Here is a 288358-nt window from a genome sequence, read left to right on the forward strand (position 1 = left end):
AGTCGCCCAGGTGGCAGATCCCCTAGCTGTTTTTTTCCTAGCCTTTTCTTAAATGATTTCAAAGAAATTGGATATTTATTGAACATCTCCCGTGATAAGCTATTCCAATCCCTAACTCCCCTTCCTATAAATGAATATTTGCCCTAATTTGTCCTCTTGAATTCCAACTTTATCTTCATATTGTGATCGTTCCTACTTTTAAAGACACCCTCAAACTTATTCGTCTACTAATGTCATTCCACGCCATCTCTCCGCTGACAGCTCGGAATATACCACTTAGTCGAACAGTTCGTCTTCTTTCTTCCAATTCTTCCCAGCCCAAACTTTGCAGCATTCATGTAACGCTACTCTTTTGTAGGAAATCACCCAGAACAAATCGAGCTGCTTTTCTTTGGATTTTTTCCAGTTCTTGAACCAGGTAATCCTGGTGAGGGTCCCATACACTGTAACCATACTCTGTTGGGATCTTACCAGAGACTCATATGCCCTCTCCTTTACATCCTTACTACAACCCCTAAACACCCTCAAAACCATGTGCAGAGACCTGTACCCTTTATTTACAATCATATTTATGTTATATTACCCCAATGGAGATCTTTCCTTATATTAAAACCTAGATACTTACAATGATCCCCAAAAGCAACTTTCACCTCATCAAAGCAGTAATTAAAACTGAGAGGACTTTTCCTATTTATGAAATTCACAACCTGATTTTTAACCGTGTTTATCAACATACCATTGCCTGCTGTCCACCTCACAACATTATCGAGGTCACGTTGCAGTTGCTCACAATCTTGTAACTTATTTATTACTCTATACAGAATAACATCATCTGCAAAAACCTTACCTCTGATTCCACTTCTTTACTCATACGTCTATTCATACGTTAGAAGTAACAGACATGAAACTAGCGAGAATGATCGATGGAAAATAGTACATGGGAACAATGACAGGAGCGCACTCGATATGAGGAGATATAGGTTGTTGCGAATCAACTCGATGGATGAAGCGGTATGCGTAACCTGCTTCGATTGTGGGGTCATGTGAAACGAAAGGAGGAGAGGTTATCTAGGAAAATAATGGAATCGGTCATCGAGAGTCTGAGAAGTAGAGGGTGGCCAAGACGGCGATTAAGACTCAGTTTCTAATGATTTAAAGACAGGAGTTATGGAACTAAGTGAGGCCGCAGAATTAGTTAGATATATAATATTGTAAAGGCATTTAGTAAATTCACAGAGGATGCAGACTGAACGCTGAAAAACATAAGAGTCTATAATGATGACATATGTATTAACGTTTCTACAAAGACGCACACGAGATCCTGTCAGTTGGTACAATTATTTTATTTACATTTATTTACAAATTAATCACACACATAACCTTAATCACTGCTGTCACGGCAAAACTCTCACATCACAAACAGCAATTTTAAAAACTGCCAATCGCTGCACATGGAAATTTAAAAAATTGGACACAGTTGAAAACAGTTGACTGCTTAAAGGCATGTCGCACACGTGCTCACAAGCATAACCTTGCTACACCGTAACTCTACTGAACAATGGCTCCCAACCAATAACGCTCTTCCAACAACTAACTTTCACCGTCAAGATCGTCCCCTTATATACGTCCTGGCCAGGCTTCCAGAAAGATACGTTACAAGCAATAGCTTCGTGAAAATTCTAGAGTGCCTATTACATAGATCATAATGTACAGAATATTTTCAATCGTTCTAGTGGCTATTACCATTCTGGAAGTTACACTGTGTTTCACAATTATGAATTTCAAATTATAGAGGTAAGAATAAACTATAATATTCATTTACGGTATGTTTTTGTGTTTCGTGGTGAATTCTCAACATGGCTCTCAAGCCGATCTTAAACCAGGTGCAGATTTAGCAACACCGCCTCGCGAAGTCCATTTGAATTCGCCCGGAAAACGATTTGATTGACCAACTCACACGGCTCGTGAAATGACGGCAGCGGGGTATACTAAATCATTTTGTTCATTTTTTAAAATCAATATGACCAACACAGAACACTGTAACTTATACATAGCACATGTTTCATGACATAACCTCACAAACAGCGCGATCATTTCGTACGTACATATGATGTATTAATAATAATAATAATAATAATAATAATAATAATAATAATAATCGTAAAATAATAATCATGATCCTAAAATAATTCGAGCTCGATATCTGCATTAATTCTCCATGGGTGAGAGAATATTGTTTTCAAGTTATATCCGTTTATCGCACTTGCATCAATATGTAAAGAGGGTAGTCGGAAACAACGTGTATGGGTCATATGAGTGTTACAGTGTTCTGCGTTGGTCATATTGATAAAAAAAATGAACAAAATGATTTAGTATACCCCACTGTCATCATTTCACGAGCCGCGTGAGTTGGTCAATCAAATCGTTTTCCGGGCGAATTCAAATGGACTTCGCGAGGCGGTGTTGCTAAATCTGCACGTGGTTTAAGACCGGCTTGAGAACCATGTTGAGAATTCACCACGAAACACAAAAACATACCGTGTTTTTAGCAAGTGTCACCGTATGGCGCGATCCTGTTAGTTTGGAGGTCGGTGTTGAAATCCCTACTCTGACCAAGTTTTTAATGTGAAAACATTTCTTATCAAAGAACGGGTTCCCATACTACGAAAAAGGTAAAATTAAGCAATTTCCTTAATTGTCCCGAAAGCTGAAGGGTTAAAAGGACCGGAAATGTTTCAAAATATGAGTCTTGAATCTATCAAACTATGAAAATAAAAAAACAAAAAACAAAATTCAATTTCGAAAATCACTTCCGACCTAAATTCAGTTCCGGAAGAACAGCCTAAAATCGGTCGTTTCTTTACTCGTTTTCTTTTTGATTAGGCAAACTAACTTATTTACATAATTCTTTGAGTAATGTGTTCCTTGATTCAACACCCTCAGGCGTTTTCTGACTTTATGAAAAATGTCCATACTTAATGCAGTTATAAGAGCTTAAGTGAAACTCTGCATTGACTCACATTAGCGCTCGTAGTGGTGTTTAAGTGAAACAATGCATTGAATCACATTAGCGCTCGTAGTGGTAGAAAAAGGCAAACTACTAATCTAATCACGGCCGACTGGATCCCTCGCTGCGCTCCCTAGAGCGACGCATCAAGTCGGCCGTGATCTAATCGACTGGATATGGTTGAGTTTCTAGTGAACAGATTGTAATTTTTAGGAGTAAATAATGTAATATTCTTATACTTTATTACATATTGTTTACCTCAAATACGTAGCACATATCCCTAGGATGTTTTCAACATTGAGTTGCTTGCCTGAAGGGCTACTACTGTAGATTTTTCTTTGATTAGTGCTCTCAAATCAATTCTAGGTCATGTGCAGATTTAGCAACTCCGCCTTGCTAATTTCACATGAAAACAGCCGCGAAGTGATCTGATTGGTTATGGCACTAACTTCAAATTATTTATTAGTATGGCCAATCTTCTGACGTTCATATCCCGGTCTACGCGGTTTTCGACCTCCCTGTAAATGTGATAATAATAATAATAATAATAATAATAATAATAATAATAATAATAATAATCTTGAGGACTGAGCTAAGGTGTGTAGGCATTTCCATTTAGACACACATGGTGTTATTTCTTGATGGGAGCAGCATTTCTGCATCTGTCTTTCTGAACAGACAAGAGCAAAATTTGCCGGGTAAACATCAAAGGAACCATCCGAGATGTTCAATACAACCACGCCATGGAGTGCCGAATACAGTTATTTTTCTTATCCTCCAAAAACCCGAATACCTCTACTGGATTTGAATACTAAATCTTGGACCCTACCCTCATCACATCTACATTTAAATCATTCTCTCTGACAGAGTCGTGAGGTCGACCCGAAAGTTGACTTCTAGATCACGGCGGCGCTACACAATTTCGAGAGCAGTGATAGATATAACACGCCGTAATCTGAGCACTAACCTCAGCATTAAAACGTGGAAGCTATTTAATTCAGCAGAGGGAATATATCAAAGAAACTAGGCTGTATCAATTTCAAGAGAGCAACTGAATGGACCTGTTCGCTGCAATCATTTACAAGTGAGCAACATTCACAGTGGCTGCCCTCGTTTCCCGCCGCTTTTCCTCTGGAGTACCGCTGGTTCGTTAAGCAATAGCGGACGGCCATCCCCTAGGCGGCGTAACATAGCCGTGTAATCTATTCATGCTAAAACCGCCCCCGACTGTCATCCACTGGAATTTCTCTGGGGAATTCGTACTGGGAAGAAAGCATTATGCAAATGATCTGAAAGAATCTCGCACGGGAGGGAGGAGAGCACTCACAGAAGTATAAATTGTTACGACCATTATACTATAGTCCACGCCTGCGTGGAATTTGCAAACGTTATTTAAACCTACTGCTGATAAAATTGGAGACTTAATTTTGAGGTCAGAATACGACAGAACTGTGAAAGACCAAAAGAAACCGGCTTAGCGAGGTTATTTCATTCAGTGTGCAAGACGTATGAAACAGGACTAGTGTCATCCAATTTCAGACAAAATTTGTTAAAGCGATTCCCATGAAAGCAAGTGCTGGCAAGTGTAAAAATTGGTTTAATGTCATCACGCTTGTAAAATTTTAACTCGTATTACGTATTTACAGACGAACGGAAAGACAAATTGAAGCCGAGTTGGGAGAAGGTCAGTTTGGCTTCAGAAGAAAATAATGTAAGAACACCTGAAGCAATCCTGACTTTAAGTCTCATCTCAGCGGTACGAATTAAGAATGACAAGCCCATGTACATGGCATTCGCAGATCTAGAAAAAAAGCATTCGATAATATTGAGTGGACCAAACTATCTGAGAAACTGCAGGTGAGCGGGATCAGATACCGAGAAAGAAATATTTACAAAAATCAGTCTGCCGTGATAAGAACTGAGGACTGTGAAAAAGCAATAGCAATCGAGAAAGGAGTGCGGAAAGGCTGCATTGTGACACATTCTGAGAATTGCCGACTATATTTTATCAATTATCAGAGACTGCAGAAGATCTGAATGGCATGGACACAATATTGGAGAAGAAATACAAGATGAAAATAAATGAATCTGAAACAAAAGTAACGGAGTGCAGGCGAACGAAGCGAGGTGATGCAGGGAATATGACATTAGGAAATAAGTCATAAATGAAGTAGATGAATATGCCTAGTTGGGTAGCAGAATAAATAACGATGGCAGAAGTGAGGACAACATAGAATACAGACTAGCACAAGCAACGAAGGCCCTTCCAAATAAAAGAAATGTTCTCACTCAGAACATCCATATAGGAATTAGAAAGGTATTTTTGAACATATTCGTCTGGAGCGTGGCATTGCACGGAACTGGAAAAACGGACAATAACTAGCTCAGAAAGGAAAAGAATAAGGGCTTTTGAAATATGGTGCTACAAAAGAATGCTGAAGGTGAGATGGGTGGATCGAATCACGAATGTAGAGATGCTGAATCGAATTGACGAGTGGAAAACGATATGTGAAATTTGACCAGAAGAAGAGACCTGACCCACGAAGGCTCTGTTCATCCTGTTTCAAACAAGAGGATTTAGAAGTTATCTTCTGCGACGGTCAATTTTGTGCGGTCTTACAAAGGCTGCATCAGCTTACCCAATAGCCTTACGAAATGATTTTACTATTACTTCACAAACGTGCTCGGTTCGCCCGGAAGGACGTGGGTTCGAACCCCGTCAGGAAGTCGTAAAAATTTAAGAAACGAGATTTCCACTTCCGGAGGTGCACATGGCCCTGAGGTTCACTCAGCCTACACTAAAAATGAGTACCAGGTTAATTCCTGGGGGCAAAGGCGCCCGGGTGTAGAGCTAACCTCTCTACCCTATCAAGTGCCGAGGTTACGAGTAGTGGAAGCCTTTACCTTCCACCACTCCAAGGGCCTTCATGACCTCTACGGAGATGACTTTGCTTTTATTATTTCACAAATCCGTATGCCTTGAACGGGATTCGACTATGACTCTATACTATCACGCTCCCTTCACAAATAACATCATGTTAGGATATTTAAAAATTATATTTAAATTGTTTTTATTGTGTGTGTGTGTGTGTGTGTGTGTGTGTGAGAGAGAGAGAGAGAGATCGTTTAAGCTATTTCTTTCCATCTCTACTCATTGCAAATCAGGTGGTTCCCAGTTGGATTCTGAGCGAGGCTCTGCGCTCATATACGTGTCTCGGATGAGGTTCATTGAGCCATGAGGAGGCACTGTGAGAGCTATCTGTAAATGGTATAGAGTGAACCAGGTATGGGAAAACTAAAGTAGCGTGGGATCCGTAACACTGGCCATATGGAGTCCGTGTGAGCTGCAGCACCTACGAATGGTTCACACTGAATACAACAGTGGCCAGGGACAGAGTAGCAAACGGACCGTTTAGTGAATGAGTAAGGATTACTCCTGAGGAAAAATAAGTGACACTGATTTCGTTTACATGTCTATTCATGAGCGCGAAGGCAGATTGAATCCTTATATATTACCCCCAAAGGTATACCGCTGGCTCGACCTGCGAAGTGTCATGTTGATTAAAATATCCACAGGGATGTACCTGCACAGTATCCAGGTAATGAAATAACATACATGAAATGTTGCGGTAATAGAATGTAATATTATATCAAAAAAACATGTGAATATGCACCACAAATAGAAACTATATTACATTTCTTTTCCTGCAGTTTGGTAACTTCTTGAACTTGTGATAACTACTGATAACTATCGATTCAATATCTTTGTATACCTTTTCTAACAGTGATATAATGAATTCAGTATCGTAGGATAAACAATATTACGTGCCACACTATTAGGAGAGTAAATGTCTAAAATTCTCTGAATTCCAGTTTTGGAGCAAGCTACTTAAAACTGACCATGACAGAAATACGGAGTTCCCAGTTTTCAGCGATTGTCACTGAGCCTTATAGCAGTTATCGCTGAGGTGGTACAATCTCATAAACCAACAACCGTTTCTGCAACTCAGCATGTAGTTTACATGTCTATGTCCCTAATGACGCTACAACGGAGCGAGTTGGCCGTGCGGTTAGAGGCACGCAATTGTGAGCTTCCATCCAGGACATACTGGGTTCGAATCCCACTCTCAGCAGCCCTGCAGATGGTTTTCCGTTGTTTCCCATTTTCACACCAGGCAAATGCTGGGCTGTGCCCTAATTAAGGCCACGGCTGCTTCCTTCCAAACTCCCAGCCCTTTCATATCCCGTCGTCGCTGTAAGACCCATCTGTGTCGGTGCGACGTAAAGCCACTAGCAAATATATATATATATATATATGGTAAATATCTTTCCATTTATCGGAACTCTTTCATCTTCTCTGTGGGTGAGTCAAATGATATCACAGGAGGCTGCCAAAAGGGGATTCATTTTTTGCTAGTTGCTTTACGTCGCACCGACACAGAGTGGTCTTATGGCGACTATGGGATAGGAAAGGCCTAGGAGTTAGAAGGAATCGGCCGTGGCCTTAATTAAGGTACAGCCTCAGCATTTGCCTGGTGTGAAAATGGGAAACCACCTTCAAGCTGCCGACAGTGGGATTCGAACCCACTATCTCCCGGATGCAAGCTCACAGCTGCGTGCTCCTAACCGCACTGTCAACTCGCCCGGTAAGAGGGGAATTACCAAAGAACGTGCACTTACTCTCTCGTCTTCTAAGCCCAAAACCATACCCATGATTCTGCGCTTTTCGGTGTAGCGGAGAAATGTACTGTAGAACGTTTTTGGAAATATTCCTAAACGGTTGATTTTAGAGCCATAGAATGTTGTTTTCGGAGTCCCTGGGGACTGCCCGAGTATTGTTTTTCGCAATGAAGGGTGTAAAATTAGCTATGTCCAGTGCTTCTAAGTCAACTTCCAAATCTAGCCTATTTTACGTTTTTTGTTTGTTTTGTTTTATGCCCCCTTACAACATGGTGTTAAAATTTGAATCTGACAATATAACTACCACTATGACCCGTCGAAGTGCCTCATGCGTCTGGGTATACATTTCGGTAATGATCAGTTGGGACGTGTAGAGTTGAATAACAAACGAACGAACAAACAAACAAACAAACAAACAAACAAACAAACAAACAAACAAACAAACAAACAAACAAACAAATAGGCCGTGCGGTTAGGAGCGCGCAGCTGTGAGCTCGCATTCGGGACATAGTGGGTTCGAACTCCACTGTCGGCAACCCTGAAGATGGATTTCCGTGGTTTCCAATTTTCACACCAGGCAAATGCTGGGGCTGTACCTTAATTAAGGCCACGGCCGCTTCCTTCCCATTCCCAGGCCTTTCCTGTCCCATCGTCGCCGTAAGACCAATCTGTGTCGGTGCGACGTAAAGCAAAAAACAACATACATACATACATACATACATACATACATACATACATACATACATACATACATACATACATTATCATTATAGACTGTTATGCCTTTCAGTTTTCAGTCTGCAAGCCTCTGAGAATTTACTAAACGTCGCCACAATCCTCGATTTCCAACTAGTGTTGTGGCCTCATTTAGTTCTATACCTCTTATCTTTAAATCGTTAGAAACCGAGTCTAACCATCGTCGTCTTGGTCTACCTCTACTTCTCTTACCCTCCATAACAGAGTCCATTATTCTCCTAGGTAACCTATCCTCCTCCATTCACCTCACATGGCCCCACCACCGAAGCCGGTTTATACGTACAGCTTCATCCATCGAGTTCATTCCTAAATTAGCCTTTATCTCCTCATTCCGAGTATCCTCCTGCCATTGTTCTCACCTGTTTGTACCAACAATCATTCTTGCTTCTTTCATGTCTATTACTACTAACTTATGAATAAGATATCCTGAGTCCACCCAGCTTTCGCTCCCGTAAAGCAAAGTTGGTCTGAAAACAGACCGATGTAAAGTGAGTTTCGTCTGGGAGCTGACTTCCTTCTTACAGAATACTGCTGATCGCAACTGCGAGCTCATTGCATTAGCTTTACTGCACCTTGATTCAATCTCACTTACTATATTACCATCCTGGGAAAACACACAACCTAAATACTTGAAATTATTGACCTGTTCTAGCTTTGTATCACCAATCTGACATTCAGTTCTGTTGAATTTCTTACCTACAATTTAGTCTTCGAGAGGCTAATTTTCATACCATACTCATTGCACCTATTTTCAAGTTCCAAGATATTAGACTGCAGGCTTTTGGCACAGTCTGCCATTAAGACCAAGTCGTCAGCATAGGCCAAACTGCTTTATACATTTCCACCTAACTGAATCCCTCCCTGGTTCATGTTTGTGGGTTACTGTAGTCACGTCCTAGTTCGTGAACCATGGGCAACGGCTGAGTGGCCTAGTAAGTGGTCCTGAGAGTCGGGATACCAGTTGCTATGGAATGGGAGTGGGCATCTCGGACATATTCTGAGTCGTGGCCCTCCTTGTGCTCAGGCGGCTAGGACTATACAATTCACCGGTGGTCCATAACCCGTTAGAGGAGAGATCCTCACTTGGACTATGTGCAAGTAGGGCAGCATCCTGCTTCATGAATTTACCGAGCTCAGAACACTTTAAGCAAAAACAAAAAAAAAACAAAACAAAACAAACAAACAAATAAGCATACTTGTGATTTTATAGATATGAGAAACTACAAAAACGTACGGCGGTGCCGTGATGAGGCGTACTAAGGAAGATGAGGACTGGCATAGTTTGCCATTGCTTTCCACATTGAGCAAGAAAATATTCTTGCAGTGCAACTGACCTTTCACAGACCCCAGAAGCACGACTATTGTGTGTCAGTGGACGTGTGATTTTAGGAATGAAATAACACCTCTCTGTGGTTGATATTCTACGTTAAACCTCCTCAAGTCCCCTGGCTATGATGACGGTATCAATAGTCACGTAAAACTACAAAATTGCTTCCTTTTGCTAGTTCTTCTGGGGTCTATGAACGGTGTTACTCACAGGGTCAGTTGCACGAACAATACCTCAGCAGCTTCCATAATGTCACACCCATAAACGAGAGCGAGATTTCAGAGGAAGGTACATTTTCTCAGACTAGTGCCAAGAGACATCCGGTTTAGGGAGTATTCGTTGCGTGTATCTGTATGCAAACCTGGGACCCCAAGCATGATGTTACCAAGACCTCTTTGTGGACAATATGTTTCTAGCCTCCGTGGCTCAGGCGGCAGCTCGCCTGCCTCTCACCACTGGGTTCAGTGGTTCAAATCCCAGTCACTCCATGTGAGATTTGTGCTGGACAAAGAGGAGGCGGGACAGGTTTTTCTCCGAGTATTCCGAATTTTCCTGTCATCATTCCAGCAACACTCTCCAATATAATTTCATTTCATCAGTCAGTCATTTGATTTCCCCACAGGAGTGCGACAGGCTTCGGCAGTCAGCACAGTTCCTATCCTCGCCGCTAGATGGGAGCTTCAGTCAATTCCTTTCCATTCAAATGACTGCGGCTGTGGATTTTCATTTTCATGTATCCCTTCTGTTCATTTTCTGTGCATTTTGATGTGTATCAGACTACATATGTGCTGGTTGTATGGTCATCAGCAGGCCGAAAGTCATCTGGAAAAATCAGTTCATTCGGGTGGTGAGTAGCCCAGTTGGTCATAATCACGGATAAGGCTTTTGGAGATGATGTTATACTGTAAGGAGTAGTAAACAAGTTACAGGATTTTGAACGACGGGAAAAATACCCCGACAATGTTGTGAGATGGACAGCAGACGGGATGATAAGTCAGGTTGCAAGTTTCACACAGGAAAAGTCATCTCAGTGTTAATTCCCGTGTTGATGGGTATAAGTACCTCACGGGAATCACTGTACGTGCTTACCTGTTAACACAGGGAGAGACCCTCTTTGGGGTAATCATATTAATGTGGTTTTAAATCAAGGTTAAAGATACTGTCATAGTGTTTATTTGATATGACGGGTTGAGTGGTTCAGTCAGGTGGTTCAGTCCGGAAGTACTTGAAGGTGCACATAATGATTAACTAAATGACGGATAATCTTTGAGGAAATTGTTGAGTATGAAAAACGAATAAGGAAAAGATGGCAATGTGTAAAAATTGAAAGAAATCGCCAACAAGAGAAAAGGATGTAAGACGAGGGATAAAAAAGATAGATCAAATTTTGTGTCTTGGAAACCATATAATGAACAATAGCAGCGAAAAATAACGAACAACAAAAGCTCAGGAAACAGTAAAAGACGAAGAACTCGAGTAGTCAAACGAAGAAAATACAACGGGAACGAACAATTACTAAGATTTATGACTGGAGTGTGGCGTTATAGGGAGGGGCGATTTCTAAACCATTACGAACAAAAGGACCAAGCCTAGAAGCGTTCGAATGATATAGAAACTATAAGCTGGAATGACTGCTGCTAAGAAGGGAAATTGATAATACACATCTGGGAAATACAGCACCGACTAAATGTTTGTGACCTAACTGGACTTTGGTTTAAGCTAATATTTTCACTGTCGACTCGGTTAATATACAATAACCTTTAGATTTTTCATTCTGTCGAGGCAAAAAATATAGAATTTATAACACTGTAACATGCCCGTAATTAATTAATTAAATTAATTAATGTGACCTTTCACAGGTGCAATGTTGAACTACACTACACAGAGAGCTTATTTGATTACAGAAGAGGAGGTATTCATGCCAATATAAACCACACTCGAAAGTCTATGGTGAGAGGAAGGGATTGCGTCGAGCAAAACGGTAGTGTGCTTTCTTCGAGTGAACACAATGAAGCCTGTTACTAGCTATTGTCTTGGGGAATCTAAAGAGAACAGGAATCTTGATGCTAACTCGTAGCATTCATGAATAGCATACCTGAAAGCAAGGTACTTAGTGTCGTACGTAATTACACACCTCGGCAAGTGAAGAGAAGGAACGTGGCAAGATAGGGACAACAGCAGTACAAGTACTACTTGTATTGCGGTGATGGGCTAGGAGTGAGAAAGGAAGCGACCGTGGCTTTAATTAACATACAGGCCTAGTGTGAAAATTTATTTATTTATTTATTTATTTATTTATTTATTTATTTAGTCCTGACTTACATTTGTGGCGAAGTTAGGGCTCACGACCCTCTCTTACACTTAACCACTATAAACAATAAAATTTAAAAATCTAATCATAAAAGTAAGACAGAAATTCTATAAAATAAAATAAAAATACTACGGACAGATAATTCCAAGACTAAGTTAGGCCTACATATCAGTACTGCAATTAGTGTGACAATACTAATAATAATACTAATAAATGAAGAAAACCCGCTCACAAAACATACACATAATGACTCACACAACTCAGTTTTATGTTCCTAGGAAATCTTTCGGCAGGCAGATTTGGATTTATAAGAGGAAACCCCTGTACAGAACTAGAAAGCACTTTTACCCTATTTATTTCGCGCCCTCTACTAGTAAAACAAATTATTTCAAAATACAGTGAACTTTCCGAATTACTTCATACTATTCTGTTATTAGCTGTGTTTTTTCATATTGTGTATAGGCTACCAGAGATGCAGAGAATCCCTGTGGTTTTCTGATGTAATATCTTTTTAATTAAGTTATTGTGTCAGTCGGCTCAATGACCTGACTCACTGTCCACGTACACCGGTGATCTCGTGATTCGATTGTTGAAGTCTTGTGGAATGATGTGACATACGAACTGAGAAAATACTGAGCGGTTCTTCCCAATATAAAACAGACTACCGTATTTCGAGTGGTCACAAGCATGACTTATAGTCATAAGGTCATAATCATTAAACTAATAAATAGAAGAATGTAATAACCTACTGGGTACCTGTTTACCAGCTACTTACTTTGGAATTATGTTTTGACTACCTTTTTAACACTGCAAATAAATCCATCTATTATTTAAACCTTCCTGTAAGAAGAAGACAGTGAATGAAAATGGGTATTACCGGGCGAGTTGGCCGTGCGCGTAGAGGCACGCGGCTGTGAGCTTGCATCCGGGAGATAGTAGGTTCGAATCCCACTATCGGCAGCCCTGAAGATGGTTTTCCGTGGTTTCCCATTTTCACACCAGGCAAATGCTGGGGCTGTACCTTAATTAAGGCCACGGCCGCTTCCTTCCAACTCCTAGGCCCTTCCTATCCCATCGTCGCCATAAGACCTATCTGCGTCGGTGCGACGTAAAGCCCCTAGCAAAAAAAAATGGGTATTATTTTCAAATGAGCTAACAGCGAGAGCCCGTCTTAGCGTACGATTCTTTCAGTGTGCCATGGCTCTCTGTATGTCTCCCAGTAGTAGAATTTCAGCTCTCCGCCAATGTCCACAGTGCCGATATGAACCGCGTGTGTGTGTGTGTGTGTGTGTGTGTGTGTGTGTTGTCTCAATGAGCCGAGATTGCCTATGATTCATTCAGTGCGGCATGGCTCTGTATGTCTCGCCCACAGCGGAAGTTCGGCTCCCCTGTTATGTCCAGTGTGCCGATAATGAACCGTGTGTGTGTTGTGTCTCACTGATCCGTGACTGAGCCACTCAGCACTTCTGCTGAGAGTCAACTGAATCGTGTGCGGTGAGCTCGCCGTTCCTGTGAATCGATTCACTTGGACACTTGAATGAATCCATGCACTGCTTTGAATCATACACTCAGTAGCCAACACTAAATGGAACATTATTTTACTAAACTAGTGACATACGCAAAGCTGCAAATCATTCTTGTATGTTTCTGCTGATTTATGTCCTCCTTACTTCTGCCATCGTAAGTTAATATTTTACACAATGTTTATTATTTCTTCTTCTTCTCCTCCTCCTCAACTCTAAGGTTGGCGAGTAACACGCCTGTCTTCCAAGCGTTTCCGATCTTTGGCCAACAGATTCAAGAGGCAATAATATGCTTGCCTTTAATGTTGTCTATAAACTGCACTCTAGTTCTTCCTTTAGCCCTCCTATCTTCTATTTTTCCATCGAACAGAGTGATGCACAGGTCAGAATGACGAAGCAAGTAGCAAACGAAGCTATTTCTTCTCTTTGTTTAAGGTAAGATGCGTGTCTCGTTTGCTCTTTTGAGAACGTTCCCGTTTGTGACTCTTATCAGTCCAAGGTATTCTTAGGAGTCGACACCAACACCACATCTCAAACGCCTTGAGTTTCAGTACTTCCGCTTTTCGCAGGATCTATGTTTCTGCCCATAGCTTACAACTCGCCACACAAAACTTTTCACGAAGTGTTTTCGTACCAACATGACGATGGTCTTACATGTTGTTAGAGACTTCTTTTTTTGAGAAAGCTCCCATCGCCTGTGCAATCCGGGCGTTTACTTCTCTGTTCCATTTTCCGTCAGATGTGATCAGACTTCCTAATTATTTGAATTCCTTTAATTAATCTAGTGTTTCTCCATTCATCAGCACAGTGGCAATTTGGTCATTTTTCCTTGTTCAGGTCATTATCTCGTTCTACTCTGTTTATTCTCTAGCACCTTTCTTTTAGCAATTCGCAGAGGTGATTTAGTGTTTTTTTCGTTTCTTTTTCATTTTTAGTATCAGTGCTCTATCATCTGCAAATCGCACGGTACTGTACAGTTTGCCATTAACATGTATGTCATGTTGTTAGTAGCTAAAATTTCCTTTATTTATGCTGTCATACTTAGTAGCATGCTATATTTATTAACCGGACAAGTTAACCGTGCAGTTAGAGACGCGTGGCTGTGAACTTGCATCCGTGAGATAGTGGGTTCGAATCCCACTGTCGGCAGCCCTGAAAAGCTTTTCCGTGGTTTCCCATTTTCACACCAGGAAAATGCTGGGGCTGTACCTTTATTAAGGCCACGGCCGCTTCCATCCTATTCCTAGGTCTTTCCTATCCCATCGTCGCCATAAGTCCTACCTGTGTCGGTGCGACGTAAAGCCACTAGCAAAAAAAAATCTTAATGCATTAACTTGCTTCTCGCACGAATATAATAATTTTATGACAATATTCAAAGAATGGACAATGACAGATAGACATGATACAAGCTTCTGAGCTTGGGCCGTGTCAAGAAAATAAGGTGAAATTCTTTACGTTTCGCAGAGAACTTTGCTCTGCGTCTTCAGAAGAACATCTCGACTGTCCACGAGAAAGGCTTCTCAAACAATGAGGTTTGAATTTAGGCGTTATAATAGAAGTGGAAATGATATGTTTATTCGTCACCAGATGACTCGCGGACGAATGAACGTATCATTTCCACTTATAACGTCTAAATTCAAACCTCATTGTTTGAGAAGCCTTTCTCGTGGACAGTCGAGATTTTCTTCTGAAGACGCAGAGCAAAGTTCTCTGCGAAACGTAAAGAATTTCACATTATTTTCTTGACACGGCATAAGCCCAAAAGCCTTTATCATGCATATAAATACGAGCCGTGAAAGCATCAATGGCAACACATGAAAGACTTACTAAACCGATACTTAATTATGCCTCCTCATTAAAGGTCCAGAATACTTGGATAATCGAAACTGAAAAAGACCTTCAAGAAATCAGCATACGAGAAGAAATTATTTGGGACAGGCCTAGTTTTACAACGTTGGTGAACAGACATCGTTTTGCTGAAAAACTCAAGATAAGAACCACCACTGCATTGACGGTAGAACGGAAGACAGAACACAGGGAGTTGATGATGAGTTTCTGGGAAGAGGAGAAAGAAAATTCATCTGGTAAATAAGCTCAATCGCGCTCCTTAGTTGGGCACAACGTTAATAATAATTGTTGTATGTCCGTCGCGCCCTTCTCGATCCGCCAGCCAGCTACACGCGTGCCAGTGTGTTATTCTTCGAGCCTCGACGCGCAGCCCTCAGTGCGCGTGCCTGGAACGTTGTGTGTGCTATATAAAGGAGCTCCTAGCCTGTCCAGGCCCACTGACCCCGGTGACCAGCTCCAGAATACACCCTACGTCGAGCACGGAGGCTACTCCTCTTGAAAATGTGCTTCGGCCAGGTGGACTGAATTTCTGGCAGTAAGAGGTCTCACCTCGGGTCACCGCTCCTCTTGCTTGTTCCACTGTCCATGTCCAGTCTTACCATTATATGCCACTATCATTCCCTAGCTAATGCAAGCTTCCATTATCAACTTAGTTTCGCTAAGTAGGAACTCTTCAGTCATTGAACTTACGTTAATGAACTCAGACACTTCAACAAGGAAGAATTCTCTGAGATATTTACGTCAGTGCTTCTGATAGTTTTCGACTATCAAGAACTTTTCATGTCACAAGGACTATCTTTCCGAGATAGTAGTGAATGTGAATACTCCAACGTGTATATAGTGTACAAAAGACAGACTCTTTCTCCAAATTCATAGTTCATTTTGCTTCGAGATAACTTTCAATTTTGTTAGTGTAAATATTGTAATTTTACATGTGAAGCAAATAAAGAAGTTGTGTTTTTGTAAACCCAACCTTGTTTACAACAATAATAATAATAATAATAATAATAATAATAATAATAATAATAATAATAATAATAATAATAATAATAATAATAATACTGTGTATGCAATTTACGCCCACAATGGAATGTTGAATATTTCAATACTATACAATTCACCTGGACTAGGCGGAAATGAATTAAATATACATATAATTATCTCATTAAGTTGGTGCATACGGGTATACGGGCTCACTAATACGGGCGGCGTAATAGCGTTACCCCCGAGATCTATGAGCGGATCTTACCTGAAGACAACAGCATAGCCAGAAACCTAATAGTAGACTGGCACTATATCCCCCCATGGGATTAATTTATTAGGAAGGAAACACAAAAGTTTGAGGAAGTTCGTTTATTAATATACACCAATGGGACGGAAGCCAGCGCCCCAAAAATGTGCCCTATTGCTAACTAATGCTCTCACGCAACCCAGCAATATTAATATCATGCAAGTACACGCAACCATCTAGCGTATGTCAACACAATATATGTGCTGTCAAACAATCTAATGCAACACTAGAGTTTCCACGCACATCAATAACAATAATGTTCTCCTACCATTCAAAGCAGCTCGAGAGCTCACACAGAAATCAGTGTAACATTACAGAACTCACGCAATTCAACGCAACAACAGAGCACTCAAGGAGTCCAACGCTTCAAAGGCGTATTCACGCAAGCCTAATGCAACACTACACCTGTCGTTTAATTCAACGCTACAATACAGCTTTCTGGTGATAGTCGTAGTAGCGGTGATTGTTTTATGGGGAGGGACAACTTGATAACCATAAACAAAACCGAGCTCGATAGCTGCAGTCGCTTAAGTGCGGGCAGTATCCAGCATTCGGGAACTAGTGGGTTCGAATCCCAGTATCCAGTATTTGGGAGATAGTGGGTTCGAAGCCCACTGATGACTTCGGCCTACCAAGATTTTCCATAAATTTCGAACATCTTTGAAATAATAAAATACAGTATAAGGTAAGCAAATGATAGGGAATTTGCCACCTGGGCGAGAGCCCTAAATGTAGAGCAGTGGTCACTGATTGATTGATTGATTGATTGATTGATTGATTGATTGGATAAGATCATCATCATGAGACCGCTGCTCAGCAAGAAGGCCACCAGATTACGGCCGATATAATCAGGCAAACAGCCCATCAAAATTCAATGTAACTATAGCATTTTCACGTAAATCAAGGTGACAACAGAATTCTGCCGCAATTCAGCATAACAATAGCGTTCTCACATACCTCAAGGTGACAACACAATTCTCGTATAATTCATGGTAACAATAGCGTCTAACGCAATTCAATGTTACAACAGAGTTATCCTACAATTCTACGTAACAATAACGTTCTCACGCAATTCAGGATGACAACAGTTATCCCACAATCCAAAGACGCAACAACACCGGGCGAGTTGGCCGTGCGCGTAGAGGCGCGCGGCTGTGAGCTTGCATCCGGGAGATAGTAGGTTCGAATCCCACTATCGGCAGCCCTGAAAATGGTTTTCCGTGGTTTCCCATTTTCACACCGGGCAAATGATGGGGCTGTACCTTAATTAAGGCCACGGCCGCTTCCTTCCAACTCCTAGGCCTTTCCTATCCCATCGTCGCCATAAGACCTATCTGTGTCAGTGCGACGTAAAGCCGCAACAGCACTCTCCTACCATTTATTCAAGGTGGCAACAGAATTCTCCCACAATTCAACGTTACAATAGCCATCTAACACAATTCAGGGTGAGAACAGTTCTTCCACAATTCAAAATATCAATAGCGATTTAACGCAATACAAGGTGACAACAGAGTTCTCCCACGGGATTCAGGGATAAACGGAGTTATCCTACAATTTTACGTAACAATAACTCTCTCACGCAATTCAGGGTAACGGCAGTTATCCCATAATTCAACGTAACAATAGCTCTCTCACACATTATTTCAAAGTTACAACAGCGTTCTCCCTCAATTCAGCGTAACACAGTCGCTCCCACGCAATCCAGTGACAACAGAGCTCTCCCGCAATTCAACGTAACTAAAGCGGTCCTACAATTTAAGGTAACAATATAACCCTGCCACAATTCAACTTGATAGCGCAATGACACAATTCTACGCAACACTATAGTCTGTCTCAAATGGGAAGGTGTTTTCATTGCAGTCGTTTTCGTAGTAAAGTAAAATTAGTTTGGCCTGGGCCAAGTGATACTGAACTCTATGAAATTTTCCGCGGGACGCAACGCACTGAACGGGTGGGAAAACGCTACAGCATAGGTGAGTAGCCTTTCGACGCCGGAATGCTTCCTCTTCGACACAATCTACAGCGCTCTCACGCATTTCAACAGAATACATCGAACTATGAACGGAACACAGGCAGCAGACTGCAGCAAACAAATAGGTTGAAAAACACTCTCGTTTGAAGAGTAGACAGGAGGTCCAATACAGAAGCAAAACAAACCGCACAAGGACCAAATAATGAACCTAGTTACTCCACGTTATTTGAACTGTTTCTATGGAAAATATAATTCTGGTTTAAGAGAGACGTGCGTCATTCTGAACTAGGTCGAGGACTACGGTCTTGGAAAACTGAGTAGTGGTCAAGGCATGCAAGAGCAGCAACACTGGACCCCTGCGGAATCGAAGGAGCTATGGCTGGAAGAAATCTGGAAGTCTCAGCTGTCTGTTGGTTTCACCCCGTCCAAGCAGGACACCTCAGCCCTGTTGCTGCTTCTACTAATACTACTATTAAATGTAGTATACGGTGACGCCGTCTCTCAGGCCAGGATATTTGTATTGGACAAGGAGATGTGAGAAGAAGAGAGGGTTGGCGGCCATGGCCTATAATGGGAAATGTCCCAACATTCGCCTTAACGCGGAGAATGGAAAATCATGGAAAACCATTCTCAGGACAGCTGACGGTGGGGATCAGTCCCTCTCCGTCTCCTGACCCATAAAGCTCGCCCAATGATGTCATGCTTTCAGCCAGTCTACGATATGCTTCCGTACAGCGTACAGCATGATCGATTTAGTGCGTATTTTCGTGTGCTACACATTTTAAAATGGAATTTGAACCGAAATATTGAAGGTTCATGGGGTTGAATTGCAGAGAGAGAACCGGAATATAATCACACACTACAACGCTTCCTACACGCTGAGGCAGAATATATTCAACGTTACTATAATGTCCTAAGTTTTATTGCTTTTCAATCATTATCCGTTCTTCGAAGTTGATGGGTTTTCTACGGTGTGCGGGAAATGAGTAACGAAGGCGGTACTTTCATTTACCAACACACGGCATGCAGAAAGGAGGGTAAATCTTGCGGGACTCGCCCTGTGCAAAATATCTATAGAAATAATAATAACCAATAAGCCAATGCGAAATTTTCGCACTTCCCTCTTTTCTTATTATTTCTTTTATAGCATAATTATTATTGGGCGTGGTACGTTGAAGTCATTGAAATAATTTCACATCAAGATAAGAAATAACTTTAGACGCAATAATTAGCTTTTGGGCTTGTGCCGTGCCAAGAAAACAAGCTGAAATTATTTACGTTTAGCAGAGAACTCTACTCCATGTCTTCAGAAGAGAATCTCGTCTATTCACGAGGAAGACTTCTCTAATAATGACGGTTTGACTTTAAGAATACTTTACCGTTGGTCTGTTGTAAGCACAGGGTCTTTCACTCGAAGTGGGGCCGACCGGTCGGCTGAACTCAAACAAAATATCACGAGAGAAATTGAGGCTATCCCGGTAGATGAACGAATGAATATTTCCTTAGTTAAAGCCAGAAATGTGAGATGCAGGTGAAGGACATTTTCAACATCTTCTGTGAAAAGGTCAGAAATTATTTTACTTTGATTATGCGTTATTATGTGTGCTTGTTACATGCGATTCCTAGGGCGCTTTCCCGGCACGAAGCTGAGCGAGTTGCCATGCGGTCTGACCTTTAGTTCGCCTATCTACCCGCTGCGCTGGGCCGGCCGGTCCACTTTGAGTGAAAAACCAGTAGTATTCTACGATGCGCTAGTCGTCCGGGTGGGAACTGACGATGCCAATTAAGATCTATCTCGTTCAACCTAACGTACGTTGCGAAACATACACCAAGGTCACCAGATAAATCAGAGACGAATGTGGTAGAGGAATAGAACAGAATAGAATAGAATAGAATAGAATAGAGGTAAAGGATTTCACCTGAAACTGAAACAATTATGTCCTTCAGTGACGTAGTGATGATAAGGTAAAAAAGCTGTAGAAACGTCAATGCAAGCGCAAGTTAACTTTTAAATTAAATGTTTTCAATAAACTGAGGATTACCAATTACCCTGTTGACAGCTGTATATATATGTATTAATAGCTGTTAGGCTATAGCTCAGCGATTGCTAATGAAGTGTAATCAATTAACATATTTTATAAGAGAGATTCGTTCCATATATGACGATCGCTTGTATTCTTTCATAATCCAGGAAACCGTAGAAACGTTTTCTATTATAATAAATGAATTCAAAAATGAAGATCCCAGACTATGCATCAGAAGCAAAGCGGAATATGCATACAGGAATTAAACAAAATCTTCAAATAAAACATATTTGTAAGTTCCCGTGTATTCCTAATTGTAGGGTATGTATTTTTTCATGATGAGCATTAAAACAAATTTTGTAATAAATAACAACAGCCAGGTCTTTCACTTCATCCAATCATTTGCCACCCCAATCTTGTACTTGCAGTATAAGGCGGCGTTCTTATCTTCTGCCCACCTAGAAAGAAAGAAAGAAAGAAAGAAAGAAAGAAAGAAAGAAAGAAAGAAAGAAAGAAGGAAAGAAAGAAGGAAGTCCTAAGCTGACACAGCAAAATTGAAGAACTACACCTCTAAGATGAACAAAACAACTCACATGACCATCTGGAATAGGACGATTGCTCAACAACCGGTGAGTGATTGGCAATAAACTCTAAAGTAGCACTTTACACAGAGGAATCTCACAAGCTAACCAGAAATCCAAACTTTTCTGGTTCTATTTCTGTCGTCATGTGCCCTGGCTGCAGTCTTTGTTGAAACAACTAGAACAAGTCGCACGGGAACAATAGACGTAAATAACACATTTGATATGTAAATCTATTCCCCTTACGATTATTTAGCGTACCCCCAGGCTGTAACTACCCTGTCAGGAGCAATTCACAACGAAAATTACTGATTCAGAGCAAACTATTTACTCTACATGAGCAGCGAACCGAAAACTTCTCAGCAATGTACATCCCTTCAGCAACAGTGGCAGGGAACAAAAAACAAAATACGAGCAGAATTCATTACAGGAACCACAAATATTTGCGTGTTATCATTTTATGTAAAATTATGAAACGTTGAGACTTCATAGGCCGGCTCCGCGGTGTAGGGGTCGGGTGTCTGCGTCTTACCCGAAGACTGCGGGTTAGATTCCCGACCCAGATCAGGGATTTTTACATGGATCTGAGGGCTGGGTCGAGGTCCATTCAGCCTACGTGATTACAATTCTGGAGCTATCTTATGGTGAGATGGCGGCTCTGGTCTAGAAAGCCAAGAATAACGGCCGAGGAGATTCGTCGTGCCGACCACACGACACCTCGTAATCTGCAGGCCTTCGGGCTGAGCAGCGGTCGCTTGGTAGGCCAAGGCCCTTCGGAGCTGTTGCGCCATGGGGTTTGGTTTGTTTGAAAGTTCATAGCACTCTTTAATTTTAACAATGGTTTAATGTACGTCACGAATGAAATAAACTTACACCATAATTAAAACAGAAAATAGACGAAGGCTGAGTTGAAGACACGGTTGCAGTTCTTTTGGGCGTAGAGTACGTCAAGTGGGTGCGGGATGGATGTTCGAAAAAAGTAAGCGCGTAGAGTCTAACTTTAGAGATTTCCTTCGCTCTGCTCTTGCGAATGATGCGATTTTAAACTACAGTGGACGCCGCTTATTATGATCACTCTGGGACGCAGATAATTTGATAACATTAATCGAATGGTAACAGTAGCCGAAAAATAAAAATTGATAGGTAGCCTACTGTATTTATTCATAACCTACTGTCACTACAATGAAACAGATACCGGTACACAGCTCTGCTGTACAGTGTGTTCGGGATGTTTCAGCGATATTGTGATCATCAGCATCACTATCTTCTGCTCCATGATCTTCACCTCTCGTATCTAATTGTGCGTAAGTAACTGCCTCACATACGTCTTCTTTGTCCGTTTCGCATCGGAAATGATGCCCTCATCAATGTTCATCCATTCCTAAAATTCAACATCCGTTTAGCCTCGTCTACTTCTGGCAACTCTCTTAAAAATCCTCCATACCGTAAACAATTCCTTATTATATGTGCTGAGACATTATCACATGACATGGCTAGAAGATGCAGGGCATCGAAAAGGCTGGTTGTTCTGGCACTGGCACTAGTTTTATGTGAGTCCTCTATGTTTTCTAAGATTCTTGTGCGCATTTCATGGCGATAATATGCTTTCATGGTGCGAATGATTTCTTGATCGCATGGCTGAATTAATGAAGTTGTATTCGCCGGTAAGAAAAAAATACTGAAGTTCTTGAGCTCACAATTCACAACGAGTGCTGCACAGTTGTCAACCAGCAAAACTATTTTACCACCAAGCCTATTATCCCACTTCAGTAGATATCAGGGCAGACATCCATGAATTAGAGTTGGAATGATAGTCCACTGGAAACTTATTGATGCATTTAAAGCAACGTGGGTTCTTACTTTTCCCAATCACTAACAGTATTTTCTTTTCACCAGCTGCCTCTGTGGATCCGTGGTAGAGTGTTGGCCTCCGGATCCCAAGATAGCGGGTTCAAACCCGGCAGAGATAGTCGGATTTTTGAAGGGCGGAAAAAAGTCCATTCGATACTCCATGTCGTACGATGTCGGCATGTAAAAGATCTCTGGTGACACATTTGGTGTTTACCCGACAAAATTCATTAAATCTCAGCCATAGACGCCCAAGAGAGTTCCGGTTTACTCTGTCTGCCATCTAGTGGGCCTAGAGTAAAACGGAACGTCGAAATTGACGAGCAGACAGCCAGATGGCGTCAAATCGAAATGTCTGCACACGGTAGCTGAGGCCATACGATTATTATTATTATTATTATTATTATTATTATTATTATTATTATTATTATTATTATTATTATTATTATTATTATTATTTTACCAGACATACTCGCACAACATAAAACTCTTACTCGTTCCTTGGAGTTTTTACAGCCTTTAGCACTTTCGTATTTGAAAAAGTGTATTCAGGCAAGGCTTGATAATACTTGCATACTTGAGAACGAAATCCTTGAAATCAAGTATCATAACATAAACCGAATTCATGATCACAATACAGGGAAGATTTTCAATGCTTTAGTATTTGACCGTATGGAACTTCATAAAAGTGATTATAAAATACGGTTGATAACATTATCCGTGATTACAATAAACGGCGTCCACTGTATTTCCAATTTCCAAGTGGTTTTGATCGTATCTACATCCTTAAGCTAGACAGTAGCCTGCCTGGTGACTATGATCGTTAAGACATTCTATATGGTCTGACAGCGCGGTTAGCCGATTCGAGTCCTGTTGGTCGAACCAATTTTTACCATTAGAATGTTCGCCGGCAGGGTAAGACAAGAGTTGGTATACAATTTCTAATCATTAGGTTGCGTGGTAAAAGCCTGAATTTAATTGCAAAACTCTACGCAGTGTTTATATGGAGTGCGGGCATATGACGTTTTCGATGGTGAATCGTTCGTCGGATGTCAACCCAAAGGCTTGAGTAGAACTACCGCGAGTGGAACCATTGGTGTAATTCGACAGGAGGAGGTTATGTACCGACACCGAGTTTGACCCTCTCCCTGCATCACCATCATCATCCACACGCAAGGTCATCCACGGACATCAACTAGAAAGACCAGCACCATGCATCTCTGGAGGCCCCATGACATCAATCAATCAATCAATCAATCAATCAATCAATCAATCAATCAATCAATCAATCAATCAATCAATCAATCAAGTATTAAGATTTCAATTATGGGATTTCTTATGGATGGTCTCTACGTATATGTACATTTAAGATCATTAATACGATATACTAAAAAAAGCGCTGGCTCCGAACTGGCTGGTGCTTCGCCAGAATAGACAACTTATCATGACTTCACACTAGAGTGGGCTGCCTGCCATCAAGGCGTGTGCGTAATGTTCTGGAGTTTCCTGTTGTTTTGCTCGTGAACTACCTGTCTGGTACTGGTATAGGCCTAATATTAAATGAGATATAAAGTCACATGTTTAATATAAGCATAAATAAACATGGCAGTAATCACATGGGGAAGCACACAGGAACAGAAGGTACCAGAAAAGCACATGGAACTCTTTATTACATGAGGTCAGACATACACAATACTCCAGGGATACATCAGGGCATACGGCATTTAATGCGACGACGGGTTGATTGATGGATGTATCAATGCTAACGGGGGACATTTTGAACATTTCATGTACGAAAGAGTTTCATGGGGTATGCTGGAACGATCTGATCCTGCGTGTTTCCCATGTAGAGCTGAAGACAACGAGTTCTAACATTAAAATACCGAGTTCCGGACCCATGTTCATATAACATACACAAGAACCTCGTTTATCCGGATTAAGTGGGAACGGAACGGATCCGGATTATCGAAAGTCCGGATAATCCGAAAAACTAACAAACAACTACAATAGGCCTACATCTTATATAATCTATTAACACAAGTTGTACAATAATACCTTTCTTCCCCACTATCGGCAGCCCTGAAGATGGTTTTCCGTGGTTTCCCATTTTCACACCAGGCAAATGCTGGGGCTGTACCTTAATTAAGGCCACGGCCGCTTCCTTCCCACTCCTAGCCCTTTCCTGTCCCATCGTCGCCATAAGACCTATCTGTGTCGGTGCGACGTAAAGCAACTAGCAAAAAAAAAACCTTTCTTCAATTGCACAAAAAATATAAGAACACTTTTCTTACATTTATGGCTCTGAGTTATGCACTGAAATAATGTGTGAGTTTTTTCTGTTTTACATTTTCGTAGCGTTTGCGTGCAGCACGATCACGAAGACGTTTTACTAACATCAGTTCTGCCAGTGTGGTTTCAGTCTGGAATTCTAAATAGGCCATCAATTTGTCCAGCTGCACTGTTCCTTAAAAAATGTTTACCGAGCGGAGTAACTCTGCGTTCTGGCTCACGTTAGTAGTGCGTTGCACTGAAAAGAGCGTGGGATCGCATCCCACCTCGGTCGTCCTGGGAATGGTTTTCCACAGTTTTCCTTTCTGAATTCCAGGCGAATGCCGCGACGGTGCTTTGATAGACAGTGACCGAATTAATTCCAATTCCTGTCCTTAACTATACTTGGCGGAAAAGACATTCAAGAAGAGTCGACCCCGTAGAAGAAATACTGTACAATTAAATTTTTATTATTTTGGACCCGGATAAACCGGAGATCCGGATTAATGAGGGTCGGATAAACGAGGTTCTTGTGAGGAATGTGTCCTGAAAGTTTGACCGTAACTTATTGTTATACCTTTATAGACTACCAAGACTTAATAACCCACCTGGTGGTCATGATCGTCACCGCGTATAGTCTACATGGTCTGACACCGTGGTTAGCCGTTTCCAGTTCTGGTGGTGGAAGAAATGTCACCATCAGGGTGTTGGCCGGCAGGGTAGGAGAAATAATGGTATAGAACTTTTTACCACTATATTGCGTGCAAAAAGTCCAGGATTAAATCTCAAACCTATCCGCGGAGTTCAATTGGAATGGCCTGCACCAGGCGAGCGGGACATGTCCTCGGACACTCCCGGCACCAGAAGCTATAGGACAGGTATATAAATAAATCATCTTATATTTTTACATCCCACTAACTATATCTGTTATGGATTTTGGAGACGCCGAGATGCCGGAATTTTGTCCAGCAGGAGTTATTTTACGTGCCAGTAAATCTACCGGCGCAAGGCTAACGTACCCGAGCACTTTCAAATTCCACCGGACTGAGCAAGAATCGATCCTGCCAAGTTATGTGCTCGGAAGCCCAGCGCTCTACCGTCTGAGTACTCGGCCCGGCTTCAGCTAACTGATCCGACCCGATCAGCTACAGTATATTTGAACAATTAATTATAACAATACTGCTGTGAAATGATTGATATGATTAAATTTAGAATATATTTCTTGATCATTCTACAAAATTTTACTCAAAATTGTTTCGTCCAACCTAAGCAGTTCCCTTGTTAAAGTACAGAAAGCGAACACTTAACTGTGTCACCGATCCGTCCAAAATCGATCCCCAAAACACACAGAAACTATAAATCTAATAACAAGCTAACCAATACAGACTGAACGAATAGTAACATCGGTAAATACGAATTACTGGACAGTAGATTCCAGGGAAGAGGGTAGTGATCTGCCGTACACCGTGCAGACTAATCTCAAACGAAGGCACACAGGAGATCAAACGGCGATATTGATTCCAACAGACTTTTCCGATAATTATGGACCTAAATGAAATGTCTTTCAAAGCAAACAGGCATATCAAAGATAGAATGTCGAGGGAATGGCTGTCAGAAAATAGGACACACTGGGGAATTATGTCATCCGTATAACGTCTGACGATCAATAACAGTGGTCATATGGATGCGAAGAAAAAAACTCGCCCAGATAATCTGAGTAGAGAAGGATACTATCATTGACCTCCCTTCAAAGAGCTTGAGATCTTTTTCGACATAATTAACAGACGATATCAGACTTCAGATTCGTCTACAAAATATTTTTACAATAATCTTAGGTTACTAAACTCATAATTGTAGCAAAAAAACAAAAAAAAAAAACAAAAAAAACAGCAGAGACAGCCGTTCTTTGAAGCGAAAAATGCTTAAAATTAAATATTTTAATTTCGTCATATCTTTTCTTAGGGGCTGCCTAGCCGAGGCGGTGAAGGCGTGCTCGGTTCGCCCGGAAGGACGTGTGCTCGAACCCCCGTCAGGAAGTCGTAAAATTTAAGAAACGAGATTTCCACTCCCGGAGGTGCATATGGCCCTGAGGTTCACTCAGCCTACACCAAAAATGAGTAACAGGTTAATTCCTGGGGGCAAAGGCGGCCGGGCGTAGAACTAACCACTCCACCCCATCACGTGCCGAGGTTAAAAATGGTGGAAGCCTTTACCTTCCACTCCTCCAAGGGCCTTCATGGCCTGTACGGAGGTGACTTTGCTTTGCATATCTTTTATTATTTACTTCATCACGCAATGATATTCTCTGTATTTCTACTTAAATTCACTAACTGCCCGCTCCGGTATTCACTGTTTTAATGACAGATCCATCATCGGCAAGATTCGCTGGCATGAACATATTGTTAATTCGTTACAGAGATACACGTGGTTGAAGTAGTGATTGCCTTTCTAAAATGTTTCACCACGAGATCATCTACTTTAAGGTGATAAAGATGGCCATCGAAGGGAGTGGTGGAGGTTATTATTGTTTTAAGACGAAGTGCAACTGGGCCACCATCCTCTCTTACACTAATCAGGGGGAAAACAGTAGAGGTCGAGCTCGAACCCCACTGTCGGCAGTCCTAAAGTGGTTTGCCGTGGTTTCCCATTTTCACACCAGGCAAATGCTGAGACTGTATCTCAATTACGGCCACGGCCACTTCCTTCCCACTCCTATACCTTTCTTATCCCATCATTGCCATGAGACCTATCTGTGTCGGTGCGACGTACAGCCAATTGTAAAAAAAAAAACCAGTAGAGGTCCCTTAAAAAATTAAGGTATCAGCAAAAGAGAAGGAAGAGTCACGAAGATCGTGACAATAAAGGGCTTCCTAGGCCTCACAAACCTACACCGTCGGGCCTGGAAAGGAACAACAAAGGGTGGTCAGGTAGAAAAGAACAAAGAGAGGAGCCTGACACAAGTTACGTGCCAGTCTAAGCTATAAGTTCATTCCACGTTAAGAAAACAGTATTGCTTTTATGGACCTACAAGGAGTGAACACACCCCCTCTGAGACACCTATAATTCCTCGTGCTTCTTCTTATTTTCCGAGCGCTTTTCCCACACCTGTGGGGTCGCGGGTGCGAAATGCGCAGCATATGTGGATTTGGCCTTGTTTTACGATCGGGTGCCCTTCCTGACGCCAACCCTATATGGAGGGATGTAATCACTATTGCATGTTTCTGGGGTGGTTGGTAGTGGAGTGTGTTGTGTGAATATGAAGAGAAGAGTGTTGGGACGGACACAAACACCCAGTCCCCGAGCCAGAAGAATTAATCAGAAGCGATTAAAATCCCCGACCCGGACGGGAATCGAACTCGGGAGCCTCTGAAGCGAAAGCCAATAAGCTGACCATTCAGTCAACAAGTCGGACCATAATTCCTCGTGATTAAGGGATATTATTCTGTACCTTGTAACGTACAATGAAAGACAGATAAAAAGGATGAGGAGTTTTTGCCCGTGAGTTATTAAAATAACTACATAACCATTTTATTTTCTTCATAAATACATTTGTAGGGAGGAAGCACAATGGCGGAAACAACCATCGCTTCGTTGTCTTTTTCCATTTTCCTTCTGTGTTGCTCTGGTACAAGCCTCGTGTAGTCGCTCACTCTGTGAACCGCCGGCAGCTCACTTCTGCAGTGAAGTCATCTACAGTATTTATTTCATGCGCGTGTGTGTTTTTAGGCTTTAAATCAGTGTCTTGCGTTGAGTGAGAGTTATGCGATAAGCCTACGTGTGTAATTTCTTTCTTTAACATTAATAATGTCATCTTTTGTAGAGACATCTACAGTATTTATTTGTTGCGTCTGATTTCTAGCCTTTAATGCCCGGAGAAATTTATTAAATGCAATTAAATGCATCCCTCACACCCCGAGTCCATAAAAATAATTTGTCTACTTTCTCCCCCAATTTGCCTTACACTTCAATGCTGTGGTATTTTATGTGCCGCCGTTTAACTCTGATTCTGTACAAACAAAAATAGCCCCTGTAAACCCCCGTTCCCTTTAGTTCATAAAAATAATGTGCAGTCTTTTCTCTTTGACTTACCCCCTGCGGGTGGGGGACGCACATGTAGAATACACCCGCGGTATCCCCTGCCTGTCGTAAGAGGCGACTACAAGAAGCGACCAAGGGATGCTGGTATTAGAACCATGAAACTACTATTGATTAGTACCATCACGCGGGGAATACCATAGGTCGCCTTTACTTACGACTAGTACCACTATATTTGGTACACAATAGGTTTTGTGATTAGTAGAAGCAGAGAGTGGTTCCCCTGTGGGTTTCCAGTACCCGTGCGTTGTAGCCATGTGATGCACCGCGGGTCTGGGCGTAGCCTGTGAGTTGTACCACTATATGAGCGACACCGTGGGTCTGCGTTGCCTGTGATTAGTACCCCCTATGTGAGGAACACCACGGGGCCCGTGCGACCGGCACCCGTGACTAGTACACCTAGGTGAGGAAACTCATCGGTTTGCGTTGGCTATGAGTGGCGCCATTGTGTGAGAAACACCATAGGTCTGTGTTACCTGTACGAAGTACAATACTTGTGAGTAGTACCATCTTGTGTGAAACACTGTGAGTCTTCGCTACTTTTGATTAGTACCCCAACATGACAAATAGCATGGTTCTACTTTACTCACGACATGTACCATTCTGTGGGGCCTTAGACGTGATTTTGCACCCCTTTAGACATCAAGCATCCTCGATTCAGGATTCTGCTTTATGAGTGGTCCCTTGGTCAGTAATAAATTACATAAATATGATCCTTTTTTTTAGTTGAATCCACTAATTCCCTTTTTTGGCTCGTTTTTTTGTTTTTGCTACATGTCCATCCATTCCTTCTTCAAGACGATTTTTTTTCTTTTGGACAGTTTATGATTTTGAATTTTTTGTTGTCATTCCATTTCGGGCAGATGACCTCGATGTTAGGCCCCTTTAAACAACAAGCATCATCATCATCTCTTTGACTTAAATAGTGAATTTCACAAAAGTATGTGCCGCTGTTTTCCCGTGATGGTGTTAAGCAGAGCCGTTCGGTATGGCAACCCTGTTGTCATAAGAGCAATACTGTTTTCTTAACATGGAATGACCTATAGGGGAACTGTGATCACCAATACTCGTTTCCAAGTTGAGACACCCGGCCCCCAACTTTTAGTCGCTTCTAACGTCAGGCAGGGGATACCGCGCATGTATTCTACCACTCCATCCACAGGGAGATATGACCGAATGGAATCATAAATGAGGGAGGGAGGCATTTCCTAAGCCTCAGATGCTCTAATACAGGGGTGGCAAATCTTTTCCGACTAGCGTGTCACAATTCAGGTCTTGCTTATTACTCTTTAGTGTCTAGTGTGCCATCGGTCATTTTATTTTAAAATCATCATGAAACCCCTCCTCATTTGACTTCATTTAGGTATTAAATTGCATTACATATAAATCCATTCGACTGAGTGGTTCATATTTTTTTAAAATTTTTTTTTTGCTAGTTGCGTTACGTCGCACCGACAAAGATAGGTCTTATGGCGACGATGGGACAGGGAAGGGCTAGGAGTGGGAAGGAAGCGGCCGTGGCCTTAATTAAGGTACAGCACCAGCATTTGCCTGGTGTGGAAATGGGAAACCACGGAAAACCATTTTCAGGGCTGCCGACAGTGGGGTTCGAACCTACTATCTCCCAAATACTGGATACTGGCCGCACTTAAGCGACTGCAGCTATCGAGCTCGGTGGTTCATTATTTTATTTATTTTATTTACTTATTCGTCCACCTCTGTGGTGTAATGGTTATGTGATTAGCTGCCACCCCCGGAGGCCCGGGTTCGATTCCCTGCTCTGCCACAAAATTTGAAAAAAGTAGTAAGAGGGCTGTAACGGGGTCCACTCAGCCTCGGGAGGTCAACTCAGTAGAGGTGGGTTCGATTCCCACCTCAGCCACCCTGGAAACGAGGTTTCCGTGGTTTCCCACTTCTCCAGGCAAATGCCGGAATGATACCTAACTTAAGGCCGCAGCCGCTTCCATCCCTCTTCCCTGTCTATCTCTTCCGATCTTCCCATCCCCCCGCAAGGCCCCTGTTCAGCATAGCAGGTAAGACCGCCTGGGCGAGGTACTAGTCATCCTCCCCAGTTGTATCCTCCGACTCAGGACAGTGCCCTTGAGGCGGTAAAGGTGGGATCCCTCGCTGAGTCTGAGGGAAAAACCGACCCTGGAGGGTAAACAGATAAAGAAGAAGACTTACCTATACCTGACTTACATTTGTGGTGGTAACTTACGGCTCACGGCCCTCTCTTAGACTTAACCAGTATGTACAATCAAATTTTAAAATGTAAACATAAGACACTACGGACAGTATTCTAAGACTAAATTACAAATTAGTACGGCAATTAATGTGACAATACTAATAATAATACTATAAAGAGGAAATATAATAATAAGAAGAATAATGACTGAAGTTCATAATACTTTGCGAACATCACTGAAAATTACATTTCAAAAACAAGTCAATTTTAAGAATAAGATACATTTTGTTTGCCTTAAACTAATACAATTTGTAAAACATTTGGCCATAGAATTAACTGTTACATACTTCTTTATAAAAGCGTAATGTTAAAATATGCTATGCTGCTAGATTTTTGACCTATTTATTACATGTAAAAAACATTAAAATATGTTGGCACTGCATGCTGTGCGGCGTGCCCCATAAACCATAAGTCGTGTTCGCGTGTCACCAAGCAGCACGCGTGTCACAGGTTCGCCACTCCTGCTCTAATATCAATGAATCGCAGAAAAATAAAATAAAATATGTACAGATTTCTCCGCTACACGGGGAAGCCTAGAATGGATATGTTTTTGGGCTTAGAAGACGAAAGAGTGAATACAGATTCTTCGGTTCTTCTCCTCTTACTAGCCTCTTACAACATTTGGGGAGTACAGATAATGCTTCCTTTCATTCCACCCACAGGGAAGATAAACAGTTCCGATAAATCGAAAGAAATATGTAGCATCACGATTTACGTCCAACAATATGGCAGCTGATTCAGCACACAACATTCCCATGCCATGTCAAAAAGTAGCACCACCTATCAAGATCTACGTCCAACAAAATGGTCGCTGGTTTAGCACACAATTTTATGGCCAAAAATATTCGCAAGATACTATTACGAGCAAATTTATCCTGCCTTCGATGACTCCACCGTGTCTGGCCTAGACGAAACGCCTGTCAAAACCAGAGGATACTCGTTTAAAACACAGTGTCATTTGTACCTACCATACTGTATATAGAAAGCAGAGTTCAATGTCCCACTGTCTTGGACAGAAATTTGTCCTGGAGTGCCACAGCACGGATGAAAACTTTGAGACCTCCGCTAGGAAATAAATATATGGCTAAGAGAAATATTTACCTAGCATGTATCAGGTCCATCCTGCTGTATGGTTATGAGGCCTGAGGATATATTAATAAAACTCCACTATTAGATCTCAGATTAATAAGATAGTAAAGATGACCAAATCAACAATCCCCCTAAACCATTCAACCGACCCTAGCATCCTATTCTTAAAACGGGTCGTAAGAACCAAGAAACCGAACACATGTTACAAACATCGTGGTCCTTGGCTCACTTACGACCTGTTTTAATAGGAAATCGGAATTGTGTTTCGGCCTTTTCCAAATTCAGTATCACTTTCTCATTAAATTAACTCAAAATTAAATCCCTTAAAAGGGCCGTTTGTTAACAAGGGAGGTCTTCCCCCTACATCCCCTAATAGCTGCTGACTCCACATCTTAATGCCACAACGAAGAGATGATTTTTTTCCGACTCATCGGCACTTCTCGGAAACAAGATGAGTAGAAGGGCATAGTTTCGCCCTGGGACTCTCAGGTAATCGCCCTCAACAACAACAAGCTGATGCAAGTGTGATGGATTAGTATAACTTGGAAACAATTCTCTACCCATGGGTAAATAATGGAAATACCAAGCTCGATGATGATAATAATAATAATAATAATAATAATAATAATAATAATAATAATAATAATAATAATAATAATGTCCGCCTCTGTGGTGTAGTGGTTAGCGTGATTAGCTGCCACCCCCGGAGGTCCGGGTTCGATTCCCGGCTCTGCCACGAAATTTGAAAAGTGGTACGAGGGCTGGAACGGGGTCCACTCAGCCTCGGGAGGTCAACTGAGTAGAGGTGGGTTCGATTCCCACCTCAGCCATCCTCGAAGTGGTTTTCCGTGGTTTCCCACTTCTCCAGGCGAATGCCGGGATGGTATCATGGTACCTAACTTAAGGCCACGACCGCTTCCTTCCCTCTTCCTTGCCTACCCCATCCAATCTTCCCATCCCTCCACAAGGCCCCTGTTCAGCATAGCAGGTGAGGCCGCCTGGGCGAGGTACTGGTCATTCTCCCCAGTTGTATCCCACGACCAAGAGTCTGAAGCTCCAGGACACTGCCCTTGAGGCGGTAGAGGTGGGATCCCTCGCTGAGTCCGCGGGAAAAACCGAACCTGGAGGGTAAACAGATGATAATAATAATAATAATAATAATAATAATAGATATTATTATGATTATTATTATGAGTTGTGAGGTGTGGCTATGAAGTTGTTTGCATCTGTTAGTATTATTATTTGCGTAATTATGTACGGACTTTATTTGGTATAATCACGATCACATTATTTGTGAGGTTATGTCATGAAACATCTGCTGTATGTATATGAATGAGAGTTTATTTAATGTAAGAACATGTAATTAATAATATATAATTTATTATTATCTGTATATATGATGCATAAATCCAATGCAATGTTGTGCAACACACGAACAACGTATCTTTGGTGCTAGAGAGTTACAGAAAATTCCATTCATTGTAAATGGGCTATTAGAGACTCTCGAAATTAGGAGAAAATATGGTGTGTTATATTCTTCTAGAAGCCTGGCCGGGCAATGTGTATACAGAGGCAGTCTTGAGAGTTGAGAGGAGTTGTTTAACAAGAGTTGTGAGTGCAAGTCGTTAATCGAGCATGTGAATTCATGTTGTGATTCTGTTGACACGCTACTGTAGCAGTCAAATATTTGTCAAGATGGCAGTTTATTAGTTTGTGTGTGTATAATGTGTAAATAATTTGTAAATAAAAACTGTACAGAATTTACAGCATTTCGTGTATGCGTGTTAGTGGTAACATCAAAGCACGCGATAATAACATGAAGAATGTAACGAAGACTTAGTATAGACAGATGACGAACACTAGTTGCCTGGTTTCAACGTCGTCGCTTTTCTGTCCACGCAAAACTGTCTACGATAATTTGATGACGCTAATTCCAGACAGGCGCACAGTCGAAACACATATCCATGTTAATATGATGGCCTATAATGTCCAGAGCTAAAAAAAAAACAAAACCTTATCAACATTAACTTGTTACTATTCTATTAACGTAACTTTGTAATCCAGGCAGTAAAATAATAATAATCGTATGGCCTCAGCTACCGTGTGCAGATATTTCAATTTGACGCCATCTAGCTGTCTGCTCGTCAATTTCGACGTTCCGTTTTACTCTAGGCCCCCACTAGGTGGCAGACCGAGTAAACCGAAACTCTCTTGCGCGTCTATGGCTGAGATTTAATGAATTTTGTCGGGTAAACACCAAATGTGTCACCAGAGATCTTTTACATGCCGACATCGTACGACATGGAGTGTCGAATGGACTTTTTTCCGCCCTTCAAAAATCCAACTACCTTTGCCGGGTTTGAACCCGCTATCTTGGGATCCGGAGGCCGACACTCTACCGCTGATCCACAGAGGTAGCTATCCAGTGACAGTGCATGAGAAAGAGAAGCCTTGCCCAGGCGGCAACCAGCTTCTCGCTCTTTTGTCCGTAAAGGCGGGATTCCACTGAGGCAACATTTGGGCGACATGGAGCATGCTGCAGTCGACTTTCAATTGAAGAAACACGGCACGACATGTAGCGTGCGGCTGTGTGGCATGAGACATGTTGCCATCTGTCGAACACTCTCTGGTGCCGCATGCCTCAAAAATATGCTTGTCGAACAGTGTCGCCCGGGACCCAACAGTGCGTGGATCGGTGCTACAATTTCCGTGCGACAAGATGAAGTGGGCTATTGAAAACACTGCGAATTTAATTGGGGATTATCACAATGCTCCGGGATTACGGAATGTAACATTGAGTGATTATAAAAACAGGGCCGCCTCTGTGGTGTAGTGGTTAGCGTGATTAGCTGCCACCCGCGGAGGTCCGGGTTCGATTCCCGGCTCTGCCACGAAATTTGAAAAGTGGTACGAGGGCTGGAACGGGGTCCGCTCAGCCTCGGGAGGTCAACTGAGTAGAGGTGGGTTCGATTCTCACCTCAGCCATCCTCGAAGTGGTTTTCCGTAGTTTCCCACTTCACCTCCAGGCGAATGCCGGGATGGTACCTAACTTCAGGCCACGGTCGCTTCCTTCTCTCATCCTCGCCTATCCCTTCCAATCTTCCCATCCCCCTACAAGGCCCCTGTTCACCATAGCAGGTGAGGCCGCCTGGGCGAGCTACAGGTCATACTCCCCAGTTGTATCCCCCGACCAAGAGTCTGAAGCTCCAGGACACTGCCCTTGAGGCGGTAGAGGTGGGATCCCTCGCCGAGTCCGAGGGAAAAGCCGAACCTGGAGGGTAAACAGATGATGATTATAAAAACAGTAGAAAAGAAAGCATACGTTAAAACGGCCCCCAGAAAAATATGACTGCAGTGTCCACGAACTGAAGAAAATGTTAAAAATGCGTTCAGCTTTCCACCGAGAGCATACACAATTCAGAAAATGAAAACTGGTGTTGCTTCTCCATTGAGAGGAAATCTGTGGTTCGCGTATAATCTACTTACCTTTCTTCTTGACATCGATGCTCCAAACGTCAGGTGACAATGAGGAACGTGAGGTGAATTGATTTTATGCCACTGTTTTCCTCCAATAAATGAAATAAGTAACTGCTTATGAACTTTTTAAAATAAAATTGAGATTTATTCAATGCCCACCGGGATGAGTGGCTCAGACGGTTGAGGCGCTGGTCTTCTGACCCCAACTTGGCAGGTTCGATCCTGGCTCAGTCCAGTGGTATTTGAAGGTGCTCAAATACGTCAGCCTCGTGTCGGTGGCACTCAAAGGAATTCTTGCGGGCCTAAATTGCGGCACCTCGGCGTCTTCGAAAACCGTAAAAGTAGATAGTGGGACGTAAAGCCATTATTATTATTATTATTTTCTTATTATTATTCAGTTCCTGGTTTTATCCTTATTAGTACTGGCAATAGTTTGCACTAGAAATAAATAAATTAGAGATAACTATTAAAATAGAATTTCATGTCATCATAGTACTAACTACAACAACAACAATAATAATAATAAACTTGGCAGGTTCGATTCTAACTCAGTCCGGTGGTATTTGAAGGTGTTCTAGTAGATCTACGTCAGCCTCGTGTTGGTAGATTTACTGGCACGTAAAATAACGCCTGCTGCACTAAATTCCGGCACCTCGGCGACTCAGAAAACCGTAAAAGTAGTTAGTGGGACTTGAAGCCAATAACATTATTGTACAACAACAACAATAATAATAATGATAATAATAATAATAACAAACAACGAACAATAATAATAGTAATAATACATTCTACATATCAGTATATTATGGCATTTCCATGCCTATCGATTTCTCGTAAATACGTCGTTTAATAGCATTACAACAAATTGTTCTCTTTTCTACACTGTTAACACACAACAATTAATCTTTTTATTCGGACATTCTTCGCCGCTACTCTACTTACGCAGTCTTCCAACACTGTTTCATCATAGTCTTTTTCTTCCTCACTATGTCTACTTCTTGCCGGCCCCGTGGTGTAGGGGTAGCGTGCCTACCTCTTACCCGGAGGCCCCGGGCTCGATTCCCGGCCAGGTCAGGGATTTTTACTTGGGCCTGAGGGCTGGTTCGAGGTCCACTCAGCCTACGTGATTAGAATTGAGGGGCTATCTGACGGTGAGATAGCGTCCCCGGTCTAGAAATCCAAGAATAACGACTGAGTGCTGACCACACGACACCTCGTAATCTGCAGGCCTTCGGGCTGAGCGGCGGTCGCTTGGTAGACCAAGGCCCTTCAAGGGCTGTAGTGCCATGGTATTTTTGTCTACTTATTGTCATAGTTGCTACGAGTTATCTTTCATTCTCCTAGTATAACTGTAAGGGAGTAAAATAATCAGAATAGGGTTAGGATATTCTGCTTAAAACTAATACATTTAATTTTTTAAAATATCATTACATTCTAGTGAACAAGAAGTTTCTAAATCTTCCCGTACCTCTAGGCATACAGATTCTGTCATGGTACACGACCTTTATCTGACAAAGTACTCCAAAAAATCATCACTAATGGCTTTCGCCTCATGAAAATTCCGACGTGGTTTGTTTGCCAAGGGCTCTATACCTTATCAGCTTGGATCACTCCGCGCCATGCACATTTCCGCGATGATTCGTGAGATGATAGGTTGAAAAAATCGAAACAAGGAAGTATAGCTGTCACCAGCCGGTCAAAGTCGAGTGAGGAACTGTTGTCTTGGTTGCCTTGATGGAATAAAGTTTGTAGTTGGCGACAAGTCTCCACAAGTGACGCATGCTACACCCGGCAACACACGTAGCATACCCCATCTTTTGTGCCCGAGTGACAACAAGCCGCATGCTACAAAGAGCAACATTTGTTGCCAGCCGCATGCTCCATGTCGCACAAATGGTGCCTCAGTGGAATCCCGCCTTACGTTCATCCGGCTACACAACACACGAGCATACGTGCATCGATCTGAACTTACAATTTAGTTTAATTATACTGTAGTTAGGGTATGTTCTGTCTCTTCCGCTACCACTCATCACCGTTAGATCGCATTAATGCTGCAATATTGTAAAGAAACTAAGCAGTCACCGACATGTATTTGTAATACAATCCCAACATCTCATGCACACCGGTAGTCGCAGAGTTTCGCAGAAAACTAGAATTTCGCTTAAAATCGTCATCTGACGGAAGAAAGAAAGATGACAGGTGAGCCTGCTCATCGCTTAGATATCGAGCAAAATACAGGAACAGTCTGCATCGTTGTAACCCTAAGAATTAAGTCAAAAGTCATCTCTGTACAGGCCCGTAACCTCGGCACCTTGTAAGGTAGGGTGATTAGTTTTACGCCCGACCGCCTTTGCCCCCAGGAATTAAGTTAATCTGACACTCACTTTTGGTGTAGGCTGAGTGAACCTCAATGCCATGTGAACCTGTGGAAGTGGAAATCTCGAATCTTAAATGTTTCGACTTCCTAAGGGGGAATGGAATCCACGTCCTTCTGGGTGAACCGAACATGGCTTTACCGCCTTGGCCAGGCAGCCTCTACTAAGTATAAAATCCAAATGTAATCGAAACAGAAACAAAGAAATATTACACGCAACTTGGATATTCTCTTATCAGAAAACATTTCACACATACAATGGATTCTTGTTTTATATTAGCAAAATCGTAGACAATTCCATGAAGAATCTCCAGAGTATAATATGTAATTTTTGTTTCAGCCTCCGAGACCATCTACACGATAACAGTCGCAGAAAAAAGATCCACTCTCAAAGATTAATGCTAAAACAAAACAAGAGATAGCGCAATGCACATTATCTCTTCATAGAGAAGGAGATGTACAGCACAAAACATAGAGTACGAAACGAGATACAGAGAAAATAATTACTTCAGCCGGCTAGCTTCAGTCCTCGGAGTTGTATTACTAAAATGCAATTTATTCTATGGGAAAAATTAATGGAATCCTGCAATGTGCTCCTAAAACGTTTCTTAATTTGTGCTAATTGACGTGATACATTAAAGCTTGAAGGTTGTACACAATCACATTTAAATCAGCATTTGTCAGACTAAAGTACCATCGGATAGAAAGAAAATTACAAGAATTAGGAAATATAAAAACTAAAAAAGCGAATCATTTCGTGTAATAATGTTCTCACTGGTTTTACATCTCATTAATTAACCAACTACTTTTCCGCTTTTCGGAGACCCTGACGAGTTCTAGTCCTGAGTTGGCCCCTGATATGTTGCTTTTATCTCCCGTCCGACGTATATTATAGCAAGGCCGTCCGCACATAAGCCCATACGAAAGCAATATGAGTCACTAGGTGATGCTGGCGAGAGGCGATATCGATGGTCTGAGCAACATTTTAGACGGTCAACTCGTACCTCCCAAGCATAGGTCTAAGATCCCGAAGAAGTAAAACCGTAGGAAGTATTGAGTTCATCCCTACAATCAAAGGAATATACGATGCAGGCTATTCGCTGCAGCCAATGAACTGCAAGAAAGCGACGCCAAATTCCTTGCAATTTATATTCTGTCGAAAGAGTCATATAATGAACTTGTTGAAATTATTTCCCCTTACTCTCCATAATCCAAACACTAAGACGAGGGAGTGCATCAGCGCTGAAGGAAGAATTTTAATTATATTAAGGTAAGCATTGTCCGGCCTTGCGGTGTAGGGGGTAACGCGTCCGCCTGTCACCCGGCGACCTCGGGTTCGATTCCCGGCCGGGTCAGGGTTTTTTAATTGTAATGATTAATATCCCAGTCCTGGGGACTGAGTATTTGTTACGTCGTTAATCTTTTACTCACACACAACATTCCACACTACCGCCATTCCAATTACAAGCAGGTTAATTCAATATGGTGCCCGTAAGGGCAAAAGATCCACACGGGTCGACGCCCCGAACATATAGCATTATTTTTATTTCCTCACAATATTTTTGTTTTTACATGTTTGCTAAAAATTAAGCACATTTACCAGAAATGTACACATTAAAAAAACTGTGAACAAAAATATTTATAGGTTTTTCGATGACGCTAATATTAATTACAATTTTTTCCACTGTGAAGTGTTGGCTTTCAGTGGATGTTCAAGGGTTTGATCAAGGTGATATGCATTTGAGGGTGGTATTTCCATATGTGGCGTAGCTGGGGATAGAAGGATCATACTAAGGACAGGGAGGAACTAGTTGGTGATGGTGTTTCTGAAGAACGTGCGTAATGAGAATGTGGGTAGCTAGGTCCACAAACGATTCCAACGAGGTAGTATTTCATCGATTAGAAGGCAAGTCCTCCTCTTGAAGTATCGTAATTGAGGATCAGTCAGTGTCAGGAGGTCGGGTAAAAGACTGATCTTACCGCGTGGTTGTTTTCGAGAAATCGGATTAGAGTTGGACTGTGACAGTTGCCTCGATTCGGTCAGAAGTATTACCGGACTGCTCATGAGTCAGCGGCAAGGAATCTTCAACAACGAAAGATGCCAGCAGGTGTGTAGTCGGAGAAGCTGGTAGTTGTGGTGGCAGAGACGGAGAGGACAGTGGATCCCAGTTCGGCAATTCGGGATCAAGTGTTGAAAGAAGGGGCGGAGAGCCCAGATATTCGGGTTCAGTTAACTCGCTGTTTTTACCACAGTGCCCAGGAATTTTACATATCAACAGACGATGTGAGAATAAGTTGCTTAGATCGCGCTTCACTGTAGGTCGCCCGAGTTATTCAGATCGTACTAGTCGAGTAGATCGCTGTTGAATTGCTTTCGTATCGCCCCGTTGGTGGGTTTCCACTCCTTTACCTAGGAAATGACGGGGAGGGGATATCGTATGGCTGTTGAATTGATTTCGTGTTGCCTTATGTGAGGACGGCCTAAGTGGACTGCAATTTCCCATAACTATGGTCCACTTTTAGTATATTTATCCCTTTGGCTCATATATGCCAGAGTGGAATGCAACCAAAATCATTCAAAACTATGAACTTAGCATAGATGAGGTATCAGTGCATATTTTAATATTACTTTTAAAATATAAAAATAAATAAAAATATGCGGACCGTAGTTGTAAGTCAAAGTGCCCATCTATGCCCAACGTTTCTTTTCTCCTTGCAACATACTTGTCATTATCTGCAGAGATTTAATATTTAATCATTTATTTATTAATTATAAGTACAAAAATACTACATTTTTGGAACATAAACACGTTTATCAGCCCCAGTGGGAATGTAATTCCTTCACAGAATACAAATTTCTCTTACAAATCACTTTTGTTGGGGAATCAATTTTACACTTTTTGTCACAAAGTTTATACTCTGGTACGTCCTCATTCTTTGTCAGTATCAAAAGTTTCCTTTTCTACGCATACAACTGACCATTTCTCCCCTCACCGAACTTTAATAACTTTACTAGGCCAGTATTCACCTTCACAATTTACAATGACAAAGCCTTTTTTTCTCGGTGAATATTTACTTTCTACGAAAGAAGTGTGATTTCCATTCTTGGATATCAGAATCTGTGGCTAGTATACAACTGTTCGTTGCACTTTTTCTCTGCTCATTATGTCGGTTATTTCCGTCTATGACCTGACATTTAAATTTATATCTTCTTAAATTCTTCAAAATGTATTTAAAACATCATTTGTGAAGTTTAATGTAATTGTAATGTTACGTAAACACTGGACGATAGTTGTGTTTCGAGTTACCATTTTTCTTTTCAATATTGACAACCACATGTGTATTTTAATGGTCAGGGATAGCTGCCTCTGTGGATCAGTGGTAGAGCGTCGGCCTCTGGATCCCAAGATAGCGGGCTTCAAACCCGGCAGAGGTAGTCGGATTTTTGAAGGACAGAAAAAAGTCCATTCGACACTCCATGCCGTACGATGTCGGCATGTAAAAGATCTCTGGTGACAGATTTGGTGTTTATCCGACAAAATAGACGCCCAAGGGAGTTTCGGTTTACTCGGTCTGCCATCTAGTGGGCCTAGAGTAAAACGAAACGTCGAAATTGACGAGCAGACAGCCAGATGGCGTCAAATTGAAATGTCTGCACACGGTAGCTGAGGCCATACGATTATTATTATTATTATTATTATTATTATTATTATTATTATTATTATTATTATTATTATTATTTATGGTCAGGGATACTTATATCTTAAAAGACATCACCAAGACATTATAAATACAACATCCCTTTCCAAAATTGTTTCTTATCTTGTTCTCAATGCACAACAGAGTTTGCAGAGGAGTCACCTCTCAACAATAAAGCTTTCCACAAATAAAGGTATCCCCAGGTGTCGCTTCTTGCTTGGTAGTAAATTAGTTTCTCCAAAAAGGGCGCGACTAACTAAGGTTCCATGTTCAACGCAGAAAAAGATGTTGCTGAACAGAGAATTAAGTAGAAGAATTGGTTAACGCAAAAGTGTACTATGGACCATAGTTCTCCTGCTACTCATTGCTACTTTCTTGCCCAGTGAGGAAATAAATGGCAAATTATCTTTCTTCTCATCTTGCCTAGTGCATCTCAGTTTGGTGAAGCCATTGGTTTTTGCAGTTTCCCTACAACCGCATAACTAGAGGCATGCCATTTTCGCATTAATTTATGTAGGATTTCGCAAAAAATAAACAGCTTCTCGTGTTATCTTCGTAGTACTAATATTTTACATCATTACTGTGGCATTAGGAACAAACTACAAAATGAGAGAGAAATCAGTAATTAGTATTGCAAACTTTATTCCAGATAAAAGGAGCGTTAAGTTGAAACGAAGTACATGCATATCATCGTCAGCATCATCAATGACATTAAGAAGGGCAGATGAATTGATTTCCTCTCGACAAAGCAACAATCCACTGTACTATCGGATATACCCATGCATCAATGAACGTAGTATTCTGAGATATTAAATCAGGAGATTACTGGCTGAAAACTAATAGCATTAACACTAATCTAAGAACAGTACCCTGCTCATCTGAACTATAATACATTGATATATGGAGTATAATCAGATTAGCGCAGTGACACGATTTCTGGAAATTCCTTCCACTAAAGATAAAAACACGAGTGTTTCATTCTGATATATGAGCACATGTCCCACTGTGCAAAACATATAACGGCAAGATTCCAAGAATAAGGGATGTTAGCATTCACTAGGACTTGCAAAATCCCTAAAGGGTGTGCTATAATCTAATCATTAACCAAAACTTCCTTTTCATGCAAATCTGTTGAGGCTGGAATACCACAAGGATTTGTTCTGGAACCTCTTCTTTGCTGGACTTTCGCCATGTGGTTACTTCGCATAATAAGATACAGTAAGGGTCACAAGTATACCTACGATCAACAAATCTATTCGTATTCTCATTCTAATCATCTACGTCTATAAACCGTGAAAAGAGAAACACAGACGTAAACGAAGACTGGACATCGACTCATCACCGCACACTTTAAGTTATACATTGGAATCGTGATGCATTCAGCTGGGTACCCAAGAACCTCTCGCACAAATCAACAGTTTAATACTAAACCTACTCCTTGTACATATTCTTATTTACAGTCCCTTGTGGTATAAACTTCACATGTATAATTCCCAATGAGTACAGAATCAGTTAGCGCACCACTTTACCTTTTGACCTGCCTTACAAATGCATTACAAATCAAAGGCACGGTCTAAATCCGGTCCAACACTTCAATTGACATGAAGAAATGGCAATTATAATGCAGTGCAGTCATTAATTTCGATGAATGGCCGTAGTGTGTTGCTGTGGAGTACGGCAGTGGATAGGTTGCGTGATGGGATGGTACCATGACAGTTCTATACTCGTGCCATCAAGAGGCAGTTTCGTGCATATAGTGGTAGAACTACGGTCGCTGTTGTGAAGGGTAGTTGAATGCAAGCGATGGAACGCGAGAATATAGCATATGAGAAACGGGCACGTCAAGTCTGCCATAGGGAAATCCTCTAGCGAAGCCAAACATGGCTGTATCGCTACGAGCGAAAGAAACGCGAAAAGGCAGGTCAAAAGGTAAAGTGGTGCGCTAACTGATTCTGTACTCATTGGGAATTATACATGTGAAGTTTATACCACAAGGGACTGTAAATAAGAATATGTACAAGGAGTTTTTTCGCCGTCTAGGCGATTCAATTTACATGAACGATGGAATTTTTCACCTAATAACACTTGTTTACAAACTGCTTTCGACGAACACTCCTACTTGCCTACCTTCTAATATTCATTTCCTTTCCTCATTCCATGAAATTAGTACCAGTTTTGGTTCTTGAAATTCCACTAAACGAAATGAATTCCTACAATCATTCGTTTCTAGTTACTACATCGAGACTCCGGAATACACTCCCAATGTACATCCGGCACTTAATTCACTCTCATAAAATTCAAATCTGCCTGCCGAAAATTTTTCCTGGGCACATATAACTGAGTTGTGTGAGTCATCGTGTGTATGTTGTGTGAATGGGTTTTCTTTTATCTATTATGCACTTCAGTTATTATTATTATTATTATTATTATTATTATTATTATTATTATTATTATTATTATTATTATTATTATTATTATTTCCTCTTATTAGTCTTTTTATTCTTAGTATTTTAACCTGGTCTTATCGTACCTATCCGTAGTATTATTTTTATAGAATTACTATGTCTTACTTTTATATTTACGTTTTTAACATGTCTGGCTCCATGGCTAAATGATTAGCGTGCTGGGTCCCGTGTTCGATTCTCGGCAGGGTCGGGAATTTTAACCATCACTGCTTAATTCCACTGGCAAGGGGGCTAGGTATATCTGTCCTCTTCGTCAACATTTCATCCTCACCATGACGCGCAGGTCGCCTATGGGTGTCAAATCAAAAGATATGCACCTGGCGAGCCGAAAATTTCCTCTCGGCACTAAAAGCCGTAAGCCACTTCATTTTTAAATTACTGTATATCACTGAAAGAACCGTATGAGAGGACCGTAATCACTAACTTCGCCCCAAATGTATGTCAGAAATAAATAAATAAATAAATAAATAAATAAATAAATAAATAAATAAATAAATAAATTAATTAAAAATCATCAAACGGCGCCCGCGCTTCCATAGCCAGCAATCAGGTCTGCCCCAGTAAATAAAAAGGTAGAACAGCCCTGCTTCATACCCTACTGTGAAAGTCGTCATAAGAGTCTATAATGAAGGTGATTTTCATTGGATTACAATCTTATCTAACTCCTGTAAGTGCCTTGGACCAAGAACTCATTCTACCGTTAAATCTCACTGCGGCCCAATATAAATACCGTCAACTGCCTGTAATAACTCCCCCTAACACCCATAACTACTCAGTATTGCTAACATTTTTCCTTAGTAGTGTGTCATATGCCTTCTAGATCTACGAAACAAACTTAACTGTCGATTCTTCTCGTAGAAGTGTTGAGGTTTTTAGTGCACAATGGATTGTGGTTTTGAATTATTATTATATATATATATATAATTCGCTGGGGCCATCAAGAACCACGTTAAGTCTTGTTGCATTTGACACTGAACTTGGCCTTCTTTAGAGCCCAAATTCCCCTCATTCTTTGTGAGTGGGCCTGCCTACGCTCCTCTGTCGGTTGCTCGTCTCGGTTTAACCCGTTCGTCAATATTTTCTTGCGGAAGAGATCTCTGTTAAGGGCGTCTTCAGCTGAGATATGTAGCATTTGCAGGTCTTCTTTGGTATTTCTAAACCAGGGAATTGAAGTTTTGGGGTTTGAATCAAAAAAGTGAAAGATTTCTTTAGTTAACTTTCTTCCATCCATTCTTTTCAGATGACCGTAAAATCGTGCCCGTCTTTTCCTGATTGTGTCGGTAATTTTCTCTATTTTGCTGTAGACTTCCTTGTTGGATCTCTTTTGATGGATTCCATTTCTGTACTTTGATCCCAAGATTCCTCTCACAATTTTGCGTTCTGTTTCCTCCAGTTCTTCAAGGAGTCCTTTGTTGGCATTTAGAGACAGGGTTTCGGCTGCATATAGAACTACTGGCTTCAGAACTGTTTCATAGTGACGTATCTTGGTGTTTTGGGAAAGGCATTTTTTGTTGTAGATTGTGCGGGAAGTTTGGTAGGCTATTTCCAGTTTGCGTACTCGCTCCTGAAGTGCTTCTTTGTCCAGTCCATTTTTCATGATGATCTCACCCAGGTATTTGAATTTGTCTACTCGGGTGATGTCCCCGTATTTTGTATGGAGTTTTGGTGGAGCCTCTTTGATGTTAGTCATTACTTCTGTTTTCTCAAACGATATCTGCAAACTAGTTTGTTCGGCAATTTCCTTTAAAATTTCAACTTGAGCTCTAGCGGTTTCTATGTCGTTTGAGAGAACAGCAATATCATCGGCAAATGCTAAGCAGTCTGTTGCGATCCCCTTGGATTTGGTTCCTATTCTCAATGGACTGTAGTTGGTTTCCTGTAATCTCACCCGCCAGGTTCTGATGATCTTTTCAAGAACACAGTTGAAGAGTATCGGGGATAGCCCATCACGTTGTCGGACTCCTGTTTTGATGTCAAAGGAATGCGAGAGACATCCGTGGAACTTCACCTTGGATTTTGTATCGGTCAGGGTGGCTCTAATTAATGCCAGCAGTTTCAAATCAACTCCAAATTCATTTAGGATGTTTAGCAGGACTTCCCGGTCAATGGAGACGTACGCTTTCTTAAAGTCCACAAAGACAGACACATACTGCTTGGACCTTAGTGTACAATATCTGATGATCGTTTTGAGATTTTGGATCTGTTCAGCTGTTGAGCGACCTTTTCTGAACCCTCCTTGGTATTCACCTATTTGATGTTCGACTTGTGCTTCCAAACGCTCCAGGATGGCAAGTGATAGAATTTTGTAAGTCACGGGTAGCAAAGATATTCCTCTGTAGTTGTTGATGTTCTTCATGTTGCCTTTTTTGTGTAATGGATGGATCAAAGCTATTTTCCAATCTTCGGGTAGGGTCTCCTTGTTCCAAATTTCTTCTATTTGCTTTTGCAAAATATCAAGTGATTCCTCTGGGGCATATTTCCATAGTTCTGCTACTACTGAGTCTTCCCCCGGCGCTTTGTTATTTTTGAGACGGGCAATATGGCGCTTGATCTCATCTCTGTCGGGTGGTCTGGAATCTGGGTACCTGAGTAAGGGTTTCTTGGTCTCAATGGCGCTTTGCGGTTTAGAGCAATTAAGTAAATTCTTGAAGTAATCTGCCAGAATGCTGCAATTTTCTTCATTTGACGTCGCCAGTGTGCCGGCCTTTCGCTCAAAGCATAGAGATGGTGGTTTATAGCCAGTGAGTTTGCGTTTGAAGGCTCTGTAGTACTCTCTGCTTTCATTCTTCCTAAAGTTTTGTATTATCTTTTCAATGAGAGATTTTTCGTATTTACGTTTCTCAGTTCTGAACATCCTAGCTGCTTGGGCACGTTGGGTTTTGTAGGTTTCCCAATCATTTTCTGATTTTGTAGAATAGTACTGTTTCCACGCATTGAGTCTTTCTTGGAGGACTGATTCGCAGGTACTATTCCACCAGGCATGCTTTTTGCTTCTCTTGATTTCTGCAACGTCTTTGGCGGCCTCAACAAGGAGACTTTTGGCGTTGTTAAAGTCACAGTCATTTGGTCTAGCCTTCTCCTGGAACTCCTCGACCCTTTGCCGAAGTTTATCATTGTCGAAGCGTGTGATCTGTTTGGTTGTCTTCCTTGTGTTTGCGGGAATTGGTTTGAATTTGATAAGAGACATATAATGATCTGAGGCCACATTGATGCCTTTCTTTACCTTGACATTCATAATCTCAGGGCTGTTTCTCCTGGAGATCGCAACATGATCAATTTGGTACTCTCCGAGAGCTTGGACGGGAGAACGCCAAGTCATTTGCTTTCTGGGTAGATGGCGAAAGTGGGTCGAGATGACCTGCAGGTTGTGATTTTCGCAAATGGACACCAGTCTTTTGCCGTTGGGATTGGTTCTTTTGTGAGCAGGGTAATTTCCTATAACTTTCTTGTACTTCTGTTCACGACCTAGTTGGGAATTGAAGTCACCCAAAAGAAGCTTGACATGGTGTTTGGGGATTTTGTTTAATTTTTCATCCAGTAGGTCCCAGAAATTATCAACTTCGTCTGGATCAGACTAGTTCTTATCGTTTGTAGGAGCATGTGCGTTAACTAGGGCGTAGGTTTTGTTCGCGCATTTAATTGTGAGTATAGACAATCTGACATTCACAGGTTCGAAATTTGCAACCGATTTAAGGATCTTGGTTCTAACAGCAAACGCGGTTATTATTACTATTCTTCTTCTTCTTATTATTATTATTATTATTGATTTTTTTCTGCTGGTGCGCAATGGTACACAGTGTCGGCACATCCATTTCTCAAGTAAAATACTGCAAATAATCGAGAGACAGAGACATTATAAATATACCAGAAGATGACACTATGTAAACAAAACTGAATTTCCAGTTTCGATTTTCGAATGTTGGTATCATGCTCACATGTTTCATAGGCTTTATAAGTTGGAAACGCAGCCGGAAACAGGAAGCTGTGTTCACTTTCGATTGATTCTAATGTCAACTAATCAATTCTATATACGGTCAGCAACATGCGTAACGTTCACTTGAGTTTTGCATCGATCTACTTTAAGTTCAATAGTTTTCAAAATAAGTAGATATATTATGTCAGCGAGTAAAATAAGGAAGACTAAAGATGTGAAAATTGTCAAATCTACTCTTGAACCTGTAAAACACAAACCAAGCACCGCAAATAAAAGTCCTCGGGGTCAAAAGGAAGATGATTTTGATAATGACTTTCGCAGGAGAATAAAAAAACTTCTGCGAGAGAAAGGAGTGGATGGTGCCGTGGAGGATGTATAGGAGTTTGTTAGAAGTGAGGAAGTTGGTGTAATAGCACTTCCATAGTGAGTACCCGCACCTTTTCCCTCCAGGAAAAGAGCACTTTATTATTACTAGCTGTTACCCATGGCTTCAAAGACAGGCCCATCAAAACAAATCTTGGGCATTTATAACGAATGTTGCGAATCAGCACGGGTCCACTAGTTATTATTATTATTATTATTATTATTATTATTATTATTATTATTATTATTATTATTATTGAAAAAATTAAAACCTACAACCTGTTTTCCAGTCATTGACCGGGTCAGCGATGTAATGAATGAAACATATATAGGCTGTTATTAAAATGGGGTCGCCACTCCCAAGGTGATTTATTAATTGGTGATAAATGATATGAAATGATAATGGAGAGTGTTTCTGGAATGAAAGATGACAGGGAAAACCGGAGTACCCGGAGAAAAACCTGTCCCTTCTCCGCTTTGTCCAGGACAAATCTCACATGGAGTAACCGGGATTTGAACCACGGTATCCAGCGGTGAGAGGCCGACGCGCTGCCGTCTCAGCCACGGAGGCTCTATTATTATAATTATAATATTATTATTATTATTAATATTATTATTCCGTATGTTGAATAACAAATACTTGCAATGATATTCCCATGAAGCACATCCATTTTACCGCAGAATGTGTCCCTGTACTTCCTACACATAGACCGTTGTTCTCCTCTTAAGAGCGGTAATCTATCAGAGCGAAAAACGGTGAGGGGTTGTTTAGCTCCCGCCCGTGGGAATGTGTTAGCGTAATCTGGGATCTAGAGAGACACAGACAGGTTCGCCAGTAATCTCGATCGATGGTCATCTGGGTTTACAAGCACCGTGACTACCAAGTTAATGGCAGCGATCTCTCGTCTGCAATGGAGCACGAAATTGTGCCCGATAGAAGAGTAGTATTATTTTCAGGGATGAAGTAATCCCTGGCATGAAAATTAGTTTTCTGTGAGAACTTCCATCAAGACCATGGATTTTTTTCATGAACGAATGTCTCTAAAAGTATTAACGTCCTCTCTTCAAGTCACAATAATTCAAGGAGGATTGGAACGCGATGAGGTTCGATCTGGTTCAAGGAAGGAGCGTTAGTAGACTTTTGGGCAGTAATAGGTTAGTATGAAAACTAATTTGGTTATTAAGAAGTGTCGTCTAGTGTAGTGAGAGTAATGTTAATTCTAGGGGTTCTGGTGGACCGTAACCCTAATCTTCATGCAACACTCATAGCATAACTGTTATGCAGGCTGGTGCATACTTGTTGCTCGCTACAGTAAGTTTGTATCCTCACCTATTAATGGCTTAAAATCGGTCTCTAAGTATTAGACAATCCACGATATAAGAACTAAATAACTGGTAGGCTGCTAAATTTCTTCCACAAAGATGTACCGCAACTTAGCAGGCTGTTTCTCAGTATTATCCCTAAATACAAGAATTTTCTGTCGATAAGTTTGTCTTCAAGTTTTGGTGGTAGATATTTATGTTTTTCAGTCAGCGGGGATGGATTTTCTGTTTCTCTTAAATTCCCATTATGGTGATCTGCTGAAGCACAGACATTTTACCCCAAGATGTGTTCCTGTGTTTGCTACAAGTAGACACTTGTCCTCCTCTACTTGAACAAGAAAGTCACGGGTTCTTTAGCCGCCACCCTTTGGAACGTGTTAGCTTAATATGAGATCTAGAGAAATATAGATAACTTCGCTCGTAATCACGATAGTCGAACGCGGTACAGTTGGGTTGGGAACTGAGTAGATTAAATAATTCACCACCATGCTCGAAATGCTCCTTTAACAAGTAATACTGCAATTTTCTGGTAAACGGTTGGAGTTACAAATAACATGTACAGGTACATTAATATTTTTATAGGAAATTTAATTCTGAATCTTGGATGTATGACCCTCAACATATTTTTTTCTTGCATTATCGCTGATTTCCTTTTGGATTTCCAGTTCTGGAATCAAGTAATCCTGGTGAGGATCTCATACAAAGCAACCACACTCTAATAGGGGTCTTACCAGTGACTTAGATGCCCTCTTCTTCACATCCTTACTATAACGCCTAAACACCCCAAATACCCTGTAACCCTGATTTACAACTTCATGAATGTGATTATCCCAATTAAGATATTCCCTTATATTAACACAAAGGTACCATACTTACATTGATCCCCATGGTGTATTTTCACCCCATCAACTAAGTACAAGTAACTCACAATCCTGTAACTTAATCATTACACTACCTATACAGTATAACATCATCGACAAAAGGTCATCTCTGATTCTAGTTCCTTACTCATATCATTTATATATAAGACAACAAAGGTACAATAATAATACTTTCAAACGGAGAAATGGATTAACATCCAATATCAAATCAACTGCAGCATTGTCTAGATTTTCCAGTTTAAAATGAAAATAACTAAAGGAATATATAAAATTGAAGTGAAGTAGCGAAACACGTGAACTGATATAGACCGGCTTACTCATAACAAGATACCGGATGTTTTGAGTACTAATAGTTTACTATGCAATCTTAATTAAGCGAGTAGCGCGTACTTTATAGCCCGCACAACGGTTCTGCAGTGTCATTTGCATAAGTATTAGGGGCAGCTCGCCTACATAACTGCAGAGTGGACTAGGAGCCACTTGTTACTTGCCCAATAAACCTGCAGTCTAACCTATCAGATACTGCTTAAAATAAGAATGGTATTGGCTTTTCGTCCCACTAACTACTTTTACGAGTTTCGAAGATACCGAGCTACCGTAATTTTAGTTCCGCTGGAGTTCTTTTACAGTACGTGCTAGTAAATATACCGATACGAAGCCGGCGTATCTGAACACCTTCAAATACCACCGGACTGAGCCAGGACCGAACCTGCCAAGTTGGGTTCAGAAGGCCAGCGCCTCAACCGTCTGAGCTACTCAGCCCGGCTAATGCTTAAAAGTCCATATATTTACACGCTTTTTTTTTTTTTTTTTTTTTTTTTAGAAATCGGTATTCGGGGCAATAAATCATTGTATTATCATTGTATTTTATCATTAGAGCACATTTAGTTCAGGTTCAACACAAATTACTTCCATTTTACTTACATTATTACTTTTAGCCAGACATTAAAGCAGTGAAAACATCATTATTCACGATAATATGTGAACTGGCTTGTATAATACAGAGATGCTGATCGAGGCTATTTTCTTTTGTGGAGAATGGTCTATAAACATTTAGCTTCCGTTTTATTTCGCGGAAACACGGATGTATATTTCACAGTGTATACCCAATTTCGCATTTAAATACGGATTTTAAAAACACAATTACATATTTAACTGACTTTTAAATGTTAAATACACCTACTTTTACAGAATTTCGGCATATTTTACTTCGATCGCGACTGCGAAAATCTGCTATCTCTAATAATAATAATAATAATAATAATAATAATAATAATAATAATAATAATAATAATACCGAGCTCGATAGCTGCAGTCGCTTAAGTGCGGCCAGTATCCAGTATTCGGGAGATAGTAGGTTCGAACCCCACCGTCGGCAGCCCTGAAAATGGTTTTCCGTGGTTTCCCATTTTCACACCAGGCTGTACCTTAATTAAGGCCACGGCCACTTCCTTCCCACTCCTACCCCTTCCCTGCCCCATCGTCGCCACAAGACCTATCTATGTCGGTGCGACGTAAGGCAACAACCTAAAAATAATAATAATAATAATAATAATAATACATGAAATGGCGTATGGCTTTTAGTGGTGGAAATGCTCGAGGATATGTTCGGCTAGCCATGTGCAGGTCTTTCCATTTAACGCCCGTAGGCGACCTGTGCGTCGTCATGAGGATGAAATGATTATGTTGACGACACATACACACAGCCGCCGTAAATTTCCGCCCCTGTCGGGAAATGAACGTGGGACCCCTGTAACCAAAGGCCAGCACACTAACCATTTAGCCATGGAGCCGGATAATAATAATAATAATAATAATAATAATAATAATAATAATAATAATAATAATAATAATGGCTTATGCTTTGACAAGCATGGCTCTGGAAGGACATTTCGCCAAACGCTAGAGATAATATGGGCCCCAGGGGCTCCGAACTTTGGAGCGTGGGTTGGCGTCCACGGGGCCCTTAGCTGAGTCCTGGCATTGCTTTCACTTACTTGTGCCAGGCTTCTCACATTTATCTATCCTATCCGACTTCTCATGGTCAATTCTTGTTCTTTTCCGACCCCGATGCTATTACGATTGCGAGACCTAGTGAGCCCTTCATTTTCATGCCCTTCGTGGCCCTTGTCTTCCTTTGGTCGATATCTTCATTTTTCGAAGTGTCCGATCCCTTGCATTTTCCCCTCTGATTAGTGTTATATGGAGGATGGTTGCCTAGTTGTACTTCCTCTTAAAACAATAATCACCACCACAGATAATATGGAGAAATTATGAATTTTCTCCTAGCGAAAACTCCGTTTCTTCAAATGTTGTGCATATGCTCGTTGTTTGTTGAAATCTGTAACGTCTATTCTCGGTTACTTGGAATCAGTAAATTGTGTGCTTATGTTTGGCGCTCAGCTCCCAACAGCCCTTGTGCTTTGATCTAGCTGTGAACGTTCCTGGAAGAGTTAATATGCCGTGCTACCAAGAATGTCATAACGCGGTATTTGCAAGAACTACTGTTCCTGTAATAGGTCTTATAAACACAGGATATTATGACATAGGACAAGCCTTACTTTAATACAACGTGATACAACAAAGTAATTTTCTTTCTCATACGACTGAATACAAACGAGGAACGCATTTCAAAAGCTGACAACTGTCACTTCTGTGAAAAATGGACGTTGTAATATTTAGTAATAGAACGATAGCTTAAGAATTTCCGAGGGTTGGGCAGAAGTCACGGCAGAATACCAGACAAATAGAAAGCTCGCGCTCAGCTCTAGCTCTCCTTAACACTTCAATAATGGTTACAAAATTTTCCCAGGCTATTCTGAGCATTCTTGTCTGTAACCACATTTCAAAGGCCTCTAATCCGTTCAAGGAGGAAGCTTTGACAGTTCAGGTCTCTACTCCATAATGTTAACAAGACGTAACAACTCAACAGGTTTTTTCTGAGTATGAGGTTTATTGTTATTATTTATTTATTTATTTATTTATTTATTTATTCATTTATTTATGTATTTATTTTCCTTGGAGGTGGTAGATGGCGAAAAGGGAGCTGGCCCCATGGTGCAGGGATAGCGTGCCTGCCTCTCGCCCGGAGGCCCCGGGTTCGATTCCAGGCCAGGTCAGGGATTTTTCTCTCGATCTGAGGGCTGGTTCGAGGTCCACTCAGCCTACGTGATTAGAATTGAGGAGCTATCTGACGGTGAGATGGCGGCCCCTGTCTTGAAAGCCCAGAATAACGGCCGAGAGGATGCGTCGGCAGACCACACGGCCCCTTGTAATCTGCAGGCCTTTGAGCTGAGCAGCGCTCGCCCTTTCAAAGGCGTTAACTGCCGTGGGGTTTGGTTTGGTAGATGGAGAAAGGGCAAGCCCAACATACACGGAAGTGCCTCCATCCCCAGATTATTAACATCACAAAAGAACGACCTCATCTTTTGGAAAGATGATCTGGAAATCTTGGATTACTCAGTGAATAATATAAAATATAAAATATAAAATGGTGGGTTCGAACCCCACTGTCGGCATCCCTGAAGATGGTTCTCGGTGGTTTTCCATTTTAACACCAGTCAAATGCTGGGGACAGCCTCCGTGGCTCAGACGGCAGCGCGTCGGCCTCTCACCGCTGGATACCGTGGTTCAAATCCCGGTCACTCCAAGTGAGATTTGTGCTGGACAAAGCGGAGGCGGGGCAGGGTTTTCTCCGGGTATTCCGGTTTTCCCTGTCATCTTTCATTCCAGCAACACTCTCCATTCTCATTTCATAGCATTTATCACTCATTAATAAATCACCTTGGGAGTGGCGACCCCATTGTAGTAACAGCCTATATATGCTTCATTCATTACATCCCTGACCCGGTCAATGACTGGAAAACAGGTTGTAGGTTTTTCAAATGCTAGGGCTGTACCGTAAATAAGGCCACGGCCGCTTCCTTCCCATTTCTAGGCCTCTCCTGTCCCATCGTTACCATAAGACATATCTGTGTCGGTACGACGTAAAGCAACTAGCAAGAAAAAAAGCAGAAAAAGTAATAACAGTGGGTATACATAAAACATATCCATTGCATAGCTATACATAACCACGGAAATATGCCGTTTTGTTTTCCTTCTAGATTAATATAGACTATATTATACTAGTGATTGGACAAAGCTATTTGAGATTCTGATTCTGATACCAGTAGTCATGTGTGAATTTTGCAATATAATGTATCAAGGCGTTGGCAATGCCCTCTCTTGGCCCAAACCGTCGTCCCCCACGCATTGGTTCCTTCACTTTGGAGATGAGGTCAAAATCGCAGATACCGAGAAAGAATAGTTATCCTGAATCTGTACAAAAATTGGTCTGCAGTGGTAACAATCGAGGGCTTTGGAAAATAAGCAGCAATCCCGAAAGGAGTGAGGCAAGACTGCAGTTTTTTTCCTCTCCTTATCGAAGTTTATGACGAACAGGCGTTAAGGAAAATCGAAGACGAAAGTTTTATAGCCAAACGATCTGAACCGTACAGCCAACTCGCTCGGTAAGGCTCACTCTGCCCTTTCCACTGCCTCTCTCTTGTTTTCTTCAGTAACAGACCACGAAAATATACAAACATAGCAAGTATAATGTGCCCCTTGCTATTTCCGTCCGTCGGCTTGAAGAGGAGAATGCACGCTCAGAGACCGGTAATTTACACAGGGAGGCCTGTCAACTCCTGGAGTTGTTTACAGTACAAGCCGTGCTTGTTATCGCGGTGGTCAGACACAGCAAAATTAATTAAGCCAGTGCCAGTAAATGAGGTCAACAACAATATTCGGACAGGAATTACTGTGAAAATGATCGTCACCAAGGCTTTCAATACTATGGTATACATTGATAAGCAATTCTGAATTAGTTACACCTGGCTATAAAGAGCGTTCCAACCTTAAAATGCAGTACAGCAGTAATGGGATAATTCCGTCTCTTTCCTTCTCCCATGTTTTGCGGGTAGCGCTGTCCTACTCTAATGCAGCGGGTTTGCCAAATATCCGCAAATCAGAATGTTATCGGTTAAAATGGGTAAATGTCGTGTTATGCACAGAATTTCAAGGCCGTTAACAAAAAAAAAAAACAAATGTAAAACAAATTAGTGTGAAAATGGTAATATAATGGAATGTTACGCCAAACGCAAAATCTTCACAGCATAGAACTTATCATGTAATAACTCCTATTTTATATTCATTATTTTCCTAATTTGTTCACTGCTGGCAAAGAAACATATCAGCTCGATGTAGATAAGTTTATTTTTAAATTTAAATGATAACAAAATGCAGTATATGCGTTTCTTTTCAGTCATGTTGAGGGATTTTTATGTGCAGGCACGAAAATGTCAGTCGCTGGCCAGCGTCTTTCCTATTGAATTTACATGGGAGGGGGGTGTCAAAACGAGGTAAATGGACTTAAGATATGGAAGTTATTTTTTAAAACAATCCAGAAGATCTTATCTTACTTAGTTCTTAATTTGTGAGAGGAAGAATGTCGCCTTGGATTTTGGTTTCGCGTGTGACTCGGCTGTCTGGCTGTCTAGCTGGCTGAAGTACCGGTAGTGATCTTCCAAAAATGTGCTTTTAACATTTCCAGACAGTCGCATGAAGTGCAGTGATCATTTTGTCAGTAGTGTGTGAAATAGTGATTAAATACAAATCAGTTACATATGTACAATTCTTGAGGGCAAGTGTATTTCGTTTGTGTGGTTCGTGAGTTCGTGCTCGTACGTGGAGATCTTGGAAGAAAAAGTGCAGGAGGATGTGCAAAGGGCACTAGGAAAGTTTTGCAATGTGGGTGAACGCTTTAGACTTTTTGAAAATAAGTTCCACCACACTCAATACACTTCTCCATACGTCGAAACCAGTCACTCAACTAACTCTGCCACTTTTCTTCGGTTACATTTTCACACTCTTGATCCCATGCTGCCAGAAGCTCCTCGTCGGATGAAGAACGCCGCCTTTCAACTTCATCTCCACTTCTGGGAAAAGTGCGAAGTCACATGGGGCAAGATCAGGACTGTATGGAGGGTGATCAAGCACAGTCAACCCTGATCTGGCAAGAAAATCCATTGTTATATTAGCACGATATGCTGGAACACTGTTGAGATGCAAGAGCCAAGTGTTGAGCCGTGACCTTGGACGGAGCTGCTTGAGAGCGTGGATGACCTGAGCCAGACAAGTCTCACTGTACTACTTCACAGTAACTGTCCTTTGTGTTTCTAGCATAACCCGATTCAGGGTGCCCCGTTTAGTGAAGAGTGAAGAATACTGCAATCATCCTTTTCTTCACTGACCTCGACTTTCGCACAGTCACAGGAGTACCCTCATCTTCAAACAGACACACCTTGTTCTGGGATTTTGTTGGGACATCGTAATAATAAAGCCTAGTTTCGTCACCTGTACCGATGCTATTGACGTTAAGCGAAGAGGAATTTTCAAACTGTTTTAGCATTTTTCGGCACCATTTCACTCGATGTGCCCTTTGTTCCTCTGAAAGTGAATGGGGGCACCCAAAGGGAACAAACCTTTCTAATATGGTCGTGTAGAAATGAATGAATAGCTGGTGCAGGGATGTGGAGGGTCTCTTCTACCTCCCAATATATCAACCGCCTCTCTTGCTGTAACATTTTCCACACAGATTCAATGTTTTCCTCAGTCACTGATTCAGACGGTCGCCCAGAACGAGGATCGTCTTCAACCCCTAAATTTCCCCTCTGGAACTCTTTGTACCAGCGGAAAATTTTTGTCCGATGTGTACAGTCTTTCCCCAGCATAGGAGTCATTTCCTCCAGGCATTGGTCGACAGTTAGGCTCCTTTCACACGGTCCACTTGCTTTCCACGCCACGCCACGTCACTCCACTCCACTTCTCAGACACTTGCCGTCCACTTCCGTCAACTTACCGGCAACTTCTCGTCCCCACCTCATATTTGCGTCTCGGTTTGAATCTGGTCCATGGACGCGCACATTATCCTTGGGATTTTTATTCTTCCGAAAAGAAGGTTGAGGTGAAAGAACAGTACTAAGGTTCATTGGGTCCATCCATTGAATTCATATCGCCTAGAACGAGGAACTCATCGTTCTTCTAGATGAACGTACCAATGATCTAAAAATGTTCCTTAATTACTTTCGTATGAGTGGGAATTTGTATGAATTGTTGTCAATCCTTGAAGCAAGTTTACAGAGTCAGGACACCAGCATGAGAAAACGTATTCCGCCGATATTTTGAAACAAAAACTTCAAACTTGTGACGCACACAATGTTGACCGTTTGAACGACTGATTTAGTGAGCTACCAGTATGGCCTTGCTACCTACACCTACCTTCTGTAAATAAGACTGGTAGTTCTGACGAATAATATTGTTTTTTGTTTGTTTTTTGTTTTTTACAAGTTGCTGTACGTCGCACCGACACAGATAGGTCTTATGGCGACGATGGGACAAAAAAAGGGCTAGGAGTGGGAAGGAAGTGGCCGTGGCCGTGGCCTTACTTAAGGTACAGCCCCAGCATTTGCCGGGTTTGAAAATGGTAAACCACGGAAAACCATCTTCAGGGCTGCCGACAGTTGGGTTCGAACCCACTATCTCCCGAATACTGGATAATGGCGGCACATAAGCGACTGCGGCTATCGTGTTCGGTACAAATAAGAAAAGGTTATTATGTAATTTAATTGGAAGCAGTTCTTTTGAAATGAAGACTGCTAAAAAGCCTTGAATAATTATTTTTCAATGACCCATGTTATTGTAATATCGAAAATTGTTAACATATAACACATATAGCCTATTGCTGTAGATATCAACTTCTCTCTCTTTGGAGTTGTCCAGTTCGGCAGAAAGTGGAATTCCTTCATGGGAAACTTCATTCCACATTTGAAGCCTTTTATTTTATTTGAATAGCCTGTCGTTCGTTAATCCCACTGACAAGGCCGATTTTGTATTTCTATTATTAACTTCTCAGTATCTATGAATGGAACCGACATTTTGAAACGAAATCCTCGAACTTGTAGCTCATATGTTGACTGTCTGAACGAGCTAATCTGATTCAGTGATGAGTGAGCTTCCGGTCGCCCAGTGTGGAAGACACTTCAGGCCGGTCGACAGCAGCCTGCTGTTGACGAGAGTGGACGGAGGTTGCGCCACACGAAGTGTCTCGTGTGAACGCTACCGGTCTTTTACCACCTCTCGTGGAGTGGAGTGTCGTGGAGTGGAGTGGAGTGGAGTGGAGTGGCGTGGCAAGCAGTGGATCGTGTGAAAGGGCCCTTAATCCACGAGCAAAATTGTAGCGGTTAATTGCGCGATATTCACCTTTAGACCATACTGACATCTTAACTTGCTTTCAATCCCACTGCTTGGTAACAACTGGTGTGAAGGTCGTGCCTTGCTGTCTTCTAGACCGGTTTTCACATCTCCTTTCATCCCTCACCATAACAAGGGTGTCCAGCCAACCGTTTTTGCGTATTGCAAAACTTCCCTAGTGCCCTTTGTACAATGGATCGTCAAATTAAAAAGAAATGCTCCTAAGTTCAAAGATCAAAGGCGGAAACGTGTACACGATAAAGTAGGTCGTTGGCCACCGTCTTTGCTACTGACTTGTCATGGCGTGGTTAAAGCGAAACAAACGGTCTTTGGATACGGAAGTTATTTTAAAATCACACCTCAAGTCCTTATCTCGCTTATCTCTTAATTTATGACAGGGAGAACGTCTCGACTGTTTACGTTTCACGAGTGACACGGCTGCCTGGCTGGCTGACTGGCTGGCTGGCCAGTAGGGATCTCCCAAACAGTGGGCATTTAAATATACAGACAGTCGTGTGCAATGGTGTTCATTTAATCAGTATTATAAGACTGATTAATCAGTGATAAATGTATAGTTCTTGAGGACAAGTGGATTGTGTTTGTTGTGTTTGTGTAGTCTGTGTAGTTGTGAGTTCGTGCTCGTGCGGGGAGTTCTTAGTTCGAAGAAAAAGTGCAGAAGGATATACAATGGATCGTCAAATTAAAAAGAGGGCCGATGACCTAGATGTTAGGCCCCTTTAGACAACAAGAGTCAATCATCCATTTAAAAAGAAACGTTCCGTAGGTAAACTCACGGGAAAAGAACGCAATATTATAATGCATGTCCTGGATTATTTTTAAAGACTATGAATGTAAGTAGCGCAGTCAGTGAAACAGCTAAAGCTGCAGGTTGTTCCAAAAGAACAATCTATGCTATAAGGAAGGAACACACACATGGTCCTTTGCGAACTCCCGCCAAAAAAAAGAAAAAAAGAGAAGGACGGCAGAAAAATGCAAGGAAAATTAAATATGATGAAATTGTGCAAAGTGGATTGCGTCGGGTATTTCACTCTCTCTTATTTGCTAACAAACCACCGACATTGAATGTGATTTTGAGTCGGGTAAATGGAGAAGATTCTTTGCCACGATATTCCAAAACAACGTTGTATCGCTTCTTACATGATATGGGCTTCCGTTATTTAAGACGGGGTAATGCAGCAGCTTTCATTGAAACCGATGAAATTATTAACTGGAGGCAGAGAAATCTCAGGGAGATAAAACATTTGAGGGCACAAAATAAAGCTGTAATTTACACAGATGAATCGTGGGTAAATATTGGGCAGACAGTGACAAAGGAATGGAAGGATACGACAGTGAAAAGTGCACGGCAGGCCGCCACTGAAGTGGTGACTTCGGGACTTAGGCCACCGAAAAGTCGAGGGCCTCGATTCGCCTTAATCCACGCGGTAATGAACATGGTGGTGTTTCAAATGCTGAACATACATTTTTATGCCATAAAAACACGGCGGACGCCCACGAGGAAATTACTGGTGAAATTTATGAGAAGTGGTTTTCGCAAAACTGTTGCCGAACACTCCCGAAGGTGCCGTGATCGTGCTGGATAATGCTGCTTATCATTCCCGTAAGTATGAACCTTTGCCAGTGGCTTCTTGGAGAAAAGATAGCATCGTACAGTGGCTACGTAAAAAACAAATATCTTTCGAGGATGCGATGCTCAAGCGAGAATTGTTGCACATCGCTTCTCAACATAGGGCCCTGTATGATACGCAGAGAATAGATGAAATGGCAAAAGCGGCAGGTCGGCAGATTCTACGTCTCCCGCCTTATCACTGCGAGTTAAACCCTACTGAAATGGTGTGGTCCCAGGTGAAAAACAACATCCGGTATCAAAACGTATCATTCAAGAAAAATGATACGGAAAATTTAATAACCGCTGCGTATAAGAACACTAGCGAATGTACCCGTGCTTCGCTACGGTATTCTACATTGTATTCGGTTATCGAAGTAAATAGTGTACATGCAGTAAATAAGATTGTTTTAAAATTGCATGTCTCTTAGCGTTATCCGAGAAAGAGCATGGGGAGTTCCCCGTTCGTTGTTTCCAATGTAAAGTGTTTGTTACGGATTTGTGATATAGCGGCAGACTCACTTGCCTACTGCCATTCACAATCGAGTTGGGATGATTACGTAATAATTGCAGGCCCCATTGCCTACTACGCGGACAGAATCGATTTGGGGAGTTTTCGTTAATATGGCAGCCCCCTTCCTACTTCCAGACAGATTTCAGGTGAGGAGTTTTTATTATAATGGCAGGCAATTACCCTACTATCACTCGAAATTGAGTTGTGCAGTTATCATTATAATGCCAGGCCCATTTTCCTACTGCCAGCCAGCTTACTGCCAGTCACACCAAGTTGGTGAGTTTCCATCAAAATAGCAGGCCACTATGCCTAATGCCAGTCACATTTTAGATGAGGACATTTCTTTATAATGATAGGCACCCTTGCCTACTGCCAAACACAATCGGGTAGGGGAGTTTTAAACAAAACTGTATGCTCACTTGCCTTCTGCAAGTCAAATCGAGAAGGGAACTATTCATTATAATTGTAGGCTTTCCTTACTAATGACAGTTACACAGGAGTTGGAGAAGGAACCCTTTCCTACTGCCAGTCAAAGTCGGTGTGGGGAGTACTTATTACAATAGCAGACCCACCCTTTCTCGATCGCTAAAAATCGACATCAGTGAATATATATAGATCGACATACGAAAGTATATGCGTATTTACAATATTGAAGACCTTCATTTACAGATTAACTGCTACTAAACGTACGTCATATCGACAAAGGATTATACCATAAGACACGCCGGATTTAGTGGCCTAAATGGCTGGTCCTATGATATGTCATCTATTCTTGGGTCAGATTGAGTTAGAAACGTGGAACAGGGTAAAGGTTTTGTAAGATTATCTTACATTACATTACTTTTCGGATACATACATAGCATTTGGCTCACATATGGCTACTGGGTGGGCCAATTTTCGTGAAGAGTTTAATGATTCTGTGTTTCATATAAGTAATTGAAAGTATGAATTATGCATGTGAAAATTCCAAATTGACTTAACATCGATTAAAGAGAAAAATCAAACGTAAAAGGGATACAGATACGGCAAAAAGTCATAAGACCACGGTTGTAGATCATTCCAAATTGAACGGAGATTGTGCAATCCGTTATAGGATAGGAATTTCCGAAGGTCTGCACCATCATTAAAATTGCCTGCGTATTTCGATATTCTTCGGGGATTCAAAGTGAAAAATTTAATGATCTAGGAAGTTTTCCGTTCGTTTCAGGCTTAAACGTATAATTTTGTCAAATTTCAATTATCTTCTTTTTCTTCTGGCAGATTATGGCGCAATTTGGATTTTGGGCGAGGCGGGTAAAAATTAGTACTTTCAGGAAACTAAACCAAAAATTATGGAGATGGTCATTATTACCCCTTAAACGGAAAGCTGTACGAAAATTTCGCCAAAATAGTCAGTGTAGAGGCACACAGTCGTTACGATTTGATTTATATAGATAAGGAATCTGCTCCATGTAAAACACCTTTTGGGCTATGTCCGCTGGACTTAACCTGCAAAAGTGACCATTCATGATATCTCCCTTAGTAATCCTCCTGACGAAAGAATGCACATGAAAAAAAGGTTTAGAGGTGGAATTCCATCACGTTTGGTCGATTTCCAGTCAGGTTGGTCTTGTTCTGTATATGTTGTGGAAGAGTAAAATAACCATTTCGGTTCCCTATAAACCGCCAGTCCATTCCGGAACATGAAATGTTATTTACGTTTAAAACCTACCTTTGGACAGGTGGATGCTAAATATAAATTTTGGTTCGAATGTCTTCAGTAGTTTTCAAATTGTAAGGAGTACGCTTTACACGCACCCGCTCGGGAGTTAAGTCCGATGGGACTTGTACAGAAAAACAGTCCGTTAATGATATCTCCCTTATTAATCCTCGTATCGAAATGATGCACATGAGAAAAAAAGTTTAGAAATTATTATCTACCAAGGTAGGTAGATTTCCATTAAGTTTGGTTGTGTATATTTTGTGGAAGTGCAAAATCACTGTTTCGGTTTCGTATAAACCCCCAGTCAGTTCAGGGATTTAGAAACAATATTTGCCCAAAACCTATCAAGGACAGGTGTATTCTAAATATGGGTCTTGGTGGAAATACATCCAGTAGTTTGTAGCACTCGCGTACATACGGCGTAATTAAGGAAGAAATAATACAGTTAAGAAAGTTGAAAGTAATAGAAAATGGATTATAACTGCGGACAGCCGGATAACGACAAATATGTAAATGCCAAGTGAATGTATTGGAAAATCAAATGCCCCTCAATAAATTATGCTAGTGTGAGTAATGGATATAATAAAGCGGTAACAGAGGAGAAATTTAGGTCAGTGATTCTTAGGTAAACAAATAATAAGAAGATGACTAATGGTGTTATTACTTAATATTCGAGGGCGGTTATAATATCCAACGATATTCCGCCAATATCCCGCAGATAGGCCGATTGACGCCTCTCTTGCCTTCTACCCAAGGAACAACCACAAATTTAAAAGCATGATGAGGAAAATGGCAATACGTTACTTCCCTGCTGGCATGCAGTCAGAGACGTTGCCATGGTAACCTGTAGTTTCGTTGTCGGTCTGTCGGTCACTCAATGCAGAGCATGATACCAGCGGAAAATTGTAAATTTCTCCGTCATGTGAAGAGTAAGGTAAATTATGAACATAACGAAAGTTGTTTATAATGAAGAGACGTTTCACGTACGGTAAACGAAGTTTACAGAAAATCAATAGTATAAGAGAAAATGGAGGAAACCCATTCTGGTTTTCCTATAAACTACCCGTCTATTCGACGATTGTAAAATAATATGTATATAGAAACCTTCCCCGAGATGAGTATACTCTAGATATGAAGTTTAGTTGAGATCTATCCAGCCGTTTCAACGTGATGGTGGAAAAACCATTCTGGTTTTCCTATAAACCCCCATCTATTGAAAGATTTTAAAATGATATGCATATCGAAACCTTCCCCGGGATGAGATTACTCTACATATGAAGTTTGGTTGAGATCTATCCAGCCGTTTCGAAGTGATGGTGGAAAAACCATTCTGGTTTTCCTATAAACCCCCGGTCTATTCAAAGATTTTAAAATAATATGCATATCGAAACCTTCCCCGAGATGAGTATACTCTAGATATGAAGTTTAGTTGAGATCTATCCAGCCGTTTCAACGTGATGGTGGAAAAACCATTCTGGTTTTCCTATAAACCCCCCGAGTATTGAAAGATTTTAAAATGATATGCATATCGAAACCATCCCCGGGATGAGTTTACTCTAAATATGAAGTTTGGTTGAGATCTATCCAGCCGTTTCGACGTGATGGTGGAACAGACAAACAAACAGACAAACAGACAAACAGACAAACAAACAGACACGAAACGTAAAAACCACCGATTCGGTCTTGAGTTGACCTAAAACGGATAAATATCTGAAAAATTGGCAAAACAAAAGAAATTACAGACAGCGGACCCCCTACAATTTTATTTATATAGATTACGGTGGGCAATTGGACAAATTACGCGAGCGAAGTAAAAAAAAAATGACAGAGATTTGTAGAATGCAGACGAATTACAGGACGATGTCGACGATGGACAGTTTTTAATGAGACTTTCTTCATCGTTCGGATCATCCTCAAGTTCATCTCCCGAACCCGGATCATCCAAAGCGGGAACATCAGGCCTTGCAGAAATGATAGAAGGTGTACGTCCGATGTCTGAGAGCAACGACAGTAATTAAGGTATGTTGTATTTATTTTACCATCCTACAAATATTAATTTATGAATGAATGAACTTACAATTACAAAATTACAAACGTAAAATGTGGAACTGTGACGCCCTGTTTGAGTCACACTCGATCGTGTTCTTCAGAGTCGATTTCGCAACAGCGCGCTCCATCTACGCTGTACTGCAATTTAAGGTTGGAACGCTCTTTTTACAGTTTGATGGCGTTGGCAACGCGGCGTGACCGGGACTCCACAAGATACTGGGAGCGTGGGAGATCGTGCTGTTCCATGACCACCAGGCCCCGGTTTACAAATGGGCGGACTGGGCATTTGCCCAGGGCGCCAGTTTTTGAGGGGCGGCGACCGGCGGATCGAGTAATTATGGCCTGCGTAATTACGTCTTAAATTCATTACACTCAAATTAATTTTACATTCCACAAATTATTCCAATTATTTTCTATATAAAACAATTTAAACTATTCTAATTTTAAAACCTGAATTTAATCTACATATTTAAATTTCATGAAGAAAATGTGTCTTATTTCTAAAATTATTTACTTACATACAAACTATCAAAATGAACCAACGGCTTTTTAAATAAAAATAAAAACAGCCCGATTCTTATTTGGCTGTTACCTTTATTTGGCTTGATAAGTTTAATTATGAGAATTAACTGTATTTGCATAATGTGCTTTTTTTAAACTCATAATCTTGAAAATTGTAATATTTAATTTGTAAGCAGTTACTTTTAAGAGGAACGGGAAAATGAGCAGAGAGGGGTTGGTGGGGGCGGGGGGCTGCTAAATATTGTTTGCCCAGAGCGCTAACTACTTGAAATCGGGGCCTGAAGACCACTGCACAAACACACGTAATGCACAGTTATGGTCAATGGCGTGCACATCTCCCTCGGCAGCATCCTAGATGTGATGTGCTCCATATGATTGAGGATGGGTTACCTTAGGTACCAGGCAAGCCGCCTCACGTACACTGAATGTTCGTTGAACTAATCAGCCACAATTTGTGAGTGACTGGACGTGCATTGTCTTTCTATATGTACAGGTCTCCTTCAGTGTGCTGGAGGTCAACAAATGGGTGGACAAAATCTGGTAACAGCTTCCTGTATCGTTAGTCGGTGAGGGACGTTGTCAGATGTATCAGGGGTCCGTTTTCATCAAACGTGAACAGCCCCCATATTATGATACAACCGATACAACCACCTCCGGGTCTGAACTGTATCCTAGTGATAGAAGAATCCATTGCCTGGAGTGCTTGGTGACGCACTCGTGCCCTCCCAAACTGGTACCGCAACTAATTTGTCCCGATGATTTTTCTCTAGGATTTGAGAGTTCAATCTGAGCCAATGTCATTTCCTGTACCTTAAGAGTGCGGTGAACAGTGATACCGAAGTGGGGCGATGGCTTATGTACGTCATTGCGAGTAGGTGGTCCTGGTTCTGGTTGGTATAGCTGCTCACACCTATCCGGCATTGAATTCGCGAGTAATCTGTTGCACTGTGCCCCGTCTATCCGCTCTATCACCCGGATCAGTCGACGGCGACCCCTGTCAACAAAACGCTGTACCCCACGGCAGTTGACCTGGGATATGGTGTTTTACTTCGAATCTACACACGCTCATGGTACACTCCAGATACGGTGTCCCATGAAAGGGTCGTTGCCTGCACCACTTGGGAACTGAAATAACCCATGACAATCTGGCCGCGATCAAAAGCCCGGATATTTCATGACTTACCCATCCTGTGTCCACCTCCATGGTTAAATGGTAAAAGTGCTGGTCTTTGATCCAAGTGGGTTCCGGGTTCGATTCTAGGCGAGTCGGGGAATTTTAACCTTTACTGGTTAATTCCTCTGGCTCGGGAACTGAATGTTTGTACTTTCAGCACAGAAGAATGCACGTCATTCCCGCAATATAGTGAGAAAAATGGTGTTAAGATTAAGATGTTTAACGTTTATTAACACATAGTCGAACCTCGATATCTCGAATTTCTCAATTTCTCGAAGCAAACATTTTCTCCCTTGAAGAAGGAAATACTCTGTAACTCGAAGTTTGTGCAACACTAACTACGGAATTTGTGAATTGTGAGGAACAGTTAACAAGTAAAGAAAGGGTTGCATTGATGATGGCAGCTAATATGGCGGAAATCGAAATACTAAAACATCTAATGATCGGAAAATCGGCGAAGCCTCGCTGTTTCTCGGGTGTGAATTAATTACCGGTCACGTACGAAAGCAACCCCCAAAGTCGCGGATGACAAGCTCCATTTACGAATCTCAGCTATGTGGTACTGACGAGAAGTTTCACCGTGAAGGGAGGAAAGGTTAACCGTAACAAACGGGAGAAACTAACGGATTTTTTTGTCCAAAGGTGTTAACTGAGGTGTGTTTCTTGTTTCACCACTATATGCACTATATCTTGTCTCCTAAAAAGTTACTATAAGGGTTATAATTAAAGTGTTGCCGTAACATAGAGTTTCTTTGTATATTGTAAATACTATTAAACTTTATGTATTCTGTATAAGCCCGTAGATACATATGTTTCTATTATGTGCTATACATTCTCAAAAACGGTATTCTCTAAATCTCGAAAACTGAGCTCGATAGCTGCAGTCGCTTAAGTGCGGCCAGTATCCAGTAATCGGGAGATAGTGGGTTCGAACCCCACTGTCGGCAGCCCTGAAGATGGTTTTCCGTGGTTTCCCATTTTCACACCAGGCAAATGCCGGGGCTGTACCATAATTAAGGCCACGGCCGCTTCCTTCCACTTCCTAGGCCTTTCCTATCCCATCGTCGCCAAAAGACCTGTCTGTGTCAGTGCGACGTAAAACAAATACCCCCAAAAAAGAAATTTCAATAACTCGAAATAAATTTAGCTACCGAGTTGATTCGATATATCGAGGTTCCACTGTATTTTTATAATTAAGACTGCACTCCTTTATGCCATCTAATAAGTAGTTACAATATTTTTTGTTCGAAATTTATGATAAATCAGTAATTTATAATTTACTGTACTTGTTTCACGATCCTTTATCTCTGGTCATCAAGTATAAATAAAATTTCATCCGGGCAAAGCTCGGTCAGCCAGATACTTAAATAATCGATAGCCCTAGGTACAAGCAGTGTTCCCCTCAACTCAGGCTTAGCAGTTTCCAAATTATAGCGTAACAAACAAATGAAAACATAATTAAACGTATCTTTGATTATGCTTATGAAATTCGAAATAAAACGAAGTATCGGACAAAATTTCAATATTTACCGACAACATGATAAATGCACATAAATAGAGTGGATAGATTTTCTATGAATCAATAAATACTGGAAATGCCGCAGAAATTACCTTAAGTTGAGAGTCCGCTTAATCTTCGAATACAGGCTGAACGAGACAAGACTTGGAAAGAACTTACCTGAAATAAAAGGAAAGTAACATAATAAAAAATACGATCAAATAAAGCATGACATTTACTTAGATGCTGAAAAGACAATGGTAATATAGTATATCAGACACTAAAATAGCTAATGTTCCTTAATGACCTTCCTCAGTAATAATATAAACTCTTTCTTCAGCCTATTCCAGGTATATGAGCGGTCGCTGTGACCACCACCCTAGCTCATTTCTATTTTGACCAGGTTTAAAGGCCAGATACCATTCTCCCTGACACTTCATTTTCCATGTGAAAATTTCAACACGATATCGACCGCGAATCGAAACTGCACTGACCAAATCTCGATATTAAAAAAGAGGTACTTATATTGTTGCATTTACGAGAAAAAAATCCTTGATAAATTTATAAAGAATATTAAAAGTAGGCTAATAAAAGTTCTTCCTTCGAATGTATTTCAAAATGATTCTATTTGTATCTAATTCAAAAATTCTTCTACTTAGAAAAGAACGCTGCATAGGATACAAACTTACACAGGTGCGACAATGTCAGCTGACTGCGGCGGTGAATTGGTAGGTAGAGTGCGAGGATAGCTGTCAGAAATTTAGATCGCGCTACGTTATGCTCATGTTCTATTCAACTTATGTCTGCGAAGAATTCTCCTCAGCTATGAAACTTAAATTCACGCTTGGCTAATTGGATGCAGACAGAAATTCCTGAAACAATGCTGATTGAAACTGTGAACTGCACAAGGGAGCCTGTTGAAAGTGATAATTAATTCAGAAAACACATAAGGGGAGTTGAAAAATCTGCCTACATTTTGCTGTTCTTATAATTTGTTTAAATTACGCAACTTTTTAAAATTATCAACTGTTTTCCAATATCAATATTTTGTTCAAGAAAAAGAAGAAGGAGGAAAAGAAGAAGATAATGATGAACACGAGTTCATAAATGAGACCACCCAGCTTTCACTCTGCAGCTAAGTCAGCTAGAAAAAACAGTGAACCGAGCGAGTTTCTGGGGGGTTTGAGTCACGTAGCTGTCAACGTGCATTCGGGAGATAGCGGGTTCGATACTTTCTGCCGGCAGCGAAGATGATTTTCCGCAGTTTCCAATATCCACACCAGTCAAATGCTGGGGGCCGTTCCTTACTTAAAGCCACAGTCACTTTCTTCGCGATCCTAACCCTTTCCTATCCATCGTCGCCATCAGACCTATCTCTGTCGGTGCGACGTAAAAAACCCATAAGCACAGTTTCGTGTGCGAACTCGCTACCTCCTCCTCCATTTTCTTGTTCTGCTATTGGCTTTACGTCGCACCGACACATATAGGTCTTATGGCGACGATAGGACAGGAAAGGGCTAGGACTGGGAAGGAAGCGGCCATGGCCTTAATTAAGGTACAGCCCCAGCATTTGCCTGGTGTGAAAGTGGGAAACCACGGAAAACCATCTGCAGGGCTGCCGACAGTGGGGTTCGAACCCACTATCTCCTGAATACTGGATACTGGCCGCACTTAAGCGACTTCAGCTATCGAGCTCGGTCTTCTTGTTCTTAGGACGCCGTTTCCCTACCAAGGCTGGCGATCCACTTGATTATGATAACTCGCGAAACAGCGGCATGAAATATTTCAATACAAGTTAGTCCATATCAGTGGCGCAAATCTTTAAGCCAGGAATTTCTTCTTCCCCCCACAGGCCGCCGTCCTTTAATTCTCCCCTCGATGAGGAGTTGCAGAGGTTCATATCGTTTACCTCTGATGAGTATTTCCGGGTGAACATTAAGCAACAAGAGAAGGCTTACTTCATACAACTGAATTTTGGCAGCTTGTGATGGATGACACTCCACAGATAAATTCATGCTGCATCACTTCCTTTCGAACAGAGATGGTATAAAGCGTAAATCCTACATTTTAAAGGAGAAATAAAATAAAGCAAGACCCCATGTGCAGAATGGAACCATCAGGTGTGGCAATCAAGCCTCGGATCACGGAGAGCTAGTGATTCAAAATGTAGTGTTCCTCATACACCCGGCGAGGCACAGTGAGTGATTAAAGCAAATTACTTTTTCACGAATGTCATGTACGCACTGCAGCGGACGGAAAACAGCACTTGAACTCTCTTTTACATGTCAACAACAAATTAAATTCCTAATTACACCCTTCAATAAACCAGCCCACCGAGAGTTATGATGTGCACTGTACCCACAATGCCATGCTCGTGTTAATTCAAAATGTCAACAACACGACAAGCTTCCGCTAAGTGATTTTAAACATCATCTGAATGGAAATAACATATAATGGAACCCAATAGTCAACATCTGCTACTCAAGAGAAAGTTTGCTTTCCAATATTCCCGTTTTACATCATATTCCATGATTGGTTTGTTTCCAACTGTCCTCTCATTTATCAGAGGTTCACGATGGAGCGAATACTGTGCATGAATTTCTATAAAAGTCTGCCCGTTGGCCATGATCGTTAAGGCGTCAAGTCTTTATGGCCTGACACCGTGATTAACCGATTCGAGTTCCGTTGGTGGGACAAAAATAAAAAATAAAATATCAGTTTCAGAATATTGGTCGGCAGGATAGAAGAGGTGGTGGTATATAATTTAGGGACTCAGTGGAAAAACAATACATCCCTACTGGATCACATTTGGAGATAACTGTGTACAACATGAAAATTAAAAGTGGTATATTATTAATATCAATTACGATTCCAGTACATGTCATAGTCTTCCTGAAAATGATGAGTCGTTGAATACTGTAATAATACTAATAATAATAATAATAATAATAATAATAATAATAATAATAATAACTGATTATTAACCTGCTTTGTATGTTATCTTTTTCCACTCCTGGACATTCGTTTTTCTATTTGTGGGCTTTGGAACTCTGCACACATCTGTACAAGATCCACCTGAGCCTGTCATTACTAGGGCTCGGAACTTTAGGTAGTAATAGGTTAGAATGCAAATGAATTTGGCTAGTGGGAAGCGTCGGCTACCCCGTTGTTCTGAACTGCATTTAGAGTGGGGGTCTAATAGGCCGTACCCCGTATGTTTATGCAAACCTCATAGCAGGACCGCTGTGCGGTTGGAATACCCATGTTACTCGCCTCAGTAAGTTGGCATTCTAACCTATTACTGCCAACAAATCCGGGCTCTACTCATTACCCTAGACTCCGGATTTTTAGGGAGTAATAGGTTAGAATGCCCGGTCTGGAAAGCCAATAATAACGGCCGAGAGGATTCGTCGTGCTGACCACACGACACCTCGTAATCTGCAGGCCTTCGGGTTGAGCTTGGTAGGCCAAGGCCCTTCAGGACTGCAGTGCCACGGGATTAGTTAATAGGTTAGAATGCAAACTTATTGAAGAGGGTAACAAGTAGTCTACTCTACACAACGGTTATGTTACGAGCGTTGCATAGGACCCTAGGGGTACGACCAATCAGAAATTCTGATTCAGAATCCGTAGAATTTATGTGACTCCTTGCTACATTACGGAAGAACGGGCTAGTTGACATTTCCAAATAAGCAAATTATTTTGCATTCCCAACCTATTACAGACTAAAAATCGCAAGTCCAGTCATTACGTTGCCACTTGAGCAACACTCACGTAGCTGAAGTTGGGATGGTGAGTTCTTCCATTCACGGATAACAACAGCATTTTCTATCAAAAATTCGCTGCCGTCATCTATATGAGTACGAAAACCGATACATATTCCGCATACAATCTAACGTTGGGGTGGGTAGTTCTGCCACTGAACCACTCAATTTCTTTTTGCCAGACCGTGCCTGGATTAAATTTCAAACCTCCCCGCAGTGTTATGGTGATCCGTCCGGAGACGTTAAGCCTTAAGCAGATGCCATGGTGCTATTCGACAAAGAGCAGGCTATGTGCCGACACCAGTTTTCACCCTGTTCCTACTTCATTACAAGAGCCCGGAAGTTAGGCAAAATCTTTCTTATCTGGATGTCAAATAGAGATTAACCTGTTTCTGGACACCTGGAGACGGTAGGTACCTTTTTTTTTTGTCTATTGTCACTTCCTTTGCCTATTTTAAAGATTGTCTTTCTGTTGCCTTATTTGAGCTGTTAAGGATATTTCCTGCTATTATTTACACATTAACATTGATTAGTAGAAATAAAATATTGTTCCAATGTTTTGCGCTTTTCCCGGCAGAATGTCCCCAATTCTAGTAGTTACTCCCCCCCCCCCCTCAAGTACGTATCACTTTCCCTTGATTTTGTATAATTCCCGTCATGAATAAATGATCAACACACTGGCCTTAGATTCAACAGGACCGGGCGAGTTGGCCATGCGGTCAGGGGCACGCGGCTGTGAGCCTGCATGCGGGAGATGGTGGGTTCGAATCCCACTGTCGGCAGCCCTGAAGATGGTTTTCTGTGGTTTCCCATTTTCACACCAGGCACACCTTAATTAAGGCCACGGCCGCTTCCTTCCAACTCCTAGGCCTTTCCTATCCCATCGTCGCCGTAAGACCTATCTGTCTCAGTGCGACGTAAAGCAACTAGCAAAAAAATTCAACATGTCCCGGGTTCGATTCCCGGTCCGGTAGGGGCGGGGGCTGTGCCGTCTCCAACACTAGAATCCATGCGCAGATCGCCTACAGACCTGCAGCAGGCCTCTTCGGAGGCCACACCTCGTTATTTATTTAAGACGAATTTTGTGCTTCGTGGCCTATTTTGTATCATATACATTGTCTTACTTTCCTTTAACTATCATGACCGTGAGGTTTCCTGAAAATGAATGGAAATTCGAGGAAAAGTTTTCCACCAGACAACGATGACATATTGTGACTTCTGCAAGCAGCAGAACTGAACGAAAATATTCATACAGAATGTGACGTGTTCGGTGTTAAATCTAACAAGACAAGAAAACACTGGAGTCGCATAAACATGGGAACTGCACTTTGAAACTAGTAGCGTGGCCAGGATCGGCCAATGTCAGCGGGGCGGATTTGTAGGTACAAAATGATAGAACACAATGAAGGTGCTTGTGCGTGAATGGTGCGCGCATGTAAGACTTGTCATTATAAGGACACTGATACAAGTGAATTATATTGATATTCAGACTGCAATACACTAAGAAACTCCTACATTAAAATACGTAACAAGAACAACTGCCGTTATTGTAAAGAATGCTGCAGTGCTGTTGAACTGTGGTTGTTTGATTGTCAGTTTTAAGTAGCTCAGTGTATGTGAGAGTGTGAATTACTGGACTGTCTCTGGAATCGAACCAAGGATCAGTCATAGTTGTGTTGTGGGGGTCAATGGTCCTGAGTTCAAACCTATCTGTCTGCACACCGCTGCTGTAAGGGGTGACTGACTTGTGAGCGCAAGCGAAAGTAAGGTGAGTCTGTCAATAACGATTATAGTCGTCTCAGGTAATACCAACGATCCAGACCACCTGCTGTGTAAAGAGGAGAGAGACTTGTAACTTGCCAGCAGTTAGTGATTATTTTATTTAATGTCTGAACAGAATTGTGTGTGTGCATTCACTGGGTCATCCTGAAATAAATTAGGATGATAAAACAGACGGTGTTTTACTCGTAACAGATCTATGTTTTGAAATAAGAAGCCACTGTAGTTTTGGATTCTTCAAAAACTTACACTACAGGAAACAAGAATTCTGATAAATAAATAAATAAATAAATAAATAAATAAATAAATAAATAAATAAATAAATAAATAAATAAATAAATAAATAAATAAATAAAGTAGCAAATCGCAAAGGCTTATTACGACAATTTGTGAAGTGTACTTTATAACATTTATAATTATAGACGTGTTAAAATCGCGTACACTGTCCTTTAACTCCTATCGTAGAAATACAATCGTAATAATTTTGATGGTCAATGTGACCGCACAGCACCATTTTCGTTACTCAAGAATACTTCATTAGTTGAGTGTTAATACACAACTCCACTTACAATATATCACATTACTAAACACCGTAGAAACACGCAACAGACACATCACACCAGATGGGGTTGGCGTCTGGTAGGATCCAAACTTACAGCCCACATTAGTGCAGATCCCAGGTAACTGAGAAAACTACGTACGAACGCGCTGAGCTATGCAGCACAGTTAACGTGATAGGTATTTTGGTCTCATGTCGCAATAAAAACTTGGTTTTCACGGAAATGTAAATTTGCCGCGGTGTTCTCGCAAGCGAAGACAATCCCAAGAAAAACTGCTGGGCAGTCATACTGCGGAAATGCTACCACACGTTGAGTTTCTTAGAAGCAATGCCTGCAGCCAGCACACTAATATGGAGCGCCAGAATGTCACCCTCAGCCAGGTCTGCGCTGCACTCGACCTAATTACTGAAGCAAAAACAATGAACAAATGAGGCTAGGAGGAACGCTCGAATTAACAGGCTTGATTTAAATTTAACGCTGAATGGAAGGGATTAAATCATGGCACCAAGGGTCACAAGTCATCACTATGCAGGGGCTTGTTTACGTAATCAACGGCGACCGTAAAGTACGCTCCTATAGTAAAGTTGAATTAGCTAAATCTATCATTGTACGGGAAGTGCTAGATTTCTTTGAACGGCGCTTGTCAACTTTGCTGTCTGAGCTTAATATCCATGAGTCATTGTTCTTTAGAAGCTGCTTACGTGATTCTTTTTTGTTAGTGGCTTTACGTCGCACCGACACAGATAGATCTTATGGCGACGATGAGATAGGAAAAGCTTAGAAGTTGGAAGGAAGCGGCCGTAGCCTTAATTAAGGTACAGCCCCAGCATCTGCCTGGTGTGAAAATGAGAAACCACGGAAAACCATCTTCAGGGCTGCCGACAGTGGAATTCGAACCCACTATATCCCGGATGCAAGCTTACAGCCACGCGTCCCTAACCGCACAGCCAATTCGCCCGGTGCTTACGTGATTGGTGGTATAGTGTGTCTGACTCATATCCGCAAGATCGCGGGTTCGACCCTGGTCTAAGCAGCCGATACTAGAGGACAAGTGAACGTATGACATTCCATAAAATCATTCTTAAAGAGCATTCCATGTTAGGAAACAGTCTTGCTCTTATGGACCTATAAGGAATGAACAGACCCCCCCTCTTAGACACCCATAATTCCTGTGATTAAGGAATATTGTAATGTAATTAATACTGTATTATGAAAGAAAGAAAGAAAGAAAGAAAGAAAGAAAGAAAGAGGATGAGGCTTTTTTTTTTGCCCATGAGTTATTTTAATAACTACTTAATATGTTCTATTTGGCGTATACATTCACAGGGAGGAAGCACAATGGCAGAAACAGCCATCGCTGTTTTAGGCCAGAAGTGATTTTCGAAATTTGACTTGAAACCATTCAACTTTCGGCGCAATTGAGGGAACTGCTTAATTTTACGTTTTTCATGGTATCGGAACCCATACTTTGTTGCCTTCCTTCATTTTCATTCTGAATTGCCGGCAGCTTGTCACTGTTGAAGTGAAGTAATCTATTTATTTGTGTGTGCGTGTTTCTTGCAGTGCACACCAGTTGTAACATAGCCTACTCCTGTTGAATAGCACCAAAGTGTCTGCTCAAGGCTTAATGTCTCCATCGGACGGACCTGTAAATAAGAGATTACCAATATACGCATAATATCTCTGTTTCAATGCTGCCATCTTTTAAACGCTCGGAAATACAGCTAAACCTGTTATAACGAAGGGACCGACAATTAACGGTCGTTATAGCCGACAGTTGCAAAAACCGACCTTTTTTGTTTTGCTAAAAATGCCATATAGGCCCATGTATGTTTTAGGCTGCATACTTGCATGGTTAATTAACATAATGAAGTTAAAACTTCCAAAAACATAATAAGTGAAATATGTGCTGTATTTGCAATACAGTATTTGCGCAGTGGTACTGAGAGGAATTTTCCTTATAATGTTTAAACAGTATGTATTGCACGACGGAAATTAAGAAAAGATTTGCCATAGCAAAAGGAGCCTTTAACAGAAAATCAAATTACTTTGTGGACCACTAAACAAAGATTTGAGGAAAAGACTTGCTAAGTGTTATATTTGGAGCATAGCGCTGTATGGCGCAGAGACTTCGACATTGCGAAAGGAAGATGAGAGAAGGTTGGAGGCACTAGAAATGTGGCTATGGAGGAGAACAGAACAAGTGAAATGGGAAGACCGGGTAAGGAATGAGGAGGTATTACGAAGAGATGGAGAAGAACAAAGTACGTTGCAAATCATTAGAAGGAGAAAAATGAACTGAATTGGAAATTGTTTGAGGAGGGACTGTTAACTGAAAGAAGGAATGGTAAAAAGCAAACGAGGAAGAGGAAGGAAAAGATACCAAATGTTGGACAATATCAAAGGAAAAAAATATTCGGACATGAAAAACTTAGCACAGGACAGGCAAAAGAGGAAGAGGTTCATCCAATGACAAGACCGGCCATAAAGCCGAATACCTGGATGATGATGACTATGTACAGCAATAATATGTCAGCAAAATATAAACTAAGTGAGGAAAGAAGTAGCAACAATGTAAATTGATCAATAATATCGCACACGGCCTTGGCTAATAAAGGAGATGTTCCATCTGCCTTTCCAAATCGTATAAATCGTCGAGTGTAATGCACCCAATTCCTTAGCGACGCTGACGTCTGTTTCCCCATTTTGTAATCGCCATACAATTTGCGACTTTTCTTCAATATTAAACATTTTCCCTTTCTTTTGCAACATCTTCACAGCGATGCTTGCCTTGACCATTGAACGGACTCATTTGAGGCCTACAATCTACTGTAAACAAGAGTTTGAAAATAAGTTTTGCATCATTGTCAGCAATCTCCAAGTGAGTAACAAACAAAAATTAACATTGGACGTTATAATCGATTTTACAGTGTTTATATTTAGACGGGGCCGTTAGATTCGCCGTTATATCCAATACGTCGTTAAAAGCAATGTCGCAATAAACGGTTTCTATGGATATTGCGTCGTCTCTTCCTTGTTTAAAATCCCTTCATCAGCGGATTATACTTCAATTATGGATATTCGAATACTCTTAACACAAGTAATGTGGGCTTCGGGGATGAAATGTAAATTTGAAGTTAGGTCTTGTTTCTAGAGAAATAAGATAATAGAGGACTTGATCGAAGAAAAAAAGTAAGAGATCAAAAATTCTGACCAAAAAAGGACGACGTCTGGCAGCGCTAACTTAGCGTCTATCATTACATTACCCAGTCTCTTTACCACTTGACGAGGCGCGTTGATCATTTGCTGTAAATACGGCAGAGAATAAAATGAATTAAACTTTGAAACAGTCGCACATGCATTAATCACTTCGTCGCAATGGAAACGTTAAATGCTGGCACATGGAAACACAACAATACATGTGGGTGATGTAAAACTGTGATTTGAGTTTGCATTACCTCATTCGCTCACACATGGAGTGAAAACCATGACACAGCATTAATCTACATAGAATATTCTCGACAGACCACAGTTCGTGGAATCCATCACTGCCATAGGATCAATAAAACAAAAACAAGATACGCTAACTAAATGACTAACCGTCTTATTCCTGGAAGGTAATCACCGTTTACTGCAGAACTGTAGGTCATTTATTTTTCTTTCTTTTGTTTTTCACATAAAACATATTCGATAGCGGCTGATAAATACCACGACATTCTGAGCTTTAAAGAGCGAGTCTGGCATACCAATACTCTAATGTTACTTTCTAATGCAAAGGAGGTATGTTTGGATCATCAGCCCACAGACTAACGAGCGAGTTGGCTACGCGGTTTTGGGTCATGTAACTGTGAGCTTGAATTCGGGAGATGACGGGTTCAAACTCTGTCACCAGCCCTGAGGGTGGTTTTCGGTAGTTTCCCCGTTAAATGCTTTAATTAATGCCTCGGGTGCTCCCTTCCCAGTCCAAGTCCTGTCCTATTCCAAATTCATCATAAGACCTGCCTCTGTTGGTGAAATATAAAACCAATAAACATAACTAAAATGTAAACAGACTGGTTCGATGCAGCTCTCCATGTCACCCTATCTTCTGCTTACCTTTTGACTTCTATGTAAATAAACCATCCTACGTACTCTAATCGCTTTGCCATATTCATGTCATGGTCTACACTCATCTAATAATTTCCGAGAACAATCATCATCTTCGTCTCCCTCTACTTCTCTTACCATCTACAGCTGAGTCCACTATATTCCTGGGTACCCTACCCTCCTCCATTCACCCTCAGTGTGTGTGGGCGGTATATTAACATCTATGGTAGGTGACTAAGTGGGGCCACTTGGGAGCGTGTGTTGACGAGCAAGGAGCCCTTCGCTAAGTCCTTGCATTCCCTCCACTTACTTGTGCTAGGTTCCTCACATTCATCTATCTTATCCGACCACCCTTGGTCAACTCTTGTTCGTTTCCGACCCCGACGCTATTAGAGCATTCGAGGGCTAGGTGGTAGTCTTTCATTTTCACGCCCTTCGTGGCCCTCGTCATTCTTTAGCCGATACCTTCATTTTTTCGAAGCGACCGATCCCTTCTCTCTCTGATTAGTGTTAGTAGAGTATGGTTGTCCACTTGTAGTTCCTCTCAAAACAATCACCACCACCACTATCACCACTACTAGAAGGCGTGATCAAAAATTGAAGTATGAAGGCTTTCACGGCCGGTGTCAATATAATAACAATCTTCCGGGCTATTATGCCGTGGTCCACTCCTCTTATTTCGTCCAGACGTTTCGACTACTGCTGCAGTAGGCATCTTCTGTGGCGTCGTGTAGATACTCTCTCCTGTATCCCGCTGGCGACTGTTCAAAAAGTTTCCGTTTGAGAGCGTTGCTGCTGCGGTCATGCAACGTAACACGACTCCGATGCGGGTATACAAGCACAGACATGTAGGCAAAGGGACATCTTTCACCGTTCATCGGTAGTACTTGCGCCGAATTCCAACACGAGAAGACACTCTTCTTTAAAAAAGTGTATAGATAGGCGGACTGAGCTATTACCGAACTAGGTTTCACCTCAGAACGACTCCAATAGGAGAAGAATAATTCTTTACCACTGTGGTGATATGCACAAGGAAAGTGTTGGGGTTCTACCCCAAGTAAGAACTACAGTAAAACACATTTTAGGGTTTGCGTTCAGTGACTCCCTTGTGTACAGGGGTTCACCCAAAGAGCCAGTGTAAAACAGGGACTGCTCTTAAGGAACAGTGAGTTATTACACAACAATGAATTCCGTAGCTACTATCCTCGTTACAGCCACCAGCACCACCGCCGTTACCTTTTTTTGCTAGTTGCTTTACGACGCACCGACACAGATAGGTCTTATGGCAACGATGGGACAGGAAAGAGCTAGGAGTGGGAAGGAAGCGGCTGTGGCCTTCATTAAGGTAAAGCCCCAGCATTTGCCTGGTGTGAAAATGGGAAACCACGGAAAACCATTTTCAGGGCTGCCGACAGGGTGTTTCAAACCTACTATCTCCCGAATACTGGATACTGGCCGCACTTAAGCGACTGCAGCTATCGAGCTCGGTCCGCCAGTACCAGCAGTAGTAACATCGCCCTGACAAACATCACACAGTTCATCTCTCTGCAACTATACGTTCTTCTAAAGACCCACCACCACCCTGTATCACGCCCTCTACGCATTCCTCCTCCAGCTGAGTACAATATAAACGTATTCATCCTCCACAGGCCCCGGAAAACGAACCTCCTATAAGGAATTTAACAGTCCACACCACTCCAGCAGGTTTCAGTCACGAATCACCAGCAGCTAGTGAAATTATTGCAGCAGGAGGCTCCAACCCAGGATCGCAGTCAATGGACACAGCAGTAAAAAACATCGCATCAGACACCGAATTTCCTCCTCCGTCAAAAGCACCCCGCGTAATAAATAATATCCGATCCATCCAACAACGCCCTCAATGAACACGTAGCTTCCTCCTCCGGAACCCAGCCCCCGAATTCCGATCCTCTCATACCCATCATCACTTTCTCCAAAGCCAATTGATCAGGATACCGAGATCACATTTCCAAATTCCTGTCTCAACCACCTCCTGCTGCCACCGATGCCGATTCCGTAGAAACTACAGCTCAATTCATCCATACCACAGTAACCACCACGTTTCGCATCCCACATCCCCACCTCCCTCTATACTCCCCACAAACCTCGACTCCCACGTTAATTTCGTCACCTGCAGAAACTGTCCCTGTCTTATCTAACAGAATACTCCAGACCCCGAGATCCTTACTTACTTCCTTTGCCTCCATCGTCAAACCATTCGAACAGTCAACAACTATACACAGGCTTATCACCGATGATCCTGGTCTCAAACCTGTACCGCCCTCAATTCCCAGCATGCATACCCTTCCAAATTCTGGCGAAAGCTCCTCGGCCAAAATCGCACCCCTTCCTACCCCATCCTCCATAATGGAAAGTCCACAACGAACACCACGGACAAACTGGAGCTCTTCTCCTTACACTTCCAACAACGATTCACTCCTTCCATCTATCACCTATATTCCCAATCCGATACTATCTTCCATCAAAGCCTACTTTCCTCCCCTTCTCTACTACCCTCCTCTGATCATAACCTTACACCCCATGTCCTCAACACCCCAATCATGGCCACTGATATTTCAAACGTCTTATCCCACACACGTGACACTGCTCCTGGTCCAGACCAAATCCACTAAGGCCACATCCGTCAAGCCCCAGAGGAGCTCTTAATACTCTTAGTCTCCCTATACACCTTTATCATTACCTCTGGCTTTTATCCCACTGCTTGGAAACAGTTCGCAATGCTTTTACTCCCTAAACCTGGAAAGAACCCATCCAACCCCGATTCTTACGGTCCCATCTGCCTGATTACCATCCTAGCCAACATTCTAGACAAGGTTCTTACCCGCCGAATCCACACCTACCTCCAAGCCAACCACTTACTGCCTCCCTCGCAATGCGGATTCCATCCAGGTCTCTCCACTTCACATTAGCTCCCTCGCCTTCAAAACACATCGCCATCAACTTCAATCTAGCCCTAGTCTTCTTATCACTTTCGACTTCAACAAAGCATCCGACTCAGTCTTTCATCCGGCCTTTATATATATGTTTATATATTAACTTCATCTTGTTTACTCTCCCCATGACCTTCATCAGCTTCTTCGCTTTCACCTCACCAACAGAACAACATGTACGGTATATCCATCCAGGGCCATCTCTCCCAATCCTTACCCATGTCACTTGGAGTGCCCCAAGGATCTCCGCTCTCTACACTGTTATTCATCCTCCCCGTGGCAGACATTCCCCAATCTCATCCACCATTTCAGCTTCTCTAATTCGCAGACGGCACTGCTGTCCTTGCTCCGCTTCCATCAGTCCAAGCCATTAACCGTACCCTTCAACCTTACCTCAAATATCCTACCACCTGGTGCGACCAATGGTTTCTATCCCTTAACCCCACCAAAACACAATCCATCCTCCTCCGACCCCGCAGAGGCCACCTTGACCACCTCCGCCTCGAAGTCCACAAGACCCCTATCCGTATCAAATCACTCTCAAATACCTAGGCGTTACCATATACCAGCACCTGACTTTCCGCCCCCCACTTCCTCAATACCAAAACTAAAGCCTCCCACAGATCCCAGCAGCTTCACCGGCTAACCGGCACCAGCTGGGGTCTCAACTCCAAATTACTACTCCAAACGTATAAAACCTTCATCCGATCTGATGTCACCTACGGCCTCCCTGCTTGGGCAGCTGTTGCCCACTCCCAACCAAACCTTTACCGTCTTCTCTTGTCCATGGAACGCCGCCTTGTCCGAATAGCCCTCCGTCTCCCTCCCATCTATCACACCAAGGACCTCTATGACATCTTTCCCTTCTCCAAACTAGACACCCATATCTCCCTCCTTTTCCAGAGATTTCTAGACAAAGCCCTAAGTCCGGACAACCCGCTCACATCCCAACTCCTTACACTTTCCCTCAAAACCCACCGACATACCATTTCACCTCTTCATTTTCATCGTATCCTCACTCAACCCACAGACCGGCCACCCCAGTAATGTGGACTGTGACTGGGCAACCAATTCACCCCACCCACAACCTACAGCCTAGTTGACTTTTACATCCAACTAGGCCTATTTAATATACCAGAAAATCAGATATGCGGGCCGGCCTCTCAGTCAATATGCACTCTTCTAATTATATCATCCTGTTCATTTATCGATTATTGTACTACATACATCATCAACTTATAAACATTATAACTAATTATATCACCGCATGTATTCCATCATCACATTATGTATCTGCTTTTAGCATGTGTATTGCAAGAACATTCCATCAGAACGTTAAAAAGAAATTAATTTATGTAACCGTAGACGTAGCACAAAAACTTATTTATGTAACTGTAGACATATCCAAGAAAAATATGAAAAAAACGTGACCAAATTGTAATAAAACTATAAAATTCTTAGCCACGAGGCTAGAAATCCCCTCCCATATCCTACTTCACAACCTTTACCCACCTTTTCTTTTCACATCTCCCCAACCCACCCGCATCTATTGGTCAGAGAGAGGGCGTGACCCTCTAGGTGGCCCGCCCCACCCCTTCAGGGTGGGGAATGAAAGATTTGATAGATAGCAAAGGGATTGGTGTTGCTATCGTGTACTGCCGAAGTGCGTGCGTAAAATGCGGCCACGTGAACTATGACGACGTTATTACCAAATGCGTCCAAACAGGACCAACATGCTGTAATTCTGATCTTGGCTGCCGAGGGACAAACACCGGTGGACATCCACCGGAGAATGAAGACTGTGTATGGGGCAGCATCTCTGACGAAAACTACCGTTCTGGAATGGTGCACCAAGTTTCGTGCGGGTCGCGTTTCGACAAAAGACGCCGGTTGACCTGGGAGGCCAGCTTCTTTCAACAAGCGGACGGTGGATGAGGCTTGTTCCGAGGTATCTGTGGAACAGCAGATGTGAAAGAAGGTGCGGGCTGGAATGGAGCTCATGGGGAGGAAGAAAATGATGTTGGTGAAATTACGCTTGAGGAAGTGGGAAGTATGGTAGATAAATTCCACTGACATAAAGCAGCAGGAATAGACGAAATTAGACCTGAAATGGTGAAGTATAGTGGGAAGGCAGGAATGAAACGACTTTACAGAGTAGTAAGATTAGCATGGAGTGTTGGTAAGTGTACCTTCTGATTGGACAAAAGCAGTAATTGAACCTATCTATAAGCAACGGAACAGGAAGGATTGCAAAAGCTATCGAGGTATATCATTGATTAGTACAGCAGGCACAGTATTTACGGGCATATTGGAAGGGAGGGTGGGATCGGTGGTTGAGAGGAAGTTGGATGAAATACAATGTGGTTTCAGACCAAATAGGGGCTGTCAGGATCGGATTTTCGACATGTGCCAGGTAACTGTAAAATGCTACGAGAGGAATAGACAGCCGTGCTTATGTTTCGTAGATCAAGAGAAAGCATATGGCAGGATATCGAGGGAAAGGATGTTCGTCATACTGGAGGTCTATGGGATTAAAAGTAGATTAGTGAAATCAATCAAAAGCACTTATGTTGACAATTGGGCTACAGTGAGAACTGATGGTAAAATGCGTTCTTGGTTCAGGGTTCTTACAGGGGTTCGACAAGGCTGTAATCTTTCACCTGTGTTGTTCGTAGCTTACATGGATCATCTGCTGAAAGGTATAAAGTGGCAGGAGGGATTCAGTCAGGGGGAAATGTTGTAAGAAGCCTGGCCTATGCTGACGACTTGGTCTTAATGGCAGATTGTGCCGAAAGTCTGCACTCTAATATCTCGGAACTGAAAATAGGTGCAATGAGTATGGTATGAAAATTAGCATTTCCAAGATTAAATTGATGTCAGTAGGAAAGAAATCCAAGAGAACTGATTGTCAAATTGGTTACAAAGCTGGAACAGGTAGATATTTTCAAGTATGTAGGATGCGTATTTTCTCAAGTCGGTAGTATAGTAAGCGAGATTGAATCAAGGTGCAGTAAAGCTAATACAGTGAGCTCGCAGTTGCGATCAACAGTATTCTGTAAGAAGGAAGTCAGCTCCCGGACGAAACTATCTTTACATCGGTCCGTTTTCAGACCAACTCTGCTTTACGGGAGCGAAAGCTGGGTGGACACAGGATATCTTATTCGTAAGTTAGACGTAACAGACATGAAAGTAGCGAGAATAATTGTTGGTACAAACAGGTAGGAACAATGGCAGGGGGGTACTCGGAATGAGGAGATAAAGGCTAATTTAGGAACGAACTATATGGATGAAGCTCTACGCATAAACCGACTTCGGTGGTGGGGTCGTGTGAGGCGAATTGATAAGGATAGGTTACCTAGGAGAATAATGGACTCTGTTATGGAGGGTAAGAGAAGTAGAGGGAGACCAAGACGACGATGGCTAGACTCAGTTTCTGACGATTTAAAGATGTATAGAACAAAATGAGGCCACAGTTTCTTCTTCTTCTTCTTCTACCGCTTTTCCCATACCTGTGGGGTTGCGGGTGGGAATTGCGTCGCAGTGGATTTGGCCCTGTTTTACGGCCGGATGCCCTTCCTGACGCCAACCCCGTATGGAGGGATGTAATCACTATTGCGTGTTACTGGGGTGGTTAGTAGTGTAGGGTGTTGTGTGAGTATGAAGAGGAGAGTGTTGGGACGTACACAAACACCCAATCCCCGAAACAGAAGAATTATACAGAAGATATTAAAATCCCCGACTCGGACGGGAATCGAACGCGGGACCCTCTGAACCGAAGGCCAGTACACTGACCATTCAGCCAACGAGTGGGACTAAATGAGACCACATCATTATTAGGAAATAGAGGATTGTGGTGACGTTTAGCAAATTCTCAGAGGCTTGTAGACTGAGCGCTGAAAGGCATAACGGTCTATAATGATGATATATGTATAATATTTGCTTTGCGTCCCATTAACTACTTCTACGGATTTCAAAAGACGCACAGGTGCCGGAATTTTGTCCCGCAAGAGCTCGTTTAGCTACTGATAAATCCAGGAACAAGAGGCTGGAGTACTTGAGTGCTTTTAAATACCAGCGGACTGAGCCCGAGTGTGTGTGTGTGTGTGTGTGTGTGTGTGTGTGTGTGTGTGTGTGTGTGTGTGTTTAACGCTCTGATATCGCTGAGCCGACGGGAAACAAAATGAGCAGACCTACAATGGCTTAAGCCCCTAAAAATTCTTAACTAGTTGAGGTGTGATCCGGCTTTTCTGCTTTGTCTCCTCTCCGTTAGATAGCATTTCTGCTGCAATTACAAAAACTAACCAGTCAACTACAGGTAAACAACAACTAATAGTATGTAAAATCTGGAGAAGGAGAATATACATTCACAATATTAAAACGTTAAATCGTAAAACCAGAATTTGTAATTGATATTCTCCTGTTACAGCGCGAAGCGATACATAAGCGCTGTGTAGCACACGCTAACGCTCTGAATAGAGAAAAAGAAATGAGGGAAGTGTAGCAAGCATGTTCAGAATAATGGCATGCTGATATAGAAATATATATTATGTATTACTGCTTTCCGCTCTGAAAACGATTTCCATATCATACTCGTTTATCTTCTTATATATTAGACTGCAAGTTTCAACACGGTCTGCCGTTACAAGCTAGTCACCCGCACAAGCCAAACTGTCACCTTCGTCTCCACCAAAAGGAAATCCCATTAATGTGGTTAAAGACAATGTACTAAATTGACAGTTGTGTTCGAAGACTAATTTGTATTGCTGTTGAACATCGTTCTAATACGGGTTTATTTTTGAAGATCGAGATCGTTCTAATACGCGTAAATTTTTGTTGTTGAACATCGTTCTAATACGGATACATTTCTGCAACTGCAGATCTTACTAATACGGGGACATTTTTTTCAGTCGGAGATCGTTCTAATACGGGCACATTTAAAACAATTAGAGATCGTTCTTATACGTGTCTTTTTTGACGCTGGAGATCGTTCTAATACGGGCACAATTTTGCTGCTGACCATCGTTCTTATAGGGCGCACTTTTGCTGCTGAAGACTGTGCTAATACGGGTACATTTTTGCTGCTGAACATCGTTCTAATATGGGTACTTTTTTTTGCTAGGGGCTTTACGTCGCACCAACACAGATAGGTCTTATGGCGACGATGGGATAGGAAAGGCCTAGGAGTTGGAAGGAAGCTGCCGTGGCCTTAATTAGGATCAGCCCCAGCATCTGCCTGGTGTGAAAATGGGAAACCACGGAAAACCATTTTCAGGGCTGCCGACAGTGGGATTCGAACCGACGATCTACCGGATGCAAGTTCACAGCCGCGCGCACGGGTACATTTTTGCAGCTGAGATGGTTATAATACGGGTACATTTTTGCAGTTGAACATCGTTCTAATACGGGTATAGTTTTGCACCTGGAGATCGTTGTAATACGGGTACATTTTTGATGCTGAACATCGTTCTAATACGGGTACATTTTTGCAGTTGAACATCGTTGTAATACGGGTACATTTTTGCAGTTGAACATCGTTGTAATACGGGTACATTTTTGCAGTTGAACATCGTTGTAATGCGGGTACGTTTTTGCAGTTGAACATCGTTGTAATACGGGTACGTTTTTGCAGTTGAACATCGTTGTAATACGGGAACATTTTTGTAGCTGGAAATCGTCTTAATAAGGGCACTTTTTGCTGTGAACATCATTCGGTTACATTTTTTTCAACTGGAGATCGTTCTAATACGGAACGCTTTACGTAAGTCTATTTTTTTTTTTTGCTAGGGGTTTTTACGTCGCACCGACACAGATAGTTCTTATGGCGACGATGGGATAGGAAAGGCCTAGGAGTTGGAAGGAGGCGGCCGTGGCCTTAATTAAGGTACAGCCCCAGCATTTGCCTGGTGTGAAAATGGGAAACCACGGAAAACCATCTTCAGGGCTGCCGATAGTGGGATTCGAACCTACTATCTCCCGGATGCAACGTAAGTCTACGCTGAACTTACTTTTTGTTTGTCCAGGTTTCACTAAAGATGTGGTTACAAGATACAAGAGGCTGGTGTTTTGGTTTCAAGTCGGGGGAGGTTGCAGCTTCTCTGCAAGTTCAATAATGTTATTGTTTTTTGCGTCCCATTAACTACTTTTGACGGTTTTCGGAGACACCGAGGAGCCGGAATTTTGTCCCGCGCAAGTTGTTTTACGTGTCAGTAAATCTACAACAGGACTGAGCCAGGATCGCACCTGCCAAGTTGGGATAAGGAGGCCAGCGTCTCAACAGTCTGAGTCATTCAGTCCGGCTCTGGCAAGTTCATCAGCTCTCTTGTTCCCTTCTGTACCATCATGACCTCGCAAACATCTCATGCAGGTATGCTTGTTGCAGGATAATACAAGTGATTTTATATTAACAGCAATCTGATGTAAATTATACTTGTCATGAATTGCATTCAAAGCAGCCTGAGTATCGCCCAGTGGCTTTTAACTGTCGGCTGGGCAAGGTGTCTTTAGAAGGCCCCACACCTCTCTCACATGTGTAGGCCGACATTTACTTGCTAGGATCTAGGCTTGCTGTGACGGCTCTTATCTGGTTCTGCTGAGTAATGAAATGTCGTATGGCTTTTAGTGCCGGGATATCCCAGGACGAGTTCGGCTCGCCAGGTGCAGGTCTTCTATTTGACTCCGTAGGCGACCTGCGCGTCGTGAGGAGGATGAAATGATGATGAAGACAACACATACACCCAGCCCCCGTGCCTTTGGAATTAACCAATTAAGGTTAAAATCCCCAGCCCGGCCGGGAATCGAACCCGGGACCCTCTGAACTGAAGGCCAGTACGCTGACCGTTCAGCCAACGAGTCGGACGTTGTGCTGAGTCACAATGTCAAACGTTGATTTACTTTTTACTGTTGTCCCCTCCGATGTGCACATGGGGCCTTTGCAGACCCCAAGGTATATTTCCTTCTATTGTGTTTCAAGTATGCTACTGTTGTTGGTTAGACTGTGTATTATTAGATGCTACTTTGTTGACCTAACATTCAATTCTTAGCAATGAACGAGTGCAGTAACGTAGGAAAGGAGGTGTTAACAAAATCACATAGCAGACACATACAGTGCAAAGCAGAACACCATACGCTGGTCCCTTGTTTTATTCTACAATATGCTAGATGTGGCAACGATTGCTGCCAACAAACTGTGGATGTATCATTATCCACAGCCGGACTGAGTGGCTCAGACGGTTGAGGCACTGGCCTTCTGACCCCAACTTCGCAGGTTCGATCCTGGCTCAGTCCGGTAGTATTTGAAGGTGCTCAAATACGTCAGCCTCGAGTCGGTAGATTTACTGGCACGTAAATAAACTCCTGCGGGACTAAATTCCGGCACCTCGGCGCCTCCGAAAACCGTAAAAAATTGTCAGTGAGACGTAAAAAAATAACATCATTATTCATTATCCACAAAGTCTAGAACATTCCAACCAGAAGAGGAGAAAGTTTCTGCTGCAGCTAGGAAGACAACTAGTTCATCCCTACCTCGAGTATTTGTAATGTTCACTCGGAAACTGTTGTAATATGCTTGAAATATTCCCATAATTAGTAAATAAATAAATAAAATCAACTGTAGGTCAATGAAGCAATGCTCTTTTTCTTACTCCGTTCACTTTCTGATCCCTACAAAAGAGGATCCCAAAATAATAACTGTTTCATGAAACTCTCCAACAAATGTAAAAAAAGAAAATCCTGTGCGTGTAAAAGGGCTTAATAACTGATTATTAATTTCAGTGTTAATGTTTATTAATGCTTACAAATAAATGTTAATTGTGAATTAAATCAAAATATAGAATACTAGTGGGATCCTGAAGGCCCCAAGAGACTATTCACGTAGTTTTTTTACATGACCAGCTGAAGGTTAATACATTCAACTGCCTGTTGTATAGCGCAGAGTTCTGCTTGAAATATCAACATTCTGAAGCCTATCTTGTTTCAGGATCACCGCTGACACTTACTATTTGTAAGTTGATACCTTTCTTGGAGAAGTAATAATAATAATAATCATAGTAATAAATAGATACTGAATGACCGATTGCCACGCAGGCTTCCAGCTCCTAGTGACGAATACTGTTCATTTTCTTCGAAACAATACAAGGAACATTCAATTAAACTGACAAACCACCATCATAATTAAAACTAACGAGCTATACGTCCAACATGGAGTAAAACGTGCGTTACAATTAATAGTCTGCCTGTAACGTACCATCTATCTTGACGAAGAGTGATGGAAGTAATTCGCCACCGCAAAGACCGCTGCCAGAAACACAAGTCGTTCACTCGGCCGTACTCATAAACAGGAAGCTGATGAAATGTATTCAACATTCACACAAACTGAGATCACTCATAAGTTTCCTTGTGTGTGGAGGGCCAAGAAGACTGATATAAACGCACGCACTGGTACACTCAACTCAACCGCACAAAAATTGGCCGTCTTTTAAAATCCTCCTGTTTGAAATAGGATGGACTAGTGTTACCATATTACCCGTATTTACCAGGAAACACCCGTTTTTGACACCCCCGTTCAGTTTTGCTAGATGAAAAAAAAAATCGACACTAAGTCGACACTGGAAAATATCGATTGATTAATGATTTATTTATTTATTTATTTATTTATTTTGGCAATATTAAGGTCAGGTGGTCTTCTCTTTACATCCAACTACTTCAATGCACTATTTACACTAAGTTGTTCACAACTATATATTATCTACACACTTACATTAAAATTACATATTGACTGAAATGAATAAAATAACATTTAAAAATATAGATTATAAATAAGACATGAATGGCGTGTCTTGTACTAAACAATTTCAAATTTTAATTTTAATTATTCATATAAAATAAGTAATTATTGAGTAAGTTATCAATGGCTAAATTATTTATATTTAATTACACTAAAAATGTACTAAAACAAGGTTATCTGAGTTACGATTAAGTATGAATTTAACAGTAATTATACAAGTATGTACAGTACATACACCCAAGTGTAAAACAGAAATGATGATAATTCAGAAGCTATATAAAATAAGTAATTAATAACTAAATTGTTAACTAATGAAACTAAGAATATAACAGAAAGAAAGACACCTGTCTGTATACTGATTATACAAGAATTTAACAAGAGTCAACGAGTTACACTAGGAGGATATAATAGAGAAATTCATTTGCACATGAACTTCCAAACAGCTGCTTTTGAATCCATTTTCACTTTTTATAGTCCTTATATTCGCAGGAATTTTGTTCCATTCACGGGATGTGAAAACTATGAAAAAGTTGGTAAACGTAGTAGTTCTGTGGGTCGTATGGCTTCCTTCTTAACAAAATGCCAAGAAACTGTTCGGCTCCATGGCTAAATCGTTAGTGTGCTGGCCTTCGGTCACAGGGGCCCCACGTTCGATTCCCGGCAAGGTCGGGAATTTTAACCATAATCGGTTGATTCCGCTGTCACGGGGGCTGAGTGTATGTTTCGTCTTCATCATCATTTCATCCTCATCACGACGCGCGGGTCGCCTACGGGCGTCAAATCAAAAGACCTGCATCTTGTCCTCGGACACTCTCGGCACTAAAAGCCATGCGCCATTTATTTATTTACCATAAAATGAATTTATATATCATTTTACTGTATTTTTATCACTGACAGTCAATACATGGGAATACGACTACCTACGGTCATCTAACCTTCTAGATAATTCTACACGCTTTGTATTTTACACGATTTTATTTTTATAGATTTTACTATATTTGTTATGTCTGTCCTCTAGCGAGTCTTTATGAACCGGTTTAAAGTTGAGAGCACGGAAGGCGCCACTAAGCTCTTGTTTGTATCGAAGCTGAAGCTTTTTACTACCGGTAGTGACTACAGTTCCAGCATTTGCCTGGTGTGAATATGGGAAACCCACGGAAAAACATCTTCAGGGCTGTCGACAGTGGGATTCGAACCCACTATCTCCCGGATGAATACTGTTGCTTGGGAAGAAGAATAACTAATGATAGCAGAAGTAACGAGTACATAATATGTAGGCTGCACAAGCAAGGAATTCCTTTCTTAAGAAAATAATTTTCTCACTTTGAACACTGATATAGCAATTACAAAGATTTTTTTTTCAAGACTTTCATCTGGAGCGTGGCATTGCAAAGAAGTGCAACATGGACGATAATTAGAAAAAACCGGGCGAATTGGCCGTGCGTTTAGAGGCGCGCGGCTGTGAGCTTGCATGCGGGAGATAGTGAGTTCGAATCCCACTGGCGGCAGCCCTGAAGGTGGTTTTCCGTGGTTTCCCATTTTCACACCAGGCAAATGCTGGAACTGTACCTTAATTAAGGCCACGGCCACTTCCTTCCAACTCCTAGGCCTTTCCTATCTCATCGTCGCCATAAAACCTATCTGTGTCGGTGCGACGTAAAACCACTAGCAAAAAAAATTAGCAAAGAAAGAGAAGGTAAGCTTTTGAAATGTGGTGTTACAGAATAATGCTGAAGGTGAGAGGGGTAGATTGAATCGAATAGAATTGGTGACAGAACGATTTGGCGAAATTTGATAAGAAGAAGGAACAGAATGACAGGACATACCTTTAAGACACCCAGGACTTGTTCAGTTGGTTTTTGAGGGAAATGTAAGCGGAAGAACAGTAGGGGTACGCCAAGGTATAGTTATGACAAACAGATTACAGCAGATGGTAGTTACGTAGAAAAGTAAAGGTTAGCACTGGATAGTGTAGCATGGAGAGCTGAATCAAACCAGTCTAGGAATGAATGACCCAAATAACAGCCAACATGACCTCTTGCTGAGAAGGCAAGACACTTCAGAATCCCCAGAATATGTTGTCTACTAACTTGAAATCTTGAATAATTCCGTGGATTATTTTTTCAATCCCTTCAACTGCGCATTATCCAAGTTCGACCGTATAGCTGACAGCATTGGCCTACTTTTTTTCCACCCAAAATGGTAGTCCCGGAAGGACCAACCCTCGTTCATTTTGTTGAGTTATAACTTTCGCACTGTCACCATTTATCTTTGGGGGATGTGGAGCGGACAGATGCGGTCGGTGTGCGGCTGGTAGTATGGCAGATGTCATGGACGGAACATCATTTATGTATTGCTACCCTGGTTCTTCGTACATCTAACCGTATAACACACTGGAACTAGGTAAATGCCACACATAAACGACGCTTTGATTAACTAAAAATAAATCATATCATACGACAGGTCTTGTCTGAGGTAATGGACTCTCCGAGTAAACAAGGCATGCTATGCTTGGTGAACCTGAGGACATACAAGGAACATTCTGATAGACGTGCAAACGATATTGCATCAAACTATTTTTAAAATTCACTTTACATCACAACGATGATAGATAGGAAAGGGCTAGGAGTAGTAAGGAAGCAACCGTGGCATTAAGTAAGGTATAGCCTCAGCATTTGACTAGTGTAAACACGGGAAACTACGGAAAACCATCTTTCGGGCTGCCGACACTGGGGTTTAAACCCACTATCCCCCCAACGCAAGCTGACAGCTACGTGACACAAACCACGAAGCCACTCGCTCAGTAAGGAACAGTGGTAGATGTGCAAACGATATTGCAAACGGATTTTTAAAGTGCTCTGTGCGCTTAAAGTTTGCCAATAACTATCAAATTCGGCATTAGTACTCCGCCTTATGTCTGTTTTAGTATACCAATAGTCTAGGTATAGAAGGTAATATAAGGTATATGGCAAAGTATCAAGGGATAACGTATTAGCCGTACTGAGGGGTTATTGGATTAGGGGTAGGTTATTACAGAAAATGGAAGACATTTATATTGAAAATCGAGCCGTAGTGCAAATTGATCGTACACTGAGTTCTTGGTTCTAAATTGTTACAGTAGTTAGACAAGACTACAGCTTTAATAGGGTATCCAATAAAAGTAATTTAAAAAAAACATGGGCAAATGACGACACTGCAATCGGTATCTTAATATATACGAGCAAAAAGCAAGCAAAAACAAGCAAAGTCACCTCCGTACAGGCCATGAAGGCCCTTGGAGGAGTGGAAGGTAAAGGCTTCCACCATTGTTAACCTCGGGGCACGTGATGGGGTAGAGTGGTTGGCTTTATGCCCGGCCGCCTTTGCCCCCAGGAATTAACCTGGTACTCGTTTTTTTGTGTAGGCTGAGTGAACCTCAGGGCCATATTAATATATACGAGCAGCTCGAAAAATAAGAATAAATGCAAATTAACATTCCACTCCATGATAAAATGTTTCAGTTCTGGAAATACCAAAGGGCAGATATTTTCCGAGTCCAGAATTTTCGAAGTTGTCGTACGTCTTAATGCCAATCCAGTAGGCATTTCATCGCGTTACATCAGCAGGCTATGCCCATCTATAAACACAGCAACGTTTATAAGTTCAAATTGGAGACCAAAAGAGTGTTAGCGAAACACAAGAGGCGGATGAAATAATTAGTAACGTTCGTGCTGACTCGGCTGTACTACATTTAAGGACATCCTGAAGTTACATGCCGTAGTATGTATCACATTACGACTTCATCCTATCCATGGATGTTATGTTACCAGAACTGTTAGATTAGGAATAGTCCATGCTATCAGTCACGGGCCTCACGGCCGGCAAAAGTCAGTAGAGAAGATTAGAACCATTAGAAATGTGGGTCTACCGTCACATATAACGTTTCAGTGGGCTAGACAAAATACGGAATGACGAGGTACTGACCACAATTAGTAAGGAAAAAGAACTGTGTAAGATTGTTACGATCAAGAATCTCTCCTACTCCCGCCATACTATGGGGCACCCGGAAAATTACACCCTCCTGCAAATAATTATACAAGGGAAGATCGAGGGGAAACCCCCGCACATCTTAGCTAGAGAACCTGAGAGGGTGGTTCGGAAAAACAACCATTTCACTATTCCGCACAGCCAGCAACAACAATGTGATAGCGAGAATGGTCGCCAACATCCGACGACGGAAACGACATACGACATCTTTGTTGTTCATTTACTAAAAGACATAAAACTGCAGGGAGGGATTAAGTTGAGTGGAAATGTAGCAAGCATTTTCGACTAGGTCTCAATTCCAGACTGTGCTGAAAGCCTGGAGTCTAGTATCTTGGAGCCTGAAAAGAGGATCAGCAAGTATAATATGAAAATTAACATTTCCAAGACTAAATAAGTGATGACCGGGCGAGTTAGCCGTGCGGTTAGGGGTGCGCAGTTGTGAGCTTGCATCCGGGAGATAGTGGGCTCGAATCCCACTGTCGGCAGCCCTGAAGATGGTTTTCCGTGGCTTCCTATTTTCACACCAGGCAAACGCTGGGGCTATACCTTAATTAAGGCCACGGCCGCTTCCTTCCAACTTCTAGGCCTTTCCTATCCCTTCGTCGCCATAAGACCTACTTGTGTCGGTGCGACGTAAAGCCACTAGCAAAAAAAAAATAAGGAGAAGAAGAAGAAGAAGAAGAAGAAGAAGAAGAAGAAGATGATGATGATGATGATGATGATGATGATGATGATGATGATGACTGTTGCTTAAAGGGGCCTAAAAACTACGTCATCCGCCCCTAATGGTACGAGGTGCAATGAAACGAAACAATAATTAAAAATTCAAACTGTATCGCGTGACTAGAATCTAAAAAGAATGATGACCATGAATCCAAAAGTCAGTGGATTCAATTCACATTACCTTATTTTCTGGGATGATGCTTGTATTCCAAAGGGGTCCAAAATCCAGGTCACCGGCCCCTCATACTAGTACTAATCAATGGCAAAGCAGAAGAATGGTGTTCCTGCTATTGTGGTAGTAATGACAGGTAACGCAGTCTCATTGTGTTCTTTAAAGGGTGATAGTAATCACAGGTGTTACAAACCCATGGTGTTCCTCCCGTAAAGGTATGCCTCACAAGCAACGCAGACCCAGGGTGTTCCTCACATAATGGTACTACTGATAGGTAACGCAGACCCATTCTGAACACAGGGGAACCAACACATTCGAGCGTAGCATTCGGCATCTATTCCGGCAAGCTTTTGCAGCCGAGCGCCCGCACCCTCGCCACAGTGGGTAGCACGCGATGGTACTAATCACATGCAACACCCAGACGCGAGGTGTTCCTCGCATAATGATATGCTCCTAGGTAACGTAGACCCATGGTGTTCCTCACATGGTGATACTAATCGCAAGTAACGTCGACCCATGCCGTTCCTCACGTTATGGTACTAATAACAAGTAGTCTCATGGTTCTAATTCCATCATCCCTTGGTCACCTCTTTAAGTCGCCTCGTACGATAGGCAGGGGATACCGTGAGCGTATTATTCATGCGAGTCCTTCACGCACAGGGGGTACTAAATAAATTAATGTCAGTAAGGAACAGATGAGGATGAAGTTGACAAGTTTTATGAAGCATTGAGTGACGTGGTCAGGGTCAACAGCAAGGATAGAATAGTGCTAATGGGCGATTTCAATGCGAGAGTTGGGAATATAACTGAAGGATACGAAAGGGTGATTGGTAAATGTGGGGAAGATATGGAAGTTAATGGGAATGGGATGCGTTTGCTGGAATTCTGTGCTAATATGGGTTTAGCTGTTACGAATACATTCTTCAAGCATAAGGCTATTCACCGCTACACATGGGAGGTTAGGATAACCAAATCCATAATAGACTATATCTTAACAGACTTCGAATTCAGGAAATCTGTTAGGAATGTACGAGTCTTCCGGGGATTTTTCGATGATACAGACCACTATCTGAACTGTAGTGAACTAAGTATCTCTAGGCCTAGGGTAGAGAAAGTGAAATCTGTCTGCAAACGAATAAGGGTAGAAAATCTCCAGGACAAGGAAATTAGATAGAAGTACATGGATATGATTAGTGAGAAGTTTCAAACAGTAGACTGTAAGCAGGTTCAGGATATAGAAAGTGAATGGGTGGCATACAGGGATGCTGTAGTAGAAACAGCAACGGAATGCCTAGGAACAACTGTGTGTAAAGATGGGAAAAGGCGAACATCTTGGAGGAATTCTGAAGTGAGAGCAGCTTGTAAACGTAAAAAGAAGGCTTATCAGAAATGGCTCCAAACAAGGGCCGAGGCAGACAGGGATTTGTACGTAGATGAAAGGAACAGAGCGAAATAAATAGTTGAATCCAAAAAGAAGTCATGGGAAGATTTTGGTAACAACCTGGAAAGGCTAGGTCAAGCAGCAGGGAAACCTTTCTCGACAGTAATAAAGAATCTTAGGAAGGGAGGGAAAAAGGAAATGAACAGTGTTTTGAGTAATTCAGGTGAACTCATAATAGATCCCAGGTAATCACTGGAGAGGTGGAGGGAATATTATGAACATAATCTCAATGTAAAAGGAAATCATCCTGGTGGTGTTGCGAACAGCCAAGCTCATGGGGAGGAGGAAAATGATGTTGGTGAAATTATGCTTGAGGAAGTGGAAAGGATGGTAAATAAACTCCATTGTCATAAAGCAGCAGGAATAGATGAAATTAGACCTGAAATGGTGAAGTATAGTGGGAAGGCAGGGATGAAATGGCTTCATAGAGTAGTAAAATTAGCATGGTGTGTTGGTAAGGTACCTTCAGACTGGACAAAAGCAGATACTGAACCTATCTATAAGCAAGGGAACAGGAAGGATTGCAACAACTATCGAGGTATCTCATTAATTAGTATACCAGGCAAAGTATTCACTGGCATCTTGAAAGGGAGGGTGCGATCAGTCGTTGAGAGGAAGTTGGATGAAACCCAGTGTGGTTTCAGACCACAGAGAGGCTGTCAGGATCAGATTTTCAGTATGCGCCAGGTAACTGAAAAAATGCTACGAGAGGAATAGGCAGTTGTGCTTATGTTTCGTAGATCTAGAGAAAGCATATGACAGGGTACCGAGGGAAAAGATGTTCGCCATACTGGGGGGACTATGGAATTAAAGGTAGATTATTAAAATCAATCAAAGGTATTTATGTTGACAATTGGGCTTCAGTGAGAATTGATGGTAGAATGAGTTCTTGGTTCAGGGTACTTACAGGAGTTAGACAAGGCTGTAATCATTCACCTTTGCTGTTCGTAGTTTACATGGATCATCTACTGAAAGGTATAAAATGGCAGGGAGGGATTCAGTTAGGTGGAAATGTAGTAAGCAGTTTGGCCTATGCTGACGACTTGGTCTTAATGGCAGATTGTGCCGAAAGATTGCAGTGTAATATCTTGGAACTTGAAAATAGGTGTAATGAGTATGGTATGAAAATGAGCCTCTCGAAGACTAAATTGATGTCAGTAGGTAAGAAATTCAACAGAATTGAATGTCAGATTGATGATACAAAGCTAGAACAGGTCGATAATTTCAAGTATTTAGGTTGTGTGTTCTCTCAGGATGGTAATATAGTAAGTGAGATTGAATCAAGGTGTCGTAAAGCTAATGCAGTGAGCTCGCAGTTGCGATCAGCAGTATTTTGTAAGAAAGAAGTCAGCTCCCAGACGAAACTATCTTTACATCGGTCTGTTTTCGGACCAACTTTGCTTTACGGGAGCGAAAGCTGGGTGGACTCAGGATATCTTATTCATGACATGAAAGTAGCAGGAATGATTGCTAGTACAAACAGGTGGGAACAATGGCAGGATGGTACGCGGAATGAGGAGATAAAGGCTAATTTAGGAATGAACTCGATGGATGAAGCTGAAGGAGGATAGGTTACCTAGGAGAATAATTGACTCTGTTATGGAGGATAAGAGAAGTAGAGGTAGACCAAGACGACGATGGTTAGACTCGGTTTCTAACGATTTAAAGATAAGAGGTATAGAACTAAATGAGACCACAACACTAGTTGCAAATCGAGGATTGTGGCGACGTTTAGTAAATTCACAGAGGCTTGCAGACTGAACGCTGAAAGGCATAACAGTCTATAATGATAATGTATGTATGTATGTATGTATGTATGTATGTATGTATGTAGGAAGAAATCTGAGAAAATTGAATGCCAGATAAGAAATATGGAATTGCAACAGGTAGATCATTTCAAGTATTTAGCATGTGTATTTTCCCAGCACAGTAAATAAGACTGAATCAAGGTGAAGCAAAGCAAATGCAGTGAGCTTGCAATTGCGATCAACGGTATTCTGTAAGCAAGAAGTCAGCTCCCGGACGAAACTGTCTTTTTCACCAGCCTGTTTTCAGACCGTCTTTGCTTTACGGGAGTGAACGCGGGATGGACTCAGGATATTCCATTCATAAGTTAGAAGTAATAGACATGAAATAGAGGATAATTGTTGACACCGTCTGAACAGGTGGGAACGATGGCAGGATGGCACTCGTAATGAGGAGATAAAGGCGACATAAACAGAACTCAGCAACCCATTCCGTTACAATGATAACATTTTAAGCACTGACGACGAAAACTGAATCCTTAGGTCTATGATTTATTAAGAGTAGATTACGATCGGATGGCGCGTTCGTGTTTTATTAACGGTGGTTTAAATCAAGGTGTGTTCGTAGAGAGCGCTGAAAAGGGTTCTTTTTCCGCTCCGATTAAAATTGCTAAATCATTGAATATTTGAGAAAAAAATGTATACCGCCGTTAAACGTTTGAGGCACCATCTCAAATTTAGCCCGATATAAATCCACTGAATGCTTGAACAATCACGGTGAGTCCTGACGGTACTGTGCCGTACCTGAAGAAGGCACTGGAAATCTTTCAATGGCCTGCTTCATGAATATGACACTACAGAACATCATTGACTTATAATGTGCTACCCAGGTATGCAAGTTGTATTTAATTTTGGCTGAAAATAGCCACAAAATCAAAACTGCCTTTGATACTGATGGGTGAAACACAATGGAGATTTACACTAAATTTTGACTCATTGCTAGCTAGTGTCCAGTTGCTTTTTTATTCTTTGAAATGGAACTCGTACTTTAAGAACCTACACTATAATAATAATAATAATAATAATAATAATAATAATAATAATAATAATAATAATGTTGGTGGTTTTACGTTCCACTAACTACTTTTACGGTTTTCAGAGACGCTAACGCGCCGGAATTTTGTCCCGCAGGAGTTCTTTCATGTGCCTTTTTTTTCATGCCATTTGTTCGGGACGTCGACCCATGTGGATCTTTTGCCTCTACTGGCAACATACTGTATGAACCTGCGTGTAATTGGAATGGCGGTAGTGTGGAATGTTGTGTGTGAGAAAAGGAAGATTAAGGACGTCACAAACACCCAGTCCCCAGGCCAGGGATATTAATCATTTCAATAAAAACCCGGGGCCCTCGGGTAACAGGCGGACGCGTTGCCCCCTACACCGCGGGGCCGGATTCTTTCATGTGCTAGTTAACCTACAAACACGAGTCTGACGTTTCTGAGCACCTTGAAATACCACTGGACTAACCCGAGATCGAACCCACCAACTTAAGCTCAGAGGGCGAGCGCTCTACCATCTGGACTACTGAGCTCGAATGAAAGCTGACAGCTACGTGACCCAAACAGCGTAGGCACTCGCTTAGTATTATTAATCTTATTATTATTATTATTATTATTATTATTATTATTATTATTATTATTATTATTATTATTATTTGTTGGGGCCATCTAGGACGACGTTAAGTCTTCTTACATTTGGCAGTTTGTTTCGCTTTCTTTTGAGCCTAGAATTCTCTCTGTGAGTGGGCCAGCTTGCGTTCCTCTGTCCATGTGGTACTTTGACTTCTTTTCGGTTGCTTGTCTCGGGTTAGCCCATTCGTCATTATCTTTTTGCGCAAGAGATCTCTATTGACGGCGTCTTCGGGTTTTATATGCAGCATTTAGATGTCTTATTTGGTGTTCATAAGCCAGGGCATTGTGGTTTTGGGTTTGGATTAAAAAAGTGAAAGATCTGTTTAGTCAGCCTGTTTCCGTCCATTCGTTTGAGATGACCGGCTAAATGGTTAGCGTGCTGGCCCTTGGTCACAGGGGTCCTGAGTTCGATTCCCGGCAGGGTCGGGAATTTTGACCATAATTGGTTCATTCCGCTGACACTGGGGCTGAGTGTATGTGTCGTCTTCGTCATCATTTCATCCTCACCACGACGCGCAGGTCGCCTACGGGGGTCAAATCAAAAGGCCTGCACCTGGCGAGGAGAACTTGTACTCGGACACTCCCGGCACTAAAAGCCATATGCCATTTCATTCCATACCATAATAAATCGTGCCGGTCTCTTACGGATTGTTTCTGTCACTTCTTTGTTAGAATTTTTTTATAATGGGTGCCATTCTTTTAATTGGATCCCATAATACTTCCCATGATTTTGCGCTCTTTGTTTTCTCCAGTTCTTCGAGGAGTCCTTTATTAGCATTTAGGGATAGCGTTTAGGCTGCATACAAAACTACTGGCTTCAGAACAGTTTCATACCGGGCGGTAACGGGCGCGCAGCTGTGAGCTTGCATGCGGGAAATAGTGGGTTCGAATCCCCACTGTCAGCAGCCCTGAAGATGGTTTTCCGTGGTTTCCCATTTTCACACCAGGCAAAATGCTGGGGCTGTACCCTAATTAAGGCCACGACCGCTTCCTTCCAAACTCCTAGCCCTCTTTTATCCCATCGTCGCCATATGACTTATCTGTGTCAGTGGGACGTAAAGCCGCTAGCAAAAAAAGAAAGAAAAAACACCACAGTTTCATAATGATGTAGTTTAGTATTTTGGGACAGACATTTCTTGTTGTTGTACTGTAAATTGAGTGCGACGTTTGATAGGCTATTTCAAGTTTGTGTACTCGTTCCTTCAGTGCTTCTTTTCCAGTCCATTTTACATTATGATCTCACCCAGATTTTTAATTTTTTCTACTCGGTTGATCTTCCCGTATTTTGTCTGTAGTGTTGCCGAGGCATCTTTGATGTTAGTCATTACTTGGGCTTTTCTACAGATATCTGCAAGTCAGTTTGTTCAGTTATTTCTTTCAGAAGGTCGATTTGTATCCTGGCAGTTTCGACACTGCTAGACAGAATTATTACGGTATTATTATTATTATTATTATTATTATTATTATTATTATTATTATTATTATTATTATTATTATTATTATTATTATTATTATTATTATTATTATTATTATCACTGTTATGGCGCCAGTGTTCTTGAAGATCGTCAAGTAATGCCCAAATTTCGCTATATCTCTCACACGTAACCACGTATTTGTCAATACCGGAGAGCCACTGCATTAAAACAAAGAAAGATGATACCCCAGTTGCTCTGCAATGCAAATCGCTGAATCCACACAGCCACTCCTACTTGCAAATAGATCAAAGGGAAGTCTTTCGCCCACGGTATGAATATTTAAGATGTTCGAAAGGCTAACAAGCGAATATTGATGAAGGAAAAAGAATAAGTAGGGGATGGGAAGAACAAGGATTTATTTCTCTGATGCTTTAATTATTCTACGTGTCCTTTACATGTATGAGCAAAAACATTACGAGATAAAGAAACACAAAGGAAATTTATAATCTGATACTCACAGCACCCGGAGGATTAATTTCACACAGAACGGCAGCCCCTTTGGGAAACACACAATCATCATCAACCTACGTCCGACTCCCTGACAGTATGGACAAAATAGCGGTTCAGAGGCCCTTCGATTCAATTCCGAACCGGACCGTGAATTTTAGCCTCGCCTGGTTAATTCCTCCGGTTCGGTGACTGGGTACTTGTGTTCGACTTAATACACACGCCAAACAATTCTGCGAATCAACACAGGCACATGCAACAATAAATACGTCTTTTCACATAGAGCTGGCGTCAAGAAAAACATCCGGCCGTTAAACTGAGATGAATCCACATACTCATGGGGTAATAGTCTAGTATCGTGTAGGCCAGGGCCTCTCAAACGCCCAAAATCTCACGCGTGCAAACAGTGGCGCAAAGTTCCTGTGCACAGTGCATTGGTCCCGCTCGGTTCGGCTCGGACCAACGCTTCGTCTCTGGGCTACTCGGCTAAGCTCGGCTCGGATTTGGAGCACTACGGAACAAGTGAGGAAGAGGGAGACAGGGGGAGCGAGCGAGACAGGCGTGGGGAAAGAGAGAGAGACAGCGCTATTGCTCCAAATCGGGGAGTGGGGGTCATCCAAGCGAAGTCGTCTTTTGCACCGTGTACAGTGCATGCACCCTGAGAGGTCCTGGTGTAGGCCCTCCTTTACCTCGGTCAAGTGCAGCGACTCATCGTGGCACCGATTCCACAAGAGTAAGAAACACCAGCAGAGATATTCTGACCCACAGCGTCCTGCTAGGCGCAGGGTCAACGGTAGGAACGGACCTCGTCACCACGTCCCATAAAAGCTAGGCAGGATTCATATCTAGCGAACAAGGTGGCTACAGCTGTCACTGAAACTCTCCAGAACGCTGCTGGAATATCTCATCGTTGTAGGGCCATGTGAAGTCCACGAAAGGCTGAAAGTGATCACCAAGCACATCAACGAAGCAGTTACTGGTCAACAACCTGTTCAGGTGGATCAGCGGATCCAGACCATACCACGTGAACGCAGCGAAACGGACCCCACCAGCCCGTATTTTGGCTTGTTGACAACTGGGGTTCATGCCTTCATGGAGCCTGCATCATATCCGAACCCTACCAAACCAAACCACAACCGGGCTGAGTGGCTCAGACGGTTGAGGCGCTGGCCTTCTGACCCCAACTTGGCAGGTTCGATCCTGGCTCAGCCCGGTGGTATTTGAAGGTGCTCAAATACGTCAGCCTCGTGTCGGTAGATTTACTGGCACGTAAAAGAACTCCTGCGTGACTAAATTCCGGCACCTTGGCGTCTCCGAAAACCGTAAGAGTAGTTAGTGGGACGTAAAGCAAATAGCATTATTATTATTATTATTATTTAAACCAAACCACATGGCACAACAGCCCTAGGAGTGCCCTGGCCTACCAAGCGACCGCTGCTCAGCCCGAAGGCCTGCAGATTACGAGGTGTCGTGTGGTCACCACGACAAATCCTCTCGGCCGTTATTCTTGGGTCTCAAGACCGGGGCCGCTATCTCACCGTCAGATAGCTCCTCAATTGTAATCAGGTAGGCTGAGTGGACCTCGAACCAGCCCTCAGATCCAGGTAAAAACCCCTGGCCTGGCCTGGAATCGAACCCGGGGCCTTCGAGTAAGAGGCAGGCACGCTACCCCTACACCACGGGGCCGGAATCCGAACCCTACCATCAGCTCGAAGTAACAGGAACAGTGACTCGTCGGACCAAGCTACATTCCGCCAGTCCTAGAATTAGTAACCGTCCTCGGAGGCCCGGGTTCGATTCCTGGTACTGCCAGAAATTTAGGAATGGCAGGAGGGCTGGTATGTGGTTGAAATGGTACATGCAGCTCACCTCCAATGGGGGTGTGCCTGAAAAGAGCTGCACCACCTCGGGATGAGGACACGAGTTTTTTTTTTTTTTTTTTTTTTTTTTTTTGAATTAGTAACGTCACTCGCCCAGATGAGACGCTGTGCCCGGTGTCGAGGTTTTAACAAGGACACTCTGGTAGGTCTTCTGCTCCACATTAAAGAATGCTGCACTAACCTGCTGAATGTGCGTCTGGCACTCTAGTATTGAACATGGATGTTATTTGAGCCAGCGTGGCTTGTCTGTTACAACGGACGATTTTAACCAATCGCGGCGGTAACACTCACACGGAAGGATAGACGTGTCTCGATGCTTAGTTCGTATATAATGGAAGAATTTCTTCTTCTTTCCGTCCGGTTTCAATAACAGCTGTAGCCACCTTGTTCGCCAGATATGAATCCGGAAGAGGAGAGCCATGTTCTTCGGACATATATACAGAATGAACCCGGGAACACTGACCAATCAGATAAAAAGATTTTTGAGATCAGGAAAACTACAGCGCGCTGGTACCAGTAGGTGAAGATGGACCTGGAAATACGAGGAACGGAAATCAGCAACAGGGATGCTTAGAAGTCGAGAATCAAGGCCACGAAAAATTTCAAGAAAAAGTTAGATCTCGCACCCAAGCGCCATGGACAGAAGAAAGGAGGAGATAGCAGAGTGAAAGGATGAAGGAGTACTGGACGAGGATTGAAGTCCAGAAACAGATGAAGCTGAATTCGAATTAACGTGGTCCATAGTCGGCAAAAACGAAAGAAGAAGAAGAATAAAAACATTTCAAGTGAGAACGAATATCACTTGCTGAAACCATGTAAGGCAACGGGGGCAATGTTACCTCAGACATGCGAAATAATAATAATAATAATAATAATAATAATAATAATAATAATTATTATTATTATTATTATTATTATTATTTATATATTAACTTTTTATGAAAACTAAAGTCAGCCAGTCCGCCCATTCTATCCGGTCGATTTCCTTCATGATTTTTTAACTGAAAGGTATTCATGCACAAAATTCAGGAACTATAAATCACTTAACTTCCGCCTTCCTCAAATTATTTGATTTTTCAATTTTTTGTCTCATTGAAGCAATCATATCTTTGGTTCTAATTGAGGTACAGGGTTCGTTTTGGCCTAAAAACACTCGGTGGATCATGTTCTTTCATTTCAGCTCTTAAGGTTGATTCTGAGGAAAGTTATGAGTGCACATTCAATTTCACGTCTCATTTCTTCAACATTTTTTCTCATTGAAGCAATCATATCTTTGGTTCTAATTGAGGTACGCAGTTCGTTTCGGTGTAAAAACACTCAGTGGATCAAGAAATTTCTTAAATTGGTAGATTCTGAGAAAGGTTATGAGTACATTTGTCTCCATGACGATCTTTGAAGGACTTTTTAACAGTTCGGCGCGTAGTGTTGTTCCAAGGAAAGTTTAATTCAATTTTTTGTGTGATGTATTTTCAAGTGTTTTGTTTACATAATATTACATTCTATTACCTCAGCAGATCACGTGCTTTATTTCATTAACTCGAAACTTTGCAAATACATCCGTGGGAATAGTAACGAAGAACACCATACTTTGTACATTGCGGGTGGAGGCAGCGGGAAACTGCTAATAATAATAATAATAATAATAATAATAATAATAATAATAATAATAATAATAATAATAATAATAATCATAATCATAATCATAATAATAATAATAATGATGATGATGATGAATGACAAACACGGGCCACAATTTCTTGAAACAGAGATTGGATGGATTCAGAGGGTTAAAAAGTTCAAATACCTCGGTGAAATCATACAAGAGAACGGACTAGAGAAAGCTCCTGTAGATGATCATATCGCAAAAATGGAGAGAGCTTACAGACTAACTAAAAACATCTACAACAAGAAATGCATCTCATAGAATTCCAAAATAAGACATTACAACACTGTAGTAAAAACAGAATGCATGTATGTCAGCGAATGCCTCTCGATGAATTACAAGTTGGAAAAGCTGGAAAGAAGAATAGGACGGAAAATCTTGGGCTCAACCCAGATTGAAACCGGCTGGAAACTTCGGAAAAACAATGAAGTCTACAAAAATGTGGAGAAAATTTCAGAGACCATGAAAAAGAGGTGGTTATCATTTCTCGGACATTTATACAGAATGGACAAAACAAGATTAACCAAAATGTTATTCGACTACCTGTGGAACAAGAAGACAACGACGGCGTGGATTAAGGAAGTTCAGATGTTAGACAGGAAAACATTTCGGATTCAAAATTTGGAAGTGTTTCAAGACGAAATAACTGCAAAGACAGGAAGAGCCTGGACGGATGAACAGAAGAAACAGCATGGTGCCCATATGAAGGAGAACAGCAGGAAGAGGAAACTTCAAAGAAACAATTAAATTGTAGCGAGATTCTTAGTGGACAATTAAAAAAGAAAAGAAAAACATTTGAAGCCAATTCTTTTCAGTTTCGATTCAGTCAATTTATAACTGTTAGCCTCTTCTGTCTGACTAAACTAATTTATGAATAAATGACATTCAGAAAATACCTGAGAAATAAACTAATTAATAAATAATTAATTATGAGACCCTTTTAGAGCGATACTGATGGTTCGTTCAGCTTTCGCTTCGAACGCTAGCGCTGCGCCACGTCCGGGGAGCCATCTGGTGACGAATGAACGTACCATTTCCTCTTCTATTATAATGTCTAAATTTCAAAAGTCTTTGTTTAACAAGACTTTCTCGTAGACAGCCGAGATTTTCTTCTGATGACGCAGAGCACCGTTCTCTGCGAAACGTAAAGAATTTTACCATATTTTCCTGACACGGCATAAGCCCAAAAGCCCATACAGTATTATGTCTATAAGTACGGGCCGTGAAAGCATCAATGGCAAAATTAATTAAAAATAGAATGCCATTGTGGGAGCGCTCATTAAGGCAAGTTCCAAATTTCAAGTATTTGACGATTTAAACAGAATTGGAACATAAATATTTACACACTTCTAAATATTTTCGAGTGTAATTTATAAAATATGATTTTGTTCTGTCAAGAACGAAACGTGTCATTCTATTTCTAGAAAAAGCAAATATATGGGCATTAAGAAGATAACGAAATTTACATCGAAAAACATTAATGATAATAATAATAATAATAATAATAATAATAATAATAATAATAATAATAATAATAATAATAATAATAACACGAACATTGTTCAATACTGAGGGAAAGGTACAGCAGGTACCTCTTCGAGTCTAGACCTACGTTTTAAAGGAAGCACACTGATAGCCATCATCAAATATATTGCAATTTTGAGAAAATCCACAGTTCTAGCCCTTCAGGCAAGCAACTCAATGTTGAAAATATCCTAGAGATATGAGCTATGAATTTTAGGTAAATAAAATATAATAAAGTATGAGAATATATTATTTATTCTTAAAAATTACAATCCTTTATTTAATCATCGTTATCAGGTCGATTAGATGTGAGTCAATGCAGGGTTTCACTTAAGCCCTTATAACTATATTCGGTGCGGACATTTTTCAAAAAAAACTCCTAAGGGTATTGAACCAAGGAACACATTATGGAAATAATTATGTAAATAAGTTAATTTTGATAGGACTTGAATTGAAAAAAAGGTAAAGAAACAATCGAGTTTAGGCTATTTTTCCGGAACTGCATTTAGGCCGGAAGCAGTGTTGCCAACTTAGCGGATTTTCCGCTAAATTTGGCGGAATTAGAAGACTGTCGGCGGAGAAAAATATCATTTAGCGGACAGCGGATTTTTTTGGCGGAATTCTAGATTTATTATAGCGGAATTTAGTGTTTTATCAATTTTACGTTTTTTGAAATTTGTACTCCAGTCTTTCTCCGAGCTATTCCGTATTTCTTACCAGGAGCTAGCAGTCACATGAGGAGAACATGTTAGTGGCATTTGATGTTATGAGATCATGGTATCATAAATTTGTAACGAGTGACGACAGATAATGAACTTAGTTGACGAATGACGACAGATAATGAAACTATGAGAGAGTAGCATTTATATTATTTATGCTATGAAGGAAGACCGTTTAATGAACTGGCCTGATTTGTGTGTGGACCTTGAAGTAGGGGATTCACCTAGTTTGCAGCCGGCACTAAAACGCCTACAAGTTTTAGCTCGCCGGCTCGCAGGCAGGGGGTTAATCCCAGTGAAACTTACAGATCAGGTGAGTGCAGACATTTACTTTTATTATTATTATTATTATTATTATTATTATTATTATTATTATTATTATTATTATTATTATTATTATTTGAAATCGGATTTCTTGGCGGAATTTTACCGGATTTTTAGTAGTATTTAGCGGATCTTGAAAATATAAGTTGGCAACACTAGCCGGATGAGATTTTCTAATTTTTTTTAAAAGTTTGATAGAGCTATCCAAGACTCACGATTTGAAACCTGTCCGGGCCCTTTAGCCCTTCAACTTTCGGCACAACTGAAGTTTTACGTTTTTCGTAGTATGGAGACCCCTACTTTGTCTGCTAAGAAATATTTCCAACATTAAAATATAGCAGTCCAAGTTAATGCAGATCCTGTCCTAGCCTGGATCCACCAACGGTGGTGATCCCCGCGGAGGTCATGGCTGAGTATTGTCTCCATCGACCGCGCAGAACACAGGGCGGATCATGTATTCTAGGCACGGAATTAGCCGGGTAAGAAATGCATTACAGCACGACACTCTTACACTGAAATTGAAAAGAAAGACGTGCTGCAGCGAATGCAGTAGTTTTTAATATGCAGTCTGTCCTTTTGTTATGCCAGTAACACAATTACTTGCTTTGTTTTAGGAACCTACTTTCTTTTGCAAAATGGTTTTCTTATTATATAACTACTGCAGAGACCTCCTTAGCGATGAGATTTTTTTAAAAACTCTTTCTTCGTGATGGCTAATTAAAGAGAGCCTTGACCTTTTGAGCTTGGTCTCATGGCTTCCCCTTCCCGTTCTTCTTCTTATTCATCTTCCAAAATCTCTTTTTGAATTTGCCGTGTTGTTGTTTCTTATGTTCTTCTGTCTACTATTATCCAGATTTCTCTTTAGCTTTCTCCGCGAATGTGTGATTTGCAACTAGAGTTCCAAAAGTTTTAGGTTTTCTTGTGGTTCTTCTGTCGCGTTTATTTCTTGTAAATCATGCTTACACTTGTTCTAATGAGTTGCTCTTCACCTTCTTTGAATTGATTATATTATATAGTTTTTAATTACGTCTATCATTGTCCGTTCTACAGATGTGAACCTAGAACTTGAAGTGTCTCCTACGAACGGCATCAGTAAATTTATCTGTTGCTGTGAACAGGTCTGTAGTTTTTCTTTTTCGTCCATCTGCCATTAGTATCAGTGAGACCATATAAATACCTAAGAACTATTGTTCTTGCATTAGAGTGCCCTCCTAGATATGTAGTTTGAGGCATATTCGTCAAAACAACTGTCTTGTAATGCCGAAGTTTCGCATTACGCGATATCACTCTTTTATTGTAATAATAATAATAATAATAATAATAATAATAATAATAATAATAATAATAATAATAATAATAACAATGTCGTGTGGTCCCCGGAGAGGCCTGATGCAGGTCATTCGAGTTGACATCGTAATGGCGACCTGCGCGTCTGCGAAGATGGGGCCCTACATATGTTGATTTGTAATGATGAAGACATCGCACACACCCAACCCCGCGAGCCATCGAAATTAATCAAAGAAGGTTAAAATTCCCGGACCGGCCGGGAATCGAACCCGGGACCCGCTGAACCAAAGGCCAGCCATGGAGCCATGTAGCGATTCCATGTCACCCTGTACGCTTTCTTGGAGTTCGGTGGCTTTTTAAAAAATGGGCTTTATTTCTCCGCGATTTGTCTGAAGGTAGGAACATATGAAATTGTCCCATATTTCGTCTGTCGTAGGGATCTCCTGATATTTTGATGTACATTCTACATGAAACAAGTTTTCTCATACGATATTTGGAGGCTTGTCTTTGATGATATCTCATTTATGGCAGCTTCTCTATGGCACACCTGGTTTCTTCACTAGACTTGGTAGTGATAAGTAGTCGTAGTTCATCTTCAGCAAAAGCCAGGTAGTTCATATTATTACTATTATTATTATTATTATTATTATTATTATTATTATTATTATTATTATTATTATTATTATTATTGTTGTTGTTGTCTTTATTCGTAGTGACGAAGTTAGGACCCGTGGTCCTGTCTTGCACATAACCACACGTCTTTAACAGCGTACTTATGAGAGAAGAAAAATATTATTTTATATCAGAAACTACCGTTAGAAACTACTGTATACGTACCATGACACAAAAACAGAACATAAGCGCTATATACGTACATTCACCCCTCAAGAGATTCATTCAACTGGCAACAAACATCTAGGAATGTTCACGGCAAAACGATTTGAAGGAATTTACGTCATTTATGGCTCTGATGTTATGGAGGAGAGAGTTCCATGTTCTAGCTCCATTCCCAACAAAGGAATGCTATTTGCTGCTGACCTGCTGAGAGGGGTAGTAAGGGTGCTGCTAGAGCACGTGTTATGTACAAGTTGTACACTTTCGAATATTATGTTCTTAAAGATGGAATTCAAGAGGACAAATTGGGGCAAATAATCGTTTATAGGAAGAGGAGTTAGGGATAAGAATCATTTACCAAGGGAGATGTTACAATAAATTTCCAAATCCTTTGCAATTATTTAAGAAGAGACTAGGTAAACAACAGATAACGAATATGCCACCTGCGCGACTGGCTAAATGCAGATTAGTCGTGGCTGATTCATTGATTGATTGATTGATTGATTGATTGATTGATATATTTATCACTTGAAATAAATGACAAATCAGAGGAAATTATTGTATGGATCAACAGTGCAACGATTGATTTGATACTGTTCTGAACTTAGGACGAACCCACAACATTAAGAGGTCAATAAGCCAGGTATTACAGTATCAAATTAATTTGTTAGAGATCTTTTGTACAAAATATTTCATACAATATGTGTTTGTTAAGTCTGCTCACAATTAAACCCGACTCTGGTGGCAAAATGAGGCGTGAAGGCATGATTAGGAGTAGTAGCTTTCCACTGTGTAATATGATCTAACTACAATGTGGTATTTTTAACATGGATATGCTTTTGCTATGGGGGTCTATCTGGGATTAGCGTCTTCAATTTACCGTAGATAACTTCGCGTAGACAGAAAACCGACACCGTGGTAACCAGTATTCGCCATCTATCTAGTCTTCGTCATCTTCTTCCTCACGTTATTGCCCTATGCCAGAACAACAACAACTACTACTACTACACTTCTACTACTAAAATGTTTCCATTTCTCCCCTGAAGGGGGAGGCGGGCCTCTTAAACGGTAACACCGTCTCTCAGGCCATGAGATTTGTTACGGTGAAGGAGATGTTCGGAGAAGGCAAGGGGGTTGGCGGTCGTGGCCTATACGAGGAAATATCCCGGCATTCGCAGGATAATAGAAAACCACGGAAAACCATTCTCAGAAGAGCCAACGGTGGCGAACAGCCGTGAGGTCAAGCCCTTTCCCGTCTCCGTGATACAGAGGCGTAGAGCCACGGTAGAGCCGTGGCCACCCCTCCTATGCTCGCTTGTCCGGTCGGAGTGCCGAGCTGTTGGACTAAGGACCAGCCGTGGCCACTTACGGGCCGAGACCCCCTCTGCATCCACCGAACCAGAACGCTACCTTCTATATACAGTAAGGCGCCGTGATTGAAACGGTTTTCCACTGTACTTGTCTGGCGTTTCATCTACAGTTCGTTCCAAGTTAAGAAAACAGTACTGCTCTTATGACAACAGGGTTGCCATATCAAACGGCTCTGCTCAACACGATCACGGGAAGACTGTGCAGTTGTATCGCTCACAAAAACAACAGTAAAAATTAAATGCGGTCGTAAAAAACAAAGTTAAATTTAAAATCCGCTTAAAAAGAACAGCTGAGTAACAAAACTGAGCACAAATAAAACACACAGCATTTTTTTAATCAGTACATGTTATGACATGACGTATCGCTGCTCACCACAACACCGAAATCTTCAGTAACAACTTCTGTACAGTACAAAACTAATAGAACACAAATACTGTGCAATATACAACCAACTCTCACTCAACACAAGACAAGTACGCACTGATTTAAAGCCTAAAAACACACACGCAGCAAATAAATAGTGCACATGACTTCACTACAGAAGTGAGCTGCCGGCGGTTCACGGAGTGAGGGACAACAATGAGGCTTGTACCAGAGCAACACAGAAGGGAAATGAAGGAAGGCAACGAAGCGATGGCGATTCCTGCCATTGTACTTCCTCCCTACGAATATATTTATGAACAAGAAAATGTTCTGTAGTTATTTTGATAACTCATGGACAAAAAAGCCTCATCCTTTTCATCTGCCTTTTATAATACATTAAAAAGTACAGTATAATATCCCTTAATCATGAGGAATTATGGGCGTCTCAGAGGGGGTATGATTATTCCTTGTAGGTCCATAAGAGCAATACTGTTTTCCTAACGTGGAATGAGCTATAGGTCACTGCAAGGCCCCTTACACACGGTAACGTCACCAAATCGGCGCGACGTAAAACCATTAGAAAAAGAAAAGTCAAAGGCAGCAGAATTTTTCTCTTTACATGTATCTTGAGAATTTTTATGGCCATAAAACAGTGTGCTAAAATAGCGAACATCATCTTGGACGTAGACCTTGATAGGTGGAGCTATCTTGTGACATGGCATGAATATGTTGTGTGCTTGATCAGCTGCCATATTGTCGGACGCAGACCATGATGCTACATACTTCTTTCGATTTATCTTAACTCTTTATCTCCCCTGTGAGTGGAGTCAAAGGATCTGTACCCCCTGCATGCCGTAAGAGGCCACTAACATGGGAATAACCAAAGAATCTGTACTCGCTATAACCCCAAAAACATATCCATGATTCTGGGCTTTTCCGTGCAGCGCAGAAATTTTCTCTTTTTTTCATTTTACAATTTACTTTTACGTCGCACCGGCGTTCTTATGGAGACGATGGGATAGGAAAAGGCTAGGAGTGGGAAGGAAGCAGCCGTGGCAATAATTAAGGAACATTTCCAGCATTTGCCTGGTGTGAAAATAGGAAACCACGAAAAACCATCTTTACGGCTGCCGACAGTGGGATTCGAATCCACTATCTCCCGAATGCAAGCTCACAGCTTCGCGACCCTAACCACACGGCCAACTCGCTCGGTATCCATATAAGAAATGCATGTTGTAATTTCGACCGCACAAAGGAGTCAAGAGAGAACATGATTTTTTAATGTTCCTTTCCATTTCGGACACCAAACCCTACTCGTGTAAATGCTATATTAAAATCACTGCAGTATGCTAAGGTTCCCTACATCGTAAAACAGGGAATCATTCAAACATTTTTTTATAACAGAGCCCCAAAATTAGGGAAGAGGTGGAGTGGGCACCTTAATTAACAAATTCTGTTTGAAACCGGCAAAATTTACTCCCGATGTCCTTTTCTTACCTTTCTACATAGAGTTTTTCTTTTTATGTAGATTCTACTGTGCCGGACACGTGGTGTAGGGGTAACGTGCCTGCCTCTTACTCGATTACCAGCCAGGTCAGGGATTTTTACCTGGATCTGAGGGCTGGTTCGAAGTCCACTCAGCCTACGTGATTAGAACTGAGGAGCTATCGGACGGTGAGATAGCGGCCCCAGTCTAGAAAGCCAAGAACAACAGCCGAGATGATTCGTCGTGCTGACCACACGACACCTCGTAATCTGCAGGCCTTAAGACTGCGCAGCGGTCGCTTGGTACACCAAGGCCCTTCAAGGGCTGTACTGCCATGGAGTTTATTTGTTTGTTTGTTTGTTTGTTTGTTTGTTTGTTTGTTTTGTTTTGTAGCTTCTACTGTGCTGGTGCCATAGGTCACTTTGTGCATTAACGATATGAATCCATACAGCGTATCTGCTCATTTTAAGGAATTGACAGTAGCTCTCTATCTGTGTAGTCTATCACTATGAACTTCCCCTTCCCTTCTTGTGATTCCTCTTTGGATCTGTGGTCTGTGCTCTACTTCAGGGACATCGGTGATCTGTCAGTCAGCATCGTGTAGGCCCGCTAGCTAGCTTTGCTGTTTTTCCTAAGTGCGAAATAGATTTGCAGGAACAACAGTTGGTAATGAGTGGAAGTAATGTGCACAAAATATATTTGTTCGCTTTTATTTTATTTTATTTTATTTTATTTTATTTTATTTTATTTTATTTTATTTTATTTTATTTTTTGCTCTTTGCTTTACGTCGCACCGATACAGATAGGTCTTATGGCGACGATGGGATAGGAAAGACCTAAAAGTTGGAAGGAAGCGGATGTGGCCTTAATTAAGGTACAGCCCCAGCATTTGCCTGGTTTAAAAATGGGAAATCACGGAAAACCATCTTCATGGCTGCCGACAGTGGGATTCGAACCCACTATCTCCCAGATGCAAGCTCACAGCCGCGCGCCTCTACCCGCACGGCCAACTCGCCCGGTTGTTAGCTTTCATTAACAATGATTTAAATAAATTCGCATTCGTGCAGAAATTCGTTACTGTACCTAGAAAATTGGGGATGAGAGGGGTGCTGTTAATCTGTTAGAACCGCCCCGTGAAAATACTGTCCTAAACGTGAAACATTTCTTCAATAGTTGCTCAGTTGTGGCAAATCAGTTTGTGTGCATGTGCGTTATTGAAGTGTCCGTGAAACTAACAAAAACTGTTGTTAAATAGCATATTTTGTAAGGTTCATTTTTCAAAGTAATTTTGTCAAATAAAGTTTAATCTTGTGCAGTGCAGGATGAAGTAGCGAATGTTTACGCAAAAGTTAGTAATACTATTAACACGTGGCTAGGCTGTGCTTATACTGAGTACAAAGTTATCTTCCTTTTCCTACAAGCATTAAAAAACAATTGTTTTACGTCTCATCGACACAGATAGGTCTTATGGCGGCGATAGGACAGGAAAGCGCTAGGAGTGGGAAGGAACAAGCCATGGCCTTAATTAAGACACAGCCTCGGTATTTGCCTGGTGTTAAAATGGAAAACTACAGAACACCATCTTCAGGTCTGCCAACACTGGGGTCCGAACCCAATACCTTTCGAATGCAAGCCGACACTTACAAATCTCAAAGGTCAACATACTGTACTTCGAAAGACTAATTGCCTACCTACACATGTTAAAGCCTGAAAAGGAACATCCGTAACTGTTATTTAGGATTCATAATTAATATTCATATAGCAGCCGATTCTCTTTTGGACGTAACGCTAGCCTACATAAGTAATAACCTGAGTTCTACATAGCACTAATATGGTAACAGGAAACATAACTTCCCCAATAGGAAGCCCTGGAATTCGTTTCTCACGCATGCCCACTGATGGCTATCGTCTAAGTGCTTGACTTGCATTCTTTGCTTCTTTCTCACCCACGGTCAATTTCCTGGGAACACAAGTCACCGTTCCTGACCCATAACCATTAGACGTCCTTCCGAGTACAGGTGTGGTTCGCAAATCAAAACTAGAAAATCACCCAGTGGAGTGGAATATGTGAGCTTCTTGGCTATTCACCGAGTTAGTTCTAGGAAGCGACTGCCGCCACGGCATGGCTGTCAGAAAGTATTTCATCACTTGACAACTCTCTGACAATTCTGTGAAGTCTATCAGCTACCTTCCGCTCCATGTGTGAGGTCGGCAAAGTATTCAGTATTAGGTCTTGGCCAGGTTTTACGGCCGAACTCCCTTTCATCCCGTCACCACCTGCGGGAACAATTAAAACTCCCATACGAAGTCGCCAGAATTCAGACCTACGATTCTTAGGTTGGGAGCCGAATGGCTAGAACTCTACATCAGCACGCCTTTCGTGAAACATTTAAAGTCAACGGTTCAGATGCACCTCACCCTCATATACTGTATGTTTTATTTCCACCTTACTTCTGCCATTGTTATTCTACTACCGAAGTAACAATCTTCATTCTCTTTTTTAGGACTTAACTTCTTAATCTAACATCGTTTGCATCACCTGGCTTTATTCGATTTCATTTAGTTAGGGTTTTATGTTTTGTTGCTTACATCATCAGACCGAAGAATGGTTCAATGCAATCCTCCATGCCATCCTATCCTGTGCCGACCTTTTAATTTTCATGTTACCTATTTCATCCTCCATCTACTCTAACCTCTATTCATCCCTCGATCTACCCCCACCGTTCTTCCCGCCAACAATTCTCTCAAGGACGAACTGAACAAGTCCCGGTTGTCTTAAGATATGTCCTATCATTCTGTCCCTTCTTCTGGTCAAAGCTCGCCAAATCGTTCTCCTCTCACTGAATATAATCTCTTCATTCGTAATTTGATCTACCCATCTCACCTTCAGCATTCTTCTAAAACACCACATTTCAAAAGACTTTTCTCTTTCTTTCTGAGATAGTTATTGTCCAATACTTCTGCCATAGTTACTAACTACTAACAATATCCATCTACTTTCTTTATGAATTCATTTCCTCATCTAATATTTCCTGCATCACCTAACTTCGTTCGACTGCACTCCATTACTTTTGTTTTCGACTTATTTATTTTCATCTTGTATTCCTTCTCCAAGACCGTGTCCATACCATTCAGCAATTTCTCCACATCTTCTGCAGTCTCAGATAAAATAACAATATAATATGCAAATCTCATGGTTTTGATTTCCTCTCCTTCTTGGATTGGGATTCCCTCCCCCAATTTCTCTTGATTTCCTTTACTGCCTGTTCTATATAAACATTCAAAAGCTGGGGACAAACTGCAACTTTGCCTCACTCCTTTCTGGATTGCTGCTTCTTTTTCAAAGCCCACGATTCTTATCACCGCAGATTGACTTTTATACAGATTGTAGATAATTCTTCGTTCTCAGTATCTGATCCCGATCACCTTCATAATCTCAAATAGTTTGGTCCAATCAACATTATCAAATGTCCTTTCAAGATCTACGAACGCCATGTACGAGGGTTGCAACTTAAATAGAGGCAACACTGCAAATGGACTCGCCCTTCCCACATCACCTGCGTGCGCACAGGCGAGTGAAACACGGTCACTTGTGAGCTAGCGGTCTAACGTAACGTCACTATGTTTTCCAAACAGGAACAACGGAGTTGGATCAAGTTTGAATGTGCCAGAGGTCGTACAGCACGACAGTGTCATCAAGGTCTTCAAGAGGCTTGCGGGGAATCTGCATTGCCTTACAGAACAGTGGCAAAAGCCTTCAACGATGGTCGGCAAACTGTGGCGGACATTCATCGGGCAGGTCTTCCTACGAGCGTCAGTGAACAAGTGCATGCTCTTGCCGCGTTACTGGACAGTGATCGAAACCAAACGATTCGTGAGCTCAGAACTGTTGCTGAGATTCGACACGCAGCAGACCGCTCCATTCGCACCATCAACAGAACAGGCTCTGCTAAAGTATACTACGACTTCCACACCGCTGGCAACGGGTAATACACAACGATGGTGACTACATTGAGGACAGTAAAATTTGCTAACATGTAACTCTTTTGCATCTGTTGTAAATAAATAGTTACCACTATTTAAGTTTCAACCTTCGTATGTGGGCTTATCCTCCTTAATTCGATCTTCTAAGATCAGACGTAAAGTCAGGATTGCTTCACGTGTTCCTATATTTCTTACTTGCTTACTTGCTTACTCTCTATGGGTTAGGCTAACAGCCTGTTTCGATCTCAGATTTCATTCCAATATCTCTTCTACTTTTCTTTTGAACCCAAACTGATCTTCTCCGAACTCAGCCTCAACTTGTCTTTCCATAAATAATAATAGCGCGGTACATGTGTATGAGATAGTGAAGTCTTCGATATGTATGAAGTATGGTGTCAATTAGAGTCGTCATTGATATTTATGAAATATGGAGGTAATAGTATCGCCGTATAATTAGAGAGTTGAATGCTGATGATTTAAAGAGGAATCATCTGGGTATTTCCATTATATCCAACGTCCACCCAAGGCATTTATTTCATTTACAGGTACGGAGACCAGCAGCGTAATTCTATGATATGATAAACAGGTGTGTTTGGATTGTACTTTTTAACAGAGGGATATTATGATCGTCTCTATGAAAGTATGCTAGTGAAATTCAATATTTAGTAATTGGGTTGTGAATTGGAAAGGAATCTTCTAAATTAATGCATGTCTCGTATTTCATTATTTCGTAGCACGCATTTTTGTCTTTTATTTCAGAAGGGACCAACATTCGTACAGATATTTGTGTCTAACTATTTGGTCGTTTCACATACTGATTTTACAGGTTCAAGACGAAGTTGATATTTTATTCTGGCCGTCCATTGTTGAAGCGTAGGAATTCAGCATGGCTGCCATCTGTTTACCTTTTGATTGTGTATGGTTGCCTTTGTTTACTTTCTTGTTGGCAATTTTTCCTTTCAAATTATGTCGTTATTTAAACTTGTATGGATTTATTTATTCCTGGTAACTGATTTGGATCTCAATTATACGGAGGAATCTGTTTATTTTTAGGAATTGAGGATACTTACCGGGATTTTGGTCGAAGGAGAAAATAAACCACACCTACTATGGTCGTCTGGCGTGAAGTCACGCGCATGCGCCAATCTCAAGTCTCAAGACCTGACAAGAAATACCGGTTCCGCCGACGGTGATTCTTGTGAACTAAGGTACTGCTGTGAAGTTTCAAATTGGCAGTGCAATTGCGCTTTAGTTACACATTTACTGTACGCACTGCATAATGAACAGTTTAATAATGAACACGCATCTCTTTCAGAGAGCTCGCACTGTTTATCACAACTAATTTTTGTATGTTTGTAGCTTAGAGTAGTATATTATTCGTGCCGTACCTACAAGCTGCCGCGACTTCTCGTGAGAAGCATATAGTATTAAAAGACAAAGGAAACAAGATCGAGAGGAATATACAGACGGGAAAGAGACAGGTCAAAGTGAAAATTAATCTGAACTTTACACACTTAAGTTATTAACAGGGTAATGATTTTTAGGAGCTAATAGGTTTGAATGCTAATGTATAGCCAGTCGAAAGTACAACCCAGCCCGCTCTACAGTTATGAAGGTGCGATGCATAGGATTTTAGGGGTTCTGATATCCCTACTATTTATCCAAATTTCACTGCAGAATCATTGTCTTAGTGGATTAACTTTAATACTGTATATAAAAGAAAAAGAAATGAATAGAATGCTGAAAGTCCTCTCAGGCACTCTTAAACTATTTTTTAAATTAAAGAAACGGAAAACGAAAGTAATGGTAGTACGGAAAAATATGGAGGAAATTAAAACCAATATAAAAATTGATGACGTCAGAATTGATCAGGTGAAACAATTCTGTTATCTTGGTAGTATGATAACAGAGGATAATAGATGCTTTCTGGAAGCAAAGAGAAGAATAGCATTGGCAAAACAGGCATTTATGACTAAGAAAAACATTTTAACCAGCACACACATGAATATAGATGTCAGAAAATCCTTTGCAAAATCATATGTATGGAGTACACTTCAGTATGGAAGTGAGAGTTGGATTCTGGGTAAATTAGAAAGGAATCGACTTAAAGCTGCTGAAATGTGGATATGGCGGAAAATGACCAGAACGAGCTGGACGGAAAGAAAAACCAACCTGGAAGTCTTAAAGGAAGTTAAAGAAGAGAGAAGATTCTTAAAGGAAATGGAAAACAGGAAAATAAAATTTATTGGACATGTCATCAGACACAATAGTTTCATTACAAACATACTTGAAGGGAAAGTGCTGGGAAAGAAAGGCAGAGGAAGACCTAGGATGAAGTATTTGGACGACATCAAGAAGAGGTTAGGTGTGACAATTACATGGAACTGAAACGAACAGCCAATGGAAGAAAAGAGTGGTTGCATCGACAAGGCAGTAGTCTTTAGAATATTGATTGATTGATAAAGAACTAACTGCGTGTATTAATTATGACTACAATAAATGAATACTCTCTTCCCAGTCATCCATGACTGGGATAGAACAGTAATGTATTAATTCATTTTCATCATTTTTAAGTAACAGAAAACATATAATTTCTAAACCTATTTGTTATATTAGTTACATGATACTGAGCCGTCGAATATGACTTTGTTCTGCTAACTACAAGGCGTTGTTTCTCTGATAAGACCACAAATAGAGTACGGTTCCAGCGTACTGGACACTCACCAGGGGATTACTTGATTCGAGAACTGGAAAAGCAGCTCGATTTTTTCTGGGTGATTTCCGACAAAGGAGTAGCGTTACGAAACAGTTGCAAAGTTTGGGCTAGGAATACTTGGGAGAAAGAAGACGAGCTGATCGACTAAGCGGTATGATCCTAGCTACCTATGGAGAGATGGCGTGCAATGACATTAGTAGATAAATAAGTTTGAGTGGTGTTTTTAAAAGTAAGAAAGATCACAATATGACGATACAGTCGGAATTCAAAAGGACAAATCGGGCCAAATATTCGTTTATAGGAAGAGGAGTTACGGACTGAAATAATTTACCAAGGAAAATGTTCGATTAATTTCCAAATTCTTTGAAATTATTAAGAACATACTAAGTAAACAACTGGTAGGGAATCTGCCACCTGGGCGACCGCCCTAAGTGCTGATCAAAGATCTTTGATTGATTGACTGATGGATTCCATTGAACTGGATCCCTCCCTGCAATTTCATATCTTTCAATTGAACATCGATCGGAATAAGAATGGCGAAGCCCTAACTGAAGAAAATGAATTAGCCCTACGTTGGAAAGTGTACACAGAAGAAGGAATTCTGGATACGGATGTGCTGGAAACTAAGGATCAAGTGGAAGTCGATGAATTAGAACCACCAACACTCAGAGAAGAATTTCATCAGGATCTCAACAGATTAACACAGAGAAAGGTCCAACTCCTTGGCTAAATGGTTAGCGTGCTGGCCTTTGGTCACAGAGGTCCCGGGTTCGATTCCCGGCAGGGTCGGGAATTTTAATCATCATTGGTTAATTTCTCTGGTATGGGGACTGGGTATGTGTGTCGCCTTCATCATAATTTCATCCTCATCATGACGCGCGGGTCACCTAAGGGTGTCAAATCAAAAGACCTGCACCTGGGGAGCCTAACATGTCCTCGGACACTCCCGGCATTAAAAGGCATACGCCATTTTTTTTTCAACACAGAAAGGCTTCAGGAACAGATGAAATACCTGCAGAGGCATTACAAGTCCTAGGGGATAATCTATAGAATCTATAAAAGCTAATAAATGAAATGTACATAACAGGAATTATCCCAAAAGATTTTAAGCAAAGTATCCTTATCCCTGTCCGAAAAAGCATACACCATGGATATACAAGGGATGATGACCAAATTGCCAATATGTTGATGGATGGAAACATATCTAGATCAAGTAGGGTCTAAAGGAATTTCAAGTATCTAGGAAGTCTGACCACATTTGATGTAAAGTGTATAAGATAACGCCCAAGTTGCACAGGCGAAGGAAGCTTTTTTAACAAAAAGAAAAAAGTGTCTACCAACATTTAACGTGGAGGTACGAAAGCACTTCGTGAATAGTTTTGTATGGAGTGCTTTAACTCTATAGGTTAGAGAAAATCTGAAGTATTGAAAATCAGGGCATTTGAGATGTGGTGTTGGCGTCGACTCCTAAGAATACTTTCGACTGATAGTCACAAACGAGAACGTTCTCAAGGGAGTAAATGAGACGCGCACCTCACCTGAAACCTCAAACTAGAGAAGAAATAGCTTCCGATTGCCACTTGCTTCGTCATTCTGACTGGAGCACGATCCTATTTGAAGGAGAAATGGAAGGTAGAATTTCTGTAAAGAAATACAAAGAGTACAATTTATAGATAGCATTAAAGGCAAGCAACCGGGCGAGTTGGCCATGCGGTTAGGAGCGCGCTCGCATCCAGGAGATAGTTGGTTCGAACCCCACTGTCGGCAGCCCTGAAGATGGTCTTCCATGGTTTCCCATTTTCACACCAGACAAATTCTGGGGCTGTACCTTAATTAAGACCACGGCCGCTTCCTTCCCATTCCTAGGCCTTTCCTGTCCCATCGTCGCCATAAGACCTATCTGTGTCGGTGCGACGTAAAAAAAGAGGCAAGCAACCAATTGCCACTTGAAGCAGTTGGCAGGAGGACACTTAGAAGACATGCATGTTATCCACCAACCTTAGGGCGGAGGAGAAGACAACACATGGACAGTAAGGGCGCAAGGTTACAGCACTGTCTAACCCAAGAAACGTTGAACCAAGCAATTTTCACTGAAACTAGGCTGTCAAAATAAACTCCTGTAACAATTTTCCATTGATCCCATAATGCCTGCGTAGGGACTACATTTCATTTTAATATTTATCATAAACAATAATAATAATAATAATAATAGCTTTACGTCCCACTGACTACTTTCACGGTATACGGAGACGCCGAGGTGCCAGAATTTAGTCCCGCAGGAGTTTTTACGTAACCGTAAATCTACCGACACGAGGCTGACGTATTTGAACACTTTCAAACACCGCCGAGCTTAGCCAGGATCGAACTTGCCAATTTGGGGTCAGAAGACCAGCGCCTCAATAGTCTGGGCCACTCAGCCCGGCTACCATAAACAAATCTGAATTAGTAACGAAAGGATCTGGTAATCAACAGGTAATGATAAGAACAAAGGATAAAGGAAAGAATGAAACCACGAACGAACATAAGCTGTTCTTCAGAGGGTGGAGACGCAGCAAGACTTGAAGGATGAACACAGCCGTCCTGACCCAGCAGGTCTATCTTAACAGCTCCGGCTACATAACCAGGAGCCCGACGTGCTCAGCAATGGAAGTAAGCCACGTACAGCAATTCGATGGGAGCATGTCCGACTTAACGGCAGATTACCTGCACTCGGAAGGAGTATGGTCATGCATAGAGGAGCGATAGACATCGTGGGACTAGAGATTCCACCAGCGTTCCCACAAAACTACGGCAGAGCGCTGCAGCTAATAACTTAAATTCTCCGTCCGTACTTTACCAAAAGAAAATGTGTGCAACCCACCAGTAATTTAATTATACCATACCACAAGCTTGGAGGAGACCTAACATAAAATTTCTTTGACTGAGATGTGATTTTATCTGGGCTGTGTTCCAATCATGATCTTACGTAACGAAAGAAGACAAGGGACATCGCGATCAACAGACCTACGTGTTCAGCTTTAGCTGGTCACCGAACGTCGCACTACAAAGGGCACCAGGAAAGTTGTCGTGATGCAAGAGCCAAGTGTTGAGCCGTGAACTCGGACAGAGCTCCTTGAGAATCTGGATGACCTGAGGCAGACAAGTCTCACTGTACCACTTCGCAGTAACTGTCCTTTGTGTTTCTAGCACAACCCGAGTCAGGATGGCCCGTTTAGTGAAGAATACTGCAATCATCCTTTTCTTCACTGACCTTGACTTTCGCACAGTCACAAGAGTACCCTCATCTTCAAAAAGACACACCTTGTTCTGGGATTTTGTTGGGACATCGTAATAATAAAGCCAAGTTTCGTCACTTGTAACGATGCTATTGACGTTACGCGAAGTTCCATTTTTAAACTGTTTTAGCATTTTTCGGCACTATTTCACTCGAAGTGCCCTTTGTTCCTCTGAAAGCTAATGGTTCACCCAAAGGGAAGAAACCTTTCTAACATAGAGATCGTCGTGTAGAATTGAATGAATAGCTGGTGCAGGAATGTGGAGGATCTCTTCTACCTGCCGATATGTCAACTGCCTCTCTTGCTGTAACATTTTTCTCACAGCTTCAATGTTTTCCTCAGTCACTGATTCAGACGGTCGCCCAGAACGAGGATCGCCTTCAACCCCAAGATTTCCCCTCTGGAACTCTTTGTACCAGCGGAAAATTGTTATCCGATGTGGACAGTCTTTCCCCAGCAAATGAGTCATTTCCTCCAGGCACTGGTCAACAGTTAATCCACAAGCAAAATTGTAGCGGATAATTGCGCGATATTCACCTTTAGACCACACTGATATCTTAACTTGCTTTCAATCCCACTGCTTGGTAACAATAACAACTGGTGTGAAGGTCGCGCCTTGCTGTCTTCTAGACCGGTTTTCACCCCTCTTTTCATCCGTTACCATAACAGGGGTGTCCAGCCAACCGTTCTTGCGTATTGCAAAACTTTCCTAGTGCTCTTTGTAACTCAAACAGTTTTCGGCGACGCTTGGAAAGTAAAGAAAGGGATAGGATTGGGAAGTTAGGGGAAGTGCCCTTTATTACGGTATCACACAGGCATTTGCCTGGTGTGCAAATGAGAAACTATGGAAAACCATCTTCAGTGCTGTCCATCGCGAGATTCGAACCCGCTACCACCGAAGGCAAGGCTCATGCATCTCGCAGACCTAATACAAACGGGATCGGAATACAGCAAGAAATTATCAATGCACGTCGTAATCTCCTTCTTCTGGTACTGTCCCTTCACAGAAGGTGGCCATCACGGAGTCTGCAAATTTCAAACTTCTTTGAAATTATTTAAGACTAAGTAAAGAACTGATAGTAAATCTGCCACCTGGGCGAACGCCGTAAATCCAGATCATGATACTGACGAGACTGTCCTTATGGCCACCAGCGAAGAGAACCTGCAACAGATCTTGCAGAAACCCTCGGTGTAAACATGAACTGAAGAACAATACATGATTGTGAGCAAGGGCCCTGTCATAGATCCCGTCTGTGAGTCAACGGAGTTCCGATACCGAGGTTCGAGAAAAGTATACACCTAGGCAGCGTCGTCAACCTCACTGGGACCATTGACAAGAAATGAAGTGCCGCACTGAAAAGCAGCATTTACAAGCCTTCGTCAAGTGCGTTGTAGCAGGGAACTACCATCATAGCTTCAGGTTAGGAGAGCACGGTGCCATGTGTTCTTCCTTGTGGTGCACGGAGTAGAGACCTGGACTATGACAAAAGCCAACATGAGAAGTTCAGAAGCGTTTGAAAGGTGGGTTTACTATCGAATGCTTCATATCAACTGGGTAGAGAGAATACGCAATGAGGAGCTATTGGCCGAATGTGTACAGAAAACGAACTGTGTAGGGCCGTTAAGATCAAGAAGCTCTCCTAGTTTGATCATATCATGAGGCGCCCGGAGACTCACACCCTCCTGCATATATACAAGGAAAGATCGAAGGGAAGAAAGGTCCTGCGAGACTCCACACGACTTGACTGGAGATCCTGCAACGGTGGCTCGGACAATCAACAGTTTCACTATTCCCCACAGCCAACGACAAATATAAGGTAGCAAAAGTGATCGCAAACGTTCAATGAAGGATACGGCACATGAAGAAGAAGAAGAAGAAGAAGAAGAAGAAGAAGAAGAAGAAGAAGAAGAATTTAAATGTGAGCTGTCTGATTCCAATACAGCTTATTGATGATGTGTACATCTTTGCTGTCAACTCCACTGTGTTTCAGCTGCCTTGTAATATACCACATTACCAGGCTGAGTGGCTCAGACGGTTGAGGCGCTGGCCTTCTGACCCCTACTTGGCAGGTTCGATCCTGGCTCAGTCTGGTGGTATTTGAAGGTGCTCAAACACGCCTCGTGTCGGTAGATTTACTAGCACGCAAAAGAACTCCTGCGGGACAAAATTCCGGCACCTCGGCGTCTCCGAAAACCGTCAAAGTAGTTAGTGGGACGTAAAGCAAATAACACTATTATTAAACTTCAAACTGGCGGGCACACTGATTTATCGATCTCAGTTTGGGACTTTACAGTATATACTTCTGGACACTTTTCCCCCCATTTCCTACTAATTACTTCTTCAGTGAATAAGGCGATAATACTGAAAATAAAATTATGATAACACTCACATTAATAATTGAACAGTCCATTTTGAAGTAAAAAACCCTCACTCTGGTAAGAAAACACACCCAATGTCATAACTCAACCAAATATTAATGTAGTGAAAAGAGAACTTGATTTCAGAGAAAGGTGTAATTTGATTGCATTTTCCTCGAAACAGTCTGTACATTACATCCGAGAATGCGCACGAATATCATACACAACATGAGATTAAACAAATATACTCCTCATACGCGATTCGACTGAAGTGCAGTTTTACTGAAATTATGATTACGTGGAGTGCTTCAGCAAATCGATATTTCCACAAACTCATCCCGCGAAGGTAACGCATATTGGTTCATTCGCAATACAAAATTGACATTATAAAATATTTGAACTCGTTTCAATAGAGAGGGGACTGATTTTAAAAACAATAATAATAAAGTTACTGGTTTCACGTCCTACTAACTACTTTTACGATGTTCGGAAACGCCGAGATGCCGGAAGTTTGTCCTGTAGGACTTCTACTACTTGCTGGTAAATTTATCAACACGAGATTGACGTATTTGAGCACCTTCAAATACCACCGGACTGAGCCGGTATCGAACCCACCAACTTGACCTGAGGAGGCCAGAGATCTACCGCCTGAGCTATTCAGCCTGAGTTTTTCTACGAAATTCCTCAAAAGTCTTAAGTTTGACTGATTATTAAAGATACGCCCAAGAAAGATTTGTGGGATGTTACGTAAACTATATTTTAATTATTTTGTAACATTATATTACTCGGAATGTATTTAGTATTTTGCATTATAGAAAAGGCTAACTGTATTGAGTGGAAGTGAAGAGTATGAATTAATTAATGCATTCATTCATTGGTCACTGGAAAAAATGAAATGTCGTATGGCTTTTAGTGCCGGGATATCCCAGGACGGGTTCGGCTCGCCAGGTGCAGGTCTTTCTATTTGACACCCGTAGGTGACCTGCGCGTCGTGATGAGGATGAAATGATGATGAAGACAACACATACACCCAGCCCCCGTGCCATTGGAATTAACCAATTAAGGTTAAAATCCCCGACCCGGCCGGGAATCGAACCCGGGACTCTCTGAACCGAAGGCCAGTACGCTGACCGTTCAGCCAACGAGTCGGACATTGGTCACTGTGAACTCAGCTGTTAGTTTCTATGTAACCTCTATACGAAACTACGATTATGGCGAACTTTGCTTTTACTGTGAATTAGCCAACATACAACTCAATGCGCCTAAGAGACCCATGTTGCGAAGTTTAGTTCACCTGCTGTTTCCTCAATTAAGATTGATATCCTCCCGTGGGGGATAACACACACATTTCAACTAATTTCTGACTTGGCGTTATAATCGTGGTCTTTGTTCAACCACAGCGAATGAGATTTGCATAGCGCACACACTTGTACAGAGTTTCTCATTGATTGTATCCATCAGGAGTTAGCAATATTGCGCTGTTATTGTCTAGAGAAGGTTGTATTCCTCTACCTGCCCCTTGCATTATGCTTCCGCCTGATACATAATGTTAATTGGGCTTTATTGTGTTGCCTCTTCGCAGTGCCGAGTTTAGAGTTGCCCAGACATAGTTAAATGACGCGCATATTATTCATTAGCGTATATCTGGAACATGCAATTAAGTGGCCCTCGTGTAGAATGTTACATCATTGTCGTCACACGTCATACTGTTGGAGAGCACCTTGCTGGAATTCAAAGCCAGGTCTCTTTGTGTACCTAAATTGGGTCAACGCAAGCTGTCAATCATGTCATTGTCAAGACGGCCTGTGTGCTATTTATGCACGCGTTTTCAAAGCTGAGGGAATAATACTCCTTCAGCAATTATGTAAACGTGTTTCACGTAGTAATATACTATCAATTATTAATGGTGTAATTATATCGGATTTATAGCCAAATTCTATCGTATTTTGTTCAAGTTTGCAGCCTGAAATGTGTGAAGAGCCGTATCACATAGAGGCTATAAAGTGTTAATATTTACTCTGTAGTAATAGTATAGTCGAGTTTGTTGGGAGTCCGATTCCTTGGCTGAATGATCAGCGTCGAGATCAGAGAGTCCCGGGTTCAATTCCCGACGGGGTCGGGTATTTTAATCCCGAATATTTAATTCCTTTGTTGCGGGGATGAGGTGTTCGTGTACGTCTCAATATTCTCATCTTCATACACTTGACATATTACACTACGAACAACCACAAAAAACACGGAATAGTGAATAGCCTACATCCCCCCGCAAAAGGTTGGCATCAGGAGGAACATCCGGCCATAAAACTGGGCCAAGTACACATATTCGACACCCGCGACCCGACCGAGGTGTAGGAAAAGCGGCTGAAGAAACTACGATTGAGATTAGTGCTCTAACAATTATTTATTTACTTTTTTACGATTTGTTGTACATCACACCGATACAGATAGGTCTTATGGCGACCGACACACATAGGTCTTATGGCGACGATGGGATAGGAAAGGGCTGGGATTGGAATGGAAGCGGTCGTGGCCTTAATTAAGGTACAGTCCCATCATTTGCCCGGTGTGATCGTGAGAATCCATGTAAACCATCTTCAGGGCTGCTGACAATGGGGTTCGAACCCACTATCTCCCGAATGCAAGCTCACAGCCGAGCGACCCTTGGTGGATAAAAAATGGTGTCAAATTTCTCTTCGGGAAAATCATAAATATCTTTCAATAAATGGAACTCAAATCGATGAATATTAATTTATTTGCATCTAATGAATCTAACGAATCTGGAGTCGAGGATTGTAGAATTCAGCGCGTACAAAGGGGGGAAATTGACTTAGGGCCCATGAAATTATCAGGAATGAAATTGTTACCGTGTTTGCGTGGAACAGAGAGAGAGAGGTGAAGGAAGGTGCTGGCTTGAATGGGTCTATCTACGACAGTCAAGGATAAATTTAAAACTTTAAAAATAAAGGTTATATTTCTTTCCAGATATTAAATTTTAACAAAACAATTCGCTTGGCGACAGAACAAGATTTCAGGTACAGAGCTAGTTTGGTACACGGTAGAAAAAAACAACAGAAAGACCAAGAAATGGTTAGTTACAATGTTTACAAGTTACGGGCTTCCAAAGGCACCATTCAATATTCACACAAATATCTTTTACATTACAAGAAAGAGCCTATAATTCTACCAAGAAGACTGCGCTCCAAAACCCTTACAGCCTACTCAAGGCAACCTTTAACTTTTACATTTGCGATTAGAGCGTCTTTGCTGAATAAAATGCACACTTTCAGATCTCTCTAGGCACGACTTACAATTTACAAGACCGTATCAGCTGTCTTTGAAGTTTGCATGGAAGAAATAATACGGAGGTATCGAGTACCCATTCTACCGGGCCTTTGTGAAAATCAATACGTTCAATTACTGGCCCAAAAATCAAAAATGTATGGAGGCGGAAACTTGCGCTCCTTGAAATCAAAGATTAAAACCCTACTGTGCTTGTGGCCCGGCAGTACAGATTCTAATCCTAAACTACTGAGGTGACTAGATGGACAAGATAACTTACAATTTACAATAGTGAAAACAGTTACGAAATCGTAGTCACCTCCAAATTAAAGTGGAGTTCGAGAGGGTAACGCGCACTCTACCCCCAGATTTCAGTTAAGTACTCTTGACTTACTTGAACTTTTACATGAGAAAAAAGAAAGGTTTACATTTTATGAGATTTGCAGTTACATTTTTAAAGATAGAAAACCTTCCCCTCGAGTTAGCTTGCAGAGATAACTACTGAGTTAGAAAAATGGTGGCCATTACCTTAGCTGATGTTCTGCTTGCCGATGGATGAGGCCTCCGCCTCCTCTCTTAGCACACACACTCAGTAACAAGACGATCAATAAAACAAGTTAGCTCGAAAAGGCGTCAGTTTTTATACCCGAGAGGAAGGTTCGAGAAGGGTCTGGACTAAGTCCAGACACGCCCTCTACTTTTTATTGGAGAATCGAAAAGTTACAAGAAGCATGTGATTCCCTGAAAATTAAATACGCAAAATTTCTGATTGGTCAGATTCCAAAGCTGGCGGGATGAGTTAGAAGTGTTGCAAACTTAATGTGTTAGACAGCATTCTTCACGGCGCTTCATTTAAATGCACGGGGCTGAGGTGTACCTCCCGGTACAGAAATAATCAGTTCTCTTCTGATGAGATGAGGCCTCTTTGATAAAAGAGCCTTCTATGCTTCCATCATGACTACCCATCAATACTTCACATCACAAGCTGCACGGTTGCTAGGTAACATCATGGCTACCAGGCGGGCTTTTAGGTGGAGTAACATGAATACCGGTACTCGTACACTGAAAGTAGCGAGAATGATTGCCAGGATTAGCAGGTGGGAACAATGGCAGGAAAGCATTCGCAATGGGGAGACAGAAACGAATTAAGAATTACGGTCTAACGTCACAACAACACATGGAAGGATGGTCGTGGCCTTAAATTAGGCATGCCCCAGCATTTCGCGCTGTCAAAAGGGGAAACCACAGGAAAACCATCTTTAGAGCTGCTTATGGTAGGGTTCGAACCCACTATCATCTCCTGAATTCAAGCACACAGCTAGATGACTCGAATCGCGCAGCCTATTTCGGTGGTGGGGTAATGCAAAGCATATATTCCGCGCGAGATTAATGGACTCATTTATTGAGCGTAGAAAAACAGGGGCAGGCACAGGAGATGACTGTTACATTCGGTATTTCGTGATTTCAAGATACAAGGTGTGAAACTAAAGGGGGTCACAGAGCCGGTCGCAAAACAGGATAGTGGATACGTTTAATTCATTCACGGAGGCAGGTGTGTATAATGTTACTTACCAACTGTAGGAAATAATTTTCTGCAACATGTCTCTTACCTGAAACAAGAGAGAAACATTTTCATACTCAGAAAGAGAAAACATTAGATAATTAACAAAGATTCTGTAATGTTTTTGACCTAATGGCAAATATTTACAGGATATAGCAACACAAATTACAAGAAGCTTTCCCGACACTGATATTAGAAACATGCAGTGATCAGATAAAAACACGAAATCATGCTAAATGGTCCCCTTAGAAACACAATTCATGTTGTTTAGACATGTTAAGGTCACAGGAGCTCGTAAGGACAAACTTTGTTTTTATAGGCGGATACAAAGAACACAGTAGCATGGCACTGATACGCATTACTATTCAACGGAGCTACCACTGTAATCCAAGACCTGCTTCAATGATACATCTGGGCATCGACAGAAATCTGCGTCCAGTCCCTGGAGCTACGCCATGATGGCATGCTCAACGGACGTCGTTGAATCGCTTACCACCCAGATGCTTCTTCAACGGTTCGACGAGATGGAAGTCACTGGGTGCCAAATGGAAGGTGTAAGGAGGGTGCTCCAGATGCTTGGACTTCCTCACCAGGGGAGTGGCAGTGAAAGCTACTATAATGCGGGTCCAGAGTTGTTCCGGATCTCCGTTTCGTATCTCTGATGCACATCAGTGTGAACCAACGAGTTGGTGTGGACGGTACCCTGTATCATCACTTCGTTGCAAAACGTTGATACGGTGATACGCAACGGCTTGTTCGCTCGGTTGGCGGTCTTTTGCCGTCACACCGAGCTCGATAGCTGCAGTCGCTGAAGTGCGGCCAGTATCCAGTATTCGGGAGATAGTGGTTCGAACCCCACTGTCGGCAGCCCTGAAGATGGTTTTCCGTGGTTTCCCATTTTCACACCAGGCAAATGCTGGAGCTGTACCTTAATTAAGGCCACGGCCGCTTCTTTCCCACTCCTAGCCCTTCCCTGTCCCATCGTCGCCGTAAGACCTATCTGTGTCGGTGAGACGTAAAAGGAACTAGCAGAAGAAAAAAAAAATTGCCCTCACACGCGGGGCACGCAGTGCAGACGTGCTAATCTCGACGTGCACGCGTTACATCACACCGATGCTACTCAGTTCCAGACAAACGACAGCTGGAGTCCGCAGTCATCGCCAGAGAGCGCTATTCGTATTTTCAACGACATTCGTTCAGCATGTCATCATTAAGGAGCGGATTTTTATGTAATTACATATTTTTTGCGTAAGTTTTAACGCAAGTTACGAAGTTCATTATTCCTATTGTGCATCCCCAAGTGTAAAAACTGAATCTTATTTCACATAAAAACACATATTTTCACAATTTTTTTTATGTAAATACATATTTTAAGAAAATCTATAATAAGCACATAAATAGCCAATATTTGTTGATCAATAAAATTTAAAATGCTTCTGTGTTATAAAATAATGCTCATATTTTCATTTTACGATTACGGTATTGTTTTAATGGTGTATTTAACAATGTATCTGGATGTTTCGGCTATTTATGGACTTCCCTCCATAAGTTCTAAAACTTGCTGGACACTGGCTACGTCGTTACATTTAGACAGCGATTTTAGGTAGTGGAATTTCATCACTCCTAAGAGTAAGGTTAGCTGTTCGGGTCCATATATCATTCCCGTGGTCGTGTGATTTTGTATGGATTTATAAGAAATATTTCCTTCAGTGTCCGCTGCTATTCTTTTTTTGAAACAGTGATTCACCGTAAATGCGTGTGTCGTAACCTGCAAAATAATGCCAAAAGAGAAGTCGAGTACAACGTCGCGTCTTCAACAACATGTAGTGGAATATAAAAGCATTTTCACTACCGATGGAAAAGTATTATTTTGCCAACCGTGTGGTAAAACAGTACGTGCAGATCAATGTTCTCAAGTAATCCAGCATTTGTCTGGAAATAAGCATACTGCGGCTGCTTCGCGTGTGCGTTCGTGACAATTACTAATAGCTGAACCAGCTACTTCAAATGCAGGCCCATCTAAATATTCCCAGTATTATTTCGATGTGTGCAGAGCATTTGTTTGCGCCGACATTCCTCTTGGTAAAATAAATAATCCGAGACTGAGAAATTTCCTAACAAAGTACATTAATTTTGAGCCTCCAGGCGAATCCACATTAAGGAAAAACTATCTCCCAAAATGTTACGAAGAAACTTTACAGAGAATTCGGGCAGTATGTGATAGCGAAAAACTGTGGGTGAACATTGACGAAACCACTGATTCGTGGCAGAAAAGTAGGAAATGTTGTAGTTGGTGTGTTGAAGAATGACAAAACTGCTTGCGAACATTCTTATTGCTAGCGTGTAAAGAAATGCTTGCTGCAAACCACGTCACTGTAGCTAGGTTATTCAATGAAGCCATGCACCTACTTTGGCCAAAAGGTATAAAATACGACCATGTATTGCTTTTCCTTACTGACAGTGCAGCTTACATGAAAAAGGCAGCCGAAGGCGTTTTTGTGAGCTTTCCGAAAATGATACACGTAACTTGCGTTGTTCATGCTCTACACAGATTATGTGAAACTGTGCGGCCTCAGTATCCTCAAGTGGATAAATTAGTGTCTAGTGGCAAAAACGTCCTCGTAAAAGCACCCTCAAGGATCGATCTCTTTAAAGAGAAAAACCCGGATCTTGCGCTTCCTCCTCTGCCTACTGTTACGCGGTGGGGTACCTGGCTTAGCGCTGTGGTATTCTACACAGACAATTTCGAAAGTTTTGCATCCGTTGTGAACGTGCTAGATAAAAACGACGCGTCGTCAATTGAGATTCTTCAAGAGATACTAAAAGACAGTTCTTTGAAAAATGATTTGGCGTTTATATCCGCCAATCTAAGCTTCTTGTGTAAAACTATACACATACTTGAAAAATCCACTAACCTGTTGTCCGAAACAGTGAAGGAAGTGCGCGCTGTTGAAAATAAATTAGATTCACTCCCGGCTTCGCAGGTACAGGGACTGTTAAAGGTCAAATATCAAAATTTGTTCAGGAAAAACAGAGGATTTCAAACAATGGGCCAAATTTCTAATGTATTAGAGGGTGCTCATGTTGGCGAAATTGATGGCGTTATTGTTGGTGACATTCCTCTCTTTAACTATGCTCGTCTGACTTCCTGTGATGTGGAGCGATCGTTTTCGCAGTATAAGGCGTTCTTTAGAGATAATCGGCATGCATTTGTGATGGATAATTTGGAGATGACCTTTGTTGCTCACTGCATCTCTGAGACTACTTCTAGCGACTAATATTCCAGCGTGTGATGGGTGAGTACGAACTGGTACTATTTTTTCAATGATGATAGGTTGCTTTTGCCATATTTAAGCAAATGATTACCTTTAAAAAATAACCATTCATAATATCTACTCTGGAATATCAGAATTTAATATACCATACAGCACGTTTCCATACACAGACATCATTTTCCCCTTAAGGAGCACGTTCGGTAGCACCATATTCTAATACAAAACATTATACTTATTTACTTCTTGAGAGCGAGTAGTTATGTGATAATTAAAGGAAAATAATTTCAATTTTTTATCACATATTTTAAAGTTTTTCAGCACATAAAAAATAAATATTTTTCACCTTTTTAGCACATAAAAATCCGCTCCCTAGTCATCATAGCGTAGCTCCAGGGACTGGACGGAGATTTCTTCCTCGCCGGCATCGATGCATTCTTGGTTTATCACTGGAACAAGTGTTTGGACAAGAATGGTGACCATGTTGAATAGTAATGTGCATCAGTGTCTAAATTAGCAGTTACCCGCATGCCTCGGCAGCAATATATACAGTACATAATGTTGTTCATTAATATACCCACGGACGTGCATGTTCTTGCGAAGTTTCGAGGTAATGAAATAATCATGAACTGCTGTGGTAACAGAATGTAATAGTATAACAAAAAAAACTTGAAAATACACCACAAATAAAAAGTGAATTATATTTCTGCAGTTTGGAAACTTCTTGAACTTACTCTGAATTATTGATATCTATCGATTCGCTAACTTTCAACTAGCGGACCCCATTAGATGGGAAAAACGAAAAGAAAAAGACAAAGGCAGAGAGAGAGGAAGACAAATATCTGTTAACTTTCTACATTTTTCCTAACTGCGAAATCATTTAAAAAAATATTACGTCTCACACTATTAGGAGCGTAAATGTATTTTATTTTTGCTATTTGATTTACGTCGCACCGACACAGATAGGTCTTATGGCGACGACGGGATAGGAAAGGCCTAGGAATGACAATAAAGAAGGCGGCCGTGGTGTGAAAATGGGAAACCACGGAAAACCATCTTCAGGGCTGCCGACAGTTGGGTTCGAACCCACTATCTCCCGGATGCAAGCTCAAAACAGCGCGCTCCTAACAGCACGGCCAACTCGCCCGGTCGTAAATGTATAAATTCCTCGAAGAACCAACCCTTGAGGAAGCTACATAGAATTGCCCATGAGGGAAACACGAAATTTCGAAATTAATCCGTGCGATTGTCTTTGAGCCTTGTTTACAGTCATCGAGAAAGCTTCGTTACGTTGGTATAATACAATCTCATAAAGGAGCAACAGTTTCTACTACTAAGCATTTAGTTATGATTTCTCATAAATATGAAATTGAGGTGAAAGATTCCGAGAAGACTTTCCAATTGCTGCAATCTATGACTAAACCGAAGTAACTACAGATTCCTCATATACACCAAACACAACCATCCACTACCGGATATTTACATCCCACCGCATAGGGTTGGCGCTAGGAAGAGCAAAACTATGCCAAATCCGCATCTAATGCCAATTCCAAGTGATTGGGAAAAGGCTAGGAATAATAATAATAATAATAATCATAATGATCAGCAAAACACGGGCACGATTTTACAGACACCTCAAACGAATGGACGGGAACAGGTTGACCAGAAATATATTTGACGGAAACAGGGTGACCTAAAATATATTTAATTATTTTTATTCAAAACCTAAAACCACACCATGCCTTGGTTTTGAAACACCAAAGAAGACATTCCGATGTTACAAATCAACCCGAAGGCGCCTTGGACAGAGATCTCTCCCGATAAAAGATAGTAACGGACGCGCTAAACCGCGACGAACTACCATAAAGAAGACACGGTGTCCCTCAGACTGAACGCAAGCAGGCCCACTTGGAAAGAATGAAGGAATTGCGGGCTTAAAGAAAAGCAGTAACGGGACTTAACATGATCCTCGATGGACCCAGCGAATAACACACAAATAATAATAATAATAATAATAATAATAATAATAATAATAATAATAATAATAATAATAATAAATGATAATGTTCGGTTGTGGTAATGGTTTTGACATTACAAGAGGGTTTAAGCGTTATGTCCGAAAATATTTTTTAATAAGCTGGAAGTCAATGACACGGACTAGTTGCTGCTCGAGCCTTTCAACCCGAAAGAACAACGTGAAGCTTCCAGAATCCTCGGCAACATTTCTTAACTTATCTGTATATGACAGTGAACTTCATCGACATTAAAAGAATACAGTTCGGGGTAATAAGACGTCGATTGCACGCACTCCTATACAAGCGAATTCCAGAGAAGAAACAATACCGTACATAAGAAACTGGCCCAAAAGTATAATATGCAATTTAAGAAGAGCAGTTATAAAACATCTACGATATCTGGAACTCCTTCAAAGAAAAGGTGAGGGGTGATGAGAACATTGCTGACTGCTCACTACTTGGAAGTTGCTCCGATGCTTGGAAATATTCTACTTTCACAGTTGAATGCTCTTTATGAAGGCGGTCTCCTACCTGCAGTAGACTTGATAAACTTGGATTCTATTTTACTGTTTTGCCTACCAAACTTGTGGATGTAACTCACCAGTGTTCCATCAGTGGATGTTGGAAAGGTACCTACTGATTCAATATCGCTCATTGATACCACAGAAGAGCTCTGAAGGGCTGAAATTGTGTGAATTCGCATGTCATGATGGTGTATTTACATATTTACACCGACACAGGCAGATGTTATGACAACTATGGGATAGGAAAGTGTTACGAGTGGGAAGGAAGCAACTGTGATCTTAATTAAGGTACAACCCCAGCATTTGCTTGCTATCAAAATGAGACGCTACGGAAAACCACCCTTACTGCTGCCGACAGTGGGGTACGATCCCAGTATCTCCCGAATACATATTCACAATGTTAAAGCTAGTAGCAAGTAAATGTATGGCTCTGTTTACTGTAAATCGTAGTGTTACCGCATTAGAAAAAAATTAAGTAGCATAAATTTATATGCGTTTGCCTCGTAACTATTTTTATGGTCATTTATTAAACTCGTTTTCGCAAATTACGTACTACTTACTTTAATTACATGTTACAATAATTATATGTCATTTTTAATTGTCCTGACTTATTGACAAATATGCCTTAGAGCTAGGCATGGGTGGTCACCTGGAAAACTGCGCTACGAAATTAACGATACAAAATGTGTGACGCGAAGTTACCTAGCAACCGTGAAGGCTGTGATGTGAAGTATTGATGGATGGCCATGACTGAGAGACATAACAGAAGACTCTTATCAAGGATGCATCGTCTTACTGATTATTTCATTTACGGTAGTTTCATAGACCCTGACCCGCTTTCGATGCGCCGAATCCTACACTTGTCAAATCCAAATTCCGTACAGGCGTCTCTCGAAAACGATTCCCTACATGGAAATAAAGTAATCGTTATCAATTTGAGTTCCATTTATTGAAAGACATAATTATGTTCATTTGATTTTCCATTTCATTCTTCTTATAATATCGTGACATTGCTTGTTTTGACATTATTTCTTGTAATATTCAATGTTCATGGAATTGTTAATTGTATTTCCCTTGTTATTGTTACTATGTAGTTTGTTTTAATTTTAGGTCGTTTTCATAAATAACCATTGCCACCGGGGTATTTCCTAACTGCAGTGTGGTTCTGTGTGTGTGAGAGAAAGTAAAGGTGGAAAATGCAGTGGGTTTGGTTTTATCTTTTGTTAATGTGGTTTTGGGGCGGTGTTTGAATTGATTAATAATACGGTTCATGAAAGAATTGTTAAAGCCATTTAATTTTGCAGTGGTACGGATGGTGCTTATTCATTATTTAAATATTTTTTTAGACATTGGAGTGTTAAATGCGCTTTTTAGTATTTTTTTCTCTTCACAATTGTTTTTCTCTATGTCATATGTTTTATTAACTTCATTGATCTAACTTACAAAACTTTTGGAAGCACAGTGCCTATCTACTCTTCAAGAACTTGCTCCATTATATATTTATATATTTGATCTGCGACTTTCTTCATAATTTTTGGATCTATCGACAAGCAAACTAAAATTTTACAGTGCCTCATGGACAACAGCTGAACTCTTCAAGAATTTACTCCGTGCTACATTTAGATACGTATTTGATTATGGACGTCTTCCCATACAATGCTCTCTAACGCTTATGTCTTGCTAACGTTCTTGATTCATGACTTCTTCATGATTGACACGCAGTGCTGATCCTTAAAATTACACAGTGCCTTATAAACTTTACTTACTTACTTACTTACTTACTTACTTACTTACTTAATCCGGTCCTCTTGTACCATGAGGTGTCGAGGATACGAGAGATCTCCATCTACTCCTATCTCCGGTAATGGTAACGGCCTCTCGTACAGAGAGTCCCCTCTCCTGCAGTGCTTCTCTAATCCCCTCCTCCCATGTCTTCCGTGGTCTTCCTCGAGCCTTCCTTCCTTCCTTCCTTCCTTCCTTCCTTCCTTCCTTCCTTCCTTCCTTCCTTCCTTCCTTCCACTCTCACCTCCCTCATTAACCTCGGCAAGCGGTCTGTCGACATTCGGTGGACATGGCCAAACCATCTCAATTGATATTCTTGGATGGTTTTCTCCAGTGGCTTCATATTCAATACTTTCCGGATGGCTGTATTCCTGATCCTGTCTCTCCTGGTTTTGTCCTCTACTTTCCGGAGGTACCTCATCTCTGCCGCCTGGATTCTGCTCTTGGTTCTTTCTGTTAGCACCCAGGATTCGCAGCCATAGGTCATGTGGGAATAAAGGTGGATTTGTAAACGGCTAATTTTGTGCCCTTTGAGATCTCCTTCTTGTTGAGGAAGTTTGTTCGGATGGCATTAAACAAGCGCCCTGCTGTTCCTATTCTTTCTGTTATTTCCTCCTCCATCTTCCCATCTGAGCTGATGATTGAGCCAAGATACTTGAACTTGGTGACTTGCTCTAATGGTTTACTATCGAACATGATACAGTGTCTCTCCTCATTCCTGCTGATAACCATAGTCTTTGTCTTGTCCACATTCACCTCCATACTTTTTTCCTTAAGCTCTTCCACCCATACATTGATGTTGTGCTGCAGGTTTTGTTCGCTGGAGGCAACAACAATCAGGTCATCAGCAAATGCCAGGTCAGAGAATCGTACTGGTCGCATGAGATAATTTCCGACCATCAATTTCTTGATTCTCTCATGACACAGCTTCATAATATGGACGAGGTATACGATGAAAAGAAGAGGGCTAAGACTGCAGCCCTGCCGGACTCCTTGTCTCGTAGTGAACTCTGCTGACCTCACATTTCCTGTCCGCACGTAATTCCGACAGTTCTTATACAGACTCATGATTGAACTGCAAAGTGACTTGCTAAATCCATACTCCTTTAGGACTTTCGCCTTATAAACTGCAGCTGATAAATACGTATTCGATTTTAGACTTTTTTCATAACATTGTGTTATAGTGCTTCATAAACTGCGTGTGACTGACTATATTTCAACGCACAGTACTCCCTAAAGATTTTAGTGCTTCATTATCAGCAATCTACAGAATTCTATACTTTGCAATTTATTTATCTGTGCATTGTTTTACACTTATTTGTGATCGACTGATGATAACCAAAAATACTGATCGAAACCGGTACCAATTTTAATTAAATGGGAATGTAAACTTACATTTCTTATTTTAATAGTATTGAAAGGTTGAACCATTGTATACTTTCTTTTACCTTAATAGTGCAGTGATGAAAGAAAGAACGGCGAATATGAATTGAAATCGGCATGTGGTCTCTAGCAGTCCTTCAATTTATTTTTTTACAATTTGTTTCACGTCCCTCCGATATAGATAGGTCTCATGGCAACGATGGAATAGGAAAGAACTAGGCGTAGAAATGAAGCGGCCTTGGCTTTAATTAAGGTATTAAAAGCCTAGTGTGAAAATGAGAAAACATTTTCAGGGCTGCCGACATAGGGGTCTCTAGCAGTCCCAATCGAAGAAGAAGAATGTACAAATCCCAGTTAGCTGTGAAAAATAAATACCCAAATTTGAAAGAAAAAAAAAAGAAAGCTACATCTAATTATTTTACTTTTTAAAACTGACTACATAACGCAGGAATAAAATTAAGAAAACTAATTGTTAAGAAAAGAATTACGAAAAACTGAAAATGTAGCTCAAAATTAAGAAATCACAAAGAAAACGATTTAATAAATACCATTCCTTTAATCAGGAGGCAGCCCTGAAGATGGTTTCCTATCTTCACACCAGACAAATGCTGGGGCTGTACCTTAATTAAAGCCACGGCCGCTTCATTCCCGATCCTACGTTTTTCCTAATTCATCGTCGATATTTACATAAAAATGAACAATGTCCTAGACATTCCACTTAAAGGAGAGGCCGTATCTGGTAAGAGCCCAATTACAGTATGGTTCTAGCAGTGGCGTACTGTAACGGTTCAAATCCCGTTACAAGGTAGTATCTGTATTTTATTATTATTGCATCTGTGATATTATTATTATTATTATTATTATTATTATTATGTCCGTATTATTATTATTTTATCTGTGAGATTACTATTATTTTGTTATAATTATTATTCAATTCCATTATGCAATGCTTGTCGCTTGCGTATTTGTAATTGAGTGTATGCATATATACGTATATGTAGATTAACATTAAATACCTGTACCGTGAGAGTTTCGATGTATCAGATGTGGATGTGACGTTATATTGTGCAATAGCCCTACTGCTGACGATTCTGCCAAGTCATTGCTACGTCATGGCAACGTCATCGTGAGCTTTTAGCAATGCGCTCAGTGACTCAGCCGCCCCAGGGGATTTCACCATTACATGCAACAGTTTGAGGCGTTGTGGGAGTATGTCATTGTTATTTCTGGAGATTACGTAGCTGTGTCAACCAACGTCTATAAAAGGTGGATGCATATTGTAGCGTCAGTCATTAGTTAAACGGAAGCTGAACAGTGAAGAAGTCTACGAGATGAAGAGGCCTCAGTCGGTCAGTCAACGAGTGTGAACGAGAGATGGAGAAGACTCAGTGAGCCATTAATCATTGGTCATTGAGAGAGTGAGGCCAAAGTTAGTTGGTCGGTTACGTAGTTGAAGACACGGACGCAAGGGCTTACCATGGAGTCAGAGAGGGATACCACCTGCTATGAGGTAATACCATATAGACTTACAAAGAAGTCAGATGACATGGAGAAGGAGCAGTCACAAGGATGTATCACCAAGTTAGGCGTGACACATCTACAGTAAACACCAGATCAAAGGAATACGTCGTAATTACACTCAAAGTGTTGAAGGTACAGTCAAGTGAATCAGTGAGGGAAATATTTCGTATAAATTGTTAAATGTCCGGTCAAGAAGAATTCAAATTCATGCCTAGTTTCTTTCAGTTGCAATGTCATAATTTCATATTCTCACCTGTTTTATCGCAACAAGACTCACTATTTTTATATATTATTTAAAGAATATATTTTGTTCTATCAAACGAATTCATAGTTTTATTTCAATGACAGTAAAATATCTTAACCTCAAAATTAATGGGGAAACCGAACGCCAATCTCCGTTTCCCAGAACTTACATGGTATGTTGTCAAAAGTAAGCTTATTACCCCACACCCTAAAGTCAAGATTCTCATTCTATTATTGCTGCACTGAGTGGTAGCTGGCGCCCTTCAAATAACGTATGTGTAAGTAATCAGGTAACAAGTAAGTGTGAGTACAAGGTCCGACGAGTGTGTATTTTATTTAATGAATATTAATTTTCAGATTTTCCATGTTAAATGTAGATATTTCATATTTTTCAAGTTAAATGCAGTTTTGTATATATGTTTGTAAATTTAGTAAAGGATTCAGGAACTCTCAGTACCCTGAATTCGCCACCGAGGCATGCAACTAGTAACGATGCAGTAGCACAATGTAGTACCGTAAGTAAATTACAATTCTACTCCCCCTAATTACTTGACCCTGCGATTCTCTTTGCAGAATTCCTTGGTGACGTCATTGCAGAAATGCTCGCGTGATTTCATTTCAACAAGAAGATCCTTTTCCATAGACATCATTCCTAATGCACAGAGACGACTCTGACTTATAAAGCACGAGAAGACCGCTGTGGAGACCACTGGTCAATAGGAATTTCTGGATTTGAGCCACAGTCTTATCTTTGAACTGTTCAGAAGTGAGCAATGCCCTCAGTTCTGATTGAAGTTGTATTATATCAAAATATTTCCCATAGACTTCAATAAATTTACTGAACTGCTTACGAAAATCGCCAGAAAAAAAAATAAAAATGTCCACTCAAGCATTTCAGTGAAGGACAAATCTCCTAATGAACAGAAGCGATATTTTAACTGTGCTAGAATTTTCATTGGTGGATCAAATGTCTCTTCTGTTCTGTCCCACACATTAGCAAATCCACTGTTTCGCATTATTGACACTTTAGTTCGCTTGTGCAAAATGCGATGTCTAGGGTCTTAGATTGAAGGATGTTAGGCCTATATGTGACATCAGTAAACGAAAACATTTCATTAAAAATATTCAGAAGATAATTGAACTGAAATTCCGTTAACTTCGCAAGAAGCCCGCTTGCCTCATTGACTGTAATGTTGTCCCAGTTCCCAGGTTCCCCTAAAATACTTTCGCAAAGCTCTTGGAGAGGAACACCATATTCCGCGATGGTCTGTACTAATCGGCTGGAATAGTTCCACCTTGTTGGAGCTAGCTTAGGAAATCTTTTTTTGAGGACACTGTCCAGCAGGTTGGTTCTCTTAGCAGAACTACTAAAAATGTCGCAAAACCACTCATCACTGCGAAGAACATACAACATACTTTCGCGCATGACACAGCTTGAGAAATAATTAAATTAAGTTTGTGCGTGTAGCAGTGGGTGAATACAGCCTCAGGAACCACTTCTTTTAATTTAGCTTGCACACCATTCAGCTGATCTTCAAGCACCACCCTCCATCGAAAGTCTGCACAACAAATTTTCGCGGCAGTCAAAAAGTTATCCAGACACTCAATCGCAAGTCTCACCAATGCATTCAATGTCCCCTCAGAACTCACATTATAGGAACCAAGCAATCTTTCAACAACATGAACGTATCTGAGAGCCAAACAGTTTTAATGTTTCTGGATTGAACGTGCGAACACAGAATTCTTCTTTCCTGTTTCTTATTTAAATGTTAAATTTGCATCAAACGAACGGGTTGTAAAAGGCTTTTCAGAGACCCTTCATTCCTTTCTTTCTTAATCCGTTTACCCTCCAGGGTTGGCATTTCCCTCGAACTCAGCGAAGGATCCCACCTCCACGGCCTCAAGGGCAGTGCTCTGAAGCGCGAGACATTCAGTCCGGTATACAACTGGGAAGGAGGAGTAGTACCTCGACCAAGCAGCCTCACCTGATATGCTGAACAAGGGCCTTGTGGGTGGAAGGAAGCAGCCGCGGTCTTAAGTTAGGTTTCATCCCGGCATATGGCTGGAGGAGAAGTGGGGAAACACGGAAAGCTTCCTCAAGGATGGCTGAGATGGGAATCAAACTCAGCTGACCTCTCGAGGCTGAGTGGATCCCGCTCCAGTCCTCGTACCACTTTTCGAATTTCGTGGCAGAGCCGGGAATCGAACCACCCAGGCCTTCGGTGGTGGCAGCTAATCACACTAACCACTACACTACAAAGGTAGGCCACTTTAGACTCATCCATCGTTAATTACAAAACATCGAGCACGAGGAATAGCACAGAAACAACACACAATTAATGAATTTACTAATCAACAAAACACACACTGAATGAGCCCCCTAGTCAGCCACTACTCAAGCAGTGGAAGTAAATCACCCCAGTGACAGTGGTCACTTTCGTCACGTTGAGTTCTCGCTAGGGGGTAAGCAGTGGTTCCAAGCTTGGACATGCACACTTTCTCCAAGTTGTGAACAGATGGCAGAGGTTAGTACATGGATGGTGACCAAATTTCAATTGCAGCGACATCATTCGAAGGGTTTCAGAACTATGTCCGCCACCGAATGCAATTTAAAGATTGAATGCGTTACGTCCGTAACTTCTCCATTTGCTTTCCCTTTCTATCTACAGTGGATTAGATGGCGAGACTACACCAACACCACACGTAGTCAAGTAACGGAACAAATGCATTTGCGCGGAAATTTTGAACTTCTGAGAGATGAAACTGTCAATACTTGACTTGAAACAACCTCAAATCGTACTTCAGACAGTTCTTCGCCCTATCGTAACGCATGCAATGAATGCCTTGCATGCAAGGAGAATACGCCCCTGGGTTCCAGTATATGGGACCCACACTAGGAAACATCCACTGAAAAGGAGCACGATTTGTTCTTTGTGATTTCCGACGAAACAGTAGTGTTACGAAAATATTACAAAGTTTGCACTCAAGAGTTGGGAGTAAGAAGACGAGCTGCTCGACTAAACGGTATGCGCCGAGATGTCAGTGGAGAAATGGAATGGAATGACATGAGTACACGAATAAGCTTGAGTGGAGCTTTTAAAGGTAAGAATGAAGGTAAAGCTGGAACTCGAGAAGACAAACTGGAGAAAATATTCTTTTATAGGACGGGGAATACGGGACTGGAGTACCGGGCGAGTTGGCCGTGCGCGTAGAGGCGCGCGGCTGTGAGCTTGCATCCGGGAGATAGTAGGTTCGAATCCCACTATCGGCAGCCCTGAAAATGGTTTTCCGTGGTTTCCCATTTTCACACCAGGCAAATGCTGGGGCTGTATCTTAATTAAGACCACGGCCGCTTCCTTCCAATTCCTAGGCCTTTCCTATCCCATCGTCGCCATAAGACCTATCTGTGTCGGCGCGACGTAAAGCCCCTAGCAAAAAAAAGGGACTCGAGTAACTTATCAAGATAAATGTTCGATAAATTTCCAAGAGTGAAAACATTTCGAAGTAATAAAACAGAGAATCTGCCACCTGGGCAACAGCCCTAAATGCATATCACTGACGATATGACTGATGATCATTCACAAGTAAGACGACATGTTATTAAAATTCTCGATCAAGAATAATATTGATGAGAGCTCTACGCGTGGCTGTAACTGTTATCATAAGTGCTTAACGGTCTGGGATGAAACAGCTGTAATAACAACATTAATAAAGCAACAGCCAGGCACAATGGTTGTAATGAACACGAAACGGCCTGCATTCAGAACAATAGCCGCTATTTGAAACATTGAAAGAAGAGAACGAGTGTTTTAACTGCTGTTCCAATCAATAACATGACTATCACTGGGTGAAGTATGAAAATAAAAACACATTTTAGCTAATAAAATATTTCCCCCTCGAATGTTAGCTGAAACTCCCCCTCTCCCACATCTGGTCAACCACAAGGCTCGCGAGCAGTATTCGGAATTTTATTTATACATACACTGCCTGACAAAAAATTTTAAGCACCCAGAAGCAATGGGTGAAAATAAATAATCCTACATATGCTGAAAGACCATGCCATTATGAGGTTCAGAATGATGTCAAACAGCCTTTGGATCCTCTCCTGAGGCAAGTTCGTCCACAGTTGTTCAATGATGGAGAGGCCCGGGGATCTTGCTGGCCACGGGAGGATCTCAACATGCTCTAGGCCAGGGATGGGAACCTTTTCAGACTAGTGTGCCATTTTAAGTCTGGTTTATTCTTCTGAAGTGTCTACTGTGCCTACTGTTATTTTCGTTTGGCCTAGGCATCACTGAACAAGTGTACTAGGGAAATGAGGAGTGAGGTAGTTTCCTGTTGCTTTTCTCACCGAGCCAGAAATAGCGCTGTAGAAAGTTTCTTCATGGCCGAAAACTTTATTTGTGGGAGGCTGTTCCACTGTTCTAGTATTAAGTTCTCCGGCTTCTGGACAGAGTATTTACCATCAACAGCACACTCAATGCTTCAACAAGTTGTACGAATTTGTTCACCCATGTAGTGTTTCCTTGAAATTCAGTCATCTCCATTTCTAAACTGTCAATATCTAACCACTCAAAAAATTGTCCGCAATATCAGTCATTTGTACAATATGAGGTTTTGAAATAAAGTGCGAAATTGGGATAATCTCTTTGCAACTATTTGTCATATAAAATTCAAAACAGTTCGCAGTTACTCACTAAAAATAATTACGCGATGCTGCCAACCACAAACAAGCCAAACTTCACTAATTGACTGATGTGGGTGAGCGAATGGCCTGTCGGCCGCATCTGACATTTATCTCACTTGACTTCCGGACGTATCAGTGCTGTCATAATGCACTTCCGAATGGAACTATATGATTTTTCACGAGAGTTTAACCCTGATGTAAACAAATAGGCGGAGCACCTTGGCTTTGCACGTGGACACAGACGTAGTTGATTGGAGAAGCAACCGTCGCACTAACTCGACTGTATGCGAGCTCGAAGAAAATTAGTACGTGGCATTAATTTAATTTTATATTAGTTTATTACATTTAGATAGTCTGAAAGAGTACGTAATCAAATTAAAATATGGTTGTCATATATACCGGTGTGCATCTATAATTTTTTTAAATAAAACAGTGATTAAATAACGAGATATGAAGGCAGAAGGCGTGGTGTAATGCAGGAATAGCGAGCGAAAGTCCCAAGCTGTACAGTGTGGAGATAAGGTGTTGCATCTTGCAGCAGCTGTCAGTGTCAGTATTCACAGTGAGAGAAATGGAGCAAGAGGTGCTCTAGCCTACGATAGCTTTCTTTAATATTCAGAAATGAATAAATAAATAACGTAGGCCCTAATCTTCAGCAGTAGATCTCCCTTTAGACCCCTCTGTTTAGTTTCGCACAGCTCAAAAACTGTTCCTCGTCTATTTTAGGTAATATGCGCAGCACTGTATGTCCGAACACGAGACGTTGACGGGGCGGAGGTCGATACTACACGCTCAGCGAATCACAATTCTTTCTTTGGCTGAGGCGTGGACATGCCTTGTTTACATCAGGAACTCTCGTGAAAAATCATATAGAATTTAGATTTTCGGTATTTATTTCTTAAACCTGAAACACTGACTATACGATGCACGAGACATGTTTAGTCTATAGTACAAGACGTACATAAAAACCGTATTATGTGCATGTGGTGTGCCACCGAACGCGTGGCATAGGTTCGCCATCCCTGCTCTAGGCAGTCCATAGACACAGTGCTATGTGTGGACGTGCATTTCCTTGTTGGAACACTGCCCCAGAGTGCTGTGCCATAGCACGTGCGGATGCAGAATGCCTGTGACGTATCGCTGTGTCGCCAAAGTCTACCGAAGAACTATTAGAGTTGACCTGAACGCATATTCCATGGCTCCCCACACCATGATGCTAGGGATTACGCCTGCGTGTCTTTCCACAATATGCGCAGGACCTGCCCTCAGCCCTCAACGCACCAAACCCGCACACGATGGTCAACGGAGGTTATGGAGAAGCGGGACGTATCACTGAACATGATGCGACTCTAGTCATCCTCTGTCCATGCCTCCCGGGCAAGGCACCACTCCAAACGGAGGCGTTGGTGTTCTGGTGTCAATGGCAACCGACCCCAATCCGGCGGATGCGAGTCGTCGAGATACTGTGCGGGAACTCGCACGATGTTGTAGAGCAGGGCCTCTCAGGGTGCATGCGCCGTGCCGTGCACGGGCGCAAGGTGCAAGAGACGACTTCGCTAAGTTGACCAGAGTGCAAACTCCCACGCCACTTCTCCTACACTTGTCTCACCCGTTCGGCCTGTCTTCGACTTCTCCACCTTCCCCGCTGATCCTCCCCTCACTGCGAAATGTTTATGTGCGGTGAGCGGGGACACTGCTGTATGGGACGTTACCGGTGTTAAAACACTCTTCTTTCAATTTGGTCTGAGCAGACAATTTATCTTCTCTAGCTCTTCTTTTCCTTTATCTTTGCAATGATACCAGTTATGCCTGAATCAAGGGACTGGCTGACAGCAATTTGAGAGCCTTCTTTAAATTACAATCAGAAATAGGCCTACTCGCACGCAATCTAGTTTTCGTACAAGTCAAAGCAGGAAAAAGTACCTTTCACATATGCATGTGGAACCAAATATAGAAATAATCTTAGCTGCTTCTCGATGCAGCTTAGGAATATCTTCCTTCGACAAATTCTCGTAGAATTTGAGCTAAGCCTTTGTATTGGAAAATCTTTTTGATTAACTTATCACATAATTATTGTCCCACGGATTAAGCATTTATCGTCACGACTGACAACGAAATACGAAAGTTCCCAGTTCGATTGAAATGGACTTTCGGAAGTCTTTGCTTTCTTTGAAACAGGTTGCTCCATTATTGTTATGTTGTTGTCTTGCGCTTATCTATTTCACTGATAAACAAGCCGTCTATCACCGAACGCTTCGTCGCTCTCAGCTCACTACACCATCCGAGTCAAGCCGACTTCAGCCGAATTCGGAACGATGCACAGTGCACGGAGTCTCTGCGCCTCGACATGCACGCGTGAGATTTTGAGTGTTTGAGAGGCCCTGTTGTAGAGTCTAGAGTACATGTTCGCGGATGGCGGGTGCTGAAGTTAAGGTATCTTGCAATGCTTGGCGCACCATACGACGGTCCTCCCTGGGGGTGGTGTTTCTTGGTTGACGCGAACCTATACGACGTGATTGGGTGCCCTCGTGTACACATTGAGTCCAACATCGGGCCACTCTGATATCTGAATGGCCCACATGCCTGGGAATTGCACGATACAACCAACCAGTTTCATTCAGTCCCACACTGTGGCCTCTGTCAAAAGTTGCCAATTGGTGGATAGGCTGTCTAACGTGTCTGCGAGGCTTCGCGGGTGTTTTGTACTGTACGTAGTTCTCTCTGCACGTCTTGCTTAACTGTCTGACACATAGCAGTTGACTGGTACAAGGTTGCCACCGGGAAAAATATTTTCGTACTAAATTTTCCCGTAAAAAGGTACTAGATTATGGAAAAAAGTACTAAATCATTTATTTACAATGGAATAGGGTTATTCATAAAGGAATTAAGTTATAGAAAGCGAAGTATACTTATAAAAATACACATTTATTAAATTAGAACAGAACTTACCGGTTTTGATCTTCATATTTTGCTCTTCTCTTAATCCTTGGAAAACATTGCCAAAACAATAAACTGTTTCGAAATGTGAAAATTATGGGCAGACGAATGTTTCAGTTTCTCCTTTGTCAGGAGGAGCCCTTTCAACATACAGGATTGGAGTTTGTTTCTCAATTTGTTCTTATTGGTAGTAACAGCAGAAGAATGTAGTAAACAGAACACTGCCTTCACAAAATTCGTCAAATTTGGAAGGATGTAGTCGCCTACAGGATTTTTAATTTCAAAAACACCGGGCGAGTTGGCCCTGTAGAGGCGCGCAGCTGTGAGCTTGCATCCGGGAGATAGTGGGTTCGAACCCCATTGTCGGCAGCCCTCTAGATGGTTTTCCGTGGTTTCCCATTTTCACACTAGACTGAAAAGCTTTTAAGTTTCTGTGGACTTAGCTAACCACTATTTCCTATCTAATTTCATTAACACTTTCTGTAATTACAATAGGGAAATATATTTGCTAATGGGATTATACTGATAAAACTGCCATCTCATTAGTAATTTTCCAGGTTCGCCATGGAGAGATTTCTTAAAATAGCATCACGGAAATCCACCGTCTTAAAAATCTGTTCGCAAACTTCAACATGGCTCTGAAACACCTTACCAATTTCTTTCTTGTTCTTTTGCTGCAGTAGAAGAGTTTATACTCAACCCCCGTAAAAGGTACTAGATTTCCATAAAAAGAACTAACGTACTAAAAATGATCATGAAGTACTAGATCTAGTACTAAAGTACTAAAGGTGGCAACCCTGGACTGGTAACAACTTATCAACAACATGACGGTTGACATCACGAATGCACTCCGGCGGGCGTTCTACATATTACAGATCGTTGTAACTCTAATTTTTTACTCACACATCAATGGTATGCGTGTATACCGAAATGGGATAATATTGGACAACTACTTCTGGGTGCTCAACGTTTTTGTCAGGCAGTGTACTTTTTTGCGATCTGAAAAAATCCACAGCCTGTTTCCAGTCATTCGACCGGGTACAGGAATGGAATGAAGCCCCATCTGCCGGCGAGGATAGGAATTGTGCCAGATGCCGAAGCCTGCCGCACTCCTCTGGGGCAATTAATGACTGACATATGAAATGATATTGTAGAGTGTTGCTGGATGAAGGATGACAGGGAAAACCGGAGCATCTAGAGAAAAACCTGCCCCGCCTCCCTTTATCCAACACAAATTTCACATGCAGTGACTGGGATGTGAACCACAGAACCCTACGGTGAGAGGCCGGCCGCCTAAGCTATGGAGGCTCTTCTTATTTGCCCGCTGCCAGAGAAATTAACCAATGATGGTTAAAATTCCCGATCCTCCCGGGAATCGAACCCAGGACCCCTGTGACCAAAGACCAGCACGCTAACCATTTAGCCATGCAGCCGGACAGGTAAGTGGTGGTGATAACTGTTTTAAGAGGAAGTACAACTGGGAAACCATCATTAAAACTGATTAGGAGAGAAACAAGGAAGAGGTCCATTTCTTCGAATTCAATAAAAGTATCGGCAAAAGAAAGGGAAGATCGCGAAGGGCGTGAAAATGAAAGACCCACTACAGGCCTCGAAAACCCAATCCAGTCAGGAAAGCAGTGACAAATTACCTCGCCGTTCGTCTTGCCTAGTACGTCTCGTTTTCACACCACCATCATTTTTTGCTGTTTATCTATAACCGCATAACCTCTGGTGGTACTATCTGAGGATCCAACCACTCTCCGGGCTGAAGACCAAAGAGAGAGTGCTCTAGATTACTGGGGAAGTGCGATTCTTTAACATGCGTCTGTAAACAGACGCCTTTCGGAAGAAGTGAGTGGTCAAGGGCGTCTTTGCTATTCTGTTTACAATTTTACAGTTTGTTAAAAAATTTGGTTTACGTCGTGCCGAGACAGACAGGTTATGGCGATGATGAGACAGCAAACGGCTGGTGTGGGTAGGAAGCGACCTTGGTCATAATTAAGGTACATCCCCTGTATTTGCCTGATGTGAAAATGGGAAACCACGTTCAAGGGCTACCCACAGTGGGGTTCGAACCCCACTATCCCCCGAATGTAAGCTGATAGCTATGTGACCCAAACCACGCAACCACTTGCTCGATGATTATTATTATCATCATCATTCAACATTTAACAATGATAGCTTACAAATGAAACAGAACATCACTTAATAATGTTCGCTGCCCATCTCCGATGGGAATTATTTTCCACTTCTTACGAACGGTAGATATAATGAAAACAGAAAATACAATCACCAAGAAAAATCTATGCACCCTCAAAGAAAGTTATCTAGTGTCATAGTGTGGAAAAAGCTCTTATTGCTAAATTGGAATTGTATTAATTAATTAATTTATTTATTTATTCGTTTAATCGTTTCGACCCTTAGGATCTCGAGTGACTTGTTCAGCACGTCTTCGTACTTCTCAATACCTCTTCATTCCTTCACTCCTATTTCTCTCTCTGGGCGAGTTGGCCGTGCGGTTAGGGGCGCGCAGCTGTGAGCTCGCATCCGGGAGATAGTGGGTTCGATCCTGATCTTAGTATCGGTCCATTTGTGACTTTTGGCGAGCTTTTTGTAAACAGATCTATAATGCACAATCGTTAGTGGATATTTATCTAATATGCCAATAGCCTTCCAATCCTCCCTAACTTGCTTCATACAGTTATTTCCCGTTAAGCATGCCGCATTCCATATCTTCTTTGTTAACCTCTTGTAATCCATCCTCATCAAAAGTCCCACGAAACTTAACCTTATTTCCCGTAATACACTTGAAACTGGTTCTACTTTCTCATATATCTTTCACCTTGATCTATGCACCTCAACATCCATAACTAAAATTTTCAGTACGCATATAATTCAGAAATCTACCAAATCTCACTGAGGGATTTGGATCTGCGACTCTAGACTACTCGGTATAGCTTGCAAGTTTTTTAAAGTAGTGCACCGCAAGAACTCAACGGCTGCCAGCTGGGGATCAGTACGGCAGTGAAGGAACAACAACTCTATTTTTTCCTTACAAAGATGTCAACTCTGGGACAGCAAATTAATGTAATATGACTTGACTCGCTATGGAAATGACGAGAACAGAGTTTCCAGTCACTGTTTACACCAGCTATATAAAAACGTGGACTTTGTTGCCTGGGCTCTTTTCAGATATCAGCAATAATCTCTTTAATTTCTGCGACGTTTGGGTAGTGATTAGGCAATCCTACACAGGTGAATGTTGACGTGAGCCTAGTTTATAAACGCCAAATGTTCACGATATAAATCTGGGCACGTGTTACATGACAACACCGTTGACAGCAGGACCAACCTCGCCAAGCCACACATCCGAAACGTAAACATGAAGGGTGTGTAGCTTGGGATTTACGACTTGGCATGGCGTATTCCGCGCCGCTCACAACTACGAGTTGCAAATTGAGAGCACCCCAGCGACAGTAATTCCAACAGCGGTTAAAGTAAGCGCGTATATGTCAAGTACCCATACAAAAGCTAGAAACGAGCTAGTAAACGTTGTTAGTGATGTTGAATAAAACTGATTAATGTTTTTTAGTCTTACTGCAATTCATTAATAGCCGAACATCATGAACAGTTTCGTCAGTTTCACAACTCGGATTTAGTATGCACTACCGAAGCAAAGAATCGAATGCATGCATTCTATTTAATCATGCCATCGTGAGACAAATACACCTTTCACAAATTGAACAAAAAATTAGACGAGATTCTTCAGAGATTAATGTAATCATTTAGGGCCCGGAGGTTGAGGATTTTTTTTTTCTCTCTCGAGTGTCTGAAGACGAGGCCCAGCATATGTTCATTCTGGGTCATTGTAGGCCAGAAAATAGTAAGTGTATTTGTCCTGTTTTGCCTTTTTGGGCATATTTTTAGAATTTTTACAGGTCTTAACATTTTTTTCCAACTCCACCTTCTTTCCACTACATTTTTACTGCCCATTCTGAAATCGAATCATCATTAGTTCATCCATTACCTCTTAAACATTTCTTTTTGCTATTTGCTTTATGTCGCACCGACACAGATAGGGTTTTATGGCGACGATGGGATAGGAAAGGCCTAGGAGTGGGAAGGAAGCGGCTGTGGCCTGATTTAGGTACTTACAGCCCCAGCTTTTGCCTGGTGTGAAAATGGGAAACCACGGAAAACCATCTTCAGGGCTGCCGACAATGGGGTTCGAACCCACTGTCTCCTGGATGCAAGATCGCAGCTGCGCGACCCTAACCGCACGGCCAACTCGCCTGGTCTTAAACATCTTTTATCTAGTAAATACATATATTTGTACCATACCTGACAAGAGAAAAAAAATGAAATTAAAATGAAATGAAAAATGAAACTAGTGCTTCAGAAAGAACAGGGGTATCAAATTGTGTGCAGGAGGAGTGAAATATTGAAAGGAGAAAATGTTGATGTGTTTTTGAAAAGGAAGATGTCAGTCAATTGCTTCAAGTATAAATCCTTAACATTCGTTGGTGTGGAGCGTGCTGCCTGACAACCGAGGATCCTTTACACCTAAGAACTTGGACATGACTATTGCGATATACTGCAAAGCCAACTGAGGTAATATTTCCGAATTCGAATTTCCTTAACCCTACTGTGGTTAAGCCAAATATGATGCCAGTTATACTAATTCAATTTCCTTCCCCAGGATGCCCATTGCGGGTTCGCTGAATTCATTCTAGATGGAAAACAACTTTTTCATAATAAATTCTGGAAGTACTGTTTTAACAAACACGGAATTCCTTTTTAATTATGTTAATTTAAAAATATGTCTCAAAAAATAATTATTTCACTGATATATTTTTGTACTGGATGTTACATAGGCTACCACCAGAATTTTACATTTTTAAAACATTAAATATGTCATTAAAAGTAAAATTATGAATAAAATAGGATCGCATTTTTCGTTCTTTTTTCCAGGTTTTAGGTGCTTTTCGGATAATTTTAGGTCTTTTTATAGATATTTTTTTACTGAATTTATAGATCTTCAACTTCAGAGCCCTAGTAATCATTAACAGAGCAGTTCCTTAAAGCATCTTTACGTTTCCTTATATGTAAGCAAAGGCCTGGAATCAGAGATAGGGTTTTTGTGGATTATACTATAATGTATGGAGTAATAAGTATCATGTCACAAGATTGTGAGCGACTATAACAATACCTCAACAATGTTGTGAAATGGACAGCAGACAATGGTATAACGGTTAACGGGGTGAAAAGTCAGGCTGTGAGTTTCACCAAGAGGAAATGTCCTCTTAGTTTGAATTACTGTGTTGTACCTCATGGGAATTGTTGATTAGTATTTAAGTGTTAATACAAGATAAGATCTTCACTGGGGCGATAACGTAAACGCGACTGTAAATGAAGGTACGTATCTCTTCATTTAGTTATGAGAGTATTTAGGTGTTGTAGGAAGGATGTAAAAGAGAGGGCATATAAGCCACTGGTAATACCACTATTAAAGTATGAAACCGTCACCAAAAGTACTTGATTCGAGATCTGGAGAAAAAATACAAAGAAAAGCAGCGCAATTTATTCTGGGTGGTTTCTGAACAAAAGAATAATGATACGAAAATGCTGGAAATTTTGGGCTGCGAAGACTTCCGACTAAGGAGACGAGCTGCTCGACAAAGCCGTATGCTCGGAACTGTCAGTGGGCAGATGGCGTGAAATGACATTAGTAGACGAATACGGTTACTATATGGAGCTTTTAAAAATAGGAAAGATCATAATATGAAGCTAAAGTTGGAATTAATTTTTTAGGACGAGTAATAAGGGATTGCTATAATTTATCAAGGGAAATGTTCGATACATCTCTATGTACTGGGAAAACATTAACGGAAAGGCTAGATAAACAATTGATATGGAATATATCACCTGGACGACAGCCCCAAATGCAGACCGGTACTGATTGATTGATTGATTGATTGATTGATTGATTGATTGATTGATTGATGAAATGACTGCAACAGAAACCAAGCGCAGCCTAGAAAAGCAACTAAAAGTGTGGAAAGAGAAGTTAGGAAAATATGGACTATGTCCAAACATCAAGAAGGCTACCTTGGGCTAGAAGATGAGGGAGGAAACCTCTAAACTAATGGTGAAGATCTAAACAGAGTTCAGTTATTGAAGTACTTAGGATCAAAAAGTCAGGGTAATGGGTCCCTAAATGAAGATGTACGAGATAGACAGACGAAGAGCTGGTTGGAAAAAATGGAAAGATCTCACTGTGAACATTCCGCGGTATATCGCACTACCGTCCGGCCAGTAGCGTAGTAAGGAAGTGAATGCTGGCCAGCTACTAAGTCCATAACCAAAAAATTTCACACAATGGAAACTAACATTCTGAAAAGGTCTAATTATTTAGCGTATGGCCAGTACACAGTGGTACACATACAAATATAGAACACATAATAAAGACGTAATTGAAAAGGAAAACAAAATAAAAACACTATACAATAACCGTAAGTCATGGAGAGTTTATAAACCTAAATATAAATCGTCCGACCACTGAACAGTCTCATGTGTTCCCCACTCAAAACTTTCCAATGGCCCCAACTACTCCTAGAACATTCAGTGGCGATATCCCAATCCCAAGTACCCTGGAGTAACTCTTGATCGGACGCTATAATTCAAGAAACATTTAATGAATAGCGGCCGCTAAACTCAGGGCAAGGAACAATATCATTCAAAACCTTGCGGAACCTTCATCGGGAGCCTTGGTATGCACTGTTCGATTGCTAGCAATGAGGTTGGTATATATATTTGCTGGTTGCTTTACGTCGCACCGACACAGATATGTCTAGTGGGAAGGAATCGGCCGTGGCCTTAATTAAGATACAGCCCCAGCATTTGCCTGGTGTGAAAATAGGAAACCACGGAAAACCATTTTCAGGGCTGCCGACAGTGGGGTTCGAACCTACTATCTCCCGAATACTGGATACTGGCCGCACTTAAGCGACTGCAGCTATCGAGCTCGGTGGGTATATTATTGAGCTGAGTATTGTTTTTCTTTTTGGCTGAATAACCTACATGTTAAGAAGAGGTAAATGTACCAATAGATGACAAACTTGCCTGGCAATACCAATAAGTGACACATAAGACACGAACACTCAGTCTAAACGTCGTAACACTAAGGAATTTCCACATTCGCAGGGGGTAGTGCAAGCACTGACAACATTGGTGACCCTTAAGGGGCCCATTCACAGTCGAGCGGGTTGGCGAGCCCGTTCGTGACCTTGGTCGCACTGACCGGCTCGAAGGTGTATGGGGGTTGTTGAGGGTTGGGCTCGAGGTTGGGTCCGTGTTGGCGGTTCGACTGCTAAACCAGCGAACCCGACCGGTTCGCCAACCCGTCAGTGTGTGTATGGCCACTACCTGACCGGCTCACTGTGGTTTCGTCTGTAGCTTAATTTGGTTTCTGTGTGAGTTAATTATGCCTACCTCAAACAACAATGACTTTTGAGAAGAATAAGGAGTTCCGGGAAGAATTTATTGAAATGTACCGGGCGAGTCCTGGAGCTTTCCCATCACGTCACGCAATGCCTTCCATGTGTTAGTGCGACATTCGAACACTAATAATAATAATAATAATAATAATAATAATAATAATAATAATAATAATAATAATAATAATAATAATAACAATAACAACAATAATAATAGTAATAATAGTAATTTTAAGAAGAAGAATCCATGGTCTCCCGATACTCTCGTACAAATATTATTAGCCTATAGACCATTGTGCTATGACATATATGACTCTCGCGCCTCTGCACTTAACTTGTTAATACTGTAAGTATGTATCATACATTACTACAGTAGTGGAATTTTCTGTATTTCATAATTAGTAGTGAAATAACATTTCCCAAACTAATCACTTTCAAAAGAATATTTTGTTTTATAAAAACGATCTTATAATACATCACAATCAAAATTGTGTAGGCCCACTTACGTGCAAATATTCCGACTGCAACGTATCGAAGATTGCCCAACACGTCTCAAGAATGATTTTTCCAAGTAGCTGAGGAGATATTACTCTGCTAAATTTCAGGTCTTCATAACTTTTCCCTGTTGCTATAAATCGCATTGTTACAATTAACCTCTCTTCAGCACAGATGGTATCTCTCATGTGTGTCTCCTGTTTCTCTGTTTGGCCGAATCAACTCCAACCATTTTTCGCAAAAACTGTCGCTATCCATATGCAGAAAGTTCTTATAATCTGCAGGTTCTTGTACGCACAGAGTTCTTAATAGGCTAACGTGAGAAAATCCTAGTTTATTTCTCAACCATTCCTTCATTCACACACGTTTTTTCTTCTTTACTTCATCATTGCACAAATTCTGCAACAGCTACAGCCACTTTGGAATGTTTTCGTTGGGCCATAACAAAAACATTTTTCTGCTAGTGGCTTTACGTCGCACCGACACAGATAGGTCTTATGGCGACGATGGGATAGGAAAGGCCTAGGAGTTGGAAGGAAGCGGTCGTGGCCTTAATTAAGGTACAGTCCCAGCATTTGCCTCGTGTGAAAATGGAAAACCAAGGGAAAACCATCTTCAGGGCTGCTGACAGTGGGATTCGAACCCACTTTCTCTATAACAAAAACTAGGCAATGCACATACTATTTGCAATACAGACTGGCGGACTGGTCCGCCAACGGGTTCGCCAGTGTAGGGTCACCGTCGAGCCAGTCGGGTTCGGGGTGTGGATTTTATACATGGACGGGCTCGCCAACCGGCTCGACTGTGAATGGGCCCCTTTACTTGACTACCTGAACTGATCCCTATGGTCAGTGGTGAGTTTTTTTTCATGTGAAACAGATCTTTGAAAGACTTGTGATTGTAAGACTCAATATTTCCCTTCTCCTAGACACATTCCTTAAGAGGTAAGTTGGAAGTTTATTGTCTTGTACAACTTGTTTTATGTAGGAAGGTGAAGTTTCTTACGGTTGGAGGGTTCTAGGCTCTATTAATTTACTTTAGTGAAAAAGATTAATCTTAAATTGCATATGCTATTATGGGTGTCATCTATCGGTCTTACCGACCCCCATTGGCCCAATTGATGACAGGGGTGTCAGGCATTGGGATTTTGTTTTGCAAGCGAGTTGGCTATGTTAAAAGAGTTATTTTTTAACATACACAGCAAACCATGTTAACCAGTAGTTGACAGGGAGTGTCAGCCATTGGTATCCAAGATGTCAGACATTGGCTCGTTGATTTGTTTTAAAATTGATTTTCTCTTTTTCTTTCATCCCTAGATTCAAATTGAAAAAAAAAATATTCACAAGAGACCATGGCGGATGCCACAGAAGAAGTGAGAAATGCCAAAGGATTTCCTAGGGTGACACTAATGATAAAGTAAATTTGATTTCATTGTCTGTGTGGCTTGAATTTTTTAAAGTTTGAAGACTGATTTCATTGCATTTTTACTCCAAAGACTGATCTCATATCTTTTTTAAAGGCTGATTCCATTGCCTTTTTTCGTTCATTTATATTTGAGACTGACTTTTTACGTTTTTTAAGTACTAGCAACTGTTTTCCTTGACCAGCACGATTAGAAATGTTCTTCCTTGTAACATTGATCTAGATTAAATATTTTTGTGTTTTAAAATATGTCGTCTGTTGGGCCAAGACGTATGTCATCCATTGGGAATCTTGACATGAGGGGTGTCACCTATAGGGAATGAGGGGTGTCACCTATAGGGACTAATGCTAAACGAGAGGATAAACTGAATTATCAATAGTCGAATGAAGAAACTGGAAAATTAAACCCATATTCCAGCAGGGAATAGTCCAGGGCACTTAAGCTAGTTTCTTGTTTAATAAAACAGCAGCCGGACTGAGTGGCTCAGACAGTTGAGACGCTGGCCTTCTGACACCAACTTGGCAGGTTCAATCCTGACTCAGTCCGGTGATATTTGAAGGCGCTGAGATACGTCAGCCTCGTGTCGGTAGATTTACTGCCACGTAAAAGAACTCTTGTGGGACAAAATTCCGGCACCTCAGCCTCTCCGAAAACCGAAAAAGTAGTTAGTGGGACGTAAAGCCAATAACATTGAGCATTGAATAAAATAGCATTAATTATGTTTAAACATAGTTCTCATTTTGCCACTTTTTTCTCCTAACGGTGTCATCTATAGGTAGCTTTACCTAATGACACAGTCCTGAACCAGATAATACGCACTGTCAGCGGTGCTGTGAAATCTACTCTATTTTTTAGGTTTCCAGTTTTGAGTTCCGTATCACCTCCAAGAATGTGAAGACTGAATAACCTGATAAGGTCCTTACGAGTTACTCGATTGGACAAAATGCGGATTTAAAATATCAGGGAAATTATGAGAGTGGCCCCCAATGCCGAAAAGATGTTGGAAAGAGGACCTGAATGTTATGTGCACGTGAGGGGAGCTTGACCCTCATCGGTGAATGGACACAATCAACAGCGATATGAAAACTACAAAGCTGTCATCTGATGGTCACAACAAGAAAAGTGGAGACAGAATTCCGAAACCTGAAGCGGCAAAATGCCAGGAAGAAGAAAGGTGATGTTTTTGTCCCCGCTTACAGAGAGCGTTCTGGTATCTTCTGTGACCAGTGCAAATCGCTGTCCACACTCCATGGGACTGACTAAATCCTGGTTGTTTATGCAAGAATGTGGGCCAAACTTCGGCACTGTGGAGGGCAGTTTTGCAGCAAGTATTGAATCTATGAGTTAACGAAAGTGTTGCATTCAATTTTCCACGGGGCAAAATGGTTGGATAGCAAGATATTAATATTTTACGCTCATCATGGGCTACGGAATTTAGTATAAAATTACCCGCAATATTCTGGTATTCTCGTACAGCATCACTCTTAAAAAGAGGCAGCCAATTTGTAGGATTTGATGATTTTCAAGCCTAGGACCAGCTACGTCACACAAAAAAGTGGAAGACATTAAGCTTAATACGTCGTAAGTTTGCGTTAAATTGTCAGTGCTAGTTTGCCAGTGGCCTGTTGAGTCGTTAAGGTAATCACGATCACGTTGCTGTAGAGAAGAGGTATGGCTGTGAACTTGCATTCGGGAGATAGTGTGTTCGAACCCCAATGACGGCAGCCCTGAAGATGGTTGTTCGTGGTTTCCCACTTTCACACCAGGCAAATGCTGGAGCTGTACCTTCATTAAGGCCACGGTCGCTGCCTTCCCACTCCTAGCCTTTTCCTCTCACATCGTCGGCGTAAGACCTATCTCTGTCGGAACGACGTAAAGCAAATTGTAAGAGCTATGCAGCATAGTATCATTTTTCTTAGTCACATCAAGCAAATAAACGCCCAGAGCTCAACTAAGTAATCTGAATGCAGAACAGATAAGCAGATGTCTCCGTAGACCCACAGCTGCAAAGAGTCGCAAGTAGACTTTGTGCTAAAAGAGTTGGAGAAAGAAATCCAATTATACGTCACAAACAATCTTGTGAGAACATCCCCACTAGATGGAAATCTGACAGTTACTGGTACGGTAAGTAATCCACAATGGAAATACAACTGCTAGTTGTACTGAAAAAGAACCACTCAGACATCAGCTCTTGCGGGCCCCTTGGTGTAGCGGTAGCGTGTCTGCCTCTTACCCGGAGACCCCGGCTTCAATTCCCGGCCAGGTCAGGAATTTTTTCCTGGACCTGAGGGCTGGTTCGAGATCCATTCAACCTACGTGATTAGAATTGAGGAGCAATCTGACGGTGAGATAGCGGACCCGGTCTAGAAAGCCAAGAATAACGGCCGAGAGGATTCTTCGTGCTGACCACACGACACCTCGTAATCTGCAGCCCTTCGGGCAGAGCAGCGGTCGCTTGGTAGACCAAGGCCCTTCAACGGCTGTAGTGTCATGGGGTTTGGTTTGGTTTAGTCATCAGATCTTGATCAACTCTATCAATGGGGTCAACAGAAATCACGCTTGTTAATCAGATGTCTTACTTGGGTATAATACTGGATCAAATATTATCATTTTGGGTACACCTTGCAAAGAAATCTACTAGTCTGCTATCAAGCATAACTCAAGCTACCAAACCTACATGGGGCCGAAACTTATCCATAATGAAAATAATATATCGGGGTGTTCATGAATCCATTATCACATACTGTGCGACAGCTTTTCAAGATATGCTTCACAAACAGTGGGCCCAAATAAAACTATACCAGATTCAAAGAGGCTTCATACTAAGAATCATTCGTGGCTATCGCACCATCTCGACCGACGCATCGTTGATAATCGCTGGAACCACTCAGACAACTATATTTCAGGCAATAGTTACTAACTTAAAGAGAAGTTATAACGGTTATCTTCAAACGCCTCAGTAAGACGTTGAAAAGAAGTCACACTTTTTGGTGCCATGCCATCCTGGCTTGAACGATGAGCGCTTGCAGGTAACCCTCTGCAACAATAAACATCACTGCTTTATATACACTTACGGGTCAAACTTCAAAACGGTCAAAGTAGGATGCTCATTCGTTGCGCATACTAATTAATTCAGAATTTTTGAATAAGGAACACCTGCTACCACCATTTTTCAAACATACATTTTTGATACAACACAGGCTTACAAAATAATTGTAGTGCTCAAATATGCAGTGATTCTCAATCTTCCATCACAGCCATAAGAGGCAAATATAATCTACACCCATTGGCCTCAATAATTAGGAATTTAATTTTATCCAACAACTTGCATATCCGTTTTAGTTGGGTAAAAGGTGTCATGCTGGAACTACCGGAAATGAGAGGGCGGACATGTCAGCAAAATCCTCAGCTCGATGGGATACAGATTTTAGCTTCTCCACGTGTCCCTTATCTCATGTGAAAAATATATTAAGAAGTAAAATGGAAGAGATTTGGAATTCTGTATGAACAAATAGCATGAAGGGACATGTCACCAGGGAGTTGTTATTTCCAACCGCTCATCAACGTTTAACTTCAAAATTCTTCGAACTCACTTTCATGCTTAGACAGTTTATTACTGAACATGGTAAATTTAGAAGTTATTTTCAATGGTTTAAAATACAGTGGAACCTCGATATCCTGAATCACCTCTGGAGCTGAATTTTATTTCGGGTAACCGAAATTTCGAGATATAAAGAATATAGTTTTTGAGCACGTGTAGCACATAATTGAATCATATGTATCTACGGGCTTATAGCGAGTAAATTATTTTTAACAGTATTTACAAATATACAAACAAACTCTATTTTACGGCATCACTTTAATTATAACACTTATTGTTGTATACAAGGAACTTGGTAGACAGTAACACAAATATAAAGTTTATTCCTTCAATAGTTTTATACAGTATTTACAAGAAATAAAATGAAACTTGTCTTGAAGCTTGATTGAATGCACGCAGTTAATACTGATATTAAATGATAGATTGAAAGTCTGTGGCACAAATATATATTTACAAAGAGAGAGTCCTATATACACATTTACACCTATCTTGAAGAGATAGTCTATTTCACTGTGAAATGTCCTTAGATAGTCGAAAACTATCTGTTGTGGGATAACAAGAGTAACTTGTAGCGAGAGTAGCGTTAGTATAATGCTAGTATTGGACTTAGACTTGCAAGGAACTTGCATCAGTATCTTAATTCGCAGAATGCTAAGATAGTCGTCGGAGCACTGGAGAGGACTTGGAAGTATAGCAGAATGCTTGACTCGGGGCTCGACGTGGCTACGGGCATCAGGGAAGATGAGGCAATGTCCGGAGGTGAGACCTCACAACTAGCAATCTGTCCACCTCTTCAAGACACGTTTTTAAGAGGAATGCCTCCGCGTTTGACTTGCGGTGTGGGCTGGCTGTTGGACACTGGGGTAGTGTTCCGTAAGGCGAGGAATGTCGCTCCTTATATAGCGCTTGGCTGACGTCACCGACGAGCATGCCAGCCGCAGTGCAGTCCTCTCGTAGGCTCTGGAAACATCGGTGATGCGGCGGGTTGCGGAGCTTGTAGGCGCGGCGCTTGAGCGCGGAGGACACACACAACACTTATTATAGTAACTTTTTAGAAGACGGGACACAGAAGATACAGTAGTGAAACAAGATACATATCCCCGTTAACACCTTTGGAAAACAAATCCGTTAGTCTCTTCTGTTTGTTACGGTTAATCGTTCCTCCCTTCACGATGAAACTTCTCGTCAATACCATGCAGCCGAGATTCATAAATGGAGCTTGCTTTCGTACGTGACCGATAATTAATTCACACCCGAGGCTTCGCCGATTTTCCGATCTCTAGTTTTTCGGATCCCATCATATTAGCTCCCAGCATCACGGTGACCCTTTCTTTACTTGTTAACTGTTCCTCACAAACCACAAAATGCCTTATTGCACCGTTAATGTTGCACAAAAATCGAGTTACAGAGTATGTTTTTGTTTCAGGGGAGAAAATGTTTGCATCGAGAAATACGTGTAACCGAATTTTTGAGTAATACGGAAAAAAATACACGCGAAGAACAGGACAAACGGCCGGGAAATTTGAGTTACTTCGAGATACTGAAAAATTCGAGTAATAGAGGTTCGAGATATCGAGGTTCGACTGTACAGTCACCATAGGGATACATTTATAAGTGCCAATCAGAATAAACAGTAGCTCATTTAAGTTTCTATTGTCCACTGCATGTTATCAAAAGGAACAATTTGTTAGGTCACATTGTAAACCTTTTCCTGGTAGTTTCTGATATACTTGTGAAAAGGTGTTGCACTTCAGCTTTTATCTGTTTCTCACATGCAGTTGTTAACTCACTGTAATATTCTTTACAGTATTTTGTTCGACTAGGTAATGCATTAATAGCATTTAATATTGCAAGTTTTTTTTTTTTTACGTCGCACCGGCACAGTTAGGTTTTATGGCGACGATGGGACAGGAAATGGCTAGAAGTGCGAAGGAAGCGACCGTGGCCTTATTTAGGGTACAGCCCCAGCATTTGCCTGGTGTGAAAATGGGAAACCACGGAAAACCATCTTCAGGGCTGCCGACAGTAGGGCTCTAACCCACTATCTCCCGAATACTGGATACTTAAGCGACTGCAACTATCGAGCTCGGTCATTTAATATTGTATATTTATATTGGTGCTGCTTGTTGTTTAAAGGAGCATAACATCTAGGTCATCGCCATTCGTATACTTATAAACTATAGCCCTAATATACTTTTAGTTAAATAGGGCTAACTTCCTTGGAGAATAAATAATAAAGTGATAATAATAATAGTAAATAATAATAATAATAATAATAATAATAATAATAATAATAATAATAAATCAACAGTCAAGTAAAACTACATCGTTGTTTTTGCTTCTTACAGGGTTGAAAAATACTGTGGATACATGGCTGTTAACTGAGATACCCCAAACTGTTCACGTTAAGCAACCGCATGTTTCCTTTCATTGATTTTATCTCCAATTCATCAAATTTCATACCGTCGCATAACTGTTCAGAAGCTGCTGTACCCGCCTCATGAATATCCCGAATTCCTAGCATATTTGGCGTATGTATCGGATGTCATCGTTGTACCCTCCAGCTATACAGTAATATCATAGCTACCATAGTCCTACCAGAATACGCCAACGGGATTCTTCTCCATCTAGTCGTATCCAAATACTGCAATGAATATTCCATAATTCCTGAAGGTGAACTGTTACTATAGACTAAACTGAGTGGCAAAAGCCAATGGCAAAAGGGAGAAATTGTTCGAAGAGCGAAATTAGCGCTGGCATTCGTAAATATCGTGCATGTTCTGCAATGTTTCAAAGCCTTTTTTTTTTTTTTTTTTTTTTGAGAGTCTCGTTATAACTAGAGATGGGAATTTGCCTATTTGCCTAATTCATTCCTGTGTTCAGAAACGTGGCCTTTTGAGATATAAATCCGTTTTAGGACCCTTTAAGCTAGATTTCGTTTGTTTTATAAGTGCCTATATCAGGGGTTTGTGCCTATTTGGAGTATAATTGCCTATTTTATGCCTCTTGACTGTATTTAAAGAAGCCTATTTTCTTTCAGTGCATTATATTGCAGCGAGAGTGCTCAACATAATTTACTTCTCATTTCTGAATATCTGTTTACCCCACAAAACAAAAATTGGAATTCTCGGTAGGCACCAGAAATAGTTCTTGGGAAATTTCTATCAGGAGATACAAGGAACAATTTGACCTCGAAGACTTCAACCCCTCCAACCTGCTAAGACATATGCGAGAAAACCAATCAACGTCGAAGTATGTTACACAACCCATATCCGTTATACCACCATTCCGATGCGAACTGTTATACAACTACGCTTTATCTTCAGAACGTGTTGTGATTTACTGTGAAGAAGTGTGTCTGAGGCAATGCCCAAAGAAAAATCGTCGAAGTCCTTCTGGCTGAAGCAGTGGATCACAGAGCATCCCAATTTCACTACGGATGGAAGGGTAGTCTTCTGCCAAGCTTGCTGTAAGGAGGTAAGTTCGTTTATTCCTTTTATCTTTTTTGTGATTGAGAATTACGATCGCATTTCATTGTGGCAGTTATATGCCTATTCATTTATGCATTGTGGCAAGTTGTTCTGTTGCAATGCTGCATTAGTCATGAACTTTCAATAAATTATAATGCTAAAATGTAAATAATAATGTAATTACTAAACGAGGAGTTAGAACGCCGGTGGTCTTTTATCACAAAGTGGATGAAAATTAAAAATCGATATTCAGAACTGATTCATTTCCTGTGAAAATAGAGATTTACAACTGAATTGCATTTTTTTAAAATCTAGATTAACTTCACCAGCGCTATGTGTAAGCTCTAGTGAACTCTGTTACCCTTCCGCTAAGCCTTCGCGAAACATACAGTAGGTTGCAGATCGAATGTGGTGTGGCTAGGACGATGTCACCGAGGCTAGACATACAACACGGCACGTCTCGGACGATGTCACGGTGAGTTTCACAAGGCTGCCAAAACTACCTTTACAGGACGAGGCCAGTGAAAAGAACCACTGGTCTAGACTGGTGAGGTCCGGTTTATAACCGTCGTGCTGGGGGGCAAGCAAAGAGTCTTGGGGGGGGGGGGGTGTAACCTAGAGTCTTGCAAAATTAAGACAAAAAGTAAGATTATGGGCGAATGCCACGACAATTCAAATTATGATGTTTTCTAATTTTCAACGAGGGTAGCAGCCTTAAGGGCACACATGATGCAGTCTTCATGGCAGATGACCCGGCTGACCAAAGCCGGCGAATTACAACATACAAAATGTTCATAAAGCTGAGTTTTATAGTGTCTCCTTTTTCATTCTTCTATATAAGTAAGAATACAGCTAGGGACAGCTTGGTGGGTCCTTGGCAAGCATAAAGGAAGGATCTCTCCTCTACGCTACTCAGGTATCGTTTCACATCATTTTTATTATTATTTTCCCCCGGTGAACTCGACACGATACTGCCAAATTATAACAAAAATCTTTGAGGACATATTTCCATGTAAATTACGAACTCTCTTGTTCCTACTTTAAAGTTTTGTACTTCCCGAAACATCATCTCTAATGGTTTTTTCTTTCTATTATGAAACAAATGCATGATATATTTATGCTAAGCATTATTTCCAATTAGCCCAATCGTAGAAATTTAAAATATAGGAACAATGAATTTTTAGTCAATTTTATTATTTTTCAGATCAAATATGAAAAGATACCATACAGATCAACGCAGAAATACTGCGATGCATCTGACACGAGTACAGAAGCCTATATTAACGCAGCCTTTCTACCAGTCCACTGTGAACAACGACCAACAACAATTTTCTTCAGCCCCATGCACTGCAATGTTGGAAGCTAATATCCCCCTGCATAAACTTGAGCATCTTCAAACTTCAACAAGCTACCGGGAGCAATCACCGAGTTGGAGAAGAGTGGCATGCCCCTGGTGGTCATTTAGGTTTGTGGAAGAAGTCAGGAGAAGTTTTCACTGAACCTCTGGGAAGGTAGTCGTTGTCAGCGAGAAGTTTGATAGGGTCCTGCAACGGAATCCAAGATAGAAAGCGATGGTAAAAGCAGCTAGGGTGCTACGATGTGAGGTGAATGAAATAAATGAACTAAAACCTGACAGTGTTCTCCCTACGACCTTTTTAATGGGCGCACCGCCCTGCTGTTTTTACAGACCGCCCGGCTAACATAACCTAGATATGAGCTAGTCACATAATATTAATACATATTTCAGTCATTCGATGTTCCAAATTAAAATGCAAATAGTTCTTTTTTTTGCATTTGCTTTACGTCGCACCGACACAGATAGGTCTTATGGCGACGATGGGACAGGAAAGGGCTAGCAGTGAGAAGGAAGCGGCCATGGCCTTAATTAAGGTAAAGCCCGGCATTTGCCTGGTGTGAAAATGGGAAACCACGGAAAACCATCTTCAGGGCTGCCGACAGTGGGGTTCGAACCCACTATCTCCCAAATACTAGAAATGCAAATAGTATAAAATTGTTTATTCAAATTATAAACCTATGTTATTGTCCGCATAATTACATCAGAATTCAAATGTTCATCTTGATTGAATGTTCAGCTTGATTATGATGGAGTGTTGTGTGCGAGCGGGGTCTGTATCAGCATCGAATCGCATGCGGGTACTCGATTCCCGCCGAGGGCACAAACCTAGCAGTAAGCCCCGGTGGTCCACGATTGTGAATGAACAGTAGAACACTAGTCGTTCAAAATACCCCGTTATGATTTAATTTGAGATAACACAAAATTGCGTAGTTTAATTTTTGCACTGATATTAATAATTCCTTGAGGGAATTAAATCGAAATGTTATCATATTCATTTTGTACGTAGTATTCCCCGCCCGGCTACTTATTCCTGCAACCCAGCTGACGAAATTTTCTGGGGAGAACACTGAACCAGATGAAGTGGCTTCATTGAAGTTTTGTCTGGTCACTTCATATGATGTTGAGAGATCTTTCTCTCAGTACAAAAACATTCTGCACGGCAGGAAAACAAGACTGTTACCGGAAAACATTGAAAAGTTGCTTGTAGTAAATTCCTTTTATAGTAATTGAGTGTGTTTTTAAATTATAAGTAATTTATCATGCCTATTTTGCTGTCTATTTTACACATTAGTGCCTATTTACATGCCTATTTTGGCTAATTGAAGAGCCCATATGGCTGCCTATTTTAAGTGTTTTTAGTGCTTTTAATTCTCAATCCTTCGTAGCTGCTCTAAAGGTTGGCATGAATGGCATATTGCCTTGCCCAGGCGATAATAATAATAATAATAATAAAAAGAAGAAGAAGAAGAAGAAGAAGAAGAAGTAGTAGTAGAAGAACAACAACAACAACTGCAAAACTTCAAAGAGCATATACAATTACTTGGAACAGATACAATAAAAGATACATCAAAAAAGGTAAAATTACAACATTATAACACAGTAGTTAAAACAGAAGCACTTCATGCATCTAAAACTATTATAATTGGTGGCAGGTCTCAAATAAAGATGGTGGAAAAACAAGAAAGAAAAATCTTAGGACCAAAATGTGAAAATGGAATTTGAATGAAATCTTATCAAGTTACAGAAAATATCACAGATACAATCAGGAAACGGCTATCACAATTTTATGGTCACTTACATAGAATTGACGATAACAGGCTCACAAAGAAAATTTTAAAATTAGCCTTATCAATGAAAAATCACAATAATTCGCCAAAGGAAATCAGTGAAGACCTCAATGAAAATGGTATTAATGAAGAAAAAAAACCCATTCAAGATAGAATAACATTCAAAACCTTAGTTCACAAACACAAATTTTCTGTAAAGCCCATTCCACTAAATACAGGATGGACTGAACAACGTAAAAAGGAACACAGCGAGAGGATGAAGATATGCTCGGAAGAAGAAAAGCAAAACTTCCGAACTCAAAAACCAAATCCCATGGCGCAAAAGCTCTGAAGGCTACCAAGCGACCACTGCTCAGCACGAAGACCTGCTGATTACGGGATGTGCTCTCGACCGCCATTCTTTACTTTCTGACCGCGGCCACTATCTCAGTGTCAGATAGCTGTTCAGTTATGATCACGTAGGCCTGAGGGACCTCTAATGAGAGCGCAAATACAGGTAAAATTCGCTAACGAATCCGGAGAGGCAAGTGCGCTACGTCTACACCACAGGGCCGGCTTTTAAAGCCTTTGACAAAATTTTCATCACGTAAGTCCTCTTCTTTCGCTTATCAAGACGCGCACACCCCATCTCAAACAGGTTTGCGGCAACATACGCTACTAACAAAGTGGTGAATACATGGATTTGTTCAACGCAATGAAAAATAAACAATCCTATATTCTTCGTCGCGTTCTTATGGAAGGGTACCATGATGTATAACGTGTTACGAAGGTTTAATTGAGGTCAGTTTTAATTTCCATTAAGCTATGGAAATTATTTTAAAGTGAAACATACATTATTGGGGGAAAAGGTGTAAACAAACACTGAATGGATTATGTTCGGTCACAAGATAAAGCTGATTACCAGAGTTGGCTCACTCGTGTTACTGGATTCCATGTATTATATGATGCTATTTTGCACCCGGTTTCTCTCCTTCGATCTGTAATACTGCGTGCTTTCATCAATTACCACTGATCTCTGCATTTAGGGCAATCGCCCAAGAGGCAGATTCGTTGTTTACCTAGTCTAGTTGGAAATTTATTGGTTAATTATTCCAGTCCCTAACTATTCTTCCTATAGATGAATATTTTCCCCAATTTTCCCTCTTGAATTCCAACTTCACATTCTAATCCTTCCCAGTTTATCAACACCATTAAACCTTTTTCGTCCATTGTCATTCCCACAACCTCTCTCCAATGACATCTCGGAACATACCCACTTATTCAGGCAGCTCGCCTCCTTACACCTTAGTCACCCCAGCCCAAAGCTTGCAAAGTTTCTGTCGAAAAGAAAAAACACAACAAATCGTGCTGCTTCCCTTTTAGATTTTTCCAATTGTCGAATCAAGTAATCCTGGTGAGGATCCCTACTCTAATTATGGCCATGCCAGTGACTTACGTGCCCTCTCCTTTACATCCTTACTACAATCTCTAAATACTCTCATAAACATGTGAAGAGAGCTGTAACGTTTCTTTGAAACCTCGTTAATGTGATTAACCCAATGAAGATATTTCCTTATATTAACACCTAGGTACTTACAGTGATACCCATGTACGTAGTACTTTCTAACCCACTGAGAGGTTTTATCCTCTGGTTAAATTCACAACCTGACTTTTAATCCCGTTTACCATTATACCAGTGTCTGCTGTTCATCTGACAACATTGTCGAGGTCTTTTTTTTTGTCACTCACAATCTTGTAACTTATCCGCAAAAAGGCGTTATCTCCGATACCAGTTCTTTAATCACGCCATTTATATAGTTGCCTCTTTGGATCAGCGGTAGAGCCGAAATGAAATGAAATGAAGTGGGGCCTCCCGATCCCATGATAGCGGGTTCAAATCCGGGAGAGATAGTCGGACTTTCTAAGGTGTTTACCCGACAAAATTCATTAAAACTCAGCCGTAGACGCCGAAGAGAGATTCGGTTCACTGTGCACATCCAGTAGGCCTAGAGTAAAGCGGAACGTCGAAACTGACGAACAGAGGGCCAGAAGGCGTCACATTAAAATGTCCGCGTGCTGTATCTGCTGCCATACTATATTAAGAAGATAAAGGGTCCAATAATACAGCCTTGAGGAACTCCCTTCTTAATCATTACATTTATCTGCGAAGAACCACGCCTGATTTTTTTCATTTTCATAAATGTGTATTTTACTTCTGAGAATAATGATCTTGTTCTCATGAAGGCATTTTTAAAAGAAATAATTTATTCGAGTGTTTGTATCGGTATTGCTTAGCAAATCAAAGTTGTGAAACTGATTAAATGAAGTGATCGACGCACAAAGGAGTGTAATAATAAGCACGCATGACAATAGCAACTTCACTTCACCTACCATCTTCCAAATGTTACTAACCGCAAGTACTTGAAGTTACTCATTTGAGCACTTGTGTAATTCACGGAAAGGAACCTGACATCCTTTTTCAGGTTTGCTACCAATTTCCATGTAGTTCGGAGCGTTTGAACACAAATACTTCCCTCAACAGAGAAGTTTGTTTAAAAGCAGCAATTTTCAGTATTTTCAGTAAGTCTGAAAGAATTAGAAGGTTGATTGCTACTTCTGCAGAGGGTCCAATTAGCCTACAATAAAAGTGCCTACCAGGTCGTTCCCGAGTGGCAAAGACCATCGAAAATAGAACTAAGTACTGCTTACTACCAAATTTTTCAATAGTGGAAGCCTTAAATCCTAACCACGCATGGATAGCCGTCTCCGCCCAGGCCACGAAGATCCGACTGTAAACATGGGCTGAATCCATACGTAACCCCCAAACCAACTAACTTGTAAGCTTAACGCCCAAGTAAACTATGGTTTGAAAATGCACATTTCTTGCATTGCTAGCAGAGAGACGCCTTAAGAAACATAATAAACAACGTCGCAATAAGTGAAATAGGCAGGGCGCTAAAAACGATTTCATAGTACTTGGTAACCGAATTTCCCGCTAACTAAGGAGTTCAGTGACAAAAAACCTTTCCTCGAAAGCTGGAGACCATACTAAAGCTGAATAGGAGCACGTGAACAATATTTGCACGAAGTTCGTATTAATTCTAATTAATGAATTAATTAATAATTATATGTTGGTGTCTGGTTCATCAGTCCATAGCCTAGTTTGATGCAGCTATCCTGTGATAACCTCTTCATTTCTACGGAACTACTACATCCTACATCTATTCTAATCTGTTTGTCATGATCATACCTAGCTCTTACCCCTGGCGTTTTTACTGCCCACAATTCACTCAAAAACTGCCCGTCTTAAGACGTGCTCTATCATTCTATCTCTTCTTCCGGTCAAATTTCGCCAAATCATTCTCTCCTTACCAATTCGATTCAGTATCTCTTCATTTGTGATTCGATCTACGCATCTCACCTTCAGCATTCTTCTGTAACACCACATTTCAAACACTTCTACTCTCTTTAGTTTTTGAGCAAGCTATTGTGCATGTTCCACTTCCATACAATACCACGCTCCAGACGAAAAAACGCCTTTCTAATTCCTATATCAATATCCGAAGTGGGCAAATTTATTTTGTAAAGAAAGTCTTGTGCTAGTTGCGTTGTATATCCTCCTTACTTCTGCCATTATTAGTTATCCCACTACCCAAGTAAAAATATTCATCTACTTCCTTCAAGTCTTCACTTCCTAATCTAATATTTCCTGCATCACCAGATTTCATTCGACTCCCTTACCTTTGTTTTAGATTGATACATTTATTTATTTTCACATTGTACTGCTACTCCAAGGCTATATCCATGCCATTCAGCACTTTCTCCAGATCTTTGGCAGGATCAGATAACAATATCATCAGCAAATCTCAGAGTTCTGGTTTCCTCTCCTTGGATTGCGGTTCCTTTTCCAATTTCCTCTTTGATTTCCTTTATCGCCTGGTGTATGAAAATATCGAAAAGGAAAGAGGACAAAGTGCAGCCTTTCCTCACTCTTTTCTGGATTGCTGCTCCTTTTCCGTAGCCTTTAATTCTTATCACTGCAGACTGGTTTTTGTACAGATATAAGAAAAGTAAAATAATATATTATACTTACGCAAACGGTGAGGTGGGATCAATAATGACACCACTATTATTTCAACACTGGGTAGAACGAAGACGGGCAACACCAGTGAACAGCCGCTTCAGGCAAGAATTAGCCTTCGGCTGCGGGTAAGGTAGGTCTACGCGGAAAAACAACAGTTACGGAATAAAGCGAGGAATGTAGTAAAGGTGTATAATCTGACTGGTACCATAAACGACCCCACCTCACCATTTCAAGATTAACACGATTTTCTTTTGTTACATGAACACTTGATTTTCCAGTTCCTTGGATTTCCTGTCAAGGAAGATTTCACTGTATAATTCCGCGCTCCAGACAAGTTCCATGCATTCTGTCTTCATTTATATCGTTCTTGCGTGGTGTCATGACATCTGTAATACATGACTCGTGTCGTAAATCCGTATGTTAGAGTGCAATGAACAGAACGTGGCTAGCAGCTCGTGTCTGGAACTGTTCTCACGCAGGCGAGGACGCAATGACCCACTACTAATGACGTACAAGTGTGACACAACTGAGGCAGACCTATTTATATCCGTCTTGTGCTATCTGTGTCCGCAAACACTGGAATACACCTGCTAATGCGGGCAACTGATGAATCACTTGTGTGACAACGCAGCTGAAAGGACCTCCCTGTGTTACTGTAGGATTATGGGTCAGTGCTCGCTAATCATCAAACATTTACCTTCTTTAGCGATGTTTAAATAATGTACAGACGGTGAAAAATACACACAACCCTACTCGGTCAAGAGGCTTTCATAAAACGAGCAGTATGGGCTACAGGAGATTATTACGTAGGGAGTAAATTTACCCGAGAATAAATTATATGACCGTTCAGAAACTTCGGCAAGCAGCAGCATGATTTACATGAATCTGCAGAATGAGATATGTGTAGCCATTTGATTTTTAGGCAGTAATAGGTTAGAATGCAAACTAATTTGGTTATGAAGAAGTTTAGCCCGCTCTGCCATAATGTAGCGAGAGTAATAAATTCTAGGGGTTCTAATGGACCGTACCCCGCATATTTATGCAAAACTCAGCATAATTGCTGTGCAGACTAGTGCATTCTTGAAATCGACTTTAAACCTATTAGGTCGTGTTACGTACATGTAGTATGTGTTGAGATGTTTAGTACAGAAAAAATATGGCCAACCGGACAACGGTGGAATCCGAACCCACAACCTCCCGATTGCGCGTCGGTTGCTCTACCAATTGAGCTATGGTGGCCTAGGTTATCCTTGTTCCGTTGGAAAGGATCTACAGTTCTGACACTACTGCCATCACACTGTAGATTGCGTGCAAGTCGCCCGTTGTGGGCCAAGTCAATGAATATTGAATTTTCACGACCGCATTGTAATCGAAATTGACTTTTAACCTATTAGATCATGTTACGTACATATAGTACGCGTTGAAGAGATGTTAACTACAGAACAAAATGGCCAACCGCAACCAGTACTGAACACCTCTTCAAAACGACCTAATACTTTACAATGCGGTCGTGAACATTCAATATTTACAGTGTAAACTGGTGACTCGCTTCAGTAAGTTTGTATTCTAACCTATTAATACATAAAAATCCTGTCTGTAGATAAGTACTATGAATTTTATCTAGATATTCTCCGATATCTTCCGACGTAAAATTGGTATCCAAAAGAATAAAGATGAACAATATAATTCTCCAGGCTATTTATCTCAAACATTTAATATTACCTTACTGCTGCGAAATTCCAAGACAGCATTCCCATTCCCTAGTAAGAAATGTTGACTTTCCTTCATATACGAAAAATTTAATAGTAAAGTGCAGCCTATTTATTTTATGGTGTTATGGTGCACAGTGTGAAATTAGGTCAACCCGCCACTAACTCTTAACTCATTCACTTCGACTTGTTGCCCCGGGTTATAAAAGGAAAGGGTGCGGTTCATTTCGCCTGCACATGGCCATTAAATCAGTAACTTTATGACCGACCTTCTGCAAGCTAAACTTAGCATGACCCTACACCATTCAATAGGTTAGGCGGAGGAGGAGGAAACTATCCTTCATACAGGAACAAAGCGAGCTAAATTTGAAGCATGGAAGTCCAAGGAAACGTGTTTGTTCGGTAAGGATTTGATTAAGTACGTAATTAAATATTCCGATATAATGTCCTAACACCAGTAGCATACTTGCCAACTTTACAAAACAAAACAAAAAATCAGGAGATTTAGATATGAAAATCAGGAAGCATCGGGAGGAATTAGGAGATACTATTGGTCAAAACTGCTAATTCTACATGCCTTGCGCAATGCAGGAATAACACTTAATGTCTCAAAACCTGACTGTAGCTATACGAAGTTACAAGGCTAAAAATTACATATCACTATACCCTCACACGAAGTTGTGACTGAGATGATCGGTCTCAGATAAGTCTTCCGAAAAATAATATGAACTCATGCTCCACAGATGTGAATCATTCATGCACTTAAGATGCCATTACTTAGCAAATGCATAGATTAATATATTGCATCACGCGTCCGCACTATTACACGAAGCGCAATATTATTTTTATCAAGTAATAAATTATAATTCGCCCGAATTATCTCTAAATGGCTCCTAAAATCTCTAGAAAAGTCACTCTAGTCGCTATCTTTGAAATTCTGTCACTAAATTTTAAAAAAAACTCCAAATCTAGCGACTAGTCTCTAGAAATGAGTAGACTGATGTGCACGATCACGAACATAGCACGCGAGAACGAGAGATTGACAATCCATATACGCGTCGCAATGTACAGGTTTCAATAAACATAGCACATCCGCGCGCATTTCTCGTATTAAGAAACATCGATATTTCATTTGAAAGCGGTCAATGAGTGAAGGAATTCCGGCCACTAGCACAAAAAGCTGTAATGGCGGATCTGAAAATAAATATTTCATGTTCACAAAAAAAAAAAAAAAAAAAAAAACTAAAATCGGGAGAAATAATAGAATAATCGGGAGGAAAAACTGTCCAAAATCGGGGGGTCTCCCACCTAAATCAGGAAAGTTGGCAGGTATGCCACTAATATTCTTAAGTGACATTAGAAAGGATGCTGCTGTTTCACATAATCGGCTTGGAACATCTTGGCATCAGCCCAGTGAACTCAAATGTGTGGGGCTATAAATGGGAAGGAATCGGAAGAAAAATAGGCCTACATGTAAATTTCTCCGCTACACGGAAAAAAACACAATCATGGATATGTTTTGGGGCTTAGAACACGAGAGAGAGTACAGATTCTTAGTAGCCTCTTATGACATGCAGGGCTACAGATAATGAATGCACCCACAGGGGAGTTAAAGAGTTCCGATAAACCCTTCGGCAGTGCTCAGAATTTTAATTACTGTTTTCCCGTTAAAAATTATTCACCACTGTTTCGCTTGCAGCCTATCTTTATAGGTCTAATACGTCCAACATCACCCTAAAACACGCCTTTCCATCCACCAAAATTACGTCGTTTTCCCATGCATTTGAGGTACACTGATTGCCTGATTACGGCGTAGTTTTTATTGTCGACGCAAAAGTGTGGAAGCTAAATTTGCCTACGATAATTCCACATAGACCCCAGGCCAAAAATATATCTATATTAGAAGAAGAACCTGATATTATGATTTCATCTTTGTGTATGAGAAGGCTTAGGATTTCCAGTGAAGCTGTGCGAATCAGTCGTTTTAGTTGGTTAAGTCACCTGTGGCGAATGACGTTGATTATTATTATTATTATTATTATTATTATTATTATTATTATTATTATTATTATTATTATTCATTCAATCAATCAATCATTCATTCATAGATACGGCCATCTGTTGGCCCCCGTTTACACAATTTACCTGCCCTTCTGTCATGCAGACTAATGCACTTCTCTTTGCATTCTCGCCAAAGATCCGTAAGTCTTTGGCTCTTTTCTCGCTCTTCCGTGGCTTCGGCAGTGGCTTTACGGGTGAATTCCTCACTCCCGCAACCGTTTCCCTGTATGTTTTTCTGTCCCGCATCTCTTCCTCCTTGACACCCACTTCTGCTAGGACAGGGCGAGTAGGACGTGCGGTTAAGGGCGCGCAGCTGTGAGTTTGCATCCGTGAGATAGCGGGTTCGAACCCCACTGCCGTCAGCCCTGAAGATGATTTTCCGTGCTTTCCCATTTTCACACCAGGCAAATACTGGGGCTGTACCTTAATTAAGGCCACGGCCACTTCCTTCCCATTTCTACGCCTTCCCTATTCCATCGTCGCCATAAGACCTACCTGTGTCAGTGCGACGTACAGAAGCTGTAAAAAAAAAAAAGGTCTTTGTGCACTAATTGTAAGCCACCCAAATTGTAGTAGTAGTAATTATTATTATTATTATTATTATTATTATTATTATTATAGCACCTTTCGGCCCCAAAGGGCTCAGTTTACTCGCTTATAATATTGATAATGGTAAGTATAAGATAGCTGGAGTATTCACCTGCCAAACTTAGGGACACTTGTCCCTGTCTTACTGTAAATTTAATATACTAGTAACATAAAAATCTCAACCTAATTCCAAACCTACTCTACTAAAATATCTGGCCTATACGTAAAATATCTAATATACCAAACATAATATCCGAAAAATAAAATGACCAACTGCATCCTAAATGCAATGATGACATAATACGTGTGTAGACAAAGCTCTTGGCTTACGAGCTCCTATGCAAGATCGAATGTTCTAAACCCTTCTTTGAAATATTCTGCCATTCCCATTATTATTATTATTATTATTATTATTATTATTATCATAATTTATGAATTATAAACATATACAAACTCTCCTGTAATTTCCCTCCATTATGTGCCTGCTACTTTTCAAATTACAGACTTTCTACCTTGGAGGTCGCGGATTCGAATTCCATTCGAACCCGTTCGCTCTCTCGTTAATACACGGAAGGCGCGTCGTGAACCGCCGTACACAACACGCCAACTTTAGCTGAAAAGCTAACGAAGATGAAATGAATGACCGTGAATGAAATCGGGTAAAGCGTTGCAAGGAATCTGTTGTGGCCTATGAATAGGAACTGTGGTGGCATTTGACTGCAAGTGAAAATGGGAAATAACAGAATAATAAGGATCAGTTAATTGAGAAATTATAACTGAGTACTACTACTGCTCCGATTTACTTTTAGTAATAATGATAGCAACTTATGAAGAAGTGGAGAACGAACAAGTAAATGTAAATAAAACAGACGACGAACTGGCTAGTCTGACATCCCTCTAACCTTTTACAGAAGGAAGTTATATTCACTGTTGGTCAATGCAGCGGACGAGCAGTTCGAAGCTCAAAACTCACAGTTGAAAAACAAATCTCAGAAGAGAAAAACACGTAATCAAACAATACACAGACCATTCACAGTGACATTAGGAAACGCAAATTGAAATTCTACGGACACACGAAAAGAATGAACTCTTGACAAAATTACAAAAACACACACAAATAAATTCTACGAAAACACGAGTAAAGAAAAATACCGACTCTGAGACAGGTAGGTGAAATTAAAAAAAAAATCTTCAAACAGATTAAATATAGCATAAGAATGCATTCACAAGACGGAAATCTTTAGATAAAAAATTCACATGTGGCAAGCTGACGAAGAAAACGACCGGAAAACTTACACCAAAGACAAAATAGATAAAGACGCCCACAGCAAAAGGATGAAAGGAATGTGAGTACAGAGGAAGACAAACACCTCTATATAATTTGCGAGGCCCTAAATGGGCTTATTTACAGCAAATAATAATAATAATAATAATAATAATAATAATAATAATAATAATAATAATAATAATAATAATACGTAGTGTGCCCTGAAGACTGTCCAAGATCACGAGGTAGTCAACGATTAGAGCCCGATTTTTTAGCACTAACATTTTAGAAAGCAAAACTAACTAACGCGAGTAGCAAGTATCTTATATCCCGTACAACGGTTCTGTTGTGAGATTTCCGCGCATATTAGGGGTAAGACCTAGAAGAAGGCCTAAAATTTATGCAGATCGCCTACATAATTGTAGAGAGGGCTAGACGTCCTTTGCTACTTGCCAAATAAATGTGTATTCCACCGAGCGAGTGGCTGCACGGTTTCGGTCACATAGCTGTCAGCTTGATCCGGGAGATAATGGTTTTTCGTGACCTCCCAATGGTCACATCATGAAAATGCTGGGGATGTACCTTCATCAAGGCCACGGGTAATTCCTTCCCATTCCTTACCCTTTCCTGTGCCATCATCGTCATAAGACCTATCTGTGTCGGTGCGACGTAAAACATGAGCATGGGCGCCGGGAGGGGGGGGGGGGAGAAGGAGAGTATCCTGGAAGTGAAACTTCCGACAATGATTCGACATCCACAATATAGCAACCCTGATACGGGAAACAAAAATTAGGAATATTTACTCAATAAAAGTTGCCTGCTCTATGTAAGGACAAGGCACCAGAAGAACAAGATCAAGACGAAGCAGAAGGAGCGGAAGAAGAAAAAGAAGGATTCTAAAATCTAAAATAACGCAGAAGCTTTTATTTACTGTAGCACTGTCCAACCCCATGAAATGGTTAGCGTGCTGGCCTTTGGTCCAGAGGGTCACGCGTTCGATTCCCTTAACTGATTAATTCCGATGAATCAGGGGCTGATGTGTGTGTTATCTTAAGCAGTAGAAATCATCCTCGGTAGGGCCCCATCCTCACATACACACCGGTCGCCTATACGGTGTCAAATCGAAAGACCTACACCAGACCTCTCCGGAGGCCGCAAGCTATTATTATTATTATTATTATTATTATTATTATTATTATTATTATTATTATTATTATTATTATTGTAACACTCGCGAGAAGATGGAAGAGGAATGAACCTTGTAAGGTGTGAATCTATCTCTTTTTGTGTCTATAATTTCATCTTCGGGCATAGAAATTATTATATTATTCATGGTCTATGCCAGATATGGAGTCTGAAGGTGAAGGTACTGACTGTCATGAAATGACTGACATAGATGATGTTGATTATGCCACTTCTGCATCCCATCTTACAGAATCACCTGAGTCAGACGATGGTGAAAAGGATGAGAGAGAAAATAATTAATCTGATCGAAAATGTTTACATGTCGTGGTAATGTTAAATGCTGATTATGGTTCTATACCTATCTCGATTGTGATATTCGGTATATTTCCATACAAAACGAGGTAAAAGCTCAGTATATGAAAAGACTGCAGACGTCGACAAACTAGGGGCAGTTTTCTTTGTTTGTTTGTATGCTTTCTTTCCTGAGTATGAAATAGTAGTATAGCCCGAAGATGAAATTATACAAGAGAGAGGGATTCATATCCTTACATAGCAAGCCCAAGTCAAATTCCATCGGATGTTCTTGTTACTTGGCGTGGAGCGAAGCTTCAGAAGTAAAAAATATATTCTTCTTATTACTGAAAAGAGAAATCCAAGATGGTGGCCGTATTAAATTTCACAAACTGATATACTAGTGGTCCCTTTACACATACTACAATTTATTAGACTTTTAACCCTACCTACGTTGCTTTTAGTACCTTGATATCTTATCTCTCATAAAAATATATTCCAGGAATTGAACTTCTCCACTGTTGTTAATCGAAGAGAAGTTAATTATAAAGCGTTTCTGTACCATATAGCCTAATAAATTACAAAACAGAAGATGGCGATTTGCTTGTTAGAATGAACATCAGCGTAAAATTAATCATTCTGAGGACACGACTACCATTCTATTGTGGACGTTCCATCTCCGTCAGTCAAATAAATTCACCAATGGTTAGAATATATGTACAGCCTTATATGTTATTGACTCTGCACTGCTAATTCACGAATTTCTGTTGCACATTTGTTTATACATATCTGAATGAAGTTTCCCAATGGTTATACGAAGTTCACATATCATGTTATTTGTTTGACTACATGTACAATATAGTTTGTATAGCCCTATACCAGTTTTCATTATGCATGTTTCTACTGCATGAAGTATTTCTGTTCACTGCACTTCCGCTATTGATAAATGTACAAAAACAAAAACAAAACCCCATGGCGCAACAGCCTCGAAGGGCCATGGTATACCAAGCGACCGCTGCCCAGCCCGAAGACCTGTAGATTACGAGGTGCCATGTGGTCGGCAAGACGAATCCTCTTGGTCGTTATTCCTGGCTTTCTAGACAGGGGCCGCTATCTCACTGTCAGATAGCTCCTCAACTGTAATGACGTAGGCTGAGTGGACATGAAACCAGCCCTCAGATTCAAGGAAAAATCCCAGACCTTGCCGGAAATCGAAGGCGAGGCCGTCGCGTAAGAGACAGGCACGCTACCCCTACAGATCGGGGCCGGCGCATTTAAATGCTCTAATTTTACTAAATACAATAGTTAACAGGATATCATGTTACTGTTAGTTTGCCAACATGTTTGGTATAGGCCTTCATTTATACATTCTGTCTAATACGCAGAACATTTCTGTTTATTGCACTTTCGGATATTATTTAAATGCAATACATACATCCTCTTTTTTTTGCTAGTTGTTTTACGGCGACGATGGGACAGGAAAGGGCTAGGAGTGGGAAGGAAGCGACCGTGGCCTTAATTAAGGTACAACCCCAGCATTTGCCTGGTGTAAAAATGGGAAACCACGAAAAACCATTTTCAGGGCTGCCGACAGTGGGGTTCGAACCTACTATCTCCCGAATACTGGATACTGACCGCACTTAAGCGACTGCAGCTATAGAGCTCGGTACATACATCCTAATTATGCCTTTCAGCGTTCAGTCTCCAAGCCTCCATGAATTTACTAAATGCCGCAAAAATCCTCTATCTGTAACTATCTCTCTGGCCTCGTTTAGTTCTGTACCTCTTATCTTTAAATCATTAGAAACTGAGTCTAACCATCGCCTTCTTGGTCTCCTCTTACCACCCATGGCCGAATATCCTCCTAGGTAACCTAATCTCCTCCATCCCCTCACATGACCCCACCACCGAAGCCTGTTAATGCGTACAGCTGCATCAATCCAGTTCACTGCTTAGTTAGCCTTTATATACGTCATTCGGAGTACCTTCCTGCCATTATGCCAACCTGTTTGTACCAGCGACCATAGTCGCTACTTCCATGTCTGTTATTTCTAACTTCAAGATATTCTGAATCCAGGCAGCTTTCACACACGAAAAGCAAAGCTGGTTTGAAAACAGACCGGGGTTAAATGTACTAATTTTTCTAAATATCGTATTATTTGTTTATTTGTATGTCCAATATACACCTGACTTCATTATAAATACTTTCCGTTAGTTGCTTTACGTCGCACCGACACAGATAGGTCTTATGGCGACGATGGGATAGGAAAGGTCGTGGCCTTAAGTAAGGTACAGCCCCAGCATTTGCCTGGTATGAAAATGGGAAACCACGGAAAACACTATTCAGAGCTGCCGACAGTGGGATTCGAATCCACTATCTACCGGATGCTAACTCATAGCCGCACGCCCCTAACCGCATGGCCAACTCGCCCGCTCATTATACATTTTGCCTAATACGTAGAATATATTTGACTTAATATTATTTAAATGCACAAATTAGAATTTAAAAACTAACAATGTTAATAATAATAATAATAATAATAATAATAATAATAATAATAATAATGTTATTTGCTTTACGTCCCACTAACTACTTTTAAGGTCCTCGGAGACGCTGAGGTGCCGGAAGTTAGTCCCGCAGGAGTTGTTTTACGTGCCAGTAAATCTACCGACACGGGGCTGTCGTATTTGAGCACCTTCAAATACCACCGGACTGAGCCAGGATCGAACCTGCCAAGTTGGGGTTAGAAGGCCGGCGCCTCAACCGTCTGAGCCACTCAGCCCGGCCCTACTAACAATGTTTGTACTTGCAGATGCTCTCTTTGTCTGCGAGATAGGAACTCATTTGCTTTGTTCTTTTCTTTCAACATTTTTGTATTGTTTGTTAAAGTTCAATGCATGAATTATGTACTACCTTTTGTAATTGTATCAGAGTTCTATAAAAGGCAATGTCGAGACAAAAAACATAAGTAACGTGGTCTTCAGTTTTGATGTGGGCTGTCTGATTCAAATCCGGACCTTGATGCAGTCAACAGTCAACACTTTTACTGACAAGCAGAAAATATTTCAGCTGAAGTATGTTTAACGTTGTCAAAAGCTTTTTTTTTTTTTTTTTTTTTTTTTTGCTAGGGGCTTTACGTCGCACCGACACAGATAGGTCTTATGGCGACGATGGGATAGGAAAGGCCTAGGAGTTGGAAGGAAGCGGCCGTGGCCTTAATTAAGGTACAGCCCCAGCATTTGCCTGGTGTGAAAATGGGAAACCACGGAAAACCATCTTTCAGGGCTGCCGAAAGTGGGATTCGAACCTAATATCTCCCGGATGCAAGCTCACAGCCACGCGCCTCTACGCGCACGGCCAACTCGCCCGGTGTCAAAAGCTTTTCATTATCATAGCAGCAAGCATGGATGCTGTAGTTAGCAATAGGCTATATCAATATTTTTAAAAACAAAAACTGGATAGTCGCCATGTTGTTTCTCGCACTAAACTGAGTTTCGCTGACGATAGTTTATATTTCTCTCCATAACCAGTGAGTATTGATTTTTAAAAACACATTCAGAGCGTAATTCGTGAAATTTATCACCCTGTAATTACATCATCGTTAAAAATTATGTTTCTTTGGCAGATTGATCAAGGTAGATTTCAACCAGTTCATATGTTCCCACTGCTGCAGATGTGATTGAACAGTTTCATACGGAAGACATTATTAACAATACTATCCATCAGATTTTAAAATTGGTGAGGTATATTACTCCGACAGTATAATATGTTTTAAACTGTACGGTATTCCAGAACTCTTATTTGTGTGTGCACTGACTGTGGGATACTCAAACTCGGCGAAATGTGTGCTACCAGCGAGAATAATCATAATGCTTAACAGCAGGCGCTGCTGCTGCTGTCCATTCGTAGAAGTTAGATTGGTGGCCTATACCTGCGGGCTTCAGGGGTTCTTCACAGAACGAAAGAAAGAGTAATAATCCGGTCTTGAGAGCCAGTGCTCCAAGAGCTGAGGCTCTTACGCCAGCTGTTTTATTAAGATATATAGTTCAAAAGGTACCTCCTGTTACATTTTCCACAACATGACGGTTTGCCAAAAGTGTTAACCATACCATCCATGAGCGAAACTAAGCTCTTTTTGGTTGGTCCTTTAAGCGGAGTTCATTTTACCGGCCCACAATGACGATAGAGAAGGCGAAGATTTTGTCCACTTACATTCAGTCTACTACTTATGCCAAGCGAAATGGCCGCGAGTATTAACGCGGTCTGCCCATGGAGCCAAGACATGCATTCGGGGGACGCGTGGGTTCGAACCCCACCGTCGGCTGTTTTGGGAATGTTCTTCTGTGGTTTCCCATTTTCATTTGCAGGCAAATAACTGGACATTTCCAGTTCATAGGCCACAACCGCTTCCTTCCACCTCGTCACTCAATTTCATTTAGCATCTTCACCCTTTCGTCAACTCAAAATGACGCAATGAAGGGCATCCGGCCGTAAAATCACACCATATAAAGTCATCTCCTAGACTCCCTAACAAGCATGTCTACCACTACTGCGAGGATTGGATACACTATCTCTGATCCAATGAGACTGTCATAACCACTCAACCTTCCTTCATTTCTTCCCATGCAGCTGTGGATCAATAGGTTCAGCTTTAAAGATGTACAGTCCAATAACCGCACAGACTTCAAGATTTTACGCGAGTCATTTTATCCAGCTTTTAACCTAGTTTCTCACAACAATTCGCCGAGTTCCAAGTTCATATCGACCTCAGCAAAACAAGAAGTGGAACTGATGCCCATAGAAGTTTATTTGAATGAATCAACTACCATGCGATACACTCTATCACGGGCAATTTCATTTCCTAATACAAGACTGTGCAACAGAACATAACACACAGCTGACAATTTCCAATGGGTTAGCACGACTCATTAATGGAAAATTATAAACAGGCCTGGCGGAAAATATGAATCCACATTACATTTAACAGGGTCTGCGCGTCATTACGAAACCCCGACACGAAATTCGATATTAATACCGTAAAACCACATTTAAAAAAGCCCATTAACAGACCAACTGTTTCCATACATTTCATTTCACTGTAGATAATGAACACCTAACAGTACGTATAAATATACTGTTCAAATTATCAATCAGCGCACACATACCATTAAGCTAATGGCTGTCTTCTTCTTCTTATTATTTTCTTTCTTCCGCCGCCGCCGCCTCCTCCTCCTCCTCAGGTACCATATATGGTCCCCCGGAAGTTGGCGCTCAGTCTGCCTTGCTGTAGAATAGATGGAAATTCCGTTGGGCGCTGTTGACTCCCGTCTATGCTTTGATATCGTCCAGCCAGGTTCTCCAATTGCGACCGACACCTCACTTACCCTCAACGTTCGCTTGTAGTTTTTACTTTTCTTTTTACAAGTTGTTTTACGTCGCACCAACACAGACAGGTCTTATGGGAACGATGGGGCAGGAAAGGGCTAGGATTGCGAAGGAAGCGGCCTTGATCTCTTAATTAGGATACAGCCCGAGTATTTGCCTGGTGTGAAAATGGGAAACCACAGAAAACCATCTTCAGGGCTGCCGAGAGTGGGGTTCGAACCCACTATTTCCCAAATACTGGATACTGGCCGCGCTTAAGCGACTGCAGCTATCGAGCTTGGTACCCTTGTAGTATCAGCAACCGAAGGTAATACTTGGCCCCTCATAATAAACTAAAAGTACTCTACATTGCGCAACTTAATTAAACACAATTATTTACGGATTACTTTTGTTTGTTTAAAGACTTCCGTGTTTCTCATTCGTGTCCACGATGTACGAAGCATTCTTCGGAGATTCTATATTTCATCGACTATGAACCAAAGTTCAAGAGGAAAGTTATGGTTGGCGGACTGAGTGGCTCAGACGGTTGACGGTTGAGGCATTGGCCTTCTGATCCCAACTTGGCAGGTTCGATCCTGGCTCAGTCGGGTGATATTTGAAGGTGCTGCGGGACTACATTCCGGCACATTGGCGTCTCCGAAAATCGTAAAAGTAATCAGCGAATAACATAATAATAGTAATAATAATATAAATATAAATAATAATAATTTATTGTAATTTATAATAATTTATTTTTAAATTATTATTATTATTATTATTATTGTTATTATTATTATTATTATTATTATTATTATTATTATTATTAAAGACCCTAGTTGAGATTCTGAAAGAAGAATTATCTACAATATGTACAAAAATCACTCAGCAGCGATAAGAATCGAGGGCTATCAAAAAGCAGCAGCAATCCAGAAAGCAGTTAGGCAAGGCTGCAGTTTGCCCTTCTCCTTTTCATTGTTTATACAGAACATGCGGTAAGAGACCGGGCGAGTTGGCCGTGCGGTTAGGGGCACGCGGCCGTGAGCTTGCATCCGGGAGATAGTGGATTCGAACCCCAGTCGGCAGCCCTCAACATTGTCGCCATAAGACCTGTCTGCGTCGGTGCGACGTAAAGCAAATAGCAAAAATATATATACAGAGGAATTTGAACAGGACATCACAATCCACGGAAACCAAGAGGAAATCAAAACTCTGATGATTATATTGTATTTTTTTTGTTTTTGCTATGGGCTTTACGTCGCACCTGATGATATTGTTATTTTATCTGAGTCTGTAGAAGATCTGGGGAAACTACTCACAGGTATGGACACAGTCTTGAAGGAGGAGTACAAGATGATAATAAATCAAGCTAAAACTAAAGTAATGGGGCGCAATCGAACGAAGTCAGATGATGCAGGAAATAGTAGATTAGGAAATATCTTGAAGTAGATGAATATTGTTACTTCGGTAGTAGAAAGACTAATGATGGCAGAATTAAGGACATAACATGCAGACTGGCAAAAGCAACGAAGAAATTTGGTCAATTCGAGCACAGATATAGGAATTAGAAAGATGTTTTTGAAGACTTTCGTCTGGAGTGTGGCACTGAATATAAGTGAAACATGGACGATAACTAGGTCAGAAAGAAAGAGAATAGAAGCTTTTGAAATGTAGTGTTAGAGAAGAATGTTGAAAGTGGGAGGGGTAGATCGAATCGCAAATGAAAAAATCGAATTGGTAATAAGAAAACTATTGGATGAATTTGACCAGAAGAAGAGATAGAATGATAGGACACAATTTGAGCCACAAAAGTGCTGTTCAATTACTTTTTGAGGGAAGTTTAGGCTGTAAGAACGATAGAGGTAGACAAATGTATGTACATAACAAACAGATTACAGCAGATGGAGGAAGTAGTAGTTACGCAGAAATGAAAAGGATAGCACAGGGAGTGGGCATGGAGAGCTGCACCAAACATGTCAATTGACGGATGATCTAAATGATGACAACAGAAGCAGCAACAACAAAAACAACATCATATAATTATGACGTTTCAAACAAGTACTCCACAGATGCATAGTTCATTGGATCATCAAATAGCACTGGAGACTATGCGGTTATAGGTAGAACATTGCGCGGATATACAAAATATTATCCGCATCCACTCCGCATCCGCGAATGGTTATCCGCGGATATTGTAAATATTTAGCTACAGTATATTACACCCAAGGTATTGAAACGGAGAGATCTGTTAACATAATACAATAGGCCTGGCACCTGATACCAGAACCTCCCGCAATCACAGATTTATGAGGGATTTTGTCTTGCGACCTTTGTTCCTTCCTTTCTTCCATTAACTGCGGACAGGAACCAGTTAGACTTAAGTCAGATTTACGACCTTATGGTCTTAAGGCTCTTTATATATCAATATCACCATTTTCCCATTGCAATGTCAAGGGTCGCCTGACCACACGTAAAAATAAGAGCAAATCTGAGTGAAAATCAATAAACATTATTTCGAAATTATCCGCATTGCCACACAGTTTGCATCCGCCAAAACACTAACTTAGCGGCTATCCGCATCCATGCAGGGCTCTAGTTATAGGGAACCTAAAACTGATGACGCAACAATTATGCAAAATGAGTAGTGAGGTAGTCTGCCACTGCTTCCCTCTGAATAAGAAAGCGCTATCGCAGCACGACTGACCCTAAGACAAATATTATCCATTTAATCCAGACTCACTATTCCTGCTCGTAATGGCATTTCTCTGTGCTAACCATACCTCACTACCTTTCATACTGCCACGCGTGGTCCCCATGAAGTACATTCGCTCTATCAACACAGTAATTAAACCAAGGAAACTTTTCTTCTTTGTAAAACAATCTGAGTTTCCTGCCCGTTTATCAGAAATAAACTAAAAATGGTTTGGAAAGAGGATGGAGGTGAAAAGAACACCAACATAGATGGAGATGACGGAAAGAGAGAAAGGGGACCTAGAAGAAGGTAGGGATAGTGTGAGGAGAAGAAGAAACTTGGACTGGGACAAAACGATGGAACAGCAATGGTGGAAGGAGAGAGGAAGGTAGAGAAGTGCCATAAATGCACCAACTAGGCGGGGGATGGATAAGAAGAAACAAGGAGGAGGAGGAGGAGGCGATACTTTCTGTACACTTTTATTTAAAAAGCGTCTCTGATTGGTTGATCCCCGGTTCGCTTACCACCAGCTTCTCTGATTGGTTCAAATTTTCCGAACTTCCGCAAATGTTTATCATTTGTCTCAGTAATGCTGCATCGATTATGTTGGCCATGTTCGTGCATGGTGACGTGTCAACATAATTTATAATACAATATTTAACTTAGGTAAATTCGCCATAGTTTGGAATAAAATATTGTATGCAACAGCCAGTAAAGTGGTAAATTTACCTTCCTCGTTTCAAAATGTTCTTACTCGTAAGTTAAAAACATCACTTCCAAAAGTTGTTGCGAAAATAATTATTATTTCACAGTGTCCAAAAAATTACTATTTTTCAAACGCAAAACTCAAAATAGCTTCGTTTTGAGATAAACACAAAATACATTTTATTCATCAGACCCACATATTCTGGACTTACTTGGATCCTGAGTTTTATCTGACTTTTCACCAGTATCAACTGTAGTCAGTCTTGTGGGATTCATCTCTGTACAAACCCTGGATAGAAAGAGGAGACTATGCTTATGATTCATTATAGCACTCTATTTTGTTCTCTTGCACTGTATGAGAAAGGAGTTATATAAGTTTAGAAGATAAACTGTAAAACACTTCTTAACTAACGTCTCATTTCAGACGAGTCTTTCCTAATGTATTATTCACGAATGTGAGATATCCCCTGAAATTTGGTTAAGTCGGCGTGTTTGACGAAGGTGATTACCAGCCATATTTCATGGGTAAATCTCGTGGTCCTCTTCCTCTTCTTCTCTCCAGACTGCTATTTAATGATCATATATAAATCAGGCGTCTCCCGTTCCAAGAAACTTTTAAGTGAAGACTCGTTACTTTTCTCTATTTAAGGTCATTATGCTCGTGTGTTTAAAGCAGAATGACGAGATAAGTTATGAAAGGAAGAAAGGGTCATCCGCGTACCAACAGTGGTGAACACACTCCTGCCGAAATGATCACTTTCTTCCGAAGGGTTAGTAACGTTCCATTTTCTCGCACTAACTCATCAGGAGGTCTAATAACATGACGACATTGGTAAAAGACGCAGATTTATAATATAGACCCACCAGGCAAGTGCCTAGATATGACAGCATTACGGGCCGGGAAATTTCTATGTACTACACTGACTGACAGAGCAAATGCAACACCAAGAAGGAGTCGTTCGAAAGGGATGAAAGTTGGGGAAAAAACAGAGACGGCACGGACGAATAATTGATGTTTATTTCAAACCGATATGCAGGTTACACAATGCGCACGGCATCGACTCAGTAGGATGTAGGACCACCGCGAGCGGCGATGCACGCAGAAACACGTCGAGGTACAGAGTCAATAAGAGTGCGGATGGTGTCCTGAGGGATGGTTCTCCATTCTCTGTCAACCATTTGCCACAGTTGGTCGTCCGTACGAGGCTGGGGCAGAGTTTGCAAACGGCGTCCAATGAGATCCCACACGTGTTCGATTGGTGAGAGATCCGGAGAGTACGCTGGCCACGGAAGCATCTGTACACCTCGTAGAGCCTGTTGGGAGATGCGAGCAGTGTGTGGGCGGGCATTATCCTGCTGAAACAGAGCATTGGGCAACCCCTGAAGGTACGGGAGTGCCACCGATCGCAGCACATGCTGCACGTAGCGGTGGGCATTTAATGTGCCTTGAATACGCACTAGAGGTGACGTGGAATCATACGCAATAGCGCCCCAAACCATGATGCCGCGTTGTCTAGCGGTAGGGCGCTCCACAGTTACTGCCGGATTTGACCTTTCTCCACGCCGACGCCACACTCGTCTGCGGTGACTATCACTGACAGAACTGAAGCGTGACTCATCGGAGAACACGACGTTCCGCCATTCCCTCATCCAAGTCGCTCTAGCCCGGCACCATGCCAGGCGTGCACGTCTATGCTGTGGAGTCAATGGTAGTCTTCTGAGCGGACGCCGGGAGTGCAGGCCTCCTTCAACCAATCGACGGGAAATTGTTCTGGTCGATATTGGAACAGCCGGGGTGTCTTGCACATGCTGAAGAATGGCAGTTGACGTGGCGTGCGGGGCTGCCACCACTTGGCGGCGTATGCGCCGATCCTCGCGTGCTGACGTCACTCGGGCTGCGCCTGGACCCCTCGCACGTGTCACATGTCCCTGCGCCAACCATCTTCGCCACAGGCGCTGCACCGTGGACACATCCCTATGGGTATCGGCTGCGATTTGACGAAGCGACCAACTTGCCCTTCTCAGCCCGATCACCATACCCCTCGTAAAGTCGTCTGTCTGCTGGAAATGCCTCCGTTGACGGCGGCCTGGCATTCTTAGCTATACACGTGTCCTGCGGCACACGACAACACGTTCTACAATGACTGTCGGCTGAGAAATCACGGTACGAAGTGGGCCATTCGCCAACGCCGTGTCCCATTTATCGTTCGCTACGTGCGCAGCACAGCGGCGCATTTCACATCATGAGCATACCTCAGTGACGTCAGTCTACCCTGCAATTGGCATAAAGTTCTGACCACTCCTTCTTGGTGTTGCATTTGCTCTGTCAGTCAGTGTATTTTATGTTAATTCCTACAATAACATTTTTGTATGCTTTGAATAATTAAATTTAGAACTTATTTGCTTACTTTCTGGTTGTCTATTCTTAGATTAACACAGAACCTGTGTTGTCTTAGTTAAGGGTCGTATTCAAGAACAAAACTTTGAGCACACACTTTACAATCTACTTTGATAGGAAAGTCTAACTTTGCTCTAAGCCTGTTTCAAGACGCTACGTTCTCCCAAGTCCACTTAAGCTGAAGTAGACTTTGCAAAGTCGAGATTTTATGAACTGTTTTTGAGGTTGGCTATGATTATGTTTGCAGAAATAATAGAGAACAAGAGAAGAGCGGCTTCCGTCAGGTATTTTTAGTTATTTCTGATCAGGCCTAGCATACCGTGATAAATTCTTCATGTTTTTTCCCAACAAGTCTGCTGACTGTTGCCCGGCTTACATTTCGTAAGTCAGGAGAAACTAGTTGAAAATTGCCTGTAGCATGGATATAAATTAGGCCTGTAACAACAACATAGCGCTTATTCATTTAACATAATCTCAATCAGTCATGCGTACTACATCGTCAGTAGTGGTGTGACGCCGGTTCTGATCCACTTTGGGGTGGGGGGTGGGTGGGGGGCGTGGTCTGTGCTCTGATTGGTTGGGGGGTGGGGGTGGGGGCGTGGCCTGTGCTCTGATTGGTGGGTGGTGGGGGGCGGGGCTTTTCTCTGATTGGTGGGTGGGGGCGGGGCTTTGCTCTGATTGGTGGAGGTGGGGGAGGGTGGGTGTGTTGGTCTGTCTCTGTGGGGGCGGTGAGCGTGCGTGCGCGCGCGCGCGTGCAGGGTGGTGGGGGCGGGGTGTGGCCTCCACCCCCTTGGCGGAGGGGGGTTACGTTTCCCCCCTTTGTGCAGCTGTGTGTGTGGCAGGTGCGCGCTCCCCTCCCGCTGAGTCAGCCTCGTTCCCCTCCCCTCGCTCCCCCGCTGAGTCAGTCTCGTTCATCCCCCTCGCTCCCCCAGCTGAGTCAGCCTCGTTTCCCCCGCTTCCTTTGTTCTTTTGTGTGTGTATGTGGCAGGTGCGCTCTCCCACTGAGTTGGTTTGCACGTGCGCTCTCCCGCTGAGCCAGCATCCTTTATCTTCTATTTTTAAACATGCATGCACGCGCACCCTCCCGCTGAGTTGGCTTGCACGTGCGCTCTCCTGCTGCGATGAGTTTAGTATATATATAGCCAGCATTCGTTTGTGGAAACGTATTCGCTGGTTCTGCGACCTTGCTTGTGTACATCAGTGATCTATTACATATATCCTTGATTGCTGCTCGCGCTGTTCGGGATTGACCAGAGATTTGATTCACACCTAATCTTTTGGTAAGTTTTTTTCTCTCTGTTTCTTTGTAACGCAATGTAATAAGTTATAACTTGATTGAATAGAGAGGATAATATTAGGATTTCTTTTTTTGGTTTCAGAGTGTGATTTAACTGTTTGCCATCAAGTTATGGACTTGTTGAAGAAACTTTCTACTTTATCTAAATCAAGAGGAAGCGAGTATAGACCGCTAGATCAATTAGCGGTCAATGAAGTTTACAATGTGCTCTCGTACCGAGCTGTTAAAACTCGGTACGGGAGGCGAATTGTTGCAGATATTTTAGAAAAATCTGGTGACGAAGAGGTGGCAACATCAGTATTTTTACCAGCTCAGTACCAAGAACTAACCGATAACGACGTGGAGGAATTAAATCAAAGAGGATTGAAGCTCATATATAAAGGCAAAATAAATTCACGTAACGAGGTAGATTTTGTTAAATAGAAAGTTTAAAGTGTTTGCTTTAACATTGTTCATGCATGTATAGGGGGAAGGGTAGTCTGCTGAGGAGGAGAAGGCGCTAGAATCTTCCCTACCTATGTTTTATCTACCATAGTTTTTAGCTGTGTTTATATGTGTGCCTAAGCTGTTTTTTGTTTATATGTGTGCCTAAAATATGAAATATAAGCATATAAGTGTAAGACAGAGAGAAGGAATCGAACAGTTAGTTATAGTTTCTTCATGTCTTGAGGGTTGTAAGGCAGAAGAAGTAGAAGAAGACTGTTGGTTAAACAATATTACACCCTTAACGTTTACTGTATACACATCAGATTCTTCGAAAGAATACTATCAAGAGCACAGGAAAAATGTTGATGAGTGTGTGTTACGTGTGATATTACAGACTCCAGGGTTGGATAAAAATGCTCATTTTTTAATAATTTCTGGTTATAACTACAAAACTCTAAGGTTTGAATCGAATGTGATAGTGTTTACTGATATGTACAGTAAGATATATCAACAGCATTTGTTATGCAGTCTTCAAGATGAGTGTGATTCCGAACTAATTCACTGTTCTTGTGACGTTATACATTCCCCGTATTCGTGGATTCAAAAACAGTTATTGAACTACAATACGGATGTACATACTGTGTACAGCAACTGTCATTACTGTCTATTTAAAGTAAAGAAATTATGTCAAATGTATTAATGTTTATTGATATGTACAGTAAGGTATATCATTAGCATTTGTTATGAAGTCTTGAGAACAAGTGTGATTTGAAACTAATTCCTTGTTCTAGTAGCATTATACATTCCTTTCGCAATGGTGGATTCATGCGGATGTACATAACTGTTATTGTTGTTTTTTATTAAAACATAGAGAAATTAGGTAAACAATGATGGAACCAAAACGTTTGAGGTTATCGGAAGAACTTTCCTTTTCTTTGGATAATGTAACAAACAATCATAAATTTGAAGAATTTTTAAGTGACACATACACCTCCGTAGAGAGTATGTTAGAACAATGTGGTTTGGACAGAGGGTTGAATGTGTCTGTAGACGTTATTCCATCAACTCATCTTTCAATCTATGAACCCACGTTAATTGAAAATACAAATGAATTGAATACATATTGGGTAAATCTAGTTGACAGTCTAAAGAATTGTATACAAAACAATTGTTTAAGCAAAGTAACTGTAAGAGTAGAAAAATGTTGTATGGCTTGGACATTACTAGAAACTAGTTACAGGACGCGTATGTTTACTGGGTCAATTAGAAATAGTTGTGAGTTGAAGGATCCTAAATTGTTTTTGGAAAGGTGTTACATATGGTTTAAAAAGTATGTGCAAAAAGCGCTAGAAAGCAGTGCGCTTAAAGTAAACACATCATTGATATCTGAACACATATTGCCTAGTTCGGATCAGACAACTAAACTTCACACCAACACCAAAAATCATATTATTACTATTGCAACAGATTTACGAGAGTGGTATGAAGAAAATGTTGTGCAAGAGACCTTAACCAAATTGAGTCGCTATCCAGAGAGAGATTCTGGGTGGGCTCTTAAGTCGCTGTTGGAACTGCGAATAAACATAAATTCATATGTAGGATTTCATGCGGGTCACCATTTGAAATTACCTAAAGCCATACGGGATAAGAAAGCTGTTGTTAATGTACAATGCAACGATGACGACTGTTTTGCATGGTCAATTGTAGCTGCTCTTAACCCAGCAAGAACGCATACCGAGCGTCGATCATCATATCCAGACTATAGAAGTGTTTTAAACTTAGAAGGAATTTCATTTCCTATGGAAATACAAAAGTTGTCTAAATTTGAAAACCAAAACGATATATCAGTAAATGTGTATGGAGTAATGTATGAAAATGGAAAGTGGATGTATGCAGGGCAAGATAGCAATCAACCGTTTGCAATTGTACCTATTTACATTACAAAGAAATTAGAGGGTTCTGCAAGGAAGCATGTAAACCTATTGCTGCTCCAAACGGAACAAGATAACGTTGTATACCATTTTTCGTGGATCAAATCTCTATCTCGGTTAGTGTCTTCAACAGTTAACAAACATAATCATAAGATCTATGTGTGTGAACGCTGTTTATCATACTTTGGTACACAACTCAGACTAGATAACCACATGGTTACGTGTAGTCAATTTAATCCTGTAAAGTTAGAAATGCCGAAAGAGAATGAAAAAATAATCAAGTTCATTCATTATAAACATAAAGAAATAGTTCCTTTTACTATTTATGCTGACATCGAATGCGTTTTGAACCCGATTGACACGGCTATGCCAAACAATGAAACTTCCTATACAGCTCCCTTGAATTATCACAGAGCGCACAGTATCGCTTACTATTTGCATTGTTCTTACAATGAAACATACAGTAGATTTAATTTATATCGCGGAGACGATTGTTGCGAATGGTTTGTTAGAGAATTATCTAGTATTGTTCAAGATATAGCACATTATTATGCTCAAGTAGTTCCGAAAGAGGAACTTAATAGAGATCAGGAAGAAGAATATTTAGGAGCAATTACTTGTCATATTTGCGAAAAAGAGTTTGTCGCAACAGATGTTAAAGTTAAAGATCATGACCACTTAACTGGAAAATTTCGTGGTGCTAGTCACCAGTGTTGTAATCTACAGTACACCTTACCGAATTACATACCAGTCTTTTTTCATAATTTGAGTGGATACGATAGTCATTTTATTATCAAACAATTGTGTGAGAAGATTGTAGAGGTAGAGGAGAATGATGATAATGCGAGTGAGGTATTTAATCCAGGAAGGGTGACATTAATACCTACTAATACAGAACGCTATAAGTCGTTTACTAAAGTTGTTCCTGTTGTTGATAGTAAAGCTTTCAGGTCGTTGCAATTACGATTTCTTGATTCATTCAACTTCTTAGGCAGTTCATTAGAGAAATGTGCTTTGTACATGAACAATGATGCTAAACATATCACGCGGAAATATTTTCCAGATGCTGTTCATTTCGAATTGATGTGTCAAAAAGGTGTTTTTCCTTACGAATATGTAAAGGAAATAAGCGTATTAGATGAAAGAAGTTTACCACCAAAAGATATGTTTGGTAGTTTGCTTACTGGTAGTTCTATTTCTGAGATAGAATATGAACGAGCACAACGTGTATGGAAAACTTTTAATTGTGTTACTTTGGGTGACTATTCAGATTTGTATTTGAAAACTGATGTGCTACTTTTAGCAGATATTTTTGAAAATTTTAGAAAGGTGTGCAGAGAGACTTATGGGTTGGATCCTGCTCATTATTTTACTGCTCCTGGTTTAGCTTGGAGTTCGCTTCTAAAGACAACAAAAGTTCACATAGAACTCATCACCGATGTGGATATGATGCAATTTGTAGAAAGAGGTATTCGAGGAGGAGTAGTATATTGTGCTCATAGGTATGTTGAAGCTAACAATAAATACATGAGCGATTACAACCCAGAAATACTCGACTCTTACTTACTGTACTTGGATGTAAATAACCTATATGGGTGGGCTATGATGCAGTATCTCCCAGTAGGCAATTTTTCTTGGGTAGAAAATGTAGATGAATTTGATGTGCTAAATGTAGATGATGAATCTGAAATAGGTTATATTTTAGAAGTGGATTTATCATATCCTAAAGAAATACATGATTGGCATAACGATTTTCCACTTTGTCCTGAAATGAGGAAATCTCCTGCACAAAAGGCTCTTCCTAAACTTATGACAACACTACATAATAAACATCGGTATGTGTTGCATTATCGAAACTTGAAACAATGTTTAAAGTATGGTTTGCAATGTTTAAAAATTTACAGAATACTACAATTTAATCAAGCTCCTTGGATGAAACCTTACATTGAATTGAATACAGAAAAACGTAAGCAAAGCACAAACGATCTTGATAAAAACTTTTTCAAGTTAATGAATAATTCCGTTTTTGGTCGCACACTAATGAATGTGAGAAAGTTTAGGGATGTTAAATTGACGACACGTTGGGATGGACCTTTTGGTGCTGGGCGTTTAATAGCGCAACCTACCTTTAAGAAACGAGTCATTTTTGATGAATCGTGTGCAGCTATTGAAATGGAAAGGGTGATAGTCAAGAGCGATAAACCAATGTTTGTAGGAATGGCGATATTAGACTTATCTAAAACAAAGGTAGTTGATTTTCATTATGCGTACATGAAGCAAAAGTATCCAAAGGAGGGGGACCTTACATTAGTGTATACTGATACAGATAGCCTTATTTATCATATAAAAACTAAGGATGTTTACGCAGATATAAAGGAAGATATTGCTGAATGGTTTGATACAGGAGACTATTCAGAGGATAATCCTTACAGAATTCCTAGAATGAATAGACGTGAAATAGGCTACATGAAGGATGAATTGTCAGGTGTGTTGTTTTGTAAATTTATTGGACTTAGAGCAAAAATGTATGCTATAAAAACAGAAAAGAAAACTGTAACAAAAGCGAAAGGTGTAAAATCTACAGCGAATTTGACAATAGATGATTATGAGGAGTGTTTCAGAGAAAATAAGCATATGATGAAAAATCAGTATTCTATACAATCAAATCTTCATCATGTGTTTACTGTGTGTCAAAACAAAGTAGTTTTAACACCAGATGATGATAAACGATACATCCAATCAGATGGTATTTCAACTTTAGCGTGGGGTCATTACCGCATTGATGGTGATAGTAAAGAAGTATAAGAAGTATGATGTTTCATGTACTAATTAAAATGTATGTACAGGAACTAATAAATTATTTGTGTACCTATTTGATTGTTATTAAAGTATAAATGAAGTGATTATATATGTAATTAAATGTAAAAGAGCTAGTTTGTAAAAATAAAAAATAATAAATTTATATATATTGCTTGTTTTTATTTTAACAATAAGGAAGGTGGTGAAATAAATAATACACAAAAGAGGTTATATGATATTTATTTAATCAAGACACATATACAAAAAATGTGTATATATAAACATAATTACACCATCTTTTTTATTATTTATTCCTTTGGACAGCAAGAACTATTATAATACATCTCCTTCACCTTTTTTTGTTTACACATACGACAGTCCTTCTTCATACTGGGAGTACCATCTATTTGAGTAGTAGCGTTTGGATCGTTGTTGAAGTAATGTTCATAACAATATTCATATTCAGGATGTTTTTCCTTGAATTCATCTGGCAGTATGTTCCAAAGAAAAGGAAGTTGATGATCAGCAAGCGAAATCAGAATCTCATCGGGCATATAACACCAGTCCAGAGTGTTGAATGATTTAAGTCCACTATGACGATATTTGTTTATAGAAGCACTCACCATACGCATAACATTACTCTCTTTAGAGAGCCAATCATGCATGTGTTTATTATGCCATAACGCACATTTCTGTTTTTCTTCTTGATGTAGTTCACACGGAAAGTATTCATCATCACTGGTTTCTTCTGCTGTCAAGGCTGCTTTCGAACATCCGTACATTGACAAATCAGCAACAGGTTTAGAAAAAACAGTTTTAAACTCTTCACCCAATCCGTTCACCACAACGAAACATTTGTTTTGTAAGTCTTTTAAAAAATTTTTTAACTTATCTTGTTTGTCGAATTTAATTAAAGCTGCACAACTAAAGTCAGCATCCTTGGTGTATTCACAGAAAGCACATTCAACTCGCCCATTTTCCAAAGGTTTCAGATCGATGAGAACTAGTGGAGACTGTTCCATGATGAAAGAGAAGTACACGCACATGGAGTGAAGGTTTCCTCTTAGCCCACATCTCTTTTATAGTAACTCCATCAATAAACACTTTATAGATGGCGACACGAGCGCGGTGAAGGAAGCGTTGATTTATGACGACACCACCCTATTCTTCAGTCATACCTATTTTTAAGTTCTAGTATAGTATGTTCCATAATAACAGAGAAGTATGCAAGCATGGTGAGTGTTTCTTCTCAAGTCTACATCTGTTTTATGGTAACTTCTCCGCTAAGTGGTTTATAAGCCACAATTCGGTCATGAAGAAGAAGTGCGTAAAGAGATGTATTCGCAGGAATGTCGGTGTCGGTTTCAAATTCTACACGAATGTCGACTGGAGATGAGCGAATAGAGTCATTTTGGTGAGAACAATCGATAATAATCAAAGGTGCCAATGTTTTAAACTCTAGTCTACCAAGCATAGGTCCAACGATTTCATTTTCCTCTAATGAGTAATAAACAGCTTGAAATTTTGTATACATATCATACAGTTCGGAAAAGTCTCCAGCACTTATTTTAACACGTATGTCTTCATTTGGATAATATTCCTCATTGAGAAAGACTTTTAGTTTAGAAATATTACAATGATCAAACACACAAGCATTAGTGCTTTTTTTCTTTCTGTCAGTTTGAAATCCGAAGATAATAAAACGTGGTTTTTCTAGTTGTGAAGATGCTTTTATTGTCCAATTCATTCGTTTGGTTGCAGGCAGAGAAGGAAGTTCATACAATTCCCACGATCGAAATGCGATTTGCAAGTTCTCATTTCTTTCTACAATGTTAAGCATGCGTGCTTGTTCTTGGTGGGAGAGAGAGAGTGAAGGCACCTTCCAATAAATATCCTCAATAATTATATTAGAGTTATCATTATCTTCTGTAGATTTGAGGGTGCAATTATCGTTGCTACTTCTAATTAATACTAGTTCGTGGGAGCAACCTGTGATACACTTTTGATAATCTTCAGCAAAACCTAAAATATTAGAAAGAGGCATAACGATGTGAAAGTAACCTGTTGTAGGGTCAGCTAGGGCATAACCTGGACTGACAGGGAACCAACCGGTATTTTGGAGATTGGTTGTAGATTTCGTTGATGCAAAAGTCTTCATAGTACTTGCTATTCCCAAATTCCTTGTTCGATCGATTTCTGTACCATTAAGTTCATATCGACATTCGCTGAAGAGAAAAGCACCGAAATTGCTATCTAGGGTAGCAGAAGTGGATATAGCTCCTGCTCCGTTTGTAACTTTACCTATAACGTGAAGAGAACTTTTTGAAGGCAACAGATGGTATTCTTGCTTGCGTGCTGGGATTCGTATTTCATCATTGTATCCGAATGTTGTACCTGCGTAAGGGCGATAGGTTCGCTCCTTAACAGCAGTAATAGAACGATTGAAAACAGGTTTTTCTTCTATGTTTAGCGTACGAAACATGGTGGAGGTGTTGTTTACCATACAAAAGTTTAGCTCACTATGAGCAAAACACGGAGTGTGTTTTACCTTTATAAGGACTGATAGCACAAAAACTTAAAACTTTCGTTTGTAACTGTTGTACATATTGGGTGTACGTGTGTCCGTTTGTAATAACTTTATGATCCCGCCTGTAACTGAACTTATAACGTGAGGATTACAAGAGATAGTATCCTTGCTCGCGTAATAGGGGATTCGTATTTCATCATTGTATCCTGCAGTACCCGAAGTAGAATGATTGAAAAACGGTTTTTCTTCTTTTGGCGCTTGAGACATGATGAATATGTTGTTTACTCTATAAAGGCTTAGCTGACTGTAGGTGAGAACGAGGTGTGTCTGTTTAGTTTTATATCTTTATAAGGGTAAAGAACTTTGTATCCTAAAGATTCCAGATATCGTTTGTTGCTTAATGTCAATGGTTTTAGATAGATGTGGTTCGAAGCTTTACGTTCTCCACTACCACTTCTATCGCTTGTATTTCTGTAGACGATTCCCATGTGTTCATTCGATAGGTCGTATGTGAAGCGTAACCGAAAGGTTTTCGTCAAGTAAATCAACCTTATTTTCAGTTTGATCTTTGAGAGTCACAGTGATGTTGTTTACACTTTGTAAGGCAATAGGATAATAAATGATAGGTAAGGGTTGCTCAACTATTTTATACCCTGGAGCAACGTTAGGATAAAAATCGTAAATGGAATGTGTACGTTTTCCGTTTAAAAATGCACCGCTTGCAATATTGCACTCTACACGGATAACGTTAATGTTCGAAATGCAGATAGGGGAAGGTGAGATATTAGTTGTGTTTGGTTTCAAAATAGTTCGCCCGAAACCAAGAATAGGTGCCAAAGAATCGTCAACGGTGAAATCGATTGTATACTTGCTGTAAAGTTTTGATTTTAACGTATGTTTGTCAAAGGTTAAAGTAAAATTACTGTTGGGTCTGTTTGTACCATTCTTTTCGTATTCATGTGTTTGATCAGGAGTATCTCCTATTCGTGCAAACTTTCTATTTAAAACATCTATAAGATCCTGAATTTCATACATTCCTGGTGGTATCTTTATATCATGATTGATATCTTTATGTTTACCTACATACCTAATTCTCAGAAGATTATTATTTTTAGTTATGTTAGGAATCGTGTATGAGGTATACAAACTCTTCATGCCTACTTCGTACGAATAGTCATCTAAAACAAGCGCTGGAGATAGTTCCATGCTCAATTCCGACCCATTTCCAGTCAACGTGTACACCGACTCCTTTCTACTCTTCATGATGAATGATGTGTTGTCAACACTTATCAGCAGTATTTATAGTTAGTAGAAACTGTAGACATAAATGTCCACAAATAACGCTATCAAAAGATTGGTATCGTTCGTAGTTATATAGAATACGGTTACAACCACGCAAATAGCGTGATACTTCACAAGGTGGTCTCAAATCACCAAAACTGTCAAAATAGTGTGCATGCTTCCCTCTTTTATATATTGCTACCCAGTGTGAACCTGAAAGGGAAGAGGGTTCTAGATTTACAATACAACTCTCGTTTTTGTGTGCGTACTTAGGCAACGTGTCTCTCATGTAAACACCACGAAAATAAGGAATTCCTAACTGTAAGGCATACTGATGTAATTCAATGTTAGAGAGCGGTTTGTATGGTAGTTTCAGAGGTATAGACCCAATCCTTTTTTGTAAGGAGCTAAATAGAGACCTTTTCCGCCCCGTAAAGCTACTGCTTCCATGACATGGTTGTGACGTTGCATCTCGGACAGTTGCTCTCTTGCTTTTTTGGCTTTGTTTATAGCGTTTACTACACCTGCCGCTCCTCCCGCTAGGCTTCCTAAGGCTGATAGGCCTGCGAATAGTGGAATAAGTGGAATAATCCCCCCCAACTTTTTTTGTGGTAATGGGATAACTCTTCTTCTTTTTCCTACACTGTTGTTGTTCTTGTTGTTGTTTCCTACAGCTTTGCGTGCAGCTCTGAGTGCTGCGGAAGCTGCCTGCTTGATGCCGACACCTGGTCCTAGACGTGCGAGCGCAGAGCGAGCTTTCTGAATAGCTAACAATAAATGTTTTTTTCTTTTTTGTCTTCTTTGTTTTCCAGCTCCTAGCTTTGCCTTGCCTTTCATAATTCCAGCCACGGCTAACGCCGCAAGCCTTTCTCGTACGCTTGCGTCCCGTGACTTGACTCGAGCCCAAGCCTTAGAAGCTAATACTCGATCGGCTTCACGTCGATGATTTGCATCAGTTTCTTGGTACGCAATATCGTGCTCTTTGCACGCTTTATCTAGAGGATTGATGCCTGGATCACCACGTTTCAACCGTTTTTCGAGTCGGGTGCCTGGTCCACAATACTGGTAACCTGGAATGTGTGCTTCAAATGGGAGGTGGTCAATACCTTTGTTTATAATTTTATTCAATAACCCACGTCCACAACAAGTCTTCTTCTTCTTCTTCTTCTTCTTCTTCTTCTTATTTTTCTTCGTCTTCTTTGTTGTACTAGTAACGTTGTTGTTACTCGTTCGAGTGACAAACATCGTGTGAAAGCTTTCACCTCAAGGTAAGCATATATATATAAGCATGCAGGTGATGCATATCATTCAGTCCGCTATGGTTAAAACGGTAAAACAAACCATCTCTCTACCTGTTCGTGTAATAGAAGACGGTGATGGAGGAGGAGAACAAAATGCTGTGCGACGCCACAGTGTTCTCCTTCCAAACTCTTTGCGTTGTATCATATGTGGTCCATCGAATTGTGGAAAAACTAATCTTATGATTAATCTGTTGGAACACCCAAATGGTTTGCGTTTCGCCAACGTCTACGTCTATTCGAAATCGTTACAGCAAAGTAAATATGCTCGCTTAGAAAAGGTGCTGGCTTCCATTCCAAGTATCTCCTATTACAGCTATTCTGAAAACGAAGATGGTATACGTCCTGAAGAAACAAAACCTCACTCTGTGATTATTTTCGATGATGTAGCGTGCGATAAACAAAGTATTATGAAAACATATTTTAGTATGGCTAGACATTTTGGTGTTGATGTGTTTTATCTATGTCAAACTTACACCTGTCTACCCAAACATTTACTTCGAGATAACGCAAATTTTATTATATTATTTAGACAAGATGTTGGAAACCTAAAGCATGTGTACGATGATCATGTTAATACGGATATGAGCTTCGATGAGTTTAAGGAACTCTGCGCTCAGTGTTGGAATGAAAATCGATATAGTTTCCTTGTTATCGATAAAGATAGTGAATTACATAACGGACGGTATCGTAATGGATTCGATAAGTATTTCGATACACGGAAGGTATAAATACTGCGAATATAATATGGATCATGTTCATTTGATCTACTGAGTAGTGAGTGTAAACATCATGGAGGTATGTGGAAATGTTAAGGTTGCTGTATCTTACCCAGTACTGGAAGATGATATACCAACTAAGGCTTATGTGGATGGTATTTTGTTTGAAGCTGTAGCCAATAACTTATACCGCACTGAAGATGGAGATTATTCATTAAATAATAAGCGACTACGTTGTGTAGCCGACCCTATACTTGAAAATGATGCATGTAATAAAAAATTTGTTGTAGATTCTCTTAACGAATTCAAGAAAACAATTGTTAACAATTCTGGAGTGGGAAGTTTGGAATTAGGATCCACTACAGTTACCGGAATAGTAAATCAAAACACAGCTCCTAATGCAGTGACCTTGGAACATCTTCATAATTATACACATTCTAAAGAGTATTTAGACGAATCAGTTGTAAAAGAACTTAATGAATTGAAACGTAAGGTTGACACTTACGCTGATATTTTTGATATTCAAACAGAGAGTGATATAGATGTTAAGAAAAGAAGACTAACCGGTTTAGAAGATCCGAGAAAACCTCTTGATGCGGTAAATAAACAATATTTGGAACTGTATGCATCTAGTCAGGAAGATGTTAATGCTGTTGTAGAAAGCATAAACCAAGCTGTAAACGAACTCAAATCAAACTTAAATAAGCAAAATGACATTATAGAAGTAAACACTGATAACCTCAATATACACAATAAACGCATATCTAAAGCTTCTAATCCAATTGATTCTCAAGATGTTGTTACGTTGCATCATCTTGAGAATTATGCATATAACAAACAATACACAGACTGTGTGATAGCCAACCATCAAAATGATATTAATGAACTTAAACAGAACGTTGCTCACTTTGATATAAAAGAAGAAACCATTAACATAAAAGGTAAACGTCTATCTGATGTTTCAGACCCTGAAAATGATCAAGATGCTATTACTCTACACCACTTAAAAAATTATGCATACAACAAACAGCATACCGATAGCATAGAGGCTAACTATAAGCAAGACATCACTGATCTCACTCATATAACTGATGTAGTAACCAATGATATCAATAAACTTAACAATAACGTTACCAATCATGTTGCTCACTTTGATATAAAAGAAGATACTATCAATATAAAAGGCAAACGTCTATCCGGGGTTTCAAACCCCAAAGAAGCTCAAGATGTGGTGACTTTGCAGCATCTAGAAAGTTATGCATGCAGCAAACAACATACTGATAACATAGAGATTGTCTATAAGCAAGATATTGCTGACCTTAAAACCCGTATATCAGATGTGGTGGTCAAAGATATCAATGAACTCAAAAATAACGTTTGCAATCATGTTGCTCAGTTTGATATAAACGAAGAAACCATTAACATAAAAGACAAACGACTATCTGGGGTTTCAAACCCTAAAGAAGCTCAAGATGTTGTCACTTTGCAGCACCTAGAAGATTATGTGTACAACAAACAGCACACCGATAATATAGAGACTAATTATAAGCAAGACATCGCTAATCTTCAAACTCACATAACTGATGTAGTAGTCAATAATCTTGATGAACTTAAAAATAACGTTACCAATCACGTTGAGCACTTTGATATAAACGAAGATACTATCAACATAAAAGGCAAACGTTTATCTGATGTTTCAAACCCCAAAGAAGCTCAAGATGTCGTCACTTTACAGCATCTAGAAAATTATGCATGCGGCAAACAAGATATTGATAAAATAAAGGTCTACCATAAGCAAGACATAGCTAATCTTAAAAATTTCATAACTGATGTAGTAATCTATGATATCAACGAACTTAAAAATAACGTTAGCAATCACTTTGCTCATTTTCATATTAACGAAGAGACTATTGATATAAATGACAAACGACTATCTGGTGTTTCAAACCCCAAAGAAGCTCAAGATGTTGTCACTCTGCACCACCTGGAAGATTATGCGTACAACAAACAGCACACCGATAACATAGAGGTTACCTATAAGCAAGACATCGCTACACTCAAAGCTAGCATGACTAAAACGCTTAATTTGTTAAACGAAAAGAACATAGAATGGATCCAAAAATCCATCGTTGAAACAAAAGATAATATATTAAGCATTGTAAATGAACGCGTTCTATCTATAGTACAGGCTTTAAAAAATAAGCTGCTTGTTCATTTCCTTCTACAAATAACAAGCATACCATCAATGTACGATAGTCCCTTTTATCGTCTCAATAATGGGCATCTTACATACACGTTACCACACTCGGGAACACTTGAAGTATTGTCTATTGTTCCTGCAGCTAACAAGATTCAGTGTAAACATAATGAAAATGTTATAACAATCGGAGAAGGAACTATAATTACTGTTCACGCAAAAGACAAACTGCAATTTAAATTGGTTGGAGACGATGGTAAGCATTCAACGACTACTTTACCTTTACATATTGTGTTTGACTACACAACAAACCTGGATTTCTCTATGATAGAATAAAAAGCGTTGAAAAACGTATTACAATACCATTATGGGTTTGTCTGCTCATAGATACAGAACAAAAGCTAAAGATCTACAGAACTTCTTTGAAAAAACATGAATTGTTCAACGAATACTTGTCCGAAAAACACTCGTTTGAAAAACAGGAGCCCTTCCAAGAACTCCCGTTTGAAAAACAGCACCCGTTCGACAAACACCCGTTTGAAAAACAGCACCCGTTCGACGAACACCCGTTCGAAAAACAGCACCCGTTCAGCGAACACCCGTTTGAAAAGCAGCATCCGTTCGAGAAACCAAGTACAATCTGACATAAAGAAAGACATATATGACAATCAATATCTTGCGCAAGCTATTAAAAATGTAAAATATAAATATGATGCGCTTAAATCAGGAGAGCTTTTACAAGAAAATCAACTTGAAAAAACATTTAGTCCTATATCCAAACCCTTAAAATCTCTACTGGCTACCGTCTCAGAAAAATCTAATTCATTCAACTCTCCTACAGCACCTCCTATCAAACAAGAAGAAACAGAAGAAACAGAAGAAGCAGAAGAAACAAAAGAAAACGAAGAAAGAACTCTTCTAGAGCAACCCAATGCAGAAGTTCCATTCATTTTTAAAGCACAGAAGCCAATAATAGGGAATATTGCTTCTTCTTACTTGGATTTATTTACACAACCACACAGTGTACGCAAAGTATTAGATCGAGTTTATGGGGTACGAAAAGAAGAAGCTAGATGGTTTCTTGGTGATTCAGAAATACGTTTCCACGGTAACGACATAGTCATAAATAACAAAAGCTATAAAGGCACGCGAGGTCTTTATGAATTAATTTTTAAATCCTTCCCCAATAATAGTATATACACAAAGAGAGATCTTTCAAATTATGTAAAAATATTAGAATCTACAAACGCGCACAGAGTTCAGCATCGATCGGATAAACAGTTAATGTCTAATCGAGGGTATAAATATACAAACATTATTAAACCACTCTTCTCTATAGAAAGTTCGCCATGTAGAAAAAGAAAGCGAACAGGCATGGGTTTGAAGTGGAAATATAATCATCAACAACCTATTGTTGACTATGTACACTGGGATGATCCTAATGAGCTTGTACAACGTCTACAGCTGTTAATGGCTTCTAAATCTGCAGGTCATACTGCACACGAAAACGAAATTTTATCTATTATTGAAGAACTTCGAGAAGCTCGAATTATTGCATAAATAACCAGTCTTCGTTTTACACCACATCAGAATGAGTGTTGACATCAGAGCTAATATTGCTAGAGAGTTACACCGCCCCGCTCGCAGATGTTACATGCGGCGGAGGGTTATTACTAAAGGATTAGATGATCTACACCAAATGGATTTAGTAGAAATGATACCCTATTCTCGAGAAAATAATGGTTTTAAGTATATGCTAACCATTATAGATGTTTATTCTAAATATGCTTGGGCACAACCTTTAAAAAGTAAGAGTGGAAAAGAAGTTGCTGCAGTGCTGCGTAAGATATACAATAAGAGCAAACGATTTCCTAAACATATTCAAACAGACAGAGGAAAAGAGTTCTACAATGCTGAGTTCAAACGATGGACCACATCACACAACATTAATCACTACTCAACGTACAGCAATATGAAAGCTTGTGTTGTAGAACGTTTCAACCGAACACTTCGTGAACGTATGTGGAGAATGTTTACTAAAGAAGGAACTCATTCATGGATACATAGGTTACAAAAGCTTATCCATGATTATAATCACACCTATCACCGTACTATTAAAATGAAACCTTGTGATGTAAAAGACAATCGACTGCTTGCAACAGTGTATAACACAATTAAAACAGTAGATACTAGAAAGAGAAAATTTCAAGTAGGTGATATTGTTCGCATCAGCAAGCAAAAACATCAATTTGAAAAAGGGTATACACCTAACTGGACTACTGAGCTCTTCACTATTTATAAGGTGCAACCTACTAACCCTGTGACATACCTCTTAAAAGACTGTCAACAACATCTAATAGCTGGTGCCTTCTACACAGAAGAATTGCAAAAGACTAAACATCCAGACATCTACCTAGTAGAACGCATACTTCGAAGGAAAGGAAATAAAGTGCTTGTAAAATGGTTAGGGTATGATGATTCTCATAATTCTTGGATTAAAGAAACTAATGTATTGTAAGGAATAGATTGTAATAAAAAAAAATATAATATGTTGTGCTTTTTTTTGTTTCCCTTTTTCCTTCCTTCTGCTCTTAGTAATAATGAAAGGATACATATAAAGGTTTAAGAAATAAAAAAGATATAAAAATAATTATATATTTAAAAAACTAGTGCACAAAATACAATACAAAATACAATACAAAACAAAACAATACAATACAATACAATATTTAAAAAATATTTATGCATTTACAATTTTTACAATTATAAAATTCTCCGTTGTTACTTCTTTCCAAATTGGGTGCTTCGCAACACCCTTGCTCCTCAAGCCCCCTTTGAGCAACTGAATCAAAACTGAAAATTTTTTTCATCTCTTTGATGAATGTCTTTTCATCATTATCATCATCACTATCTTCTTCATCATATAGGTCTTCTTCTTCTTCCTCTTCCTCCTCCTTAAAGAGGAAAAGATTTTTTTTCTGTCGTTCCTCTTCTTCCTCTTCTTTTCTTATTAGTACCACCACTTCCTCAATCCATTTTACAATGGAACTATTGTGCAGCTCCTCCTCCTCCTCCTCCTGCTGCTGTAAACTGCAGTCCATCTCCTCCTCTTCCTTCTCCTGATGCTGCTGCTGCTGAAGTTGAACTCTACTACGAAGTGGTGGTGTGGTCTGCAACTCCTGCTGTCGCAGGCTGTCGTTACAGCTCAAGTCCAACAGCATCTCCGCCTCCTGGTAATGTTGCTGCCGCTGCTGAAGGCAACCACAGCTCAAGCCCAGTAGTGTTTGGACTTGAGGAAAGCACTGCATCTGTGGTGGTGTAGGCAGCATCTCCTTCTTGTCCTCCCACTGCTGTTGTTGATGCTGCTGCTGCTGAGGTTGAACTCTACTACGAATTGGTGGTGTGGTCTGCAACTCCTGCTGTCGCGGGCTACCGTTACAGCTCAAGTCCAACGACATCTCCTCCTCCTGGTAATGTTGCTGTCGCTGCTGAAGGCTACCACAGCTCAAGTCCACTAGTGTTTGGACTTGAGGAAAGCTCTGCATCGGTGGTGTAGGCAACATCTCCTTCTTCTCCTCCTGCTGGTGATGCTGTTGCTGCTGCTGCTGCTGCTGAAGGCTAAACCTCAAGTCCATAGGTTTATAGCATCGTGGCAACGTCTGCTTCACTCGTACCATTTTTCTGTTGAAAAGTATTCCCTTCAATAACTGAGACGAATCTCTGATACAGTCTACAAAACCCTCCAGCATATATACTCAATCTCTTACCCCTACTCTTAGGCACTACACGCTTGTTTACTAGCAGGGGAGCGCACGTGATGAAACTGTAGGTGGTTAGGCTAGGGAGGGAGAGCGCTCCCCCTGAAAGCGTACGTGCAAGCCAACAACGCTCCTAATTTTATAACACCCACTTTTTTCTTAAGCACTCCTGCTGCACCCACATGCATTTAAAAATAAGAGATAACGATGTTGACTCAGCAGGACAGCACACGTGCACACATTTTCTTTAAAAATAACAAAGAGAAAAATGCTGACTCGGCAAGAGGGTGCACCTGCGAAGGGAACAATGCTGACTCAGCGGGAGAGCGCACCTGCATGCATGTTTAAAAATAAGAGATAAGGGAAGCTGACTTAGCGGGAGAGCGCACCTGCCACACACACAAAAGAACAGAGGAAGGGGGGAAACGAGCCTGACACAGCGGGGGAGCGAGGGGGGAACGATGTTGGCTCAGCGGGAGGGGAGCACATCTGCGCGTCATGCTGACTCAGCGGGAAGAGAGCGCACCTGCCACACACAGCTGCACAAAGGGGAACGCGGTTAAGGCTGACTCAGCGGGGGAGCGAGGGGAGGGGAACGAGGCTGACTCAGCGGGAGGGGAGCGCGCACCTGCCACACACACAGCTGCACAAAGGGGGGAAACGTAACCCCCCTCCGCCAAGGGGGTGGAGGCCACACCCCGCCCCCACCACCCTGCACGCGCGCGCGCGCACGCACGCTCACCGCCCCCACAGAGACAGACCAACACACCCACCCTCCCCCACCTCCACCAATCAGAGCAAAGCCCCGCCCCCACCCACCAATCAGAGCAAAGCCCCGCCCCCACCACCCACCAATCAGAGCACAGGCCAGGCCCCCACCCCCACCCCCCAACCAATCAGAGCACAGACCACGCCCCCCACCCACCCCCCACCCCAAAGTGGATCAGAACCGGCGTCACACCACTACTATCGTCGAACATCGCGAAGATGTCTAATACAGTTCGTTTATCGAATCTGTACCTAATTTTGAATTCACTATCCTTTTAGAACTCAATCGGGTTGTGTGCATCTAGTATAACTCGACAAGGGGTATGTGCGGCTTGGATAATCTCATGGGCATCTTCAAGATCTTTCACAAACTGGATGTGTTGCTGATTTTTTGTTCGTTCTTTTTCTTTTTTATTAGAATTGGCTTTACGTCGCGCCGACACAGATAGGTCTTATGGCGACGATAGGATTGAAAAGGGCTAAGTGAGGGGAAGAGGCGGCCGTGGCTTTAATTAAGGTACAGCCTCAGCATTTGCGTGGTGTGAAAATGGGGGATTATGTTTAGAATGTCCGCCATTGTATTATCTTCTAGAGTTGACTTTGTGCAGTCGAAGTACTGGCCATTGGCAACTCTGAAACAGTCTCGGCCAAAGTTTACTTTGTGCAAAAGTCTGTTCTATGAATAGGAAAACGGTGAGTTTGATGGGTAAAAAGTCGACTTTGTCTCAAAATCATGTTCCTGAATACGACCCTAAAACATTCATTTATTATATCATTTTCAATCCCTTTCAACATTACAGCTTTTCTTCCCGAGATATCGCTATTCGCTCACGGTTATGCCACTGCCCTCTTGATTGTTAACCGTAATATCTCAAGAGGACCAGCTTGTCATGCATTTGTAAGTTGTACATTTTCTTACAAAGTTCAGGGAACTTGGCTGCGACAAGCACATTGTTGTTTCACGGATCATACGCCCTGCATCGTTTGACTGGTAGCTAGAGATGAAATCTTTTGGTTCGTTTATTTTACTCTAAGTTAACAGGTTCTGAATCCTCTGGTTTCGTGTAATTTTAAACATTACTTGTAATGGCGTAGGCGTACCATATTCTGCAGTTATTTCAACCACCTGATTACTATTCTAATTTGTTGGGGGAGTGTGGGGAGGGGGGGACTTGTGACTACGGGAGCAGAAATTTAAATCCGTCACTGACTGGTACGTACCAGTGTTACGAGATACTAGGATAGAAATACTGATCGGTACCTGTGTTACGAGGCATTAGAATAGAACGACGCATTTAACCGACAAGCTTACGTCAACAAGAATTAACTGAAGTACACGGAACTGTTGACTACATCGCAAGACTTAAGGGAGGGAGCGGAACTCCCTTGGCTAGCTTTAATTCAGTAATTTCATTTTTGCCATTAAGGTACAGCCCAGCATTTGCCTGGTGTGAAAACAGGAAACCACGGAAACCAGGGCTGCCGACAGTGGGATTCGAACCCACTATCTCCCGAATACTGGATACTGGCCGCACTTAAGCGACTGCAGCCACCGAGTGAGTTTCTGTCATCGGTCGGCCGGCAGCAGGCTCATTACTCCCTGCTCCGCGACAAAGCAACAAGCACGGCACTTCCCTCACTTTGTCCGTGTTCATGATATAACAATGAAAATTATGAGAATAAGTACGCGCTTTATACCATGACAGACTGAAATGTTCTGTTCCTTCCTGTCCAAGTCATCGCGAGGAGTTTGTAGGCGTATGTTCATTTTACTCTTTCTTTCATAGTATGACGTAATTGCCTTGTTTCCGTACTCAGAATATTACGGAAAATTGCACTTTACCGTACTGCAATTAATTTCTCACTGTTTTATTAGAAATTGTCTCTGATTGGTTGAACTCCGCTTCACAGTAAACACGGATAATCAGCAGGACTGTGGTTCTATACCCATGTACAGCGAAAGTGGCGTTTCCCCATTCAAAGTTCAAGTAATCTGGTCGCCATCACCATGTTGACTAATTTATAACATTTCCGGAAGATAAATATCGTATAATATATTACAGTACGTGTACCATGAATTTAGTATTACCTTCATTAAACCAGGACCGGATGACCATGTTTACAACTCTGAGAGTTTAGTTGATTACTGCTTCAAATAACAATTTAGTATTACCTTCATTAAACCAGGACCGGATGACCATGTTTACAACTCTGAGAGTTTAGTTGTTTACTGCTTCAAATAACAATTTAGTATTACCTTCATTAAACCAGGACCGGATGACATTTTTACTGCTTCAAATAACAATTTAGTATTACCTTCATTAAACCAGGACCGGATGACCATGTTTACAACTCTGAGAGTTTAGTTGTTTACTGCTTCAAATAACAATTTAGTATTACCTTCATTAAACCAGGACCGGATGACATTTTTACTGCTTCAAATAACAATTTAGTATTACCTTCATTAAACCAGGACCGGATGACCATGTTTACAACTCTGAGAGTTTAGTTGTTTACTGCTTCAAATAACAATTTAGTATTACCTTCATTAAACCAGGACCGGATGACCATGTTTACAACTCTGAGAGTTTAGTTGTTTACTGCTTCAAATAACAATTTAGTATTACCTTCATTAAACCAGGACCGGATGACATTTTTACTGCTTCAAATAACAATTTAGTATTACCTTCATTAAACCAGGACCGGATGACCATGTTTACAACTCTGAGAGTTTAGTTGTTTACTGCTTCAAATAACAATTTAGTATTACCTTCATTAAACCAGGACCGGATGACATTTTTACTGCTTCAAATAACAATTTAGTATTACCTTCATTAAACCAGGACCGGATGACCATGTTTACAACTCTGAGAGTTTAGTTGTTTACTGCTTCAAATAACAATTTAGTATTACCTTCATTAAACCAGGACCGGATGACATTTTTACTGCTTCAAATAACAATTTAGTATTACCTTCATTAAACCAGGACCGGATGACCATGTTTACAACTCTGAGAGTTTAGTTGTTTACTGCTTCAAATAACAATTTAGTATTACCTTCATTAAACCAGGACCGGATGACCATGTTTACAACTCTGAGAGTTTAGTTGATTACTGCTTCAAATAACAATTTAGTATTACCTTCATTAAACCAGGACCGGATGACCATGTTTACAACTCTGAGAGTTTAGTTGATTACTGCTTCAAATAACAATTTAGTATTACCTTCATTAAACCAGGACCGGATGACCATGTTTACAACTCTGAGAGTTTAGTTGTTTACTGCTTCAAATAACAATTTAGTATTACCTTCATTAAACCAGCACCGGATGACCATGTTTACAACTCTGAAAGTTTAGGGGAGAGTCCTACAGTACCGGCCACCTTAACTTTTTCCCTTATAAAATATAAAATACTCTACGATATGAGATTTTCATACAATAATCTTGTACTTTACTAAATGCTCTTTCAATGTAAGGGTGTTATTTCCATAAAATCTTACCAAAAGTTAATAATATTTAAAAATACAACAAAGCTTAATTTCCAAGGACTACAAAAATCTTCTTCCAGTACCGGCCAGGTACTATTTTCTAAGATATATGTGTCTAATACATTACTAATATCAAACAAATGCAGAAAGAATTCGACAACACATAATTATAGGAATTGGCATCCACCAAATTCAAGTTTGGTTTATTTTTTGCAATAATTACAAATAAAATACAAAATATTTCCGTGGTCTACACATCCAATATGCGCCCAATCTTTGCATTCGGTACACTGCACAGATTCTTGATCCAATGAGTTACAACAAATAATGCATGATGTGTCTTCTTCCATTTCCTTAGTATTTACACAATAATCATAATAAAGCTGCTTTCCGGCAGTTTTGTTTTCTTTTTTGAACTGGTGAGGTAATTTTGAATGCTTGGCCAAAGCGAATGCTAATTTGTACATTTTTTTCCTGACCAGAGATATGAAGATTTTCTAGATCCTTCATATAAGTAACCAACTGATTTTACATATCGTAATAAAAGGATTTTTTAATTCTTCCCATCTGAGGAGTTAGATCCACAGCCACACCCACTCTAAGTGCTCTCAGACGAACTCCTAACGTACTTCTTAGCGCACAAAAAGCCTCAGCAGCTTGCCCTGCAGTCATTTTGTTAGAAATAATTTAGTTCAGTGCCAACTTCATCCCGTGCTCGATCCACTTTCATTGTATTTTACCCCATTTCTCTGTCAGTTTACTATGGAAAGTGATAAGAAGTGGATATAATTTTATTTCTTTAAAAGTCCTATTGGCCGGTACTGGAAGACATATGGTTGGCCGGTACCGTACGACACTCACGTGAAGGAAATTCCCCAGCTGGATATTGTTTAATAGACGATGTCGTGAAACTTTTACCAGCTATAGCGTCCTCAAGGAATGTATATAATATATAAGTAAAAACAAAATCAAGAGCTTACCTGGAAATGGAAAATAACTTTTCGCGCGCGATCGTAAGCCGGCCAATGTACAACACTCACATCTCACACAAGACTTAACGCTAAACGAAACCCCCAAAGTATGACACGCGGGAATGTAGCATCCTTCATATGCCACCTGTAAGCTACTACCATATAGCACCTAAAACGAGAACCAGCAATGGCCGGTACTGGAAGCCGGCCGGTACTGTAGGACTCTCCCCTAGTTGTTTACTGCTTCAAATAACAATTTAGTATTACCTTCATTAAACCAGGACCGGATGACCATGTTTACAACTCTGAGAGTTTAGTTGTTTACTGCTTCAAATAACAATTTTGATGTTGTACTACCACATAACGCCGTGTACACATCTCTTATATCATTCTTGGTAACATACTCACAATAAAACAGAAAATCCACAGTTCTAGTCCTTCGGGCAAGCAACTGAATGTTGAAAACATCCTAGGGATATAAGCTACGAATTGTAGCTAAATAAAATATAATAAAGTATGAGAATCTATTCTTGATTTATTCCTAAAAGTTACAACCATTTTCTTAATCATCGTCGATTAGATTAGCGGTTTGCCTTTTTCTACCACCACAAGCGCTAATGTGAGCTAATGCAGTGTTTCACTTAAGGAAAGTCCGGCTGCTTGGTTGAATGGTCAGCGCAGTGATCTTCGGTTCAAAGGGCTCCGGGTGCAATTTCCGGCCGGGTCTGAGATTTTAACTTTTTTTTTTTGCTAGTTGCTTTACGTCGCACCGATACAGATAGGTCTTATGGCGACGAGTGGGACAGGGAAGGGCTAGGAGTGGGAAGGAAGCGGCCGTGGCCTTAATTAAGGTACAGCCCCAGCATTTGCCTGGTGTGAAAATGGAAAACCACGGAAAACCATTTTCAGGGCTGCCGACAGTGGGGTTCGAACCTACTATCTCCCGAATACTGGATACTGGCCGCACTTAAGCGACTGCAGCTATCGAGCTCGGTGATTTTAACCTTAAATGGTTACTTCCCTTGTCTCAAGGACTGGGTGCTTGTGCTTTCCCCAACACCCCTGCAACTCACACAGCACGAATAACACTATCCTCCACCACAATAACACGCAGTTACCTACACATGGCAGATGCCGCCCATCTTCATCGGAGGGTCTGCCTTACAAGGGCTGCACCGGGCCAGAAATAGCCACACGAAATTATTACACTTAAGCAAAACTACGAGCGCTTATGCGAGTTAACGTAGGGTTTCACTTAAGCCCTTATAACTATATTCAGTGTGGATATTTTTCCAAAAATCATAAAACGCCTGAGGGTACTGAATCAAGGCACACCTTACAGAAATAATTATGTAAATAAGTTAATTTGGCTAGGACCTGAGTCAAAAAGAAAACGACCGAGCTCGATAGCTGCAGTCGCTTAAGTGCGGCCAGTATCCAGTATTCGGGAGATAGTAGGTTCGAACCCCACTGTCGGCAGCCCTGATAATGGTTTTCCGTGGTTTCCCATTTTCACACCAGGCAAATGCTGGGGCTGTACCTTAATTAAGGCCACGGCCGCTTCCTTCCCACTCCTAGCCCTTCCCTGTCCCTTCGTCGCCATAAGACCTATCTGAGTCGGTGCGACGTAAAGCAACTAGCAAAAAAAAAAAAAAAAAAAAAAAAACGAGCAAAGAAACAAGCGATTTTGGGCTGTTTATCCGGAACTGCACTTAGACCGGAAATGATTTTCGAAATTTGTTACATTGGTTGAATAGAGCTATCTAAGACTCACAATTTGAAACCTTTCCGGGCCCTTTAGCCCTTCAACTTTCGGCACAATTGAGGAAATTACTTAATTTTACGTTTCTCGTAGTATGGGGAAAACTACTTTGTCTGCTAGGGTTTTCAACTCATTTAAAAAATCCTCACTACAATGAGTCAAACACGGGTGGTTTGAATGATGACGTGTCCAAATTATTTATAATAAAATATTTTATGCCCGCCTCTGCGGTGTAGTGATTAGTGTGATTAGCTGCCACCCTCGGAGGCCCGGGTTCGATTCCCGGCTCTGCCACAAAATTTGAAAAGTGGTACTCAGCCTCGGGAGGTCAACTGAGTAGAGGTGGGTTCGATTCCCACCTCAGCCATCCTGGAAGTGGTTTTCTGTGGTTTCCCACTTCTCCTCCAGGCAAATGCCGGGATGGTATCCAACTTAAGGCCACGGCCGCTTCCTTCCCCTCTTCCTTGTCTATGCCTTCCAATCTTCCCATCCCCACTAACGCCCCTGTTCAGTATAGCAGGGGAGGCCGCCTGGCGAGGTACTGGTCATTATCCCCAGTTGTATCCCCCGACCCGATGTCTGAAGCTCCAGGACACTGCCCTTGAGGCGGTAGAGGTGGGATCCCTCGCTGAGTCCGAGGGAAAAGCCAACCCTGGACGATAAACAGATTAAGAAAGAAAGAAAGAAAGAAAGAAAGAAAGAAAGAAAGAAAGAAAGAAAGAAAATGTTTTATTTAAAATAAATAAATTCACCATATTATGAAATAAAATATTGTACGCAACAGCCACTAAAGTGGTAAGTTTACGTTACTCATTTCGAAATCCCCCCTCGCCTGCGGCTGAGACGTCGAAGACCACTTTCCGTAGCAGTTGCGTAATTTATTTTCAAAATCTTCCTCCACTTGGAGGCTGCCAAAGACAAACAATACACGAACAATTTCATTCAAAAATAAAAATAAGTAAATTATGTCTCAGTCTAGCGAGTATAAGTGGAGTCCGAGTATCAAAAGAGAACCCCTGAGAGCTTTTAGCCCCCAGTCGATGTACTCCTTGGTACTGATGTTGAAGGTCTTCATCAGTTCTGTCGTCTTCTTGGGGACTGTCCCTCTCGCACCGATCATGAGACCCCTCACTTCTATGTCGTCCAGTTCTACTGTATTCTTGCACTGTGTACATATGCGGTCGCATTACGAGAATCATTCCCAGAACTAACACTTCATAACTCGAGAACAGTTGTAGCAGCAGATCAACACTTGTTAAACACGGAGCACAACTCCAGAAAGTGAAGGAATTGCCGTGCTCGTTGCTATGCCGCGGAGGGGGGACTGAGGAGTCAACGGAAGGCAGATAGGCACAGAACACTCACTGTATACGCATCTACCAAATTATTATTACAAGTGACTCTGGATATGAACCAATCCATCATTTATCCATTTACTAATGTGTCTTAAATATTTATAAACTAGAAAAAGAAAGAAGAAGAAACTTTTCGCATGAAGGCGACTTCATTCAATGCAGCAGTCGTAAATGCAGGGTAATACAACTTCAACAGCAGTAAAGCTACCCGCTAAGTGCCAATAACCGCTTGAGAATTATTTGACAGGGTCTCGTTAAACACTTTTGTCACACAATGATTCACCGTCTCTTTGCAATTCCAGTTTGCAACTGCAAAGAGTTATACAATATTTAAAGATATACTATATGTCAATGGAAAAAGTGAAGAAGATGAATATGGGGATAATATCACGTTCTAGAGAAAATCAACACTCTGCAGAACACCTATCTCGTAACATTTCCCTGAACTAATAGTGATAATTCAGCTACAATTGACTATATATTTGCTAAGAAGATTAACTTCCCCCTTAATCCAAGTTCTTACCGTTAATACGAAGAACCCCGTTCTCCACTCATCTATTATTCTGCATTTATAAGATTAAGTTCCCCTCTTGGATGGTCCATTAATCTTTGATTACACGATCAGGTGCCCTGCCAGCCATTATTTGAGATTTACGAAGTCAGGTGGCCTAGCCATCGGACCAAGGAGATTCACCTGCCCTTTGGTCCATAATCACTGCTCGAGATCATCTTATTCTTGGCAAAGCCAGCCAACTGGTGTAAACCTAGGCAGCGGTTGGAAATTCCTAGAAGACAAAAGCGATTAAACAATTCTACCGACCACACAAACATTACCATACTTTTGTCCCAGCTTAAAGTATGTCCTCGAAATGTCTCCGCCGTTTAAAATTTTCGGAACTGCCGTCGTTTCGAATAGTATTTATATATTTTGTCCTTAATATTAGAGACGGTTATCATAGACAATGTTGTAAGAGATTTCATCCGGCACATAGCAGACAAAATTGTTAGTACTTGACATATTTTTCCAACGTATGATGATAACAAAATCGTGCTCGATACTGCGGATAATCAAGTTCCCCTTCTTGTGGGAACAGGTTCCGGTGGAAGAGAAACCTGACAACACAGATGAGTGTTGTACAACTGTATACGAGCCGGTGCTCTTAGGAACAGTTGTTTTCCGCTTGAAATTACTTTGTTGATAGATGGAAAGAGGGTACGTATTTCTTCTGCAATACGATGCATTCCATGCGCCAAACATGTGACATGGATGAGATTTGGAAAAAATTGCACAACTATGAACTAGGTCTACATATACCAGAAAAACACAGTCTATTAGTGCTGGGCAAAATAGCTGCGCGCAGACAACTGTTGTATAAAACGGTTGCAAAATAACGTACTCCTACCGAACAAGTGAGGGAGTACGCGGCAACGCCTCAAGTCTTCCCTTGTACCGGTCAGTCAGTGATGTATATCGTTATATCCAATATAAATACAAACTGGCATAAATGAATTGAATTCATTTACGAATTTCACAGTCATACAGCATCACTATTGGACATATAAAGATTACAACGCGACCAAGAATGTAGTTTTCAAACCACCCTGAGCCGAGAAAAAAGTTGTCTTACAAAATTGATAACAGTTTTTTTTTTCCCTTGGCAACATACAATTCTTAAATTTATAAAAAAATTACTGTATAAAACATTACATTGTACATTATGTTAAAATTTGGATTCGATCTGATGACGTGTTTTGATAATTTTTTTATTTTTATTTGTATTGTTGAAACACGTTTAAAGACGGGCACTTCCAGCGTTCCATTTGCCATAAAAATTACTAAAGTACAAGTTTAAAATTCCAAACGTTCGTGACTAACGTAAAATAAAACGAGGAAAATTGTGGTATAATTGGATTTTTATAGGCTTACTGGTTATATCATAAACAACATTTGAATGAGCATAATAGTTTGGTCGACAGTAGTAATATAACTTTCTTGTTTCTAATACTCTTCTAACCTACTACTATACATTGTTACCTATTCAGACTACTGGAAATGTGGGTTAGAAGAATTTAGAATTACCGTGTGCCTGAAAATCCACTGCCGTACATAACAGAAATTCAAATACATGTATCCGAATATCAACAAAATTTACAAATCCATAACAAAATAATCTTAAATTACTGTACTTTCTGCGACCTAGAGGTGGAATAATGCTCGTAGTTCTCTTCCTTCTTTAAACTGGGGTAGTATTATGCCTTGATTAATACCTATGTTTCTAGTTGTTCGTAAAAGGCTGATTCTCAACTCAGGATCGCCTTTGTGAGTGTGCCTGTCACTACAGAGTCGGATTTGAAGTCATGTTATGTTTTCGTATTAGTTTTAAATCATAAATGTCACGGCATCTAAAGATCCACTAGTTCTGTATTTCATGACTGAATGGAGGCTAGTTAGCATAACTAACAAGATGAACTCTAAAAATACTCAACTAACTGCACCTTATAACACTCAGGTCATAGATCTGGGGTAGCACTGTCTATTATGGCTCTCGGTGACGTCAGGCGCATCATTCAATAACAGGGCAGCCCTCCAGAACGGCCTATCTCACCTGTGAGTTACACTGGAAAACTCCAGTGTCATGAAACGCAATGCTTGCGGAAGGCAGTTTTGTATACGTATCGGTTGTGAAACTTGAAACGCCACTTGATCGGTGCTGGCGAAGAACGCAGCAGCAGAGCGCAACTGAGTTACTGGTCACGCTACCACAATCCTTTGCGGTGAAGGCCATATTGAGTAATTGAGTAATATCTGTAATTGTGCCATTAAGATTTTCAAAAATATCGTTACGGTATCCTGTGTGTTAGAATTTTTCTTAAATTGGCTTTTAGGTCGCACCGACACAGATAGGGCTTACGGCGACGATGGGATAGGAAAGAACAGAGTAAGAATACGCAACAGCTACATTTAACCGACATGAAAACACGGTGCGAAGTATTTTCCCCGCTGATATTTGTGAAGCTTTTGCATGCAGCAACATTCCGTTACATAAATTGAATAATCCACATCTGCGCTTGTTACTCGAAAAGTATTGTGCTAATCAAAGCTTACCAGATGAACCTACCCTTACGAAGAACTATGTTTTACTTTCACTGCACGCTTCTGTCGTTGATTCGATACGATCTGACATAGGAGGGAACTGTGTCTGCATATCGGTAGATGAAACAACCAATTCGTGTGGTCGATACATTGCGAACTTCACAGTGGGTAAATTGTGTCAGGAAGAACCCGGCACACCATATTTACTTTCGTGCAAAGTGTTAGAAAACACTAACCACGCTACAGTAACAAGATCTGTCAACGATTCCCTGCGACTTCTGTGGTCTAAGGGAATCGGAGATTGATTGTTACAATGTGCGCCTTTTAGTCACAGATGCAGCTTCGTATATGTTGAAAGCTGGTCAGTCTCTTCCGAGCATTTTTTTCCGAATTTCATCCATGTCACGTGTTCGGCGCATGGATTGCATCGTATTGCAGAAGAAATACGTACCCACTTTCCATCTGTCAACAAAGTAATTTCAAGTGGGAAACAACTGTTCCTAAAGAACACCGGCTCGTGTACAGTTGTTCAACACTCACCTGTCTCTCTTCCGCCGCAACCTGTTCTCACAAGAAGGGGAACTTGGTTATCCGTAGTATCGTTCTACAATGAGAACTTTAATCAAGTGAAAGATGCAGTTAAAAGTCTTGATGATAATCATACTGCGTGTGTTCGTGAAGCAAAGTGCGCATTTGAATCTGAAACTGTATATAAAGATATCAGTTTCATCCATGTGCATTATTCGTCAATTTCGATGGCGATTAAGGGCCTAGGAACTCGTGGTGCACTCCTACATGGACCCCTTCAGTTAATTCAAACCACTATCAGTTCTTTAAATAGTGTCCATGGTGACACTGGAGAAAAAAAAGGGAACTCAGTGCGGTGTTGGACTCAAACTCAGGACTGAAGAGGATTACATCCATAAGCTACTACGTAAGTGGAATCAGGCAGTCTTTTCCAGAATAATGTTCCGAGCAGTCAGTGCCAGTGTACAAGTATCGCCCAGTTACGTCCGTCGACGTAGAACGATCATTTTCAGCGTATAAATTAATTAGCCTACGTCCGGCAAAGAAAATGTTGATTACCTACTGCCATGCATCATTTTTCAAGGAATGAAACATGTCTGTCAATTTAACACTGAGTTAAAATCAAATAATGCGTATGGTAAGTGTATTTCGTTTTATTTTTAGTGCATATGTTCAACATTTTAAGTACATATGTGAATGCATATTTTTGGAGTTTTTAGTGCATATGAATCTGGGCCCTACTCATTACTTCAAGTCTTGCCAGCCCAAAAATATGTTAAGATTTCGTAACCCTACCCCTTTGTCAGAAATCACCCAGAACAATCTGTTTATGAATGATCCCCTTATGAGGCTACTACCCGACGAGTTTGCAATGCTCAATTTAAAATGATACTCGCAGTGTGGTATAAAATACCCAGCGATGATTAATATATCACATTTTAACTTCTTCTTGCAGGTCTTTGAATTTAACCCGTGTCAGTCAATTTTAGATTTAACCTTGTCTTTACAGGACCACTTGCGAATTATTCCGTTCTATTTCTCTTAATACGATAATTTTTTTTTTGCTAGTTGTTTTACGTCGCACCGACACAGATAGGTCTTACGGCGACGATGGGACAGGAAAGGGCTAGGAGTGGGAAGGAAGCGGCCGTAGCCTTAATTAAGGTACAGCCTCAGCATTTGCCTGGTGTGAAAATGGGAAACCACGGAAAACCATTTTCAGGGCTGCCGACAGTGGGGTTCGAAGCCACTATCTCCCGAATACTGGATACTGGCCGCACTTAAGCGACTGCAGCTATCGAGCTCGATAATACGATTATCACCATGGCCACTATCATTACTGGGGAGAAAGATTCCCGACAAAAACGAAATCACGCCGCCGGGTAAGCAATATTGATGAGCAACTATAAAAGTAATTGAAGCGATGCCAGTAGCTTTTAGCAAAATTACTAATTTCGACCTAGTTTCGCACTTAATTCTCTAGAAACTATAAATATACGATGGGAGGTTTACAGAAGGCAGTAATTTAGAGAGAAAACCTGCACACAAGACGAAGTGCTCTTAATCTTGAATATGGAGGTGTGGTAAGATTGGTGTGTGCCCTTTCACGCGAAGCGACCGTCAATCAACGGAACGCGAAGGTGGTTCTGCCCGATAATAAGGTCACCCACCAGGTATTAGCAAGTTTGAAAATTACGACGCATAGAACTGCAGTGTAACCCAACTCCAGAGTGACCTCACCAAAGTAGCGGTCCAATATAACTATCGGGTAGCCACGTAATTTCAACGCTCCCGTAGGCGTTTTTCCCCCTTCATGAAGAGGTAAGAATGAACTTTAGAATATGGCAGGAAGGTACTGAGTGCGCAGAAGAGCAACTAATAATCATCACGCAAATGACTGATATCGAATTATCCACTCACCGAGATACTTGAATTCGGATACTTTCTTCATCTTCCCGTGTTTCATTTCCCAGTCTCGAGTCTTATGATATTTTCAGTCCGTCCTTTCTTCGAACTTGTGTAACTTCTTCTTACCTTGATCTTCTGTTTCGCTTAAGATCACTATATCATCGGCAAAAGCCAAACTAAGCACATTCAGGCTGTCTTTCTTGTAACCTAGCTTTACACCACTGATGCCTTACTTTTGACATTCTGTTCTCCTTAATTTTGTTATTTTCTCTAAGATCAGGCTTTAAACAGTACCGGTGAAAGGCCATCACCCTGCCTTATCCCGTCTTGACCTCAAATGATTCTTATACTTCTCCTTGGAACCTTACTTTATATGTAGTGTTGGTGAGTGTTTCTTTGATCAGAGACCTGGTCTTGTGATCAACATCGAATTCGTCTAGTGTGTTGAACAATGTTTGTCTATCGACTGAGTCGTACGCCTTCTGAAAAATCTACAAATGCCATGATTACTGGTTTACTTCTGAGTTTTATCTTTATAATGGATTTGAGGATGTACTGTAAATTTGTTCAACACATGATCGTCCCTTTCTAAACCCTGCTTGGTATTCATCAATTTGGTCTGCTGTCGTGTTCTTCACTCTGTTAACAGAATTTTCGATAGGATGTTATACATGATAGATAGTAGAGAAATTCCTCTGTAAGTGCTCACATCCTTAGGGTCTCCTTTTTAGTGAATGGGACATATAATTGCCGTCTTCCAATCTTCGGGTATCCTTCCCTTTTCCCAAATCTCTTGCATAAGATTGATCATGTTTGCTAGCATATTTACACCTCACCAATTTTTCATTTCAGCAGATATCTGGTCTTCTCCTGTTCCTTTGTCATTCTTCAGCTCCATGATTGTTCATTTTACTTCTCCTGGTGTGATGCCTTTTGGTTGTTTATACTCCTGAGGTATTGTTGTTAATTTATCCTGTGGTGTTTCACAATTTAGTAGCTGTGTAAAATATTCAGCTAGAATAATACAGTTTTCTTTGTTGTTTACTGCGACTCTGCCTTTGTCGATCACGGAAAGTTAATCCCCTCGTTATGTACCCTTGTAATCTGCTTCTAAATACTCTGTAAAAATCCCTTGTGTTGTTCTTACTAAAACTTGCTTTTAGTTGGTCACGTTCAGCTTTATCCGGTTGTCTTTTAAACTTTCGCATTACTCCTGCTGTGAAAAGTAACAGTTAAACATAACATCCAACGTTACTCATCTTTTAATTGGTCACAGCCTGGTCACGCTTTCAAGCTTGTCTCCTTACAACTGTGTTGAGAAAACCCATTCATTCACTCGCACATGCGCGCACGCATCACTACACTGCTGAAAGTCGCTTCAGCAAAACACGCGTTCCTATTTGCTATACAGTTAACGGGATGCAGACAACGGATGAAATGAGAAGACAACATACCGTCTTTTCTGAAATCTTTTTTTTTTTTGCTAGGGGCTTTACGTCGCACCGACACAGATAGGTCTTATGGCGACGATGGGATAGGAAAGGGCTAGGAGTTGGAAGGAAGCGGCCGCTTCTGAAATCTAGGAGTGAGTTTGACAATACCCCGATCAAGGATAGAAGACACGAAAACGTGATGATTTGTTGCCAAACCTCTACACAAACCGGTACAAGAGGATCGATTAAGTAAAATGAAATAATGTTGTGTTATCTATAATATCAATATGGAAAGTTAGCATATTAATTTATTTATGGTACAGGAAAAATTATACCGGTGAAACTTACAATAATATTATAATGTAGGTAGCCCTGCGCGATGCCTGACTCAACGATTACCCCTGAGCAGTTGAATATGTCATAACAGTTTACACTTTAGTTACCAGACGGCAGCAGCAACTTAAATAAATACACTATAGAGTATTATTATTGTATTATACACTATAGTGTATTTGACTTAAGGCAATCTCCTACGAAAGCGCTCTCACATGGAAGACATGCGTAGGCCTACTATCTGAACTCTGAAAGCCACATTCTGTGTCTGTAAACTGCTACTAGTGACAGTTCCCACTTCCCAGTTACTGTTTTCACCAGTACGTTACTCGGTAACCTTTTATTTTTTTGTCCTCGTTACATTTGTAACAGTGACAGGCATGTAACTGTGACAACGTAACTGCTACATTATTTTTCAGTCATCTCTAAGTAGGCATAACATTGCCACCCTAGGTGCTCTATGGTACAAGCGCGCTGCCTCATCCAAATATTAGTCGCAATCATTTTTCAACCTCCCAAATAGCATATTAATACAAAGTGAATCTAAAAAATGAGCTAAATCTATGTCACTTTCTACCGCAATGCAAAATAAGCATATAAGAACATACAACCAATTATTACTATGTAAAATGTAGCACATGAAAACAGATGAGAAATTACCTCCTGCTGAAGACACACATATTTTTCTAGGTAGACCGTAATACAGACTGCAGAAGTTCCAAAACTTACCTGTAAAGAGAATGAAACACAAATTAGTCTATTAAAGGACACAACATATACAAAATTATTTCTCTTCTGAAACAAACATAATTAAATATGAAGCGCGGTTATCGTCCAAGTAAAATGTTCAAAAATGTTTTAAAAATTCAAGTCAAAGAGATTATTTCAAATCCGTTACAACAGATCAGAAAAATAACACATTCTTTGAGTACTACAAAGCTAAACAAAATACCGTTGGTTGAATGGTAAACACTTCATAAAGAACGAATTTAAGGTCAAATTCTCCAAGTTACTATCTACAAGTAAACATGTCTCGTTGCACACAACAGTCTTCTCAAAATATTGTACTACAGATTCTTACTATAATAAAATGTCACAAAAATTATTTCAAAATAATGTTTGTATTATATATACCATAAATCTTTTCTGGAGCTATATTTGAATCATAATCGTACACAAATAGTGCAGCAGATTAGCCGATTGTATTTCACCTACAGAGCCATGATCGATCCTCCACTGAAATTTTCATCAGAAAATTCACGTGGCCTCAGGAAGAGCATCTGAATTTTAACTCCTGGCCAAAACTCAAGATTGAACCAGATAGCTCCGGCGACCTCAGAAAAAAGAAACCACCTATATGCTGAGGTAAGCCTCCTCACAGAGTGACTTAACGTCGCAATAAGTCATACACAGGTTTCGATGATTACTGATTATAATACTTTATAATGCATTTCCTAGTGCAGATATGTTCTCTCTATTATTATTATTATTATTATTATTATTATTATTATTATTATTATTATTATTATTATTATTATTATTATTATGATTATATTCCTTTTCTTCTTCCGCACTATGCAGGGTCACTGTTTCAAATGAGTCTCTTCCATCGTTTTCTGCCCAGGGGTGCTTCATTATTTAGGTTCTTTCCCGTCAAGTTTTGCCTCACCACGTCCATTTCACTCTTCTTTGGTTGACCACGCTTCCACTTCTCAATTTGCATGCGTGCCATCTTTCGTGTCGACGTAGCCATTGTCTCTCCTCATTAAATGACCAAACCACCTTAATTTTGCCACTTGAATCTTGCCCCAATGTTGGTAGTTTCCAGAGTGCTCCGTAAATTCGGAGGCGAACCTTTCTGGTGACATCGCACATCTATCCAAGCATGCTCATGTGTGCGACCTCTAACCTGCTGATATCGTTTTTCCTTAGAGGCAACGTTTCAATGGCGTATAGCATAGCTGACCTCACGGCCATCCTGTACATTTTTCCTTAAGTTTTATTGACACCTCCCCATCGCAGAGCAGAGCACTCCTGACATCTATCTCCAGTTCCGCAAGCCATTTTTCTTTTCTTTTTTGGATTCAGAAACCGACTTGATAGCATCAACTAGCAATTCCAAAGCCCTTATTCTTTACACCACGGATAGTCGATTTTGCTTCGGTTCAACTTCATGCCTCTTTCTTCCCCACGGCTAAATGTTTAGCGTGCTGGCCTTCGGTCACAGGGGCCCCGGGTTAGATTCCCGGCAGGGTCGGGAGTTTTAACCATCCTTGCTTGATTCCGCTGGCACGGGGGCTGGGTGTGTCGTCCTCATCATCACTTCATCCTCATCACGACGCGCAAGTCGCCTACGGGTGTCATATCAAAAGACCTCCACATGGCGAGCCGAACATGTCCTCGGACACTCCCGGCACTAAAAGCCAAACGCCATTTCATTTTTATTTCTTCTAGAACCTTTCTTCACCGTTCGAGCTTATCTCCAACCTCTTCTACGACAAAATTAAACACTTCTTCTTCTTCTTCTTCTTCTTCTTATTATTATTATTATTATTATTATTATTATTATTATAGTCATATATCTCGAAAATCGAAGATACACTGATCGGCATTTGAGGCCATAATCGCTTTGATAAGAATTCAAAGACAATTTCAATCTCCTACCACGTCCACCTTTCTCTGTCACTAAAGTTAACGTAAGAGTCGCAGTCAATGACACCCGTACTATTACCAGCGACGGACGACTATCAAATGCCAGTAGTGGAGGACGTACGCCCCTGTTAGCAAAACAGGAGTTGCACAGCTCACCTTCGGTTCTCGAACCTATAGTTCACAGCACGCTGCCCTTTGTAGTGAGATTCCGCTGCGAACTGACGTACGGGTTGAGAACGATGAGGGAGACTCGGATTTGGGTACACACAGCTTGCCTTCAGCAGTCAACTATTCGTCGGCTTGCAAACATTATCCCCGTTTCGCCCGTGTTCTGGCATATTTGAAGACCGTTAATCTGACGCATGTTCCATGCATTATTGTGTTAATTTTACTTTTTTTAATGTAGAAAGAGAGGCAGTGAGAGAATCTAAACTACCAATTCCAAGCGTAGGTCAAGTGTTGTGAAATCGGGAGCAAGGTCTACGGAGATAATAGGAAACTTTTCATTACAGCCGGCTCGTAGATTTTGAGTCCCCGTTTTAATTCCGTCTATGGAAGTACGAATTCTTATAATGCATAAAGGAAGGATCTCTCTTCTCTGCAAGTTCAGGTATCGATTCACAACATCCTTCTATGCTTTTTCTCTTTCCTAAATATGCGTATGGGATTCATAAACGCCACTCTTTTCCATAACACTTTTACTGTTGTACTGTTTACATCATTATTATATTGTTACGTGCCAGCACTGTCGTAGCCTCCTTAGGTAATTCCTGGAAAGGATGAGTAATTCAGGCAGGAAGGCTGATACCGAGTTGGATCGGTGGTTGAAGGAATGCAGAGGGGTGTAAACATTCCTCCGTTCTAAACATGCCGAGTTGCACCAGTGATCACCGTAGCTTATATGTAACATCGTTCTCAGAAAAATATTTACATACAAACGTATACACAAGAAACATTATTTTTTTGTAACGGAAGGGGCCCATTTTGCACAATCCATCCTAGAAATTAGATCGTCCAGCCTCATGGAAATTAAGAGGCACTTTTGACATAATACATCCTAGAAATTAGATTGTTGAAATATTTATTTTTCGATTCACTGGTGTTTTCAACTGATTTAAGATATTTTTGTCAACTACCTTCCTAGGTCTTTGCAGACTTCTTATACCAAACTATACATCTATTTGAACACAATTAATTACTTCCACAAAAATGAAAATATTCGGGTGAAATGAACTGAAGTGTTGAGCAAATTTGGAGTGAAATTTTTCTCTGAAACAGTATTCTGCTTCCTCGGCCCGAAAAAGAGCAGCCAGCGTACACACTCCGAATTCTAGTCCCTATACTCCCTAGACAGTCCGAGGTGTTGGATGTTCCTCCACCACGACTGAGTAAGATGAAAACGGCAACCTGAGAGTATAGAAAAAGTCCTTTATCGTATAAAACCAAACTAAAGCCCATGGCGCAACAGAACCCCCCCCCCCCACCTGCGCGGCTGAGTGGCTCAGACGGTTGAGGCCCTGGCTTTCTGACCCCAACTTGGCAGGTTCGATTCTGGCTCAGTCCGGTGGTATTTGAAGGTGCTCAAATACGTCAGCCTCGTGTCGGTAGATTTATTGGCACGTAAAAGAACTCCTGCACCGGGCGAATAGACCGTGCGGTTAGGGGCGCGCAGCTGTGAACTTGCACCCGGGAGATAGTAGGTTCGAGACCCACTATCTGCAGCTCTGAAGGTGGTTTTTCCGTGGTTTCCCATTTTCACACCAGACCACAGCCACAGCCGAATCCTTCATACTGCTACGCCTTTCCTACCCCATCGCCGCCATAAGATCTATCTGTGTCGGTGCAACGTTAAGTAAATTGTAAACTCCTGCGGGACTAAATTCCGGCACCTCGGCATCTCTGAAAACCGTAAAAGTAGTGGGACGTAAAGCAATTATAATAATAATAATAATAATAATTATTATTATTATTATTATTATTATTATTATTATTATTATTATTATTATTATTATTATTATTACTGCAACAGCCCCGAAGCGCCTTAGCCTAGCAAACGGCCGCTGTTCAGCCCGAAGGCCTGTAGATTACGAGGTGTCGTGTGGTCTGCATGGCGAATTCTCTCGGCCCTTATTCTTGGCTATCTCACCGGGGCCGCTATTTCACCGTCAATATATTCTCAACTGTAATCACATAGGCTGAGAGGACCTCGAACTAGCCATTAGATCCAGGTACAAATCCCTGACCTGGCCGGGAATCGAACGCGAGGCCTCCAGGTAAGAGGCAGGCACTTTACCCCTACATCTTATAGCGGTCCTTTATGATGTAGTATACAATATTTCCACAGTTACAAGTTCAGTAGCTTTCTGAAGTCATGATACTCTTTAAAATAAATTTCTTTTTAAATGAAGAAGTGGTCTGGATATATTGGCATCTTGACGTACAGGCCAATTTTCATAACCACAGTACCTTTTTTTACACTGCGTATATAAGGGGGAAAATAAAAAAAGTAAACCTTACTGCTGAGTGTTAAAGAAAGCCAAATATTCAGAACAGCGTTTTCTATAGCCTGCTCGAAGCCAACGATTATGTTTTCCGTAGACAAATCCTGCCCTTTTTCACGGCACCATTCTGATATTCTTTCAAACAGGGCAGAATAAGTTTGTTTTTTTGTACGGTAACAAACTTAATACTAACGGTACGTTATTTCCATTTTCGATAATATGAATTGTAAACATCCGGATGAAAACCTTGGCACAGTAAGAAAAGGTTCTGTCCATACAAACTACTTACATTTAGCGAAATCTTTCTTTTTCTTTGTCGAAAAAGATCACAATATTCGTGTTTTTGTTTTGCTCAAAATCATGTTTTCTCTTTCACTCCTCAAGGGGACCGGGGACACATTTTTTTCGGTAAATGGATGAAATTGTCGAAATTTGAATTCTGGCATAAATAAATTGTATTAACCTTCCTCTACGTAACAAAAGTGGTTTTGTGTCGCTGTGACTATTTTTGGCGTAGTTACGGCCGTTTTAAATGGCTCTGCACGGTCATTTAATTCTCCACCACGCCCCCATTCCTCTGTATGCTCGGCTATCCGTGTCCCTTCTGTTACCATTAATTCCCTATTTACAGTAGCATTGAGATGGAACAATTTTTGAATATTGGAATATATACTGCCGTCTGTTGGCTATGTTATGAACTTCTTCAACCTATAATTCAGTCAACATAAAACTTTATATTTCAAAACATGTTATCCATTCTAGTGACATGTTTGACTTGAAAAAATTCTATGTGTTTTTAGAAGTAGTATTTTAATATGTTTGAGAGTTGTAATCAAATGATATATTTAATAAGTTAGTGGACAGCCTGACATCAGCCTATACACTTCCTTGTTTACTATTGGGTTTGTTTTGGTCAGTTTCGTGAATTGCAAGCAAAGTTGTGGGAAATTTTTAGTGAATATTATATCAAATCATGAGGAAGTAGATCCATCCAATGTAGGTAAACAAGTGCTTGACATTGCTGTATCAGTTGATGGAACATGGCACAAGCATGGCCATACATCTCTCTATGGCATTGGCATAGTGATTCACATTCTGAGTGGATTAGTTATAGATTACCATGTGTTATCTAAATATTGTCACATGTGTGTTGTAACTGCTCAGGAACTGGGTGATGATTCTCCAGAATATAATAATATATTATAATAATATATTATAATAATAATATAATAATATAATAATATAATAATATAATAATAATATAATAATAATATCATAAAGCATGTGGGGAATGCTCGAGGAATTATGAGGGATCATTTGTAGCAATGGAAGTATTTGCAGCTGATATTTTATGAAAAAGATCAGTGTAAGAATGTGGCATGCGCTACACAACTGTGCTTTCTGATAAGGATGCCAAAACATTTCTCCATCTTTTAAATAAAGCAGTATATTGACCAGATGTACAATTGAAGAAAGAAGAGTGCATTAACCATGTTGCAAAAAGGATCGGGACTGGTTTGAGGAATTTGGTGAAAGAGTGGAAAGTAAAAGGAACTACACTTGGTGGAAGGGGGCCTGGAAGTTTGAAAGAAGCAACTATTGTGAAGCTCACAAATTATTATAGGCAGGCAATATGTCCAAATATTCCCTCAACAGATAATATGAAATCTCCAATATATGCCTCACTATACCATTACTCCTCAACAGATGAAGATCCTAAGCATAAGAAATGCCTTTTAGGACCTGAATCATGGTGCTTCTACAACAAGAGTATCGCAACTGGACAAACCCCTCAAAACCCACAAAAAATGTCAGTTAAGTTCACAACTGCAATGCTGCTGAAAATTGTGCCTGTATACCAAAGGCTGGCATCAACAGAACTTCTGTCTAGATGTTGTAGAGGGGCTACTCAAAATGCAATGAAAGTCTTCATGCATGTAAATGGAAAATGTGCCCAAAAGAGACTTCCTTGTCCTCAAAAAGACTTGGAATAGCTGTTTCTAACGCAGTTGCAGAATACATGTGATGTAGTGCAACACAAGAAATGAAAATGGTTATAAGGAATTATAAACTTTCACCAGTATCCAACAAACTTGCCACACAAGGAGATGGAAGAAGAAAATTTTGCAGTCAGCGGTCAGTCACACAACAAAAGAAAACAGCCAGGAAAGAACTGACAATCCTCAAGGTACACAGGGAGGAAGCCAAGAAGAAACAGGAGGGTAGGAGTTATAATGTTGGTGAATTTTAAGAGATTTGGAAAGGCCATTATGAAAATTTTCAATGGTTTTAGAACTAAAATTCATTTAATTCAAAACACCATTTTTGGTAACCTGCAGTGTTCCATGCGGGTCAAATCTAAACCTATATTTACCAAAGTCGGTATGTAGCTTCTATGTGACCTAACAAAGAAATCATAGGATGGATTTTGCATTCTTCTTCAACATACTCATTTTATGAGGCAAAATGTACAGAAAATTAGTGGAAAATTACATGAAATAAAATTAAAAAATTGAAACAGGAGTTAATTAAGAAACATAGGGTGAATCAAAAATTCCATCCTAGAGTTGTTTTGTATTATAAGGAAGAATCATTTCACAAGTTTTCAAACTCTCAGGTAAAAGTCCATCCCGCAGGGAACTTTTTGAAAGTTGCCTATTTCGCGAGTGTCATAAACACAAAGTACATCATATCTCATGAACTAATAAGGATATTAAGTTGAAATTAAGATATATTCTTTTCATAATAGTCCTACATATTCCATATCAATTTCATTGTGATTGCTCAAAAATTGTGGAAAATTAGAAAATGTGTCCCTGGTTCCCTTAAAATTTCAACGTACTCCAGTGCCACGTGGACATCATATCTATTTTTAGGAAAATGCGGATGTCTCTTTTTTTCGTACAAATTATTTTTCATACATCGCACATCATTTTGAGTGAAACTAGTCTGAAATTATTGGGGACTATTGACAATTTATTTTCTTACTATTTTCACTGACATATCCTCTGGTTCACTCTCCATTATGATGTAGTATACAATATTTCCACAGTTACAAGTTCAGTAGCTTTCTGAAGTCATGGTACTCTTTAAAATAAATTTCTTTTTAAATGAAGAAGTGGTCTGGATATATTGGCATCTTGATGTACAGGCCAATTTTCACAACCACAGTATTTGAAATACATTGCGGATGTAAGTTTTCACATATCTTATGGTTATGGACTCCAATGAGCATCACGTCGTTTGTTGAATCTGCATGGACATTAGCAAACACACTTTCTCCTTACACACCTCCAGTTTTGTCCTTGATTCGTTATCTCACTTTTGTAAAATTTGAAATTATTGTAAACTAAAAGCTCCCGCCCTTCTCACTAAACATCACAAACTTATCAGAACGCACGTCACTCATATTGTACTACTTCGGAGTATGACATCCGAGTGAAGAAACGTTTGCCGGTGTTGTTCGTCACCAATCGGCTTATGGGCATAGCAGACGGCGATGATCAAAACAAATGGGTTTGGAATGTGACACGTCTGCAAGCACGCCTGCACTTTTCCAAATAACGTCAAACGTAATTATTACATTTGTAAACAAAGTGGCGACGGAACAATATGTACAATGAAACAGACAGCCGGTGCAAATACCCTCCCCCTCAAATGGCCAACGGTACAACCCGGCAAGGTAGTCAGTGTTGATCCCCAACCGCCGACGCAACTCATTAACTGCCGGGCGGAAACCTCCCAGCCGGTTCGATGACGTGGCCGGCCTCTCCTTGTATTTGTTTTCGATCAGTTTCTCCACAGACCTTCAACGAGGGCGAAACAAAAATGTTCCGTCTCCAGCGGAACTCCAAAGATTCTAGTACCCCATCACCAATAATATATAAGGAGGATAGGCGCGAACAAAGGGAGTAGTAGTTGGAGTTGGAGTAATCCTGGCTGTCGTCAGTGTTGGTGTGGTTGGTGTACCACCGAAGTCAGTGCCAGAGTATCGTCGTGTTGGAGTGTTGTTGGAGCACTGAGTACTGTATGTGTACCGACGTGGAGGAAATGTGAAGAACAGTTGGTGTGAGAAGAGTTGGAACAATATCAGTTGTCGCTGTGGGGAATAGTATAATGCTGGTTAGCACTGATGAATGGCTGTTGTTTAGTTGTCAGTGTCAAGTAGTTCACTGTGTAGAGCGGATACGTTGTCTGCGAGCTAAATGAACTGACTGTACGGACTGTGCGAGTCATCAGATTCGCCTGGAGTCGAAAAAGTCGTCGAGTACTGTGATAGTCGACAGCCAATGTTCGAACCTGCCAGTGTGCGGCTGCTGTACGAAGATACTGAGCGTGCTGACCCAAGTGAAAGTGAGGCCTGTTAATCAGGGTTTTCGTCGTCCAGGTAACATCAGCGACGTTTTGTAAATAGGCAGCAATTAATGGTGTGTAATCATTCATGGTGGAATATAATCGTATGTGTGTGTTCGTATACGTATCTGCGTATACCAATTGGGTCGTAACAATATGCATTCCTTCAGTGTAGTTTTAGCTAGTGGTAGTATATTAGGTTACGAGTGGTTAGGTGTGTATGTATGCATGTATGTATGTATGTATGTATGTATGTACGTAATGTATGTATGTAGGGTATTCACCCCGAAGGCTGGTTTGATCCTCCACAGTTCCGCCAACAGCTGTCATATATAGCCTAGGCGTCACTGAAGAGGCATACTAGGGAAATGAGGAGTGAGGTATTTCTCGTTTCTTTCCTCACCGAGCCAGAAATTATTACATATCAGTCTGCCAAGTGCATTGAAATGCATGCACCAACCGACCCTATGAGTGATATTTTCATTCCATTCATAAAATGGACTGGCTGGATAAGGAATGGTATTATGTGGTGTTAATTATTTTAAATGTCAACCCGTATAAACATTGCACGATTCTTTTTGTGCGGATAATAATAGCCTTGAATCACAGGCTTAGGGATGAACTTAACCTGAACGGGATTTTGTTCAAACGGAGTAGAGAAAGTATTAGCTGTGTTTTATTCACCTGCCACCCTGCCGCAAAAGGAGGTCTCCATGGACATTATCAAGAGTAACCGAAATATCAAATGCACCCAGTACCATAGCTCTGTGACACGCGCGGTGGATTTCAATATTCAATGTCCACTGAGTAAGCCATTAAGCGTTACGGAATAGCTAATAGCCACGGCCGTACAAATAATCGCACCGAATGGCTACCGAACACAACAGTAAATGGCAGCCACTTAGTGATATAAATTACAAAATTCAATGGCAGTGCTACGTAATACCAAAGCAGGTGCTCTTTGAACCACGCATCTCACCTGAAAAATTGCTCTCAATGATTGTATGACCTGGAGCGGTATTCGATACGTCCATAAATCGATTGCACCATATTCAAACAACTCGCCCGCACAGCCCATATATTCCGCAGCACTCAGCCCATATCCATCGCGCAGGACGTCTATATGCACAATACGGTGTAGATGGACCACATCACTCAGAATAAGAGCACTTGCCAGAGAACAGAAGTGAAATATGGCTCATCGTACAAGTTTTCAATCTTCTTTTAACTCTTTGCCCACACCTGTCGGGTCGCGAGTGCCAACAGTATAGCACCTGTGGAGTTGTCACTGTTTTACGGACGGATACTCTTTCTGACGACAACTCTATGTGTAGGTGGTGGTAATTATTGTTTTAAAAGTACAACCAGGAAACCATCCTCTATTAACATTAATCAGAGGTAACAAATGGAACGCGGTGGGGGGGTCAACACTTCGAATAATTAAGGTAGCTGTCAAAGAAATGCAAGGACCACGAATGCTCTAATACCATCGTGATCGGAAAATATCAAGAGTTGACCAAAGGAGTTCCGACAGGATACATGAAAGTGAGGAGCCTGGAACAAGTGGAAGCAATGCCAGGACTCAGCTAAGGGTCCCGTAATCACTCTCCCAAGTTCAGAGCCCCTGAAGCTCTTACGAAAGGCAGAGGATACAGTGGATGTTTTTCTACTACCACCATCCACAGGGGTAGGGAGGTAATAAGTAATGAGTGTTTCTGTGGTAGTTGGTAGTGCGGTGTCTTGGCTGAATATGAAGACGAAAGTGCTGGGACAAACACAACCACCCCGTCCCCGAGTCAGAAGAATTTATCAGACGCGATCCAAATTCCCGACCCGGCCAGGAATCGAACCAGGGACTCTGTGAACCGAAGGCCTTAAGGGTACATAGTCGGACGTGGTTTTCAATAAAAAATAATAAATTAAGACGAAGTTTTCATCACATATGCCCTCTACAACTATGAAACACCTGATGCAAAAGAAGGAAGAAGAAGAGATTCACGACCATCCAAGTCACATCCTAATGGATTCACTGAAAGTTGGCTGCTGTTCAAATCCTGGCCAATGAACGTGGGACTTCTTTCTGAAAGCGGCCTAATGTATTAAGTCTGTGTTCATAGTGGATAGAGGGGTGAGAACAGAAGAATTACGCGGAGGGAAGAGTGGACAGTGTTTATAGTAGAGGGAGTTGTGCGCAACGTGGTCAGTAAAAGGACTCCAAAATAATTAATTCTTTTCTTTTTTCATATCATGTATGTATGTTCAGTCCGTCAGCGATTCGGCTGGTGGGATCCTCAACAGCTCTGCCATCAGCTGCCATATATGGCCTAGGCATCACTGAAGAGGCGTACTAGGGAAAATGAGGAGTGCGGTAGTTTCCCGTTGCTTTTCCCACCGAGCCAGAAGTTGCTATTACATATCAATCTGCCAAGCCCACTGAAATGCATGCACCAACCGACCCTATGAGCAATATTTTCACACCATACATAGCAGGGACTGGCTGCAGAAGGAATGGCATTACTAGTATCACTCATACCTCAGTCACTTTCATTTTGTCAAAGCCAAGAATAAAGCTGAGACAGATCAATGAAAGTAACAAAATTGCTCTAGCCCATACCAGAAGACATAGTGCACTGTAAACACTAGGTCCCGCCAGCAAAGGCACCTATGTTGTCTTTCTCACGTTTCTAAAAGACTTTACACAAATTAGTTTAGATAGACTGAAGAACCTGTTGTTGTTGTTGTTGTTGTTTGTTTGGGTCATCAGTCGATAGACTATTTTGATGCAACCCTCTATGCTACCCTATCCTGCGCTAACCTTTTCATTTCTCCGTAACTACCACTCTAATCTGTTTGTCATATTCATACCTTGGTCTAACCCTGCCGTTCTTGAAGCCTACACTTCCCTCAAAAACTAACTGGACATGTCCTGGGTGTCTTAAGATGTGTCCTATCATTCCTCAGCCAACTCAAACCACTTTCTCTTTTTTTTTTTTTTTTTTTTTGCTTTACGTCGCACCGAACAGACAGGTTTTATGGCGACGATGGGATAAGGAAAGGCCTAGGCGTGGAAAGGAAGCGGCCGTGGCCTTAATTAAGGTACAGCCCCAGCATTTGCCTGGTGTGAACATGGGAAACCACGGAAAACCATCTTCAGGGCCGCCGGCAGTGGGATTCGAACCCACTATCTCCCGAATGCAAGCTCACAGCTGCGCAACTCTAACCCCACGGCCAACTCGCCCGGTAACTCGAGTCCTAAGCGGTCCTTTTGATGTTATACATGTTATATAAAAGCCGCTTACGTTACCCGCCAGGTTCGGGAGAGAACCGAGATGGAGAAGGGTAAAAAGAGGAAGTGCTCACATGTGGATGGAACTTTCCTCGATTCTTGAACTGATTTTCCGTATACCATCAAAGGGACCGCATAGGACTTGAGTTGACGGCGACTATATCTCTTCCTCTGGTCAAATTTTGCCAAATCGTTCTCCTCTCACCAATTTGATTCAGTATTTCTTTACACTTGATTCCAGCTGATATCTCACCTTCAGCATTCTTCTACGACACCACATTTCAAAAGCTTCTATTCTCTTTCTGAGCTAGTTATCGTCCATGTCTCACTTCCCTAAAATGCAATACGAAAGTCTTCAAAAACGTTTTTCTAATTCCTATATCAATGTTCGAAGTGAGCAAATTTCTCTTCTCAAGAAAGTCCTTCCTTGATTGTGATAGTCTGCATTTTGTCCTCCTTATTTCTGCCATCATTAGTTATTCTAGCCAGCCTCTGTGGCTTAGGCGGCAGCGCGCCTGCCTCTCACCGCTGGATATCGCGGTTCAATTCCCGGTCACCCATGTGAGATCTGTGCTGGACAAAACGGAGGCAGGACAGGTTTTCTCCGGGTACTCCGATTTTCCCCGTCATATTTCATTCCAGCAACACTGTCGATTAACATTTCATCTATCAGCCATTTATCACTGACCCAGAGGAGTGCGACAGGCTTCGGCAGCCGGCACATTTCCTATCCTCGCCGCTAGATGGGGGCTTCATTCATTCCATTCCTGACCGGGTCGAATGACTGGAAACAGGCTGTGGATTTCATTAGTTATTCTACGAGCCAAGTACCAGTATTCGTCTACTTCCTCTGGAAACAGGTTGTGGATTTCATTAGTTATTCTACTCCCCATGTACCTATATTCGTCTACTTCCTTTGGAAACAGGCTGTGGATTTCATTAGTTATTCTACTACCAAGTACCAATATTCGTCTACTTCCTTTGGAAACAGGCTGTGGATTTCATTAATTATTCTACTACCCAAGTATCCATATTCGTCTACTTCCTTTGGAAACAGGCTGTGGATTTCATTAGTTATTCTACTACCCAAGTACCCATATTCGTCTACTTCCTTTGGAAACAGGCTGTGGATTTCATTAGTTATTCTACTACCCAAGTACCCATATTCGTCTACTTCCTTTGGAAACAGGCTGTGATTTCATTATTCTACTACCCAAGTACCAATATTCGTCTACTTCCTTTGGAAACAGGCTGTGGATTTCATTAGTTATTCTACTACCAAGTACGAATATTCGTCTCACTTCCTTTGCAAACGGGCTGTGGATTTCATTAGTTATTCTACTACCCAAGTACCAATATTCGTCTACTTCCTTTAAGACTTTTCCTAATCTAATATTTTCTGCATCACATTATTTCATTCGTTGCACTCCATTACTTTCGTTTTGAATTTATTTACTTTACTTTCAACTTGTACACTACTCATTCTCCACGACTGTGTCCATACCATCCGGCAATTTCTCCAGATCGTCTGCAGACTCAAATAAAATAACATTATCATCGGCAAATCTCAGAGTTTTAATTTCCTTTCCTTGGATTGTGATTCCTTTTCCAAATGCCTCTTTGCCTTCCTTTACCTCCTGTTCTATAAAAACAATGAAAAGGGAAGGCCATAAACTGCAGCCTTGCCTCATTCCTTTCTGGATTGCTGCTTCTTTTTCACATCCTCGATTCTTAACACTGCAGACCGATTTTTGTACACATTATAGATAATTCTCTCTCGGTACTTGATGCCAATCACCTACAGAATCTCAATTAGTTTGTGCCGGGCTGAGTGGCTCAGAAGGTTGAGGCGCTGGCCTTTTGACCCCAATTCGGGAGGTTCGATCCCGGCTCAGTCCAGTGATATTTGAAGATGCTGAAATACGTCAGCCTTATTTTGGAAGATTTACTGGCACGTAAAATAACTCCTTCGTGACTAAATTCTGGCACATCGACGTCTCCGAAAACCTTCAAAAGTAGGCAGTGAGACGTGAAAACAATAATATTATTAAAAACATTAAGCTCTTCAGGCTTTTTCAATGGAGAAATTACCAGCGTTTCGCCCCAATGTAGCAGTGGGCTCATCAGTTGGATTGCTACACCTTTCCAAGACGCTAACGGCTAGTGCACCGCCGAGATACCACTGCAGGCCTCTTATGTAGCACAATGCAGTGACGGTTCACTAGGGGAAGCATGTGCTTTCACTTCTGTAATATTATTTATTATCATCAAGTAGCTTGGTCCAATCATCGTAATTCAGTGCCTTTCCTAAATCTCCGAATGCCATTTATCTAACAGTTATAAAATATACAGGTATCAGAAACAGTGAGGTTCAGTATTATAACACAAGAAATAGATGTGATTATCACATGAGTCTCAATGGCAAATGTTCAAACAATATTAAAATATGATTTACTTAACAAGTGCCAATATTCCTTACAAGGCCTGTAAAATTAGAATGTGTGTTCATATCATCTTCTTTTTTCTACCACTTTTCCACACCTGGGGTCGCGGGCGCGATCTGTGTCGCAAATGTGGATTTGGCTCTGTTTTACGGTCGGATGCCCTTCCTGACGCCAACCCTACATAGAGGGATGTAATCACTACTGCGCATTTCTGTGGCGGTTGGTAGTGTAGTGTGTTGTCTGAATATGTTGAGAAAGTGTTGGAACAAACACAAACACTCAGTCCCCGGGCCAGAAGAATTAATCAAAGGCGATTCAAATCGAACCCGGGACCCTCTGAACCAAAGGCCTCAACGCTGACCATTCAGCCAATGAGTCCGATAGAATGTGTGTTTCCATGCTGCATATAATCCGAATCTATGGTTTTGTTAAAATAAATAAATAAATAAATAAATAAATAAATAAATAAATAAATAAATAAATAAATAAATAAATAAATAAATAAATAAATAAATAAATAAATAAATACATGCCAACTGGATTAAAGCAAACTTTATTTAACAAAGCAGAGCTTTCCGCCAAATTACATTGACCTTCATCAGGGCGTGTGAAAGTCTGCCTGCGACAGTGAGCAAAGAAATTCTTCGAAAAAACGTTCATTAACTATGCTTTTGTTGTACATACCGAGCAAGTTGGCCGCATGGTTAGAGGCGCGGAGCTGTGAGCTTGCATTCGGGAGATGGTGAATTCTAACCAAAATGTCGGCAGCCCTAAAGATGGTTTTGCGTGGTTTCACATTTTTACACCAGGCAAATGCTGCGGCTGTACGTTAATTAAGACCAAGGCCGCTTCGCAGCCCTTTCATATCCCATCGCTGCCATAAGACCTCCCGTGTCGGTGCGACGTAAAACAAGTTGTAAAAAATACAATTAAATAACTTGTGCATGACGTCTGATGGCGGGCTGATGGATGTATCAATGCTAACGGAGGGATTGAACATTTCATGTAAGAAGGAGTTTAATATGGTATGTTGGTACATTCTGTTCCTTAGTGACTCCCATGATTAATGTAGATTTGTAGTTGTAGAAAATGAGTTCTAACGTAGAAATAAAGCGTTCTCGGACCCATGTCCGTAAAACGTATTTTCTTCTTCTAGGTGTTAGGAATGTGTCCTGAAAGTTTCAATGTACCTTATTGTCACACCCTGTATACCTACACATATCCACCGTAAGTAGATGGCGGTAAATAGCGTCACATAGCTGTTCAAACACGTTCTCCGCTCCCATACCAAACGCAACGAAAAGTAAATATACACACTATATCTAATCTTTGTATTTAATCTTCTCCGACTACCGGGTTGAACTACAGATAGTACGGTTTTCAAACTATTCTTTTCCGCATTCCACGAAACTTTATAATTTTCGCCCATCGCGGGCTAATGATCCGTTATCGTCCGCTGCCCCAGATCGACCACGCTACCATTAGGAATTAACCAAATGAAGACTGACGGGAACATGTGCGGGGTGGGGGGGGGGGGGGGGGGGGGGGGGGGGGGGGGATGTGGCGAAGCAGGCGTTGCTCAAGTGGCCCACCATTTAGGCAATTTCTAGGGCGGTTTAATCTGTCCCCGGTTCGCACAATGGTGTCAAAATACGCCAGAGCCTTACGACTTAAGTAGTTTATCTACAAATGTTAGATATTTATTTATTTAGATTTAATAAACTAAAGAGCTAATCAACCCACTTTCGCAGTACCCACATCCAATACAATTCTCACATTCTAACACCCTGCTAACGTAAACAGCAGAGTAATAATAATAATAATAATAATAATAATAATAATAATAATAATAATAATAATAATAATAATAATAATAATAATAATAATAATACGAGGGCCATCGAGAAATTAAATTTCCCTATTTAAAAAACTACATAGTGACATGAACATTTTTACTGAAACCCGATACAGCAAAATTGGAGGTATTTTTCGACATACTCACCACCAGAATTGAGACACTTGTCATATCGTGGGATAGACGAAAGTATGCCGGTGTTGGAGAAGTCTACCGCCTGGGAATGACCGAGCGTGTGACATTCGTCTCCAGCTCTTCGTCCATGTAAAAATGCTGACAGGAAGACAGGAATTTCTTGAGGTGCAAGAAACGATGAAAATAACTGGGAGCAAGATTAGGACTGCACAATGGATGATCAAACACCTCCCAGGCGAACACCTGCAGAATTGGTGCTGCGTGCCGAGCCGTATGTGAGCGAGCATTGCCATGGATATGTACAGTACTTGAACTGAGCATTCCACGTCTCGTGTTTGAATGGCCCATCGCAATTTTCGTAGAAACTTTATCACAGACCGAATCTCGCAGGCGGCGGGAGAAAGAATACGAGCCGCCATTTCGAGCCACCACTATAGCTGTGCTACTGACACAAGGCAGGACTTCTCCGGCAGCATGCTCATTTCCCGGCTAAATACGTTTAATTTACAAGAAAAGGAACAGGGAAACTTCATTTCTCGATGTCCTACATAATAATAATATGAAAGAGCTGAAAATACGACCTCGGGATTCGAATCCGAACCAATTCTGCCAGAACGTTATACACACCGCTTGATACAGAAATTGCAGTTTTTTGAGACCTAATACGAGAAGAGCCCCTGGGGCCAATTTTAGTCGCCTGTTACGACAGGCAGGGGATACGTGGGTGTTATTCTACCGCCCCCATCCACAGGGGTTTCGAAAAGACAGAATATTATGGCTCTACAAAACTGAAAGGAATGAGATCGGCTGAATAAGGGCGTTATATATAGTATGACAGAGACAACGTCGCAATCTTCTTAGCTAAGCGGTCGTGATTCGAAATTCAGTAAACACGACTTTTTCTCCTTCTTCTCCTTCTTCTTTCGGTGCCATATCTTCACATAAGGTTGGCAACCAGAGTAGTTTTCCTTTTTGCGTTTCCCGTGTCAGAGTTGCCGTATCGTGGATATCGAACCACTGTCGGAGGTTCCGCATTCAGGATAACCTTCTCTCCCATGCAGACGTCCATGTTTTAATTATATCTCGCCTCCTATGTTCACTGGCATGAATCTATACATACCTCTTCGTATGATTTATCCGAAATGGGCTACTTTCCTTCATTTTCCGGGGATTAAGACTTTATTTATAATTTCCTGCCTAGACGAAATACTTCCTCGTTGGTGACGTGGTGATTTCCGAAGTAGAAAATACACTATCTTATCAAAAGTATCCGGACACCTACCACACACTGAAGACGGAGTGTGCTTGTAACATACTCTCTAACAGATGACGTTAATATGATGTTGGCCCACCTTTTGCCTTTATTTTATTTCATTTTTCTGCTTTACGTCACACCGACACAGATAGGTCTTATGGCGACGATGGAACAGGAAAGCCCTAGTGGGAAGGAAGCGGCTGTGGCCTTAATTAAGATACAGCCTGGTGTACCTAGTGTTAAAATGGAAAACCACGCAAAACCGTTCTCAGGGCTGCCGGCAGTGGGATTCGAACCCACTACCTCCCGGATGTAAGCTCACAGCTGCACGCCCCTGACCGCACGATCTACTCGCCCGGTTTTGCCTTTAACATAGCCCTCACTCTGTTGGGAAGTGTTTCCACCAGGTGTGGAAACGTTTCCATGAGAATTACATCCAATTCTTCCCGAAGAGCCTTACCCATTGAACGTGTTTATGTTGCACGGTGAGGTATGGAACGAAGTCGCTGTTCGAACTGATCCTATGGGTGTTCTATTGGGCTTATGTTGTGACTCTGGGCGGGCCAGTCCAGTTGGAGAATATTATCCTCAAACGATAGGCCTACAGAGGCCGCTTTATGATTCGGAGTGTTATCAAATTGTTAAATACAGTGGCTAACATCGAACTGATTTTCCATGGTAGGCAGTACGAAAGCATTCAAAATGTGTTGATATCCTTCTGCGTTTACAATGTCATGCAGTCCAATACGAGGGCCAATTCCATGCCATGAGAAGCATCCCCCCCAAACTTCACTGTTGATACTAAACATTCAGTTAGATAACGTTCCTCGGGCATTCTCCAAACCCATATTCTCCCATCAGATTGCCACAATTCCATCGTTCCACTGTCCAGTGGCGTACCTCTTTACAACACGCCAGGCAGCGCTTTTAATTAAGAGGGGAAATATTTGGTTTGTGGGCAGTTCCTGGACCATAAAATCCGATTCCTTTTTAATTCCCGACGCACAATCATGGGGCTAGCCGTACTTATTGTAGCATTTCGAAACTTCCTGCTCATTCTTTCCACAGACAACAGACGATTTTATCCTACCATCCTCTCCAATGTTCGTTGATCCCTAAGTGTCAGTGCATGTGGTCGACCAGAGTGTGGTTGTGCTGGGGTGGAACCTTCACGATTGCACTTTACAATTACGTCACTGACAGTCGATGTATAGTCTGTCTCACAATTATTAAGAGTCGAAGAAAGCAATCGCACGCACGTGTATTCTGAACTAGGTGCTACCTATTCCAAAGCATTTCTCCTTCGTTCATTAGACTGTTTCGCCTGAGCAATAATATTCATTATTACGATTTACTATCGCAGAGGAGTTAAGAGGAGATAGAACAATTCGATTTACCGCTGTCAGGTTTGTAGTAGAGAGACCGAAGGCGTTAACCGTTTTCATTTTCTATGTTAATGGCAGACTGGCCTGGTTCACACATGGTTTAAAATTACGGCACCGAGCTCGATAAGTGTGGCCAGTATGCAGTAATCGGGAGATAGTGGGTTCGAACCCCACTGTCGGAAGCACTGAAGATGGTTTTCCGTGGTTTCCCATTTTCACACCAGGCAAATGCTGGGGCTGTACCTTAAGTAAGGCCCCGGCCGCTTCCTTCCCATTCCTAGGCGTTTCCTAATACATCGTCGCCATAAGACCATTCTGTGTCGGTGCGGCGTAAAGCAAGTAGCATCAAAAAAAAAGAATTACAGCATTTTCTCTCTCTCTCTCTCTCTCTCTCTCTCTCTCTCTCTCTCTCTCTCTCACACACACACACACACACACACACACACACACATACTGCACGGACGCTTGTACTTCCAACTAATTAAACACTATAAATGATGAACGTTGTGTATTATTTTTATTCATAATAAACTTAGAACAAGAAAATTGGACAAAAGTGCATCTGATCGGCAATCAGTGAGCTACCGAGCTTATGGAATAATGTTAGGGAAACGGATATTCTTTTCCCGCAAACTCTTGCGACAAGCGACTTGCCTTCCTTCTTCTTCTTCTTCTACCGCTCTTCCCACACCTGTGGGGTCGCGGGTGCGAACTGTGTAGCACATGTGGATTTGCCCTTGTTTTACAGCCGGATGCCCTTCCTGACACCAACCTTATATGAAGGATGTAATCACTATTGCATGTTTCTGTGGTGGTTGGTAGTGTAGTGTGTTGTCTGAATATGAAGACGAAAGTGTTGGAACAACACCCAAACACCCAATCCCCGAGCCAGAAAAATTAATCAAACACGATTAAAATTCCCAACCCGGCCGTAAATTGAACCCGGGACCCTCTGAACCGAATGCCTCAAAGCGACTTGCCTTCCTATGTCTGGGAAATGTAACATATTTGTATATACATGTGGGAAGAATAAGGAATACTCAAATTGTATTGCTAATAATGAGCAAAAGCATCATATCTTAGGCTTGTTTCATTTATCATAAACTATGTACGTTAAGCAACGTTAAATTTTGTGCAGATGTTCAAAGGGAGTGCGTTACTAAAACCAATCCTCGCAGACATTGCATACTCCGACTCTCAAACATGGTGAGACATACTGTACGTACGTACGTACGTACGTACGTACGTACATTCATAAGGTTAGAAATGTCCCTTGTAGATGTCTTCGTATATCACAACCAATGAATATCAAACGTTGAAAGCCAACAAGTTCACCTGACCTAACCATGTTGCTGCTCCATAGTCGGACTGATCAATATAAACCTCCCTGCCTCCTTTCATCCAGCTACGATAAACCATTTGTTGTTGTTGTTCACTAGTGTACAGGTGTGTTCAGATACTTTTGATCAGATAATGTAATATTCCTGTCGTTCATACGAGACCCACGGATTATAAACGCACGTCAGACTGGACGCCTGGTTCGGACCAACTGAATAACCTGACAATACATTAATAAATCAACGTTACCTGCTTAAGAGTTTTAGTTACTAGGACCTAATAGAGGAGGCGGTGCAGGTAGCTCACGATACGCCCAGTAGCTTGTGCGTGTGACCGCACACATCACATTACATCTCCTAACACCAAAATTAATGGGGTAGCCCGCAACATGAATCATTTAGATGAGGTGGAGATTAATACTTGCCCATCAACTATACGGTAGCAAAGAAGAGAAATCAAGTGCACTTCGCTACTTCATCCTCTAACCCCAGCTTTAATCAACATTATAATACAGTGGCGAAACGAATACTGGATGGGATGTACAATTAAATTAATACAGTATTAGTATTTTTTTTTTTTTTTGCTATTTGCTTTACGTCGCACCGACACAGATAACTAGGGATGTGAAGGAAGCGGCCGTGGCCTTAATTAAGGTACAGTCCCAGCATTTGCTTGGTGTGAAAATGGGAAACCACGGAAAACCATCCTCAGGGCTGCCGACAGTGGGGTTCGAACCCACTATCTCGCGGATGCAAGATCACAGCTGCGCGCCCCTAACCGCACGGCCAACTCGCCCAGTGTTAGTAATGTTATTGATATCTTCCTGTTTTATAGTAAACAATAATAATGGGTGAGGCCTCCGGAGAAGCCTGGTACAGGTCTTTCCGAGCTGATGCTTGATAGGCAACCTGCACGTCTGTGAGAATGGGGCTTTGCCTACGATGAATTCTAATGCTGAAGACGGCACATAACCCCAGCCCCCGAACCATCGGAATGAACCAATTACCGTTCAAACTCCCGATCCGGCCGGGGACCCTTGGACCAAAGACCAGCACGCTAACCATTTAGTCATGGAGCCGCACTAAACTCACGTCCTCGTCCCGAGGCAGCGCAGCTCTTTCCAGGCACACCCCAAATGGAGGTGAGCTGCATGTACCATTTTAACTACATACTAACCCTCCTGCCATTCTTAAATCTCTGGCAGTACCGGGAATCGTACCCGGGCCCCTGAGAACACGCAACGGTGGGGAGGACCTTTTTATAATAAGAAGCAGTTGATGGCTCACTGAAGTCTTGGCCAATGTTCTGGCCAACGCAAGTGGGATTTTCAAAATGGAAAGTCCCGTCCCTATGGTTCGAATTCCACGTACAATTGGAGGTCCAGTGGCTTTGATCACTTCATCAACAGTCACGTAAAACCACAAGCTTTTAGCACTTTTACAGGAAGAAGGCCTACGATACACTCATCATTGATCATTAGTCGTTGTGCTCATTACTGAGCGTCGTGACCTCATAACTCCATCATTTCCTTGTTTCAACCTTGACAAAATGTCTCCATCCCGAGCGGTTTTCACATTTCGTTAATATGACCTGAAGTGGTAGCCCAGTGATCTTCTTCGCCTGATCTATCCATCTGCTTACGATACACTAAGTTACAGTAAAAGTTGTGAAGTCGTAATAATATAGTCGTTTAAGAATGGAAACCTCGTATCAGCTTTTTATTTTTATTGGCCCAGCGTTCCCCAGTTTTACATTTTTCTTGCGCTTTTTATTTCAGATTTGGCTTCATTATTTTTGCGAAATAAATCGATCAATACAGAAATAATAGGCGAACTTTATTACTATTATTATTACTATTATTATTACTATTATACGTTAAACTATGTTAGCTTTCTTTTTCGCCACTACTCCTTCAACCTTTCATTTGCTAGATTTTTCCTCTTCTCATTCCAGATGTGTCTATCCGTCGACTCCTGGAAACCCTTTGACATTTTGAGTTCTTGTCTAAATCTTAGTCTGTTCTCTATGTCTGCCTCGAATGTTGGCTTCTTTCGAATTTTTACGTATCTCTAGTATCCAGGTGCATTTTGTCTTTGGGTTGTTGTTTAAGTTGTTGAATAGTCTCTTGGTTAGCCCATTGTCATTCAATCATTTTTACTTAGTGTCCGCAAAACATCAGTCTCCGTTTCCTTTTTTCATTGTAACCGTTCATTACTTCTCTTAATGTACATATCATCTTTCTTACGTACACCGAAGATTTTTCTCTACATTTTTCTTTCTTTCTGATAACTCTTACAGCCACGTAGTTAATAACTGGTCAATTACAGATGCACATTCTAACTTTCTCTTTCCATACTTGTGTGTAAATTGCCATCTTAATACACAAAGAATACGGAAAGAGCTGAACTAAAAACCTGGAAAAGCTACATTTTCACCCAGACAATATGAAAAAGGGCTAAAAGGCCCCTTCGGACTTTTTGAATAAAATAGGGATAACCAGGAAATCAAAGGCTAGATTTAGTTCCAAAAGGGCTATCTTAGTAACAATGTTATGAGTCTGGCACAAGTGTAAGCCATCATTTGCGTTAGACACCTTTGACATCTCGTCCCGAAAGTTTACCACAGTATGAAGCTAAATTATTATGAATATAATTATTTACTGTCCATTCAATTGTTATAGATTTTAAGATACAGCGAAGTGTCAACACATTTTCCTGCAGGAAAGCTGAAAACAAATGGCAAATGAAAGGAGGGTGTATGGCTTTTAGTGCCGGGAGTGTCCGAAGACAAGTTCGGCTCGCCAGATGTAGTTCTTTTGATTTGACTCCCGTAGGCGACCTGTGATTGAGCCCCCGTGGCTCATGCGGCAGCGCGCCGGCCTCTCACCGCTGTGTTCCGTGGTTCAAATCCCGGTCACTCCATGTGAGATTTGTGCTGGACAAAGAGGAAGCGGGACAGATTTTTCTCCGGGTACTCCGATTTTCTCTGGCATATTTCATTCCAGCAACACACTCCAATATCATTTCACCTGTCATTCATTAATCACTCCCCGAGAGGAGTGCGGGAGGTTTTGGCAGCCGGTACAATTCCTATCCTCGCCACTATTAGATGGGGCTTCATTCCTTCCATTCCTGACCCGGTCGAATGACTGTAGGCTGTAGGCGACCTGTGCGTCGTGATGAGGATGAAATGATGATGAAGACGACACATACACCCAGCGCCTGTGCCAGCGAAATTAACCAATTATGGTTAGAATTCCCGAGCCTGTCGGGAATCGAACCCGGGACCCCTGTGACCTAAGGCCAGTACGCTAACCATTTAGCCATGGAGCCAGATAAGAATAGTTGCATCAAACCACCCTGAAATTCTATCGACGTCAATCGGGAACGAACCCACTTGGGAACAGAACGAGCTAACAGACTGAGGTCGAGTGAAACGATGAGGAAAATTAACAGGGACAAAAAGGGAATGGTAGATAATGATCCCGTTAGCTTCATCCTTTCTTACCTTTCACTGTTAAAAGGAAGAGACCGAAGCCAAACTTTAAACTCTCACTGTACTACAAGCATATATTATACGAAATTAGAGAAATAGTGAGCTTTAACTTCAGGTTCTAGTCTGACTCTTGCGTAGTCGTTTTTGACAACACTACCGTAACTAAGTTTTCTAATATCAGAAGACTTTACCACAAATATTTCTTCGAGACTGATTTATTGCCAGAAGGATACTATCATAGTTTTTCACCCCCCGAAGCCATAAGCAACTGGCGCAAGATGCAAGAGTATCGTATTTTACAGCCGAATCACCTTGCGGCTAGTGCACTCTCAGTCGGTGCGGTCCCATATTTTAAAGTAAATGGGATGTGGTGAGCTATACATTTTCTTCATAAATCTCACCTCCAAAATGCCACGGAAACAGCCACCTTCTGGCTCTGGTTCGCAAGTAACTGAGCTCCAAGTTTCTTCATTTTCACAAACAGCGTCGGCGAATGGGATACTAAATCCTGGAGCAAAATTATGTTGTCTGGGTCACAGAATAACACGTTCTTAGGACTCCACAGTACGGAAATGTGTGTATTTCTCAAAATATATTTACCTATGTATTCAAATATTATCTTAATGTCAGATATAAACTTAATAATAACTCACTCATAACATAATTAAATATATGAGTGAAATTATGCCGGCCCTGTGGTATAGGGGTAGCGTGCCTGCCTCTTGCCCGGAAGCCCCGGGTTCGATTCCCGGCCAGGTCAGCGATTTTTACCTGGACCTGAGGGCTGGTTCGAGGTCCACTCAGCCTACGTGAATAAAATTGAGGAGCTATTTGACGGTGAGATAGCGGCCCCGGTCTAGAAAGCCACGAATAACGGCCGAGGGGATTCGTCGTGCTGACCACGCGATACTTCGTAATCTGCAGGCCTTCGGGATGAGCAGCGGTCGCTTGGTAGGCGAAGGTCCTTCAAGGGTTGGAGTGCCATTGGGGGGGGGGGATGAAATTATGTTATCAGTACTGCACGGGAATATTTTGTCATTTTCTGTGGATTTCGTATGAATTCGTATTACGACTACTTGTAATTATTAAGTACCTCAGCTTGCTAGTCATTTGTAATTGTCAGGTATTTTTAATTTTGTTTCTACTCTTCTAGAATTAATGAACTGTATTTATTACATTCATTCATTTATTAAAAAAAACATACTATTCCGGTGCACCGCACAAATAAAATTAATAGATCATTTCTGTTGATCAGCGCGAGATTATGGAATTCCCTGCCAGCTCAGGTCAGACAATCAGCTCTTTATCAAGATTTAATATCGCCCACCGAGACTACCTGCCGAGGACAGCTGACTGAATGGTTGAAGTATGAATGTGTGCGTGCCTGAGGATTAGTCAGTTTTAAGGGTTTTTAATATTAATTAGTTTTAATATTAATTTGGTAAGTAATTTATTTAAATTCTATTAATGTATGTAGTTTTAACTATTTCAAGGACCTTAGCATTTTATTTAAGACTTTAATTAGTATGTGGTTAAGTGTAAGAGAGGTCCTCGACCCCTAACTTCGCCACTGAAAAAGGGGGGGGGGGGGCTTTACGTCTCACCGACACAGATAGGTCTTATGGCGACGATGGGATGGGAAAGGCCTAGGAGTTGTAAGGAAGCGGCCGTGGCCTTAATTAAGGTACAGCCCCAGCATTTGCCTGGTGTGAAAATGGGAAACCACCGAGCTCGATAGCTGCAGTCGCTTAAGTGCGACCAGTATCCAGTAATCGGGAGATAGTGGGTTCGAGCACCATTGTCGGCAGCCCTGAAGATGGTTTTCCGTGGTTTCCCATTTTCACACCAGGCAAATGTCGGGGCTGTACCTTAATTAAGGCCACGGCCGCTTCCTTCCACTTCCTAGGACTTTCCTATCCCATCGTCGCCATAAGACCTATCTGTGTCGGTGCGACGTAAAGCAACTAGCAAAAAAAATGGGAAACCACGGAAAACCATTTTCAGGGCTGCCGATAGTGGGATTCGAACCTACTATCTCCTGGATGCAAGCTCACAGCCGCGCGCCTCTACGCGCACGGCCAACTCGCCCGGTCACTTTAAAAGGCACTAATAAATAAATTGAGTAATATCTCATGAGTACGATGAGAATAGTTAGTCCTCAACTGGTATCGTATTTTTTAAATGTTAATGGCTTTACGTCCCGGAATTTAGTCCCGCAGGAGTTCTTTTACGTGCCAGTAAATCTACCGAAACGAGGCTGACGTATTTGAGCACCTTCAAATACCACCGGCCTGAGTCAGGATCGAACTTGCCAAGTTGGTGTTAGAAGGCCAGTGACTCAACCGTCTAAGCCAGTCAGCCCGGCTGTTATATTTCTGTAATGTACCTGGTATCATGGTGTCTGTTTTCTGTATTTGTTGTTTATTAATTCCTCTAAAAATGTAATTTTAAATCACGTTTCCGCAAAACTTAGAAAAAACCGGGAAGGAAAACCGCTTTATGATCCCTGCTATATAGCATACAATCCGGTCCCAAATTCAATAGCATTCACAAACATCAAAAAGTGGTCATTTATAAGTATCAATGCTGTTGTCGTCTTATCCTTTCTCAGGCACAGATGGAAATGAATCAACTGTAGTATGTCCCTTAGAATCTCTATTACCTAGAATCGGTAAAAGAAACAAAATCGAACTGACAAGCTCAAAACAAACAAAATGCAGAATTCTTGATGCTATTATGTTAAACTACGGTATATGCGCATCCCACGGGCAATGTATTTAAAAATGATTAGTCTACATTTGGCTAGTACTGGAAGACGCTAGAATTCCGCAGTCTTTACAAACTTGAACCCTGGTGCAGGTCTTTCGAGTTGACGCTGTATAGGGTGCTACCAAGGATGATTTCTAATGCCTAAGACAAAAAGACACACACACACACACACCGTCATACCGGACTTAACCAATTAAGGTTAAAATCCCCAACTCTGCCGGGAATCGAACCCGGGACCCTCTGGACCAAAGGCCAGCATGCTAACAATTTAGCCATGGAGCCGGACAGGTATTTAGGTAAATAACGACAATTGCACAATGAAATCGTGGACAATGCAAGTAAGTACTATAAACTAATGCAATTCCTTGCATATAACACGTAATTACACTGACTGACAGAGCAAATCCAACACCAAGAAGGAGTAGTTCGAAAGGGACGAAAGTTGGGGAAAAAACAGAGACGGCACGGACGAATAATTGATGTTTATTTCAAACCGATATGCAGGTTACACAATGCGCACGGCATCGACTCAGTACGATGTAGGACCACCGCGAGCGGCGATGCACGCAGAAACACGTCGAGGTACAGAGTCAATAAGAGTGCGGATGGTGTCCTGAGGGATGGTTCTCCATTCTCTGTCAACCATTTGCCACAGTTGGTCGTCCGTACGAGGCGGGGGCAGAGTTTGCAAACGGCGTCCAATGAGATCCCACACGTGTTCGATTGGTGAGAGATCCGGAGAGTACGCTGGCCACGGAAGCATCTGTACACCTCGTAGAGCCTGTTGGGAGATGCGAGCAGTGTGTGGGCGGGCATTATCCTGCTGAAACAGAACATTGGGCAGCGCCTGAAGGTATGGGAGTGCCACCGGCCACAGCACATGCTGCACGTAGCGGTGGGCATTTAACGTGCCTTGAATACGCACTAGAGGTGACGTGGAATCATACGCAATAGCGCCCCAAACCATGATGCCGCGTTGTCTAGCGCTAGGGCGCTCCACAGTTACTGCCGGATTTGACCTTTCTCCACGCCGACGCCACACTCGTCTGCGGTGACTATCACTGACAGAACAGAAGCGTGACTCATCGGAGAACACGACGTTCCGCCATTCCCTCATCCAAGTCGCTCTAGCCCGGCACCATGCCAGGCGTGCACGTCTATGCTGTGGAGTCAATGGTAGTCTTCTGAGCGGACGCCGCGAGTGCAGGCCTCCTTCAACCAATCGACGGGAAATTGTTCTGGTCGATATTGGAAAAGCCAGGGTGTCTTGCACATGCTGAAGAATGGCGGTTGACGTGGCGTGCGGGGCTGCCACCGCTTGGCGGCGGATGCGCCGATCCTCGCGTGCTGACGTCACTCGGGCTGCGCCTGGACCCCTCGCACGTGCCACATGTCCCTGCGCCAACAATCTTCGCCACAGGCGCTGCACCGTGGACACATCCCTATGGGTATCGGCTGCGATTTAACGAAGCGACCAACCTGCCCTTCTCAGCCCGATCACCATACCCCTCGTAAAGTCGTCTGTCTGCTGGAAATGCCTCCGTTGACGGCGGCCTGGCATTCTTAGCTATACACGTGTCCTGTGGCACACGACAACACGTTCTACAATGACTGTCGGCTGAGAAATCACGGTACGAAGTGGGCCATTCGCCAACGCCGTGTCCCATTTATCGTTCGCTACGTGCGCAGCACAGCGGCGCATTTCACATCATGAGCATACCTCAGTGACGTCAGTCTACCCTGCAATTGGCATAAAGTTCTGACCACTCCTTCTTGGTGTTGCATTTGCTCTGTCAGTCAGTGTATAATCAATAATAAGATGTGAATCAATCATTTAAGAATGGGCACATGTCACTATTGTCGATTTATAAAAGTCGAAGATCAACTTTGTTCTCGTCCTAGTGCACCTTTTCACAGAAGAAACAACACGTATCCAAGCAGTACCATAATGATATTTAAGAATGAACTGTGTGTGGTTTGGAGCTCATTTAAGAAAAGACACTTTTCCCTGGAGGAGAAATGCCCTTTCTTGAACGGCATCTTCACTTACAGGACGTACAATAATAATGTGAAATAATATTATGGGCACCTATACGTCCTGACAAGTTCACCATTATTCTGGTAAAAACTAGTGATATTCTACACTTCTCTGCAAGGTAGCCGAAGTTTTATAAGAGTTGAGGACCGTCAGATATCTCAAGGAAGGAGAGTGCATAGCAACTTGAATATTCGCTTCCATGCAGCATAATTCATACAGATAGTTTACTCTGTCAAAGATCCAGGAATCGTACGGTCAAAATATTTCATCACTGACCCTTTGAAGACACATTCCTTTTGCAACTAGACAGCATCGAACAAGCCTACAAAGAACCAATTCCTATTGACGGAAATAAGACGATTGACCTAAGGCGTCTAGAAGTGTACATTCCGGGGGAGTACAAAGGCTTTTTCAATGAACTGTTCGTGTGACTGACGATGATTGTGATTGACTGTTCTCATTCAAATGATCATAATCGTAGAACAACGACACAGAGTGTTTAACTTACCTGGGTAAACAGTGTGCTTTATCTGCAAAACTGTTTTCCGCTCAAACTACACATTATCCATTCTACCGTCATTATAGAAAGGGCACAATTCTGCTAATTTTAAGTCAATCAATCAAATCAATCAATACTGATCTGCATTTAGGGCAGTCGCCCAGGTGGCAGATTCCCTATCTGTTGCTTTCCTAGCCTTTTCCGAAATGATTTCAAAGAAATTGGAAATTTATTGAACATCTCCCTTGGTAAATTATTCCAATCCCTAACTCCCCTTCCTATAAATGAATATTTGCCCCAGTTTGTCCTCTTGAATTCCAACTTTATCTTCATATTGTGATCTTTCCTACTTTTGTAAACGCCATTCAAACCTATTCGTCTACTAATGTCATTCCACGCCATCTCTCCGCTGACAGCTCGGAACATACCACTTAGTCGAGCAGCTCTTCTTCTTTCTCTCAATTTTTCCCAACCCAAACATTGCAACATTTTTGTAACGCTACTCTTTTGTCGGAAATCACCCAGAACAAATCGAGCTGCTTTTCTTTGGATTTTTTCCAGTTCTTGAATCAGGAAATCCTGGTGAGGGTCCCATACACTGGAACCATACTCTAGTTGGGGTCTTACCAGAGACTTATATGCACTCTCCTTTACATCCTTACTACAACCCCTAAACACCCTCATAACCATGTGCAGAGATCGGTACCCCTTATTTACAATCCCATTTATGTGATTACCCCAGTGAAGATCTTTCCTTATATTAACACCTAGATACTTACAATGATCCCCAAAAGGAACTTTCACCCCATCAACGCAGTAATTAAAACTGAGAGGACTTTTCCTATTTGTGAAACTCACAACCTGACTTTTAGCCCCGTTTATCAACATACCATTACCTGCTGTCCATCTCACAACATTTTCGAGGTCACGTTGCAGTTGCTCACAATCTTGTAACTTATTCATCACTCTATAGAGAATAACATCATCCGCAAAAAGCCTTACCTCAAAAGTCATGAATCTTTACCCCATATTTTATCTACCTAGTCATAACCATCAACACTAATGGTCAAAACACATGTAGTGAACATAAATTGCAGGACTGGCTTTTAAATTTGATTGCTCCTCCTGTGTCTTTCGTTAAATCTGAAATTATGTTAATGATTCAGTGCTGGGAATAGTTTCCTATTAGGCCCCAATGGCGCAACACCCTAGGCATTAAAGGTGAATTCAGAACAGTTTATATTTAGTTAGATTGTTAGGAAAAAAAAATGGTACACCCCTCGTAGGATGCAATTTACATGCGTCAAAGTTTCTCCCTCGAAACTTTAAACAACCAAAGAAGACCCAAAATGGGGTGCAATTTTTCTCCACCTCTTTTCGTAGTTCTATGCAGCGGATGGGTGGGTAGCAGCGTACAGTATTTTATTTTATAATACAGTTATGTTGATACCCTTTATTATTTTAATGAAAACCTACAACCTGTTTTCCAGTCAATGACCGGGTCAGGGATGGCATGAATGAAGCCACCAACTTGCGGCGAGGATAGGAATTGTGCCGGCTGCCGAGGCCTGTCGCACTCCTCTGGGGCAATGATTAATGACTGACAGATGAAATGAAATTATAGTGGAAAGTGTTGCTAGAATGAAAGATGACAGGGAAAACCGGAGTACTCGGAGACAAATCTATCCCACCTCCGCTTTGTTCAGCACAAACATGGAGAGACACGGATTTGAACCACGGTATCCAGCAGTGAGAGGCCGGCGCACTGCCGTCTGAGGCACGGAGGCTTTCATTTTTTAAAAAATAATATTAAGAATAACACATTACGATGCTCAGTTCATGGTCGTCCATTCAAACAGTCGACTCGACTGCCTATATGACGCAGTGGAGTCATCTACCAACTATCTAAGTAACTGTTTTACATGCACTAAATAGGTTTTTTGATGGTATGCATTTATGTTGGTACAAGTTGAATGCCATAAGTTACTACAATTTAGTATCATAAAATTTCACTTTCAACATTATTTTGAGGAACATAAACATTTGAAATTCCGCACCGTTCATAAGGTATATAAAACCCATATTTCTGTCCGTCTTTCACAGCGATATTGAGACAATGAGAATGTTCCAACACTCGAAACCGCCACCTTTACCTCCCCTTTACAAGAAAATCAAATGAACCTCTCAGGACCACGAATTCTGAACCTTAAAAAGAAGAAAAAAACATTTCTTTCAGAAAATGATTATATCTCCTTCCCCACGTTCAGGCGCGCGGTTCCGCACAGGCCATTGGCACGAGTTCGGGTTACGGAAGTCCGTGCACTGCCAACTAGGAGCTAACGAGAGTGACGCATTAAGTTGACCGTACTCTGAGTAGTGTGCTCTTCCGCAGCGATAACAAATAGCTTATAAACTCTTTGGCGATAGGATGAAAAAGACAACATCGCCAGGTTTAGAAAACTGATGATGATGATGATGTTCGTTGTTTTAAGGGGCCTAACATCAAAGGTCATCGGCCCCTAATGGTACGAAATGAAAGAACAAAAATTGCAAAGGCATCCACTGACCAAAATAAAAATAAAATATGGCATGATGAATGGATGGACAGGAACTCAACAAAACACAAAACAAACAAACAAAAACCAGTGGATCGGATTCAATACAGATCGAAAATAACATTATTACCGACCAAGGAACCACTTATAAAGCACAATGATGCTTGGTGTCTAAAGGGGGTGCAAAATCCACGCCTAAGGCCCCACAGAATGGTACATGTCGCGAGTAAAATAGAACCATGGTATGTGTCATGTTGGGGTATTAATCAGAAGTAGCGAAGACTCACGGTGTTCCACAAAAGATGGTACTACTCACAAGTATTGCAATACGTACAAGTAACGCAGACCTATGGTGCGTCTCACACAATGGCCCAACTCAGAGTCAACGCAAACCGAGAAGGTTCCCCACCTAGGTGTACTAAACACGGGCGCCGGTATTCCCGTGGTGTTCCTCACATAGTGGGTATTAATCACAGGCAACGCAGACCCACGGTGCTGCTCATATAGTAGTACAACTCACAGGCTACGCCCAGACCCGCGGTGTTGCACACATGGGTACGACGCACGGGTACCGGAATCCACCAGGCCAGGCTTTTACTGCTACTAATCGCAAACCTATTTCGTACCAAATTTAGTGGTACTACGCGCAAGTACAGGCAACCTATGGTGTTCCCCGCATGATGGTACGATTCAAAATTAGTTTGATGGTTCTAATTCAGTCAGCCCTTGGTCGCCCCTTTTAGTCGCCTCTTACGACAGGCAGGGGATACCGCGGGTGTATTCTACATGTGCGTCGCCCACCCGCGGGGGGTGGTTTAGAAAACTGAAACTGAGACCAGATCTGTATGTATGTCCAACTATTGTCCCGTTTTTCAACGGGGGCGGGTATGAAGTGAGATGAATCATAGTAGCGAGTTTTTATGACTGCATGCCCTTCCTGAGGTCAACCTCATCAGAGGAGTTAATGAGATGAAATGAATGACGTAATATACAGGTGTATCCGTGATGATCTTACAAACTTTCAGGGATGATAAAGGACGGCGAATGGATCAATTTGAGGCAAGGAACCGTAGTCCGGAAAAGTTCGTGTCAAAAGTTATTAATAATCCAAGTTGTTCAAAGTCCGTCCGTTCTTAACAGACGCCGCGGTGCCCCGCAGTAGTTCATCAAAGTACCAGAAGCCAACGACATGGGGTTGTTAACTTTTCAACGCCCTTAAGAGCCACCAACCACAGTCGGGTTGGAACCCATTAACTTGGTATTAGTAGACCAACGCCGTATCCACTACAGCACTGCGACCGGCAGTCAGAAGTTAAAGCAAAATCGGTCTGATACCTGCGACTGTACCGTACACTACATGTGCTAAGAGACCCTCTTCAATCTTGACAGGTGTCTCACGCACAAGGCAAGAATTCTCGCAGCCTGCGACGCTGTTCACTCTTTTTTTTTTTGGTTTACGTCGCACCGACACAGATAGGTCTTATGGTGACGATGGGACAGGAAAGGGCTAGGAGTGGGAAGGAAGCGGCCGTGGCCTTAATTAAGGTACAGCCCCAGCATTTGCCTGGTGTGAAAATGGGAAACCACGGAAAACTATTTTCAGGGCTGCCAACAATGGGGTTCGAACCTACTATCTTCCGAATATTGGATACTGGCCTCACTTAAGCGACTGCAGCTATCGAGCTCGGTGCGACGCTGTTCAAACGACAGGGATAATCGAACGGGTACGACAGAACTTTGTGCGACGACGCCATCCCAGCATTGACGCAGGGGGGCGCCATTTCAAACATTTGTTGTAAATGAAGCAGCTTGTGATTCTTGTGCAGGTAAATGGACTTAAATTAGTAGAATTTTGCTTAACTTTTGACTTGATCGTTTCCGGAATATAGTTCCTTATCTTGAATTGTTGCATTTGCCGTTCTTCACCATCCTTGACAGTTTGTATCATGATCATCATGGATACACCTTGTATGATACTAGGAAGGGAGAGGGTGAAACCGGTGCCGGCACATAGCCTACTCCTGTCGAATAGCACCAAGTGGTTTGCTCAAGGCTTTACATCCCCATCCGACGGACGAACAACAATCAATAGCGTTATGTGCTCTCATTCCATATGAGCATTACGAAGAAGTTTGGAATCTAATCCCGGCTTTTGGCACGCAATCTAGTAATTAGAAATTGTATACCACCGCCTTCCCACCCTGCCAGCCAACGTTTTGACGGTGAAGTTTTTTTGACCAACGGGACTCGAACGGGCTAAACACGGTGTCAGATGTCGTGCCTTAACGATCACGGCCGCCAGACGGACTCAACTGGCATCAGATATAGGTTTCAAAAACAATATAATGATGATATTATCATATTTGAATAGTTTCGCGAAATTACAGAACTCAAGAGAATTAGGGCAGGTGTAACATTATCTGATCCTAGCGCAAGAATATTATTGGACCTTTATGGACCTATAAGTGAAATGAATGGATCTTTACAATTCTGTCGCATACAACGACATCACCTCCATCTATAACAACGAGATTGAAAAACTTTCTATTGAGTATGTGGAGTGACATCTAACAAATGTTGACTGTCGATGTTTCGATGTAGGTTAGAGATATGGATCGGACAGGGTAGAATTCCGCATGCTTAATCAATTTGAAAAAAAGTCTCATTCTGTGAAGTGATATTGTTTTTTTTTTTTTGCTAGGGGCTTTACGTCGCACCGACACAGATAGGTGTTATGGCGACGATGGGATAGGGAAGGCCTAGGAGTTGGAAGGAAGCGACCGTGGCCTCAATTAAGGTACAGCCCCAGCATTTGCCTGGTGTGAAAATGGGAAACCACGGAAAAACATCTTCAGGGCTGCCGATAGTGGGATTCGAACCTACTATCTCCCGGATGCAAGCTCACAGCCGAGCGCCTCTACGCAGCACTATAGACGCATAGGCATCGTTGCTCTTGAAAATAACCAGATAAAAGGCTATAATAGACCCGACCATCAGGTCTGAGCATCATGAAGGCTAACAAAAACAACATTTAGATTCCGACGGTCCTCTTCTACAAAAATAAATACCACCAATAAGAAACTTAAGTCACTTGGTTGATGCTCGGAGCACGTGGTACATTCTTCATGCAGTTATGGAAGAAGTTCGGCTTGCCGAAAAATGGAATAGAAGACAATGTACTTAATGAATCCGCAGTTCATTGGGAATCGCAAAATCCCACCTCTACAATTAGAAATACTCAGTACCGAGTACGATAGCTACAGTCGCTTAAGTGCGACCAGTATCCAGTATTCGGGAGATAGCTGGTTCGAACCCCACTGTTGGCAGCCCTGAAAATGGTTTTCCGTGGTTTCCCATTTTCACACCCGGCAAATGCTGGGGCTGTACCTTAATTAAGGGCACGGTCGCTTCCTTCCCATTCCTAGCCCCTTCCTGTCCTATCGTCTACGTAAGACCTGTGTCGGTGCGACGTAAAGCAACTTCCAAAAAGCAAAACAAAAACTCAGTGCTATACAATGTATGTATGCATACTATAAGCTTACAGCGATGTAGACCTATATTTAGAGGCATGATTTTTTCGCATTAATTTGTTCACTTTTGCCAAAAGAAAACATTTTATTTCGCGAAATAGGGGAGACGCTATCGCTTTAATTTCGCTTAATCCTTTCCCAACGTTATTTACGTGGAAGATAGTAGGTAAATAAAAAGAAGCAATTTGATAATAATCCAGTTCAAATATAATATAGCCCTAATCAAGATTACATAACAAATTACCCTTTCACCCTATATGGCCATACAATTAAGGGGTTTTATACAATATTAACACGAAGAGATACTTCTGTCTAAATGTGAAGTCCTTATTCTGTCTTCCGTTTCCCTTCACACACGTGATACTGGAATACAATTTCATGATCGTTATTTTCCATGAATTACACTGCATTTTCGTTCTTATCACAAAATAAGTAGACTTCGCTTTAAAACTGGCCTTATCGCTTTAACTCGCGGAAACGAAATCTCTAATTCCTTAACAAGAAACATATGATTCGTTGTGATATTTCAAAATCGCTTCAAAATATTTTTGCCGCGTTTATTGTTAATGCGATAATATTCTATAATGTATTGGTTCACTTTGTTCACAGTGGCAAACTGTAAATTCTGGAAGTTGATGGTTTTACAATAAATCATCTTCCTCTCTATGACTGTTGACGCTTTGCAAGTTTTTTCATAAGATACATCAACGCGTTCATTTTAAATTTTAAATTACTTCTCTCATAATAATGACGTGCAAGTACGGAATAAAGTGATATACAGTAATTGCATTTGTAACGCATAAAGAGCGGTGTTGCATTTCCAAATCTATCAACATTTCGTTTCCATGATTAAATACTGTATTGAGATTTCCAGTTTTCTTTTATTATCTTAAGGAGAAAAATAACAGATCAATCAGGTTCTTCAGTTCTAACCTTTACTGGTAATTCCAAATAATATTTCTTGAAAATGGCAGATTCTTATAGTCACTGAGGGAAAAACTAATGGCCACTTCTTGAAAGGAAAGGACATTAGACAAGAAAAGAGCAGAGAAAAGAGGCCCAACAAAAGGCTGGCGAATATCAACGTCAACGATGGTGTTTTTATGTGACGGAGACAATGAATAAAAACTATTACCTACTTCCAAGCGACCGAGCAGGAAGCAGGGAATGGCTAACTTATGGATCCTCTTCGCTCGACGGAGGATATATCACGGGAGCCCAGAACTGGGGCGCCTCCCAGGCAGCGAACTGTAACAACACTTCATTCACAATTCAATTAGAACGGCTGAACAATGGGAGGAGGTACGTAGCAGCCAAGTCCACTGCAACACGGAGATCTGGCTAATCTCAACTATGGCAGAGACTACCTAAGCCTGTAAAGAGAACTTTGTGAACGTAAATCTACAACCACCTTAGAATTGCATTTGATTGTTTTCGTCAATTAGTTCGTGTGCTGGAGCCATGCAAGTTCATAAACTGCTCTGAGAGTGTGATGTAATACTAAAATGAACGAGTAATACAATTTCATGGCAGAAAAGCAGATTAAATTACGTAAAATAAAAGCAAAAGGCAAAGAATAAAAATAACTGTTCGAAAATCAGAACCTATCTGTATACAGTGAACTTTCCTTACCGGGCAGTTCCGAATAACGAACAGTATTCAAATACTCGGCAGAATAACCCGGACTCTTATGAGAAAGTAACCTTTTAATAACGGACATTCCTAAAAACCTATGCGGATACTCGTTAACGGACATTATGTACGAAAATGACAGCTCCAAAAGAGTGCGATCAGTGCTTTCAAAATGGAAAATAAGCTGCTGAAAGAGAAAGAGAGCTGAAGCTATATTTCTTGAGCGAAGGTGACGCAGACAGATAACGTATTTCAAATGACAGTGAAATGCATACGAAGAAAGTAATTAGCATTGGCAGTGTCGAGCAGAACAAAATTGACCAATTCCTTAAGTTAGCCTGGTATTTATTTATGAAATTACTTATTGTACTGTACATATTTGAACTGACGTGCAAGGCCTAGTGTTATAATGTATATTATGAACATTTAAAATATAGTAAGTGGTTTGTCAGCTTGCCCTCCCATTCCTGATGTCACAAAATCAAAGAGAGCTACATGAGAAGTACAGTACTGTGAATAAGTGGATTCAGACTCAAAAACTTTTTACCTACAGGATATTTCTTTTTGGACTTTCCAAAATGCAAATTTTTCTTAATAACGGATACTTCTCAAAAATGAACACATTTCTCGTCTCAAAAGGTGTCCGCTATTGGGAAGTTTTACTGTAATTTAATTACAGTAAATTTTTGTCTGCGCACTACAAGTTTTGCCTCATATTTCATGGTGATTGTTTTGAGATAAAGTATAACTGGGCAACCATCCCCTATTAACACTAATCAGAGGGGAAATCGAATAATGAAGGAATCGGCTAAAGAAAGACAAGGTCCACGAAGACAGCAGAAATGAAAGGCGCCCTACGCCTCACGAGCCTAATACAATCGGCTTCAGAAATGAGGAAGAGTTAAAAGGGAGGTCAGACAGAAATATGAAAGTGAGGAGTCTGGCAGAAGTGGAAGCAACGCCGGAACTCATCTAGGAGAAGTGTGATCTCCAAACCCTCGTTCCTAAGTTGAAAGCCCCAGGTACCCCTTTTAGTCTCCTCTTACAACAAACAGAAGATAGCGTAGATGTATTCTACCACCCACATCCACAGGGAGATGGGGGTGAAGGCTCTATTGTTGCCGAGCCGGAAGAAGATAAAATGGCATTGTCTGCAATGTCCTAAGGCTCCTGAAGTTTATCCAAAATAACATTACACACTATGTCTATTGCTAGCCCGCCTGGTGGCCATGATCGTTAAGGCATTAAGTCTATATAGTCCGAAACCGTGGTTAGACGGTTCGAGTCTAGTCGGTGGAAAAAATCACCGTCAGAATGTTGGCCGGGAAGGTAAGAGAGGCGGTGGTATACAATTTCTAATCACTCGATTGCGTGCCAAAAGCCTGGATTCAATTCCAAACCTCTCCGCAGTGTTCATATGGAGTGAGGAGACTTAAGCCTTGAGCTGAACCCTTGGTGTAATTCGACAGGAGTACGCTATCTAGCAGCACCGGCTTTAATCATCATCATCATCATCATCATCCCCCCCCCACATTCAAACGCGCAGGTCACCCATGGGTGTCAAATAGAATGATTAAACCGGGCGAGCCGAGCACATTCTCGAACACTTTCGGCATAAAAAGTCGTACGATAAATAAATAAATAAATAAATAAATAAATAAATAAATAAATAAATAAATAAATAAATAAATAAATAAGACCTATCTGTGTCGGTGCGATGTAAAACCACTAGCAAAAAATAGGTGTAACCCTTTCAACTTTTTTATTTTTTTAAAATTTTATTTTAAACTTGAGATGGTCATGTTTGCAACCAGGCTACTCATACTGTATAATCCGTTCTTTACTGTTTGGTCTCTATCTTGTGCCTTCTGACAAACTCCCTTCATCAAGGGCAAGTTTCTATTCATAACGAGACGCGGGGTACTTTGATATCCTGTATCACTGCCGACTACAAACCGCCAGACGATGTGCTACGCCGGCTGCCGGAAAAAAAAAAAAAAATCATTTACAGTTGCAGCATAGTCGCGTAATTACACAAAGGATCGTAACGAGTTCGGTCCGTCGTCCTAAATGAAATAAAGCTCTGTGGTTATGCAGTACGGTATTTTAAAAATCAAGTCCCCATTTCAGCGATGTATCAATTTCAAAATATTACTTTCTCTGCCCTTACACAATGCAATTTTTATTGGACATTCATATTCCAGTAACAGTAATAGGAAATACATTTTCGTGAAAATCAAATATAAACAGGATGCCCAGAAATTCTTCGTACCTTTCGTTAGCTGAGGACGGTTAACCGTTTATGTTAACAAGCTAAAGGTGGAGGTCTTCTGTCTTCTGTCACACTTGTTCTTTTTTTTTTTTTTTGCTAGGGGCTTTACGTCGCACCGACACAGATAGGTCTTATGGCGACGATGGGATAGGAAAGGCCTAGGAGTTGGAAGGAAGCGGCCGTGGCCTTAATTAAGGTACAGCCCCAGCATTTGCCTGGTGTGAAAATGGGAAACCACGGAAAACCATCTTCAGGGCTGCCGATAGTGGGATTCGAACCTACTATCTCCCGGATGCAAGCTCACAGCCGCGCGCCTCTACGCGCACGGCCAACTCGCCCGGTCACACTTGTTCATAACACCACCAATTCACAATCACTGACAAGTTTACTATAATCTAAATCTCAAATTCAGGCAAAAGCTGTTGGGATGATGTGTCTGGTCAACACTGCTTCATGGAGTAGAGACCCGGACTGTCAAAGTTTCCTCCATGAATAGATTAGAGGCCTTAGAAATGTGGTTACATAGAAGAATGCTCAGAATAGTCACGACAGATTTTGTAACCAATTATGAAGTGAGGAGAGCTAAAGCTAAGCGTGAGCTGGCAAAAATCATCTAAAGCCAGGAAAACAGCTTGTTTAGGCCATGTTGTACGAGGTAGAAAAGTACGGGCCTCTACAACTCATCTCACAAGGAAAGACAGAAGGCAAGTGGGAAGCTGGTAGACCACCGAAGCCATGACTCCAAAACATCAACGTCTGGACTTGCATCAACAACACTGAACAGCTCTTCAAGCTGGGTAAAGAAAGGGGTACTTTCTCCAGGGTGATCGCCAACGTCTGGGGGTGCGGATATGGCACTTGAAGAGAAGAGACAGAAGAAGAAGTATAAGAATAAGAAGACAAGTTTGCACAAAGTACACCATACTGTACACATATAAGGCATGGTTAAAAGAGATTTGATAGAATTTGAATATGTTCTTATAGAACGAAGCATGCCATTCTTTGCTTATTATGAATTAGTATATTTTTTAACAGCTATATCATAGTGTTTTACGTGTTATAATTAGTGTTTCAACAGACTGAAAAGCTTTTCAATTGTAATACCTGAGTCGACACTAAATAAATATGACTTCCTTCAATACAAACCTTCACGTTATTCATCACTGATGCAAAACAAAGGATGTTATTAACCATCATCACCATCACCAATGATCTGCATTTAGGGCTCTCTGGCTGCCGCAGTGAACACATCTTTCCTCTATAAGGTATTCCACATAAGATTTGTACTATATCAAATCCATTAATCAATAAATTTAGGCAGCGCTTACTGAATTTCTACAGTTTTGACTAGTTGAAATCGTGTTACCAAATATTTACGGAAAATGAATATTATTAATTGTAACTTATATTCATTTATAGCCTTGAACAAGCAACAGAGCCTTTTTCAGTGTCACAAGAAGCAGTTTGTTCTTAAAAAGCTTATTTATTCGAACAGTTCCGGTAAATGAAATGTCGTATGGCTTTTAGTGCCGGGATATCCCAGGATGCGTTCGGCTCGCCAGATTCAGATTTTTCTATTTGACTCCGTAGGCGACCTGCGCGTCGTGATGAGGATGAAATGATGATAAACACATACATACATCCCCGTGTCATTGGAATTAACCAATTAAGGTTAAAATCCCCGACCCGGCCGGGAATCGAACCCGGGACCCTCTGAACCGAAGGCCAGTACTCTGACCGTTCAGCCAACGAGTCGGACCAACAGTTCCGGTGGTGAGTAGGTTATTGTTCTCGTGTTCTTCTAAGTGTTTTCTTCATTTTTTCCGTTACCTGTATAGTATGTTCATAGTTTAATGTGTGTCTGGGTGCAAGTCCAATTAGAGGGGGAGTGCACAAGCTTCAGTATTCAGATTTCAAAAAAGACTCAGTATTAAGTTCAAAATGTGTTAGGTGCATTCTTATGGAAAACTCCAAAGAAAATGATAATAGTGTTGTGTGCATTCATCATTTTGATATGAAATTTCTTGTCAGGGAAGATATTATAGCCATGGAAATGGTGATCCAATTACAGTGCTACGCAAATTTCCGAAGTTAATTTTATAATTAATTGCAAGAGGATGATGTGCCATCAATTCCGACGAGTTTTACAGTGATTATAATGATTTAGACGGTCAAGTGTATCATACAAATATCACTGTATCTACTGAACAATTCAAGTGTTTTTTTGAAGAAATGAAATTTTGTTCGAGAAATGCATTTGTTTGCGTGTTTCACACAATGGGGTGTGGTTAAAGGTGATGTTATGCGGTACTTCATGTAAAGTTAATAATGTTATTTGTTGACACCTATTTATCTTGTTTCTGGCCGGAGTTTCATATGTTAAATATTTTTATGGTGTGTGCATTTCAACCTGACGTTGATAAAATAATTCACCCTTCGTTAATTTACAACGGAAATTACAATTAGTTTTACAATATAATTACGCGATAACGGTACATTTGGTGTATAATTATTCATATTTTGAGCCTGTGAGTTGCATTTCGTAATGTTCGATTTGTGATGTTTTCTTCAGGTGACTGGGAATAAACACGTACAAAACCTCTCACGTCGCCCACCGATGTCCGCCATGTTTTATCTCATGCCATTTAAGTTGGTCTTGACTGCTGAATGGTTGAGTTCCTGATATTCTTACGTCCAATTGGTCCATGAGAACTAGGTGCGCAATCTCATTGGAATATAACTATTCTCCTTGCCTACTGAAATGTTCCAGGACTTACATATAAAATTCCGTGGCTCTCCATTTAACAAGCATATCAGATAGCATACCGCCACTCAAACTTCCGCCAATGGGAACAAAGAGGTAGCCAGAGAGGAGCACATGCGGGAGAGGGCACATCACTGCCAACCAGAGCAAACCCAAACTGGAGCCACACGGTTATACAACAGACTCGAAAGTTCCTGGGAACATCACACGAGTTGGAGACATAAATTGAGGTCAGTCAATTCAAGAACAAACAGTTTGTGTTGTTTTGAAGGCTACGAGGGTAGGAGATGTAAATTACCTCTTTCGCTGAAGAGCACAAGATTTACTTGAGGTTTCCCTCCAGCTAAGTTCGGCGTAGCAAATGATGCTTGTCGCCCCAGGAACTTATGTAACACCCATCCATTACTAGAGCCTGATCTAATTTACTGAAAGTGATGGTTTACTAACCGAATGGCAGCTTCATACAACAGACAGCGCTAACGATAGATCGTTAATTACTGAAATACACCCGCAAGAACATCAGCTGTACCAGAAACTTCGTATCATCCTTTAGCGTAAACCTCTGCTCCCATTAACATTTAGAATGTGAGAAAAAATCAATTCAGCCGAATACAATACGAAATACTGTACAAACAAGGAGCTAAGTCAAGACATCTGAAATAAAAGACGTGTTTCATCCAATCAAGTGGGCGTCCTCAAATATATTTGCGATCACTAACTGAATTTTCTTTCGCATTCTCACTCTCAACAAAATGACACTGAAAAGCATAGCTTCTAACCCAGGGCCTCTCAGGGTGCATGCGCGTGGTGCATGCACTGTGCACGGTGCAAAAGACGACTTCGCTTGGTTGACCAGAGTGCAGACCCCCCACTCCTCTCTCCCTACACCTGTCTCCCCGTTCGGCCTGTCTCCGCGTTCCTCACCTTCACTGCTGTTTCTCCCCCACTGCGAAATGTTTACGTGTGGTGAGCGGAGACGCACAGTTGTATGGGACAAGGTTACCAGTGTTATTAAAAAAATTTAAAAAGTGAATTAGAAATACACATACATGTTTGAGAGGAATGTAAACATAATTTTAAAAAATGCAGAACCCGTAACCAAAATGAAAATGCTACAGTACTGGGTCAAAACTCATTTGTGGATATAGAATGCTCTTCTTCAAGCTGTTTCAACTTCCTTAATTCTTTCTCTCTGACGTCTCCTATGATTTCACAATAATTTTCCGAATGTAGTCTGTTGCAGTGTCTTTCAATAGATGATTTTCTTACGCACGTAATTATCGTCCCACAGATTAAGCATTTGGCGTTATCGTCACGACAAACAAACAAAAAAAAAATACGAAAGTTCCCAGTTCGATTGAAATGGACTTTCGGAAGTCTTTGCTTTCTTCGAAACAGGTTGCTCCATTATTATGTTGTTGTCGTGCGCTTGTCTATTTCACTGATAAACACCTCGTCTACCACCAAACGCTTCGTCGCTCTCAGCACACTACACCATCCGAGTCAAGCCGAGTTGAGGCGAAGCGTACCGATGCACAGTGCACAGAGCCTATGCACCTCGCTCTGCACGCGTGAGAGTTTGGGCGTTTGAGAGGCCCTGTTCTAACCAATCAGACCTAATAACTGATTATATTTCTATACTACTACTACTGTCTCCTCACAGCAGTTGGCAAACATTATGGGGTAACGTTTCTTAAATGCTTCCCATATCGTGGATGTAGAAACACTGTAGCAGCATTACACGCCCAATAAAGAAGGATAAATTGATCCTTCACCCAAATCATGCTAGACAACTGATCTACGGTACTTTTACTTCCCTAGGGCAGTAGGGCCATTTAGTTTCCATCAGTTCCATTCCAAACTGACCATTAACTGTTAAAACGTATGTATCTATATGTATATAAATGAAGTATATTCTTCAGTGAATCGACTTGCCAGCATCCCAACTGGCCCGAATCATGACAGTGACACTACAGTAACCTGGCTGTCATTACACCGTGAGTACATAAAATGTATATATTAATATCCACTGAACACAACACGGTTAGAGACCACCACCACCACCACTGCTGATATCCAGGGACTAAACACCATAGAAGAAGGTGACCCCATTCCATCAAGGGAGGATATTTTTGGTCGAAAATTTCATATTGCTGTGCGTGTGTGCGCTTTTTCGTGGCTTAACGTCGCATTAACACACCAAGGTTTTTGGCGACGAAAGAATGAGAAAGGATTGTGAAGGAAGCGGCCTTAATGAAGATACATGCATTGCATTTGCCTGGTATGAAAATGGGAAACAACGGAAAACCTCTTCAGGGCTCCCGACGGTGGGATTCGAACCCACCATCTCCCGAATGCAAGCTCAAAGTTACGTGACCCTAGCAGCACAGTCAACTCGCTCGGATAGCAGAACGTACCAGTTGAAGGGAAGCAAATACTCTGTTGGAACGTCCGAACTCAGGAATCATGGGAATATGAACAGAAGAATGACAACAGTGACGTACACATGATTCACTGCGAATCATCATCATCTTCTTCTTCTTCTTCTTCTCCTAACGTCATTCTCACACCATGCTGGGATCGCAGATGCGAACTTGGCCCTGTTTTACGGCCATGCGCTTCCATGCGCCAACCATATGTGGAGGGATGTATTCACTACTGCGTGTTTCTGTGGCGGTTGGTAGTGTAATGTGTTGGGAAGAGACTAGTACGATCACAAACACCCAGTACCCGAGTCAGATGAATTAACCATACACGATTAAAATCCACGACCCCACCGTGAATCGAATCCCGTACCCCCTGAACCGAAGACATAGACGCTGACCATCCAGCCAAGAAATCAGACACGTGACTGACTACGAATACGTAACATAATTTGAGTTTTTAAAATTATAAGAGGGTATGATTGGAGAAAACCTGTGTTGTACCTTCCTCATAAACATGTTCATTAGGGATATTGCCCTAATAACTTTAAAAAGAATGTAGAGTAGAGAAAATATAAAACAGTTCAGATGTACAATTTCTGAATACATGACCCGGGACAATTCTGTGAAATGGATAGCAAACAATGGTACAACGATAAACGGGATGAGAAGTCACATTGTGAGTTTCATGAAGATGAAAGGTCCTCCGTTTTAATTACTGCGCTGATGGGGTGATAGTGTAAAAACCTAGGTGTTAATAGGACTGGGAACGAAGCGGCCGTGGCCTTAATTAAGGTGCATCCCCAGCATTTGCCTGGTGTGAAAATGGGAAACCACGGAAAACCATCTTCAGGGTTGCCGACAGTGGGGTTCGAAACCACTATCTCCCGAATCCAAGCCCACAGCTGCGCGCTCCTAACCGCACGGACAACTCGCCCGGTCAAATGGTTAGCGAGCTGGCCTTTGGTCACAGGGGTCTCGTGTTCGATTCCCGGCTGGGTCGGGAATTTAACCAACATTGGTTCATTTCACTCACAAATATACTTGAGAGAGAAAAAGAGGATCTTATAGATATTTCTAGCATTGTCTGGGTCTGGGCGTATGTGTTGTCTTCATCATAATTTCATCCTCATCACGAGACGCAGGTCGCCTTCAAAGTCAAGTCAAAAGACCTGTACCTGGCGAGCCGAACATGTCCTCGGACACTCCCGGCACTAAAAGCCATTTGCCATTTCATTTCATATAAGGAAAGATCTCCATTGAGGTAATCACATTCACCAGCATGTAAAGAAAGGATAAAACTCTATTTAAATGTTTATTAGGGTATTTTGGGATTGTACTAAGGATGTAAAGGAGAGGGGAAAATAAGTTTCTGGTCCACAATGAGGATATAGTTCCAGTGGTTGAGACCCACAACAGGACTAGTTGATGCGAGAACTGGGAAAGATCCAAAGGAAAGCAACATGATTTGTTCCGGGTGATTTCCGACAAGGTAGTACTGTTACTAAAATGTTGCAAACTTTGGGCTGGGAAGACCTGGGTCTAAGGAGACGAGCTGTTAAGACTGAGTCGTATGTCTCGAGCTAACAGTGGCGTAGAATGACACCTGTAAACGAATAAGCTGAGCGAAGCTTTTAAAAGTAGGAAATATCGTAATATGAAGATAAAGTTGGAATTCAAGAGGACAGATTGGGGGCATATATTCATTTATAGGACGAGGAGTTAGGTATTGGAAAAATTTATGAAAGGGAGTGTTCGATACTTTTCCAAGTTCTTTGACATCTAAGGAAAAGCAATGTAAACAGCTGATACTGAATTTGCCACCTGGACGACAGCCCTTCATGCAGATCATTGACGATTGATTGACTTACTGATTGAATGAACCCATTAAATACCATTTCGTTTGTTTTACTGAATACTCCATTATATAGTAGAATTTCATGAGCCAATTGTGTTTTACTGGTATGATTTCAACACTGGAATGGACATTCATGAGTCATGAGCAACTGAATTAGATACCCTGCTAGTAGCGTGTCGAACCTAATATCAGCGTAGCACGTACTCCACAATATACTATGATCGTTTGACGAGAAGTCACGTGCACTCGGGGTAAGAGGTGCGACGGGTAAGCATGGCTGCCGCTCATGCGCCTATCTCAAGTCTCAAGGCCTGTCAATAAACATCTGTTTCGTCCGCGGTGACTCTTGCGAAATGAGGCACTGTCGTGAAGTTTCAAAGCGGTAGTACAATTGTCTCCTAGTTACACATTTACTGTAAATACTGCATTATGAACAGTTTGATAATGAATATGCACTGAGACACCCCGCATGGTCTGTCGCGATTGTTTGTAGCTTTGCGCAGTACCTGTTACTCGTGCCGCGACTTCTCGTCAGACGCAGATAGTACCAGAAGCGTTCAGGAGCCACACTGATACAAGCTCGCTACATAGCTTCCCATAATCCACCAATATTTGTCAGAGCAGGGTCCAAGGTACGCACAAACCTCTCGACAGTATCCTAGATGTACTCAATGGGATTGAGAGGGACAAGCACCTTAACATCCTTGGAGTGCTCATCCGAACCAGTCAGTCACAATACGGAAGCGATGAGATGGAGTGTTGTCTTGCTGGGTTTACAGGTCGCCTGCAAGGTGCCTGAGGCAAACAAAGGTGTGAGAACATTATAGCCATAAGGTTCCTGTAACTTTCGCTGGTGAGGGACGTTGTCAGATACAGTCTAGGGGTTTCATGTCATCCCATGTGAACTGTCCGCATACGACGATACCACCACCACTGGCCTGAACTGTACCCTGCTGGCAAGACGGATCCATTGCTTCGTGCAGCTGACGATGCACTCGTACCCAGTGGCGTGCACTGAACCCCATCTACCCCAGGGCTGCTGGGGTAAAGAAATTTGTATTACCATTTTCTAAATATTCTTTAGAACGCTTTTTATAATGTTTAAAAAATTGCGAACATCTAAGTTCGCAAGTTGGCCAGGTATATCCTGCTACGGTAATTGAGTAGGCCGTACAGCCAGCGTCTCAACGCCGAGTTAGGCGGCAGGAAATAACCCAGCCAATTGAGGGGGCCCAACGGCTTCGGGCGGAGGAGTCCTCTTGGTAGGGCGATGAACCCTCAGTGGAGGAAATGCCACTGGAATTCATAACTGCAAGCGTCTGACCCATAGTGGTCGGCTTGTTGGCAGCGTTTGTTCTCCAAGTTAGGGGCGGCTGTTAACCTGATGTGCAGAAGGCAACGGGAAACCACTGCACAAGCAAAATCCCAAGATTAGCAGTCATGGATAGAAGCTTGAGCGAAACTGCAAATACTGATCATGGGCTTCGGAATCCAAGATCCGGTAGGAGAGAGGATGGCTGCAAGGCCTCTCAGGTCGTCATCCAACGAAATCCTTGCATGAAAGTGCGCAATAAATTCAATATAGGGACTTGGAATGTGAAAACGTTGCTAAGAATAGGAAAACTAGAAGATATCAAAATCGCAATGCAAGAAACAGCACTCGATATTTTAGGAATATATGAAACAAGGTGGTCAGGAAACGGGGATTTCTGTTCAGACGAATTTAGAATACTTTACAGTGGAAGTGAAAACTCGGGAATGAATGGAGTGGCTATTATCTTGCGAAGAAAATGGTCCATTCATGTGATCAACACATATCATGTAAGTGACAGATTGATGATGATCAAAGTTGAAGCCACTCCAGTTGATCTAGTGATCATTCAGGTATACTACCCAAGTTCAAACAGTTCCGATGAAGAGGTAGAGATAGTCTACGAGCAAACTGAAAGCCTGTTCGAACTAATAGGAAATAAAGATAATGTTGTCATAATAGGCGATTTCAATGCCTCTGTTGGTTTACATAGCAACTTGAACTATGCTGGTAAATTCGGACTAGGGAACATGAACAAAAGAGGTCAGAGACTTCTATATAATTTTGTGAACAGCATAACATGGTTATAACAAACACATTCTTTGAAGTACCTGTCCGAAGAAGATATACATGAAAGCACCTGGAGATAATGCACGTTATCAGACTGATTATATATTAGTCAGACAGCGATATCGAAACCAGATTAAATCCAGCCACAGCTATCCAGGGCCTGATGTGGACAGCGACCAAAATCTTGTAACATCCAAGTGTGACATTAAGCTAAAGAAGAATATGAAATTGACCCAGCACAAATGGAACACGCAAACTTTAAAGAGCACTGGCATACAAAAGGCATACAAAATGAAAATTAATCAGTTAGCAGAGACTTTTCATGACAGTGCAAAATGGGAGGAAATAAGGAATGGTATAACTGAAGCTGCTGAGGAAGTACTAGGAAGAAGACAGTTACAGCCGAGGAAGCCATGGATGACTGATGAAATCATAAACCTTATTCGCGAAAGGAGTAAGGAGAGGAGAGTAGGGAATAAAGAACGGTACAAAGAAATTAGAAATCAGATTACAACAAAGTGTCTCGAAGCAAAGGAGAACTGTATGAAGGAGACAAGCGATACTATAGAAAAGGAAATGATCAGAGGACAGGTGGAAAAGGCATATTTCAGAGTCAGAACCCTACAACATAAACCAAAAACCAAAAGCTCCATAGTCAGAGACAAAATGGGAAACCTCCTGTTCAACACCGAAGAAATCTGTGAACGTTGGAAAGAATACATTGAAGACCTGTACCAAGGAAACGATGTAAATAATACAACCAGCTACATTGAAAAAGAACACGAGATAGACGAATGCAGAAAGGGTCCCTCAATAACATCTTCAGAATTTAATGCAGCACTACACAGTCTCCAGGAAAAGAAAGCACCCGGTCCAGATAACATCCCAGAACTTCTGAAACACTTGGGTGACGATATGAAACGTTACCTTTTTCAGCTGGTGTCAGATTGCTATGAGAATGGCATAGTTCCACCTGACATTAGTAAAACCAGAACTGTTGCAATACCAAAAAAGAGGAATGCCACGGACTGCTCAGATTATCGAACTGTCACTCTCCTGTCTCATGCTTCAAAAATACCGCTCAACATCATCAAGAATTAAAGGGAATTTAGAACACTATATCGATAATGACCAGTTTGGATTTCGATCAGGGAGGGATACTAGGGAAGCAATTCTGGCATTACATTTAATTCTGGAGAGAAGAAATGAGAAGAATAGGAAAGTATACGTGACCTTTGTCAACTTAGAGAAAGCTTTTGATCGAGTAGACTGGGAACAACTTTTCCTTACCATGAAAAAAGGAGGAATTGATTGGAAGGATAGACGCCTCATACTAAATTTATACAGAATGCAGAACACTGACTTAGAAATCAGTGGGACAAAGATAAATGCCAAAATAAGAAGAGGTGTTAGGCAAGGATGTCCACTGTCTCCTTATCTCTTCAATGTGTTCAACGAAGAAGCCATCGGAGTCATGAAGGAGAAAACAACGGGGATCAAAATTAATGGCAAACAAGTACAAAGATTTGCTGATGATATTGCCATACTAGCAGAAACAGGTAAAAGTATGCAGAGAATGATCAACATATTAGCAGAAACTTTAGGCAAATGGAAGCTCAAAATTAATACAAGGAAAACAAAAACTATGACAATATGTAAAGACAAGAAAACACCTATAACACACTTCAAAATTGGTCCTGACAAAATAGAACAAATTAAACAGTTTTGCTACCTAGGAACCCTGATCACGAGTGATAATCGGAGTATATCGGAAGTCACGAAGAGGATAGCCATGGCAAAGAGAGCATTCCAAGATAAAAAGCATCTGCTGGCCAACAAACATATAGATATTGAAACTCGGAAGGCCTTTGCAAAAACCTTTGTATGGAGCGTGCTTCTGTATGGTTGCGAAAGCTGGACATTAGGAATGCAAGAAAAGAAATAGAGGCAGTTGAAATGTGGATATGGGGAAGAATGCAGAGGATAAGTTGGACTGAAGTGAAGAGCAATAGCGAAGTCCTTAGAGGGATAAGAGAAGAACGGAATCTGATAACTGAAATTGAGAAACGGAAAATAAAATTTATTCGTCACATTCTGCGGCATGAGGAGTTCCTTTGTAATATCATTGCAGGAAGAATTGCTGGAAAAAGAGGGAGAGGACGACCCAGAGTGTCTTACTTCAAGAACCTGCTTCTGAGGACGAAGTGCAAGACCTACGCTGAGTTGAAAAGAACTGGCTCAAGATACGACACCTGTGGCTGCAGCGACAAGGCTTAGCCTTTAGAAGGTGATGATGAAGAACATCTAAGCCAAGCCAAGTACAGCTGTCTCGACAATCCGCTCGCGCTACCGCAGTTCAGCTTCTCCAGCGAGCTGCGTTTCCTTGCCAGCGCAAAAGAGAGCTACCCCAGCGAAATTTAAGGTCGCTTGGGTGAGTCATGCACCTGAAGCTTCCTTGCCCTTCCTTCCCCCTACAGCAATTTACGGCGACAGGCCAGCTAGCTTAGGTAAGGTAAAGTTAGTTTTAATAATTGACACTCGAAATCTTCAGCACCACACACTAGAGACTGCAAGAAATATCTCAATATTAACAGTATAGCCACTTGCACATCATCTTGCTAATAAAAATAGAGCCAGTATATGAAATCAATTGTAACATAGAAAAATATTTTTTTGTTTCGGCATGTATACAGATTTTTCGAGCAATTCATTGATGGCACGTGCAGAGTATGTGTTCCGATAGTCGCGAGGTAGAGGAATTTTGTATTTGGTTGTCTGTGATGGTGGTATATAGTAATTTTTGTAGTGTTCCTCTTGGATTATAGGTGAAGGTTTCGCGAGTTCTGCGGCATTCTTCATGAATACAACGTGTGTTTTACGTCGTGAGAAATATTTTCCCTCGTTTGTCATTGATGCACGTACACTCAGCATGCGAATGAAACTCGGTAAAATACCCGTTAAATTTTGCTGATTAGTTTAGATTAGGCTTTTTAAGTAAAAAGTAAAAAGTAAAAACATAGTTAGACACAGTGAAAACAATGACTGTACTATCACGAAGCGTCACCGGATGAAACTGTAAGTACATTGTTTAAAATCTGCTATAGATTAAGTTGGTGTCTTCAGTGCCGTGGTTATCAATGTGGTAGTATGTGCGAGTGCGTGGTTGAAAATATTCTTAAAATATCTTTCTCAGGTAGAACTTTCGACGAAAAGCGGAGCCTTATAAAATGGTAATGTTGACTTTAGAGAGTGCAGTAGTGTTACGATTGTTTATATTTAAATAAAAAACTGTTTTGCAGCTGGGGTAATGATTATGTTCACCCCACGCCACTGCTCGTACCCGCTCATCGGCGTGAACCAACCAGTACCTAGTCATCTGTCCACGCAACCTACGAGTACCTCCATGTTTCGAGCGTCCAACGGCGGTGTTCGCTTGTCCATGTCAATCGTTGTGCTTTGTGACGGGTGTTGGGCAGATACTCTCGTGTGACGCTTGCTTTTGTACCCCATGGCGAGATGGTTGTGTATGGTACGGCTGCTCACACGCTGTCGTTGTCCGGCATTAAAATGACGAGTGATCTGCTGCACTGTGGCCTGTCTACCTGTTCCGAGCTAGCCGACGTCAACCCCTGACACCAACAAATCGTACACCACAACAGCTGACCCTGAGGACGGTGGATTTACCCGAATCCACGTTTGACGTCCTCTTTTTTACATGCCACGCCCTCCTATTACATTCACCGGGCCAAGCACAGCGCCATTTCCCCCACTACGGCAGCTGTCTATAATTCAACGGCTCGTGGGTGTACGACCACATGCTTCTACTTCGTATACGGCTGACAGCGAGTGGTGTAGGTGATGTCAAACTCTGTATTTCCGTTTCCAGTAACTGCATCGAGGTTAGACAGAAACCAGAATTCTTGTATTTTTCTATTTTTTTAGCAATCGCACTGACAAATGAACTGCTCCTTTAATAAAGTAGCGAGTGTGCATGGTATTGTATTCGTAGCTAATTTTAGTGTAGAATTGATCAATTCAGAATTTCAAATTTCTTTAAATTTCATTTTATGCTGCTCTGAATTTGAAGGTTTTGTAAAGGACGGAAAGCAAATACTGAAAGCAGCTCGCAGCTAAAAAGGTATTGATGGTGGAGAATGTAATGATAAGAACAAGAAGCAGATATACACTGACTGAGCAAATGACATGGGATAGCGGAGCACTGATGCGCAGGTGTGTTGTCTGCGCACCACATGCCCCCTGTGCCAGCGGCAGTTGTATAGGAGACCTTGTGAGCAGTGGCTGTGCATGTGACAGGTGTAACATGGAACGCCGTCGTGAGTTGACACCGTTCGAACGGGGTATGGTGGTCGGTGCCCGACGGATGGGAAGTGCGATTTCGGAAGTGGTGCGGGAAGTCGGCTTCACACGATCAACCGTGTCCAGGGTGTATCGTGAATGGTTCAATGCTGGTGTCACCGTCCACAACAGACGAACGACCGGCCGTCCAGCCACCCTCGATGACCGTGACCGGCGACAGCTGAGGCGCATTGTCAATAGTGACAGGCCGGCAACCGTGCAACACATCACGGCTCAATTCAACACAGGCCGTGCTAGACACTTCTCCCAGTGGACAATCCGTAGGAACATGGGTTCTATGGGGGTATGGGAGCCGGCGCCGCACACGGGTGCCACTGTTAACCCAACGTCATCGGGCACAACGACGCACATTTGTCACCAGTCACCAGGGATGGACACTGGAACAATGGCGTAACGTGATATGGTCGGACGAATCAAGATTTCAACTGCACCATGCCGATGGGAGGCACCGTGTATGGCGCAGACCACATAAAGCGATGGATCCCGCCTGCCTCGAAGGTGTGGTCCAGGGCACTGGTGTCTCTGTTATGGTCTGGGGTGCATTTTCCTGGTATGGAATGGGCCCCCTAGTTGTTCTGGAAGAGACTTTGAATGGTACGCAGTATGTTGAGCTGCTAGAAGACCATCTCCACCCATTTTTGGCCTTCCAGCGCCCAGACGGTTCTGCGGTGTTTCAAGATGATAACACGCCGCCACATCGCTCCAACGTCGCCCGGAAATGGTTCTAGGGACATGCAGCGGAGGTCCAACGACTGCCATGGCCACCCAGGAGCCCCGATATGAACCCTATCGAGCATATCTGGGATGTCCTGGAACGCAGGCTCCGTGCCATGGATCCTGCACCCACGAACAGACCAGCATTGGCGGTCGCTCTGCAAACGATTTGGTGTCAGCTGCGTCCAGATGACTACCAGGGACTTGTCGACTCACTTCCACGGCGTCTCACTGCAGTTCGCAGGAGACCCCACACGCTATTAGGTGACTATCCCATGACATTTGCTAAGTCAGTGTAAATAAAAAACAATTAAAGGAGAGAAAATAATATTTCTTTCATGTGACAGTAAGTTACTGTATAACAATAAAAGTTGAAAGTTGTGCCTTTAATTTATTGTTAGTGTTATTAACCCCACCAACCTGGACCCAATGTTTGGGAAGCCAGGCTCTGCCCGTCACAAGTCAGGACTAAGGGCGAGTGATAGAGGAGTAACATGTCTTTAAGAAAGCTTGATCCAGCTGACCCAGCTGGTAGTCCATGTAAGGGTCCCTTGCCAGAGTTACGGTGTAGTCCAGGGCCCCTCAAACGCCCAAAATCTCACGCGTGCAAACTGGTGCGCAGAGTTCCTGTGCACAGTGCATCGGTCCCGCTCGGCTCGGCTCGGACCAACGCTTCGTCTCTGGGCTACTCGGCTAAGCTCGGCTCAACTCGGCTCGGATGTGGAGCGCTACGGAGCAAGTGAGGAAGAGGGAGACAGGAGGAGAGAGCGAGACAGGCGTGGGGAAAGAGAGAGACAGCGCTATTGCTCCAAATCGAGAAGTGGGGGTCTGCACTCTGGTCAACCAAGCGAAGTCGTCTTTTGCACCGTGCATAGTGCATGCACTCTGAGAGGCCCCGGTGTAGTCCTTAATGGCTGCTTCGGCGAAGAAAGTGGCCTTTGGAACGGCGCAGCAGGCAGATGAGGCAATAATTGAAGAGAACCAACGACCTAGACGGCAGAGGAAGGTTAATACCATAATGGCATAGGCCGGAGGAGAGTGCCTGTACTTCATGTTAGGAGCGGCCGCAGGGGCGTCTGTTCCCCATGTTAGGAGCGGCCTAGTTGATATGAGAAGACACGGGAACCCACCTCATTACTTTTCCCGAGACAATCCAATGGCTTTGCTCAATTCTGAATGTTCGTACCTACTATTACATATAATTCCGGAGTTTCAAGTCCCCAATCGGATCTCCGGGTGGGGCGCGGGGCGGCAGGGTTGAGAGAAGCCTCGAATCAAAGATATTCGCTTCGAAGAGATATATTATGTGGAACCTGGAATGTGAGGGGTTTACTACAGACTGGCAAACTATCTCAACTGTTGAGAGAGAAATGATACTACATGACGTGAAGATCTTGGGACTGTGTGAGACACACTGGGAAGGTGCTGGACATTAAGTTGCAATGGTGTAGCGGTCGTCGTTCCACAGAAGTTTTGTAGTGCAGTCATTGGATACTACAAATATCCTGTTAATTGATAGAATTATTTCCATCAAGATGAATTCAACACCTTGTAAATTAAATATTATACAGGTGTATGCACCAACATTTGCTGCCCCTGAATATGGGACAGACGAATTTTACAGTCAATTAGAATGCTTTATTGATAACATTCTTCAAAGAGAACTTCTCATCATTCAAGGTGACTTCTTTGCTACGATTGGTGACAGGTCATCCGATAACCACCTTAGTGAACATGTTGGTCCATATATGGGCTTGGGACTAGAGATGATAGAGGAGAATGTCTTCTTTAGTTCTGTATAGATAAGGAAATGGTGTTATCAATACACTCTTTCAACATCACCCTCGCCGCCGATATACGTGGATATCAGTGGGCTTGGCAGACTGATATGTAATAGCAACTTCTGGTTCAGTGAGGAAAGCAACGGGAAACTACCTCACTCCTCATTTCCCTTAGTACGCCTCTTCAGTGATGCCTAGGCCATCTATGACAGCTGATGGCGGAGCTGTTGAGGATCCAACCAGCCTTCGGGCTGATGACTAAACATACATACCCCTGAAGACAAGGTACGAAATCAAATTGATTTTATCCTGATCAGAAGTCGTTGGAAGTCATCTGATTTAAAAAGCAGAAGTTACCCTGGTGCTGAATGTGGTTCGGACTATATCCTTGTCATCATGAGAATGCGACTGAAACTCAAAACCATAACAACGGTACGGGTAATTAAATTTGATGATAGAGCTGTATGTAGCCACGGAGAGGCTATTCGTCCCAAACTACAGTCATTAGAAATAAATCTCACTGACACTGCAGATGAGTACTGCAAGCAAGGAAATACATGAGCACAATTCATTTCCTAGGAAGCCATGCTTAAGCGCCGAAACTTTGAGGCTAACAAAGGAAAAGAAACCGCTAAAAAGAAACAATTAAGAAACTGATGAATATTTACAAAAGCATGCAACACTATCTTCGAAAATTCAAAAACAGTGCAGACTTGATAAGGCAAACCAAGTTCATGAAATCTGTGAAGAGAACGAACTGCATAAGCAGCACTGTCAACCCCATGATCTCTTCATGAAGGTAAAGAAAATTGCCCGCGACTTCAAGCCGCGTTCATGGGTTGTGGTAGATGGTACCCTCATTGGAGAGAAAAAACTGGTCATTGAAAGATGAAAAAGATATTGTGAAAATATATATGCAGATGTGACTACCATACATGTTTTCACTAAGTACATCCTTAATCAATGTAACTCAGAACCAGAGTCATCAATACTGAGGAGAGAAGTGGTAATAATGTTATTTGCTTAAGGTCCCACTAACTACTCTTTTACGGTTTTCGGAGACGCCGAGGTGCCGGAATTTAGTCACGCAGGAGTTCTTTTACGTACCAGTAAATCTACCGACACAAGGCTGACGTATTTGATCACCTTCAAATACCACCGGACTGAGCTAGGATCGAACATGCAAAGTTGGGGTAAGAAAGCCAGCGCCTCAACCGCCTGAGCCACTCAGCCCGGCAAAAAGAGAGAAGTAGAAGATGCAATTAAACACTTGAAGAATCATAAACCATCAGAAAGTGATGGTATCACTGGGGAAATGATTAAGGAAATGGTAGAAGGAAGAGTACGTTTAATACACTTAATCTGTAACAAGATATGGCACAGTGGTGCACGGCCACAAGACTGGCTCATTTACATCTTAATTCCACTTCACAAAAAGGGATCAACAAGAAAATGCGGGAATTATCGGACCATTTCACTAATATCACATGTAAGTAAAATATTATTGTTCATCATAAATGAACGTTTGAAACCTCACATTAGATATCAGCTCCCATCAGAACAGGATGGCTTTGTCAAGGGAAGAGGAACTAGAGAACAGATTCTAAATATTCGTCAGTTGATTGAAAAGGCACACGAATTCAACATTCCTCTGTTTCTGTGCTTCACTGACTACCAAAATGCCTTGATTTTGTTTTGTGACCGAAGTTGTAGCGTGTTTTAGAGGAAATGGGAATTCCATCTCATCTCATAAACGGCTTATACGATAACAACTTGGCCAAAGTCATAGTTGATGGTGATCTATCATCACGTTTCAAAGTCTCCAAAGGTGTGAGACAAGGATGCATCGTATCGCCTCAATTTTTTAATATCTCCAGTAAATATATCATGAGGCCTGCCCTCAACAGTTGGGAAGGAGAATTTTAGATTGGTGGGAAGAGAAATAACAACCTCCGTTTTGCGGACGACACCACACTTGTAGCCAGCAGTGTAAAGGAGCTTGTCGAAATAATGGATAGTGTACAACAGGAAAGTCACAATCTTGGCATTGACATTAACTGGAGCAATATAAAACTAATGACTGTCAACAACGGTGCGGAGAACCAGCTGCCACATCACCTGAACAATCTCCAAAGAGTCTGTCAGTTTCCTTATCTTGGTTCAATAATCGAGGATACAAGTAGCTGCGAAAAAGAAATCAAACGTCGCATCAATCTTGGACGTACCGCTATGGCAAAATTAAAGATCTGGCAAGATAGAGCAATATCTATGAATGAAATGAAATGGCGTATGGCTTTTAGTGCCGGGAGTGTCCGAGGACAAGTTCGGCTCGCCAGGCGCAGGTCTTTTGATTTGATTCCCCTAGGTGACCTGCACGTCGTGATGGGGATGAAATGATTATGATGACGACATATTCACCCAGCCTCCGTGGCAGCGAAATTAACCAATGATGGTTAAAATGTCCGACCCTGCCGGGAACCGAACCCGGGACCCCTGTGACCAAAGGTCATCACGCTAACCATTAAGCCATGGCGCCGGACATATCTATGAATACGAAGAAAAGATTAGTCCATTCGCTTGTGTTCCCGATCTGAGTGTATGGATGCGAAACTTGGACCATAAAAGCTAAAGACAGGAACCGAATCAACGCCTTTGAAATGTGGTGTTGGAGAAGGATGTTGCGAATACCATGGATAGCCGGGCGAATAAATGATTCTGTCATCCTGGAAACTGGGATACAAGAAAGTATATGCCAAGTTGTATACCAGAGAATACTGCAATTCTTTGGTCACATTATGAGAAGAGAGGATCGCAACCTGGAAAAATGAATTGTCCAAGAAAAAGTTTCTGGCTAAAGGTCACGAGGGCGGGTCGCAAAAAGATGGGTTGATCAAGTAAGAGAGATCAAGAACTTACCATGGAGAATTACTATCCGGAAAACGCAAGTTCGTACAGAATAGCACCAGCTTATAAAAGAAATAACAAAGTCCTTGGGTCACGGTACTCAGTCACGCGTGGAACGACTGGAGAGAGTTATTAACTAACTTTAAAAGGCATATCGAAACACACATGTGTATCTATACAGGTTAGATTTCTTGTACATCAACTACACAGTTCAAAAAAATTGGGGAACATGTTTTGTAACGTCTGGTATATAAACGTTAATTTGGTAGATGGGGTTCCAATGGTCCTACAGCATACCTTGAGACCTTAGCTACTCAGGGTATGTCAAATCGAAGTTATACTCCATCTGTAGGCGTAGCCATGCATTAAACTGTCACGTGACCCCTTAAAACAAAATGAATAGCGGTGCGTTCGTGCGTCGCTGTGAGGTACACAGACTACTGCGGTCATCTGAGCACGTTGTACGTCAACCAGCACATCCCATGAGACATCTTAACGAGGTTCAAGTTGCAAGGGCAGTCACTTTTTTCCAGGAAGGTAGACTTTTCGTCGTGTCGCTGTGGATCTCAATGTCTCTCAGTCAGTTATTCGACGCCTGTGGAATCGCTACAATGAGACAGGCCAGTTCACAAGGAGGGTTGGACAAGGTCGTGGACGCATGACAACCACACAAGATGACCGATATCAGACAATCTGTGCGTTGCGGCGTCGTTCAGGAACTACCAGAGAACTGCAACAAGATCTCAGGAGGGTCACTGGAGTCACGGTGTCTGACCAGACAGTAAGGAACAGGTGAAGAGAAGTGTCCTTACGACCCAGTGCCCCGTTTAACGCAGCAACATCGCGCAACTCGTCTTCAGTTTGCCCTGCCCACGTCAAATCGCAACGTCGCCAATGGAGACCTGTGTTGTTCAATGACGAGCCCAGATTTCCCCTGACACAGAGTGGACGTCAACGTGTATGGAGACGCCGTGGTGAGCAGCACATGTTAAATGTTGTCCAGAAAGGCGACCGATTCGGACAAAGTTCTATGATGATGTGGGATGGCATCAGTATTGATGGCCGTTCGGACCTTGTCGTCGTACGTGGTAATCTTACCACTGCGGAGTACATCGAGCAGATACTGCTACAGCATGTGTTGGTTGCTGCATACGGTGTTGGCCCTGAATTCGTACTAATGCACGGCAATGCCAGGGCTAATGTAACGCGCATAACCACAGCTGTCTTGCGAGAACTAGAGATTCAAGAGATGGAATGGCCAGCAGTGAGTCCCGACCTTACTCCCATCGAGCATGTGTGGGATACGCTTGACAGAAGGGTTCGTGGGTGTCCTGTTCCACCACAGATTCTACAAGACCTCGAACAAGCTCACAATGAAGAATGGGACCTGATACAGCAACGTGATCTCCGTGACTCATACGGAGCATGCCACGTAGGTGCCAAGCTGTGATAAATGCATAAATACTCGTGGAGGACATAGACCATACTGAAGGTCTCCAACTGTGATAAGAATCCTCCCTGGAGGACTGTTATCACTTTGTTTTCGCCCCTATTTGGACATTTCCATTTGTGTTCTGAAAATGAAAGCAAATCCATCGATGTACTTTTGTATACTTCAACGGTAAAGAATAAAGGTTTAGTTGGTAATATACCTGCGTGTGAGGTATTGTTTTGTGGAGCATGGCATACGTTCCAAATCATGTTCTCCTAATTTTTTCGAACTATGTATTTTTAAAGTTCCACTGCTAACATTACATCTATCTATATAAAATAACTTGTCCTGACTGACTGACTGACTGACTGACTGATTCATCATCGCCGAGCCAAAACGACATATATTCATATTCATATATTCATATTAAGGTGTAGGTGCTCGCTAAGAGAGGATTTTTGGATATTCCTTCGCTAAAGGGGTGAAAAGGGGGGTGAAATTTTAAAATGAGTGTATCTATATCTCAAAACTTTAAAAGTTTACAGATGTAAAAATTGGTATTTAGAATCTTCTTTAAAAATAAGGAAACACGTATTTTTTTGTTTTCAGAAAATCCCAATAGGAGGGGTGAAAAAGGGTGAAAATGGGTTGAATGCCTTTAATCAGGATACCAGGATCTCAGAAACTGAAGGTATTATAGACCTGAAAATTGGTACTTTTGATCTCTTTTAAAAATAAAGAAACACGTATTTTTTTGTTTTTGGAAAATCCAATTAATGGGAGGGTTAAAAGGGGGTGAATTTTTAAAATGAGTGAATCTATATCTCCAAACTTTTAAAGTTTGCAGATGTAAAAATTGGTATTTAGAATCTTCATCAAAAATAAAGAAACACGTATTTTTTTGTTTTCGGAAAATCGCAATAGGAGGAGTGTACAGGGGGTGAAAAAGGGGTTGAATACCTTTAATGAGGCTACTTATACCTCAGAAACTGAAGATATTACAGACCTAAAAATTGGTGTTTGGGATCTCCTTTAAAAATAAAGAAACACGTATTCGTTTGTTTCAGGAAAATCCAATTAATGGGGGGGGGGAGTGCAAAGGGGGTAATATTTTAAAATGAGTGTATCTATATCTCAAAACTTTTAAAGGTTATAGATGTGAAAATTGGTATTTAGAATCTCCTTTAAAAATAAAGAAACACGTATATCGTATATTTTGTTTTCGGAAAATCCTAATAGGAAGGGTGGAAAAGTTTGAAAAAGGGCTCCAAAGCCTTTCATGAGTCTACTTATATTTCAGAACCTGAAGATATTACAGACCTGAAAATTGGTGTTGGGGATCTCCTTTAAAAATAAAGAAACACGTATTTTTTTGTTTTTGGAAAATCCAATTAATGGGGGGGGGAGTGCAAAGGGGGAGGTTTTTTAAAATGTGTATCTATATCTCAAAACTTTAAAATTTACAGATGTAAAAATTGGTAGTTCGCATCTCCTCTAGAAATAAAGGAACACGTATATTTTTGTTTCCTGTAAATCCCAATAGGAGGGGTGTAAAAGAGTGAAAAATGGGTTAAATGCCTTTAATGAGAATACATATACCTCAGAAACGAAAGATATTACAGAACTGAAAATTTGTATATGAGATCTCCTTTAAAAACAAAGAAACACGTATTTTTTAGTTTTTGGAAAATCCAATTAATGGCAGTTAAACAGGAGTAATAAATTGGGGTGAATTTTTTGAAAGACTATATCTACAGAATATCTTGGAAACGTAAAATGTTACAGACGTAAAAAGGGGGTGTTTGGAATCTCCTGTAAATGTAAAGAAACACAGGTGATTTGTTTTTGGAAACTCCACTTAAGGGGAACTCAAATGGGGTGAAATTTTAAAATGAGAATTTTTACAGTATATCTAAAAAAAACTTAACATGTTACAGAAGTGAAAAATGGTATTTTTTTCTCTATTAAACATAAAGAAACGTGTATTTTTAGGTTTCGGAAATACCACTTGGGTGGAGGGGGGGGGGTCAAAGGGACTGAAAATGGTGTTGAATTCTTTTAGTTAGGCTACTGATATCTCAAAAATGAAGGATGTTACAGACGTGAAATTTGATATTTGCAATCTGCTTTAAAAGTAAAGAGACACGTATTCTCGGAAAATCCAATGAAGGGGGGGGGGGGGGGAAAGAATTGAAAAATTAATTGACTTAATTGTATGACAATACATACATCTAATAAAAACTAAAGTTGTTACAGACGTGAAAATTCGTATTTGGATCTCCTTTAAAAACAAAGAAAAACGCGTTTTGGTGGGGGGGGGGGGCCATCTTGGAGGGCGGGAGTGTAAAGGAGTTGAATTCCTTTCATGAGGACACATAAATAAAAAATGAAGAAGTTAGAGTCGTGATAATTGGTATTTAGAAGATCCTATATTATTAAAGAAACAAGTATTTTTGCGGGAAAATTCACTTAGGGGGACGGGGAGTAGTGTGAAATGAAGTGAAAAAAGTACATTAATTTTATGGGGATACTTATATCTCAAAACTGAAGGTAATAGACGTGAACATTGGTGTTTGGAATCTCCTTTAAACATAAAGAAACAAGCCTTCTTTTAATTTTTTTGGGAGGGGGTGGCGGTAAATAAACTTAACGGCGGTGGGGTGTAGAAGGAGGTGAGACCAATTGATTTTACTGTTCTTAATGTGCTTATAAGGATCCTCCGTTGCTCAGGCGGCAGCGCGCCGGCCTCTCACAGCTGGGTTCCGTGGTTCAAATCCCGGTCACT

The sequence above is a fragment of the Anabrus simplex genome, chromosome 1, assembly GCF_040414725.1.
Source record: "Anabrus simplex isolate iqAnaSimp1 chromosome 1, ASM4041472v1, whole genome shotgun sequence".
Classification (NCBI taxonomy): domain Eukaryota; kingdom Metazoa; phylum Arthropoda; class Insecta; order Orthoptera; family Tettigoniidae; genus Anabrus; species Anabrus simplex.